Source organism: Dendrobates tinctorius, unplaced genomic scaffold (genome assembly GCF_039654945.1).
Source record: "Dendrobates tinctorius isolate UK_male_01 unplaced genomic scaffold, ASM3965494v1 ptg000133l, whole genome shotgun sequence".
NCBI lineage: Eukaryota > Metazoa > Chordata > Amphibia > Anura > Dendrobatidae > Dendrobates > Dendrobates tinctorius.
The window spans coordinates 43,747,476-44,034,921 of record NW_027361801.1 but is presented as its reverse complement, the minus strand read 5'-3'; the positions used below and the strand labels follow the sequence as shown (position 1 = coordinate 44,034,921).

General features: G+C 46.2%; 2 protein-coding genes across 11 annotated transcripts; both read right to left on the bottom strand.

Moving 5' to 3' along the window:
- Positions 1 to 45,456: 45,456 nt before the first annotated feature.
- Positions 45,457 to 158,581, bottom strand: MTMR1 (myotubularin related protein 1). Of its 6 annotated transcripts, XM_073543606.1 has the most exons (16): positions 158,190 to 158,581; positions 145,445 to 145,550; positions 144,501 to 144,524; positions 131,417 to 131,492; positions 123,665 to 123,759; positions 123,160 to 123,267; positions 121,816 to 121,917; positions 103,265 to 103,348; positions 100,865 to 101,014; positions 100,470 to 100,658; positions 84,680 to 84,865; positions 84,334 to 84,540; positions 83,209 to 83,301; positions 81,937 to 82,050; positions 78,162 to 78,338; positions 45,457 to 46,322 (listed from the first exon to the last, which is right to left on the bottom strand). In XM_073543606.1, exons 1-16 carry the CDS (start codon positions 158,324 to 158,326, stop codon positions 46,158 to 46,160), a joined length of 2,013 nt encoding a protein of 670 aa, XP_073399707.1. In that variant the 5' UTR covers positions 158,327 to 158,581; the 3' UTR covers positions 45,457 to 46,157. The 6 variants fall into 6 exon arrangements, with proteins under 6 accessions (XP_073399707.1, XP_073399708.1, XP_073399709.1 ...); XM_073543607.1 differs by lacking the exon at positions 144,501 to 144,524; XM_073543608.1 differs by lacking the exons at positions 144,501 to 144,524; positions 158,190 to 158,581 and adding an exon at positions 157,238 to 157,259.
- A 6,674-nt stretch (positions 158,582 to 165,255) lies between these two features.
- Positions 165,256 to 286,578, bottom strand: MTM1 (myotubularin 1). 5 transcript variants are annotated; one of them, XM_073543600.1, is made up of 16 exons: positions 286,385 to 286,449; positions 260,090 to 260,169; positions 247,802 to 247,874; positions 244,453 to 244,534; positions 243,894 to 243,988; positions 242,564 to 242,674; positions 241,127 to 241,228; positions 207,295 to 207,378; positions 189,311 to 189,460; positions 185,646 to 185,834; positions 184,271 to 184,456; positions 181,482 to 181,688; positions 177,876 to 177,968; positions 177,645 to 177,758; positions 176,594 to 176,770; positions 165,256 to 172,569 (listed from the first exon to the last, which is right to left on the bottom strand). In XM_073543600.1, the coding sequence occupies exons 2-16, from the start codon at positions 260,158 to 260,160 to the stop codon at positions 172,414 to 172,416; spliced, it is 1,890 nt and encodes a 629-aa protein (XP_073399701.1). In that variant the 5' UTR covers positions 260,161 to 260,169; positions 286,385 to 286,449; the 3' UTR covers positions 165,256 to 172,413. The 5 variants fall into 5 exon arrangements, with proteins under 5 accessions (XP_073399701.1, XP_073399702.1, XP_073399704.1 ...); XM_073543601.1 differs by having other exon boundaries at positions 244,462 to 244,534; XM_073543603.1 differs by lacking the exons at positions 260,090 to 260,169; positions 286,385 to 286,449 and adding an exon at positions 286,451 to 286,578.
- Between the last annotated feature and the right edge of the window lie 868 nt (positions 286,579 to 287,446).

The window sequence follows — 287,446 nt, the reverse complement described above, 5'->3', positions numbered from 1 at the left end:
TTATTCTGATTTTGCCAGATAGTTAGAAATATGGGCCTTTTAATTTAGTGCAATTTTTTTATGGTCTGTTCCAAAGGGGTGTGGTTCACAGGATTTTCTGGGGATGTCTTTATACTGCTCCAGGCCATAGGAGATTGCGGTCAGTGTACAATCGCATCTCCTGGACTCTGCCTGAGCTATGAACTGGTCACACCCCTACCATGTACAGTTCACCGCTGTTGGGGAGGCCAGGCACCATATTGTTGTAGGCCAGAGCTGTGCTTTGAGCTAGAATTTTCCCCGTTATTGCTCAGTTTTCAGCGTGCAGTGAGAAGAGCACCACGGCAGTGGTAATGACCTCTTCCAGTGGTGATAACCGCTCGGTAGCCTTGTATCAGTAGTACAGTGCCAGGCTGCCAGACCTGCACTCGCCACCGCAGTGTTCAGGGCACAGAAGAGAACTAATCACAGTGACCCAGCTCCATGTCAGTGTAAAGCTTCATTCAGACTGAGACTTTACATTGACTGAATAAAGCCATGAGCCTACCGTAATCTTATCATGTGGGATACAGTCTGCTGAACCACGCATCTAATCTCATGTGTGATAGTTAATGTATCTATTCATATCATATGTGACACCATCTGCTGAGCCATGTCTCTAATTCTATCATGTGTGACAGTCTTTGTATCTAATTCTGTTGTGTAATACAGTGAGATGTGCATCGCCAACTAACAGAATCGGCACAGCCAGCGGTACTCTGTGATACTGTCTATATGTCAGTATTACGCTACAGTAGCTAACAAAATGTGTCTGCACTGAGCCTAAACTTTATCCTCCTAGCTCCTTTTACAGACACCCAGTAGCAGAGGGAAGGCCCGCCATCAGACACATGCAAGTATTTCCTGCAGTCATAGGGCAAGCTTAGAAATACACTAGGTTTTCATAAGTCACCAGCTGCTCCCCCTAGTGTTTAAAGCTTTGATATTTTCCATTTTTACTTATTTTAACATTTTATTCCATATATTATAGTGTTCCAAAAGTTTTTTTAATGACATTCTTTTTAACGCAGATTTATAATTAATGTAAAAGTATAGAGTCTGAATATTTGGGGCATTTATATCCTGGGAAAAGGATGAAGAAACACCAATAGCTTTTGAATGGTGTTGAACGGCTACGGTTCTGATACCCGATCTGAACTTTGGAGCAAAGGTCAAGTACCAGATCTCTAACTTACACGACTGCACTCATTCCTATTCTTTAAATATTTGACTTTAAGCCTAAGTTTACACTAGGAGTTTTTTATGCTGATTTTCAGCTGCATTTTACAATACCAGCAAAGCCTATGAGATTTCAGAAATCTCATGAACACACTGTATTTTTCTGTCCTCAGTGCTTTGCATGGCTTTCTGCACAATGGAGCATGTCACTTCTTTCAGCGTTTTTCACCCTTGACTTGAATATGTGGTGAAAAAGCACACCAAAAACACAGGGATCATGTTTTGCTGCATTTTTTTTTGTACCAACACCTGATTCTATAGAACAGGACTTTTTTTCTTTCAAACAGTAAACTTTATCAGCATGCGCAAGAGACAAATCAAGCATGCCAAAACTGTCACAGCAATGCAAGAAAAAACAAGGAAACATGCTTTTTTTGCAGCTTCTTTCCTGCCAAGAGATCAAGTTTTGCTGCTAGAGAGCATTACACCAGAGAAGGGATCGACCGTGTCTATCGACTGTTATCTGGCCATTGAGCTCACTCCTAATCCAGATATTGTTTGAGCTGAGTACTCTTTGCTTTGCTGATGAACCTTGGAAGAGGGGAAACGCATTGGGTTGTAGTCCAGCTTGGAGCGTTATGGATTTAGTTTTTTCACATAATGTATTTGCATTTAATGTTGGTTACATGGAGATTGGTATACAGTTCATGTTTGTTATGAGGGGACTTTCTATGGCTTGGGTTGTTTGAGGCCCACATTGTCTATCTGATAATATTTATGAGACCTTCTTTAGGTTAAACCACTATTGTGATCTTGATATGGTTTTCCCATTATAATTGGTAACTATAATGTACTTTACTATCTATCAATTCCCCTCTCTACACACCAGCTAAGTTGATCTAGACTGCACTAAGCCACTTTTTTCTGTCCTGATATCTGCTCTAGACTGTTTTATCTGTTAAAAACGCTATGACTTTTAGTATCTTTATATAAGGATATAGAGTTTTCATCTTCATTGACTAGTGGGGACACAAAACTTATGGTCCCATGGTGTCGGCCTCCACAGGTAGCCATGCTAGAGCATAGGACAGATCATCATCTTTTTGAAGATTTCTGTTTCCAACTCAGAGAGAGAAGTAGGTGCATTTACTTTACAGGCTATCAACTCAATGTCTCTAGTATAATCCTCTCTTAGGATAGATCATCGACTAGGGAAGATCTATAAATCTAACTGAAGACATAGAAAGAATTCACATTTTCTCAGCATGCTACCAATTTAAGACATCTTTCATACACATTCTCTCCATCCCACCTACTGAACATCTTTCTCACTTCCATGCCATTAATAGGGCCATACAGGGATAGCAGGGTTACCCGTCATGGAGCGGGGGCGCCACTGCGCAGGTTTTAGGGTGCCAACCTCCGCTGGTAGGTAGGAACACTCAGGCCAGTGCAGGGAGAGGCACCTCCCTGTGGTGTTCATTACTAATTATTCTGGTGTTGGTGTAGTTGGTTGTTATATTGGGTCACTTTTAATATTTGTAATAAAGGATAATGTTTATCTAATAATAATAAATTGTATTTCTATAGCGCCAACATATTCCGCAGCACTTTACATTTCAGAGGGGACTTGTACAGACAATAGACATTGCAGCATAATAATAATCACATAGATCATAGCAGATACCAAGAGGAATGAGGGCCCTGCTCGCAAGCTTACAATCTATGAGGATTCATATGTAGCGATCTTACGGTGAGCCTACTTAATTCATTCTTACAATTTAATTATTTTGTAACTGTGATTTGTTTATATTAATGATCTGGTAGAAGGTTTAAACAGTAAAATATCAATACTTGCAGATGATACAAAACTAAAGCAGTCAATACAAGAGAAGATAGTATTCTGCTCCAGATGGATCTGGATAAGTTGGGAACTTGGGCCGAAAGGTGGCAGATGCAGTTTATCAATATCACCATTACACACTGAACGGGAAACCACTGGGTAAATCTGACATGGAGAAGGACTTGGGGATCCGATAATCTTACCTGGAGCAACCAGTGCCAGGCGGCGGCTGCCAAGGCAAACAGGATCATGGGGTGCATTAAAAGAGATCTGGATACACATGATAAGAGCATTATACTACCTCTGTACAAATCTCTGGTTAGACCGCAAATGGAGTACTGTGTACTGTTTTGGACACCGATGCTCAGGGAGGATGTAATGGAACTAGAGCAGGTACAAAGGAGGGCAACAAAATTAATAAAGGGGATGGGGGAACTACAATACCCAGAGAGATTAGCTAAATTAGGATTATTTAGTCTATAAAAAAGACGACTGAGGGGTGATCAAATACCCGTGTATAAGTCCTCTCCGAGGATCTGTTTATACCAAGGAAGGTGACGTCACAAGGGGGCATTCTCTGCGTCTGGAGGAGAGACAGTTTTTCCACCAACATAGAAGAGGATTCTTTACTGTTAGGGCAGTGAGAATCTGGAATTCCTTGCCTGAGGAGGTGGTGATAGTGAACTCAGTCGAGGGGTTCAAGAGAGGCCTGGATGTCTTCCTGGAGCGTAACAATATTGTATCTTACAGTTATTAGGTTCTTTAGAAGGACATAGATCTGGGGATTTATTCTGACGGAAGTGAACTGGATGGACAAATGTCTTTTTTCGGCCTTGCAAACTATGTTACTATGACATCCATGTCACTGTTTCCTGGTTTGAATCCTGGCATTGGCAGGCCTGTGCAAAAGTTTTAAGGAGTATGAGGGGAAGAATGCTGAAACGTAAAATTACTTTTAAAGGTAGAAGTGTTTAAAAATGAACAGTTATCAACCAAATTCAAACTAAATTGACAAAAAAAAGCAACTAAAAATCGAAATTACCGTAATATTAGGCGAGACCACTCTTTGCCTTCAAAACAGCAAAAAAGCCTAATTTCTTCTTGGTACACCTTCACACAATTTATGAAGGAAATTGGCAGAGAGGTTGTTGGAGAACCATCCACAGATCTTCTCTGGATATAGGCTTGTGCAAATCTTTCTCTTTTCAGATATACATCCAATATCATTGCTAGTTTAGGCCTCTTTCACACATCAGATTTTTGGCATCAGTCACAATCCATCGGCTCGACAGATCCGTCACAGATTGTGAAAAACATGCGATGGATCCGCTTTTTCGACGGATCTGGCTGACTGATCCATTGAAAAATGGATCTGTCGCGTCAGTTTTTTCATCCGTTTCTTGACGGATCCGTTTTTTAAGACACAGATAGATATGGGATAGATACAGTGGGGCAAAAAAGTATTTAGTCAGTCAGCAATAGTGCAAGTTCCACCACTTAAAAAGATGAGAGGCGTCTGTAATTTACATCATAGGTAGACCTCAACTATGGGAGATAAACTGAGAAAAAAAAATCCTGAAAATCACATTGTCTGTTTTTGTTTCATTTTATTTGCATATTATGGTGGAAAATAAGTATTTGGTCAGAAACAAGCAATCAAGATTTCTGGCTCTCACAGACCTGTAACTTCTTCTTTAAGAGTCTCCTCTTTCCTCCACTCATTACCTGTAGTAATGGCACCTGTTTAAACTTGTTATCAGTATAAAAAGACACCTGTGCACACCCTCAAACAGTCTGACTCCAAACTCCACTATGGTGAAGACCAAAGAGCTGTCAAAGGACACCAGAAACAAAATTGTAGCCCTGCACCAGGCTGGGAAGACTGAATCTGCAATAGCCAACCAGCTTGGAGTGAAGAAATCAACTGTGGGAGCAATAATTAGAAAATGGAAGACATACAAGACCACTGATAATCTCCCTCGATCTGGTGCTCCACGCCAAATCCCACCCCGTGGGGTCAGAATGATCACAAGAACGGTGAGCAAAAATCCCAGAACCACGCGGGGGGACCTAGTGAATGAACTGCAGAGAGCTGGGACCAATGTAACAAGGCCTACCATAAGTAACACACTACGCCACCATGGACTCAGATCCTGCAGTACCAGACGTGTCCCACTGCTTAACCCCTTCACTACCAAGGGTGGTTTGCACGTTAACTACCGGGTCAATTTTTACAATTCTGACCACTGTCCCTTTATGAGGTCATAACTCTGGAACGCTTCCATGGATCCCGGTGATTCTGACAATGTTTTCTCGTGACATATTGTACTTCATGTTAGTGGTAAAATTGCATTCAAATAACTTGCGTTTATTTGTGAAAAAAACGGAAATTTGGCGAAAATTTTGAAAATTTCGCAATTTTCCAACTTTGAATTTTTATGCCCTTAAATCACAGCGATACGGCACACAAAAAACTTAATACATAACATTTCCCACATGCTTACTTTACATGAGCACAATTTTGGAACCAACATTTTTTTTTGTTAGGAAGTTATAAGGGTTAAAAATTGACCAGCGATTTCTCATTTTTGCAACACCATTTTATTTTTAGGGACCACTTCACATTTGAAGCCACTTTGAGGGGTCTATATGATAGAAAATAACCAAAAGTGACACCATTCTAAAAAATGCACCCCTTAAGGTGCTTAAAACCACATTCAAGAAGTTTATTAACCCTTTAGGTGCGTCACAGGAATTTTTTGAATATTAAAAAAAAAAATGAACATTTAACTTTTTTCACAAAAAAAATACTTCAGGTTCAATTTTCTTTATTTTACCAAGGGTAACAGGAGAAATTGGACTGCAAAAGTTATTGTGCAATTTGTCCTGAGTACGCTGATACCTGATATGTGGGGGGGAACCACTGTTTCGGCGCATGGCAGACCTCAGTAGGGAAGGAGCGCCGTTTGACTTTTTCAATGCAAAATTGGCTGGAATTCAGATCGGACGCCATGCCGCGTTTGGAGAGCCCCTGATGTACCTAAACAGTGGAAACCCCCCAAGTGACCCCATTTTGGAAACTAGACCCCCCAAGGAACTTATCTAGATATGTGGTGAGAACTTTGAACCCACAAGGGCTTCACAGAAGTTTATAACGTACAGCGGTACAATTAAAAAATCATATTTTTTCCACAAAAATGATCTTTTCACCCCCAATTTTTATTTTTCCAAGGGTAACAGGACCTTAAAAGTTATTGTGCAATTTGTCCTGAGTACGCTGATACCCCATATGTGGGTGTAGATGACTATTTGGGCGCATAGCAGAGCTCGGAAGGGAAGCAGCGCCATTTGACGTTTTTGGCTAGAATTGAGATCGGACACCATGTCGCGATTGGAAAACCCCTGATGTACCAAAACACTAGAAACCCCCCACAAATGACACCATTTTGGAAACTAGACCCCCCAAGGAACTTATCTAGATGTGTGGTGAGCACTTTGAACCCCCCAGTGCTTCACTGAAGTTTATAACGTCCGGGCGTGAAAATAAAAAAATCGTATTTTTTCCACAAACATCATCTTTTAGTCCCCATTTTTTTATTTTCCCAAGGGTAACAGGAGAAATTGGACCCCAAAAGTTGTTGTCCAATTTGTCCTGAGTACGCTGACACCCCATATGTGGGAGAAAACTACTGTATGGACACACGTCAGGGCTCGGAAGGGAAGTAGTGACGTTTTGGAATGCAGACTTTGATGACATGGTCTGCGGGTGTCATGTTGCTTTTGGAGAGCCCCTGATGTACCTAAACAGTGGAAACTCCCCACAAGTGACCCCATTTTGGAAACTAGACCCCCTAATGAACTTATCTAGATGTGTGGTGAGCACTTTGAACCCCCCAGTGCTTCACAGAAGTTTATAACGACCGGGCGTGAAAATAAAAATATCGTATTTTTTCAACAAACATCATCATTTAGTCCCCAATTTTTTTATTTTCCCAAGGGTAACAGGAGAAATTGGACCCCAAAAGTTGTTGTCCAATTTGTCCTGAGTACGCTGATACCTCATATGTGGGAGAAAACTACTGTATGGGCACACGTCGGGGCTCGGAAGGGAAGTAGTGACGTTTTGGAATGCAGACTTTGATGGATTGGTCTGCGGGTGTCATGTGCGTTTGGAGAGCCCCTGATGTACCTAAACTATTGAAACTCCCCACAAGTGACCCCATTTTGGAAACTAGACCCCCCACGGAGCTTATCTAGATGTGTGGAGAGCACTTTGAACCCCCAAGTGCTTCACAGAAGTTTATAACGCCTGGGCGTGAAAATAAAAAAAACATTTTTTTCCGCAAAATTATATTTTTGCCCCCAATTTTTTATTTTCCTAAGGGTAACAGGAGAAATTGGACCCCAAAAGTTGTTTTGTAATTTGTCCTGAGTAGGCTGATACCCTACATGTGGGGGTAAAACACTGTTTGGGCGCATGGCAGAGCTTGGAAGGGAAGGAGCACCATTTGACTTTTTCAACGCAGAATTGGCTGGAACTGAGATCAGACGCCATGTTGCCTTTGGAGAGCACCTGATGTGCCCAAACAGTGGAAACCCCCCAATTATAACTCCAACCCTAACCTCAACACACCCCTAACCCTAATCTGAGCCCTAACCCTAGCCCTAACCCTAGCGGGAAAATGGAAATAAATACATTTTCTTTTAGTTTTATTATTTTTCCCTAACTAAGGGGGTGATAACGGGGGGTTTGATTTACTATTTATGGCGGTTTTTATGTTTGGCAGCTGTCGCACGCTAAAAGACGCTTTTTACTGTAAAAGTAGTTTTTGCATCACCACATATTGAGAGCTATAATTTTTCCGTATTTTGACCCACCGAGTCATGTGAGGTCTTATTTTTTGCGGGACGAGTTGACGTTTTTATTGGTACCATTTTCGGGCACGTGACATTTTTTCATCGCTTTTTATTCCGATTTTTGGGACGCAGAATGAACAAAAACCAGCATTTCATGAATTTCTTTTGGGGGGGTGCGTTTACACCGTTCCGGGTGCGGTAAAATTGATAAAGCGGTTTTATTCTTCGGGTCGGTACGGTTACAGAGATACCTCATTTAGGTCTTTTTTTATGTTTTGTCGGTTTTTTGCAATGAAAACAATTTTATATAAAAAATAATTATTTTTGTATCGCTTTATTCTGCGAGCTATAACTTTTTTATTTTTTGCGGATGACGCTGTATGGCGGCTCGTTTTTTGCGGGACAAGATGACGTTTTCAGCGGTACCATGGATATTTATATGTGTCTTTTTGATCGCGCGTTATTGCACTTTTTGTTCGGTGGTATGATAATAAATCATTATTTTTTGCTTCGTTTTTTATTTTTACTTTTTAAGGGGTTCACTAAAGGGGTTAACTAATTGGACAGTTTTATAGGGCAGGTCATTACGGACGCGGCGATACCAAATATGTGTACTTTTATTGTTTTTGGTTTTTTTTATTTTGAAAAAATGGATTTATTGGGGAATATTTTTTTTTTTTTTTACTAATTTATTTAGCGATTTTTTTTTTTTAAGTATTTTTAACACTTTTTTTTTTTTTTTTTTTTACTTTATTACCTTGTCCCAGGTGGGACATCACTGTCCTGTGACAGATCGCTGATCTGTCACATCACAGATCACTGTGACAGATCAGCGATCTGTCACAGGCACTGCTGCAGACTTCCTCATGCCTGCACTTTGCAGGCACTGAGGAAGCCAGCTTCCTCAGGCCCCCGAAGGCCCCCGTCGCCATCTTGGATTCGGGGGCCTGGAGGAAAGGAGCCCCCCGCAGCAGCGCTGCACATTGCGCTGCTGTGGGGGGCTCAGGGAAGCACGGAGGGAGCCCCCTCCCTGCCGATGCTTCCCTTTAACCCCCGGTACACCGCGATCGCGTTTGATCGCGGTGTGCAAGGGGTTAACGTGTCGGGGGCGGTCCGTGACCGCCCCTGACACATTGTGCCCTGTGTCAGCTATGATAATTAGCTGACACCCGGCCGCGATCAGCGGCGCTCACCACGTGGGCGCCGCTGATCATGGTGACGTAATATTCCGTCCATGGTAATTAGGTCCATGGTCACATGGACGGAATATTACGTCAATTGTAGGTAAGGGGTTAAGCCTGTACATGTCCGGGCCCATCTGAAGTTTGCTAGAGAGCATTTGGATGATCCAGAGGAGTTTTGGGAGAATGTCCTATGGTCTGATGAAACCAAACTGGAACTGTTTGGTAGAAACACAACTTGTCGTGTTTGGAGGAAAAAGAATACTGAGTTGCATCCATCAAACACCATACCTACTGTAAAGCATGGTGGTGGAAACATCATGCTTTGGGGCTGTTTCTCTGCAAAGGGGCCAGGACGACTGATCCGGGTACATGAAAGAATGAATGGGGCCATGTATCGTGAGATTTTGAGTGCAAACCTCCTTCCATCAGCAAGGGCATCGAAGATGAAACGTGGCTGGGTCTTTCAACATGACAATGATCCAAAGCACACCGCCAGGGCAACGAAGGAGTGGCTTCGTAAGAAGCATTTCAAGGTCCTGGAGTGGCCTAGCCAGTCTCCAGATCTCAACCCTATAGAAAACCTTTGGAGGGAGTTGAAAGTCCGTGTTGCCAAGCGAAAAGCCAAAAACATCACTGCTCTAGAGGAGATCTGCATGGAGGAATGGGCCAACATACCAACAACAGTGTGTGGCAACCTTGTGAAGACTTACAGAAAACGTTTGACCTCTGTCATTGCCATCAAAGGATATATCACAAAGTATTGAGATTAAATTTTGTTTCTGACCAAAATATGCAAATAAAATGAAAAAAAAACAGACAATGTGATTTTCTGGATTTTTTTTTCTCAGTTTGTCTCCCATAGTTGAGGTCTACCTATGATGTAAATTACAGACGCCTCTCATCTTTTTAAGTGGTGGAACTTGCACTATTGCTGACTGACTAAATACTTTTTTGCCTCACTGTATATCTATAGCTATATATCTATGGCTATATCCATAGACATATAGCCATATATATTTAAAAAAAAATGGCGTAGGCTCCCCCGCAATTTTCTGCGCCAGAGAGGGAAAGCCGACGGCCAATATTTGTAGCTGGGGGGGGCAATATCCATGGCCCCTTCCCAGGCTATAAATATCAGCCCACAGCTGTCTGCAGTCTTTACTGGCTATTAAAGTAGGGGCACCCCCCCCCCAAAAAGAATGCTGTGGGGTCCCCCTATATTTTATAGCCAGAAAGGCTACGCAGACAGCTGCGGGCTAATATTTGTAACCTAGGAAGGGCCATGGCTACAAATACCAGCCTGCAGCCACCCCAAAAATGGTGCATCTATAAGATGTGCCAATTCTGGCACTTAGCCCCTCTCTTCCCACTGCCATGTAGTGGTGGCATATGGGTTAATAAAGGGGTTAATGTCACCTTGCTATTGAAAGGTGACATTAAGCCGGGTTAATAATGGAGAGGTCAATAAGACACCTATCCATTATTAACCCTAGAACAGTAAAGGGTTAAAAAAAAGGACAAATCTTTTAATGAAATAATCACACCAAGTTTTTGACAACATTTATTAATCTGCTAATCCAAAAAAAGACCAGGTTCTGTAAAAAAAAATAAATAAAAACACAATATACATACCTCTCCGCAGTTCAGTCAGGTCTCCCGCTGCAATCCATCACAAAGGGTTAACTAGTTTACAACGGGGACCGGTGCTAATGCTACCGGCCCGCTGTAATAGATGCACCTTTTCTGGGCAGCTGCAGGCTGCTTTTTTTAGGCTGTGGGGGAGCCAAGATCTATGGCCCCTTAACAGCCTGTGAATATCAGCCCCCAGCTGTCTGCTTTAGCAAGGCTGGTTGTCAAAAATGGGGGGACTCCACGCTGTTTTTTTAAATGTATTTAAATTAAAATAAAAAGCATGGGAACCCCTCTATTCTTGATAACTAGCCTTGCTGAGGTTGGCAGCCCCCAGCTGTGAGTTTTGTCTTGCTGGTTATCAAAAATAGTGGGAGACCCACGCCGTTTTTTTTATTATTTACTTATATTTAGCACAGGAGCGGCAGATGAATACTTCCATCCGCCGCTCCTGCTTTCACTGCAATTTGTCGTAGTAGGTGTCGGATGATGGGATCAGTTGTCCCATCAGCTGACTCCAGTGACCAGAGGTAAACTGAGCATGCTCAGTTAAAAAAACGGAATCCGTTGGTGCTCATAGCAAGTGAGAAATTGTGCTAAATACAGGCAATCTGATCATCGCCTGTATGTAGCAGAGCCGATCGGATTATGGCAGCTTCTAGTTTCTCATGGAGACTATTGAAGATGCAAAAAGTAAAAAAAAAAAATATATATACTGTGTGTGCGTATATATATATATATATATATATATATATATATATATATATATATATATATATATAATGCAATAAAGGGCGATTAAAAGATCGTATCTGCACCAAGATGATCTCATTAAAAACGTCAGCTCGATGCGCAAAAAAATAAGCCCTCACCCAACCCGAGATCATGAAAAATAGAGATGCTATGGGTATCGTAATATGGCGCAATTATTATTATTTTTTTTTTAAACTTTGGAATTTTTTTTTGCAATTTCACCACACTTGGAATTTTTTTTTCCCATTTTTGAGTACACAATTTGTTAAAACCAATGGTGTCGTTCAAATGTACAACTTGTCCCACAAAATAAACAAGTCCTCATATGGCCATATTGATCAAAAAATAAAATAAAGTTACAGCTCTGGGGAGAAGGGGAGTGAAAAATGAAAATGCAAAAACGAGAATACCTCTGGGGGTTAAGGGGTTACTATATGCTTCAAAATAGAAAAAAAGTTTCCAATGTGCTAGGAATAAACTGTGTATTGATACATTTTAAATGCTTAAATAAAGCATAAGTGAAGGTGCTCCAACCCTAAATTTTGCTGTCAGCTATATTGAGATATTTGTAGACAGCTATTAAGTCTCCTCTCAGTCTTATTTTTTGCAAGCTAAACATTCCCAAATCCTGTAACCGTTCCTCATAGGACATGGTTAGCAGACCAGTCACCATTCTGTCGCTCTTCTCTGTACTTGCTCCAGTTTGTTGATGTCTTTTTTCAAAATGTGGAGCCCAAAACTGGACACAGTATTCCAGATGAGGTCTGACCAGAGAGGAGTAGAGGGGTAATAAAGACTTCACGTGATCTAGACTGTATGTTACTAAATCCCAGAATTGCATTTGCCTTTTTTGCTGCTGCATCACACTGTTGACTCATGTTCAGTTTATGATCTATTGGTATGCCCAAGTCTTTTTCACATGTGCTGTTGCTTAGCCCTATTCCTCCCATTCTGTATATGCTTTTTTCATTTTTATTGCCCAGATGTAGTACTTTGCATTTTTCCCTGTTAACCCCTTAATGACCGGAGCTGTTTTTGGTTTTGCGTTTCCGTTTTTTGCTCCCCTTCTTCCCAGAGCCATAACTTTATTCTTCCGTCAATATGGCCAGGTGGGGGCTTATTTTTTGCAAGACGAGTTGTATTTTTGAAAGACATCTTTGCTTTAGCATGTTGTGTACTCGAAAACGGGAAAATTCCAAGTGCAGTGAAATTGCAAAAAAGTGCAGTCTCACAGGTTTTTTGTTTCGCCTTTTTGCTAGGTTCACTAAATGCTAAAACTGACCTGCCATTATGATTCTCCAGGTCATTATGAGATCATAGACACCAAACATGTCTAGGTTCTTTTTTATCTAAGTGGAGAAAAAAAATTCCAAAATTTGCTAAAAAAAAAAAAAAAAAAAAAAAATAGTGCCATTTTCTGATACCCGTAGCGTCTCTATTTTTTGTGATCTGGGGTTGGGTGAGGGCTTAAGTTTTGCGTGCTGAACTGATGTTTTTAATGATACCATTTATGTGCAGATACGATCTTTTGATCGCCTTGTATTGCATTTTAATGCAATGTCATGGCAACAAAAAAAACGTAATTCTGGCTTTTTGATTTTTTTTTCCCGCTCCGCTGTTTAGCAGTCGGGTTAATCCTTTTTTTTTTTATTGATAGATCGGGCGATTCTGAACGCGGCAATACCTAATATGTGTATGTGTGATTTTTTTTTAAATTATTTTGAATGGGGTGATGTAAACTTTTATGTGTTTATTTTTTGATTTTTTTTAAATTTTCGCATACTTCAATATCCTGTATGGGAGGCTAGAAGCTGCTTGATCGGCTCTGCTACATATAGGTAATGAGCAGATCGCATATATGTAGCAGAATTACAGAATTGCTATGAGCGCCGACCACCGGGTGGCACTCATAGCAATACGGCATCAACAACCATAGAGGTCTGTAGGAGACCTCTGGTTGTTATTCCAACGCATCGCTGACCCCCGATCACGTGACGGGGGTTGGCGATGCGCGTATTTCCGGCTCAGCGGCCTGAAGCACTTGTTAAATGGCGCTGTCAACTAGTTAATGATCGCGATTCCTCCTCCGCCTATTGCAGGCATATGTCAGCTGTTCAAAACAGATAACATGTCCCGGCTTTGATGCGGACTCACCGCCAGAGCCCTCATCAAAGCGGGGGATCTGACCCCCAAGGTCCAAGGTCAGAAAGGGGTTAAAAACCATTCTGTTAATTGCTGCCCACTGCTCCAGTTTATTTCTATCTTTTTGAATCCTCTCTCTCTCTCCTCTAGTATTAGCTATCCCTCCTAGCTTTATGTCATCAGCAAATTTAATGTGTACCATCAATTCCTTCATCTAAATCATTGATAAAGATGTTGAACAATACAGGGACCAGAACAGATCCCTGTGGTACCCCACTTGAGACATTCTTACAACTGGATGTGCAGCCATTTATGACCACTCTTTGGTCAGTTATGAATCCACCTAACAGTTGCCTTGTCCATTCCATACTTAGTCATTTTATCAATAAGGATGGTGTGAAATAGTTTGTCAAATGCTTTGCTGAAGTCAAGATATACTATATCTGCAGCATTTCCCTGATCCACCCAGTCAGTGATTCTGTCATAGAAGGAAATTAAGTTAGTCTGACATGACTTATTAGTTACAAACCCATGCTGACTATGATTAATTACTTCATTCTTATGCAGGTACTTGCATACATGTTTAATAATTGCTCAAAGATGTTTCCGGGTATAGAAGTCAGACTCACCAGGAGTTTAAGGGGTTTTCCATGACTACTTAGTTTTTAGGCCCATAGTAGAAAAAAAAAATCAAACTGACATGGCGTTGCTAACAGAGGCAACCATCTGTCTGTTCTACTTCTACTACTCTGCTTGCTCAGAGAGGTCACCAACAGCAAAGGTCACGTCAACAGAACAACTCTTCTTCCAGGCTGCTTGCTCTGTGGAGGGGTCATCACTGCTGACTGACTGATTGATAGCTTGTTCCCTACTGTTAGGCAGCAGGGAGCCTTCAGTCAATCAACATGACATGGGCAGTCATACCCTATCAACATAGCAAAGTGGAGGAGAAGCTGCTGCTCTGTTGGCATATCAGCGGAAGCTGCTGAATTGCTTGCAGGAGCGATCTATGTCCACTCTGGAGGCAGAGATCAGTGCCAGGCACAACAGGCAGGTAGTTAGCAACTACTTGTCTGTTAGTTCTTAGACACGTCATTAAAAAAAAATAAAAAAAAATAGTCCAGGAAAACCCCCTTTGAATGTAAAGATCTCTGGTTCTTTTTTCCTTACCTGCAGTATTTAAGATTCAGAGTTCCAATCTATCTTAGAATCTGTATATCTGTGTGACAGGGCCCTAAAGGGGGTTTTACACTAAGCAATATCGCTAGCAATATCGCTAAAACGTCACTGGTTTTGTGACGTTATAGCGACATTGCTAGTGATATCGCTATGTGTGATACTTACCAGCGACCGGCTCCCCCGCTGCTCATCGCTGATCGCGCGAGAATGTCCGGCTCCATTTCTCGTCGTCTGCTTCCTGCTGGGCTTCCTGCTGTGACGTCCAGCGACGCGTGGAGGCGGGCGGGAGGACGCAGGATCGCTGTGTGTGAATGGTAAGTATCGTGCGCTGCGTCGCTGCTGCATCGCTGTGAGATCTTTCTGTATGAAAGCTCACTAGCGATCATTTAGCGATGCACCAGCGATCCTGACCGGGTCGGATCGCTGGTTGGATCGCTGGTGCATCGCTAAATGTAAAAGGGCCTTAAGCTGTTGTAAGAAGTCTTGTCTCATACAGATTAGTCACATAACATTCTGCCAGGTTCCCCCAGAACACGACACCTACAAGGAAAATCACCACCATGCCAAGCAGTTTTCATTTCACCCTTCATAATATCATTAGTTCCTGATGCATCAATTGATCAGACAAGTCGGCATTACATAAGTTGTGACATTTCTTTTTCACAGTGGAGATCAAAGATCCATCCTCAATAATAATGGCAATTAAAAATTGGAATCTGAAGCAGAAATAAAACAAAAACACATGCACTAATGTGTCTCCCAACTTACGGTACATAAGGGCAAGCAACAGGAGACACAATAGCTTGTATTTTTTCCCTTAGGGAAGAGGAAACTTCTGAGCTAATTCTATGCATTAGATAATTACCTAAGATGACTATTTGCATCAAAGCTCTGATCAGCTATTTTTTTTTCATTCCTGGTTGCACCAATTTGTCTTCAAACTCGAGAAATCAAATAAAAGATGACTGAAGGAAATTCTGATTTAAAAAAAAAAATCTGAAAAAAACCAACCATCTGTGTTTAAATACAGTGCTGGTCCATGACCCTGCCTCTGTCTGAAGGCAAAATTAGAATGATTACAAACAAAGAGAACGCTGCAATCATTAGTCAGCCGGATAAAAGTGTAACAAAAGAGGTTTCTGTAGCCAAGAGGGAATAAACCTGCATTCATTTAGCTATCTAGTTTATAAAAGTGATATAGATCATTCCTGTAGTGTCACAATCATCTGCTCCTGATTCAGCACACGTACCCAATTAACAGAAGCTGCCAACCACACATGCCGCTAAGAAATTCTCAGCTCCCACAAAGCACAACCTTTGCTGACCTTCTGGGCAGGGTATTCATAGGACCTAGGGTTGTTTCATGGATATAGTCATCCTACCAGAATCTCCTTGTTTATATCCTCAACTGAGATTGGTGCTGTGTTCCCACTGCTTTCAGATGTCAACCACTGTACCATGGGGAGTGTAGGGCAAGTCTAAACCAAGGGTGACCACATTGCCACACTGAACCAATCCCAAAGGCTACAAAAAACTTATGGGACAAACCTGGTGACATGTTCCCTTTATGAGGTAAGACCAGTACATTTCAGGCGTGATATACAGCATACTAATATGCTGTATAAATGCAGTCAATCTGGCCTGCAAGACAAGAAAGTCTAAAGGTACTGTCACACTTAGCGATGTACCAGCGATCCCGACCAGCGATATGACGCGGTCAGGATCGCTGGTACATCGCTAAGTGGTCGCTAGTGAGCTGCCACACAGGCAGATCTCACCAGCGACATCGCTGGGGACGGGGGTCACTACTTACCTGTCACACTAGGCGAGCCTGCGTCCTCCCGCCCGCCTCCACTCTCGTCGCTCGTCTCTCCACAGGAAGCGCCGCAGGAAGCTGACGAGAAACGGTCCTGGACGTTCTCGCACGATCAGCGATAACCAGCGGGGGAGCGGGTTGTAGGTAAGTATCACACACAGCGATATCGCTAGCAATATCGCTATAACGTCACAAGTTATAGCGATATTGCTAGCGATATCGCTTAGTGTGACAGTACCTTTAGTTACTTACTGGTAACGGGATTTTTCAGAGCCCATGACAGCACCACGAGAGACGGGATCCTCCCTTCAAAGACAAAAAAACCTAAAGACAAAAGGGCACCACTCTCACTCATTAGTTGGATTACAGAGTACGAGAGGACCTCCCATGGGTAATTGCAAAAAAATATACATTAATTCGAACACCAAATAATTTCTCGAACGTGATTATGTACAAGTGAAAGAAGTGCTCACCCAAAACGTAAAGTGAGGGATTATAAGGGTGCAGCCATGGGCTCCGAAAAATCCAGTTACTGGTGAGTAACTGACTTTATTCGATCCCCATGACAGCACGAGAGAATTACAGAGAGGTAAGAATTTAGAGAGGGACTACAGCCTGAAACACCTTTCTTCCAAATGTGAGATCAGAAGAGGCACCTATATCAATCCTATAATGCTTATACACACACGTGGTCAAAATTTTTGGTACCCCTCGTTTAATCACAGAAAACCCAACAATGGTGACAGAAATAACTTGAATCTGACAAAAGTAATAAATCAAACATCTAGGAAAATGAACAAATAAGTCAGACATTGCTTTTCAACCATGCTTCCACAGAATTTTTTAAGAAAATAAAACTCATGAAATAGACCTGGACAGAAATGATGGTACCCCTCAAAATAATGTGACAAAAGGGACATGTTAAATCAAGGTGTGTCCACTAATTAGCATCACAGGTGTCTACAATCTTGAAATCAGTGAGAGGGCCTGTATAGAGGGCTACAGATACTCTGTGCTGTTTGGTGACATGGTGTGTATCAGACTCAACATGGACCAGAGGAAGCGAAGGAAAGAGTTGTCTCAGGAGATTAGAAAGAAAATTATAGACAAACATGTTAAAGGTAAAAGTTATAAGACCAAATCCAAGCAGCTTGATGTTCCAGTGACAACAGTTGCACATATTATTCAGAAATTCAAGCTCCATGGGACTGTAGCCAACCTCCCTGGATGTGGCCGCAGGAGGAAAATTGATGACAAAGAGACAGATAATATGAATGGTAACAAAAGAGACCAGAAAAACTTCTAAACAGATTAAAGTTGAACTTCATGCTCAAGAAACATCAGTGTCAGATCGCACCATCCGTCGTTGTATGAGCCAAAGTGGACTTCATGGGAGACAACCAAGGAGGACACCATTGTTAAAAAAAAAAATAAAATAGCCAGACTGGAATTTGCCAAACTACATGTTGACAAGCCACAAAGCTTCTGGGAGAATGTTCTATGGACCGATGAGACAAAAATGGAACTTTTTGGCAAGGCACATCAGCTCTATGTTCACAGATGGAAAAATGAAGCATATCAAGAAAAGAACAATGTCCCTACTGTGACACATAGCGAAGGCTCTGTTATGTTCTGGGGCTGATTTGCTGCATCTGGCACAGGGTGTCTAGAATCTGTACATGGTACAATGAAATCTCAAGACTATCAAAGGATTCTAGAAAGGTGTTGCCCAGTGTCAGAAAGCTTGGTTTCAGTCGCATGTCATGAGTCTTGCAACAGGATAATGACCCAAAACAGCTAAAAACACCCAAGAATGGCTAAGAGGAAAACATTGGACTATTCTGAAGTGGCCTTCTATGAGTCCTGACCTATATCCAATTGAGCATCTTTGAAGCTTGCCTTTTCCAGATGGCATGTTTCAGCTCTTTCCAAACACAAGACACCTGGAGCAGTTTGCTCTTGAGGAGTGGGCCAAAATACCTGTCGAGAGGTGCAGACGTCTCATGACAGTTACAGGAATAGTTTGATTTCAGTGATTGCCTCAAAAGGTTGTGCAACAAAATATTAAGTTAAGGGTACCATCATTTCTGTCCAGACCTATTCCTATTTTGCATCTTTCTCTCAGAAAGGAAATGTAACATCAACTGTTCTTCACTGTCCTATTAAGGGAATAGAAGAATCCAGGATATCTATAAACAGAAAGATAGTGAGGAAACACTTAGCTAACCTAAATGAATTCAAGTCTCCAGGTCCAGATGAATTACACCCCAGAGTACTGAAGGAGATAGCAGAAGAAATTTTAGAACCCCTCTCCATAATCTTTGAAAATTCATGGAGAACAGGAGAAGTCCCAGAAGACTAGAGAAGAGCAAATGTTGTTCCTATCTTCAAAAAGGGGAAGAAGGTGGACCCAGGCAACTATAGGCCGGTGAGCCTGACTTCTATACCAGGAAAGATCTTTGAACAAATTATTAAACAACATGTATGTCAGTACCTGGATAAGAATGAAGTGATTAAACAGAGTCAGCATGGGTTTGTAACTAATAAGTCATGTCAGACTAACTTAATTTCCTTCTATGATGGAATCACTGATTGGGTGGATCAAGGAAATGCTGTAGATATAGTATATCTTGACTTCAGCAAAACATTTGACAAAGTATCTCATACAATCCTTATTGAAAAAATGACTAAGTATGGATTGGACAAGGCAACTGTTAGGTGGATTCATAACTGGCTTAGTGATCGGTCCCAAAAAGTGGTCGTAAATGGCTGCACATCCAGTTGGAAGAATGTCTCAAGTGGGGTACCACAGGGCTCTGTCCTGGGCCCTGTATTGTTCAACATCTTTATCAACGATTTAGATGAAGGAATTGAGGGTAAACTGATTAAATTTGCTGATGACACAAAGCTAGGAGGGATAGCTAATACTAGAGAAGAGAGATAGGATTCAAAAAGATATAAATAAACTGGAGAAGTGGGCAGCAACTAACAGAATGGTTTTTAACAGGGAAAAATGCAAAGTACTACATCTGGGCAATAACAATGAAAAAAGAATATAGAGAATGGGAGGAATAGACCTAAGCAACAGCACATGTGAAAAAGACTTGGGTATACTAATAGATCACAGACTGAATATGAGTCAACAGTGTGATGCAGCAGCAAAAAAGGCAAATGCAATTCTAGGATGTATTAACAGAAGCATACAGTCTAGATCACGTGAAGTCATTATTTCCCTCTACTCCTCTTTGGTCAGACCTCATCTGGAATATTGTGTCCAGTTTTGGGCACCACATTTTAAAAAAGACATCAACAAACTGGAGCAAGTTCAGAAAAGAGCAACCAGAATGGTGACCAGTCTGCAAACCCTGTCTTATGAGGAAAGGTTGCAGGATTTGGGATTGTTTAGTTTGCAAAAGAGAAGACTGAGAGGAGACTTAATAGCTGTCTACAAATATCTAAACGGCTGTCATATTGTAGAAGGATCAACTTTATTCTCATTTGCACAAGGAAATACTAGAAGCAATGGGATGAAACTGAATGGGAGGAGACAGATTAGATATTAGAAAAAACTTTTTGACAGAGTGATCAATGAGTGGAACAAGCTGCCACGAGAAGTGGTGAGTTCTCCTTCAATGGAAGTCTTCAAACAGGCTGGACAGACATCTGACTGGGATGATTTAGCGAATCCTGCTTTGAGCAGGGGGTTGGACCAGATGGCCCAGGAGGTCCCTTCCAACTCTACGATTCTATTTCATGAGTTTTATTTTTTTTTTTTAAAGTCTGTGGCAGCATGGTTGAAAAGTAATGTCTGACTTTCATTTGTTCATTTTGATAAATTTTTGATTTATTATTACTTTTGTCAGATTCAAGTTATTTCTGTCACCATTGTGGGTTTTTCTGTCATTATACGAGGGGTACCAACAATTTCCACGTGTGTAAAATGAAGGAGACCATGTAGCTGCTTTACTTATCTGCTCGATCGAAACCTCCGATCTTTCCGCCCAGGAGGCTGCCACGGCCCATGTGGAGTGAGCCCTCATACCGCCTGGTGCTGCCTTACCACTTGACATATAAGCTAATGAAATGGCCTCCCTGACCACCTAGCTAAAGTGCCTCTTGAAATTGTAAGACCCTTTCTAGCAGCCTGAAAGGACACGAATAAAGAATTATCCCTTTTCAAAGGATTAGTAACTGACATGCACTCTAATAGGCACCTCCTGACATTTAGCTCCTTGTGATTCTTAGGGTTGGGAAGGAAGGCAAGAAGATCTCTCTCCTGTAACCTATGGAATTTAGAAACTATCTATGGTAGGCAAGATGGATCTGGCTTCAAGATAACTATCTCCAGGAACTGGGTGTATGGTGGAAGTCTGGAAAGGGCCTGATTACTATTAACCCTTTTGGCAGATGTCAATGCTACGAGGAGGGCCGCTTTAAGATAACCCCTTCACGACTGGAGCTTTTTTCGGTTTTGCGCTTTCGTTTTTAACTCCCCTTCTTCCCAGAGCCATATCTTTTTTATTTTTCCGTCATTATGGCCATGTGAGGGCTTATTTTTTGCAGCACGAGTTGCACTTTTGAACGAAACCATTGATTTTACCATGTAGTGTACTCGAAAATGGGAAAAAATTACAAGTGCGGTGAAATTGCAACAAAAAAGTGTAATCCCACACTTGTTTTTTGCTAGGTTCACTAAATGCTGAAACTGACCTGCCATTATGATTCTCCAAGTCATTGCGAGTTCATAGACACCAAACATGTCTAGGTTCTTTTTTATCTAAGTGGGGAAAAAAAATTCCAAACTTTGCAAAAAAAATAAACAAATTGCGCAATTTTCCGAGACCCATAGTGTCTCCATTTTTCATGATCTCGGGTTGGGTGAGGGCTTATTTTTTGCGAGCTGAGATTACGTTTTTAACGATACCATTTTGGTGCAGATACGATCTTTTCATCGCCCTTATTGCATTTTAATGCAATGTCGTGGCGACCAAAAAAAGTAATTCTGGTGTTTTGATTTTTTTCCCCCACTACGCCGTTTAGCGATCAGGTTAATCCTTTTTTTATTGATAGATCGGGCTATTCTGAACATGGCGATACCAAATATGTGTATGTTTGATTTTTTTTATTGTTTTATTTTGAATGGGGTGAAAGGGTGGTGATTTGAACTTTTATATTTTTAAAACTATTTTTCTTTAACTTTTGGCATGCTTCAATAACCTCCATGGGAGGCTAGAAGATGCCGTAGCTCAATTGGCTCTGCTACATAGAGGCGATGCTCAGATTGCCTCTATGTAGCAGAATTACTGACTTGCTATAAGCACCGATCATTGGGTAGCGTTCATAGCAATCCAGAATCAACAACCATAGAGGTCTCAAGGAGACCTCTGGTTGTCTTGCTGACACACCGGTGACCCGCAATCACATGACACTGGTCACCGGTGAGCGTATTTCCGGCCGGATAGTCGGAAGCATTTGTTAAATGCTGCTGTCAGAGTTTGACAGGCATTTAACTAGTTAATAGCCGCAGGCGGATTGCGATTCCACCCGCGGCAATTGCGGACAAGTCAGCTGTTCAAAACAGCTGACTTGTCCCGGCTTTGAGGTGGGCTCACATCAAAGCAGGGTATATGGACATCGGACATACTATACCGTCAGATGTCAGTAAGGGGTTAAAGAATTTTTATTGGGGCTGACTCAATGGGGTCAAACAGAGATTGTGTTATAGCTGTTAGGACTGGATTCAGATGCCATGGCATTATCCTCTCTTTAAGGATGGGCCTAGATCTAGCCGATGCCTTAATAAATATAGCTACCCAATAATTCCATGCCAGATCATAATTAAACAGGACTCCCAGAGCTAAAGCCTGGACTTTGAGAGTGCTAGAGGATAGTCCCATCTCAAGACCTTTTTGTAGGAACTCCAGAATCCGACCTTTTGTGACCTCCCCCACATCTTTGAATTTGAGGTGGACAGAAACTTTCTCCAGGTTCTGTCATAAATCTTGGTTGTTGTGACTACTTTCCTGCTCTTCAGTAGAGTCATTAATCACAAGGTATCCATAAGTGATATTGGCACTTCAAAACATTATAAACACACAACATAAACTGCAACCACTAAATCCAATAAACAATCGAGTTTTAAGCAGAGATCCATATGAAAGTCCTTTTTATTAATACAAAAAATTTAAAAACATGAGAATTTCTGCTTACTATTATGTTGCAAAAATGTTCATCAATACAAAGGAAATTTTTATATGGAAAAAAAAACTCGAACCTTTATTTGAATTAGTGGTTGCAGTTTACATTGTGTATATCGTTAGTAGAATGGCTACCAGATTAGGAGAAAACCCTTTTTCCCCTCAACAGTGCCCTCTCAAATTCCACACCATCAGATATAGGCTGGACACCCATGGATGGAAGACTGGCCCTAGAGAGAGGAGATCTGGGATCTCCAGTAGTACCCATGGATCGGTGACGGACATAGTCCTCATCCACGAAAACCATGGCCTTTTGGGCTAAAAGGGGCGATTACACTAATCCTTGCCTTGTCCTCTCTGACCTTCCTTACTACCAACGGCTAATGGAGGGAAGGCATAAGCCTAATGTTCCACCGGACAAGGAAGGCATCCATTGCCAGTGGCTCTTACCAAGGGTTGAGAAAACAGTACTGTTTTACCTTGATCTGTGTCCGGATCACCCCACATCTGCACAATATGTCTAAAGATGGCCTGATTCAGTACCCACTCTCTCTGCCCAAGTTGGTTGTGAATAGCGATGAGCGAGTACGGTAATATTTGTAATCACTATACTCGTAACGAATACTATGTAAAAATCGCATATTCGTTCCGAATAGCGAGTACAATGCAAGACAATGGGAAATGCTATTAATTTTCTGCCTGATCCTACAAAGGGGTCTGGGGGCCTAAGGAAAAGGCTGAAATGGATGGGAAAGTGATGAAACAGAATGGGAAGAGCCTGTAGAATATGTCTGCATGCATTTTTGACTCACATATGGTCTCTGGGAATAAGTTTGCACCCAGATCACCTCCTCTAGTGCCACCATGCACCCGATCTATGCCACGTATTTTTAAAAGATCCGGGTTGCAGGTATGGCACAGCCTGAAATGGCAGGGAATCGTCTTCAAGTACGTCATGTAAACAACTGTCTGAGTTGCCTTAATATCTCTAACATGTTCCCTGGCTCTAATACGTAGTTCCCTAGATGTTAACCCCACATATATTAGACCACAGGGACATATAGCATAATATACGACAAAGTCACTGCTATACAAAATATACTGTCTGATGGAAAACCTGTTTTCCATCAGACGAGCAAAAATTGGTAGTCCGTTCCACATTTCGGCATGCCAGACAAGAGCCACACGGGAAGCAGCCTTGGCGTGGTCTCCCAGTAAAAAAGGGTAATATCCGCGCTGCTAGTGTGAACAGTGGCAGAGAATGACCAGGTCCCAAACAGGACACCCAGCAGTTCATATATAGTCCTTCCAAAGCTGGGTGTCCTGTTTGGGACCTGGTCATTCTCTGCCACTGTTCACACTAGCAGCGCGGATATTACCCACATTTATCTATTATATCCTGTCTGATTACCGACCTGTGGATCTGCAGCAGCTGATTTTTACATGCTTTCGAATTGGGCTATCAGGTGAGTAGATCCCTGTCATTAATTTGAAATAACCCGTGAGATAACACCCTATTTGTGCTTTTTGTTTTCTAAATATTTTACTAGTAAAAAAAGGGTGAGAAGGATATGCCACATTGTGATATAAATATATATGTATGTTTCATCTAGATCTCACTTGCATGCTATATACTCCATGTACTCCATTTACTCATATATACTATATATATTCATATATGCGCACTTAGAGATACTGTATAATCATAGCTGTCCTGAACTTTGTAACTAGTTACTGGAGATGACCTAACCCTAACCCCATGAAGCCTGTCTGGACAACCAACATGATAGCATTGTCTTGTGTCTTGAGAAATATCTAGCAGACATAGGGAATAGGTGGCTCTTAACCAAAAGGTCCCTCAAACAGCTACTCCTTCTAGCTATCATTAGCGGTCTCTCGGGGAGCGATCCACCTATAACTGGCTCAGTCTTGAGAATAGATCAGTGTTTAAAATATTAAGAATTGTACTCCACCTGTTATATCTGAAGATACTGGTTATTACGTACCAGTAATAGGATTTTACGAAGTCCACGACAGTACCCACCGAGAGAGGGGATCAGCCCACCATCCGGACAGAAACCTACAGATTAAAAGGAGGGTGGTCCCCTCGCCTCCTCAGTTGTGTTTCAGAGTATGAGAGGAACCACCCATCGGATTAGTACACAATATTTATCACGTTTATACTACAAAATACCGTCACCTCTATATAGTTAAACTTTAATAACACACTTTCCCTCAGAGTGCAGGAAATCCAGTGAATAATTACTGGGTTGACACACATGCGGGTGATGTCGTGGACTCCGTAAAATCCTATTACCGGTACATAATAACCGGTTTTCCTATCGCCACGACCGCACCTACCGAGAGACTTTCAGAGACTATCACCTGGGAGGGCCCACAGCACTAAGTACTACCCAAAATCCAAACTGGAGGTGGATGAAAGATCAAGATGGTAGTGTCTATAAAGGTGGAAGGTGATGACCACGTTGCTGCCTTACAAATCAAGTCAATGGAAACGTCCTCCTTTTCAGCCCAGGAAGATGCCATGGCCCGTGCTGAATGAGCTCTCACTTCCTCTGGTGGAGATTCCTCTTTGGCCGAATATGCTAGGCAGATCGCATCTCTTATCCACCGGGCAATGGTGTTCTTTGTGACACTTAACCCCCTTCTTCAACCCTGAAAGGAGACAAACAGCACCCAACTCTGCCTCCAAGCCTGAATCTTTTCTAAGTACTCTAATACTGCTCTTTTAACATCTAGAGTATGGAACCTTTGCTCCTCGGCTGTAGCAGGGTTATAATAGAAGGAAGGCAAATAGATCTCTTGGCTCCTATGAAACTTAGAAGCAACTTTGTCAAATAGGCGGGGTCCGGTTTTAGTACTATCTTATCCTGACAACACCTGAATGTCACTGACCCGTCTTGCGGAAGTTAAGGCTACTAACAAAGCTATTTTCAAGGTCAGGACCTTAACCGAGGACGAGTGTAAGGGTTCAAAGGGGGGACCCATCAATGAGTCTAGCACGAGGTTTAAATCCCATGGAGGTAATCTAGCAACACACCGGGTTACTGCGCTCACAGACCTTTATGAATGTAGCGATCCACCTGTCCCCTGCCACATTATAGTTATACAGCGCCCCCAACACCGACACCTGTACTCTAAGGGCATTGACAGATTACCCCAATTTTCAGTCCCTCTGCAGGAATTCTAGAATCGCTGATATTGGAACTTTGTGTGACGGGTGCTGAGTGATACAACAAAAACTTTTTCAGGTCTTACTATAAATTTTTGTGGTAACCTCCTTTATACTCCCTAGCAAGGTGGTGATTAGGCCTTCTGAAAACCCTCTAGGCCTCAGAAGCTCGCTCTCAAATTCCACGCCGTCAAGTGGAGACCCTCCATCTGCGGATGATGGAATGGGCCCTGAGAGAGAAGCCCCGGGTTCGTTGGTAGTACCCAAGGGTCGGTCACAGACATCGCCTTCAACCAGGAAAACCATGGTCTCCTGGGCCAGAAGGGGGCAACCAGTATCTTTCTGAGGGCCAGCAGAATCAGACACATCGGGGGGAAACGCGTAGGCCAGAGTATAATCCCATCGGACCTGAAGGGAGTCCACTATCTCTGGTTGGTCTGATGTAATGCAATATCTTCATAGGTGTATAGAGCCCCATTTCCAACAACCATTACTCCAGTGTTCTGGTTAGGAACGGCGGAACGCACTAAATAAAAATAATAATAAAGTGCGTTCGCCGCTCGGGGTCCACCGTGCAGTAGGTGTTACAACCGCTGCTGAGTAATGGCAGACGAGCAATATGGCGATATAATGCACACGGGTTCAAATTCACCTGAAGTGCGCAGAGCAGGCTCTGTTCACACACAGAGGCGCCGCAACAAAAACATACAAAAAGGATGAGCCTGTTAGAGTCACAGGCCTCAGGTAAATGCACACACGGTATAAGGTCACAGGACCATGAACTAAAGACAGAGGGGCTGCGTCCGTCTAGACCTACCGTGTGTGCAGCGTCGCTACTGCGAACGCCAAGAAGGGCAGGACACTGCCGCTGGACGACACAGCTACAAAGCAGGCGCTATGTCGGACGCTAGCGCACAGGTGCGGTGTGCACAGTGGCCTAAGGCTTGCCACAGACTGGTGCAGACTACTGAACTAATTCCCTAACCACATGCGTAATATCAGAGGGAAGGGGTTTCATAATAAGTCAGTCACCAGTATCATACATCCATCACCATTCACACACAGCAGTATAGTCTATACTAGCGCATGGCGGAACGGCCATGCGAGCTTTTTATAGCAGCTGGGCCCTTCCGGAAGCTTCCAGATCTCCGAGATGGACCAATGAGATCTGGAGCAGGACCTGAGCACATGACTCCTGATCTCCAATGGGAAACCGTCTCATGAGCATGCTCAGTAGGAGGACAGAGAGACTTAGCCCCTGGAGAGATTTGCTGCAAGGCAATCTCCTCTGCGGTAGATAAAGAGCAAGAGACCGCAGAATGTAAGGGTCTGGATTCCTGCAGAGCAGACGCAGGAACCTGACTCCTAACAATTCTTATGGTACATTGTGTTTACAAACTGTGTAAGAAGGCTAATGGATGGTTAGAATACCCTTGAAAACTCTTGTGCTAGTATGTTAGCACAGCTGAAAAAACAGTTTGACTCATTAGAGAAGCTAGAAACCTGACCTTCCTTTGAGCTAGTGGAGAATCTGGAGCATTACATAAGTTGGTTCCATTAAACTCTCAAAATGGCCAGAAAAAAAACCTTTCATGTGAAACTCGACAGTCTATTCTTGGTCTGAGAAATGAAGGCTATTCCATGCAAGAAATTGCCAAGAAACTGAAGATTTCCTACAACGGTGTGTACTAGCAAAGAAAAAGTCATATCTGAGACTGGCTAATAAAAGGAAAAGATGAATATGGGCAAAAGAACACATACATTGGACAGAGGAAGATTGGAAAAAAATGTTATGGACAGATTAATCCAAGTTTGAGGTGTTTGGATCACACAGAAGAACATTTGTGAGATGCAGAACAACTGAAAAGATTCTAGAAGAGTGCCTGACACCATCTGTCAAGTATTGTTGAATGTAATGTGATGGTCTGCGGTTGCTTTGGTGCTGGAAAAGTGGGAGATTTGTACAAGGTAAAAGGGTTTTTGAATAAGGAAGGCTATCACTCCATTTTGCAACGCCATGCCATACCCTGTGGACAGCGTTTGATTGGAGCCAATTTCATCCTACATCAGGACAATGACCCAAAGCACACCTCCAAATAAGGCAAGAACTATTTAGGGAAGAAGCAGGCAGCTGGTATTCCATCTGTAATGGAGTGGCCAGTGCAGTCACCAGATCTCAACCCCATTGAGCTGTTGTGGGAGCAGCTTGACCGTATGGTATGCAAAAAGTGCCCATCAAGCCAAACCGACTTGTGGGAGGGGCTTCTGGAAGCATGGGGTGAAATTTCTCCAGATTACCTCAGCAAATTAACTGCTAAAATGCCAAAGGTCTGCAATGCTTTAATTGCTGCAAAGGGAGCATTCTTTGACGAAAGCAAAGTTTGAAGGAGAAAATTATTATTTCAAATAAATATTTTTTTTTCGAACATTGTCAATATCTAGACTAGATTTTAAATTCATTTGGCAACTCATTTGATTAATAAAAGTATGAGTTTTCATGGAAAACACAACTGTCTGGGTGACCCCAAACTTTTGAACGGCAGTGTTATATCAGGGGAAGTGTAGTTTATGATTTTGGCCACTAGATGGGGGGCATCCTAGTGCACATGGTTCATAGTTAGTAAATACATGGTTAATTGTAGGAGGGGCTGCTGCATAGTAGGAGAGCGTACAGTCTTAGATTTAATCAGAGGGCTAGGGGATGCCCAAACCGTCCACACGGGCTATAGGCCCAGGATGCTGCAGCAGTCACGTACAGTTAGGTCCATATATATTTGGACAGCGACATTTTTCTAATTTTGGTTCTAGACATTACCACAATGAATTTTAATTCATTCAATTCAGATGCAGTTGAAGTTCAGACTTTCAGCTTCCATTTGAGGGTATCCACATTAAAATTGGATGAAGGGTTTAGGCGTTTCAGCTCCTTAACATGTGCCACCCTGTTTTTAAAGGGACCAAAAGTAATTGGACAGATTAAATAATTGTAAATAAAATGTTAATTTCTAGTACTTGGTTGAAAACCCTTTGTTGACAATGACTGCCTGAAGTCTTGAACTCATGGACATCACCAGACGCTGATTCCTCCTTTTTGATGATCTGCCAGGCCTTCACTGCGGTGGTTTTCAGTTGCTGTTTGTTTGTGGGCCTTTCTGTCTGAAGTTTAGTCTTTAAAAGTGAAATGCATGCTCAATTGGGTTGAGATCAGGTGACTGACTTGGCCATTCAAGAATATTCCACTTCTTTGCTTTAATAAACTCCTGGGTTGCTTTGGCTTTATGTTTTGGGTCATTGGTCGTCGTTTCATACTACAGATGGACAATCAGTTTGGCTGCATTTGGCTGGATCTGAGCACACAGTATGGCTCTGAATACCTCAGAATTCATTTGGCTGCTTCTGTCCTGTGTCACATCATCAATAAACACTAGTGACCCAGAGCCACTGGCAGCCATGCATGCCCAAGCCATCACACTGCCTCTGCCGTGTTTTACAGATGATGTGGTATGCTTTGGATCATGAGCTGTACCACGCCTTCGCCATACTTTTCTCTTTCCATCATTCTGGTAGAGGTTGATCTTGGTTTCATCTGTCCAAAGAATGTTCTTCCACAACTGTGCTGGCTTTTTTAGATGTTTTTTAGCAAAGTCCAGTCTAGCCTTTTGATCCTTGATGCTTATGAGTGGCTTGCACCGTGCAGTGAACCCTCTGTATTTACTTTCATGCAGTCTTCTCTTTATGGTAGATTTGGATATTGATACGCCTACCTCCTGGAGAGTGTTGTTCACTTGGTTGGCTGTTGTGAAGGGGTTTCTCTTCACCATGGAGACTATTCTGCGATCATCCACCACTGTTGTCTTCCATGGGCGCCCAGGTCTTTTTACATTGATGAGTTCACCAGTGCTTTCTTTCTTTCTCAGGATGTACCAAACTGTAGATTTTACCACTCCTAATGTTGTAGCACTTTCTTGGATGGGTTTTTTCTGTTTTTGCAGCTTAAGGATGGCTTGTTTCACCTGCATGGAGAGCTCCTTTGACCGCATGTTTCCTTCACAGCAAAACCTTACAAATGTAAGCACCACACCTGAAATCAACTCCAGGCCTTTTATTTGCTTAATTGAGAATCACATAACGAAGGGATTGCCCACACCTGTCCATGAAATAGCCTTGGAGTCAATTGTCCAATTACTTTTGGTCCCTTTAAAAACAGGGTGGCACATGTTAAGGAGCTGAAACTCCTAAACCCTTCATCCAATTTTAATGTGGATACCCTCAAATGAAAGCTGAAAGTCTGAACTTCAACTGCATCTGAATTGTTTTGTTTAAAATTCATTGTGGTAATGTCTTGAACCAAAATTAGAAAAATGTTGTCTCTGTCCAAATATATATGGACCTAACTGTAGCTAGAAGCGATGTGTACCTCAGCCATCCACAGCTACGGTAAAGGAAAATCAGCGGACTAGAACAGTATGAGAAGATTCAGGATGTGGCACCTCATGGTTTGGGCAGAAACCCTGTGAGCCGTAAAGATGTGGAGCAAAATCAGAAGGCAGCTCAGAAGGGCCAAAGTCTCTTTCAGCAGTTTTATACTATGGAAATTAATGATTTTGTTTCTGGGGAAAAACAGACCGAGGGAAGAATACCCGTTGTAAAGCTGCACAGAAAATACATTGAGGAACAGTCAGGGACGGTCCGATCCGGGCCCGTGCTTTGTGAACATGAAAGTAGTGCAGGGAAAGAAAAGGAACATTGTTTGAAGCCTGTGTGCAAAGAAACCAGTAAAGATTAGTGTTGAGCATTCCGATACTGCAAATATCGGGTATCGGAATTCCGATACTGAGTACCGATATTTTTCCATAATGCAATGAGCCACTGTTGTGGCTCTGATTGGCTGCCAAAATGACGTCATCATGATGCGCGGTCTGTGCGCATCATGATGCGCCGTCAGTTCGGGCCTTCTGGGGGGTCTGTGCCGACTGCCCGGGGGTCTGTACCGGCCTGCTGGGGGTCTGTGCTGGCCTGCCGGGGGTCTGTGCCGACTGCCCAGGGGTCTGTGCCGGCATCGTCCGATGGGACTACAAGTCCCATCGGGCGATGCCTGCTACCATGACGGTGATTGACACATTAGCCAATGATGGGACAGTAGTAGTCCCATCATTCGGCTAATGTGTTGAATGTTAAAAAAAAAAAAAATACATACTACATGCTACATACATACTATATACATGCTACATACATATTACATATACAGTATACTACATGCATGCAACATGGATACTACATATATACTACATGCATGCAACATACATACTACATATATACTACATATATACTACATATATACATGCATGCAAAATACATATATACTACATGCAACATGCATACTACATGTATGCAACATACATACATACATACTACATATATACCACATGCATGCAACATGCATACTACATATATACCACATATATACATGCATGCAAAATACATATATACTACATGCAACATGCATACTACATATACTACATGTATGCAACATACATACATACTACATATATACCACATGCATGCAACATGCATACTACATATATACCACATATATACTACATGCATGCAACATACATACAACATATATACTACATGCATGCAACATGCATACTACATATATACCACATATATACTACATGCATGCAACATACATATATACTACATACAGTATATACTACATGCAACATGCATACTACATATATCCTTCCGCACTGTATTCATCCGCCACTGTAAAAAAAAAGTCCCTAGTCTCACTTTATGGCAAAAGCTGCGCGGGAAATTTCTCACACAGTAATGCCATAAAGTGAGACCAGGGACTATTTTTTTACAGTGGCGGAGGAATACAGTGCGGAAGGATACCTACCTCCCGTCATTAGATTCCTGGAGCCCGTAGAGAACGGTAGCATCAGCTGATGCTGTTGTTCTCCACGCAAGATCGTCGTGGGACACTCGTTGACTTCTGCGGATCAGGGGTAAGTATATTGATGGTTTGTTATTTTAATATTTATTACACAGATGACACTGGCTTCGAGGAACAAAGTGACAAGTGATGGTATGTACTCTATGTTATATGTACTGTATGTCTATGTATGTATTGTATGAATGTATTGTATGTATGTTGCATGCATGTAGTATATATGTAGTATGCATGTTGCATGCATGTGGTATATTTGTAGTATGTACAGTCATGGCCAAAAGTATTGACACCCCTGCAATTCTGTCAGATAATACTCAGTTTCTTCCTGAAAATGATTGCAACACAAATTCTTTGGTATTATTATCTTCATTTAATTTGTCTTTAATGAAAAAACACAAAAAGAATTGTCCTAAAGCCAAATTGGATATAATTCCACACCAAACATAAAAAAGAGGGTGGACAAAAGTATTGGCACTGTGCGAAAAATCATGTGATGCTTCTCTAATTTGTATAATTAACAGCACCTGTAACTTACCTGTGGCACCTAACAGGTGTTGGCAATAACTAAATCACACTTGCAGCCAGTTGACATGGATTAGAGTTGACTCAACCTCTGTCCTGTGTCCTTGTGTGTACCACATTGAGCATGGAGAAAAGAAAGAAGACCAAAGAACTGTCTGAGGACTTGAGAAACCAAATTGTGAGGAAGCATGAGCAATCTCAAGGCTACAAGTCCATCTCCAAAGACCTGAATGTTCCTGTGTCTACCGTGCACAGTGTCATCAAGAAGTTTAAAGCCCCTGGCACTGTGGCTAACCTCCCTAGATGTGGACGGAAAAGAAAAATTGACAAGAGATTTCAACGCAAGATTGTGCGGATGTTGGATAAAGAACCTCCACTAGCATCCAAACAAGTTCAAGCTGCCCTGCAGTCCGAGGGTACAACGGTGTCAACCCGTACTATCCGTCGGCATCTGAATGAAAAGGGACTGTATGGTAGGAGACCCAGGAAGACTCCACTTCTTACCCCGAGACATAAAAAAGCCAGGCTGGACTTTGCCAAAACTTACCTGAAAAAGCCTAAAACATTTTGGAAGAATGTTCTTTGGTCAGATGAGACAAAAGTAGAGCTTTTAGGGCAAAAGCATCAACATAGAGTTTACAGGAGAAAAAAGAGGCATTCAAAGAAAAGTACACGGTCCCTACAGTCAAACATGGCGGAGGTTCCCTGATGTTTTGGGGTTGCTTTGCTGCCTCAGGCACTGGACTGCTTGACCGTGTGCATGGCATTATGAAGTCAGAAGCCTACCAACAAATTTTGCAGCATAATTTAGGGCCCAGTGTGAGAAAGCTGGGTCTACCTCAGAGGTCATGGGTCTTCCAGCAGGACAATAACCCAAAACACACTTCAAAAAGCACTAGAAAATGGTTTGAGAGAAAGCACTGGAGACTTCTAAGGTGGCCAGCAATGAGTCCAGACCTGAATCCCATAGAACACCTGTGGAGAGATCTAAAAATGGCACTTTGGAGAAGGCACCCTTCAAATATCAGGGACCTGGAGCAGTTTGCCAAAGAAGAATGGTCTAAAATTCCAGCAGAGCATTGTAAGAAACTCATTGATGGTTACCGGAAGCGGTTGGTGGCAGTTATTTTGGCTAAAGGTTGTGCAACCAAGTATTAGGCTGAGGGTGCAAATACTTTTGTCCGGCCCATTTTTGGAGTTTTGTGTGAAATGATCAATGTTTTGCTTTTTGCTTCATTCTCTTTTGTGTTTTTTCATTTAAGACAAATTAAATGAAGATAATAATACCAAAGAATTTGTGTTTGCAATCATTTTCAGGAAGAAACTGAATATTATCTGACAGAATTTCAGGGGTGTCAATACTTTTGGCCATGACTGTATGTAGTATGTATGTTGCATGTAGTAGATATGTCGTATATATGTATGTTGCATGCATGTAGTATATATGTGGTATATATGTAGTATGCATGTTGCATGCATGTAGTATATATGTTGTATATATGTATGCTGCATGCATGTAGCATATATGTTGTATATATGTATGTTGCATGCGGTATATATGTAGTATGCATGTGGTATATATATGTGGTATATATGTAGTATGTATGTTGCATGCATGTAGTATATATGTAGTATGTATGTTGCATGCATGTGGTATATATGTAGTATGCATGTAGTATATATGTGGTATATATGTAGTATGCATGTTGCATGCATGTGGTATATATGTAGTATGTATGTATGTTGCATGCAGTATATATGTAGTATATATGTATGTTGCATGCATGTAGTATATATGTGGTATATATGTAGTATGCATGTTGCATGCATGTAGTATATATGATGTATGTTGCATGCATGTAGTATATATGTGGTATATATGTAGTATGCATGTTGCATGCATGTGGTATATATGTTGTATGTATGTATATTGCATGCATGTAGTATATATGTAGTATGTATGTATATTGCATGCATGTAGTATATATGTAGTATGTATGTTGCATGTATGTAGTATGTATGTTGCATGTATGTTGCATGTATGTAGCATGTATGTAGCATGTATTTTTTTTTTTTTTTACATTCCACACATTAGCCGGATGATGGGACTACTACTGTCCCATCATTGGCTAATGTGTCAATCACCGTCATGGTAGCAGGCATCGCCCGATGGGACTTGTAGTCCCATCGGACGATGCCTGCACAGACCCCCGGACAGTCGGTACAGCCCCCCGGCAGTCGGCACAGACCCCCGGCAGGCCGGCACACACCCCCGAGAGGCTGTACAAGGACAGAAAAGGGTTTTTCTTATTCCGATGCCGGAAGTCCCATAGACTTGAATGGGACTTCCGGTATCGGAATCAGCGATACCCGATACTTTTTTCGTATCGGGCCGATACCATCCGATCCGATATTTTAGGGTATCGGATGGTATCGCTCAATACTAGTAAAGATGTTATTGTTGAAGTTGAATTGGACTGGGTCTAAGTTTCTTCTGGCCGATATGCAGAGGATCTCCCACAGCAGAAAAGGGAATCCGAAGAAGCTGGACCTGAAGGCACAGGCAAGCTGACAAATGGTGAATGTGATTCTTTTGTGAGGAAAGGCCAAGACACCAGAGCCCTGGTATCCTCGGCTACAACTACAGTCCTGGCCGAACCTTACATCACCTGCTGTGGACATCAGTGATTGTGATCTTGTCCCCCTTGATGGTTTAAATAGGCTACCACTGTAGTGTTGTCGGTGTGTATCCATACATGTGAATTCCGCAGAGTTGGTAGAAATTCTAGAAGCGCATACATCACTGCCCTGTGTTCTATCAGGTTTGAGGAATTCTCTTTCTCCCTGGTTGTCCACCTCCCTTGGGCTAGTCTGTCTCCCATGTGAGCTCCAAACCCCAAGGGGCTGGCCTTGGTCGTGACTATACTGTCGGGTACTATCCCCCATGGTACCCCTTTGGACAGATTTATCTGGTCTAGCCACCAGGATAGGCTGCTAACCGTGTCGACAGACAATCGGAATATCCCTCCATGGCACCCTCATAGCCTTCTCCTCTGCCTCGAGTAGTTCGCTCTGCAGCATTCTCGTGTGAAACTGAGCCCACTGTACAGCTGGCATGCAAATGTCAGAGAACCCAGCAGGGACAGTGCGTCTCTCAAGGACAGATCCGGATTGTCCATTACTCTAACAACTTTGCTGATGATGTCTAATTTCTTGTCCTCTGGGAGAAAACAATGCTGAGTTACTGAGTCCAGGAGGATGCTGAGGAATTTTTGACAAGTCGAGGGAACTAGCATTGATTTCTTCAGATTGACTAGCCAACCCAGATCCTGCAGGGATGATAATATATGGTTCAGTCGAGTTCCACACTGGAAGGTCGACCCCCCAAAATCAGGAAATCACCTAGGTATGATATGACCAAGGCATCTTGTTCTCTCAGATGGGCCACCACTTCTGCGATCATTTTAGTAAACACCCGTGGTGCCATGGAGAGACCAAATGGCATGGCAGTAAACTGAAAATGTCTGACCTGATCGCCCAGTTTTACTGCCACTCTGAGGTATTGCTGGTGGTCTCAGTCTATTGGCAGTCTATCTACCACCCACCAGAGCTAGGTGCCTACGCTTAGAAGACAAGGCCGCGCCAAAGTAGGCACCCTTCCACTTTGGTTCCAAGTCTCGGTCTCTATACCTCCTCTGGAACGACGACTGCTTTCTAAAGGCGTTCTTAGAACTAGGGGTAAACAGTTTAGGGAACTCCTTCCGATCACATGCCTTCGTGAGGATTTCCTCAAGCACGAGGCCAAACAGGTACTCACCTCAGCATGATATGGCACATAATTTTGTTTTCCCCCAGAGTGTCCAGTGGGCAGCATTCGACAGGCCAGCAGATCTGGCGACTAACCGTAAAGAATCAACTGACGCATCTGCCAAGTAAGCCTCCCCTCCACGGATTTGTGAGGAGTCCAGCAACCTGTCTGTAGGCATCTCAGCCCTTATCTGATCCTCCAGCTGGTCCAGCCAGACTAACATGGATCTGGCAGTGCAGGTACTTGCAATTGCTTGTTTAAATGCCCCAGCCAACGACTCCCATACTCTCTTTAGGAGCATGTCTGCTTTTCTACCAGACGGAAGCTTCAAATGACCTTCATCCTCTAGAGGCAGCGTTGACCTCTTAGATGAGGAAGCCACGGCCGCATCAATTTGGGGATTTTAACCCACTCCACAAATACGTCGTCTTCAAATGGGTATCTCCATTTTGAAGCAGATGGCAGGAATCCTTGGTTATCCTGCCTATCCCATTCCCTTTTTTAAAAGGTTTTTCACTGAGTCATTCAATGGGAAGGACTTATGACTCCTTCTGACCCAAACCTGCAAACATCAGGTCCTGATTGGGCCTAGGCTCTCTATTGTCCATCACTCCCATGGTGGCTCTTACCGACCTCACCAAAGTGTCCATATTTTCAACTGGGAAGCAAGGACTTCTGTCCTCATCCGAAGATGATGAAGACGAGGAGTCTGAGGATTCAAACTGCTGTTTCCCTATTGACAGACTGGATTCTGAGCTGAATTTGACAATGTTTGCCTTCCTTTTACGGGTATCCCCCCTAAGGGAGCTCTTAATCTTCTCTCTGATCAATGAGACCCTCAATCTCTGACCCTCTTCTTCCAGGGTCTGGCATACGCACGACTGACATAGCCTCTTAACATAACTGTCGGGCAGGGATACTGTGCACAAGGCACCTTGCCTGTGCTTAGTTTTTGCCAATTTTTTAACCTGGGAACACAGAGCACAGAAGGGGGAATTCAGCTATCAGGTGTCCATAAATGTACTCACCATTAAAGCTGTGTCTCAGCAGGGTACCGGTTCAGGAGGCGGGGATCACACATGCGATGTAGGGGTCCTAGATGACCGACTCCCACTTTCACTTCGGCTCTCCGTGGTTCTGCTCCCTCTGGAGCGACCGCTGCTTTTGCTTTTTTTGCGTTGCTCCGGCGATAACACCACTGGTGGTAAGTGTTCCTCCATATCCACGGAAGACATCTTCGCAGCAGATTTCTTGCTGCCCAGCGCCGGTATAAGAAGGCCCGGCCACGCCTCCTCGGTCCCTCCCGGAGGTTCAACTTACTACTTCCAGGTCACGGGCACTTCATTCCCTCCACATGCCGCCACAGGGAACGATCATATGCTGGAACGATCATATGCTGCACCGGACGGCTCTTCCGGATGGACACAGGGAGCCTCAACCCCCCCAAAATCTAATTTGGTGGGTCTCATCCAGAACCTTCCCAGAGCCAGACAGGAGCTGATCATGGCTAGACGCCCTAGCCCTATGATAACCACGCTTAATGGAACGTTTGCTATAACCCCGTGCATAAAATCTATCCCAAAGGTTCAGAGCCTGCCTCTCAAACCACTCATCGGTGGAACATAGGCATCTGATCTGCAGGAACTGGCCCATAGGGACAGCCTGCACGGTAGATGGAGTGTGGGCTGATGAGGCATGCAAAAGGGCATTCACCGACGTCTCCTTTCTAAAGACGTCGGTTTGTACCCTATTGTCATCACCAACAAGAATCTGGATGTTCAAAAAAATCGATGTGTTGTCTATGAAATTCGTACGTATATTTGATGTTATAATTATTCATATTTAAATGAGAAATAAAATCACAGAGATCATCACTAGAACCTTGCCAAATAACCAATAAATCATCAATATAGAGGTACCGGCCTTGTACCGGAGTGGTGGCGCATGCACAGTCGCCGAAAACCTCCCTTTCCCAAAAACCGAGAAAGAGATTAGCATATGACAGTGCACACGCCGCGCCCATTGCGGTACCACGTTTCTGTAGAAAAAAAATGATCTTTAAAAGTAAAACAACTGTGCATCAAAATTAAATTAAGTAATTCAAGAATCAAAGATTGTACCTAAATATAATTCAACAGCCCATCTTGATATGCGATGCATGTGTACAGGGATTCGACGTCCGCCGTGACCAGCCACATGTCGTGCTCCAGAATTAGACTATCCAATCTCCGGAGGACATCAGTAGTGTCTCTGACATAGGAGGGGAGCGTCTCAACCAAAGGATGTAAATAATACTCAAACTTACAGACTGGATCACATAGCCCTCCCACGCTAGAGATAATAGGGCATCCAGGGGGAACCATCGGGACCTTATGTATCTTGGGTAATAAAGAGTTGGTATTACCGGAAACTGAATGAGTAGGCCCTCAAAAACTTTTTTGGTAATGACTCCCTGAGAGAGCGCCACATCAAGGATTTCAAAAAGTTCTTTCTGAAAAGAGGAAGCAGGATTATGAGTGTCACATATAATCTCCTTATTCTCTCCTTATAAAATGTACATCACGCGAGGGTCTTGCCATAGACACTTACACATGAACTGTGCCATGTGAGCCAAGCTGCAAAAAGGCAAATGTTCTGTGTCCCCAACAGTAGGAACAGAACCTATCCTCTCCTCATGCTGACTCGCCTCCTCCTCCACCGCCTCCTCTCCAGCCCATCCAGGCTGGGCTGCACAAACGTGAAACTTGGGTTGGGTGTCCCCTCTGTATCATTACAAGTCCCCTCGGTAGCACAGAAAAACAAGTCCTCTCCCTCATCACCCAATGTTGCCTCACAATATTGGCTGGGCTGGGCAGTATCACCCATTGTGAAATCTGGCTCTATACCAACATGCTGGGCACTCAAAGCTTCCTTTTTGAGATTAAAGGGAATCAGTCACCCCTTTTTTGAGATATCATATAACGATATTCAATTGTGTGTCACATAATGATTCTCTTAGTACTTTTGCTTCCCCCTGACCCCGCACCTTTCATGCATAAATACCTTTTTTATATTGGTTCAGATGTATGTAAACTGCCGCTCTCCGGTCCGCTGGGCGGGGCTTATTCACCTGCTCCCCCCCTCCCTGTCTTTCTCTACGCATTTCTTCTTGTGTAGAGCAAGACAGGGAGGGGGGGGAGCAGGTGAATAAGCCCCGCCCATTGGATCGGACAACAGCAGTTTACATACATCTGAACCGATAGAAAAAAGGTATTTATGCACGAAAGCTGCGGGGTCAGGGGGAAGCAAATGTACTAAGAGAATCCTTATGTGACACACAATTGAATATCATTATATGATATCTCAAAAAAAGGGTTGACAGATTCCCTTTAAGCAGTGATTGTTTCAAGAGACACAGCAGCGGGATGGTTAGGCTGGAGTCACACTGCCGTATAACTCATGCGATAATCGCATCGCATTGCATGGACTGGCCGGCACCTCTCCCTCCTGACCCGAGCATGACAGCATGATGGATTACTATGCAGCTGTCAAGCTCAGGTCAGGAGAGCCGACAGCCAGTACAAGTTTTGCAATGTGATTCTCGCACATGAAATAGGGCAGTGTGTCTCTGCCCATATGCTGATAATAGCCTGATCACTGCTCACGAGGTTGGTGCAGTACTCAAAGTTCTCAAGAACGTCACAAATGTCAGATCCACACCCACTCTACAGTTGTTATGTGTGGTGGGTGACTCAGTCTCACGGGCATGTTGAAGCTGGTATTCAGCTACTGCCCTCTGCTGCTCACTAATCCTTGCCAACATATAAGTTGAGTTCCACCGAGTGGGCAGTTTGCAAATGAGTTGGTGACTTCGCAAATTCAAGAGCTTTTGCAACGCTGTAAGACTAGCAAAAGCGGTAGAGGAATGGCGGAAATGGGTACTAAAACGGCGCACCTTCTCAAGTAGGTATGGCAAGGCAGGGTAACTTTTCTGAAATTTCTGAACAACTAGATTCATCATGTGAGCCATGCATGGCACGTGTACCAGCTTATCGACCTTTAAAGCCGCCACAAGGTTACGCCCATTATCGCAGACGACCAGACTGAGTTTGAGGTGCAGCACGGAGAGCCACTGATCGGTCTCTTTTAAAGGGAATCTGTCACCAGTTTTTTGGCCTATCAACTAAAAATATCATCTAAGAGTGTGAGGTATACATTCCCCAACTACTCGTGAAACCCCCTGACTCCCGATGAATCCCTTATAAAAACCTTTTATATTGGCCCCGCGCTGTATGTAAATATCTTCGGTCCGGTCCGATGAGCGTTGGTTCTGATCCTTCTCTCCACCCCAAATCGGCGTGCTGTACACATTCCGTTCTGTGAATAGCGTTTTCGCGTACAGGTCCCATGCGTGTGCATTCAAATTGCCTCCCGCACGTGCACAGTATGCTTTTGCCCAACTGCGGGCAAAGCAGAAAAGCATTAGTGCGCATGTGCCGGATTTACTAAGTATTTCGATGTGTTCCGGGACATAATTCACTGGGGCATGCGCACTAATGCTCTTCGGCTTTGCCCGCAGTTGGGCAAAGCATACTGCGCACGCGTGGGAGGCAATTTGAATGCACATGTGCGGGACCTGTACGCGGACAACGCTATTCACAGAACGGAATGTGTACAGCACGCCAATTTGGGGTGGAGAGAGGAATCAGAACCAACGCCCATCGAATCGCACAGAGGATATTTACATACAGCACGGGGGAAATATAAAAGGTTTTTATGGGGGATTCATGGGGAGTCAGGGGGTTTCACAAGTAGTTGGGGAAAGTATAGTTAGGCATTTGGCAAATAATAATAATGGTAATACTAATTGACCTAAAACCGGAAAGGTTTATTCTGATTTCATGCCAGATAGAGAAAAACATGCAGATGTGTCTTTTTATATAGTGTATGGAAGCTTCTGGTTTCAACTGTACATCCAAATACCTTATAGGTGACATTCTCTGCTTGAAATCGTTACCATACTTTTTTGTCTCCATGTAGTAGACGCCATGATGAGATTTCATGCCAAGACCTCATCTCTCCAGATTTCCTTCTCCAGTCTTCTGCAGCAATTCATGACTTTTTTTTAAAAAAAAAAGTATCATTCTATTGCCCCATAAATAAAAATATCTCCCATGCTATGCCCCGGAATAAATACTCTTCACTGTGCTTCCTGCACATTTCCCCCACACTACCCCTCTCTATAATATCCCCAAATACTGCCCTTTTCCATATTTCCCCCCACCCCATTGCCCCTTGCTATACTGTGACCCTTTCACAATTTCCCCCATAATGTGCCTTCACAGTAACACTAATTCACCCCCACATCTAAAATAGTGCATTTAATCTTCAACTCCTCCATGGAGTACTTACCGTTGCCCACCACCTCTGCAGAGCCAGCAGCAATGTGACAACCTCATCACGCTGCTGCATATTGGGGCGGCCGGGCCCTTTTCTGCCCCAGTCCTCAAGTGTTCAAATATATTAGTGTCCAGAAGACGTGAGTACATTTGAATATAGGAAGGAACTGGCGTTGCCTGCTTCCTGCAACAAACCCTTTAGCGGGCCGTATGTTGCGCAGGCCTAGTCTAAACCATGATTCCCTTGCCTTTCCTGTGCTGTAAGACAGACAAGGGAAGCATGGTTAAAGGGAACCAGTCATGTCATTTTTGTGCATTAAACTGCCCCCAATGAAAATGGCCCAGCATATATTTATTAAAAACAGTTTTATTCTTAGTTGATTGCATCACAGACCTTCTGTTTCAGTCATAGGGGTGGTGCTTTGTAATGGTTCAGTCACGGTCAGTGAGGTCCTATTGTAATTATTCACGTCTAATCGATTTGTTACTGGCCCAACGTGACAGCAACCACCTAACAAATCCCACGTGTACGCACTTGCCCATCGGCTCCTCGGGCATGCGCACTGACTCTGGGTGTACAGAATATTGGAAGCTGAGACTTTACACCCAGAGTCAGTGCGCATGCCCGCGGAGCTGATGGGCAGTGGGTACATGATGGATTTGTTAGGTGGCTGCAGTGACGTCGGCCCAGTAACGGCACTCACAATGCAGTGGGTATGAATAATTACAATAGGACCCTAACTGAGCCATTACAAAGGCCCTACCTCTATAATGCAATCACCTAAGGATAAAAACTGTTTTTATAAGATATATACTGGGACATTTTCTTTTGGAAAAACATGATAGTGATGCACTCTGTCACTAACAAACACATTGGGGGCAGATTAATGCACAAAAATGACATGACGGGTTCCCTTTAAGACTGACGAAAGAACAAAGTTGATCCGGCTCCTTGGAGTAAAATCAGATTTTTAATTTGATCTTGATAAACATTCAGATAATATCCTTGGAGGAAAATACTAAGGCGTTTATGGTGCATGTAGCGTCTTTCTTAATGCACTAGAAACGCATTGGTGTTTTCCACATGGATATTATCTGGATGTTTATAGAGAGTTTAAAAAGACTAAATAAAATTGTATGATTTTACTCCGTGGAGCCAGATCAACTCCGTTTCCTATCTTTGGCATGGATGTTGTTCCATGCTACGGGAGGATAGCATACCATTGTGGTGGGCTGATTACTCGTGTTTAGACTTACCCTCTGCTTCCTATGTGAGTGTCAACGCCATCCTGGATGCAGGAGGAAGAGAAAACCAACCTGAGCAGTGGAGGTAGAGGGAGGCAAACGGAGGGCACCAAGTAGAGAGACTATACAGAAGTTTGTAGACAGTTTTTGTTTGGCGCATCCCTTTACTATGATGTGATAGTAGAAGGACCTTTATCATGCATGAGGCAAAAGACTTAGGGCTTCATTTGTCAGGCAGCACACCAGGACCCTGCTCTATATTGAGGAGGGTCAAAGATACCAAAACCGAGGGTCCCTTTTCGCTTTAGTAAAAACCCCAAGTCAAGCGGTGAGTCTGTGATGAGACGCCCCTTTAACAGAAGCATGTTGAATTTCACTTTGCTGGTTAAATCCTAGCCCCGCTCCACCTGAATGGATGACATAATTATTAGAAGAAAAAGTCCCACTTTTACAGCTCGCAGTATTCTGTACCTAGCAGAGAACAATATTTGCAGGCAGGGCGCAGAAAGTGGCTTTTTGCATACATTTCAGGTCACAATTTCACAGTATTGTGGCATAACAAAATGAGGATATTAAAAAGGCCTCTGTGCCAGCTTCCAACTTCAAACAGTGACCTTCCAGATTGCTAGGCAACATCAAACGTACTCAGCGAAAAAATAAGATTGAGTAAAATGGCTGGAAACACATTAAATCTACTGTTTGGCAAGGTAAACCTGTCATTAGCATCGCTGTAATTCCGCAGGAGAAAGGGTGGCTGCTTGTATTAAAACAAATTGTCCTCGTCTGCAGCAACTGTCTGGTCCCGGTCAGCAAAGGCTCCAGCTATCAGTCCCACAAATCACAAAAAAAAACAACATTGTGCTCAGCCGTGACATCTTTACATGTGCTTATATTATTCCCTGCCTATTTTTGTTTTTCATGTTCATCTTACCTTTCATAGTATTAGCCACCGTTTCATTTACTATTTATGAGGTTCTACCTTAATATGAAAAACAAAAGTATGTCTAAATTCTGTTGGCCAATTTGCTGGAGACTTTTTTTTGCTCAGGCGTCAACATTCCAGGTACCCACCGTGATCGGATCTTTGACATTAAAATATCACGAATGATAGTGGAAACTGCCAACTCAAATGTCTAATTCATGAGCTCTAACATTACCTCCTCTGAAGACATTTCGATACGTTGCCATGAATGGGAGTCATCTTCAATTGATTCCCTACCCCACTTAAATGGCTTGTCCCAAAACTTTACTTACATCATCACCATATAGCGCAATCATTCATGGATTTCTTTAGGCTTCTTTTCTTCCTTTGTAAAAGAACTTCATCACGAAACACAGCTCCAAATCCCTCTTTCTTAGTAGAGCCGCACTGTACTGCACTTGCCATCCTGTCACATTCATTGCCTTCATACTATTCTATTTCTATGGTTGCATGTCCAGACTTGGCTCAACGTGCACAGAAAAGCTCATCTCTAGCACCGGCAGATGATGCTGGGGTAGGTAACTTATTGAACACCCTTGTAGAGGCAGTGCTTGGGTTACAAGCAAGGTAGCTTCTGTGGGTTTGTACTCAAGTTAAATTTCTAAGAAATTTGGTACAGTGACGACAACTGGTTAAGAACATTCAAGAATGACCAAGAGCAAAGCATTGGACTATTCTGAAGTGGCTTCTATGAGCCCAGATCTAATTCTTATAGAACATCTGTGGCAGGAGCTGAAACCTGCAGTCTGGAGAAGGTAACTTCACACCAGAGACACAAGGAGCAGTTTGTCCACGAGGATTGGGCCAAAATACCTGGGACAGGTACAGAAGTCTCTGAGTTACAGAAATTGTTTGTTTGCAGTGATTGCTTTAAAAAGTTGTGCAAAAGATTAAGTTAAGGGAATCTGTCAGTTTTTTGCCATCTCATCTGAAAGCAGCATGATGTTGGGTGAAGAGACCCTGATTTCAGTGATGTATAACAACTGCTGCCCCCAGTAAACTGAGTTTTCTCCTCTGTAAAGGTGGCAGTGCTCAGAAAGCTAACCCCACTTACACCCGATTAGCAGCTTCATATGTACAGTGTATATTGACAGTAAGCTATGGATCAGTTCTGGGGGCAAAGTGGGACTAGAAGGCACGCAGGCAGCTAGTCTGGCAGTGATAATCTCTTGGTGATAAAACTGATTGTATTTTAACAGCAGCACACAGCCTAGTAAATGACATTGCATAAATCCGAATCACAGCCCCTACCTCATGCTGTCCTCAGATTACATAGCAAAAACCTGCTCACAGATCCCCCTTGTTACAATCACTCTTATCTAGGACATTATTATTAGTTTATTTAAAATGTTTCTGTTGAATAAAAAAATAAAACGCAATTTCAGATTTTCAGTAAACTAAGATTGAAAATTACTTGTCAGTTTCAAGTTATTTCAGTGACTATTGGGTGTTTTACTTACTTTACCAACAATTTTGTCCACGTCTGTAGATGCAGAATTTAGGTTAACTGTGCATGATTTTAGGGTTCTCCTTACTGACAACGCCAGGACAAGTGACCAACTAATACATGGCAACCGTGAAATAAAAATTTATGTTTTCTGGAGGTAAAAACACTATACAAATACATAATGTGCAACAGGATAACTTACATGTGGCTATGGCCACCCATTGTTCGGTAAGCTTTACATGGCATCGGGTGCATTACATTTCTTTTTAAATAGGTGCAATATGAAATTTAAATTACATTGTCAGTTCATATGATATAAAAAAAAAAAAAAAAACACTCTCTCTTCCAGGCCGGGATCCCTTCATAGAGATTACATAAAACGAGCCTGTCCGCTACTACAATACCTGGCTACAAATTATGTCAGCTTCATTTCTCTAAGAAAAGAAAATACAATATTAAAAAAAAAAAAAAAGTGACTGTAAAACCCAGGGGCAACCAATAGAATAGCAGGACTCCTGCGTACAGTATACGGCACTGGGAAAACACATCCACTGTAACAGCTGATCGCACAGGAGAGCGCGGCGTGTAAACAATACAGAATGGGAACATTCATATTTACAGATCCTGCCTATCGGGAGGAAAGAATCGGAATGGCTTCCAGCATTTCATCCTGATGGTACGACATGTGTACTAGGTGAAGTGATGATTTATACAAAAACATTGTTCTGGTGTCTTTGTGCCCAACATGACTTTCTCCTACTCAGCAGATGTCAGTGGGCATTTGGCAGGTTGCCCGTACACATCCCGTCTTAGGAGTGGTTGCCCACTAGACCGCGGTGTGCACCGGAGTTGCAGAATGTGAAGGCGAAGATCCTCGGTCTGATGAAGATGACACAGATCTAGTGGATGCTTCACGCTGCAGCTCTTCCACTTTCTTCTGTAGTTCTGATCGAATTGCCAAAAGATCCTTAAGGTTCTGATGAATTGGCATCTAAAAATGTAAAAAAAGAAAAGCACACTAATCAGTATTGCGCCATCTGTCTTCTTGTACACGGATGGTCTGCTTATTCTGATTTCTGTACTTGGGGACAGACTTCCCGCACCTTTTTAAGCAGTCATATGGCAATGTACAGTACTATATATACATTCAGCTGTAAAAGCGCTTGTGTGCAAGGGGGCCGCGCAATATACAGGCCAAAGGTCACCATCCATTGCAGTGGCCTAGTGTTTGCAGAGGGTCCTCTTCAAGACTTCGATTTGGGCTCGGCTATAAAAAAGATCCACCAGCACCTAATATGGAACCAACGTCCATGGGGGCAAGCTCTCTGAAGCTGCATTTACACTGAAAGACCATCGTAAACAGAGATTCTTAAAAAGGTGCCTTTCACGATTATCTTGCCATGTAAACAGGCTGCCGATCACCCGATGACAAAGGAAACGATCGTTTATCAGGTAAAATGACGCTTTGTGCAGATAATTGTTCTCGTTGGTTCATTGTCCTGTAGAAATAGGACTCGTGCTGCTGAGAACTATGGCAGCCTATGTGCACTAGGCCTGCTCAGTGTGCAGTTTACTGCAACCTGCCTTTGTAATCTCAGTTGATCTCCTAGAGCAAGGGGTGGGTAATTCATTTTCCCAAGGGGCCACATGAGAAACTGGCATTGCTGTGGAGGGCCGAACCAATCAGCTGAACTTAAAGGGGTGGTCTGAAGCAAAGGTGAATTTCATATTAAATGTACAGTATATCTATTCAGTGTAATCTAATCTCGCTTTCCAATATACTTCAAAGAAAAATTCCCTAACGTACCCTCTACATTCTGACTTCTTGTCTTTTTTTTTTAGCGTCCCATGACATTTTGTTTGTGATTCACCAGTGCATGCTGGGATACTGGATTGAGGCGTCATCGGAGGTAGAAGCTGCGGTCACTGCTACAACCTCTGCACCCTCTCTGAAATGAGGCACCATCAGTGATGTCTGTTTTGGAGGCTCAGCTAGTCTTGCTCACCTGATAATACGTCGGTTGTAAATTGTGACGTATACTCAGTATGAGCTCTATGTGCTATATTTCTTTGAATGCACAGTGACAGTGCGCTCTCTTGCTGGCTCTAAAAAGAAGTGATGACCTGGCAGGGACCAGTCCAGTCTCTGAAACAGATGACACTATTTCATGGTGGGGAAAGCAGCCTCTGTCCCCTAATGACATCCCGTCATTGGAAGTATTAAAAAAAAAAAAAGTAGAAGAATTTTTTTTATTTGAAATATATTTGAAAAGTGACTAGATTATTGAATAAAATTTAGTATCAAATTCACCTTCGGTTTCGGATCACCCTTTAAGTCTGCATAATATTAATTTCATCACTTTATAAAAAGCAGTTGCTCATGTGATTAGGTTTACATGAGCCTTTAAAAAAAAAAAAAATTGTTTTTTTTATCCAGAAAAAGACGATTTTCCATCTGTATTGTCAACCGTACAGCATTCATTTTATGCAGCGCTGGGGTCCTGGGTTCAAATCCCACCAAGGACAACATCTGCAAGGAGTTTTTATGTTCTCCCTGTGTTTGCATAGGTTTCCTCCGGGTTTTCCCTCACATCCCAAAGACATACTGATAGGGAATTTAGATTGTGAGCCCCATCGGGGACAGTGATGATAATGTGTGCAAGTTGTAAAGCGCTGCGGAATATGTTAGCGCTATATAAAGATTATTATTTATTAAGAATCAGATGCTGTACAGATGATTCATTTGGGATCTTTTTTTTTTTTTTTTAATTTTTGCACACTCAGACTTCAACAAGCGAGTCTCATCCAAATTACAGAAGAGACCGGTGGGTGCGGTGATCTTTCTCACACAGACATTTTCTGACTGTAATCTGGATAGTCCAGTTCCATAACATTGCTCCTAGTGCTCTGTCTGAGGTCGGGTTTATTTTTTTCATAGACAACACTTGGACAAATATTAGTTGTGTGAACATAACCTGACAATACTTGTTGCAATAAAGCTTATCGTAACACGTAATAGCAGTTGCTCAAGCAATAAATTGGGAACATTGGAAAAATGTTGTTCCCCACCTCTGCTCCACATGCAGAGATCCACATCACATGTGGGGCAGGAGCTGACAGGAGGGGGATGGGAAATTCTTACTGCAGTCTATGGAGTGGATGAGATAAGCCACAGATCACAGGGGGAGCACTATGGGGGACTTAACCCTTACCTCTCCTGCACAGGACATACAACAGCACAACCCTCACATACAGAGGTGAGATGATGTCAGAGTACATGGTGGAGTAGAAGATCAGTTTGGGGATCACATAGAATATCCGAATCTGCAGGCTGCATGTAGTGTAGGTGAGGGGGCACTTCTCTGCTGGACCCCATATTCAGAAGGAATACTCAGCCCCAGTGTTTTTTCTCTTATCAGCTGCCAGGAAGAGCCAGGGAGATTTAGTGGCTACTAATTAGCTGCTCTCCCTGAACACAAACTGCAGTCCCACAACTTTCATTCCACTGTGAAAGGAAGCAAGGGAGGTGCTCTGACCTCCTCAGCACAGCAGACACAGGATGCTGCCTCCCAGGTGGTATTAGAAGCTACTTGCCCATTATCTACAGCAGTTGGGTGTTGTAGTCCGTGCTTCTCTCCTGGTGTCCTGACCGCCTCCTACACAGGTTTCAGCAGCTCTGCAAGCCAGGAACTGAGCAGCCCCGCATCCACCAATGAGACTATGGGGGCGGGGCTACAGTTGGTATGACGATTCTGAGAAAGATCAGCTCTACAGCTGTCCGGCTGCGAGTGTCAGCGGGCCACACAGGAACAGTCAGGGGGCCGGATGTGGCACTCGGGCCGCAGTTTGACCAGGCCTGTCCTAGAGCTTTCCCATCCTCAACGGTCTCAGCTGTTCTGTGTTGGCCACTCCCCTCTAGTATATTTCCTCCCCATTGGCACTTAAGAATTGCCAGTGCTAGTTCTACATCTTGGTTAGGTTTTGGAGGAGAAATGCATTGTTTGGAGTAGGCAGTTGGAGATTTATCAAGAGATTTCTGCTTGGAGTTGGTTTGCATGCCTATCCTCATCTTCTATTTGGGTTCTCCTACCTATCACTCCCTTGTGTTCCAGTCTTCTAGTGAGCATATTTGTAAGATTATAGTTTGCTTTCATCCTTGTATGTCTTCCCTTGTCTGTCTGGTTATTGTAATCCTATACACTTCATACTCACACCTCCCTGGGTAGGGGAGGGAACAGATAAGGTTTAAGATAGGAGCATAGCAAGGTAAGTAACCCTGGTGTCTCCACCTTGTGGGGTAATTCGGGTGACAGGGAAGACACCTTCTGCAAGTGGATTGTGCAGCAGCTCTGCACAAGGAGTAGCCATTGTGGTTTTCAGGTGGAATCCACTTCAGTATGTTTCATAATTTAAAGCAGTTTGGGAACTTGGTTGTATGAACCGCAATACAGAGTTCCTATTGAAAACAATGGGGCTTGTTTTAGAAGTGTTTATTGTGCAGATTTGGTCAAAGTTCATGCACAAAGAAATGTAAATACTTAGTATGACTGCACCCCAGTAAGCCCTTGATTTCCTTTCTAGGACACTTTCTAGCCTCTGTAGTAACATTTGGGGGGCTACACTGACTGCTTCCATGTAGGCTGACAGTGCTATAATGTTCTTGCTAGACTACACAAAGGGACAATCTGTACCCTCCAAGACTCGATAATATAACTTCAATAAATCAAATTTAGAGATTAGCGGACCCCGGAACTACAGGAGGGGAACATATGGCTTTACCATGTAGCTAATGTCCCTCTCCTGAAAAGGTTAATTGGTGGGACAGGTTTCCTTCCGCCTGTTTTTTGCCAAGGTATTCCTGGTCTGTGGTTGGGGAATAGGAGGAACCAGTCAACCAGCCGTCATAGGGGAAGGTTAAAGTTTCTCTCCAGGCCATGGTCTGTGTTTGGTAACGTTGTTTAGTAAACAAGGGCTCCACTGCGGGATAAAAGATGGCGCATTTGAGGGTTTGACCTTTGGCATCTCCCATCAGAAAGGATTGCCTCGCTCTCCCCTCCCTTGTCTCGGCCTTAGGGTTAGTCATTTAGGTAACTGAATGGACAGGGATCTTGGGGTTAGCAGGCTTCAGCTTTTGCCAAGTTGCTGCTATTAGTGTAACATTTTTGGAATGTTTCCCAACGATTAAGAACTTGAATAAAGGCCGTGGCCAGTTTTATCTATCGAATCAACGTGTCATGGTTCCCGTTTTATTCACTGTATGGGTAAGGTGTAAGGTAATGTGTAATCGCGCACACTGCACAAGGCAACAGCTCCATGATGCCACAAACAAGTGTAGCTGCTCCCCAGGGGACACTTGCAGCCCTATGGCCCTTCCACTTATCTATCATCTTTTCTTTCTGATCCACGTTTCTACTTCTCAGACGTTCTTTACAGCGCATGTCTTTACAGAACATAACATTCTTAATCTTTCCACTGTTCTGTAATCTCATGCCACCATGACTGTTAACCCTAATATGATGCCAACACCCCACATTCCCACTGCTGCAAATCTCTATGTATTGGTAATAGAGCTTTTATGTTGTATGAAGGCTTGCATATATTGAAGTGTCAGCCGTGCTATATACTGTGGGTACGGAAAATATTCATACCCCCTTGAAAATTTTTCACTCTGTTTCATTGCAGCCGTTTGGTAAATTAAAAATTTCATTTTTTTTCTCATTAATGTACACTCTGCACCCCATCTTCACTGGAAAAAAAACAGAAATGTGGAAATTTTTGAAAATTTATTAAACAAGAGAAACTGAAATATCACATGGTCAAGTATTCAGACCCTTTGCTCAGACTCTCATATTTAAATCACGTGGTGTCCATTTCCTTATCATCCTGCTTGAGATGGTTCTACTCCATTGGAGTCCAGCTATGTTTAATTAAACTGATAGGACTTGATTTGTAAAGGCACACACCTGTCTATATAAGACCTCACAGCTCACACTGCATGTCAGACCAAATGAGAATCATGAGGTCAAAGGAACTGGCCAAGGAGCTCAGAGACAGAATTGTGGCAAGGCACACATCTGGCCAAGGTTACAAAAGAACTTCTGCAGTACTCAAGGTTCCTAAGAGCACAGTGACCTCCATAATCCTTAAATGGAAGAAGTTTGGGACCACCAGAAGTAGTCTTCCTAGACCTGGCTGTCCAGCCAAACTGAGCAATCATGGGAGAAGAGCCTCGGTGAGAGAGGTAAAGAAGAACCCCAAGATCACTATGGCTGAGCTCCACAGATGCAGAAGGGAGATGGGAAACGTTCCACAAAGTCAACTATCACTTCAGACCTCCACCAGTCAGGCCTTTATGGCAGAGTGGCCCGACGGAAGTCTCTTCTCAGTGCAAGACATATGAAAGCCCGCATAAAGCTTGCTAGAAAAAAAACCATATGAAGGACTCCCAGACAATGAGAAATAAGATTCTCTGGTCTGAAGAGACGAAGATAGAACTTTTTGGTGATAATTCTAAGCGGTATGTGTGGAGAAAACCAGGCACTGCTCATCACCTGCCCAATTCAATCCTAACAGTGAAACATGGTGGTGGCTGCATCATGCTATGGGTGTGATTTCAGCTGCAGGGACAAGATGACTGGTTGCAATTGAAGGAAACATGAATGCAGCCACAGAGATATCCTGGATGAAAACCTCTTCCAGAGTGCTCTGGACCTCAGACTTGGCCGAAGGTTCACCTTCCAACAAGACAATGACCCTAAGCACACAGCTAACAAAGGAGTGGCTTCAGAACAACTCTGTGATCATTCTTGACTGGCCCAGCCAGAGCCCTGACCTAAACCCAATTGAGCATCTCTGGAGAGACCTGAAAATGGCTGTCCACTAACGTTCACCATCCAACCTGATGGAGCTGGAGAGAATCTGCAAGGAAGAATGGCAGAGGATCCCCAAATCCAGTTGTGAAAAACTTGTTGCATCATGCCCAAGACGACTCATGGCTGTACTAGCTCAAAAGGGTGTTTCTACTTAATACTGAGCAAAGGGTCTGAATACTTATGACCATGTGATATTTCTTTTGCTTTTTTTTTTTTTTTAAAATAAATCTGCAAAAATTTTTACATTTCTGTTTTCTTCAGTCAAGATGGGGTGCAGAGTGTACACTGAGGGAAAAAAAAAAAAATTTTTTTGAATTTACCAAATGGCTGAAACGAAACAAAGTAAAAAATTTAAAAAGGGGTCTGAATACTTTCCGCACCCACTGTATACATATCCTTTTATAAACCGCAAAAACAAAAAAAAAAGTGTCTACCGCTGTGCACACTATATACATCACTCGCCTATATTTATATTTGCTGACATTACAATTTAAAATAAAATTTATGCTTTTACAGTTAAAGCAATGAAGACCATTAACGTGCGTGTAGAAACAGATTGCTTGGGATATCAGTGGTTGCGTGCATATCACATCTTCACTGTCATGTTGTGAAGAGCTTTCTCTTCTTCTAGAAATGGTCCAGGATTTTCATGGAGATGTACAGGAACACTGCATCAAATCACTGGTCCACTGCAGACACCATGGTACGGCCTCTTGTCTGCCCTTTGCCGATTTGCATGTTGAGGTGCCAGCAGCATAACCCGCTGCTACATTCACTGAAATCTACATGGTTACATAGATCGGGACAGTCACTGTGTTGTTGGCCCCTGTTGTGCTACAAAAACCGCTCTGACCCATCACATCAGTGTCTCCTGAAGACCTCAGACACCAAGATATCGCCAGCAAATCCTTTAAAGGGGTTGTCCACTACTATGTATCACTTACATCCGGAGGAAGAGAGCAGCAGCAGCTTTCACTACCTCCGGCTGTAAGTGATTTATCAGAAGGCGGGGAGAGCGACGTCAGCACTGATTGGCCACAATGATTACATGTCCTAACACTGTCACTCAGTCCCCTGGAGAGTCAGGGCCAACACCACTGGCAAAGCGCCGGCACCAAAAATGGGGGACATGGGGTTTGAGAAAGGGGTGTCCGAGTAAGGAACAACCACTTTAAGTCAAGAAGTCAAGCTGTGAGGTGTGGCCTCCATTGTGGCACTTGTTTTTCCAGCACAGCCTACAGAGGCTCCATGGGATTGAGATCTAGGGAACTTAAGGCCAAGTCAACACACTAAACCATGTCACGCCACTGAATCTATACATGAACTAGTCTTGCAATGTTACAAGTCCGATAACCTGCCAATAGAGACATTGCCTTTAGACAAAATCATTGCCATGAAGGGTATATACTTCAGTGTGGATGTTCTGCTGTGAATCAACAAATGTATAAAAACAAACCCAAAAAAACATTAATCACCCTCCTGCCTCCTCTGGAGCCTCTATGGTAGCTCTCTGTACCCCGACCATCAGCATTTATGTTCTGATGCAGCAGTCACAAGGCTACAAATCTGGTATGTGCGAGTGCAGCAATGGGCTACAAATGTTTGCGGTCTGTAGAAGCTAAGTGGTGGAAATGCAGTAACATTGTCTATTCAGCATTAATCTCTGCTTGTAATTAGAAGTCTTCCCCCAGAGTCTAAGGCTCTGTTCACACACAGCGTTTTTTTAGCTTTTTTTACAGCGGTTTTCACTATAAAACCGCTAAAAATAAGCTTCCCAGTCATTTCTATGCATTTTTCGCATCAAAACTGCATCAAAACTGCGCAAAAACCGCCGCGGAAAAATAGGTGCGGTTTCTGGGAAGGGATTCAGGTTTTTGAACAGAAATTTTCTGCAACGTGTGCACTTAGCCTAAGGGTTCAATTCATAAGAATGGCCTTTCATACGCTAGTCCTAAGGAATTGCATGTATCTTATCACTGGAGTCCGCCTCGGCAGAGATGTCCAGTGAGAGACTGAAGTTCATGTTGTTTGGTAGCCTTCGCGGAACACCCCCTCAATCAGCTGCTCCTGGCGCAGGCCGGAGGTTCTCACTTCTGAAGCTGCACAGCACGGCTCCATCAACGGAATAGTTGCTACAGCCGGCTACTGCACATCCACCCTTTATTCAAGTCAATAGGTGGCAGATGTGCAGTACCTGGCTGTGGCCATTATTCCTTTGATGGAGCTGTGCAGCTCTGCAACTCAGCACGTCCATCCACCGCCGGCCGGCACTGGGAACAACTGATCGGCAGAGGGCCGGGTGTCGCGCACCCACAGATCACATACTGAGGATTTATCCAAAAAGTAGGCCATCAATATAAAAGTCTCAGACAACCACTTTAAGGTGGGGTATGTACCTAGATCTACTCAATCATTGGTCTCCAATACAGACAACATGAGTATACAGGCAGAGATGCAGGTACATACACAAATCCTTCATAGATATCACTTACTTATTCATTATTATATACGATCAGTTCCCATAAAAGTGATAAATAACGAATGAAAATTTTTCTTTGCAAATTCATATAAATATTTGTTGATGGGTGCATCTGTATACAAAACAAAAACCCAGTAGCTATGATAAAAAGGATTCCTGTGTAGCCGGCGTGTGGAGGATGGAGGTAAGAGATGGGCTCGGCGTGTGGAGGATGGGAGTAAGAGATGGGCTCGGCGTGTGGAGGATGGGGGTAAGGGATGGGCTCGGCGTGTGGAGGATGGGGGTAAGGGATGGGTTCGGAATGTGGAGGATAGGGTTAAGGGATGGGTTTGGCATGTGGAGGATGGGGGTAAGAGATGGGCTCGGCGTGTGGAGGATGGGGGTAAGAGATGGGCTCAGCGTGTGGAGGATGGGGGTTAAATATAGGCTCGGCGTGTGGAGGATGGGGGTAAGGGATGGGTTCGGCATGTGGAGGATGGGGGTAAGAGATGGGTTCGGCGTGTGGAGGATGGGGGTAAGAGATGGGTTCGGAATGTGGAGGAGCGGGGTAAGGGATGGGTTTGGCATGTGGAGGATAGGGTTAAGGGATGGGTTCGGCGAGTGGAGGAGCGGGGTAAGGGATGGGTTTGGCATGTGGAGGATAGGGTTAAGGGATGGGTTCGGCGAGTGGGGGATGGGGGTAAGAGATGGGTTCGGCGTGTGGAGGATGGGGGTTAAATATGGGCTCGGCGTGTGGAGGATGGGGGTTAAATATAGGCTCGACGTGTGGAGGATGGGGGTAAGGGATGGGTTCGGCATGTGGAGGATGGGGGTAAGAGATGGGTTCGGCGTGTGGAGGATGGGGGTAAGAGATGGGTTCGGCGTGTGGAGGATGGGGGTAAGAGATGGGTTCGGCGTGTGGAGGATGGGGGTAAGAGATGGGTTCGGAATGTGGAGGAGCGGGGTAAGGGATGGGTTCGGCATGTGGAGGATGGGGGTAAGGGGTGGGTTCGGCGTGTGGGGGATGGGGGTAAGAGATGGGTTCGGCGTGTGGTGGATGGGGGTTAAATATGGGCTCGGCGTGTGGAGGATGGAGGTAAGAGATGGGCTCGGCGTGTGGAGGATGCGGGTAAGGGATGGGTTCGGAATGTGGAGGATGGGGGTAAGAGATGGGTTCGGCATGTGGAGGATGGGGGTAAGAGATGGGTTCGGCGTGTGGAGGATGGGGGTAAGAGATGGGCTCGGCGTGTGGAGGATGGGGGTAAGAGATGGGCTCGGCGTGTGGAGGATGGGGGTAAGAGATGGGCTCGGCATGTGGAGGATGGGGGTAAGAGAATGGCTCGGCATGTGGAGGATGGGGGTTAAATATGGACTCGGCGTGTGGAGGATGGGGGTGAGAGATGGGTTTGGCATGTGGAGGATGGGGGTAAGAGATGCATTCGGCATGTGGAGGATGGGGGTAAGGGATGGGTTCGGCATGTGGAGAATAGGGGTAAGGGATGAGTTCAGCATGTGGAGGATAGGGGTAAGGGATGGGTTCGGCATGTGGAGGATAGGGGTAAGGGATGGGTTCGGCATGTGGGGGATAGGGGCAAGAGATGGGTTCGCATTGTGGAGGATAGGGGTAAGGGGTTCGGCACGTGGAGGATAAAGGTAAGGGATGGGCTCGGCGTGTGAAGGATAGAGGTAAGGGATGGGTTCGACATGTGGAGGATGGGGGTAAGAGATGGGTTCGGAATGTGGAGGAGCGGGTCAAGGGATGGGTTCGGCATGTGGAGGATGGGGGTAAGGGGTGGGTTCGGTGAGTGGGGGATGGAGGTAAGAGATGGGTTCGGCGTGTGGAGGATGAGGGTTAAATATGGGCTCGGCGTGTGGAGGATGGAGGTAAGAGATGGGCTCGGCGTGTGGAGGATGGAGGTAAGAGATGGGCTCGGCGTGTGGAGGATGGAGGTAAGAGATGGGCTCGGCGTGTGGAGGATGGAGGTAAGAGATGGGCTCGGCGTGTGGAGGATGGAGGTAAGAGATGGGCTCGGCGTGTGGAGGATGGAGGTAAGAGATGGGCTCGGCGTGTGGAGGATGGAGGTAAGAGATGGGCTCGGCGTGTGGAGGATGGGGGTAAGAGATGGGCTCAGCGTGTGGAGGATGGGGGTTAAATATAGGCTCGGCGTGTGGAGGATGGGGGTAAGGGATGGGTTCGGCATGTGGAGGATGGGGGTAAGAGATGGGTTCGGCGTGTGGAGGATGGGGTTAAGAGATGGGTTCGGAATGTGGAGGAGCGGGGTAAGGGATGGGTTCGGCATGTGGAGGATGGGGGTAAGGGGTGGGTTCGGCGTGTGGGGGATGGGGGTAAGAGATGGGTTCGGCGTGTGGGGGATGGGGGTAAGAGATGGGTTCGGCGTGTGGAGGATGGGGGTTAAATATGGGCTCGGCGTGTGGAGGATGGAGGCAAGAGATGGGCTTGGCGTGTGGAGGATGGGGGTAAGAGATGGGATTGGCGTGTGGAGGATGGGGGTAAGAGATGGGTTCGGCGTGTGGAGGATGGGGGTAAGGGGTGGGTTCGGAGGATGGGGGTAAGGGGTGGGTTCGGCGGATGGGGGTAAGGGGTGGGTTCGGCAGATGGGGGTAAGGGGTGGGTTCGGCGTGTGGGGGATGGGGGTAAGAGATGGGTTCGGCGTGTGGAGGATGGGGGTGAGAGATGGGTTCGGCGTGTGGAGGATGGGGGTGAGAGATGGGTTTGGCATGTGGAGGATGGGGGTAAGAGATGCATTCGGCATGTGGAGGATGGGAGTAAGGGATGGGTTCGGCATTTGGAGGATAGGGTTAAGGGATGGGTTCGGCATTTGGAGGATGGGGGTAAGAGATGGGCTCAGCGTGTGGAGGATGGGGGTTAAATATAGGCTCGGCGTGTGGAGGATGGGGGTAAGGGATGGGTTCGGCATGTGGAGGATGGGGGTAAGAGATGGGTTCGGCGTGTGGAGGATGGGGGTAAGAGATGGGTTCGGAATGTGGAGGAGCGGGGTAAGGGATGGGTTCGGCATGTGGAGGATAGGGTTAAGGGATGGGTTCGGCATGTGGAGGATAGGGTTAAGGGATGGGTTCGGCGAGTGGGGGATGGGGGTAAGAGATGGGTTCGGCGTGTGGAGGATGGCGGTTAAATATGGGCTCGGCGTGTGGAGGATGGAGGTAAGAGATGGGTTCGGCGTGTGGAGGATGGAGGTAAGAGATGGGCTTGGCGTGTGGAGGATGGGGGTAAGAGATGGGCTCAGCGTGTGGAGGATGGGGGTTAAATATAGGCTCGGTGTGTGGAGGATGGGGGTAAGGGATGGGTTCGGCATGTGGAGGATGGGGGTAAGAGATGGGTTCGGCGTGTGGAGGATGGGGGTAAGGGATGGGTTCGGCATGTGGAGGATAGGGTTAAGGGATGGGTTCGGCATGTGGAGGATGGGTTCGGCGTGTGGAGGATGGGGGTAAGGGATGGGTTCGGCATGTGGAGGATGGGGGTAAGAGATGGGTTCGGCGTGTGGAGGATGGGGGTAAGGGATGGGTTCGGCATGTGGAGGATAGGGTTAAGGGATGGGTTCGGCATGTGGAGGATGGGTTCGGCGTGTGGAGGATGGGGGTAAGAGATGGGCTCGGCATGTGGAGGATGGGGGTAAGAGAATGGCTCGGCATGTGGAGGATGGGGGTTAAATATGGGCTCGGCTTGTGGAGGATGGGGGTGAGAGATGGGTTTGGCATGTGGAGGATGGGGGTAAGAGATGCATTCGGCATGTGGAGGATGGGGGTAAGGGATGGGTTCGGCATGTGGAGGATAGGGGTAAGGGATGAGTTCAGCATGTGGAGGATAGGGGTAAGGGATGGGTTCGGCATGTGGAGGATAGGGGTAAGGGATGGGTTCGGCATGTGGAGGATAGGGGCAAGAGATGGGTTCGCATTGTGGAGGATAGGGGTAAGGGGTTCGGCATGTGGAGGATAAAGGTAAGGGATGAGTTCGGCATGTGGAGGATAGGGGTAAGGGATGGGTTCGGCATGTGGAGGATAGGGGTAAGAGATGGGCTCGGCATGTGAAGGATAGAGGTAAGGGATGGGTTCGACATGTGGAGGATGGGGGTAAGAAATGGGCTCAGCAAGGTCTCCTGCACAAAGGCTACTTCTATTTACAAAGTGTCTGGCTGGATAATGCACGGAGCGCCACTCACTCAAGGACACACATTACCTTCAAGACTGTTAAGTGATGAATCTATTTGTTCTTGCTGAATGAGTCTGTATTTTTTTTTTTTTTTTTAATCTTCTGCTACAACAGGGAGTCTCGCTAGAAAAACAAATGTCTTTTAATACCACGGTGTGATCTCTGGCAAATCAGACCACCATTTATTCCCATTTATCTGCAAAAATACATTTCCTTCAAGACTTTTTTTTTTATCCTGCGGTTCGTTTTCTCCTGTGTTTCTCTTCATCATAAAACTAAAAAGCTCTCTGCCTGACTTCTGTAAGACAGCCCTGACCATTAAACGTACTGGCAGTGAAAGGCGGCATTTAGCTATTAGGGAAGCAGGAATGGCAGACAATTAGCAATGCACTGCAGAGACCTACGGATCCGCCATGCTAAGCTCCATCAGATCTATGTACTATTAAGTAACATCTGCCTAAACAATACCGCCAAACTAATGAGCCTTAGTATGCAGACTAATCAGAATATTACACTTGTCATATAGTGTTGCCGAATACTTCCCCAATTTACAACTGGAGTAAAAATCAATTTTCATCTGGGGAAACGAGGCCGTAATGTGCTTAGGTTTCTAATAGAAGACACTCTGGGAATCTGTGAGCAGGTATTTGCTATGTAATCTGAAAGCAGCCTGAGGTAGGGGCAGAGACCCCGATTCCAGTGATGTGTCACTTACTGGGCTGCTTGGTGCAGTTTTGGTAGAATCCTTGTTTTCTCCGCGGTAGATGTAGCAGTACTATGACTGCAGAGTTGGGTATAATCCCGCCCACACTATTGTCAGCTTCCTGTTAAAATTGTCAAGCTACCAATCAGTGGTGGGGGCGGGTTACACAGATTAGTTGGACTGCCTGACAAGCGACACCTAGTCTTGCAGTGATAATCTCTTGCTGATAAAACACTGATTATACTGAAACTGCAGCAAACAGCCTAATAAGTGACACATCCCTGGAAATAGAGTCTCTGCTCCTACATTATGCTGCTCTCAGATTAAATAGAAAACCTGCTGATAGATTCCCTTTAACCCCTTCCCACTTTACAATATTTCATTCTGGTACTTACATTTGTTTCCTGTGTAAACAGGACTCGCACTGCTGAGAACCATGCCAGCTTACACCCACTGAGTGATCCATTACAGGTCGCTTGATGCGCGGTTTTTACTGCAGTCTGCCTTTGTAAACCAGCTATAAAATGATAGATCAGTAAAGGTTCACCAATCAGCAGTCATTTAGTGCTGCCGATCAGTTTGTATAAATGGACCCTTACTCTGCTGCTGATGTGACCTCTACCTCCAGGATCCCGTGGGGCTTTTTCAAGGGTTTAACCCTTCAATATTACCAATTAGGTTGAGCTATTGATCACTTATTTTCATTACCAAGCAATCCCAACTCACTGCGCCTCTCCTCCTTTGGTCCCAACTAAGTAGTATGTGGAAGATTTGTAGCTCCTTAAGCCCCTGCATATCCTGAAAAACGGACCTTTTGGATCTATGTTAGTGTAGGGAAAACACAATCTTTTGGAATACACATACTTATCAAGAAGAAATAATAAAAATGATAAAATAAAAAAAAGACCCAAGTTTAAAAAAAAAAAAAAAAAAAAAAAAGTACGATAAGTAAAAAGGTGATAAATGTGTCATTACTTCAGCCATTGAATGGATGCAGCCATCAAACTCCACAGAGTGGGAAGCTAAGATACTGGTGTGGGGACAGAGAGTATCACTTTTATCATTTTACACCATTCTGAGTAGTTAAAAAAATACTAAAATAAAAGTTAAGACAATCTCCAAACTGGTCAATCAGATCAGACGGGCATACTACTAGGAGGACTCCACACTCGTCCGGTGGATGATACATCTCCATGCTCTGCACCTGAGTCTACAAGGGTCTCCATCTACAAGGGCTTTTACGTCTTTTAAACTTCGTTTCCCAGGGAAGCAAACATTGTAATCCACTAAACCCCCTTTATATGCCCAGGCTTTGTTCTCTGCACACCCAGCACGGATGACATACTGCAGGCAATGAGCCGTGAATCACAACGCAGATCACCATGCCACGCATTATTATTATTCGATTATTCCAATGCCGTTACTATACTGGTCAGACAGTGGCTATTCACTTTTAAGATCCTTCCATTTCCCAGCTGAAAAAAAATGTACACAAAAAAAAAAAGTTAAAAAAAAAATAGCAACATCCACAGGCACCAAGAAAATCGCTAGTGGTGTAAATTAAAGTGACGTACTGTGTATTCATTAAAAATAGTGTAGATATTAAAAGGACAGAAAAGGAAATCTCTTACTGTTCAAATTCTTCCTAAATGGAATTTGGAACCATTTTCTAAGCATTCTTTTCTTAAGAAAAAAGAAATAAGCCTACCGTATGCTGTTTTAGAGTGTTTAGAAAGTTCCTTTACATAGCTGGCTGTCCTGCTGCCTGACCTGTATCCACCCTCGGCTTCATCCCTCCCTTTTCTCAATGTTAGAGACAGCAGCAGGGAGGAGGAGGATGTATATGACAGATGCCCCTCCGCTCCCATTCACACTCTAAGGGCTCCTATATACTGCACCATCTGCGAGGTTTAATAGCCGCAACTCTCCTATAAATATTTGTCAAATCGGTGGTCGTTTAATAGCCTGTTTAGACAGGCCAACCACTCTTACGACGCATGTAGAATGATCAGTAGGATTGTTATGCTCACATAGGCGGTTACGGTTTTCGGCAGCACATATGACAAAAGCCATAACTCTGTCAAAACCTAAGAATGCTACAGTGAGCCAATAGGCTAAACAGGGTGAGTGCTGTGTCCCCCAAAGACTGGCTCAGAGAAAAGGATTTTACGGTGAGTACACAAAAATCCCTATTTCTACGCCTCATTGGGGGACACAGACAGTGGGACGTTCTAAAGCAGTCCCTGGGTGGGGAGCATACAACTGCTAATACCCCATGTACCACTGACTCAGCGCTGTGGTACTGCCGATTGCAGGATGTGTCTGCCAAGAGCTGCATCCGCAGAGGCCTGAGAATTAATTTGGTAATGTTTTGTAAAGGTATGCAGGCTGGACCAAGTCGCAGCCTTGCAGACAGGCCTGAGAATGAATTTGGTAATGTTTTGTAAAGGTATGAAAGCTGGACCAAGTCGCAGCCTTGCAGACCTGTTCTGCCGACGCCTGGTGCCGAATGGCCTAAGAGGCGCCCACTGAGCGGGTAGAATGCGCCTTAATCCCTGCTGGGACAGGTGTGTCCCTGACACGATAGGATTCCTGAATAGCCAAGCGAATCCACCTGGCTAGCGTGGTTTTTGAAGCGGCTAGACCCTTTCTATGCCCCTGTGGAATTACGAACAGGGCATCTGACTTGTGGAAGGGCCCGTCCGCGAGATGCACAGTCTCAGAGCCCTAACCACATCCAGGGTCTGGAGGGCCCTCTCAATGCAATGGACTGGTGCTGGACAGAAGAAAGGCAAAACAATTTCCTCATTGAGATGAAAGGAAGACACGACTTTGGGCAGGAAAGACGGGGACGTCCTGAGAACTGCCTTGTCCTGATGAAAATTCAGGAACGGAGGACGGCAGGACAGGGCCGCCAATCCCGAATCTCGTCTGATTGACTTAATTGCCACTAGAAAAACCACCCCCCAAGAGACAACAGCTAGTGGTACTTCCTGCAGTGGTTCGAAAGGAGTCTCCTGTAAGGCTCCGAGAGTCAAGTTAAGGTCCCATGATTCCAATGGCCCTTTATATAGAGAGGCGCCACATGGGAAACTCCCTGAATGAACGGCTACACCTATAGGTTGGTGGCAGTTTGCGTTGGAATAGAACCGACAAGGCTGAAAATCTGGCCTTTGAGTGAGCCAAGCGCGAGGCCTGACCTTAATCCGGATTGCAGGAATTCCAATATGGAAGGAATGGAAAACACCAGAGGGGATGAACCATTGTCCTTGCACCACGAGAAGAAGGTTTTCCAGGTGCGGTGATAAATGTGTATGGACATGGGCTTCCTAGAACTAATCATAGTGGAGATCCCGCCATGAGAAAAAAAAACAAAAAAAAACCAGCCTGTGCTAACAACCAGGATTCAACGGCCACGCCGTCAAAGACAGGGCCCTGGAGTTCTGGTGGTAAATCGGGCCCTGTGAGAGTAGATCCATGCGATCTGGAAGTCGCCAGTGAACGTTGGAGACTAGTTGTACTAGTTCTGCGTACCATGTCCGGCGCGACCAATCTGGCACGACTAGGATCACTGGTACTCCCTCTGCTCTGATTTTCTTGATGAACCTCGGGAGCAAGGGAAGAGGGGAAAAATGTACGGGAGCCGGAACCAGTGCCACGGCAGAACTAGGGCGCCCGCTCCGATGGCGCATGGATTACGCGATTGGGCAATGAATCGAGGAACCATGTTGTTTAGTCTTGAGGCCATAAGATCCACATCCAGAGTCTCCCAGCGATGGCAAATCTGCAAAAAAAACTTCAGGATGAAGCGACCACTCTCCTGAGGCAAGGCCTTGGCAAGTGAGAAAATCCACCGCCCAATTGTCTACACCCGGGGTGTGGATTGCTGAGATGGGCGAATGGTTGGTCTCGGCTCAATGGAGGATGTGACTCACTTCGTGCATGGCCATCCTGCTCCGACTACCCCCCTGACGGTTGATATACGCCACAGCCATGGCGTTGTCAGATTGGATCCTGATAAGGTGACCTGCGAGGAGATGGTGGAAACTCAGTAGGGCTAATCTGATCGATCGAATGTCCAAGATGTTAATGGGGAGACGTGACTCTCGAATTAACCAACGACACTGTGCCGTGTGGTGACGAAAAAACCGCACACCAGCCCAGAAGACTGGTGTCGGTGGTCACCACCGCCCATCGTACCGGGAGAAAGGACTCCCTTGATTCAGGGAGGATTTCAGTGTCCACCGCTTGGGGGCTTGTTTGACCCACAGGGACAGAAGGAACCGACGGTCCAGGGAGAACGGCTTCTTGTCGCAAGTTAACAGCAACGCGTGTTGCAAAAGGCAGAACTGAAACTCTGCGAATGGGACCGCTTCCATCGCTGTCACCATCCTTCTGAGAACTATCATGCTGAAATGCATGGAGTGAGAAACCGTTCGGGAAAGAGTCTGCGCTGCCTGTTGTAAGGCTCGGGCCTTTTCTGGAGGGAGAATGACCAACCCGCGGGAAATGTCCAAGATGATTTCCAAAACGGAAATCTGCTTGACCGGTGTTAGGGAAGACTTTCCGAAGTTTATCTTCCGACCCAGGCGAGAAAGTGTATGCACTGCGATTTCCACGGATCCCTTGCAGGCTGGAAGGGATGAAACCTGGATCAGCAGATCGTCCAGATACAGCAATACCACCAGTCCCCGAGCGTGAAGAATGGCCATGACTGCCGCCATGACCTTGGTAAAGACCCTGGGGGCGGTGGCGAGTCCGAATGGCAAGGAAACAAACTGGAAGTGTTCCTCTTGAATTGCAAAACGCGGGAAATGCTAGTGAGACGGGCAAATCGGGATGTGAAGGTAAGCATCCTTGATACCGATGGATGCTAAGGACTCTCCCTTTTTACATGGAGGTGACAACCGATGAGAGGAATTCCATTTGGAATCGCCGTAACAGATATAACAGCTTGAGGTCTAGTATGGGCCGCATCGTTCCTTTCTTCTTTAGAACTACAAAAAAGGTTTGAATAAAAACCGCTGAACCATTCGTCTTGAGGGACCGGAAGGATGACTCCGTCCCTTTGCGACACATGAACGGCCTGAAGGAAGGCTGTGACTGTGACAGCAGACGGCCGCCTAATTTGTTGGTGTCTGCCGGATACCACAAGTCAGTGAGTAGAGGATCTATGGGATCGGCTCCCCTAGATCCAGATGATCTTGGCTTGGGTTTCCAAGAGCGGTTAGGTCTGTAACAGACCTGGGAACTTCTGTCTCCACGCGGGGACCGACCTGATCCAGAAGAGAAGTTTGTAGAGGACCAGCTGGAGCTGTTGCGAAAAGGTCGAAAAAGAGTCGGCTGTTGATTCCGAAAAACGGCCAGACAGCCCTTTGTTGGGGGAAGAAACTTACTTTTCCCCCCGGAAGTGTCAGAAATGAGCTGGTCTAGTTTTTCTCCAAATAGGCGACCAGTTTGGTAGGGCAGAGAAGTCATTGATCTCTTGGAGGTGGAGTCTGCCCGCCAGTCGCGTAGCCATAGGGCTCTTCTAATGGAGACTGCATTAGCGGCTGCCTAAGCAGCGCAATTAGCGGCATCGAAAGGGTCGTCCACTACAAAAATCCCCTGCGTGAATTATCTGCTTGGCGACACTGGTTGTCTTCGAAGGAAGATTGCTACCTTGGAAGGCAGTAATTAAGACTTCTGCCCAAGTGGCCATTGCCTTAGCTACTCAAGTCGCTGCGAAAGATGGGCAAAGTGCCGCTCCTGAAGCTTCAAAAACTGAACGAGCGAGGTAGCCAATTTGACGATATGAGGGGTTTCTGACTGAAGAGCCCTCAGAAACGGATCAAAGCGTTTTAGAAGCAAAACACGATACAGGAGGATCCACCGAGGGGGACTGTAACCAATCCTTCATTAGATCTGGAGTAAAGGGGTATTTAGCCTTGATAGGCTTTTGCCCTATGAACCGTTTTTGTGATCAGTTCCTATGTTTCTGGACAATGTCCTTAAACTCCGGATGGCTGGCAAATACCCTGCGTACGCGTTTAGACTCCTTAAAGGAGATAACGTGTTACGGAGCGGGAATATTCTTCTTGTCCATCGTAAGAAACTTGTCGACTGACTCTGTATGAGAATCAAGCGACTCATGGACATTGGGGGAATTCTGAGGGACTGACATGTCAGACTCGAATTCAGAGTCATGTTCCTCTACGAACATTAGGAGAGGCAGAGCGAGAGACAGAACTCGCCAATGCTGACGTGCGAGCATGACTAGGGGACGCGTCATGGGTCCGCTTTCTAGAGACCTGAGGATCCCTTGAACGAGTACGGCCCCTGCTGGTGGACGGTTCCCGGCCGTCGCCAAAGCCCTCCTCGGGCGATAAAGACACATTCTGACTTAAAGAGGATTCCCGGAGGGAGTCTATAGCCTTAGTCAGTGACTCCACAGACCGTGACAAGGACGCAGCCCACTTAGGGGGACTAAACACAGGGAGCACCTTGCAGCGGCGGAGGATGGCGTTTTAGCACAAGCCGGGTCGCAATCCGTGCATAGCGGATTAGTCTGAGCACTGGGCAAGGCAGTCTTGCAGGTGGTACAAGAGGTAAAGAACGCAGTGTGCTTCTTAGTAGCCCCCATTTTGTCTCTTTAGATTGAGACAGAGTGCCCTTGAAAGGGTTACAAGCAGAGCCTGGGCTGCAACTGCAGGGAATGTGCAGAGAAGGGGTTAAGCCTTTATCTGAGGGCAGATGCAGCTTACCCGCGGTCCTGATGCTGTGTCCCTGGGAGGAATAGCGGTGGCTCTGTAGCGTCACCAGGTGCGGTCTGTCCGTGCGCGCACCCCCGCAGACGTCACAGAGCCCGAGGTGCAGAGAAGGGGTTAAGGACATGGCCCCCCGAGACTAGCAGGGCGCCTCTCGTACAGAGCGAGAAAGCACCAAAGACGTGGGCGGTGGCGCTAACGGTGGGCAGCGCTATGTAAATTGCGGCCTAGTAGGCCGAAAAGCCGGGGACTAAATTTTTGGGCCTACCCGCGGCGAGCGCCGGGTGAAAGGGGGAGCCGCGACAGGGCAGCGGTATACCGCCGCTGAGACTAAGTCAACGCTTCTCCCAGGGACCAGGACCTGACCCCATACCTTCAATCCGGTGCTCACGCCGGCTGCGCTGTCCAGGAGCCATCACAGATTCTGAGGTAAAAAAGGGCCCGGGCGATGTAGCAGAGCCGGAGGAGTTGTTAAAAGGGGTATACCTCAATCGATCCTCCCTATGGGCAGGGGGATGGAGAGGCCATGGGGCTGATTCAGGGCATCCGAAAGCGCTTCCAAAGTCTTCTCCCTGCACTCCGTGTGCTTGCCGTCGTATCCGTGCGGGGAGACCGGGACCGTAAAGGAACCGTCGCCCAGAAGAATCAGGTATGCCCCAGTCGTCGCAGGAAAGTGTACGGGGAGATATACTCCGCGTGCTCACCTGTTGTTGGTTTGGGGGAGAGCAGGCCGTTGAAAGGAACAGTCGCCCCCTTCACTCCATTAAAAAATAAAAATTTACAGAAAATTCAAAAATGAAAATAAAAACGTTGGGGTCTGAAGCCAGACCCAAGTGCCTCCTACAGACACTAGGCAAGAACTGGGGAATTCCTAGCCAGCTAGAGGGTGTATACTGCAGGGGAGGAGTTAACTTTTTTTCTGTGTTCACTTAGTGTCCTCCTAGTGGCAAGCAGCATAACACCCAATGTCTGTGTCCCCCAATGAGGCGTAGGAGAAAATAATCTTACTCAAACAAGTATGCATTTTGCTCACTTGTCGGGTAATGGTCAGCCTGTTTAAAAACACTTGTTCCTGATAATTGTGCAGGGTAAAGGCACCCAAAGACTTCGGAGAGAGTAGATCACATAGGTTATGCTTTATCGGAGTGTAGAAACTGAGGAAAGCACAATGGCGGGAGCCCTTAGGAGAAATTGTGAGTGAGGTACAGTCACATAGGCTGTAATTGTGTACTGAAAAAGTAGAGTACCTGAGGCAGACTCTGTGGGCAGGGGGACTGTTACACATAGTCACTGTGTCAGCACAAAATAGAAGAGATTCCTTATGGGCTTAAGACGAAGCCAGTACAGGAATGAAGCCGTGCTGATATATGAGAATTAGTGAAGACATCAGCATCTAGAGCACAGAGAACTCACGTCCAGCATGTATTACTGGGAGGGATGTAATGCCATGAAAAAAATTGTAAACTGAAAGGAAGTTGAAACTTCTGATTTCTATACCGTACTCTGGCAATTTTTCAGAGTAAGTGTCATGAGTGTTCTGACCTGTGGTCTGGGGCTCTATTGCAGCAGGCACAGTACGTCGCAGGCCGTGGAAAGGACAGAGGCACCAGAAGATGCGGCTCAGTGAAGTCCAGCTGGAATAGAGGACTGGACCAAGAGATTGGAATTGGGTAGCACAAATCTTTTTGCTAATACTTTGTGCATACATGAGGTATAACACCATTTCTGGCCAGTGTATGACTTGTAACCCTTCAGTCTTCCCCTCTGCAGATTCTCCCTCTAGTTTTCAATTGTTTCTCACCTAATGGTGGAGACTAGCAGCCATGATGTCTCCTATACACAATATCCAAAGAGATGGATTTCTGATTGTATTTCTCTGTAGCACAGACAAAAAGCAGCAGCAGCAACATGGACAGCATTATACAGCAGTACTGAGCTGTGTGGCTGCGAATCCAGCTCTGAAGTGAAATACATTTGCTGAAAGTTACAACAATTTATGTCTGACTATCTGGTCTCTCAGTGTGCCGAGTACTCCTCACTTCTCCTCCTACTGACCTTTTCCATAGAGGTTAATAAACCACGTAATCTCACTGTCCTGACAGTCCGTCCTGCTTTCTGTAAGACGGATATGAGCTGCTTTTTTCAGCGGGTGATGAATTCAGCAGGTGGGGGAGGGGGGAAAAATAAGGCCCATAGGTCGAGAGAAAAAGCAGATTTCTCTGTTAAGATAGCTTAAGTGTTTTATATGTTTGCTTGCACTATTGATTTGTGCAAAATTTGTAAAAAAATAAAGGAGTTTGCAGTAAGAAACAAGCTCCCCCTCCCCCATGTTATAGCCCATAAAGTAACTCTCCAGTTGTTTATGATATAACATTATCAAGGTAACACATAGTACCCCGGTGACCCCCTTTTTGTTTTGGGCCAGATTCCTGGGCCCCTCGTCTTTCGCCTAAGATGGCCGCAGTGATTCTTACACTAGCTGATGCACAAAGTGATTTGACCATTCCCTGCCCTTTTAACTGGGCCTTGGCTCCTCACGTTAGCAGTGCATGGGGAGAACATACAAACTCCTTGCAGAGGTCGCCTTCGGTGGGATTTAAACCCAGGACTCGAGTGCTGCCCGAACAGATGGAAAGGGCTGTATATTGATGAAATATCTACAAAAGCCCAAATTCAACCACCAATATTCCTGTGTCCCCACGTTCCATAGCTAATCCAAAGTTATCGCGTTTAAATACCACATCTGCATTAGCAGACCATTATACGCCCTGAAAATCACTCTGCCAACAGATTATCCCAATGGTCAACATTTGTGGGTCTAGAGATGACCACAACAAAGCCAGAAGAGAGCATATTTTTGGTTTTAGAGATAAAAAGTATTCTGTGACAAATTGCCAAGAAAAAAAACACACAAACTGGCTTTATAGGGTGTGGACACTTTAGGGGGCTTTTTTTCTCTTAAATGCATGCACTTTGGGCTAAATCATTTTTGCAATTGGGCATCATTAGAATTAGAGGTGAAATGCTGAAAACCTTCCATTGCTGGCTGCAGAAAGAGTGATCTAAGAATCTGTCAGTGTGCTCGTTCTCACCGGAGACTTCATTCTAGACTCCGCTGTATCGACGGCATCAAAGTTGAGCTGAAATTGGTGGTCATAAACCAGCTGAGAGGAGCCCCATGAAAAAGACAGATAAAAGAGTTACAAACATTTTTGTCAAAAGATGCTCACTGATGGATTAACCGTGAACTCATTCAGCAGTCAGCAATCTGCAGAAAACAAGAGTGCCTGTAAAAGTAAATGGTGCCACATTTTTTAATGAAGACCAATTGGAAAATTAATTTTTTTTTGCCCAAAACTGCCAAACTTATTTTACAAGCTTGGAAAAAATGTTGACTTCAGGTGTTTTCAAAAACCACCATGGTTACTTACCGGTAGCCGGTTTTTCCGGAACCCATGACAGCACCACATGAGAGAGGGATCCGCCCCGCCAGGACAGGAACCTACTGAAACATAAGGGGCGGCACCTCTCCCCCGCTTCAGTTGGATTACAGAGCATTTGAGAGGACTTCCCGGTTAGTTACATATTTATCCAACACCACATCACACAAATACACCCGACTATTGTGCACACCCAAACGGTGAAAAAGGGGGGGAAATATACGGGTGCTGTCATGGGTTCCGGAAAAACCGGCTACCGGTAAGTAACCATGGTGGTTTTCCCTTCACCCATGACAGCACCACATGAGAGATTCTGGAGACTTCGAACACCTTAGGGAGGGACCACCGCTTGCAGCACCCTTCTACCAAAGGTCAAGTCAGCAGAGGAGGACAGATTTAGTCTATAGTGTCTAAAGAAAGTTGAGGGTGAGGCCCAGGTAGCGGCCTTACAAATTTGCTCTATTGATACCTCTGCTTTCTCAGCCCAGGAGGTCGCCACGGCTCTGGTGGAATGAGCCTTGATGCCGTCAGGAACCGGGACGCCACTAGCTGAATAGGCTACACTAATGGCCTCCCTAATCCATCGGGCAATAGTCCCCTTTGACACTCCATAACCTTTCCTAGCACCCTGGAAGGCTACAAATAGGGACTGGGACCTCCTCCACTGGCTGGTTATAGACATATACTCTACTAGGGTTCTTTTAACATCTAGGCTATGAAACTTTTCCTCCCCTGGGTTTTTCGGATTCTCGCAAAAGGAAGGGAGGACAATCTCTTGGTTTCGGTGAAAGTTAGTTACTACTTTCGGCAAGTAAGCAGGGTCTGTTCTCATAACCACCCTATCCTGGTATATCTGGGTATATGGTGGGTTGACTGAAAGGGCCTGTAAGTCACTAACTCTACGTGCCGACGTTAGAGCTACCAAAATGATGGTTTTTAGAGTGAGATTTTTAGTTGAAATCTGCTGTATGGGTTCAAACGGCTCCTTCGTGAGGGCTTCCAGCACCAGATTTAGATCCCATGGAGCTATTTTCGGTAAGGAAACTGGCCTAGATCTGTGGCAAGATTTTATAAACCTGGCTACCCATCTGTTTGCCGCTATATTGCAATTGTATAATGCACCCAGCACTGAAACCTGTACTTTGAGGGTATTAACCGCCAGGCCTAGCTGTAGGCCTGCCTGCAAGAACTCCAAGATGGACTCGATTGGGGGTTCTTGACCTAACGGTTTTCCCAGGAATTGTAGGAATTTTTTCCACGTTCTGTCATATATGTTGGTTGTTATTGGTTTTCTTCTATTCATTAGAGTAGTCACCAACCCCGGGGAAAACCCTTTATCTCTCAAAAGTGACCTCTCAAATTCCACGCCGTCAGATGGAGCCCCTTGACTTGTTTGTGGAATATCGGCCCCTGAGCTAACAAATCTGGAATCTCTGGCAGTACCCACGGGTCCGAGAGAGACATCATTTGTAGTAGAGAAAACCACGGTCTTTTTGGCCAGAACGGGGCTATGAGGATTACTCTGGCTTGCTCGTCTCTTATCTTTTTTACTACTGCCGGGATTAACGCTACTGGGGGAAAGGCATAGCTCAGCTTGAACAGCCACGGGATTTGTAGAGCGTCCACTGCACACGGGTTTTCCCCTGGGTTTAATGAGCAGAACCTTCTCACTTGCCGGTTGCTTTTGGTGGCAAAGAGGTCGATTACTGGCTGTCCCCATAACTGTACTATCTTCTGGAATATTACACGATTTAAGGCCCACTCTCCCTGTTTTAACTTGTTGCGGCTTAGAAAGTCGGCTTGAACATTTTCTGTCCCTTTGATATGCAGGGCTGTTAGGGAGGTTAGGTGTTGCTCTGCTTTGAGGAAGATTCTTTTGGCTTCGTCCATTAGGGAGTTTGACCTTGTCCCTCCCTGGTGGTTGACATACGCCACTGCCACCCTGTTGTCTGACATAATTCGGACGTTTTGACCCCGTAACCTGGGAATGAATGCCTCTAGGGCCCTGTTTATCGCTCTCAACTCTCTTATGTTGGATGAAGCTTTCTGCTCTATGTGACCCCAGGACCCTTGGGCCATATGTTCTCTCAGGTGTGCCCCCCATCCAGAGGAGCTTGCGTCCGTCAATATTACATCGGACACGGGCCTGTGCCACAAAGTTCCCCCTGTTAAATTTGTGTCGTCTAGCCACCAAGTGAGAGAGTTTTTCCCCCTTTCGGAAAGTTCCAGCTTCCCTTCTAAACGCCCTTTCAATCGTCTCTGGGCTGACAAGATTTCCGCCTGCAGTTGTCGGGTATGATACTGTGCCCAGTTGACCGCTGGGATACAGGCTGTTAGCGTGCCCAACAGGGACATTGCCCTTCTTAGGGTCATGTGAGGATGCTGTATTGCCGTAAGGGTCATTTCTCTCACCTTCTCTAGTTTTTTCTCTGGCAAGAGACAAACTTGACGGTCGGAGTCCAAGACGAAACCTAGAAACGTTTGTTTCCTTAGGGGTTGAAGTTTTGATTTTTTTAAGTTTACCATCCAACCCAGTCTTTGCAGGGTCTCTGTTATCTTCTCTACCTGATGTGCGCAGTGATGTTCTGAATTGCCAATGACCAGAAAATCGTCCAAGTAAGGCACCATAATCACATTGTGGATTCGAAGGAAAGCTGTCATTTCCGCTATTACTTTTGTAAAAATCCTTGGCGCTATGGAGATGCCAAACGGAAGAGCTGTAAATTGAAAATGCCTGAGGTCGCCCTGGATGTATAGGGCTACCCTCAGGTATTTTTGGTACTCTTGGTGCATCGGGATATGGTAATAGGCATCCTTCAAATCGATTACGGCCATGAAGCAGTTGTGGTGTAACAGCTTATGGCCGAAGTCACTGATTCCATTTTGAATGTTTGGTTCTTGATCCATTGATTGAGGCGCCTGAGATTTATTATCGTTCTGAAGGAAAGATCGGGTTTTTTTATTAGGAAGAGGGGAGAATAGAACCCCCTTCTTTCTTGATCTTTCGGGACCTCTACCAGAACTTGTTTCTCCAATAGTCCTAAGATTTCTGTTTCTATGGCTGATTGCTCTCCTGGTTCCTTCCTGACGGGGGTCACCACAAATGAAGCTCTTGGATACTGGAAGAAGGGGATTTTTAGGCCATTCTTTATAATTTTCAGGATCCAATTGTTGGCCGATATTTTCTCCCATTCTTGGGAAAAGAGCCTCAATCTTCCCCCCCACAGGAGTGCTGGTGTCATTGCGGGGATTTTTTGGTGGTTGAGGTATTTCCCCCAAACATAAACCCTGGTTCTTTTTTCCTCTTGTCGTCCCACCTTTTCCGTTCTCCCGGGGGACGGCCTCGATTGAACCTTCCCCTCCGAAAGGGCGGTCTCCTTTGATCACCCATGAATCTGGGGAAGCCCTTCTTTTTATCACCGGCTTTTTCCAGGATGTCATCCAGGTCTTTTCCAAACAAGAACTGCCCATCACATGGTAACGAGCATAATTTTGCCTTAGACTGAATGTCCCCAGGGCAGCCTTTGAGCCATAACGCCCGTCTTGCGGCGTTCGACAGCCCCGCTGCTCTTGCCGTTAACCTCATTGAGTCGGCGGAGGTGTCTGCCAAGAAGGCGGCAGCTCCGTGTAGTAGGTACATTTCACCTAAAATTTTCTCCCTTGGCATTTTGGAGACCAATTTTTCTTCCAGTTGTTGTAACCAGACCATTAATGACCGGGCTGTGCAGATGCCGGCTATTGCTGGTTTTAGACCGCCTGCCGCTGCCTCCCAAGTGTGCCTTAGGTATGAGTCCGCTTTTTTATCCAAGGGATCTCTCAAAACCCCTGAATCCTCCAGGGGCAGGGCCTACTTCTTGGAAGACCTAGACACTGCGGCGTCAATCTTTGGGACCTTGTCCCAGATGTCCGTGTCCTTAGCCTCAAAGGGGTATCTTCGCTTTGAAGAGGAGGGAAGGCTACCTGACTTCTCCGGTTTCTTCCACTCTCTCTCGATTAGGGCCTGAATCTTGTCATTGACCGGAAAGGTACGCTTTTTCCTTTCTTGTAGGCCGCCAAACATCACATCCTCCAGTGATCTCTCTACTTTCTCCTCCTGTAGGCCCATAGTGGACCTGATGGCTTTAAGGAGGGCGTCCGTATCTTCTACGGGAAAGCAAGGTCTGCCCCCCGTATCACTGTCTGAGGATGAAGATGACTCGTGCTCAACTTGATACTCCGAAGAGGAGGAGCCTGACGAGGAACTCGGGGAGGCTTTCCTACTCTTACTTTTCTTTTTTAATAATTTTTTAAGTGAGCCCTGTACCTCCGACTTAATTATTGATCTGAGGTTTGTTGCCAGGCTCGTTGCCTCTTCAGCCATAGTCCGCTGGATACAGCTGACACATAAGTCCTTTTGGTAGTCTTTTGCTAAAGGGCTGTGGCATATGGCACATACTTTATTTTTCTTTTTGCATGTAGCTTTTTTGCCTCCCTAAAAAAAGAAAAGACATAGGAAGCCCTATTACAACATTGTCTACTTTCACGGAGATCACTCACCACCCAGGAAAGACCGATACTGGGCTCTGGGGCTGCGAAGGAGCGTGCGTTCTGCGTTCTTTTGACCTCGAGGAATCCCTCGATCGGTGACTTGGACGGCTGCTGCTTTTGCCGCTCGAGCGGCTCTTGCGACCAGAAGCTTGTGATGGGGGCAGAGACAATGGGGACGGTGAGCGATCCTCCTGAGACGCCATTGTCACCCCTGCAGCCGTTTCTGCTCCTTCTTTAAAGTGAGTGCCCCTCATTACCCCTCCCCCCCGCGACCGCCAGCCGCTTCTCCTGGCCGGCGTCGCGCCCGGCGCCACGATCGTCGCGTCCTGATGACGTCAGCGGTCGCGCTCCCAGAATCCTCTGCGCCGCTGACGTCGGACGCCGGTCTCCGCCCCCGGCTTCCCCTGCAAGCAGACGAAGGACGGGCGCGCGCGCAGGGGGAGGGCAGCACGTGGAGGAACCTCCGAAGGGAGGACATCGGGACGTGCCCGCACGAACCCGGGGCCCAGATCAGGCAACACCCCGGGGACTGCGCTACCAGCTGCCGACGTCGCAGGTAAGTCAGCCCTGTAATTTAAACGCCGGGACGGCCCTGGGTCTTTCATCCTGACAGGCGCCGCCGCTGTCAGAGGGATTCCTTTCCAGGACAGGAACCCAACTGAAGCGGGGGATAGGTGCCGCCCCTTATGTTTCAGTAGGTTCCTGTCCTGGCGGGGCGGATCCCTCTCTCATGTGGTGCTGTCATGGGTGAAGGGAAAATAAGGCATCTTCTTGTGTCACAATGAACTCCAGATAATGGCACGTTAGCTCATCTGTAATAATTTATCATTTTTATTATCTTGCCAAGTCGGGGTGGCTCATCAGGTATACCCGACTTTGAAAGGTGTGGAATGTATGAATAAATAAAGGTCTAGAGAAAATTCACCCTGGTCGTCACTCTGTGGCAGCACCCAAGAATTAGCGCTTTTTTTCCTGTTTGGCTAGAATATTAAAATCTGTAAGGCTGTGCTAGAATTACTTCTTATTTGCTCTGATATACTGTTGTGTTATCTGCTGCCCAGTATGTGAAACATGATCCCTCCAGAGCAGGGGCGGACATAACACATGTGCAGCCGATGTGGCTGCACCGGGGCCCAGAGGCTCCGGGGGCCCCTGCAGGGTGGCTAATAATGAGGGCAATTTGGCCTGTTTATCCGGTCCCAAGGCTCCGGGGGCCCCTGGCCAAATTGTACACATGTGCTTAGCGGGCAGGGAGAGATCCCTGCTGCTCCGCTGCCTACAAGTGAAAATGGCAGGGATCCGTCCTGCTTCCTGTCTCACACAGCAGTCAGCGGCACGGCTGGATAACATCATCATGCAGTGCCGTCGCCACTGTACCAGAGAGGAAGCTGTCTGTGATGCTGAGGCTGTGGGAGAGCGTGTGGAGAGGTGGTGGTGTGTGCGTGTGTACGTACGTGTGTGTGAGTGCGTGTGTATACGTACGTGCGTGCGTAGAGATGGGTGGTGGTGTGTGTGTGCATGCATAGCGCTGCGGGGGAACATGCAGAGAGGTGAATGGTGCTGTGTGTGTCGGTGGAGGAGAGGGCAATGATGGGGTGAAGGCAATGATGGGGGCGATGGAGAGGGCAATGATGGGGGTTGGTGAGGGAGAAAGCAATGCTGGAGGTGGTGGAAAGGACAATGTTGGGGGTGGTGGAAAGGGCACTCATGGGGGTGGTCGGGGAGGAGGAAATGCTGGAGGTGGTGAAATGGGCAATGATGGGGTGGTGGGGGAGAAGGCAATGATGGTAGCAGTGGAAAGGACAATGTTGGGGGTGGTGGGGAAGAAGGCAAAGATGGAAGTGGTGGAAAGGACAATGATGGGGGTTGTGGGGGAGAAAGCAATGATGGAGATGATGGAATGGGCAATGATGGTGGTAGTGTGGAAAGGACAATGAAGGTGGAAAGGGCAATAATGGGATGATAGGAGAGAGCGCAATGATGAGGGTGGTGGAATGGGAAATGATGGGGTGGTGGGGGAGAAAGCAATGATAGAGGTGGGGAAAAGGGCAATGATGGGGGTGGGGGTGAGGACAATAATGGGACGCGGGGGGAGGAGGACAATGAGGGGTGTGGGGGATTGGGAAGGGAGGAAGGGGGATTTATAATGGATTTAGGAACACGGGGAAATGGAGGAAGATGTTATTATCGCTTATTATGTTTAACACAGTCCCTTAGTACATAGTGTACTCACTTATTATAGATAGCACAGCCCCTTAGTATATAGTGCACTCACTTATGTTTAACACCATCCTTAGTTACATAGTTTCCTCTTTTGTTATGTATAACACCGTCCCTTATTACATACCATCCTCTCTAGTTATATATGGTGCCATCCCTTATTATATAGCTTCCTCTGCTGTTATGTACAGTGCTGTCTCTTACATAGTGTATTCTTGTTATTTTTGCCAATAACAGCGCCCTCTTTTATTACAAAGTCCGCTCGCTTGTTAGATATAAAATGACTGCTGATGGAGGAGCCGGAGACCAGACTACCAGTCCATTATCTCCTCCATTACAAAAGAAACTTTCTCCATGCTCCATCAGCCATCATTGCATTATATATCTAACAAGAGACGACGGTATGTAATAAAAAAACAGGGCTCTATATAATCCAATATGTAAGGAACGGTGCTGTACATAGCAAGAGAGGACATTGTCTAAGGGACGGCAATATACATAATAAAGGAGACTATGTAATAGTGTGTGGCTATATGTGTGTAGCTTTGTGGCCATAAAAGGAGGGGGGCCCAGACACATTCTTTGCACTGGGGCCCCAAGCTGTCAGTGTCCGCCCCTGCTCCAGAGACTAAAGGTACTGTCACACTTAGCGATGTACCAGCGATCCCGACCAGCGAAATGACGCGGTCAGGATCGCTGGTACATCGCTAAGTGGTTGCTAGTGAGCTGCCACACAGGCAGATCTCACAAGCGACATCGCTGGGGACGGGGGTCGCTACTTACCTGTCACACCAGGCGATCCTGCGTCCTCCCGCCCGGCTCCATGCGTCGCTAGTCGTCACAGCAGGAAGCGCCGCAGGAAGCTGACGACGAGAAACAGTCCTGGACGTTCTCGCGCGATCAGCGATAACCAGCAGGGGAGCAGGTTGTAGGTAAGTATCACACATAGCGATATCGCTAGCAATATCGCTATAACGTCACAAGTTATAGCGATATTGCTAGCGATATCTCTTAGTGTGACATGCCCTTAAAGCCTCCCATACACCTGAGATGACAGTCTCTGCATCTATAGGAGCGCTCACTTAGCCAAGGATCTTATGCTCTCAATCAGACATCTCCTGGTCAAGGCTGATCGCTAACAGAACAAAAAGATCGGCAGTATGAAAATCAGGCGTGCTGCATCCTTGACTCCCTGACATATTCTGTTGTGGGTCCCCATACACATGAGAATGTGACTAAATCTGTCAATTGGTGGGTTTGGTTGACGTTAGCCTCATAAATATGGGGGGCTTAAGAGAGCAAGGGAAGGGAGAGTTTAGAAAGCATGTGATGTGCGATCTCCCCAAACTACGGGGAAAGACAATACCATGCGTCTGCGAGTATGGGCCAGCACAACCACATGCTCATAGAACTACATGTGGAAAAGGGTTAAATTTGCAATTTTTGGATGATCATACCCCAATACACAGTGCAGGGCCCATCTATTACAGAGTCAGAGCTACTGTACCCAAATTTCCAATCCTTTCCCGTGTAATTGGTATATTCTACAAAAGAGAAAAAAATTGTATGGAGGCCTTGAGCAGCCGAAAAATTGACATTCACTCCATAAAGAACGAAGCCAGATTGTGGTAAAGTTTTGCATACAGTACAGCAAGCCGGATGTAGAGATACGAACCTGAGGTCTGGTCCTTGGATTCCACCTAATGTAATAATTCACCCACAGTTCCAGGTGGCTCAGACTGGCAACCGGATACAGCACATGGTGCTCATAATTCACATAGAAAGGGTTGGTGAACTCATCCACATGGCTATTAATATAAGACCATAACGATATGGTCTTTGTCTGCACCTCCTAGACGAGAAAACACAAGAAACAATCACACACCGCTACTGCACATGTTCACACTACAGGGCATTCAGAATGCAAGGCCAGCAATACAATGAATGGGATCATATGCACAGAAAAATAATAGCATGTTTTCATTAAAAAAAAAAATATCGCTTATGTATGCAACAGACGGATTGTATCTCAGTGAAGCTGCAAGTAGGCAGTGCCCTGTCTGATATTCTGGAAATATAATCAGCAGGAAAGATGTGAAGAATAATAATGACCGTGCCCAGGCTGAAAAATCAGAAACAAAGGCTACTGTGCCCCCTAGTGGCTAACACTCTGCAATGAAGAAAATTAATCAAGTGAACATCTACTCCACAGTTTTAGTTATATCATATTTATCACTGCAAATAGTTTGGGTCCTCACTTCCTTTATCGATACAGGACCTTATGGCAGGACATTACAATCTCACTGCTGTGCGGCCTTTAAAACAGGCAGATTTTCTGCCAAAACAAGCGCCAACTGACCTTATTGCAAGTTGACCGGAGCAATTATTGTCACCATGCGTCAATGATCGTTAGTGTCATTGGTCATTCCTTAAGTTTTATTATTGTCAGCAGGATACCGTTTCCAGCGGACAATGTGCTGCCGACAAATGATGCAGTCAACGTCCTCATTTATGTCGGCTTGTTTGATCAGGAGATTGTGTTCACAGACCAATATTTGGGAACAAATTTTGCGTATTAAGTATTTTTCCACCTAATCACCTAAAAGTTACGTAGGGTCTCTCACTGCGGGAGGTGAGGGTCACTGAGGGCAGTCTCATGCGTGGTGGGAAGGCGAGGGGCACGGAGGGCAGTCTCATGCGTGGTGGGAAGGCGAGGGGCACAGAGGGCAGTCTCATGCGTGGTGGGAAGGCGAGGGGCACGGAGGGCAGTCTCATGCGTGGTGGGAAGGCGAGGGGCACGGAGGGCAGTCTCATGCGTGGTGGGAAGGCGAGGGGCACGGAGGGCAGTCTCATGCGTGGTGGGAAGGCGAGGGGCACGGAGGGCAGTCTCATGCGTGGTGGGAAGGCGAGGGGCACGGAGGGCAGTCTCATGCGTGGTGGGAAGGCGAGGGGCACGGAGGGCAGTCTCATGCGTGGTGGGAAGGCGAGGGGCACGGAGGGCAGTCTCATGCGTGGTGGGAAGGCGAGGGGCACGGAGGGCAGTCTCATGCGTGGTGGGAAGGCGAGGGGCACGGAGGGCAGTCTCATGCGTGGTGGGAAGGCGAGGGGCACGGAGGGCAGTCTCATGCGTGGTGGGAAGGCGAGGGGCACGGAGGGCAGTCTCATGCGTGGTGGGAAGGCGAGGGGCACGGAGGGCAGTCTCATGCGTGGTGGGAAGGCGAGGGGCACGGAGGGCAGTCTCATGCGTGGTGGGAAGGCGAGGGGCACGGAGGGCAGTCTCATGCGTGGTGGGAAGGCGAGGGGCACGGAGGGCAGTCTCATGCGTGGTGGGAAGGCGAGGGGCACGGAGGGCAGTCTCATGCGTGGTGGGAAGGCGAGGGGCACGGAGGGCAGTCTCATGCGTGGTGGGAAGGCGAGGGGCACGGAGGGCAGTCTCATGCATGGAGGGAATGCTAGGAGCAGGGAGAGCAGCGTCATGCATGGTGGGAAGGTGAGGGGCATGGAGGGCAGTCTCATGCATGGTGGGAAGGTGAGGGGCACGGAGGACAGTCTCATGCATGGTGGGAAGGTGAGGGGCACGGAGGACAGTCTCATGCATGGTGGGAAGGTGAGGGGCACGGAGGACAGTCTCATGCATGGTGGGAAGGTGAGGGGCACGGAGGCAGTCTCATGCATGGTGGGAAGGTGAGGGGCACGGAGGCAGTCTCATGCATGGTGGGAAGGTGAGGGGCACGGAGGCAGTCTCATGCATGGCGGGAAGGTGAGGGGCACGGAGGACAGTCTCATGCACGGTGGGAAGGTGAGGGGCACGGAGGACAGTCTCATGCACGGTGGGAAGGTGAGGGGCACGGAGGACAGTCTCCTGCACGGTGGGAAGGTGAGGGGCACGGAGGCAGTCTCATGCACGGTGGGAAGGTGAGGGGCACGGAGGACAGTCTCATGCATGGTGGGAAGGTGAGGGGCACGGAGGCAGTCTCATGCATGGTGGGAAGGTGAGGGGCACGGAGGCAGTCTCATGCATGGTGGGAAGGTGAGGGGCACGGAGGCAGTCTCATGCATGGCGGGAAGGTGAGGGGCACGGAGGACAGTCTCATGCACGGTGGGAAGGTGAGGGGCACGGAGGACAGTCTCATGCACGGTGGGAAGGTGAGGGGCACGGAGGACAGTCTCCTGCACGGTGGGAAGGTGAGGGGCACGGAGGGCAGTCTCATGCGTGGTGGGAAGGCGAGGGGCACGGAGGGCAGTCTCATGCGTGGTGGGAAGGCGAGGGGCACGGAGGGCAGTCTCATGCGTGGTGGGAAGGCGAGGGGCACGGAGGGCAGTCTCATGCGTGGTGGGAAGGCGAGGGGCACGGAGGGCAGTCTCATGCGTGGTGGGAAGGCGAGGGGCACGGAGGGCAGTCTCATGCGTGGTGGGAAGGCGAGGGGCACGGAGGGCAGTCTCATGCATGGAGGGAATGCTAGGAGCAGGGAGAGCAGCGTCATGCATGGTGGGAAGGTGAGGGGCATGGAGGGCAGTCTCATGCATGGTGGGAAGGTGAGGGGCACGGAGGACAGTCTCATGCATGGTGGGAAGGTGAGGGGCACGGAGGACAGTCTCATGCATGGTGGGAAGGTGAGGGGCACGGAGGACAGTCTCATGCATGGTGGGAAGGTGAGGGGCACGGAGGCAGTCTCATGCATGGTGGGAAGGTGAGGGGCACGGAGGCAGTCTCATGCATGGCGGGAAGGTGAGGGGCACGGAGGACAGTCTCATGCATGGTGGGAAGGTGAGGGGCACGGAGGCAGTCTCATGCATGGTGGGAAGGTGAGGGGCACGGAGGCAGTCTCATGCATGGCGGGAAGGTGAGGGGCACGGAGGACAGTCTCATGCATGGTGGGAAGGTGAGGGGCACGGAGGACAGTCTCATGCACGGTGGGAAGGTGAGGGGCACGGAGGACAGTCTCCTGCACGGTGGGAAGGTGAGGGGCACGGAGGCAGTCTCATGCACGGTGGGAAGGTGAGGGGCACGGAGGACAGTCTCATGCATGGTGGGAAGGTGAGGGGCACGGAGGACAGTCTCATGCATGGTGGGAAGGTGAGGGGCACGGAGGCAGTCTCATGCATGGTGGGAAGGTGAGGGGCACGGAGGACAGTCTCATGCATGGCGGGAAGGTGAGGGGCACGGAGGTCAGTCTCATGCATGGCGGGAAGGTGAGGGGCACGGAGGACAGACTCATGCATGGTGGGAAGGTGAGGGGCACCTGGCTTCTTCACTGGAATAGGATGGGTGCACAAGAGCTGTCAAAGTGGCTGTTGGTGCAAGATTAGCAGCGCTTTGCTACCCCGATTTGAAGCCTTTTTAAAGCAATAGTTTTCAAACCACAGTAATAGGCCTTGGATGAAATGTGATCACTATGTCAGCCATGACGTCTAATGCCCACATAGGTCTACATCTAATAAACACCTACCTCCTTCATCCTCTGCTGCTCACTATTGTGCAAAAATGTGCCGAACAAGCAGCTGTAGAGATGGTCCAGAATGGTGATGAGGAAAAGCTCATTGAATTCAAAGGCTGCGGGAAACTAAAAAAAAGAGTGAAGAAAGTTACTGCAACAGTCCCCTTCTGATCAACACCAAGATCACGTGAAATGCTGCATATTACCAGGACACCCAGACATCTTTTCTACCCGGCAAGTCCAGTGATGATGCACAAAGTAGAAGTGTTTTATGTAAAGATAAAATGACCTGGAACCACCGAGATGATTCCTATCTCTGAGACACTGGGCTGTAGTCACCGCTAGAATATGACTGCATTATAGGGGATCTAAGGAAGTGTAGCTGTTAAGGTTTCCTTATTCTCCCCCAAAAGATGATGTGGGAAAGAGAAAACTCGGCTTGCTGAATTTCCAAGGCCGATCCCTCTCCTGAAAATAAGCCTCGGCCAGGAGATGTCCAGCAGCAGCTCCCTCATAGGAGGATGTAGGAGCACTCAGCTAAGCCGAATGCTGGAGTCAGGGAAGACAGATGCCAGCTGAACAATCCCTCGCAGACAGCCATGTGATGTGTGTGGGGTCATTACAGTCAACCTTGTGACGTAATCAGCTACAAGGTGATTAAATTAGTACACTCACCCTACCGGTCTGTTATAAATCACAAAATTACAATTTGTTTTTGTACTAAATGTAAAATGAACTTTTGGCCAGGGAGATGGAGATCTACATACCTTGCAAGGTCCCACAACTGAAGCCATAAAACATACCACTAAGGCCAATGATGGCTGCAGCAGTCACACAAATGAGGCGATGATTTAGCAGCAGAGGACTGAATATATAAGTAGACGTAGTCGATAAAAAATAAATAAATCTCTTACAGCCAAGGATAAGTGGACTCATGGATGTTCGGGTTCCAGAGAACTTTAGTCCAAAGTTCGGTTCAGGTACCAGAACTCTACCTGAACCCCATAGAAGTCACTGGGACCCGAACGTTGGTGCTGTAAAATGGTACTGGGTTAGGGGGCTACAAAAGTGTTTCTCCGGGAGAAGTCCATGATCGGAGATCAGCACTGAATACAAAGTGTCAGGTGTGAACACTAAATTTTACAGTTCAGGTTCGCTCATTTCTTCTTACAAATCTTTCACGAGCTAGATACCAGGTCTGGCTTTATTTCAGCAATGTATCAGACGTCTATTTGTATGTACAGCCATTATCTGCCCTGCACAAAATCGCAATGATCGTCTTACCTGATTTGTCATCTGCCACACACAGTCAATGAATTGAAGAAAGATTGGGGAGCGGTCAGCGTCTGCGTGATTGTCCTCCCCATGGCCCACTCTCTGAAAAGTAGAGTGGGATTTATAGGTTCAGAGTTCAGACAACACCATTTGAAATCACAAGATTTAATTAATAACTAAACTTTTATTGTGTTTCTTTTCATAAGTGCCTGAAGATCTGTGGGGGTCCAGGTCCTTAACCCTCCACCAATCGCTCAACAGACCCTCAAGCAGAGAGCCGCTCAGGAGACATGCATTTTTGCCACTGGATCAGTAACTTGCTCATGTATCTTGAGCAGCACACTGTTTCATGGTCTATTGAGCAATCGGTGGGGGTCTCAAGACGTGACACCCCTCATATCTGCAGGCAAATGAAGTTGCTGCCAAATATAGGTGGCTTATAGAATTTTATTTTTCAAAAATCAGTGTTTTATCAGCAGGAGATTATCACTGGAGGTCTAGTAAACCTGCGGTCATGTAGTTCAACCAAGCCCCACACCACTGATTGGCAGCTTTCTGCCTATGCACCAGTGTACACAAAAAGCTGCCAACCAGTGATGAGGGCGACGTTATATAGATCTCAGCATTCAGAGAACTGCTACATCTGCACCAGAGAAAACAGTTTTTTATCAAAACTATAGCAACCAGTAAAGTACGTGATACATCACTGGAATCAGGTTCTCTGCCCCACCATCATGCTGAGATAGCAAAAATGCTGATCGATTTTCATCAACAATGCTATCCTGCCAAACCTCATACATGGCAACACTGAATTATCCATTATGGCATACAGACTCTCTTCAGTGGACAGAGCAGCTGTTTTAGTAAAAGATTTAACAAGTGACTTATTTTTTGATGGTCACCCAGTTAGTTATTTTAAAAGGCACCATGTAATATCTGCACAGTCTACAAAAAGATCTAAGGGATTGCAGTAGTTTAACCCTTTAATCTCAATTTTGATATTGGAAAATTAGCAGTATTAGGTTTTTAATGGATATCTACATTTTGGGGGCTTTGCCCTTATTAGCCCCCTTCTCTTTTGTAGAATTTGACATTAATGTTACAATGCATCATGCTTCATATATATTCACATACCATTGCAAACCTATGACCAAAGCTGATCCACTCCTTCTCAATCAGAACCTGAAAGCCTTTGATGGTCCTATAATAGCTGTCCAGCATCAGCATGGCCAGCGAGGTGAGCTGTGCCGTCCTGTCCCAGCCGTCACTGCAGTGCACCACCACAGAGGTCTTGCTGGATTCAACCCTGTCTGCAATCCTCACAGAACCTGCCAGGAGCATCTGAAAGACCAGCAAATATTAAGCACAATCATCAGGAGAGAAATGCATCAAGAAGCCATACGTGGCCAACTCCATGTCAGCAGTGTTTGCCTGCAGTGCTAGGGCATTCCCAAAACCTCCGATATTGCCTCCACCTCACCCTTATGTATTCAAGCCAATGTGTCCCATCAACATTTGTCAACCAGCGAGCCTCATCAATAGCGGGATATACAATCTCCTTCAGTTTCCGCAGGGACTCCCTCATGACATGGATGTTGTGTATCTCCAGGAATATAAGCTCTGCATTGGGATAAGCTGTTTCACTCTCGTATCCACCTCCTTTGGCCTAAAGGATCACAAAAAATAAAGTATAAATTCATGAGGGTGAATATGTCCACTGCGGAATAATTAAATCACCTTATTTTTAAGTAAAGTTCAGACTCTGCACACTGTGGTCAGACACTCCATCCGCAGGAGAGGCTGATGCATAAAAGACGAGCATTGCATTCAGCGACATTCCTACAGATAATAACAAAACCCTGATGGCACGGGATGGACCAGGTCACAAAGCAGCAGAGACCTGAATCAGCGTAGGATTGGATCCCGCTGTGCAGACCACGCACTTCTAAGGTACGAATAGGCTGCATATTCTCCATCGGTACAGAAGAGACTATGTACTGCAATCTGGACCTGTCACCCATCAGCAGTAACAAGTCACTGGCCTATGCATCAGCCATTGTTACATTGTTGCAATCATAAGTGAGGAATCAAAAATTATATTTGTAAAGCATTTCAGAGAGGTCTTATTCTGCAGTAGTAATTAGCACTAACCTCGCCGTCTCTGGGCTACGCTCAGCTGCCGCGACCTCGCCATCTGTGGGCTACGCTCAGCTGCCCTGACCTCGCCATCTGTGGGCTACGCTCAGCTGCCCTGACCTCGCCATCTGTGGGCTTCGCTCAGCTGCCCTGACCTCGCCATCTCTGGGCTACGCTATGCTGCCCTGACCTCGCCATCTCTGGGCTACGCTCAGCTGCCATGAGCTAACCATCTCTGGGCTACACTCAGCTGCAATGACCTAACCATCTCTGGGCTATGCTATGCTGCCCTGACCTCACCATCTCTGAGCTACGCTCATCTGCCCTGACCTCACCATCTCTAGGCTACGCTCGGCTGCCCTGACCCAACCATCTCTGGGCTATGCTATGCTGCCCTGACCTCACCATCTCTGAGCTACGCTCATCTGCCCTGTCCTCACCATCTCTAGGCTACGCTCGGCTGCCCTGACCCAACCATCTCTGGGCTATGCTATGCTGCCCTGACCTCACCATCTCTGGGCTACGCTCATCTGCCATGACTTTACCATCTCTGGGCTATGCTATGCTGCCATGACCTCACCATCTCTGGGTTACGCTCAGCTGCCATGACCTCACCATCTCTAGGTTACGCTCAGCTGCCATGACCTTACCATCTCTGGGCTATATTATGCTGCCCTGACCTAACCATCTTTGGGCTACAATCATCTGCCATGACGTCACCATCTCTGGGCTGCGCTCAGCTACCCTGACCTAGCCATCTATGGGCTACGCTCAGCTGCCCTGACATTACCATCTCTGGGCTATGCTATGCTGCCATGACCTCACTATCTCTGGGCTACGCTCATCTCCCATGATGGATCATCGGTGTCAGTTGCTTTTCACTGCTGCTCCATCAGGACAATGCTGTAATTAGTGACATTGTCTATGGTCTGTACAAATAATACCTGGCTGGTTTTCTTCAGGTCTCAAAGCTTTCTTCATAAAGCTAGCTTACATTCATCTCAGTAATTTCTCTTACAGTATCCTGATGTTATAGTGACCAATTAATGGGACTTCCGATGTGCAGCCTTTTTACAGCAGTGCTTCAGAAGAGTGCAATGCTGAGCACAAGCCTCATGCCCAGATGGCTGCTGGCAACCTTAGGAATAGAGCAATGACTGAGATAACAGTAGATGATGTATGATCACTGAACCCATTTAAATACTATGGTGAATATCAATTGCAGCATCTAAAATGTTTGACAGACACCCTGTGTGTTGGTGCCTTCACATTGCGTTCCGGCATCTGTTCAGTGGCTCATGTCGGGGCTTACGTCCGAATCACCCACACAACAGGATTATGATGTATGCACCTGTAGGGAAGGTGGCAGTCCGGAGGCTGGTCCTGCCGGACGGCGGGATGAAGAACTGCAACGGACCTCAGATGACGGGACCGGGAGCTGCAGAAGAGCAGCGGAGACCAGCGACTCCCCGGACCGACCCCTGGAAGAGCGGTGGAGCGGCCTGAGGGGAGCTGCGGCGCCGGGGAAGGTGAGCGTTACCTCGGCTCAGTCGGCGGCGCTGCAGGCAGTTCCCGCCCCCATGCCCTATGCACGAGACAGGCCCCAGGGCCTCGACACCGGCCCTCGGTCTCCTGCTCTCCAGCGCCCCCAGCTCTTGATGACTTTGCGGCTCCTGCAGGGCCGACCAACACCCCCCACCAGCGACCCCGAGCCGCCCCGTTACACGTCGCCGGTGCGGAAAAGACTTGCGGCCACCCCTGCCGTGCTCCATCTTCCGGCAGCGGCCTATCCACCGGGGCCTGCCGCCATTCCGGCCCCGTTCCAGATTGCCGCGGCGGTCGAGCCGCCAGCCTCCGCGGCCTACTCACCAACATCCAAGGCCGCCGCTGCTCCCTTCCCGGCTGCAGCCTACCTGTCGATACCTGCGGCCGCCTCAGTCCTGGCTGTGGCCTAATCCGCGGCCGCCGCTGCATCATCCTCGGCCCTGGCTGCGGCCTACTTGGCGGTGACCGCAGCCGCTTCTGCCCCGTTCGAGACTCTGGTTGCGGCCTGCTTCCCCAATGCCTGCGGCTGCCTCTACTCTGCTCCAGGCACCGGTTGCGGCCTACTCTATGGACCCTGCGGAGGAGGTGTCAATCCATGCGCAGGGGTGACTGAGGCCTTCCCTGCCCCTGAGATTTGTCCGCTGTACAAAGACACTGCGGTGGCGGAGCTCTCTTCAGCCCGTGCCAGGGCCTGGTTCCCAAGCAAAGATATGGCGCAGGACGCGCGCCGCGGAGCTATCCTTGGCCCCTTCTCCTTCTAATGCATCTCTCAGGAGGGAGATGTACTCCTAGGTCCTGGGCAATAATAAAACTCGGGGACCAGGACAGTCAAGACATCCCGAGGACTTCACGGCTGTGGAGTTCCCTTGCTGTTGGCAAAACATCGGCCGTCAGGAGATGGTCCAGAGTATCCTTAAAAGTTGGACTATTGGGACTGCTGTGCGCTGTTGCGCAGCCTGGGGAATGTTCCGCGTCTCCTCGGGGTAAAATACCCTACTCTTGATGCAGCGGGGATGTGTGGAGGTGCTGTCTGCAAAGGAAGGGGGTGCACCGCTATATATTATTAGAAAGAGTGAACAGTTTTATACCAAGAGTTGTTCTTTAGTAACTAGGTAACGGAGCTGATGAATAGTTTAGGTGTAGGATGTTAATTAATGTAGAATGTTGTCAGAAACAGGGTTAATGTTATACCCATCCAAAGTAGTGTATGTTGACACTGTGTATAATATGCATAATTGTTTTGAAATGTTATTTGAAAAATTAAAATGTTCAACAGGTCCCGGGTACTAGGTGTGAAGAGAAACGCAGACCATAACTTATTTACTTTGAAAGGACAAAGACGAGTGAATAGAAACAGACAGTGGTCCCTAAGTCAGGTCCCCGGTACCACGTACACCCCAGAAGGACAGGAGGACGCTGACAATGACCTGGTAGGTTAGGGCCTCGGTCATTGCGCTCCAAAGGGAAGAATGTTACAGAAGGGGAGAAAAGTGGGAGGTATAAACCCGTAGAGTAGTCCAGGTGGACCTAGCCCAACCAGAAAGGAGTTGTCATGGTGGCGTATGCGCTGGCGAGTAAGCCGTAAGCTACTCGGAGCATGGTTGCTCCCGGTTTGGTTCAGCCCCCGCGTATCGCGGGCCTGGCTCAACAACCGGTCCGACAAAAAGAAGGTGGGAAAGTTTCAGAATGGAAAAGAGGAAGACAAGATTGTCGAGTAAAACAATGAATAAAGGAAGGGGGAGTGTAGGGAAGGTGGAGTGACGTACGGACCTGTCTGTAGTAGGAGGGCAAAGGTGTAGTGTATTGTAGGTGGACTGTTGTAGTGAAAGATGGGAAACAGCTGGAGATAAAGAGGGAGAGTGTAATATTGGAATTTGACCACAAGAGGGCAGTGGAGAGTGTTAGGATAGGACTAAACATCAGCCATTGGCTAAAAAAACTGTTAAGTCATGGTGGGCGGGGTTACCAGAACCGGAAGGATATAAATGGTTGAGAGAAGGTTCTGGAAAAGTCAGTCAGCGAGGGGAGCACTGGAGACAGGAAGATCTGCCGAGGGGAAGAGACCGGAAAGAAGCTTTGGAGGGGACCGACAGTTGAGACGGTCACGGGGGTGGGTGGCCCAAATGACAGAAGCCGCAGACGGAGACAGCCTGGGGGTACCAAACGGACGACGTATTCAGATTGGTGAAGCGCTGTGATAGATAGGCCTAGGTAGCCACAGCGAAAAGAGCCAAGAGGGACGCCACGACTACAGGAAAGGAAAGTGAAGGTACCCAAGCCTGTGTACGAAGAAGTGTGAAGCTGCTGTGGTGTATTGCTGTGGTCGTCGGGAGGATGGCCAATAAAAACGGACCTGTTGAACACAAATTCTGTCTCCGTCTCGTGTCTGTCTGCGGCAAGGAGCGGACACCCCCCCCCCCCGGTCGGGGCCCCTACCTACACACCAACAGAATATAATGGTGCCGAAAGGGTGAGCATGCGCTCTGCCGTGCATCATTTTCGGATGTGTACATCTACTGGGGGCAGACATGCCCGAAAATGATGCACGGAAGCCAGGGAGCTGGTAAAACCACCATGGTTACTTACCGGTAGCCGGTTTTTCCGGAACCCATGACAGCACCACATGAGAGAGGGATCCGCCCCGCCAGGACAGGAACCTACTGAGACATAAGGGGCGGCACCTCTCCCCCGCTTCAGTTGGGTTACAGAGCATTGAGAGGACTTCCCGGTTAGTTACATGTTTATCCAACACCACAACACTCAAAACACCCTACTAATTGTGCACACCATACAGTGAAAAAGGGGGGGAATGTACGGGTGCTGTCATGGGTTCCGGAAAAACCGGCTACCGGTAAGTAACCATGGTGGTTTTCCCTTCACCCATGACAGCACCACATGAGAGATTTTTGGAGACTTCGAAACACCTTAGGGAGGGACCACCGCTTGCAGCACCCTTCTACCAAAGGTTAAGTCAGCAGAGGAGGATAGATTTAATCTATAGTGCTTAAAGAAGGTTGAAGGTGAGGCCCAGGTAGCGGCCTTACAAATTTGTTCGATTGATACCTCTGCCTTTTCAGCCCAGGAGGTCGCCACGGCTCTGGTGGAATGAGCTTTGATGCCGTCAGGAATCGGGATACCACTAGCTGAATAGGCTACACTAATGGCTTCCCTGATCCATCTAGCAATAGTCCCTTTTGAAACCCCATAGCCTTTCCTGGCACCCTGAAAAGCTACGAATAGGGACTGTGACCTCCTCCACTGGCTAGTGGCAGATATATATTCTACAAGAGCTCTTTTAACATCCAGACTATGGAATTTTTCCTCCCCCAGATTTTTTGGATTTTCGCAAAAGGATGGAAGAACAATTTCCTGACCCCGATGGAAATCTGACACTACCTTGGGCAGATAACTGGGGTCTGTTCTTAACACTACCCTATCCTGAAAGACTTGCGTATAAGGAGGATTTACTGAGAGAGCCTGTAAGTCGCTTATCCTGCGGGCTGATGTGAGGGCTACTAACAGGATCGTTTTTAGGGTCAAAAACTTTAGGGGTAGCTGATGTAATGGCTCATACGGTTCTTTTGTAAGGGCTTCTAACACCAGGTTTAAATCCCAGGGGGCTATTCTAGGTATTGGAATAGGTCTAGCTCTATGGCAGGATTTAATAAATCTGGCTATCCACCTATCTGATGCCAGTTTGCAATTGTAGAGCGCCCCTAGTGCCGACACCTGAACCTTAAGTGTGTTTACTGCTAACCCCATCTGCAACCCAGATTGTAAGAACTCTAGGATGTCACTAATCGGAGGTTCTTTCCCTAACGGCTTACCCAAGAACTGTAGGAACTTATCCCATGTTCTGCCGTAGATGTTAGTAGTCACCGGTTTCCTGCTTTTTTGCAGAGTGGCCACCAGCCCAGGGGAGAACCCCCTATCTATTAAAAGCGACCTTTCAAATTCCACGCCGTCAGATGGAATCCTTTGACCTGAGCGTGTAATATTGGACCCTGAGCTAGTAGGTCCGGGATTTCTGGCAGAACCCAAGGATCGGAGAGGGACATCTTCCGTAGCAGAGCGAACCAGGGCCTTTTTGGCCAAAATGGAGCTATTAGAATCACCCTGGCTTGATCGTTTCTGATTTTTCTTACCACAGTCGGGATCAGAGCTACTGGGGGGAACGCGTAAGCCAGTCTGAAGTTCCACTGGATGTGCAATGAGTCCACTGCCCATGGGTTTTCCCTTGGGTTTAGAGAGCAGAACCTTTCTGTTTGCCTGTTGTGCTTGTTTGCAAAGAGGTCTATCACCGGTTCCCCCCAAAGCTGAATTAACTTTTGAAAAATGGATCGGTTTAGTGCCCATTCTCCTTGCCTCAGGGTATTGCGACTCAGGAAATCTGCCTCTATGTTTTCTGCCCCTTTTATGTGTAGGGCTGTCACGGAGTGTAGGTGATCCTCTGCCCTGCTCAGAATGTTTGTTGCTGCTTCCATTAAGGAGTGTGATCTTGTCCCTCCTTGGTGGTTGATGTATGCCACTGCTACCTTGTTGTCTGACATGATGCGTACATCTTGACCCTGGAGTAGCGGAATGAAGTGGTTTAGGGCCTTGCCCACTGCACACAGTTCTCTCAGGTTGGAGGATGCCTTCCTTTCTTGAGGTGTCCAGGAACCCTGACCTATGAGGCCCCTTAGGTGTGCCCCCCACCCCGAGGAGCTTGCATCTGTTAAAATTATATCTGTCGCCTGTCTGTCCCATGGTATTCCTAAGGTCAGATTTGTCTCGTTCAACCACCAGTTGAGAGAGTCTCTGGTTTTTAAGGAAAGCTCCAGCTTTCCTTCCAAACGCCCTCTTAGCGATCTTTGTGCTCTTAGTATCTCCCACTGGAGTTGCCGGGTGTGAAACTGAGCCCACCTGACCGCCGGAATACAGGATGTTAGGGTACCTAGCAGGGACATTGCTTTTCTTAATGTCATACATGGTTGGTTTCGGCCTGCCAAGGCCAGATTTTGCACCTTCTCTATCTTGGACTCTGGGAGCAGACACTCTTGCCTTTCTGAGTCCAGTATAAATCCTAGGAAGGTCTGTTTCTTTAGGGGTTGTAATTTTGATTTTTTGAAATTGACTATCCACCCTAACTCTTGCAAGGTGTTGATCACCTGAGTCAGCTGTGCTGTACAGTGGTCCTCTGAACTGCCCACTATAAGAAAATCGTCCAGGTATGGTATTATGACCGTATCGTGAATCCGGAGAAAGGCTGTCACTTCCGCTATGACCTTGGTGAAGACCCTCGGGGCTATGGATATGCCAAACGGAAGAGCCCTGAACTGAAAGTGCCTTAGTGTGCCCTGAATATAAAGCGCTACCCTCAGGTATTTCTGGTAATCTGGATGGATAGGGATGTGGTAATACGCATCCTTTAAATCGACTACGGCCATGAAGCAATCTTGATGTAGCAGCTTCACTGCCGTAGTTACTGATTCCATCTTGAAGGTCGGGTTCTTTATCCATAGATTGAGGCGTCTGAGATTTATGATTGTCCTGAACGACTGATCCGGTTTTTTTTATTAGGAAAAGGGGTGAATAAAACCCCTTTCCTTCCTGTAAGCGTGGCACCTCGGACAGTACCCGCTTGTCTATCAGGCTCAGGATTTCTGTTTCTAAGGCCAGTTGTTCTTCGGTCATCTTCCTGATAGGTGTGATGACGACCACGGATTTTGGCTGACGAATAAAGGGGATTTTCAGGCCTTCTTTTAGGATGCTCAGAATCCAGGTGTTGGAGGAGATCTTTTCCCAGGCCTGGAAAAAGAGTGCCAATCTCGCTCCTACTGGAATACTGGCGTCACTGTGGTGACTTTTTGGAGGTGGAGGTGCCTCCACCAAACATAAACCCTGATTCTTTCTTCTTTTTATCCTCCCATCTTCTCCTGTCAGCGGGAGGACGTCCTCTATTGAATCTTCCCCTCCGAAAGGGCTGTCTCCTCTGATCCATAGGGAATCTGGGGAAGCCTTTTTTCTTATCGCCTGCTTTCTCCAGAATATCATCCAAGTTTTTGCCGAACAGGAATCGGCCATCGCAGGGGAGAGAGCACAATTTGGTCTTGGACTGAAGGTCACCCGGACAGCCTTTAAGCCATAACGCGCGTCTAGCAGCATTTGATAGTGACGCTGCTCTGGCTGTTAATCGCATAGAGTCCGCCGAGGTATCTGCCAGAAAAGCCGCTGCCCCGTGCAAGAGATACATGTCTGATAAGATCTTCTCTCTTGGGACCCTTGACGCCAGCTTCTCTTCTAACTGCTGCAGCCAGATCATGAGGGAGCGTGCCGTGCAGGTGCCCGCTATCGCCGGCTTAAGACCTCCTGCTGTTGCTTCCCATGCGTGCCTCAAATATGAGTCCGCTTTTTTGTCTAGCGGGTCTCTAAGAACCCCTGCGTCTTCCAAGGGCAGGGCCGACCTTTTGGAAGACCTGGACACCGCTGCATCTATTTTTGGGACTTTGTCCCATATTTCCGTATCCTTGTATTCAAAGGGGTATCGCCTCTTAGAAGCAGATGGAAGGGCCCCCGATTTTTCAGGCTTTTTCCACTCCTTCTCAATAAGCGCCTGGATTTTCGCGTTTACTGGGAAGGTTCGTTTTTTCCTCTCCTGAAGCCCCCCAAACATGACGTCCTCTAGGGTTTTGGCCGCCCTTTCTTCCTGTAGGCCCATTGTGGTTCTAATGGCCTTTAGGAGGGCATCTGTATCTTCTACAGGGAAACATGGCTTACCCCCTGTGTCACTATCTGAGGAGTCTGAGGAGGATGATTTTTCCGCCTGAGATGATACTGATGCGGAATCTGAGGGGGAACTAGGGAAATCCTTCCTGCTTTTTTTCCCTTTTTTCAATAAGGACTTAATTGAGCCTTCCATTTCTGACCTGAGGGCAGATATTAGATTGGCTGCGAAACTAGGTGCTTCCTCCGCCATAGTTCGCTGAATGCACGAAGCACAGAGATCTTTTTGCCAGTCTCTTGCTAGGGGAGATTTACATATAGCACAATCCCTATTGTTCTTCTTGCTTCCTGCTTTTCTGGGCCTTTCCTACAGGGTGAAGCATACAATAGAAAAACCCCCTATTAACATACTGCTGACATTCACGAAGATCACTCACCACCCGTAATCAAGGGTACCGGATTTGGAGGCTGCGTCGGAGCACCTGACCCGCGCTCTTTGGACCTTGAGGAGTGCCCCGACCTGCGGCTGGGGCGACTGCTGCTTGAATGGCTTCCATGCTTTCTGCCAGAGGGCTGTGAGGGAGGCAGGGACGCTGAACGTTCCTGCTCGGACTCCATCTTGCACCGCCGATCTACCGCTGTCTTCCCCTTTAAATCTGCATGCCTCCGCCTGGTGAGCGTCTTCCTCCCCTCCCCCCTGCGACCGCCGGCCCAGCGCTTCAGAAAGCCGGCCGGCGTCGCACCCGGCGCCATTACACCGTCGCCTTCTGCTGACGTCAGCCGGCGCACCCAGCATTCCAAGCGCCGCTGACGTCAGCGGCCGGAAGACGCCAGCGTCTCTCCCCTGCCACGGGGATCGAGATGCGGCGTGCGCGAGGGCGGCGCGGTGGGGGCTTCCCGGAGCCACCGGGATCCCATCCACGCCCGCACGAACCCGGAGCCCCAGGGACCCCGGGGACTGCGCTTCCAGGACCCGACGGCCGGCGCTACAGGTAAGCTACCTGTTCTTCCCGCGCCGGGACGGGCCTGGGTCTTCTTTCTCTTCGCCCATGACAGGCACCGCCACAGTGGGATTCCTTCCAGGACAGGAACCCAACTGAAGCGGGGGAGAGGTGCCGCCCCTTATGTCTCAGTAGGTTCCTGTCCTGGCGGGGCGGATCCCTCTCTCATGTGGTGCTGTCATGGGTGAAGGGAAAAAACCCCTAATCTGCTACAGTCATCTGACTAAGAGGCCACAACATCAGCTGCCTCCAATAAAACTGCACATGGTAAGGGAAACTACAGTGAATGCAGCGCGGAGTGACGTGTAATACAGTGACCTCCACTAACGGATGAGACTCGTTACATGCCCGTTCATCAGCAGCCATGTTGGCGCAGAGATGGAAGATTGAAGCAAACAAAGGGGGGGGACAGCAGACTACAAATTAAGCTTCGGCGCGGGTCTTGTCATTAGATTGGAGAGTGGCTTGTGCACCGTTTCCAGCACAAATGCAAAAATAAATATAACGTGGCCAAACCCTTTTATAGGCTATGGAATAAAATATTTTTAATGATAATAAGACCACCGATCGGTTGTAGATTTGCTGATTGGCGGCCAGCTCATAGCCTGTTTACGCAGGCAGAGCAGACATCGTTCTGAGCGCATCGGCTCTGTAGACTCTGTGCTGCCGAGAACAAGCAAGCTTAATAATTTCCCCGAGGGGGCGTGGTTTGCAGGGGAAGGGAGCAGTCCTGTGTTTCAGGAGCTCCAGAAAAAGGAGATTTTTGTGTACTCACCGTAAAATCTCTTTCTCTTAGCCTTTAATTGGGGGACACAGAACCGTGTGTTATGCTGCTGTCCACTAGGAGGCGACACTATGCATAATCTGAAAAAGATTATCTTTGGCTCCTCCTCTGCAGTATACACCCCTGGACGGCGTCAGCCTTCTCCAGTTTTGTGCAAAAGCATTAGGAGGAATATACCAGAAACATAACCATGCCTGTAAGAAGGCTACTATAAACGAGCTCAAACAATGAGAACCCAGCTCAAACAATATGAGAACCCAACCATAACAACGGCCCGCAAAGGAGGTGAGGAAGCAGGCACGGCTGAGCATGGACACTGATGATTCAGCAGTCTCTGCAGTGTCAGTGCTGGCAGGGGCTGCTGTGGCAAGATGCGACATGGGACATCGCTGTGGAACTCTGCTGGGCCCAGACACAGGAGATCAGCTGACACCGCTGAGGAAAGTCAGCGGGGACTCTGCGGCCTCTGTAGTACAGCTGCTCACTGAGTCCTCCTCAAGGCAGAGAGGGGCAGGGGGAATGTTCGGATGCACCGGTTTTCATCCCAAGACCTGCATGCAGGGAGGGGGGCTGGACACGAGATACACAGTGGAAGAAGCAGGAGGGTCTCCTGCAGCCACTTGACACCAGGGAAGTTTTGTATAGCTGTAATGGGGAGGAACATTTTGACAACACAATTAATAGTCAGTTTATGGGGGAAGAAGCCCCTGTCCATATAAAAAATAAAGGCAAACGTCCATCCCAATGAAATAGGACTTGTACCATGCCAAAGGTGATAAGTGGTGGTATACAGCCTTCTGCTCCCATTGCAATGAAGGGGGAACCTGAATACACTATACATAGTGATGACAATGTACTTGAAGGCAACCCTAATATCAAAGGAGATGATGAGTGTGTAATTAATCAGCTGGGGGGACCCCTTTAAGCAGCTGTTTGATGATCAGAAGGCTTGGATAGAAGCCTTTACAGAAAGGAACAGGCTTTTTTATGCCAATCTATTTGAAGGTCCTAAGAACGAATCTAATACCACTGATATTAAAGGGGAAGTGTTCCAAAATATAGATGAAGGGTCACAGCTGAACGTTGGTACTTGCATAAATGACGGCGGATGTTTTGAACCTGCTCCATCACTCCATGATAACAAAGAGGCCATGGACAATCGATTGGGTCACCCAAAGGATGATTTAGAAAGTTTTTACTCTGGGGAGTCTTTTGGGGAGATTGATTCATATAAAGAATATGGGAGTGATTCCTCTGTTGATAAAGTCTCAGATGAGATTTCGTTTTCATACTCTTCTTCTGAGGAGGATACAAGGTGTGAGATAACTACCTCACTAACAGACGCTATACCTGCCTCAGATGACTGCCCAACAGAAAGTTTTTTAGCCAGGATGTGTGGAGCCCTTTTGGAATCATTGGATGTTCCTACTAAGAATCTTATTACTCAGGGAAACCCTTCTAAACAACAAAATGAATCTAGGGCATCTGAAATTTTTGATAATCTTTTTAGATACCCTGCCACGTTTAACGGACGATTCATATCCAAATTCTATAAAGGATTCTGACAATGTTACAAAAAACTTAAAGATATCTGACCCTCTTAAAAATCATGAGACCCTTCATTCAAACCATTCCCAGAATTTTTCAACATTTTCAGATTCCATGGATAAAATAAAATCTGACATTATCACCTTTAAAGATTCTCTGGCTAATTTTGAGGACTATAAAAGGAAAAACAATCTAAAGATCAGAGGTATCCCTGAATCAGTACAGCCCTCACAATTAAAGGAATATATCTCCTCGATGGCTTTTCATTTGATCCCAAACCTTAAGGAAACCAACTTGATAGAAAAGGTCTTCAGAATACGCAGACCACCCTCTTTACCGTCAAATGTGAGCAGAGATGTTATTGTCTCGTTTTACCCGAACTGGATAAGGAACTCTTTCTTGGGACTCTCAAAAGACCATCTACTCTTACAGTCCCCGTATAACCACCTGACGTTCTTCAAGGACCTATCTAAAGCCACTCTACAAAAGCGCAAATCGTTTTACCCTATTACCCGTGAACTTCTGCATAATGGAATTTCCTATAATTGGACTCCATCCTCTACTCTGCAAGTGAATCAGGAATCTAAAATAATCTCTGATGCCTCTCCAAAAGAAGGACTCAATTTTTTAAAATCCGCCGGAATAATCTCCACTAGGACCTCTTCTGTACACTTTTTACGGTCTAATTCAGATCTTCGTCCAAATTGAGTGGCTTGAAATCTATGACAGCTTTGCTTTTGGCCTTTTTTCTTTTAACCTTTTTTGTCGGAACTATTGTGTCTAAATAACTATATTCCACTTTATGGCCTTTAAATAAACCGGACTCTGCCTCCACAAGGTCTTAGGGTCACACTGTAGTGCACCCGGACACAACAGGTCTACATATATTTGTTAAGATTTACCGTATATACTTGAGTATAAGCCGACCCCCACAATTTTGCCACAAAAAACTGGGAGAACTTATTGACTCGAGTATAAGCCTAGGGTGCGAAATGCTCCATAGATTACTCCCCCATATGGTGCCCCCAGAAGAAGCTCCATAGATTATTCCCCCATATGCTGCCCCCATAAGAAGCTCCATAGATTATTCCCCCATATGCTGCCCCCATAAGAAGCTCCATAGACTGTTCCCCCATATGCTGACCCCAGAAGAAGCTCCATAGATTATTCCCCCATATGCTGCCCCCATGCTGCTGCTGCATGTAAAAATAAAAAAAATGACATACTCACCTCTCCGTCGCTGGGTGTCAGGTGCCGGTGTCACTGCTGGCACCTGAGATACTCACGTGTCCTGCGTCCATGGCTGCTCACCGCTATCTGCCACGTAATCAGTCAGTGACGTTCAGACTGCAGGGGGCGCGGCACGCACTAACCACATCACTGCGCCCTCTGCTGTCTGAAGTCACTGACCGATGACAGACAGCAGCAAGCAGCCATGGACGCAGGACAGGTGAGTATCGCTATACTTACCCGTCCTGATGCTGTGTCTTGAGCCCCCAGCTTCTCCGCGCTCTCTCTTCCTGCCTTCAGCGGTCATGTGGTACCGCTCATTAAAACTCATGAATATGCGCATATTCATGAGTTTTAATGAGCGGCACCACGTGACCGCTGAAGGCAGGAAAAGAGAGCACGGGGAGAAGCTGGGGGCTCAAGACACAGTGTCAGGATGGGTAAGTATGACCTGACACCCCCGCCCCCCCTCTGACCCCCTTTGTATATGACTCGAATATAAGACAAGAGGGGGACTTTCAGCCCAATTTTTTGGGCTGAAGATCTCGGCTTATATTCGAGTATATACGGTAACTATTTTGCATAGTTGTGTAGTTTTGCGATCTTACTCGTGTATTAATACTTTTTTTCCCTTTTAGGTGCAGAAAATAAGTAACTTATAAAGATTCATATATCATTTATCAGTATAAAGCTACACATGTATTCTTTGTAACTTAGGGTTATGTACATGTATGTACGCCTTTCCCCTATCTTTATAGGGGTATTCTTTTATTTCTCTCCCTATCCCTTTGTCCCTTAATTTTTACCTCCCTATTACCCTTTTTTTTCCTACCCGGTCCCTCATATTTTACCCACACCCTTTAAAAAAATTTAAAATACCAATAAAGATTGAAAACAAAAATAATTTCCCCAAGTGACCGAGCATTTTGCTTCTTAGTGCTCATCAGCCTTTTTAAACTGTGTAATTATCAGACATGAGAGTTTATAGGAATAAAGGAACGCTTACTCCTGTATATCGGGCCGTATAATTACACCTTTAAGGTGCAGTCAACATTCTTTTTTTTTTTCAGAAAAATCATTTTGCTACGCACAAAAAAGAAAAACTGTTCTCGGCAGCATACATTCAGTGATTGTTCAGTGCACATCTGAAGCACGGTTGGCTTGTGCAAACAGGTTAAATCATCACCTACAGATAAGCATGAGGGCAACTGGCGGTTGGTTAATGCTGCGCATCGCGCAGTGTAAACAGACCCTTAAGGCCCCGTCTCACTAAGCGATCTCGGTAGCGAGATCGCTGCTGAGTCACAACTTTTGTGACGTAACAGCGATCTCACCAGCGAGATGGCTGTGTGTGACAGCTTAAGGCGGTCATGTGGTACCGCTCATTAAAACTCATGAATATGCGCATATTCATGAGTTTTAATGAGCGGCACCACGTGACCGCTGAAGGCAGGAAAAGAGAGCACGGGGAGAAGCTGGGGGCTCAAGACACAGTGTCAGGATGGGTAAGTATGACCTGACACCCCCGCCCCCCCTCCCCCTCTGACCCCCTTTGTATATGACTCGAATATAAGACAAGAGGGGGACAAGCGGCCCCCCTGCCGGTATCGCTGATCGCTGGAAGAAACCTCTGGACATTTCTTTGGTCGCTGGTCTCCCGCTGGCCAGCACGCATCGCTGTGTGTGACAGCGGGAGACCAGCGATCAGGTGTAAAAAAATAATAAAAAAAAATAAAAAATATAGTTATTCTCACCTTCCGATGTCCCGTTCAGCCACCCTGCCTCTCTCCACGCTCCGGTCCCAGTGATCCTTTGCATGAAAGACCGCGAGACTTTGTTATCCCGCGAGACCGTGACATCTCGCGGTCATTCGTGCAAAGGATCACTGGGACCGGAGCGTGGAGAGAGGTGGGATGGCTAAACGGGACGTCGGAAGGTGAGAATAACTATATTTTTTATTTTGATACTATTTTCTACAGCGATAGCCAGCGATGCCGGGCGCCCGGCATCGCTGTGCTGATCGCTGGTGAAGCTGTCTGTGTGACAGCTCACCAGCGATCACATAGCGACTTACTAGCGATCCTGACACCTTCATATCGGTGTCGGGATCGCTGGTGAGTCGCTTAGTGTGACGGGGCCTTTAGTCTAAGCACCTCTTTTCCTGCTCAGCACCATGGGTGATTTCACCCAATCTATACTGCCACAAATGGTGACGTCTTTTTATTCACAATCTCTTTTGGTAGTAGATTTCCGCCACAAATAAGTTGATGATGGGCCGTCTCCATAAAGGGACCTCTGAAACCGCACAAGTGGGACGTTACCTTGTTCGTATCTGCAACACTGTTTTGCCTGGCATCAAATATAATAAGTTTATGTGACTGAGCGTTGGCATCCATGATCGTCTGCAAATACTTCTCATCCTCCTTGCATCTCTTGTCATTGGGCCCCACCAGAGGCTGACTGCAACGGGTGATGGTTGCCTGACTTTCTGGGTGGATCCACGACAAAACCTAAAAACATAAAACCATGATTGACCTTCTGCTAATAACCATCTCTGCTGCATTTAAAGGGACAGTCCTTTGCTTCTTAGGACTTGTGTGTGATATCTCCTGATGAATATCAGAACAAAAGCCTTGGAACAACACAGTTTGTAACGTTAGAGGATGTTCCTGACATGATATACAAGGCACCCTTGAACCTGGAAACAAAATCTTACCGGAATACGTCCTTTGGCTCTAAATGCTCCGACTCGCGCCAGGTCATCATCTGCCACGCTTGTGGGGACGACAAACACTGCTGGGTACGTATCACAGAGCTCATAGGTACTGTTGATCTTTGAGATTTTCCAGCTTTCATTAGGCAAACCCTAAATGGAGTAATGGAAAATGATAATCATGCCCTGTGAATACAGTGGTAGGCGGCTTTCAGGACACACAAGGCTTCACGACAGTACTCAGGTGCATACTCTGTTAATAACACTGGTGCTCTGTAGCCCACTGCTAGGCTGGCTGGGCAAGGAGTTCATAAAATCAGGAAATCCATTTCATTTTACAGGAAAATTGCCCTTCCTGGCATTAAATGTCTCCTGTTAGGGTAGATGTGCCATTAAACGCTAAACATATACATTTTTACCTATTTTTTTTCCATAATATAAAGCCATCTCCCTTACTCCCTGTACATAATCCGTCCTATTCCTGCAAGGCTTGATCTTTGAGGACAGCAGGATCTATAGCATCCTTACAGGTAATTAGATGGAGCCTGTTTGCATGCGGAGACAGCAGCTCTATAAGATCTGATCAATATGTTCTCAGGGAACAGGAAAATGAATCATTCAGAGGTTTACAAATGCACTGATCAATAGCAAATATATGAGGAGAGGAATAAAGTGTAATTATCTGCAACCACATGTACTTTTACAATCAAATCAGTCATTGACCTAGATCTGCATATCTACAATGTGTGATGGGTCACGTCACGTGGTACATATACCTACCTATTACACATTACCAGTAACTCACGGAAGAGAAAGCATGTTAAGAACTGATATAGAGGACTCAAATAGGTGAGGAACATGCTAATATTCATACGGACTTAAGGGGACAACACGCCATAGAATATAAGCAAAAAACAAACAGGAAAATAGACTGTCAGTAGTCCAGTTAATAAAAAAAAAATCATTTTATTAAGAAGAAGAAATGTAACAGGACAAAAAAGGGGAGGAGAAAACACATATGCACGTGCTGAGACAAGCTTTGAGAAAGGGGTGCGCAAGAGGAACATTCCATAAAAATATAAATATTACATTGACTGGATACATGATGAAGAAAAGTATAACATCAAATGGAAAAAATGCTATCACAGTACAATTACTATTACTTGATATAGCAAATCGTAATATAAGATTAAAGTATGTATATGTTAGATGTAATATAGTACCAATGCACCGCAATTAGAAAGATTACAGATAGTTATACAATAAGCGACCCCTGAAGAAGTGTGTTCAAAACGCGCATCGGGGTAGGGGAACGCCTGAAAGCTTTGGCCATTGCTCTGCACTAGGCTTCACAGGTAATATATACTATAAAAAAAAAATTCTTTCTATACTATCCTGCTGAGCAACCTTTCTTACCTTGATGCACTTGCACCCTCTATAACCTCTATTTTTATATGGATATGACTTTAGGATAGTATATTCCCAGCAATTACTACAAAAAAAAAAAAAAAAAAAAAACACTAAACTGCATCTCTATTACCAATTGTGCTGTAATTGTTTTATATGCAACATTTAATAAAATTGTTATTGATAAATAGTTGTTTGTAGTGATTACAAGTGCTTACCTACGTTCATGGATGTGATATAGTTGGGTTAGCAAGGCTGAAGGCATAATTAGTAAAATTCAATTTTTTTATGGATCCTTTTTGATTTAACAATAGTACCAATGCAAAATAGTATATGTACATAATATACGGTGCCAAGGACTGTATATAGATACCTCTCCACTAAGTATGATCATGTATATCACGTGTGTGTGTATATAATTTGCATACACATACACTCGTCTCCATTGTGCCTGATGAAGTTGCCCTGCCGGAGTCTGGATATGACAGAGATGATATGACAATCCTCACGTGTGTTTAGGCTATCCAACATCCATGAATCATGCAGCCACAGGGACTTGAACATAATATACGACCAGATGCTCGGTTACCCGGGCGTGCTCGGCTAAGACGTTATCCAAGCACGTTTACTAATCATGTCTTCTGTGCATCAGGGTGGGCCTGGAGGTGGTTGGGTGGTCTTCTGCTCCGGCTGCCTCCTGTGTTTCTACGGACTATTCAGTGACCTGCTTCTATTTTGAAATTTTGCATCGCTGCCATCATTGGGTGGAAGGCGCTTATACAGTGCGAGATTCTATGTCTCACAGGTTCTCTTTAAAAGCTCCTGAGAGTTCTGCCTCATCACAGAAGATAAGCAGGACAGATGTCAATATAATCTGTACCTCCATCTACTGTCTTGCAGACATTACTGTATACCATTCTGTTTTTTTGTCTATAAATTACCCTAAACTGGAATAAAATAAATGGTGATACAGTATAGTATAGCTCAGCTCCATACCTGTCTCTTGTATTCTGCTGCAGGGTCGTAAACTTTCCAGCCATTCACAGGAAACTTTTCCTTATAGCTGAAGGCAAAGAGAGGCTGGAAAAGACGACAATTTTGTGTAATTAATTTCATAAATCAGAAAACTCAAAGAAATAAAAATCTTGTGAGAAGAAATCAGGAACTAAGTCTGATTAATAGCAACAGAGCAATAATCCCTCCTGGATTATCAGTGTGAACTCCTAACCCTGACACTAACAACATTCTGCCGTGTCCGAATTCATCCGACAGTCAAATTCCCAGCAGCAAACATTCCCCTGCAAATCTGTGTCAACACTTGCGGCAAATCATCATACATTGCATATGGATTTGCTGTGCGAATTAGCCTATGCATTCTTACAGGTGAAATGCGCAGTGAAAAGCTGCCCCAGTAAAATGACATGGCATGGACGTAAAAATTCACACAGCAGGTTAATTTCCACCGCAGATTTCTTTCACAACAGTGACCTCTTTTGCTTGGCCTTCAGCCCAAAGAGAATTGGGACAATAAAAAAAAAGATACATTTTTACGAAAATTCTTATGATAAATGTAAGTGTTATTCTACATATTTATAAAAGCAATCTTATTAACACCTGTCCCTCTCCTCCACCCCCCGATCCTGAGAATGGGGCCCAGAAGTGGCCTCTTGGAATAAGGAGATGGCCAACACCGCTTTGTTCTCTTCCAATGTCATAGAGACTGAATGAATACTTTGAGTATTCCAGAATCCTGATCTTGAGATCAGTGGGGGGGTCCCAGCAGTTGGACCACCACCGATACACAAGTTATCTTAAAAATGCTGTAAATAACCTGATAATGTTCCTTAGCAACTTAGATGTTTTAGATCTTACATTATTGGTTATGTCAACTTCTAGAATAAAGGGTTATTTCGCGCTTCTCACTTCCACATCAATGAATGGGATGTGGCGCCCATGACTACTTGCCAGGTCTTATGGATGTGTCCAAATCTAAAAGGAGAGATGGAAGATACCGGTGAGGCGAGCATAAAACCTGCCACTACCTGGCACCGCCCATGATAGAGATGGGCGAACCTGAACAGTAAAGTTCGGTGTCTGTAATGAACACCTACTGTTCGGGCACCGACACCGAACATGGACTTCATCAGGAAGTCAATGTTACTGTTCGGGTTCGTCCCCCTGAACACCATGTGTTTGTTGCACTGTCATGTGCATGACAGCATGGCAAACACTGCTTCTGATCGGTGGTAAAATCATTACCGCCGGCCAGAGAGCTGCGGTTCCCACGCTGTCAAAAGACAGCGTGAGCGCTCAGCTTTTTACCTCCGGTCACTGGCGTCGACTGATAGGACTATTTCTCCCATCATCTGACACCTGCTACCGCTAATTACAGTGAAAGCAGGTGGCAGTGGATGAGGGCTGCAACTCTCAGCTGTCAGCGTTAACAAGGCTGGTTATCAAGAATGGGGGTCCCCACGCTGTTTTTTTTTATTTATTTTTTTTTTTTACTATTTACTGTATGGGATCGCCCATTTCTATTGATGGGTGCTGCCAGGTAGTGGCAGGTTTTATGCTCACCTCACCAGTATCTTAAACCTGTCCTATTAGTTTAGGACACATACATAAGACCTAGCAAGTGGACAAACCCTGGTGAGAACCGCGGCTGTCTGACCGGTGGTAATGAGTTTATCACCGATCAGAAGTAGTGTTTGCCAAGCTGTCATGCCTGCCAAGCTGTCATGAGTGGCAAACACTCAATGTTCTGGCCCCCCATTCAAGCCAATGGAGTCCGGGTACTGTTCTGGTACCCGAACTTTGGCTGAATCTGAACATCCAGGGGTCGGGTCCGCCCATCAACTCCAAACGCTGTGGCTAACTCCAGAGAAGCAAAATATGTGAGTGGTTTGATTAGCCAACTGTGAGACTGACCTTTAGTACATAGGAATATGGCAGCAACACAAAACGAGCAATACGCAACATGAAAGCACAATTTTGACACATTTAATCCAGGTAGATTAAATGTTTGGTGCCATGCCGCCCCCATCCACAGTCACAACTGATTCCAGTCTTAGTAAACTTGTTTTTTTAAGCTTGTAGGATCAACATGGTGTCTTTACATCCTCCCAACAAAATGGTATAGTTTTCCTGGCAGTGATGAGAGATACTCAAAGCAGAAGAAGAAAACTTGGATCCAGGGGGGATTGCAAACAAAACTGAATCATGAACAACGCACTATGATCCAAGTGGACAATTATTTCATTATGTACAAATCTTTCCGAATCTGAGAGCCGACATTACTCATCGATTGGCTCATAGTGAGGCTCCTTTACTGGACCTGCGAATCTGCACATGTCTCACATGTTGGGGAGTTCAAGAGAGAGATGATTGTGATCATCTGGGAAAAGAAGGATTAAAGAGAAGGCTGGCTACAGAGAAGCATACTGAGAGTTGCCATGACTGACCTCAGAGAAGCATACCAAGAGGGGCCATGGATGACCCTAGAGAAGCATACCAAATGAAGCTGTGGCTGCATGCATGCTGAGAGGAGCCGTGGGTGACCCCCAGAGAAGCATGCTGAGAGGAGATGTGGCTGACCTCAGAAGCATACCGAGAGGAACCGAGGCTGATGCCAGAGTAGCATACCTAGAGGGGTCATGGCTGTCCCCAGAGAAGCATACCGAGAGAAGCCGTGGCTGACCCCAGAAAAGCATACCGAGAGGAGACATGGCTGACCCTAGAGACGCATACCAAGAGGAGCTAAAGCAGACTCCAGAGAAGTATACCGAGAGGAACCGAGGCTGCTCCCAGAGTAGCATATTGAGAGCGGACATGGCCGACCCCAGAGAAGCATATCAAGAGGAGATGAAAAGCATACCAAGTGAAGCCATGGCTGGCCCCAGAAAAGTATACCAATGGAGCCATGGCTGACCTCCAGAGAAGCATGCCAAGAGGAGCCGTGGCAAACTCCAGAGAAGCATGCCGAGAGGAGCTGTGGCTAACCCCAGAGAAGCATGCCAAGGAGAGCTGTGGCAAACCCTAGAGTAGCATACCGAGAGGAGCCGAGGCTGACCTCAGAGTAGCATAACGAGAAGAGCTGAGGCTGACCCCAGAGAAGCATACCGAGAGTAGCCATGGCTGACCTCAGAAAAAGCATACCATGAGGAGCCATGGCTGATCCCAGGAAAGCATATCAGGGGTACGCCAAGTAACATTTTAGTATTGGCAAAAGATCAGTATTGCCATGTCCCACAGTCATGCCTCATGATCCTGCACAGCTCCCCCCCCTTATTTACTAATTCTAATGGTCCATCACGTGTGTGGCTCACAAAGAATATAACCAGCTACCAAACTAACCACTGTCCTTCTATACCTGTGGTGACGAACCTATGGCGACGAACCTATGGCACACGTGCCAGAGGCAGCTCTCAGAGGCCTCTCTGTGGGCACGCATGCCAGGCCTGGAAGACGCCACTCCCTTCCTTCCCATGTTCAAATGTACCGGTATTCACGTCTTTTAGATGCAAATACATTTGAACAGTGCTGCACCAGGACTGGGACAGACAGGGTGCCAGTCCCGGGTCCAAAGTGCAGCAGTGTGATGACGTCATCACGCTTCTGACCTCATCACACTGTTGCCTGCGCCGGGTCACAGAGACAGCATGGGCACTGGTAACAGATTGAGCAGGCGCCAAATATTAAATTGTGAAAGGGGGCACAGTTTTGCTAGATGCAGTGTGTGGGGATGGGGGTTGCTTTATTCAGAGGGGCAGTATGTGTGTGTGTGTTCAAGTATTTTGTAGAGAAGCAGTGTGTGTTTGTGTGTATGTATATTTTGCAGAGGGACAGTGTGTGCATGGGGGGGGGGGGGGGACACGAGTATTTTGTATGCCTTCTGTGATGTCCGCTCCAGCCCCAATGCCTCCTGTGATGTCCGCTCCAGCCCAAAATGCCTCCTGTGATGTCCGCTCCAGCCCCAATGCCTCCTGTGATGTCCGCTCCAGCCCCAATGCCTCCTGTGATGTCCGCTCCAGCCTCAATGCCTCCTGTGATGTCCGCTCCAGCCCCAATGCCTCCTGTGATGTCCGCTCCAGCCCCAATGCCTCCTGTGATGTCCGCTCCAGCCCCAATGCCTCCTGTGATGTCAGCTCCAGCCCCAATGCCTCCTGTGATGTCAGCTCCAGCCCAAATGCCTCCTGTGATGTCAGCTCCAGCCCAAATGCCTCCTGTGATGTCCGCTCCAGCCCAAATGCCTCCTGTGATGTCAGCTCCAGCCCAAATGCCTCCTGTGATGTCCGCTCCAGCCCAAATGCCTCCTGTGATGTCCGCTCCAGCCCCAGGTTAAAGTGCCATATTGCGACTTTGGGTTTTGGGTTGCCGTTTGGGCACTCTGTCTCTAAGAAGTTTGCCATCACGGTTCTAAACAATGAACAACTTGTATGACCACCAGTAAAACCTTCCCCTGGAAATGCCTAAAAATCAGCTATCACATAGCTCTATTGAATAAAAATGTTACAAGTCTCAGAAACTGATGACAAAAAAATGTTTTGTTTTTTTTTGTTTTTGTTTGTTTGTTTTAACAATTTCCAAATTTGGCATTGACATAATTGTACCGACCGTGAGAATTTTGTTGCCAGTGAACATAAAAAGAACACAAAACAATGGGGGAATTCTGTTTTTTCACCGTTTCACTGCACTTGAATTTTTTTCTCCTGTTTTTCAGTATAGTAAATTACATGAAGCAATCCAAAAGTACAACCTGCGCACAAAACACATGGCCTCATACAACTGTGTAGATATGAAAATAAATAACTTATGGGTCTTGGAAGAAGGAGAGTGGGACAAAAGTGGAAAAATGAAAATTGGCTGCAGCGTGGAGGTGCTATAATGTAACTCTATAGGCTTGTGCAGACGACCGAATAACTCAGTCAAGTGATAGTTGTCGTTCTGATGGATGCACTTGTCCCTATGGCTTTCTACGGGGCTGTACTTACAGTATATCACAAAAGTGAGTACATCCCTCACATTTTTTGTAAATATTTTATTATATCTTTTCATGTGACAACACTTTTATACAATGTAATCAGTATTCAGCTTGTATAACAGTGTACATTTGGTGTGCCCTTTAAATAGCTCAACACAGCCATTAATGTCTAAACCTCTGGTAAATAAAGTAAGTACACCCCTAAGTGAAAATGGCCAAATTGTGCTCAAAGTGTCAATATTTTGTGTGGCCACCATTATTTTCAAGCACTGCCTTAACTCTCTTGGGCACGGAGTTCACTAGAGCTTCACAGCTTGCCACTGGAATCTTCCATGACGACATCACAGAGTTGATGGATGTTGGAGACATTGTATAATCCCTTGAGAAAGCGAATGTGAAACACGTGTCGGGGCTCTTCCCTGGGATTCTGCACTGGCACTTTATAATCGGTACGCACTTTACTGTATATGTACACGCATCTTGTCTATAGCAAAACCACTATGCTGCTAGGTATAGGGAATAAGGTAATGAGGAAAGGAGCCATTATGCATTGCTATTGGCTTAATTCAGTTGCTATATTAGACTTGCTTTTGCTATATTGTACATTACTAATAGTGATTCATGACTTTTTCCTGCTAATACTTGAGATCTTCTATTGTCCACCTCTTTTTAGTGTGTGTAAATTGACATTTTATCATTTTTTTCATTAATAAAATTGATAGAATTTTTGACATACTTTGAAGTCAATACTCCATTTATGGTGCATCTCAGACTTTTTTTTTCCATTTTATAGCTGAGCTCAGAATATCCACGTTGGAGTCTATGCTATAAGAAAGTACAACAACCTTATTACAGTGGCTTGCAAAAGTATCCCCCCACCACCAGCATTTTTCATGTTTGTTACCTCACAACTTGGAATTGCAATTTCCCCCTCCCCCCCCCAAGTATTTGCATCAGTTCATGTAAAAGTACGTGCCAAAATAGTACAAAATAACTGAAAACTTTAGTGTGCATTATTATTCACCCCCTAAAGTCAGTACTTTGTAGAGCCTCCTTTTGCGGCAATTTCACCTGCAAGTCGCATTGGTTAAGTCTCTTTGAGCTTTCCGCCCATTGCTCGCTCAAGGTAAAACTGCTCCAGCTCCCATAAGTTAGATGGTTTCTTCTAGTGAACAGCAATCTTCAAGTCTGACCACAGATTCTCAATTGGATTAAGGTCCGGGCTTTGACTAGACCACTCCAAAACATTTACATGTTTCCCCTTAAACCACTCAAGTGTTGCTGTAGTAGTATGCTTTGGGTGATTGTAACGCTAGGGGTACCTAAGATAGAGAGTGGACCCTCTGGATCGCGGATCCGGAGCCCCAGGGTCGAGCACGCCAGGTGAAGACCGACCCCTATACAGGGATCGTTTGGGGCAGGACCACAGAGGACGGAGGCGCGACAGCCGGAACCAAGAGGGACGGCTCCACGGACAGAAGGAGAGGGAAGGCAATGGTACGTGGGAGGACCTAGACGGGCAGAAGGAGGAGGACGGCACCGGAGATGGGAGACAGTGCACAGGCAGGCTGGGAGGGAAGGACGCAGGAGACAGAGAGCGACAGGGAGTGTCAGGCGGAACGCGGAAAGCTACAGTAGAACTGTAGAGGCCAGAGAGTGCAGGAAAACTACACGATCGTCAGGCGTCCTCCTAACTGCGAGGACGCCTGAAGTACAGCAGCCCCCGGATGCTCGTCACCCAAACCCGCCCCTCGGCGCCGCCCATCGCAGGGGAGACCAGGCCCGCCCCTCAGCGCCGCCCATCATGGGAGAGAGAGGAAAGACGGCGGCGAGCGCGAACCAGGGGGCGGGAAGGAGGAGCCGAGGAGAAGAGGAACTGACGGCGGGCACGTGACCGAGCGGGAGCGCGCAGGTGAGGGGATGCCGCAGCGGCCGCCGCAGCGAAAGGGGCATCGGCGGGCATAACCGCCGATGTCACAGTACCTCCCCCCTTACGGCGTCCCTTAGCGAGATTGGCCAAAAACTTTTTTAGAATGCGAGGGGCGTTGATATTCTCCCGGGGCTCCCAGGACCTCTCCTCGGGACCAAAACCCACCCAATCGATAAGAAAAAGGGTCTTACCCCGGGCTTTTTTCATAGCCAAGATGTCCTTGACCTCGAAGACGTTATCAGAGATGGCAGGAGGAGGAACGATGGAAACCGGTTGGAACCGGTTCAGGACTACGGGTTTCAGGAGCGAGACATGGAAGGCGTTGGGCACCCGGAGCGAAGCAGGCAACCTTAGTTTGTAAGCCACGGCATTAATACGTCCAATCACCTCAAACGGTCCAATGTACCGAGGACTCAGCTTGTAGGAGGGAACTCTCAGACGGATATGTCGAGTTGAAAGCCAGACCTTGTCACCAGGATGGTACGGGGGTACGTCCTTCCGTCTCTTGTCTGCATGCTTCTTGATTCGGTCGTTGGCACTTTTGAGCGCATCCCGGGTCTCTCTCCAAATCTGCGAGAATTTTTTAGCAAGAGAATCAGCTGCGGGTACCTCGGTAGAGGTAGAAAAAGGCAATGGAATATTTGGGTTCTGACCGGTTACCACAAAAAAAGGTGACCTGGTGGTAGATTCACTGGGATGATTATTGTGTGAGAATTCAGCCCAAGGTAAGAGCGCAACCCAGTCGTCTTGATGAGCGTTGGTAAAGTGACGTAGGAAGGTGGTTAACCCCTGATTAATTCGTTCCACTTGCCCGTTGGTCTGAGGATGATATGCGGAGGAAAAGTCGAGAGATGTACCCATAAGCCGGCAAAGTGCCCTCCAGAAGCGGGAGGTGAACTGGACCCCCCGATCCGACAGAATCCGCTGAGGAAGACCATGCAGCCTGAAGACCTGGTGGATGAAGATCTCAGCCAACTTTGGGGCGGACGGTAGTCCCGATAAGGGAATAAAATGGGCCATCTTAGAAAAGCGATCTGCCACGACTAAGATGGTGGTACATCCGGCCGAGCGGGGCAAATCGGTCACAAAGTCCATGGCGATCTGTTGCCAGGGGGCTTCAGGAACTGGCAACGGATGAAGAAGACCGGCGGGCAAGGTCCTAGCCACCTTGTTCTGGGCACAGATTGTGCAAGAGGCCACGTAGTCCATCACATCCTGGCGAAGCGTAGGCCACCAATAATACCGGGAAAGCAGGAAGAGAGTCTTCTTGGTCCCCACGTGTCCAGCAATTTTGGAGGAATGTCCCCAGCACAACACCTCTATACGTTTGCCTGGAGGGACGAAGGTCTTACCGGGCGGAGGGGTAGCAAAATTCACAGGAGCCACGGTGATCATCCTGGAAGGCTCGATGATACAGGATGGGATTTCGTCCCTCTCTGAAGACTGCAACGACCTGGAAAGGGCATCGGCCTTGATGTTCCTATTACCCGGTCGGAAGTGAAGTTGGAAGTCAAAGCGGGAAAAAAACAAGGCCCACCTGGCTTGTCGGGCATTGAGCCTTTGGGCGGATTGCAGATAGGCCAGGTTTTTGTGGTCTGTGAGGATGGTAAAGGGATGTACAGCTCCCTCGAGTAAATACCGCCATTCAGTTAAGGCCATCTTAATGGCCAGTAATTCACGGTCTCCAATGGAGTAGTTGCACTCCGCCGGTGAAAAGATTTTAGAGAAAAAACCGCATGGAACCAGCCGTCCGGACGAAGCCTGCTGGGACAAGACCGCCCCAGCTCCAGTGGAGGAGGCATCCACTTCCAGGACAAAGGGTCTGCTGGCCACAGGCCGATGCAAAATGGGTGCTGAGGCAAAAGAACGTTTCAGAGTTTGGAAAGCTTCCTCCGCTTCAGGGGACCAGCTGTTGGTCTTCGTTCCTTTACGGGTCAGGTTCGTGATGGGTTTGGTAACCGTGGAAAAGTGAGGCACAAACTGGCGGTAATAGTTTGCGAACCCAAGAAACCGCTGGATAGCCTTAATCCCCACAGGACGAGGCCACTTGAGAACCGCATCGAGTTTTTCGGGATCCATGCTTAGACCGGAGTCGGAAACGACATATCCCAAGAAGGGTAGTGACGACTGCTCAAAAAGGCATTTCTCGATCTTGGCGTAGAGTTGGTTCTCTCGGAGACGATGCAAGACCAAGCGTACACTCCTGCGATGAGAAGGCAGATCGGGGGAGAAAACGAGGATGTCGTCCAGGTAGATGACAACACAAGAATAGAGTAGATCCCGGAATACCTCATTGATAAATTCTTGGAACACAGCGGGGGCATTGCAAAGGCCAAATGGCATGACTAGATATTCATAATGCCCGTCACGAGTATTGAAGGCCGTTTTCCACTCGTCCCCAGCACGGATTCGGACCAAATTGTAGGCTCCCCGCAGGTCTAACTTCGTGAAGATCCGGGCTCCTCTCAACCGGTCAAAAAGCTCCGGAATCAACGGAAGAGGGTAACGATTCTTGATGGTGATTTTGTTCAGGCCCCGGTAATCAATGCAAGGCCGCAGTGATCCATCTTTCTTCCGGACGAAGAAAAAACCTGCGCCTGCAGGAGAGGAAGACTTTCGGATAAACCCCTTGGAGAGGTTTTCGTGGATATATTCCGTCATGGCAGTGGTCTCGGCTGGAGAGAGAGGGTATGTTCTACCTCTGGGAGGAATCGCTCCAGGCATCAGGTCGATGGGGCAGTCATAAGACTGGTGCGGTGGCAGGGAATCCGCCTCTCTTTTGCAGAAAACATCAGCATAAGCGTGATATGGCACAGGAAGACCAGGGAGGTCTGTAGGCTTGCGCTGAGGCTGGGGACGAACCAGGTTACGTAAACAGCTTGCATGGCAGGCGTGCCCCCAGCGCAGGATCTCTCCGGAGCGCCAATCGATAACAGGCTCATGCCGCCTGAGCCAAGGTAGCCCCAAAAGAATGGCGTGGGACAACTGAGGCAAGACATAAAAGGCAATCCTTTCAGAGTGGAGGGCGCCAACTTGCAGGTTTACTTCAGTGGTTACCGAGGTGACGAGCCCAGGAAGAGGTTTGCCGTCAACGGAGGTGATTGCTCGAGGATTACTTAGGACGACCACGGGAATCTGGAGCCTGTCCACCTCCTCCTGGTGGATGAAGTTGCCTGCCGCGCCCGAGTCCACATACGCCTCCACAGAGCTACGCCCCCGTCCTGAAATAAGCAGAGCTGAAACAGTAAGTGGTAGAGAGGGGGTAGAATCACCTAGGGGGCCCTCTCCTACCTGGCCTAGGCGGATGCGTTTCCCGGTCTCTCAGGACAAGTGCGTATGAAGTGGTTGGCCCCTCCACAATAGAGACAGAGTCCCTTGGACATTCTCTCCCTACGCCGTTGTTCAGACAACTTGATGCGATCAACTTGCATGGGCTCAGGAGCGGTGTTACTAGGAGGGGCAACGGTGCGCGGAATAGGAGCTTGGTATAACCTAAAGGACCTCTTCTCCCTAGCCGACTCTCGGGCGCGCTCCTGAAAACGCAGATCAATACGAGTAGCCAAGGAGATGAGATCCTCCAGGGTGGTAGGGAGGTCACGCCCGGCCAACTCGTCTTTGATTTTACCAGAAAGTCCTCTCCAAAACGCACCAACCAGGGCTTCATTATTCCACCCCAGCTCCGAGGACAAGGTCCGAAAACGGATGGCGTATTGCCCTACCGTAAGGGACCCCTGGCAGAGGTTAAAAAGGGCCTCAGTGGAGGAAGCAAGGCGTCCAGGTTCATCGAAAACCTTGCGAAATGTCTCCAAAAAACACTGGATGTTGGTCACCACCGGGTCATCCCTCTCCCATAATGGATTCACCCAAGCCAACGCCTCCCCCTCAAGGTGGGAGATTATAAAGGCCACTTTAGCACGGTCCGTAGGATACTGTTGGGGCGAAAGATCAAAGTGCAACCTGCACTGATTTAAAAATCCCCTACACAATTTTGGGTCCCCACAGTACCTGGGTGGTTTACCGAGACGGGGAGGGGGAGTAGAGACGGTGTCCCGGGCTAGGGTGGAAGCGGCCGTAGAGGACTGCAAAGAAAGCAGCCTATCATCCACGGAGGCCATATACCCCAAAATGTGAGACTGAGCATCGCGCTGTTGTGCGAGCTCCTGCTGGAGACTGACTAATAGGGGTGCGTGTGCTGGGTCTGCGGTCTGAAGAGCGGAGAGCCGGGTGTCCATGGACTTCATGAATGACATGATACGGTTCTGATTTTCTCTAAGGAAGAGCAGTTCCTTTTGAGTGGCAGCCGCGGCACCGGCGGGGTCCATGGCCTGACGATACTGTAACGCTAGGGGTACCTAAGATAGAGAGTGGACCCTCTGGATCGCGGATCCGGAGCCCCAGGGTCGAGCACGCCAGGTGAAGACCGACCCCTATACAGGGATCGTTTGGGGCAGGACCACAGAGGACGGAGGCGCGACAGCCGGAACCAAGAGGGACGGCTCCACGGACAGAAGGAGAGGGAAGGCAATGGTACGTGGGAGGACCTAGACGGGCAGAAGGAGGAGGACGGCACCGGAGATGGGAGACAGTGCACAGGCAGGCTGGGAGGGAAGGACGCAGGAGACAGAGAGCGACAGGGAGTGTCAGGCGGAACGCGGAAAGCTACAGTAGAACTGTAGAGGCCAGAGAGTGCAGGAAAACTACACGATCGTCAGGCGTCCTCCTAACTGCGAGGACGCCTGAAGTACAGCAGCCCCCGGATGCTCGTCACCCAAACCCGCCCCTCGGCGCCGCCCATCGCAGGGGAGACCAGGCCCGCCCCTCAGCGCCGCCCATCATGGGAGAGAGAGGAAAGACGGCGGCGAGCGCGAACCAGGGGGCGGGAAGGAGGAGCCGAGGAGAAGAGGAACTGACGGCGGGCACGTGACCGAGCGGGAGCGCGCAGGTGAGGGGATGCCGCAGCGGCCGCCGCAGCGAAAGGGGCATCGGCGGGCATAACCGCCGATGTCACAGTGATTATTATTACCTTCCAGCAAGACAATCTCTTTACTTATACAGCGCCAACATATTCTGCAGCGCTTTACAACCTCTATCCCAGTCACAAATCACTGACAGACGGAAACAGGTTTTCCGCAAGAATATCCTATTTCGCACCATCTCCTTGACTGGGACCATATTCCCTGTCCTTGCTACCACCACATTTCACTCTGGGGATGATGAGCTGCGTTGGTTTTGGGGCCAGACATTCCGCCTACCTTGGTGGTCAAAAAGATACATTTTGGTCTCATCCGACCACAGCACTTTCCTCCATACATTTGGGGAGTCTCTTTTAGAAAACTCAAAACGAGCCTTACAATTTTTGTGTGCAAGTAAAGGCTTTTTTCTGCCCACTCTTCCATAAAGGCCACCTCTATGGAGTGTACAGCTTACTGTGGTCATATGGACAGATACTCGAGACTCTACATGGGACCTCTACAGCTCCTTCATGGATACCTTTCGTCTCTATGCTGCCTCTCTGATTACTGCCCTTCTTGACCTGCCTGAGAGTTTGGTGGGCAACCCTCTCTTGGCAGGTTTGTTGTGGTACCATGTTCTTTCAATTTGATGGTAATGGATTTGATGGGGCTCCAGGGGATCACCAGAGATTGTGATTTATTTTTTTTTTTAACCCAACCTTGACTTGGACTTCTCAACAACTTTATCCCTGACTTGTTTGGAGATCTCCTTGGTCTTCATGGTGTTGTTTGGTTAGTGGTGCTGTAGCCTTTCAGAAAAAGTGAAGTGTATATACTGACAGATATGTGCACAAAGGTGGACGTCCTTTCACTGAGCATGTGACTTATGAAGGGAATTGCTTGCACCAGGCATTTTTGGGGACTTCATAGCAAAAGGGGTGAATACATATGATTATGCACATGCCAATTTTTAGTTATTTGATCACATAAATTTATTTTTTTCCTATATCTTTCTCACTTAATCAATTTAGACTATTTAGTGCTGATACATCACACACATATGGGTTTTTTTTTTTTTTAAATTAAACACAGGTTGTAATGTAAAAATAGGGTAAAAACATGGATTTTTGTGAGTACTCACCGTAAAATCCTTTTCTCCGAGACGCTCATTGAGGAACACAGATACTGTGGGTGTATGCTTCTGCCGTTAGGAGGCTGAGACTAAGTGAAAAAGAGGTTAGCTCCTCCTCCGCAGTATACACCCTCGCCCCTATTGCGGGCGGAAACCAGTTTGGTGCCAAAGCAGTAGGACAACAAATCAGCCTTAATGCAGGTACTACATGTCAAAAAACACCACCCTTATCTCAAATTAGTAAATGCACATAAATGTAAACAAAACAAGAGCCAACTGGCTATTAGGGTGGGTGCTGTGTCCCCCAATGAGCGTCTCGGAGAAAAGGATTTTACGGTGAGTACTCACAAAAATCAATGTTTCTCCTTCACCTCATCGGGGGGACACAGATACTGTGGGACGTCCTAAAGCAGTCCCTGGGTGGGAGATTGACTCACCGATCCAAGCTATATGCCTCTTTTGTTTAAAGGTACGCCACCGCTGCTTGGAGAGTCCTTCTACCCAGGCTCGCATCCGCCGAAGCCTGAGTATGACTATTACAATGTCTGGCAAATGTGTGCAGGCTGGACCAGGTTGCTGCTTTGCAAGCCTGTTCTGTCGAAGCCTGATGCCGAAGTGCCCAAGAGGCACCCACTGCCCAAGTAGTGTGCGCTCTGATCCCTGTGGATCCCTAGCCCGAGCGCCGCAGGTGGGCACCTTGGCATTCACTCCGGAAGCCAACAGATCCACATCTGGTGTTCCCCGTAGTTAAAAAATCTGGAAGACTTCGGGATGTAGAGATAACTCTCCGGACAAGGACCCTGAGAAAGTCTGCCGCCCAATTTTCCATGCCCGGGATGTGAGCTGCCGAGATCACCGAGTGGTTTGTCTGACCCACTGAAGAACGTGCCCCATCGAAGAACGTGCCCCACCCTGCGCATGGTTGCTCTGCTGCGGGTGCACCCTTGATGGTCTATATAGACCACCGCCGTGGCTTTGTCCGATTGAATTCGGACAAGGCGGCCTGCTAGATGAAACTGTTGCAGAGCCAGCCAAACTGCCATAACTCGACTAGCTTGGTCGGGAGGAGAGCCTCCTGTGGGGACCACCGCCCCTGGGTTGTGTGGTGGTGAAAACCCTGCTCCCCAGTCGAGGAGACTGGCTTTGGTTGTCATCACCAACCAATGGTCTGGGCAAAAAGGGCTTCCCCTGAGACAGAGAGGGACTGGTTATCCACCATTCAAGCGACTCCCTGACTTGACAGGATCGCCGGCCCCGCTGAATGAACGTGAACGGAATTCTTGTCCCAAGCTGACAAGAGAGCGCGCTGCAGGGGGCGAAGATGGAACTGGCGAACGGTAACACTTCTATTGCCGCCACCATTTCTCTTAGAATCCTCATCCTGAACCAGATGGAATGAGGTACTGGTTGGCGAAGTGTCCAGACTCTCTCCAAAGAGTAAGCGCCTCTTCCAGAGGAGAATGACAAGCCCCCGGCAAGTGTCGAGGATCCTTCCTAAGAAAAAACCTCTGAGCTGGCACAAGAGATGACCACCCCGCGCCGACCAACCACCCTAAGTGGCCAACAGTATCCAGCGTGATGTCGACATTTTCCTCGCATGCCCGTATTGAAGGGCCCTTAACTAAGAGTTCGTCCAAGTAAGGCAAAAATGACTATGCCTCAAGAATGTAGCATGGCTATGACAACTGTCATAACCTTTGTGAACACTCTGGGAGCCTTGGCTAGCTCGAAGGGTAGTGCTATGAACTGAAAGTGTCGACCATTGATGTCGAAGCGCAGAAACCTTTAATGAGCAGGAAAAATGGGCTCGCCACCTGATGAATGCACTAATGCTCAGCCTAGAATGGCCGGTGGCAATGTGCATATATGCGTTCTGGATATCAATTGAGGCAAAGTATTCTCTCCGCTCCATGGCCGATATGACTGACCGGAGAGACTCCATCCGGAAAGGTCTGATGCTGACAAACCTGTTCAGAAGCCTCAGGTCCAAGACAGGTCTGACAGACTTGTTTCCTTTTTGTGAACCGCAAACAGCTTGGAATCGAAACCTTGAGCTCTTTCGTGGTCTGGCACGGAAACAATGACTCCGTTGTGCAGGAGCGATTCGATGGCCCCTAATAGAGCCCTTGCCTAGGTATCCACCCTGGTAAGACGAGAAAAGGAAAACTGTCTTAGAGGGCATCTGACAAATTCTATTTTGTAAACCTGAGTCCACCAACTTCTTTACCCACGTGTCGCGTGCAACACTAAACCAGACGTGGCGGAATCAGAGTAGACGGCCGCCCACCTTGCCGGTGTCGTCTGGCAAACGCCTCTAGTCATTTAGCTGACTATCTTTGGGATCTGGATCCCCTTGATCTGGGCTTCTGAGTCTGCATTCCCCCCAATGGGTTGGATCTAAATGAGATCTGCCGCTCCCTATCCTGGTTGGGGCGGCCTGAAGTGGCGGAATTGGCCGCTGTGGTCCACCCGGGGTTGCGAAAAGATCAAAAACGTGCCTGAAGAGGGTGCGAAAAAGGCGGTTTGACCCTTTGTTGAGGGAGAAAAAACACTCTTTCCTCCTGCGGAGTCAGAGTTAAGCTTATCCAACTTCTCTCCAATAAACGGCCGCACTGATCATAAGGCAGAGAGTCAAGGACTTCTTGAAAGCAGAATTGGCCCACCATCCATAGCGCTCTTCTGACAGAAATTGTGTTAGCGGCAGCAAGTGTCGAGCAATTAACCGCATGCAAGGACGCATTGATTACATAGTCCCAGGTCCATCGCCATCTGCCTCGCTATCTCCGATATCTCGGCAGGTAGCTCTCGCTTCTGCGTGACCCTGCTTAACGATCCTGACCATGAAATCATGGCCTTGGCTGCCAAGTTGCTGCGAACGAGGGAGAGAGCGCTGATCCTGCCACCTCACTTACTGAGCAAGAAGCTCTTTATGAGGCGATCCGTGGAATCCTTAATAGAGGAACCACTAGAAACGAAACAGGGTTTTAGTGGCTAGATGCGACACCGGTGGAACCACCATCAGAGATTTCATCCATTTCTTACAGATGTCCGGCAAATGGATACCTTACTTCGAGTGCCTTTTGACCCGAGAAACCCCCGTCTGGTCGTTCCCCGAGTCGCTGCACCATGTCCTCAAACTCAGGATAAGAGGAACCAATTCCATGCGCGCTTCATTCGCTTAAACGCCACATTATGGCCTAAAAGCCACGGTGGAACCATCCTCAATTCTCAAGGTCTGACCGACGGCTTCTATGAGCCTGTCCACTATCTCACATGACCCCAGAGCATCTGTCAAGGTGTCTGTCTGAGATGACCTGAGGTCTGCTCGCTATCAACCACTAGTGACGGGGAGCGAGAAGCAGGACTTACGGATGCCACAGCACCGGATGGACTGGGCGACACCGTGAGGATTCCTTCCACCGGGTCTGCCTGAAGTACAAGCGGCCCCTGCAGGCCGAAAGCTCTAGTGAGGTGGAGGTCCCCTCTAAGGCCGATTAGTCACTGTCCCTGCCCCTATCTGGGGCCTGACGGAACTCGATTGCCCTCGTACTGTGACAGAGATAGGGCCCACTCCGGGGGGCTTGCACATTGGTCGCGTCGCAGGGGAGGGCTCCTGGGTGCGATCGGGCTCACAGGCTTCGCATAATTATTGGCTCTGGCATGTGGCAAAAAAATTAACCCCTCCTGAAATGCTTGCGGCATAAGGGAACGCGATTTACCTTTTCCAATCATACTGCAGCCAGGCCTATACCAAATGAGGGTTGAAGGGAAGGGAGGAGGGGAAAGAAAATGCCACCTTTAATCGTAGCGAGCCTCCAAGATCGGAGCCACACTAACTACGTGCTCCTGTCGCTGCCTCTGCGCTGCGTTGCCCCGCACTAATGTCCTCCGGGTAGGGCGGGCCGTTCCTCTCCCGGCCGCGGCCTACCTGCCAAGAAGCCGGGGGCTAAATTTGTTCGGCGTCCGCCCTAGTCAGGGGGTGGCGCCAGGAATGACGTCATGCCGGAGGCGGGACTTCCGCCCGCGGCCCAGTCACGGCCTGCACGCCCGCCGCGGGAAGGAAGAAGGGGGGGGGGCCGGAACCCGGCGCCCACGCTTGGCGGAAGGAGGGAGGAGAGAGGAGAGGGAAGCCCTACACTTCCTAAGACGCCTGGAGCTTCCCGGAACGCTGCCGCAGGCCCTCCCCAGCCCTTCATACCTGACTCCAGCTCTAACCTGTTGCCACCAGGTAGAGGGGATGGGGTTAGTTTCTGGACGGTGCAGGCTCCCTAACTCCATCTAACCCCTTCAGGGGGTGAGGAGAGGGACCATCCGACGCCTTGCAGCACCGCCGTCTTGTGCCTCTGTGCAAGCCCATGGTTTCAATACCTAGGGGTGGACAGGGCTAAGTCAGGCATCGTGTCCCACGTCGCGGAAGAGGAGAAGAGGAAACGAGGAGGGACACTCGCACGTTGTTGGTTTGGGGAAATCGGACCCTTTCAATAGGATTCGTTGCCCCTGTCTCTTCTTCATAAAATATGTCCCTCGGTGCGGGAAAGGATACGTGGAGACGATACTCAACACGTGCTCGCCCGTTGTTGGTTTGGGGAGATCGGACCCTTTCAATAGGATCCGTCGCCCCTGTCTTATCTTCATGGAAAAAAAGAAAGAAAGAAAAAAAAAAAAAAAGTCTGGAGACAACTAGACACGTGTGCCTCCAAAGACACTAAGCAAAAAACTGGTTTCCGCCCGCAATAGGGGGCGAGGGTGTATACTGCGGAGGAGGAGCTAACCTCTCTTTCACTTAGTGTCAGGCTCCTAACGGCAGAAGCATACACCCACAGTATCTGTGTCCCCCAATGAGGTGAAGGAGAAAAACAAAGGGGGTTGAATACTTTGGCAAGCTACTGTAATTCTAAGGTGTATTTTTTAATTATCCTCCAGGTATTGCTAAGTGAACACTGTAATATACTGAAATTAACTTTTGCTTCCTTTGCTCTCAAACACTATGCTGCAGTGCTGTGTCAAGCCCAGTTCATACTCCTTTAGAAGCTTCTTTTATCTGCTGCTCAGCAAAGCTCCATACACAAGTCAAGCAGTCTACGTATGAGCACCAGGGTGGGGAGCAGAGGCTCACACAGCGGATCTTCCATACACAGACTGTCTGAAGGCTGGGTAAGGACCTCCCTGAGCAGCAGTTCAAAGCAGCTTCTGAAAAAGCATAAACAGGGCACTGACAACACTGCAACAAAATATCAGGGACAGATGGACACAAAATAAGATAATGACGTATACTGCATAATTTACAACTTTGCAATGCTTGCAGGATAATTAAAATAAGTTTAACTATTTTTTAAGTACCTTCAAGTAGAAAGCTAAAGGCAACTAGAATTTCATCAGAAAAGTAACCGGTGCAAATTAATGGCCCTAACAATGAAACTATAAACTAAAATTATCAGAGGTAATTCCAAGAGTCCAGTTTTACTGTAAAATGCTCACCACTCTACAAGGAGCCCCCAATTATTTTAATATTTCAGTGCACTGTCAATGATAAAGGTCAATGCCATGACTTACCAGCCCATTGGAGGCAGGAAACGCATGCTGTATAAGATTCTCAAAGATTTCCAGTTTGCTCTGCTCTTCCTGCTTGTACGCCAGCCGCAAGTTCCTCATATCCTTTTGAGACATAAACAAAGGAGCCTTGTCACAAAGCTGTAATCTGGGGTAATTACAGTAAAGCCCACGTTACACACGGCGAGATCGCTAGCTATGTCGCTGAAGCGACAACGATTTTGTGACGCAACAGCGACATCGCTAGCGATCTCGCTAAGTGTGACACGCGGAAACGACCGGCTCCCTGCTGCGATGTCGCCGATCGTGCGCGAACGTTCAGGATCATTTTTTGATCGCTGGCGTCACGCTGACCAGCATGCATCGCTGTGTTTGACGCCCCTTATCAACGACGAGCGACCTCATTGGCGACTCCAAACTCATATAGATAGCGCTGAAGGACGCCTACTCAAAGTCTGAATCGCTATTATAGACAGTGTGTGACACGGTACCAATGATCGCCGTGGTCGTTAGTGACATCGCTGATCGCTGATGCGTCGTTATGAAGATCGGCCTGTATGACTGCTTACTAGCGATGCACAAACGATCTTAGCCAGATCGTATCGTTGTCGGAATCGTTGGTTCGTCGCTACATGTAACGGTACCCTAAGAATGGGACCAGCAGAGGAAGCCGGAGAATTTCACTGTTTACAAGTTTTAACTAATATTCTTTGCTGCTTAATATATTATATGCTGCTTTGTATAATAACTTGTTGACGTGTTTTACTTTTATATTGTGTGAGCGCCTTCTGTGCCGCCACATGCCCATATACACCAAAATAAAAGTATTTTCAAACTACATTAATCTACTTGTATAGTACCTTTTTCGGCTTTTCTTTTTTGACTAATGGCAGCAGAGTTCACCGGGTGGATATCTGCTGATCAGACCCATACACGAGAAAGAAGGAATATCCTGCCCCAACGCTGGGGACGGCTCTATGGGATAAATGAAGAGCAGGCCAGTAAACCCCACAGCAGCTCAATGCTGGCAGGGACACAGACTTCGCAAGGAATTTTCCATCTCACTGAGTCTAAAGGAGACGTCTGATCGGGTTAGGACTGCAGGCAATCAATGCAGCGGCGGGCGGCAGACTTGCTGTCAATCACTACATTAAAAACTAGCAACTCACTGGCGCTTAATTATAATGTATGAGTTACATGGAGTTGAGTTTGAGTTATCGGAAACATTTTACTTTTACAAAAAAATTCCAGCGCAGAACCAAAATGCAAGTGTACACGGGAAGGCCTGAATAAGCCTTACTGCAGTCATTTTAAGGGGAAAGTCTCCATAATTACACAGATATATACCTTGCAAACAATCTCGATACCACAAGAGTTATTTCCTTGGCTTTGAACTCCGATCTTCTCCACTCGACTAATTACACCCAGAGGAACATCAAGGATGAAAGGAGGGTCCTGCAATAAAGTGATGACAGCAGCCGAGTTAGTGGACACGTAATCACACTGGGGGGAAAAAAAAAAACAACAATGAATACGAACATACTGGACATGAGCCGAAAAGATAACATAGGGCGACTTCACACTGGTCCTCTCTGGAAAACCGCAACACGAGGTTTGCACGGTGTAAGAATTAGACAGTTTTTACATAAATGCCCCTACTATCAGTAAATGAAAAAAATAGTAATATGATATAGACATCAACTCTGGGCTGTTTCATAACAAAGGAGGGCCGTGGGTTTTTCCCAAGCTGGGTGTAAGACATGGAGTATAAACCATACCTTCTAGACTGGAATCGGCCACAAAGTATAGAGAATGGGCCTCACGTATTGACCGCACGTATTACTCAACTTACCCTTTCCACATTTTTGAAGTACATCTTGAAATCGGTCACCGTCAGCGTCCCGCTAACTGCTCCCCAAAATGGACAGATGTACATGACATCCTTAGCTGGAACAGAAAACATGTTATTGTAAGAAAGTAGGCAGCAGAATGGATTTATAAGAGCGGCCTGGGCAACCACTTTTAGGCAGAAGCCAGCAGAATAGGCAATAAATGTCTGATTGCTGGGGGTCCCACTGTGGAGATCCTTTTTGATTGACACAAGACCGCAGTCAAGAGAACTTTCAATAAAGCTGCTGTTGAGAACACAGACGATCTCAAGATAGCACTCGGCTGTGTACATAAGACGCACACACAAAGCCAAAGTGTACAGCCTCAACGGTTGCTTTATTTTAATGGGTATTTATCTTCTGTTTCTGGCTGCCCTTTTAATTTAAAGGTAATCTGTCACCTGGTTTATGCCATGTAAACTGAGAGCGGCTCAATGTAGGGGCAGAAACAATGTTTCCAGTGATGTGTTACTTACTGGGCTGCCTTGTGTACTTTTCATAAAATCCCTGTTTAATGTCCGATAAATCTAGCAGTGAATGCTGAGCTGTGTATAACCCCGCCCACACCTCTGTGACAGCTTTCTGTGTACACTGTACATAGGCAGAAAGTAATAATCAGGGGTGGGGTTATGCAGAGAAGGTTGACTAGGTGACACAAGACAAATAGTCTTCTAGTGATTATGTGCAGACAAAACAGTAATTTTATTGAAACAGCCCAGTAGGTGACACATACCTAGAATCAGGCTCTCTGCCCCTACAACATAGTGCTTTTAGTTTACATAGTAAAAACTTGCTGAGAGATTCTCTTTAAGAAAACAATGGACAGCCCTAAACTGATAAGTTTTTTATGAACTCCTCATGAACACATAAGTGCAATAAGGAAGAACAAGAGGACTTGAACCCTCCATTTTTAGTGATTGGTGGGGGTCACAGCACTGGAAGCCCCAGACAATGACTGCTGTGAATTCTGATCTAATATTAAAATTAGATTAATTGTATCCTTTAATACGGAGTAGAATTCAGTATGCTGACATCCCCCTATATACAGCACATGAGCACGCACAGCCCCCTATATACAGTATGAGCCAACACACATGCCCAAAAGCATGGGTTCCCATAAATACAGTATAGGCCCACACACAAAAAACATGGATTTTTGTGAGTACTCACCGTAAAATCCTTTTCTCCGAGACGCTCATTGGGGGACACAGGTACTGTGGGTGCATGCTTCTGCCATCTGGAGGCTGACACTAGGCAATACAACACAAGGTTAGCTCCTCCCCCGCCGCATACACCCTCGCCCCGATTGCGGGCGGAAACCAGTTTAGTGCAAAAGCAGTAGGAGAGCAATAACCATTAGCCTTAATGCAGTAAACAATATGTCTGGCAAAGGACCACCCTGACCTTCACCACAACATACACATTAATCAAATAAACAAGAGCCAACAGGCTAACAGGGTGGGTGCTGTGTCCCCCAATGAGCGTCTTGGAGAAAAGGATTTTACGGTGAGTACTCACAAAAATCCATGTTTCTCCTTCGTCTCACTGGGGGACACAGGTACTGTGGGACGTCCTAAAGCAGTCCCTGGGTGGGAGATTGACTCACCTATCCAAGCTCCATGCATCCCTTGTTTAAAGGTGCGTTACCGCTGCTTGGAGAATCCTTCTACCCAGGCTCGCATCCACCGAAGCCTGAGTATGGACAATGTAACATCTAGTAAACGTGTACAGGCTGGACCAGGTTGCTGCTTTGCATACCTGCTCCGCCGCCGAAGCACCCAGGAGGCGCCCACTGCCTGAGTAAAATGCGCTTTGATCCCTGATGGAACCAGCGCCCCTCTGATGCGATAGGCCTCTTGAATGGTTAAATGGATCCCTCTGGCTATGGTCGATTTTTGAGGCAGCGAGTCCCTTCCTGGGCCCTTCAGGGAGCACGAACGGCGCATCCGTCTGGCGCAAGGGTGCTGTCCTTGACACGTACCTCCGGAGATCTCTTACCAGGCCAAACGTGTGCAGCGCTTCTTCCACGCGATGCACTGATACCGGACAGGACGAGCGCAAGACAATATCCTCCTTGATATGGAATGAGGACACCTCTTTGTAAGAAAAAAAGGGGGGAGCTGACTTAAGCACCACCTTATCTTGCGGAAAGCGAGGAACGGTGCTCTGCACGACAGCGCCACCAACTCCAATAATCGCCTAACTGGGGTGACAGCTACCAAAAATACCCCCTTCCACAACGAAATGGTAAAGGAAAAACCTGTAGCGGCTCAAAGGGAGCTTCCTACAGAACACTCAGGACTAGGATAAGGTCCCCGGTGCCCATTGGCGCCTTATAGGGAGGTACTAGATGAGAGACTCCCTGGATGAAAGCCTTTACCTGCATATTAGTAGCCATTCTACACTCGGATAGGAATGACAATGCCGATATCCGACTTCTAAGAGAGCTCGGGCTAATCCTGCATCTAGGCCCAACTGGAGAGAGGCCAAGATGCCGGGAATAGAGAATGTCCGGGGCGAAAGACCATGCTCTCGACCCTAAGCAAAGAACAACTTTCAGGAGTAACGATAGACTCTCGCCGAGGTATGCTTCCTGGCGCTAACCATTGTAGCGCCCACCTCGTGGTGAAAACCCCGCTTGAGCTAGAATCCAAGATTCAACGGCCATGCCATGTAACCCAGGGCCCCCCTAGTTCGGGTGGCAGATCGGTCTTTGGGACAGCCGATCCGCACACTGCGGCAATCGCCACTGGATGTCGGTGAGCCGCTGTATCGGATCTGCATAGCATGCCCGTCAGGGCCCATCTGGTGCCAGCAGCTCTACTGGTACCCCTTCTACCTTGATCTTTCTGATAACTCCTGGAAGCGATGGTAATGGAGGAAACAGGTATGGAAAGGCGAAACTGGTCCCCTGGTAGAACCAACGCATCCACCCCGAAAACTCGTGGGACCCGTGCCCGAGCAACGAACACGGGCACCTTGGCGATCATTTTGGACGCCATCAGATCTACATCTGGTGTCCCCCATCGTTGCAAATATGCTGAACAACCTCGGGGTGCCGGGCCCCTCCCCAGCCATGACCTCCTGTCGGCTGAGGAAGTAGACTGCCCAATTCTCTAACCCTGGGATGTGGCCCGCCGAAAATACCGCTGGATGTTCTCGGCTCACTGCCGGACGTGTCACGTCTCACGCATGGTTGTCCTGCTGCGCGTGCCCCTTTGATGATTTACGTAAGCCACTACCATGGCATTGACTGACTGACTCCAAATGGGTGGTTCGGCTAGGAAGTGCCGAAAATACTGCAGCGTCCGCCGGACTATACGTATCTCCAACAAGCTGACCTGGAGGCGTGCCTCCTGTCGCGACCATTGGCCCTGAGTCCTGTGGTAATGAAACATTGCTCCCCAGGCCCAGGAGGCTGGCATCTGTTGTGACCACTAGCCAGTGCTCTGGGGGAAAAGGTTTACCCTGAAGAAGCGAAGATCTGACCGTCCACCACTCCAGTGACTATCTGAGCTGAGAGGATAGCTGGCACCGCTGATCGAGGGCAAATGGATTCTTATCCCAATCTAACAAGAGAGCCTGCTGTAGCGGGTGAAGGACGGAAACTGGGCAAACGGAATCGCTCTCCTTGCTGCCACCATCTTCCCCAGCATCCTCATCCCGAAACAAACGGAGCGAGGAACTGGCTGCTGGAGCGGTACGGCTCTGTCTTGAGGGAGACTCACCAACCCTCGGGAGGTATCGAAGATCATTCCTAGGAAGAAAATCCTGTGGGTTGGGACAAGGGATGACCTTTCCCTGTTGACCAACCATCCTAAGCGGAATAGCGTATCTTAGCGTAATGCTGACATTCTCCTTGCTTGCTCAAAAAGAGGGACCCTTCACCAAGAGGTCGTCTAAGTATGCAAGACGACTATGCCCCGAGAGTGTAAGACGGCCCTCACGCCTATGCAGGTAGGCATCCTAAAAAACAACTTAGGCTATGTATTCTCTCTGCACCATGCCCGATATAACCAAACAAAGCTATTCCATCCTGAAATGTGTGACCCTGATGAACTTGTTCAGGAGCCTCAGGTTAAAAACCGTCCTGACTGTCCCGTCCCTTTCGGGGACTGTGAAGAGATTGGAATAAAACCTCTGAGCCCTCTCAAGCTCTGGTATGGAATAATGAGCTGTCGTCCTGGAGTAACCTGACAGCCCCCCGCAACGTCCCTGCCCTGGACTGTACCTTGGGAAGTTGGGCAGACAAAAAACCGTCTTGGGGGTTCCTCAAACTGTAAGTCGTACCCGTAGACACCAGTTTCGTCCCTTATAAGTCGTGTGCTAACTCGACCCAGAATGACGAAATAAGAGCAGGCGCACGCCTGCCCTGTTGATGTCGCCCATAATGATCTCCGAGTCATTTGGCTGGGGGTTCCTGGCACCTCTCGACCTGGCGGGAGCGGAACCCTCCACTGGATTGGGTCTACCTGAGACCTGTCGCTCCCTGTTCTGGCTGGGGTGACTTGGACCGGCCGAACTGGCTGCCGCCGTCCCCCCGGAGTTGCGAAAGACCCGAAACTATGTCGGAAACTAGGAAAAAAGGTTGCCTGATCTTCTGCTGTGGAAGGAAGCTGCTCTTTCCTCCTGCCGCGTCAGAAATGCGCTGATCCAAATCTTTCCCCGAACAGGCCCTTAATAGGGTACGGAAGTCAGAGGCCTCTTGGAAATAGAATCCTCTCGCCAAGCCCTTAACAAAAGGGGGTCTCCTAATGGCTACCGCGTTAGCGGCTGCCGATGCTGCACAATTGGCTGCATCCAAGGAGGCATTGATCAAGTAGTCTCTGGCCATAGGAATCTGAATTGTGACCTCTAACACCTCCGCAGGCAGATCTCTATCTCGCAAAGCCTTATTCACTGACTCAGACCATGCCATCATGGCCTTGGTTCACCCTGTTGTAACGCATGACCCCAGACCTGCTAGCGCGGGCTGGTCTCCCATTCGGGTTCCGGCCAAGGCTCAAGTTGCTTAGCGGCCGCCACCTGACGAATGCAGTCACGCTCGGCCTAGAATGGCGGGTGGCACCGCAAAGGAGGGGGCGAGCGCTGAAGCTGACGCTTCAAACACACTAATCGAGCCAAGCTCTCAATGAGCCTATCAGAGGGATTCTTAATGGACCTCGAGGCCAGACGAGATACTGGTGGATCCACCACTGGTGATTCCGTCGATCTTTTTTTTTTTTTAACACAGAGTTCAGGGGCAAATGGATATCTTGCCTCCATAGTCCCTGACTCCTTCAAACTCTGGGTGAGTGCCAAAGACTCCGTGCGGACGCCTGGCCTGTCTAAAGGCTACTTTATGGCTCAAGGCCAGGGTAACTTCATTCTCTACCCCCAAGGTTTGCTTGACAGCTCCAATGAGGCTGTCTATTCCAGATATCCAGGTCCGGCGGAGCATCTGAGTCCCAATCCACACTCTGCCTGATCCCAAACATAGGTGACAGAGAGTGATGCTGAACTCCCAGATGCCAAGGCACCGGGCAACTCGGAAAGACCTCGTGTAGGTGCGTTCCTTTGGCATCTGTTTGGCATGAGAGCGGCCCCTGCAGGCCGAGGGTTCTCGTGAGATGGAAGACCCTTCTCCGGGCATGAAGAGTCGATCGCCTTTGTAAGCGACGCCATAGTGATAGCCTTCCGGAGGATTTGGCTCTCTGGACTCAGCTACCGGAGGGGGGCTCCTGGGCACGATTGGGCTTAGGTCTCCCATTTGGGTCCTGGCCCTGGCTCAGCAGCCCAAGCTTCTCTACAGGAGATGTATGCAGCGTAAAAAACAAAAAAATTAAACAGTGTGTGCTTTACCCTCCGTGGCCATATTGCATGAGCCAGGCGTTTTTACTCCTCTCTTTTCCTTTTTTTTTTTTTTCTCTTTTCCAGAGAGGGAATGGAGAGGGGGGGGGGCAGGAGGGCACCCCCTGCGTGTCCAGCTTGCACCTGCAGCTCAGCTGCGCCTTACCCGCTCCTGCGTCCTCCACGCCACCGTTCCTGCGCACCTACCCTCGGGAGGTATCGCTCTGAGGCAGGCCGACCACCCTACCTCCCGCGGCCTATACCACCCCGAAGCCGGGGCCTCAATTAATTCGGCGCCTGCTCGGCTTCAAGGGGCGGGCCGCCGGAAGTGACAATCCGACAGAGGCGGGACCTCCGCCGCGGCCTAGCTCTGGCCAAAGCCGCGGGCTCAATTTTACCCATCTGCCCGCGGGATGCGGCCGAACCAGCGCCCCTCGACCCGTGCCCGAAGACGCCGCAGCCGCAAACGCTGCAGCAGCGCGACTGCCGGAGCGCCAGGCTCCGCAACAGGAGTGTTTGGAGGTGGCGGCGGAGGTGGTGGCGACGGCGCCAGCTTACCTGCAGGAGGAAGCACCAGGAAGGATTTGCTGCACGCTCCCAGCACCCCGCTGCTGTGTCCGCATGTCCCTGCCCAGGAGCCCCACACAAACGGCCGGTGATTCGCGATCTCTGACGACTCCACCAGGTATACCAGGGAGGAGAGGGATGGTGGGGGATCCAGGACGGTGCAGGCATCCTAACTCCGTCCAGCTTCAGCCGAGGAGAGGGACCGTCCGCCGCCTTGCAGCACCTCCGTCTTGCGTTGGTGGAGCAGTGGGGGCCGCACAGACTAGTCTTGTGCCTCTGTGCAAGCCCATGGTTTCACTACCTAGGGGTGGACAGGGCTAAGTCTGGCATAATGTCCCACGTCGCAGGAGAGGATACGTGGAGGGACACTCTCACGTGGTCGCCCGTTGATGGTTTGGGGAAATCGGATCCTTTCAATAGGATGCGTTGCCCCTGTCTTATCTTCATAAAATAAAAAACAAAGAAAAAATAGATGTCTGGGGAAAAGTCCCAGAGATGTCCCTCGGTGTGGGAAAGGATACGCGGAGACGATACTCAATGCGTGCTCGCCCGTTGTTGGTTTGGGGAGATCAGACCCTTTCTATAGGATCCGTCGCCCCTGTCTCATCTTCATAGTAAACTAGAAAAAATAGTCTGGAGAGATCCAGACTGCGTGTGCCTCCATAAGACACTAAGCAAAAAACTGGTTTCCGCCCGCAATCGGGGCGAGGGTGTATGCGGCGGGGGAGGAGCTAACCTTGTGTTGTATTGCCTAGTGTCAGCCTCCAGATGGCAGAAGCATACACCCACAGTACCTGTGTCCCCCAATGAGACGAAGGAGAAATAAATAATAAACTCGCTCCTGTTCCCCCGGCACTCTGCTCCAGTGTTTGCTGTCGGCACTAACACTCCACACAGCAGAAGCGATATGGTGACATCATCACGTCTGCTGTCTCAGCTGCAAACGCTGAATGGTGGAAAAAGGAGCTGGCGGCTCCCTCCTCCACCAATGTATTCACATCTACGTGCATCCTCAGGAGGAAGATGGCGGTGATATCGGGACGCCGGGCATGGGAGGGCGGCTGCAAGGTGCAGCCCGTGAACTAGTGTTTTCAGCTCCTTGGCTGTCTCAGTCAGTGGGCTGGATGTGGTCGCACTTTGGCCGAGTCTATATAACGCCGATAAGGAATGAGATTTGCTAATTGAAGGTATTTAGGAATTATTCACACAGTTATGCAATTGGACACCACATTATTTCTAGAAACCACAAAGACACCAACTAGAAAGCCATCCCAGGCAGGTGACTATTCTATATGGCCATGTGAATCCCATCCACTTACCAATGGCTTTGATGGACTCTCCAGGAAATAGTGGTGCCTCCTCCATCTGTGCCAGCTTGTTCCCATCTCTCAGAGCCTGACAAGAAGAATAACCGGGTCATATCCCAGCAGAGCCGTTCCCAGTAACAAGAGCACGTTCCCCCTCGGAGGAGTGGAGCCGCTTACAAAGTGACTGGAGAACACAGGATTAATAACACACAGTGGGCTCCATCCAGACTACATCACCTCCCGCCACAGTCATTACATCATGGACAATAAGTTACGCTTTACAAGGTTTGTATTTTTTCTTTCATGAAGCTCAATATCTATGGCCAAAAATCTAGGGCAGACATTGATTTCTGCGGACTGCTCATGTACTGCCTGGAAAGAAACAGACATGGCTGTGCCGTGCACACCTCCACCAGGAGGTAGGACACACAAATCAATGTGCTGCTTTTATATACAGCGGGAAGCCGGAGTAAAGGCTGGAAATCAATGGAAGACTCGGTTCTGGAGCTTGAATGGAGCCCACAAAAACAAGCAGCATACACCAGATGAGCAGTCGCAGCCATTCATGGGGGATCCTTACTGCAGTCTGCCGTGCAAGAAAACGCTCTAAATCATTTAAAGGGCACCTTCACTAGCACAGATCCCTTTAAATTCTAACGTGCACCCAAAATGTTGACTAAGGGGCAAATACCCTTAACCTCCTCTCCTTAAGCCCCCGTCGGCTAGTCTACGAGTATGGGCTTTACCAGGGCAGCAGGCTTAAAGGGGTTGTCCAGGCTTTTCACAATCTCAGTACATATCTGGGCTGCAGAATTATGACAATAAGTAACTTACTTTCTGTCACTAGTTTGCACGGTATTCTAGATATTCTGAACAGAACGTCCGGGGGGGGGGGGGTTGTGTTATGGCATTGAAATGAGAACTAGTCATAACCTCCTACTCTACTCCTGATGATCCTTCATGCACACGTTGACTCAATTTATGGTCTATAGGACGGAAGAATAAGCTCGGCACTGACCTCTGCCATCCCCAGCAGTTCTATAGACAACAGAGTGGTGGTGCGTATGCAAAACCCTCACTACATTTAAACGGTGGACTCAAGAGCATTGATTTTGGAACACAGAAATTGGGAAATTATTTAAAAGGGTTATTTTTCTATGGAGCCCCTGCTGTGTGCATTATCCCCTCCGGAGTTATTACTTTTGCATTACTCCTGTTCTATGACATTGCTGTATTATACTTGTATGTCACGATGTTATCCCTGTACTGAACCATTACTTTGTGCACTATCCAATACATATGACACCACTGTGCATTACTCCTGCAGTGTGACCTCTATGTGCGCATTATCCCTATAGTGTGACACCAATGTGTGCATTGTACAACTCCTAGCAATCCACTGAGTGCATTACTCCAGCAATGTGACCTGCATCTTAGCCTTGTTAGTTAGTGTAACCAATCACAAAAATCCTGTGATGGTGTGGGGCCCATTCCATGTTTTGTATGAGGACCCATCGTTCAACCTCACCTCTTCATGTTAACGGGACTGTCTTCTTAAAGAGGAAAGCAAAAACAAAATGATGATATTGAGGGTCAGACCCCACCGTGTGGCTGAAACCCTGCTCAACACAATAGCCAATTGTTGCACAATTTTTGTTTCACAATCGTGCAGCCACTTGCCTCATTCACAGCATGTGGCGCACCCCAAGTGTGCTCCTGGGGTCATCCTATATAAAGTACCAGCTGATCTCATCTCACTCTTGGTCCAGATGACTACACTTTTGACTCTATACTTGATACAGAAGTGTTTCCAGTAAAGGGGGCTGACTGCCTGGCTTGCTTCAATAGTTAAATACTACTTTTTATATAGTATATACAATATATACAGTGGGGAAAAAAAGTATTTAGTCAGTCAGCAATAGTGCAAGTTCCACCACTTAAAAAGATGAGAGGCGTCTGTAATTTACATCATAGGTAGACCTCAACTATGGGAGACAAACTGAGAAAAAAAAATCCAGAAAATCACATTGTCTGTTTTTTTTTCATTTTATTTGCATATTATGGTGGAAAATAAGTATTTGGTCAGAAACAAGCAATCAAGATTTCTGGCTCTCACAGACCTGTAACTTCTTCTTTAAGAGTCTCCTCTTTCCTCCACTCATTACCTGTAGTAATGGCACCTGTTTAAACTTGTTATCAGTATAAAAAGACATCTGTGCACACCCTCAAACAGTCTGACTCCAAACTCCACTATGGTGAAGACCAAAGAGCTGTCAAAGGACACCAGAAACAAAATTGTAGCCCTGCACCAGGCTGGGAAGACTGAATCTGCAATAGCCAACCAGCTTGGAGTGAAGAAATCAACTGTGGGAGCAATAATTAGAAAATGGAAGACATACAAGACCACTGATAATCTCCCTCGATCTGGTGCTCCACGCAAAATCCCACCCCGTGGGGTCAGAATGATCACAAGAACGGTGAGCAAAAATCCCAGAACCACGCGGGGGGACCTAGTGAATGAACTGCAGAGAGCTGGGATCAATGTAACAAGGCCTACCATAAGTAACACACTACGCCACCATGGACTCAGATCCTGCAGTGCCAGACGTGTCCCACTGCTTAAGCCTGTACATGTCCGGGCCCGTCTGAAGTTTGCTAGAGAGCATTTGGATGATCCAGAGGAGTTTTGGGAGAATGTCCTATGGTCTGATGAAACCAAACTGGAACTGTTTGGTAGAAACACAACTTGTTGTGTTTGGAGGAAAAAGAATACTGAGTTGCATCCATCAAACACCATACCTACTGTAAAGCATGGTGGTGGAAACATCATGCTTTGGGGCTGTTTCTCTGCAAAGGGGCCAGGACGACTGATCCGGGTACATGAAAGAATGAATGGGGCCATGTATCGTGAGATTTTGAGTGCAAACCTCCTTCCATCAGCAAGGGCATTGAAGATGAAACGTGGCTGGGTCTTTCAACATGACAATGATCTAAAGCATACCGCCAGGGCAACGAAGGAGTGGCTTCGTAAGAAGCATTTCAAGGTCCTGGAGTGGCCTAGCCAGTCTCCAGATCTCAACCCTATAGAAAACCTTTGGAGGGAGTTGAAAGTCCGTGTTGCCAAGCGAAAAGCCAAAAACATCACTGTTCTAGAGGAGATCTGCATGGAGGAATGGGCCAACATACCAACAACAGTGTGTGGCAACCTTGTGAAGACTTACAGAAAACGTTTGACCTCTGTCATTGCCAACAAAGGATATATCACAAAGTATTGAGATGAAATTTTGTTTCTGACCAAATACTTATTTTCCGCCATAATATGCAAATAAAATGAAAAAAAAACCAGACAATGTGATTTTCTGGATTTTTTTTTCTCAGTTTGTCTCCCATAGTTGAGGTCTACCTATGATGTAAATTACAGACGCCTCTCATCTTTTTAAGTGGTGGAACTTGCACTATTGCTGACTGACTAAATACTTTTTTTCCCCACTGTACAAGTAGTATAAATAAATATATAACGTTACAGGCAGTACAGATTGGTGTGCGTGTGGGGGGGTCTGGCCGTACTGGTCAGCAGACAGAAGCACTACGCTCCTGTGTGCACAGGCTCAACAGAAATTCCACGAGTCCATACCCTGCTCTTACATATATTGCATTACAGGCTACAGATGAATGCCAGTATATGGTGCCTGGGCACAGAAATAAGCAGCGCTCCTCATCAGGGCATGGAACGGGTGGTTTTCTAGATAGCTTGCAGTTGCGCCAGTAGTGTGGGCTTTGTATGACCGCTATCTGCCTGCAGGAGCGGCACAGGTTAAGTGTCCATAACATCAGCTAGATTTAATTGTGCCATCATCGAGTTCCATAGTATGTGAAAATAAACGCATTTCGATTAGTCATGATCCAAAATTATAAAAGGCATTTTATTCAGGGAAAGAAAAGTTACTGTTTTGCCAAGTGGCTTTCAATTTGTAGATTTGGAGCCACATCTCCGCTCACTGGCCTCACTCCTGGGGCGTATGGAAATGCTGGCTTATTACAAGTTTTACTGAAATGTTGCAAAAATCACTGTAAAAACCACAATGTGTGAAGACATTCTTGAGGGGCCCATAGACAGAAAAAACAAATCCTGAAGAAGTTCCCCATGTGTAGGCCAGTGACTACCACTCATGGCAATAATAGTACTGGAGGGAAACCAAAGTCCCAGGCAGGAACAATCCAACCCATCTGATCCATTTTCGTCCCTGATGTAAACAAAAGGAACAGGTCTGGCCGCACAAAGGATTTTTTTCTTTATTACAGCAGATGGCCTTCCTCAGACAATATAATGTTAATAAAATAAATTAACATAAAAAAATGACAATATGTAAATCAGAAAGTGCATAAAATAAAGGAGCGGGGCTGCGTCCTACCCCACGCCTCGCCATCTGTCTAGTCAAGAGCAGTAACAATTAACAAGGTGAGGCCCAGATCAGCAGAGGGTTCGGGAAAATTTTTCAATGGATATTCTCACTAAATACATTTATCAACCAGTTACATAATGTTGACTGTCTGCTTGCTGGGAGTCCGGCCCTCCACCCAACAGAGAAGAATGAAGGTCCCAAAGTCCCTTGTGTGAATGACTGACCACCATTCCATTCACTTCTATAGGACTAAAGAACCACGTCAGTCCCAGAGAAGTGAATGGAGCGATGGAAATGCATATTCAATACCACCGTTGGTGGTGGTACCAGCATTTGGACCACCAGAGATCTGATATTTCTGCACTTCGCCTTAGGTTAGGCAATAGATCTAATTAGTGGGAAAACATATGCAGTCTAAGACACACATTGGTTTGTTGCTTTTCATCTCATGTATATTATGAGCTCCTAGAAAACAACTTTGTGACTCCGATGCGAGGTCATTTCTCACGCATAAGGACAGTAATCACTGCCTCACCCCGACTGTAGTCTATGAAGTATGAAACTACCACATGATGACCCCTAGATGAGCAGTAAATATGGATCATGGATTTTACTAGGACAAATCTAAGAGCTAGGGACATGCACTACAGTGATAGAAAATAGAGGGTACAACTTGCCACCTGCTCAGCCTCCGATTCGGAATGATAGCCATTGTGCTCGTCCTGTGTATCCTGTGTGTGCACGAGGCGGGACAGAACAGAGGCGACAAGAGAGAAAGAATCATGCAGACAACAGATAAAAGGACACAGTCAACACATCAGCCTTGTGGAAGTCAGTGTAAAGAACAGAAGGAATACGACAGGAGTACCATCACCAACGGGCTTGTTCAATGTAGAGTGCACATCTAGAACTCGGTTCAAGAAGGTTTAGGCAGCGGCACAGCTCGCGCAGGCAAGACGGGGCACCAGGGCCCTCGCAGGCAAGACGGGGCGCCAGGGCCCTCGCAGGCAAGACGGGGCGCCAGGGCCCTCGCAGGCAAGACGGGGCGCCAGGGCCCTCGCAGGCAAGACGGGGCGCCAGGGCCCACGCAGGCAAGACGGGGCGCCAGGGCCCACGCAGGCAAGACCGGTAGCAAATGTATGAGTAGAGTACAGTGCTATGCGATCTATACAAGAAAACTATAAAATTCAGGTCATCCACCTAGTGGTCCTATGCAATATTTGGTGGCTTTGGAGGGTAACACAGTATGGCCCTATGGACAGACAGGTCCTTGTTTAGGTTAGCAGAAACAATGGCAATGTGTTACTTATAGTTAACTCCATGCCAGCATATGGCACATCATGGAAGTGCAGGAGAGAAATACAGGGTGCACTCCGTAAAGCTCATTCAGATATCCTTTTTGATTTTTTTTTTTTTAACAAAAAAAAAAAAAAAAAAAAAAAAAAAGAATTTCCATCAGTGTGCTGGATTTTCATCAGTTTTTGGTCCGGATAAAAGTAGTGCTTGTAAAAATAACTATCGGTACTTCTGCAATTTACAGCTTATTCAAGTATGCATGCGTTCTAGAGATAGTAAGGGAAGGAGCACACGTTAAATATTTGGTGCAGAATTATTTGCACCATTTCTGCATCTCTGGGCAGAGAAAAAAAAAACGCAGCGCGTTTTTGCCATGTATATTTTGCAGATTTTTCCAAGCTCGTTAACATAGTTGAAGTCTGCAGCAAAAACGCTGAAAGAATTGACATGATGTAAATATAAATCTGCAGGTCACAAATAAGCAACGTGTGCATGAGACTTCAGGACTCTCACTTTGCCGGCATCAGGAAACCCTACAGGTTGTGACAGATCTGCACCAAAAAAAAAACACGCAGCAAAAATGCAACATGTACCCCCAGCTCAACATTTTTCTTTACAGAACGTTGCCTAGGCCAGGGTTCCCCAACTCCAGTCCTCAAGGCCCACCAACAGATCATGTTTTCAGGATTTCCCTTGTGTCGTACAGGTGATGCAATACTAAGGAAATCCTGAAAACATGACCTGTTGGTGGGCCTTGAGGACTGGAGTTGGGGAACCCTGGCCTAGGAGACGGCTGTTGTCTAGCTGTGCTGAACCTGGTTGGGATATGGAGGCCGACACTTCGTTCCAGCGATCCCGGACAGCTCTAAAACAGCGCTTGTAAGCATAGGAAGCAGCTTGTAAGCGCGGCACGTGTTCTGCTGTCTAGCAGCGGTAGTCGGTCTCTAAAGAAACGAGTTGTAAACAAAAGAAAAAGTGAATCTCAAGAATTGCTGAAATTTTAATAGCCTGTATTTACAAGCACTGTCCGGCACCATCCATTTATGAAGATGGGAATCACCCTGTATGGGTGGATATACTTTGTTCAGGTTTACACTGCCCTTCACCAATGTATCTAGGGCTGCCATATAAATTCCCAACGAAGCCTGCTATGATGCAAAGCGCTCAAATTGACTATGTGCTTATTCAGTGAGGCCTCATTCATACGTCAGATTTTTGTGTATGAGTGCTAGCCATTTTTTCACAGAGAGCACTCATGGCCAGCCCACAGTCTAAGTGGCTGTGCACATGTTTTATTTTTTTCCTCTGACCGAGCGGTCGGTGGAAAATATCGAAGACATGACCAATTTTGATTTGAGGGTTGGAATAAGAAAAAAAAAAAAAAACCCACAAAAACTGACAATATGGGTCCACGAGTCCTGTGAAAAAACAAATCTTATCGCACTCAGATGACATCCGAGTGAGGTCCGATTTTCAGGCTGTCACAATGGAGAAACTTTTTTTAATTTCTCTACACACGAGAAAACTGGAGATCGAACCCACGATCCGTTTTTCTCTTACATGGAAAATTCAGACGTATTAATGAGCCCTTGGCGCGTCATCAGAGGGGCACAAGAATGCAGAAGAGCCTATAGGAGAAGAAGCAGAATTCAGCGGAACTCCATTTGCATCACACCAGTCTATTTAGCTGTCACAGGTTCTTCAGACTCCTGATTTTATGGGGATATTCGGATGGAACCCTTGGATGCACTGCAGAAAGGTAGTGTGAACAGGACCCAAGAAAAACATGGCTACTTTCTTCCAATAACTGCGCCACACCTATCTTAGGGTGCCAAGGATATGCATGGTAAAAATTAAGTAGCAAGTTTTTGAAGGTCTTCCGTCCTAATATTGTTCCTTTTTGGTCATAGATATTTTATAATTAAGATTAGTTATCATTTACTGGTTGCTCAATGGCACATCATAGTGCAGTTTTAAATGTTTGTTTAGTATTTATCGTCATGCATATCCCGCGTTATGTATGGTATGTTATGCCGTTTACCGATCAGATTAATTATTTTTCGCTTTATAAGACACACCTGATTATAAGACGCATCCCCAAATTTGTTGAAGAAAAAGAGAATTTTTTTTTTATGTTAAATGGGGGTCTGTCTTATAATGCCAGTATCCGTCTTACAAATCATATATATGTCCTTCATCCTGGTATCTATTAAACCCCCATCCTGGCACATGGCCCCCTTGTGCTGTCACATGGCCCTCCTGTGCTGCTGGCACACTGCCACCTTGTGCTGCTACACTGGCACATTGCCCCCTTGTGCTGCTACACTGGCACATGGCCCCACTGTGCTGCTGGCATGCACATGGCTCCCCACATCCCATCCTGGATATTTTCCCGTGGGCTGCTGGCACACACATGACCCCCCCAGTGCTGCTGGCACTCACATGGCCCCCCCATCCCATCCTGGATATGCACCCCTGTGCTGCTAGCACGCACATGGCCCCCCATCCCATCCTGGATATGCCCCCCTGTGTTGCTGGCACGCACATGCCCCCCCATCCCATCCTGGATATGCCCCCCTGTGCTGCTGGCACGCACATTGCCCCCACATCACATCCTGGATATGCCCCCCTGTGCTGCTGGCACGCACATGGCCCCCCAGTGTTGCTGGCACGCACATGGCCCCCCCCATCCCATCCTGGATATGCCCCCCTGCGTTGCTGGCACGCATATGGCCCCCCCATCCCATCCTGGAAATGCCCCCCTGTGCTGCTGGCACGCACATGGCCCCCCCAATCCCATCCTGGATATGCCCCCCTGTGCTGCTGGCATACAGATGATAAAATAACAAACAGTTAACTCACCTTCCGATGATGGCTCCATGCTCCCAGCTCCCCCACGGCCCTTCCTGTGTCTGTGCTGACATCCAGGAGCTGCTCATACAGGCATTTCATTGTGGGTGCAGGATCTTCCATCACATGACCGCAGTGCTGCACACTGGGAGTCACGTGACCGCAGGTCCTATAGGCACAGACACAGGAAGAGGCAGGGGAGAGCTGGGAGCACAGAGCCATCATCAGAAGGTGACTACAGTGACAGGGCAGTGGGGGGAGAGTGCAGGCACATGCAATATGCGCTGCTCCCCTATCTACCAACTCGGCACGGCTTCGGCACCGAGGTGATGGACAGCGGGTGCAGTGAATAATACATGAGCCTAATAAGCGGGAGCACTGACCACCCGCTGTCTCTGCAGCCCACAGTCAGCCCACCCCAGAGCCGCCCCCCCCCTCCTCTACAGCACACATTCGGATTATAAGACGCACCCCCCCACTTTCCTCCAAAATTTGGGGGAACAAAAGTGCGTTTTAGAATACGAAAAATACGGTATATATACACAACACACATACACATACTTGAGCAAGTGGCAAATCTAAATTTAATGTCAACATATTTTACATGGTGAATCCTTATGCCGAAGGGAACAAATTTGAGGGGTAAGACTTACCAATTTGCAAAGTTCATTTTTCCTTGGCACCCTACTATCCATTGGTTGTGCCTGGTATTGCAGCTGAGTTTTAATTAGTCTGAGCTGAAATACTACACACAACTGGTAGACAGAAGATGCTCGCTTTTTTAAAGAAACCGGACATGTTTCATTGATTTTAGACAATCACTTTGCGCTAATTTGCAAATGACAAACTTTTTTCTAACATCTGCAGGAGCCAGTGAGCGGCATACATACTGTCCACTGTACTAGCAAGCTGCCGGGCTTTCGGGTGCCGCCAAGCAGCTCTTTAGTCATCCAGCTGTTCCTCCAGAACACAAGCAGCCGCCATCAGTTTGCCGAAAAGCTCGCAATGCTGAAGATGCAAATCTCATCCACTGACAGGTGGCTTCACGCAAAATTCAGAGAAAGGCAGAGCGCAGAAAACATAACGTAGGAAGCAGAAGCGGCACGGTCCATGTGATGGACAAGCAATTCTAAGGTTATACTTCATAGAAGACAGACACAACATGCAATAAATAGGCAGAAAACATGAAGGTTAATCATGCGGATCATTGATCAGGAGGTCAGCGTTGGTGCAACTGTCAGAGTCATGCTCAGTGCATTATCAAACGATAGAAAGTATGATAAAAGAGTACTCACAATCACATTTACCTGTACGCAATCCCGATATCAACGATGCAAAGTACAAATACACATTCAATCATTACAGGAAATCTATGAATTCTAGAACTAATGCAGATAGTATAAAACATCACATCCACAAAGAACCGTTCCCAGGATCAGATCATCTGTATGAGACTACTCCCCATATAGGCTCATGCAGCAAGTTCACTTATTACCCTGTGTGCAGGGAAAATAAACAGACTATATTCTAAGCGGTCGGCCTAGCCTGACGTAGAAGTCCGGGTGTTCACAGATATCATGTGTAATGAGGAGGATCAGACAACCGCGATGTGTAGAGGAAGAAGGACACTAAACAAGGCACGACGGAGCAGGATTACCGACCGGCCTCCATCCGATGTATCAACTTGTCAAGGATCCTTACACACTAGTAAAAACGCAGAAATGGCAGCTTATCTTTTATTTAAAGCCATTAAATCTGAAGTGTTCTGCAGATACTCACCAAGCTTGTCTACAGAGATGCTCCTGAAACAGCCATAAAGCTAATAAAATGTCACGGAGTTTCATTTAAAGGGAACCTGTGTCCAGAAATGCTATTTACCTGCAGATATAGAGTGAATCTGCAGGTAAATAGTCTTTAAAGGGACTTTGTCAGCAGAGAATGACCGCACAAACCAAGCACAGGTGCTCAGTGTATCATGGCGTGACTAAACAATTAAGTGCACCCTCCCACCTGCTTGCTTACCATATATCTCGGCCTCTATGAAGCCAGAGAGGTCAATCAAAGGGGGGAGGGTTTGACCAGTCATTCCGCGCTTACAGAGTTCTTTTAATTGCTGTGTAGCCAGGTTACAGTGGCTACAGGGAGAAAATGTACTTCTAGTCTCCCTGCAGCTGCTTGCCGTCTTCAGGGTGGGGCAGGAGGCTGTCAGAGTGCTCGGGAGTGATTACAGCGTGCTCACAGTGTAGTCAGTACTGACGGTTAAGTATATGTTTACACGTTGCGTTTTTGCTGCATTTTCTTTTTATTTTAAGCTGCGTTTTACAGTACCAGCAAAAGCTATGATTTCAGAAAGCTCATGAACACACACTTTTTTTTTCTTTCCTGCCTGAATTTATAAAACTGTTGCGTTTTTTAAAGCTGCAGCATGTCACTTCTTTAGGTATTATGTTTTGCTGCATTTTTAGTATAAAAAAGCAGGTACAGCAGCATGTGAAACCCATTTATTTTGTGATTATACCAATTTAATCCATGTCTTGGTCTCCTCACCTAAGAATGGCTGATAGGATTAGTACAATTTAATACAATTAATGATACATGTAAATTAAACAGCGGCTGACCAAGGTATGAAATTGAACAATACCTGGACCAACTCAATGGCCGACCAAAGTATGAAAGTAAACAGTGCCCTACAAACTCAATGCTCTGCTAGTGTCTTCGGTAAACTATTCCCGACCAATTCACCTCCCCACGCTGCTACATTAGTAACGGTGTATTTTCACAAACTCATGTGAACTTTTTTTTTGTTGTTCAGGTCACTTTTTTTTTTTTTTTTTTAAAGACATAAAAAAAAAATCTTTTTCCACCAATTTGATTGAATTGCCCATTTTCCCAAAAATGGTTTCACATATGTCTTGCACTGGTGACCTGTGTTCATGCTTCTGTGGTGGAAGCATAGTTGAACATTGTGATCGTGAAAAACGCAGCAAAATTAGCTTTTTGAAAGCAGCTTTTTTACTGCCGAGAGCAGGTTTTGCATGCAGAAAAAAAATGCAGCGTGTAAACATATTAAAGGGACTCTGTCATCAGATTTCGCTACGTAATCTGAGAGCAGCAAGATACAGGGGCTGAGAACTTGATTCCAGCTGTGTGCCATGTAACAGTGTTGCTATATCAATACAAATACAAATCAGTTTTTTATCAGCAGGAGATTATCACTAGAGGACTAGGAGTGTCTTGACTCTTGGCCCAACCTCAGTGCACCCCCCACTGATTAGCAGCTGCCTATGCAATGTACATAGAAAGCTGCCCAGTAGGTGACAGACAAATGAATCAAGGTCTCTGCCTCTACTTCATGCTGATCTAAGATTACATAGTAAAACTTGTTGATGAATTCTCTATACATAGATAGTCCAGGCTAGGGACAAAAGTCTACAGTTACTCTGACTGTAGACTGCGTGACTCCATGCAATGTGTACGCTGTCACGAATGCGTGGTATTAACAGTGCAAGCGGGTAATCACAAGAAGCCGAACACATGTAATTGGTATGTGAATGCAAAAAAGCAAATCGAATACATGTGGTCATGGGCCAGCCCACATGCAGCAAGAATACTGGGGGATTGTGACAGCATCACACAATCATGAGTCAACAATCTGCAGTCACATAGATTGGCTATAGACTTTTGTCCCGAGCCTAGACAATCCCTATAAATCTAAAGGATTGACACAGAAAGCCAAGAACAGCACTTGGCCATTTCCATCTGATCCACAGACATTGATAAAAAGCGTCATTACTTATTGCCCAATCACCGTCCACCCAAACGCCTCCCGAGTGTGGTCATGGAGCAAGAAGGACTGAAGAACTGAACACCTAGGCAACCTAGCCAAGAAATGTCCTTTGTGAGATAAAACTTTGAAGGCTTTATGGAATACCAATTCTACTGTCATGTACTGCAGTAGGGAACACCAAGTTAATAAGTGCACCCTCGTCTACTCATCAGAGGAGTGTGGCTACAAAGGTTGCCTCCCGTTCTGGAAGACCTGGCAAGTCCATGCATCTACTGGAGCCCCATCACAAGCATGTAACCTTATTACAACATAAAGTGAATACAAAACCGTGTTACCGTAACTCAGCAGGTCATCACACATACAAGCAGTACACACTATCCATGTGGAATTGGGCTAACCACATAACACAGCGTACAGGCACAAGGGACACAAAACCAGTGAGACTGCGGAAAGGCCAAACAAAGCACGTGAAGCCAAAAAAAGACAAGCTAGGCCTGAAAAATGTTTCCATAGCACAAGAAAAAGACAAACTGCAAGACAAGCTTCAAGATCTCCAAATGGACAAAAAAAAAAAAATCAAACAACCCATACTCCTGGGATCTGTTCCGACCATGTCAGACTATCATCTGCTTGCTAAATGCTCCAGATCGAGATCTTGATACTCAATAGAATAAAAAAACAAAATGAAGATCTTCAACACGTGGCACATAGTGGACAAACAGGCGAGAGGCCGACTTGCTGGACACCAAAAATATCTTACCCTTATATCGGGCCTCTTGTAGACCTGTTAAAATGCACAAAAAAGTCAAGACCAAGGACTTCTTCAGTAACTGTCACATGAATGCTGTAGAGAAGTGTAAGACACCTAGGCACAATGGAGTCAGATGTTTCTATGGAAAGTTATCAGGATACACTTTAGAGATGGTGCAAACCGATTTGCAGGACCCAGTCCAGTGGTCGGCTCGATGATCGACGACTGTCGGACGCGAGCCCTGAGAAGTGCCTTTTATCTTCTGTCACTGGCGGCTCTTCTTTTGATTAGCCAGCCTGGTGCAATGTCACATTTACATCATACCGTAAGGATGACGAAATACCAGGCCGACTGATCAAAAGTAGAATTGTGGATGCCAGAAGGGCTCGCATCCGACAGCAACAGATGAGTGACCTGCAAGTCAAATCTCACCATCACTAGTTGGTTTGTGCCATTTAATTTCCATTCTAAACTGAATTTATAGAATTTGTTGTTTTCTTGTATTGCATGCTTACCCTTGTAATGTGCATAGGGACCATATGCAGACAACAAAAAAATAAAAGAAGAAAAATGCTAAATAATATAAGACTAAGAAAGAGCAACATCAGAAAGGAAGCTACAGCTTGGCATCTACCCGTCTAGCCGACCATTTACTAGATGATGTCTCTTCTAGAACTGATGGCTCTACTGATATGTACGGCCCAGAACTAAAGATTGCCTGGAGGTCCGCCATAACAATGCGTGTTGACAGGCACTAGGGCGTCACAGGATGATGGGTGCTGTAGTCTATACGTGTAGTGCCAGACTACATGACTTGTCATGCCACGCTTTGTAATGGAAATGTCAGATATCATATATACAAGAAAGACAACATTATATAATAACGCTAACGATAAAGTCAGATCAAAGAGATGCAACAGAAAATACATCAACTGGCTTCAGATGTCACTCACCCTGTAATCTCGAGAAACATTTTCAGGAGGCACAGAACCCGAAATCTGACTGGATATTGTGGCTGCAATCAGCTGCTTGCACCATTCAACGTGTGATCCAGTAGGACTGCAAAAAAAGAAGGCAGACACCTCCGATAAGGCCTGACAGGTAACACCACAGGTTTCTGCACTTGGTGCACACAAGGGCATGTCCTCCTCTTGTTTGAGCCTGGCATTATGTTTAGATCCTGTCTAGCGATCAGCGACCATGCTCGGCTGCTAACCGATTGTCTTCGGCGTGCTCGAATAATATGTTCGAGTCCCTGAGGCTGCAGGGCTTTTCTAACTAATACATGGGTTACTGAGGTCAGAAGTTACTTTAAAATCTTTAGTAAATTATTGAAGTCTATGGCCACAGTTTTTCGGAGCATTTTTGCGGGTTAGGGCCGTAGAATGACTTTTACAGGAGTTTTTTTCCCTATACACTTCTTTATAAAATTTGAAAACTGCCAGAGGAAAAAAAAAAGGTTCAAAGACATTAAAAAGTAAAGAGAACAATACAAACAAAAAACGTATGTGTGTAGATTTAGTTTGTTTTCCGGCTGCAGAACCTCTTTACTAATACATGTCATGCTTCAGAGGCTCCGGAGGAGGCATTGCCCTGTAAGAGATCTCCAGCCGATCTATGGTGCCTGGACATCGGGGACGTCTTAATTCTTGACCTTGGGAAATTCTGGACAGAACTAAATATTCCATATTCACAGAAATTATTTTCAAACCCATAAATTCCATGACTTTTCAATTAGTCTCGGCCCATTATCTAATCGACATGATACAGAAACATTTTCCTTGTGTGGGCTGAAAGCTTCTTCCCAAACCTCTGTAGCTTACAAGGCCGAGCAGTGACAGCTAATGGAAAAGCCGTATCGGCATGGGTGACATTTCAGAAAGCCTTCAGCCGTAATGTGGGGTTTGGCGTGAAGTCTGTTGCTAGAACTATATAAATAGTTGGAAGAGAACGTTCTCTTGTCAAAACCAATCAGGACCATTCTGGGAAAGAGGGGAAAGAAACAGCTCATGCTCGGATTAGAGCACCTCTCCCCGAACGTGACCTTTACAGGAAAGAAAGGAAGGGATGAAATGCTGGAATGAAGTAGTAATGGGCACTAAAGGCAGAATATGTTAAAGAATATTTTCATGTTTGGAACCATTTTTTCTTTTTTTTTTTGCAGGCTTTGAAAATATGACCTGGACTACGAGTCTCAGATGACTAGACCTCTCCAGTACTGGCGACCAGTGACCATCCTCGGACTAGCCGTCCGAGCCATTTCAAGGTATATTTCTTTACAACTCTGCAGCATCTCAGATTAAGACATACAAGGGCTCCATATTCAGTGCGGCATTAACTGCGTTAAGGAAAGAAGATCCAAGGGGGAACGTTTCTCCTTGTGGAGAGTAGTGCCTAGCCTGCGTAAGGAGACTTATAGGCCACGCAATGATACTGTGGGAAATCAATATGCAAATTAACTCTTCAAAGAGGATGAGGATAGGAACGCTAGCGCCACCTAGGAAAAGAAAAACAATCAATAACTGCAAGAAGGATTTGTAGCACCAGTACTAAGGTCGGGGGTCACTACGCTTGAGCTTCCAGTCATCCTAGTGTGTATATTGACTAGATTCCATTATGTCTGTGGAAGACGCCGGTCTGGCATTGCAAATAATTGCATAGACCCCTATCTTGTGCCAGTTTCTTGCTTTTTGTATACTTTAGAGTAACTTTTTAACAATAAAATACTCCTTTTATATCTCTATGGCTCAGTTTTGTATTGCAACTGGACATCCCCAACCAGAAGCGAACAGGGGTCTATTTCAAAGGGAATCAGTCAGCAGATTTTTCTATGAAATCTGATTGCAGCATAATGTAAAGACACAGATCCTGATTCCAGCAATGTGTCACTTACTTGACTATTTGGCCCAGTTTTGATAGAATCACTCTTTTGTCTGTCGTAGATGTAACAGAACTAAGACTTCTGGGCTGTGTATATCCCCATCTACACCCTGGACTGACAGCTTTCTATGTACAGTGTCAGCTCACTGGTAATCAGGGGTGGGATTACACAGATGACTGGGCTGCACGTGACACCTTGTCCTGTAGTGATAATCTCCTACTGATAAAATACTGATTGTAGTGAAACTACAGCACATAACCCAGTAAGGGTGCTTTCATATTTTGTTTGGGCACCCATTTGGTGGCCCTGTCTGAATCCCTTGCAAAACAGGACTCTGATGTATGCACCGACAGGGCCATAGACTATATGGTGCTGACAGAGCAAACAAGCACTCTGCCGTGCATCATTTCAAGCATGTACACCTACTGGAGGCAGACACATCACTGGATTCAGGCTCTCTGCCTCTACATTTTGCTGCTCTCAGATAAAAAAAAAAAAAGTTATGAATGTTTTGATTTATTTAAATTTTATTTTAATTTGTATCTGTCAAAAATGTGAAAATAAGAGGGAAAGAGTTACCGTAAATGGCAAGACTTAGAGTTCTCTCAAATCCAGGCTGTTACAGAGAGTTGTTTCATCGCTCCTGTGCCTGAATCAATATGGGGCTGGGAATGACTCGCTCATTGCTGGGGATTATTACTACTCAAGGAGCAGAGGGGATGAATGCAGTACATTTCTATAAACCTTATACAAAAAGCACACAGGAATGTAAGCAGAAAGCCTCAGTGTAAATACATCCCAGACTACTGAAAGAGCATCCTGATGGGCCCTATAGTATTTATAAGGGTTTGCACTCATCTGCTTTTCTAAAATTGCTCTGATGTTGTTCCTGAAATGTCGGACGAGTGTCAGGAGAGTACAATGCGATTTTTCTCTCCTAGCATCCGTATGATATCCGTATGCATTTTGCTTTTAACATCAGCTTTTGCATACAGGATTTCTCTGTCATTTCAAGCTAATTTACTAATAAAACAATCTTAGATACAGATATAGTTATATAGATGTCATTGCGATATATAGTCAGAGTGTAGTTTACTGTACATGTATTTAGGTAATAATTAGATTAAAAAAATGACATGGTGTCCCCCCACTTTTTCTTAACCAGCTGATGGAAAGCTGAGCTGCTGGCAGATGTGAATAGTCTGAGAAGAAGTAATAAACATGAAGCTTTCCAGGCTATTAATATCAGCTCACAGCTGTCTACTTAGCCTTTACTGGTTATTAACTAAGGGTGACCCCAAAAAAATTGACATGGGGTGATCCTATAATTTATAACCAGCAAAGACTAGGAGAACTGCGGGCTGATATTAATTGGCTACAAAGGGGCCATGGATATTGGCCCCCTCCCTCACTAAGAACATCAGCCTCAGTAATGGTGCATCCATAAGATGCGCCAATTCTGGCGCTTAAATTCGTCTCTTTCCACTTGCCATGGTGCAGTGGAAAATAGTATTGGGGTTGATTTCAGCTTTGTATTGTCAGTTGAGATCAAGCCCCCAGGGGTTAGTAATGTTGAGGCGTCTAAAAGTCGCCCCTTTACCAACTCAATAGTCAAATGTAAGATAAAGACACACACAGTAAAGTACAGTACTTTAAATTGAAATAAAGACACAGACTCCCTTATATGAAATAAACACTCCCCATCCAAACCCATTTATTAATGTAAAATCAAAAATAATTAGCCACCATATTCCTCTCTTGTCCGACGACAATCCATTTGTCCGATCGGCTTGCTGAGCAGTCGCATCATGCCAGTGCTCAACAAACCATCCGGATGTAACAGAAATGGAGTTCTATGTGAGACAAATGGATTGTCGTCAGACAGGTGAGGAATGTGGTTTATTATTTTTAATTTTATGCTAATAAATGGCTAAAAGAGGGTGTGGAGTGTTTATTTCATATAAAGGAGTGTGCGTCTTTATTTCAATTAAAGTACTTTACTCTGTGTGTTATTTTAAAATCATCCCACTTTCCACCGCACCAGGGAAAGTGGGAAGAGTGAATGCTAAATGTCAGAAATGGAGCATCTCAAGGTTGCGCCATTTCTGGGAAGGCTGAGAGCTGCTGTTCTTAGTCTATGAGGGGGCTAATATCCATGGCCCCTTCATAGCCTATTAATATCCGCCGGCAACTGTCTGCTTAGTCTTTGCTGGTTACGGTGGCTCAGTGGTTAGCACTGCAGCCTTGCAGCGCTGGAGTCCTGGGTTCGAATCCCACCAAGGACAACATCTGCAAGGAGTTTGTATGTTCTCCCCGTGTTTGCGTGGGTTTCCTCCGGGTACTCCGGTTTCCTCCCACATTCCAAAGACATACTGATAGGGAATTTAGATTGTGAGCCTCATCGGGGACAGTGATGATAATGTGTGCAAAAATGTAAAGCGCTGCGGAATATGTTAGCGCTATATAAAAAATATAAAAATAAAGATTATTATTATTAATTATAGTGGGACCCAACTTCACTTTTTTTTTTTTGGGGGGGGGGGGGAATAGAAGCGGGGTGGGGAGAAGCTGCCACTGACTGGCCTATGACAAGCACACCGGGACATATAAATCCCAACTGTCCTTTCAAAGAATCATTTCTATTGATCGCTGCAGTATTTCAGAAAAACACATGAACGGCCACAATAACGCAGCCCATGTCGGATTTGTGCGGCAGGAATCAGATTTATTCCCTGAAACTGCAGCCCGTCACGTACAGAGATACTCAGCGGCCGCATAGCTGAACTTTTCTAATGAAAGCCTATTGCAAACGTTTTATGGGCAAAAAAAGGCACTTTGGATATTTACTGAAATTTTTTTCTTTGATAGCCTTCATTCCATGTGTTTTGCCCCTCATAGACTACAAGGCAAAGATTGTAGGGTGATTACCCCAAATCTCCTTTTCTCAGTTGCTTCATTGGGGGGGGGGGGTCATAGGAACAATGGTATTCCTTCCATACAATCTCAGTCTTCATGGTGCACGTGTCTCCCAATGAAACAAAGAAAAAAAATATATATACCCCAAAAAGGTGCCTGTATCCCAAGCAACAATAGCAAAAGATGAAAATGGATGTTGCCGAGCGGAGATGGAAGAGATCCCGCTCTGCCGAGCACTTCATCGCATACAAGCAGTCCCTCGCCAGCTTCAAGTCCACACTCACTGCCGCAAAACAAACTTACTTCTTATCTCTCATATCCTCCCTGTCTCACAACCCTAAACAGCTTTTCAAAACTTTCAATTCTCTAATCCATCTCCCAGCACCTCCTCCATCTCCTCTCATTTCAGATGAAGACTTTGCCTTTCTTCAAGCGCAAGATCGATAAGCCCCAATGCCCCTCCTCTTAACTGCTCACCCCTGTTCTTAGACAAACCAGCTTCTCCACCATGACACAAGATCCACTCACCACCCTTCTGTCAAGATCACATTTCACCACTTGCACACTTGACCCGCTCCTGTCCCACTTCATCTCTAACCTCGCCACAGCCTTCATCTCAACCTTAATACACCTCTTCAACCTCTCACTTACAAATGGTGTTTTCCCCACATGCTTCAATCACACCCATCCTCAAGAAACCTTCCCTCGACCTATCCTCTGTGTCTAGCTATCGCCCGATAACACTTCTCCCCTATTATTTATATAGCACCATTGATTCCATGGTGCTGTACATGAGAAGGGGTTACATACAAATTACAGATATCACTTACAGTAAACAAACTTACAATGACAGACTGATACAGAGGGGAGAGGAACCTGCCCTTTCGGGCTTACATGCTACAGGATGGTGGGGAAGGAGACAGTAGGTTGATGGGTTGCAGCAGTTCCGGTGTTGGTGGAGGTGATATCTCTGGTAGTCATTGTAGGCTGTAAGCTTTCTTGAAGGTTTCGTCTGAAGGATCCAAATGTGGTTGATAGTCAGACCTGTTGCCTCTAAACTACAGGAACAGCACGTCCAACTTGAACTGTCTTCCCACCTCTCCTCCTGCTCCCTCTTTGACTGCTTACAATCTGGCTTCCGACCACATCACTCAACTGAAACTGCCCTAAAGTCACAAAAGACCTACAAACCGCCAAGAGCAAGCGACACTACTCTGTCCTTGTGGCGTTCTCATGTGGTGTATTAATGAGGGTTGTACTCCTGACAGGATATGATGTATCTTAAGGTACAGTTACAATTAGCGATGCACTAGCGATCCCAATAACGATACGACCCGGTCAGGATCGCTGGTGCATCGCTAAATGGTCGCTAGTGAGCTGCCACACAGGCAGATCTCACCAGCGATGCAGCAGCGGTTGTTACTTACCTGTCACACGCAGCTCTAATGACATCTTCCGCCTGCGTCCATGCGTCGCTCGTCGGCGCCAGCAGGAAGCCTATGATGAGAAATGGACCAGGACGATCATGCGCAATCAGTGATATCCAGCGGGGGCCAGGTCGCAGGTACGTGTCACATGTCACATGTAGCGATATCGCTAGCAATCTCGCTATGTGTGAAGGGGGCTTTACAGTGGCCAAGCTTTCTGTCAGGAGAAGAGTCTTTTCTTCTCAAATTACACACACAGGGAACTCCACAATACAATGTTTACTCAGTAACTGCCTCTAGGCAGAAGATGATGGTGGTAATAGTTGGTGCATTTGAGCCCCAGCTATGAAGCAGCCGTAAGAATTTGAAACAGAAGTCTTTTTACTGAAGGTAATGGGGAAAATTATTATTTACAAACAGCAGTAAACTGAGGTACAAGATTACACTCGCGGTTGATGATGGCTGCGTAGCTGCAGACAGGCAGATTTTAGTAACCTCTGGTTTTATTAAGTCTGAATATCTCTTCAGCACTGTGCTCTGTTTCTGCCCTGAGATAATTATTCTTCATACAAAATGGCTTCCTCGTCTGGAATCTGTCACCCATTTTTTGAGATATCATGTAAAGATATCATTGAATTGTGTGTAACCTAAGTATTGTAGTCGTACTTTTGATCCCCCCTGTCCCCGCACCTTTGATGCATAAATACCTTTTTTATCACTCTTCCAATTTATGGAAATCGCTGCGGTTCGGTCCGATGGGCGTGGCTTATTCTCCTTCCCCTCCCCCTCACCTTGGCTTGCTGGACGTAATTTCTTTTGTGAATATCACAGATGCCGTTGTTTATTCATGCCTGCGCATTGATAAGGTCGTTCACGCTTGTGCAGTATGCTTTGCCCAACTGTGGGCATATATGCATATGAAGACTACCGGGTCATAGACGCAGGGAAAAATACCGGCGCATGCGCAGTAGCGATTATATGCTTTGCCCACAGTTGGGCAAAGCATACTGCGCAAGCACGAACGGCCTTATCAATGGGCAGGAGCGAATAAACAACGGCATATGTGATATTCACAGAAGAAATTACGTCCAGCAAGCCAAGGTGGTGGTGGGGAATAAGCCACGCCCATCGGACCACGGCGATTTCCATAAATCGGGAGAGTGATAAAAAAGATTTATGCATCAAAGGTGCGGGGGATCAAAAGTAAGACTAGAATACTTAGGTATCACACAATTCAATGATATCTTTACATGAGCTCAAAAAATGGGTGACAGATTCCTTTTAAGATGTCCGACCACCAACTGCCACTTCAAATTTAAAACTCTTCCCCAGGGCTTGGCTCCTCCCCCTTCCATGCAACTCCAGAGCTGCAGTCATTGGCTGACTGCCTTGAGGCATTTTTTCAGAACCTTCTGCATATTAACACAGAGCTGGGTCACCTGATCAAGCTGGGGAGAAGATTAACCCTTTTTGTGCTGAGTGTCAGCAGGTCTCACAATGTATTCAAAATGCACAGTCCACATAAAAATTCACAGCATTTATATGAACACACTATATATCTGGTATCCCATAGAAATGGCCACTTTGTGGGATACCACATCCTCCTTTTCCTGGATCTGTCTTCTGCCTTTGACACTCCTGTTACACATTCATCTCTTGGCATCACAGACTTGACCCTATCCTGGATCTCATCATATCGAACAGACCGAACATTCAGTGTTTCCCTCTCCCACACCACGTCCTCACCTCGCCCCATCTGTCGGTGTTCCCCAAGGCTCAGTTCTAGGACCCCTACTCTTGTTCACCTACACCTTCAGCCTGCGACAGCTCATAGAATCCCATGGTTTGCAGTATCATCTCAACGCAGATGACACGCAGATCTACCTATCTGGACCTGACCACCTCCCTACTGACCAAAATCCCACACTGTCTGGCCACTATTTCATCTTTCTTTTCTGCTCGCTTTCTAAAACTGAACATGGACAAAACAGAATTCATCATCTTTCCCCCACCTCACTCTACCCCTCCACCAGACCTTTCCATCAATGTCTGCTCACTTCACCAAGTTCCGCATGATCGGTGCCTCGGGTGATCCTCAACTCTGCCCTCTCTTTCAAGCCACATATCCAAGCCCTTGCCTCCTGCCGACTCCAACTCAAAAATATTTCCTGGATCCAAACATTCCTTGACCAAAAAACCACAAAAACGCTAGTGCATGCCCTCATCAGCTCCCGCTGACTACTGCAACCTTCTACTCTCTGGCTTCCCCTCTAACACTCTTGCACCACTCCAATCCATCCTAAATTCTGCTGCCCGACTAATCCACCTATCTCCCTGTTATTCCCCAGCCTCTCCTCTATGCCAAGCCCTTCACTGGCTTCCTATTGTCCAGAGGCTCCAGTTCAAAACCCTTACATCAATTAAGGAACTTGCTCTTCTGACCTTCTGGGGGCATCACAAAACAGTACCAGACCCCAATCAGAGGAAACAAAACTTTCACACTCCTTATCTATGAACTGGTCCAATATTTATACTTATCCCTCTCCCATAATGATAGTTCTGCTTCACATCACTTGTCTGATCTATTTTATTATTTCTGTGCTGTGCATAAATATGTGACTCTTCAGATGTTGTACTAGTCAATGCCTGATGAAGAGACCTGAGTAGTCTGGAAAGCTTGCAATGTGTTACCATCTTTTCAGTTAGCCATTAAAGGCATCAACCACTGAGGACTCAAATATTCTAAATATTTTTCTAACTATGACATACAAAGTCATCCACAAGCTGTCTCCTCCATACATCTGTGACATGGTCTCCCGGTACTCACCTACACACAACCTCTCAAGACCTCCTTCTCTACTCTCCTCTTATCTCATCTTCCTATGACCGCATACAAGACTTCTTCCGTGCTTACCCTATACTCTGGAACTCTATTCTCCAACACATCAGGCTTTCGCCTACCACGGAAACCTTCAAAAGGAACCTGAAGACTCACCTCTTCCGATAAGCCTACAACCTGCAGTGATCCTCAGTCTGCTGAACTGCCGCACGACCAAATCTACCCTCTCCTTTTTAATGCACTTTTTATCATTTCTTGCAGGATGCAGCTGGGCCCCTTTATGTTGGCTTGGTTTTCTGTGTGATGCATATACAGTGCTGGACAGCCCGCCTGCTAGTGATCAATAGGCTCTTATCCAGACACTTTGCATCACACTTACCTGTGTGACTAGCGTCCTATGCAAGCCCTATCTGTGTGCATTTTTCTACTAGGCAGCCAACCCCTCCATTATTTAGGTGAGTGGGTGTTCTCATAATTAGGGTGTGTGCATTCGTTGTGGATTCTGCTGCGGATTTTTCCGCGCAGATTTGTCTAAATCCGCAGGTCAAAAGACCTGCGGTTTATCTGCGGATTAGCCTGCGGAAAATTCCCCACTGTGTGCAATGCGTTTTTCATTTTGCATAGACTTAAATGGTACTGCACAAAACAGCAGAAACTACTGCGAATCCGCAGGGCCGAATCTGCTGTGGATCCGCAGCAGAATCCACAACGTGTGCACACACCCTAAGAGTGCACCTGTGCTGCTCCAGCCTTTATCATTGGGGGCCTGCTGCATCCAGCTAGTGCATTTGTCACTTAACAAGGTTTTGGTGAGGCTATTTTTCATGGTGTGTTTTCTTTTGAGTCTCTCCGAGTGTATCCTCACCCATCCCCTGTAGACTGTGAGCCCTCGCGGGCAGGGTCCTCTCTCCTTTTGTACTTGTGTGTGCCTGTTTTGCTCATGTTTATTGTACTTGTCTATATTTGCCCCCTTTTCACATGTAAAGCTCCATGGAATAAATGGCGCTATAAAAAAATGTATAATATTAAATAAAATGGAGCAGTGTTTGTTAAAATTCCAAGGGGCTACTTTACTCTATTAGGCATGTGTTATACCTGCACTAATCATATGCTCACACAAGGCATATGTGTTACAGGCTGATGGGGTTTCAAGCCCATTCACATGTATAGAAAAGACAAAAAATGAATGAGTAACATAGCTACACTAACACTAGGTGCCATGCTGGCTATTCTTGAAGCTTGTGTGGAAAAACTGGCATATTGTGCCAAGATCACCGCCATACAAAGGGGCCGAGCTCTGAGCCAAGATCACCGCCATACAAAGGGGCCGAGCTCTGAGCCAAGATCACCGCCATACAAAGGGGCCGAGCTCTGAGCCAAGATCACCGCCATACAAAGGGGCCGAGCTCTGAGCCAAGATCACCGCCATACAAAGGGGCCGAGCTCTGAGCCAAGATCACCGCCATACAAAGGGGCCGAGCTCTGAGCCAAGATCACCGCCATACAAAGGGGCCGAGCTCTGAGCCAAGATCACCGCCATACAAAGGGGCCGAGCTCTGAGCCAAGATCACCGCCATACAAAGGGGCCGAGCTCTGAGCCAAGATCACCGCCATACAAAGGGGCCGAGCTCTGAGCCAAGATCACCGCCATACAAAGGGGCCGAGCTCTGAGCCAAGATCACCGCCATACAAAGGGGCCGAGCTCTGAGCCAAGATCACCGCCATACAAAGGGGCCGAGCTCTGAGCCAAGATCACCGCCATACAAAGGGGCCGAGCTCTGAGCCAAGATCACCGCCATACAAAGGGGCCGAGCTCTGAGCCAAGATCACCGCCATACAAAGGGGCCGAGCTCTGAGCCAAGATCACCGCCATACAAAGGGGCCGAGCTCTGTGAGATCACCGCTATACAAAAGGGCTGAGCTCTGAGCTAAGATCACTGCCATACAATAGGGATGAGCTCTGCGCAGACCGGCAGGTGAAAAATCACAGTCAGCTAACACACTAGTCTATTCTGAACGAGGCCTTGCAGCCGACATATTTAGCATTCCGGTCTGCGGGTTGGACGTACATGACAGCTCTTCTCATCGCTTACGTTTCTGCCAGGGTTCAGTGTGTTTCCCTCACTCTCTGTAATGCCCACGTACCCCACTTCTGCTGGGCCATAAGTGCGATGGGGCAGATGTCCGTTGGCATCTCCATAAGGGCTCATGCAGGAGACCGTATTATCAGTCCGAGTGCGATCCGACAAAACATCAGAGCATGGTCGCACCAATTTTAGTCTAAGGGGCCGTGCACATGTAGGATAGGCGAGGGGGGAGTGCTGATCCAACAGGAATGGGGGGTGACCCACTTCTTGCCGCCGGCAGACACGAGACAGGAGTTATATTCAACAGGTCCGTTTTTATTGGCCGCCTCTCTGACAACCACAGCACTTCATCACAGGAATTTCACTGTTCTCTTGCTCACAGACTCGGGTACCTTCACTTTTTAGTTTCCCCGTCGTGGCGTCCTTTGTGGCTCTTCCCACCGTGGCTGCCCTAGGCACTTCCACCACAGCGTTTCACCCTTCAAAGTACACCGTCCACTTGGTACCCCCAGACCGCCTCCGTCTGCGGCTACTGTCCTTTTGGGTCACCCCCCCGTGACCGTCTCCACCGTCAGCTACTCTCTGAAGGCTTTTACCGTCTTTCTCCCTACGGCAGATCCTCCTCTCTAGTGAGCTCTCCTGGCTGACTGGACCTTCCAGAACCTTTCCTCAGCCTTTATACTCCCTGTCCTGGTAGCTCCGCCCACTATCACCTGACAGTTACCTTGACCAATGGCAGTTACTTTGACCCATGGCAGTTACACTGTCACTTTCTCCTACACTCCCCACTGCCTCTAATGGTCAAACTACCACATGACAACCCTTTCTCTGTATCTCAGCCTACACCGGTACCCCTCTGCCTTTCTCCACAGGCAGACCTCCCCACACACAAGGCAGATTTTTTCCTTGGTCAAAGCCGGTCCGAGGGTAAAAAAAAAACCAATGATGCAATGCTGCATGACTGAGAGTATGATACGTTATTAAGATCACACTCGGCCATGCAAGTCAAGGAGTGCGTGGAAACATCGGACTGCACTTGGATGACATCTGATGCCCACTGACCGACACTATGGAGACGTTTTTCTCCATCTTCTCCTCATCTGAGAGAATGTGATCAAGCACCGATCACCAGAGTTCAGCTGACATTCTTGGATGAGAATAAACACTCTGGCTGCACTTAGCCTAACAATGCAGCTAGGAAATATCATCACATCTTCCGTCATCAGCGACAACATAAAGCTCTGCTGCAGAAAAGCTGCATCTACTGCGCTAGGGCTCCTTCACACTCGCAGGCACAGCTCTGCAGCGGTCCTGGCATTACCTGCTCCTGGGCTATGGGCTGGGGTCACTGTATAGCCTGTGCTCGTGGTGATCACACCTGGATCTCCTCAGATTAGCATTCTGCATTCAGAAGCATTAAAAAATGCAAAAACAAATACTGATGAAAAGCAGAAAGAAGCGAGCTGCAGAGCAGATGCGAGTGTGAACGAGCCCTGACAGCTCAGCCTCCCCGGTACATGCCGCACAGCTGCCGGTGCCCGCACGTACCTGTCCAGGGTCTCCACGCTGGCCTGCCGGGAGCCGGGCAGTGACGGAGGGGCTGCAGGTCGGGGAGGCTTCCTAGCAGCAGATGGTCCAGCGGGGCCGCCTCCCCCCGTGCTCTCCAGCCCCGGCACTTTATCCATGGCTCTTCCCTTCCCTCTCCGCCTCCTCCCCGGATGCTCGGGATGCAGCTGAGCCGCTTATCGCTCAGGAAGGGCCGGATTGGAGGCCTCGTTTCCTGCCGGCTTCCTGCTGTGATGGAGGGGGGAGATGCACTCTGACGTCCCCGCTGTCACCCAGCGGCGCCCAGCATGCACCGCGGCAGCGAGCAGCAACCCACGATGCACCGCGGCAGAGTCCTCAGACTCTCTGCTGTAACCCATAATGCAGTGCTGCAACCGCACTGCCCGGAGCATGGAACGTCGGAGTGTCACCGAGTGCTGCCCCAATTGCATACCCGTCATGGTAATAGGCGCACTACAGTAAGCCCCGTTTCTCACGGCTGGCTAGTGGGAAGACTTTGATGCCCGTAGCAGCCAATCAACGCTCTGTTTTCATTTCATGCACTCCTATGGAAAAGTGAAACAACAGAGAAATCTGCTATAAATGAGGCCTCTGGTGTGTATTAAGCAACATTTAAAGGGATTCTCCTAGAATGCAAGAGTGCTGCTGAAACCAATGGCGCTTTATGGGTTCACATTGCGTTGTGGGCAATGCGCTGACGGCATCTGTTACATAGCAGCACTAACGCCGCAATAATAGTAACGCATGCCAAAATCGGCATGTGTTAGTGATGATGTGTTACTTCATGACGCACCCTCGAACGCGGTCTGCAGTGTTTGAGGGTGCGTCGGGTCTAGCGCACAGCGAACGGACGCGTTCACTGTGCATAGACCTGTATGGGCTAACACATGGTAGCACACGTGTAACGGATGCCCCTAATGCAATATGAACCTAGCCTAAGTGAGTGTAAAGTGATAACGTGGCCTCCGTTGCATAAGCCAAACTGCATCTTGTCCACCCGCCCCCGAGACCTGTGTCTCACCTGTCGGGCGCTGTATCGGAAAAACAGATACAGGCGAGTTGCTGGGAGGGGAGGCAAAACAATCTCCTCCTCCCCTGACTGCTCACAAATAATTTTTTCTCTTGCCTCATTCCTCTGTGCACAGTCAGCCAAGGAAAGATTCATCTAGTCTGTCACTTCAATGGAATTACATGACAGGGACTATTTTATTGCATTTTTTGGACAACCCCTTTAACTGGGTATCTTAGGCTAGTTTCACATTAGCGTTAGGCGCAGCGCATGGCCGTCATGCAGCTCCACCCCCTCCGGTCAGCTCCTCCTATGGGCGCACCGTGTTGCATTTTGGTGTGCTCGGCGCACTGTCAAAAGGACGCATGCGCCATAAAAATCTTACCAGCGCACAGCCTGTGTACCCAATGCTAACGATAGGATACGCAGGTCGCATGCAGCGTCATGCGCCCACAGGAGGAGCTGACCGGAGGGGGTGCAGCTGCACGGCAGCCATGAGCTGCGCCTCCTAATGCTAGTGTGAAACTAGCCTAAGGGTATGTGCACACGCTGCGGATTCCGCTGCGGTTTTTGGCCGCTGCGGACCCGCAGCAGGTTTAGCTGCGGTGTACAGTACCATTCAAATGAATGGTAAACAAAAACCACTGTGTAGACGGTGCAGAAAAATCCGCGCAGATTTCCTGCGGTTTTGAAACCGCAGAAAGAATTGACGTGTCAATTCTTTCTGCGGAATCCGCAGCAGGTTCCTATCTCCACCATTGTGGAGATGGTGAATCCGCAGGACCAAACCACAGGCAAAACCGCAGATAATCCGCAGGTCTTTTGACCTGCGGTGTATCTGCGGTTTTTGCAAAATCCGTGCGGATTAATCCGCAGCGGATTCCGCAGCGTCTGCACACACCCTACGTCTCTCTTTTGCTGCAAATAATAGTTAATTCCTAGTCCAACTCTGTCCCATCAGATGGATACATGCTCCTCTCCAATCCACTTCTACAGAGGCTCTTAAAAGGGGTCTGCAATCACAGCTGGGACCAAGCTTGGACTGGCCCACAAGAGAATCCTCTGGTGGGCCACTGTGCAAGAGTGGGAGATCAGTACTTGGCACACGAGTCACTATAGACAGAGGCAGCATCTTATTCATGTAACAATGTACCCAGCTCATTGTTATTATAGTGGTTTGAAAAAACCACTATATTGTAATCCGAACGCTGCTAACTTATTCTTCTTCTTCTTCTTATTCAGTTGACTTCCGCAATTAATACAGCCCGAACCGCTACACGCACAGACTCCGTTGAGGTGTCATTTCGAAGCCAACGTCAACGAGAGGTGTGCTAAGTGTTTTTCGTGTCGATCGGATTTGTAGTTTTTGCGCAATTTGCATTTGAAAATTTTTTTTCCCGTCATTGGAATGCACTGTCTCCAATGCTTTTCAATGGGAAATGGCAAAAGGTGCCCTGAGGCGATTGAAATGGCAGTTGAGCTCATTGATATGCGCAGGCAGAACCAGTTACTATGCCAACGCCTACGAACGTCACATGACGCCCCCAAGACAGAGCTTCTGCCACATATCAGCTCTTAAAGCGAAACCTACAGCACAAATGCAAATCTAGCTTCATCACATGACACATGCCCCTGAGAGAGAATGTCTGCCAAAGTGGATTTAGAAGAAGCCCAGTGAGCCAAACTAGCTCTTAAAGTGCCGGCGCACCGAAATGAGGCTTAAAGGGCCGACACGCCAAATCGAAAGCTGAGCCGCCCCGGCCTCCAAATCGGGGGCTGAGCCGCCCCGGCCTCCAAATCGGAGGCTGAGCCGCCCCGGCCTCCAAATCGGAGGCTGAGCCGCCCCGGCCTCCAAATCGGAGGCTGAGCCGCCCCGGCCTCCAAATCGGAGGCTGAGCCGCCCCGGCCTCCAAATCGGAGGCTGAGCCGCCCCGGCCACCAAATCGGAGGCTGAGCCGCCCCGGCCTCCAAATCGGAGGCTGAGCCGCCCCGGCCTCCAAATCGGAGGCTGAGCCGCCCCGGCCTCCAAATCGGAGGCTGAGCCGCCCCGGCCTCCAAATCGGACCCTGAGGGGCCCCGACCACCAAATCGGACCCTGAGGGGCCCCGACCACCAAATCGGACCCTGAGGGGCCCCGGCCACCAAATCGGACCCTGAGGGGCCCCGGCCACAAAATCGGACCCTGAGGGGCCCCGGCCACAAAATCGGACCCTGAGGGGCCCCGGCCACCAAATCGGACCCTGAGGGGCCCCGGCCACCAAATCGGACCCTGAGGGGCCCCGGCCACCAAATCGGACCCTGAGGGGCCCCGGCCACAAAATCGGACCCTGAGGGGCCCCGGCCACCAAATCGGACCCTGAGGGGCCCCGGCCACCAAATCGGACCCTGAGGGGCCCCGGCCACCAAATCGGACCCTGAGGGGCCCCGGCCACCAAATCGGACCCTGAGGCCAAAGTGGCCCCTGAGAGGCACCCACAGTTAAAACGGATCCTGAGTTGTAAGTCTTGCAGGGGCAGCAGGCAAGTCTCTCTTAAAGGGGCAGCCCGGGCACCATTTCAAACCACTATCTGTACTTCCTTCAGGAAATACACATCTAGTTATAGTGGTTTGAAAAAACCACTATATTGTAATATTATTATTACTATTCAGTTGATTTGTGCAATTAATGTGACCCGAACCGCTACACGCACAGACTCCGTTGAGGCGTCGTTTCGAAGCCAGCGTCCACGAGCGGTGTGCTAAGTATTTTTCGTGTCGATCGGATTTGTAGTTTTTGCGCAATTTGCGTTTGAAAAAACATTTTCCTGTCATTGGAATGCATTGTCTGAATGCATTTTAATGGGAAAATGTTGCCATAGGGAAAACATGGGACTATCGTGAGGTGGCAGTTAAGCTCATTGATATGCGCAGGCACACCCAGTTACTATGCCAATGCCTACGGACTGTACATGACCCCAGCAGGGCAGAGTTTCTGCCAGATAATATCAGCTCTTAAAGCGAAACCCAAAGCACAAATGCAAATCTAGCTTCTAGCATATGATGATATGACGCATGCCCCTGAAAGATAATGTGCGCCAAAGTAGGTTTAGAAGCCCAGTGCGCCAAACTGGCTCTTAAAGTGCTGACGCGCCTAAGTGATTCTTAAAGGGCCGGCGCACCAAAATGAGTCTTAGAGGGCCGACATGCGAAATCGAAGGCTGAGCCACCCCAGCCTCCAAATTGGAGGCTGATCGACCCTGGCCTACAAATCGGAGGCTGAGCCACCCTGGCCTCCAAATCGGACCCAGAGTGGCCCCGCCCACCAAATCAGACCCAGTGTGGCCTCGTCCACCAAATCGGACCCAGAGTGGCCCCGCCCGCCAAATCGGATCCTGAGGTGCCCCACCCACCAAATCAGACCCTGAGGGGCCCCACTGGCCAAAGTGGCCCCTGAGAGGCACCCACAGTTAAAACGGATCCTGAGTTGAAAGTCTTGCAGGGGCAGCAGGCAAATCTATCTTAAAGGGGCAGCCCGGGCACCATTTCAAACCACTATCTGTACTTCCTTCAGGAAATACACATCTAGTATACATCTGTGATTGGGGATGATGTCACATCTGCATGTAGGTGAACAGTGGGGCCCTGGAGTTGGTTACTGATGGGCCCTTGGCACCCCGGTCCGACACTGCGACCGATTCTTCTCCAGAGCAGCCATTGTCTAAATAGCCATGTATGTAGTATAAGGAAAGCATACCGGGCATAGGGAAGATGCAGCAATAACTGCTTAGATCCCAAGTTACTTCTCACACTAATATTTTGCTTACAGGATATATACTGAAAACAAGTCAATCACATCATCAATTGCACAAAAAAAAATGACCGGTTTTACATTATCAGACTTTAAGTCAAAAGACTATATCTTAAATATCCAGACCTGCCATTTTAAACACCTAGTGCCCAGGGAAGATTTTTCAAATCTGACGAGTCACTTTGTGGCAGTAACTCTAGAATGTGAGTTTTTTTTCATGACGCATTATGCTTTGTTAGTGGTAAATTTAGATTCATGTTTTAAGTTTATGACAAAAAAAAAAAATCAGACATATGACATGCAAAAAGAATATAGCAATTTAGAAACTTTTAATGTTTATACCTTTATTTCAGATAAAGACAAGCTTTTCCAGCAGCAGGACATTCTGGCAATATCCAATGATTTGTTAGAAAAATGTACAAGAAACAATTGTTTTGGTTACAATTGATTTTTGTATATTTTTCTAATAAATCACTGGATTTTAGTAGACTCCTGCTGCTGGAATTTATTGTGTTCATTGGATACTCCTGATGCACTGCCGGCTCCATTCAGTGGAATTCCTTGGGGTAAGCTAACGTCATAATTTTCTACATATTTTTTATTTCAGATCAATATACCACACAGTAGTTACCGTATATACTCGAGTATAAGCCGAGGCACCTAATTTTGCCACAGAAAACTGGGTAAGCTTATTGACTCAAGTATAAGCCAGGTATGCCTTGTCCCCTCATCCCTGTCCTGGTATGCATGACTCCTTATTCCCTATTCACCCACCAGCGTTCCCTGCAGAGTCCCTCTGGTCCTGGCGGCTTCCAGCAGCTTTTCCTGTGCTGAGCGATCACGTGGCGCCTCTCATCAAGGCATTATGCGCTCCACGCCTGTGGGAGTGGAGATGCGTGCATATTCATTACCTTAATGAGCAACACCATGTGATCGCGCGGGAAAAGTTGCTGGAAGACGGAACCATGGAGTATGAGGTCTTCTGGAAGCCAGCGGCTGTCACTGTGCGCTGCTATAAGAGAAATGAATATTCATTTCTCTTTAGCAGCCGGCACAGTCACAGCCGATGGCTCTTGCCTCCTGTGACCCGCTGCTCCCCCGCCGGCTTTCTGGGACAATGACACGTGTATAAGCCGAGAGGGACGTTTTCAGCACAAAAAAAATGTGCTTATACATGAGTATATACGGTAATACAAAAAAAACAAAACACTTAACTTGCCTTACATCAGCACAATTTGTCAAAGGTCATTTTATTTTGATAGGTTTAAAAATTTAGCAGCAATTTTTTTTTTTTTTTAAGAAAACATTTACAAATATGATTTAGGTTCCTAAACAAAATAAGGTTTGAATTGCCATTGAGGGTCATGTAAGTTGTAGAAATTGCAAAAGTATCATCATTTTAAAAACAGAACTCCTAAAACATTCAAAACTACTGTCATCACACAGTCTATGAACCCTTCAGCTGCTTTTCAGGAATAAACACAAAATGGAATGACAGGAATGAAAAGTGTTATTTTTAACCACTATAATGTTGCTAAGATCTGAACAGACCATTGTAGCCAGCAGACACCAAGGCCATCACTTGCTCTTGGATTGCCATTGTAAGCATCAGCACCACACAATGACCATCTCACGGTGCCGATGGCATTAAAAGAGGGGGCTGCCAGGCTCTTCACCATCTAGATGCCACGTAGAATACACTTTAGGCCAGGATCACACGTGAGGAATACGGCCGAGTCTCGCATGTTAAAACTCGGTACTGCCGCCGGCACTCGGGACCGGAGCACGCGGTCGCATAGCAATACATGGAGCCGCACGCTCCACTCCTGCTGCCGGATATTAACATGTGAGACTGCCGTATTCCTCGCATGTGTGATCCCAGCCTAATATTCACTCCAGTGGGGTGTCTCCTGTGATGATATGTCGCATAAACCCAGTGGCCCCAAGAGGCAGCATCATTCTGACCTCCTTCGGACGAAACGATACCTGCTGCTTGCTCTGACTTCCTTGAGTTGTCAGATACGTCCAAAGAAAATAAGTACAGTGGCCTACATCTCTGCAGATTGGCTGTAGCACTTGTGTGACATTACATCACGCATGCCTTGAATGGCTCCAGAACCGGAGGTTTTTTTATTTTACTGGGGTGATAGGGCTGTTATATTGTGGACCCCAATGGGGACAGTGATGATAATGTCTGTAAAGTGCTACAAAAGAAACACAAATAAAAAAAATAAAGAAACCCGCACTCAAAGTTCATTTACTATATACATATTTATTTCAGGTTACGATTGTAAAATCAAACAAAGCCATCATACACACTGTTTAAGTAAAAAATTCTAGGCAAATATGACATTTACAAAAAAGGTTTAGTTTATTTTAGCCATGTTAGAAATATTCTGTACAAGCCACACATGCCGGAACGCCACATACAAGAAATCAGACTTCGGCAGAAGGACGAATGCTTCACCTTGTAGCTAGGATTTTCACAAGGGTATATAGGGAATTGCTCGTACACACTTCTTTACACAGAATTATTGGAAATCCCCCATGTATCTGACAGCGACCTGTTGTGTCGGAAACTTCAATTTGATGGAACTAATAAGTAAGCAGCTTCCTAGCCAAACGTGAAAAGTGGATTCTCACAGGGGATCTTCATACATATTTGTAAACTGTATATCTGTTAGGAATCCTGCATATTTACTTCCGAAAGGGTCTTTGATTGAAAATTGGTAAGTGCATACAGAGTACTGTGCAATACACTCCTGCTACTCTAATTATACCCTGTACAAGATTATCAAAACGTAACTACAGGAAGCCACCATTCTTCCTCAGGCCAAGTATACAGGCACCATAAACTAATGTGGACACTAGTTACTGCAAATTGTATTCCATCGGCCAAGACTAATGAGTGCCGCAGCATGGGAGCAGGACTACTGCCTGCTACCTGGCAGCATCCGCTCTTCTTATTTTCATCTGGTGGCATGGCACACATCACACTTCAATGAGGATGATGGAAAGGTAGAGTCACGGATGCTGGCAGGGAGATGGTGGTCCCCTAGTACTCCGCAGTGACTTTGGTGTCCAATGGATTGGTGATCTTTAGTGGTCCACGGGGTTTTGTGGGATCAGAATATTAGCGGCCTATGCATCAATGTGTGCCTTGTGGATGGCAGACACTCGGCACCCCTACTGATCAGAAGTTTGAAAGGGCAGTGGAGAATAATGTTGACCTAAGGATAAGCCAACGATATTCTGATCCCAGAGAACTCTATGAAGGCTGGAGAACAAAGTTAATATACACTATGTATAACGCCTGGTTTTATTAAAATGGATCATTTATAGCCAGTGTTCAATATACGTAGCTGTAGAGGAACAATTGTGGCATCACAGTCATTGTGAACCTCAGAGATATTAACTGTCAAAATGAGACTACAGGCAAAACTTGAAAATACACTTAGTCGAAATAAAAGTATTTTCCATTATGAACAAAAAACAGGCCGAGAGGTAAACTGTCATAAAATAGTACAAGAAGCATGACCCTCCACTGCTCCAGCACCACCCTTTGCTGCACTGCAGTGATGGTGTCACATTATCACGTGACCACTGCAGCCAATCACTGGCCTTAGTCACACCAGTGGTGTCAGTACTTGGCTCTGGTAGTCATATGTGGACACCACATCACTACAGTATTGAAAACAAAGCCTAATAAGAAACACTGGATTGGCTGCTCTGCAGAGGCAGAAAATTCAACAGGCAAGTAATGCTAATCATACCATTATATACACAAATCTCACCCGGACCATTTACAAGTTTTAATTTTTGGGGAAACAAAAAGCAAAACACACAAATATCCTTAACTAAAATGTAAAAAATAAACTGCAAATAATGCATAAAGGTAATAAGGGTATTTAGTAAACATAATTTACTTTTTAGTTCAGGATATTTGTGTTTTTTGTGTTTTGTTTTCTCTGGTTAATGGTCATGTGTTAATATGCACTTACATTGTGCATACACATTAACTTACTTTTCTCAGTTCAGATTTGTTTTTTATTCATTTCATTGTGCATTCAGTGCATATATGGGTGTGACCGCCCTCTTTCTGAGCTGGGAAAGCCATCCAGTCTGGCCTAAGCTGTTACTAGTGGTTCAGCCGCTCGACCCTTATTCACATTCACGCCACTTGGCAAGTGAAAAGGTTTTAAATACTAGAGTAGGGACTGTCCCACAAGGGTTGCCGTGACGTGGCGGGATGGCTTGTACATTATTTTGATCAAAATTATGTTTACTAAATACCCTTATTATTATTATTACCTTTATGCATTATTTGCAGTACATTTTTTACTTTTTAGTTCAGGATATTTGTGTTTTTTGCTTTTTGTTTTCTCTGGTTAATGGTCATGTGTTAATATGCACTTACATTGTGCATACACATTAATTTACTCAGTTCAGATTAGTTTTTTTATTAGTTTTTTAAGTTTTAATTTTTACCACAATTCCCAGTATAAAACAAAAAAAAAACTTTATTTTTTTAGAACTGATTAAACATATTTGTCAAATTGTCATGTGAATAGGGTGTTATCTCTTCCTATTAAGCTGTAATGTCAGTAGGATCAAATGTGTGTTCCTATGTGTGTTCAAAATTGGTCCTTGTATGTACAATCGTAATCATGTGAACGTCACGTTATGCTCATAATGATAATACGCCCTAAAGGGAATCTGTCAGCAGGATTTCACACCCCAAGCTATTTATATGAGCATGTAGCTCTTTCACAGACAAGTCCAGCAAAACCTGTACATAGCCAATCCGTTCCTCCAGGACTGAGAAATCAGCTGGAGAATTTGTATGTAAATCGATATGGTAGATCAGAATGCTCTGTCACTCCAGCTCTATCCTGCCTATAGCTGCCTCTCCTCCTGCTTGACTGAAGGCGCCTTTGCCTGAAGTCACAATAGGGGCAGTCAGTCAAGCAGGAGGAGGCGGCGCTGGACAGGGAATGGAGCTGGTGTGATGGAGGCTTCAGATCTACCATAGTCCTTCAGCCTCATTTGCATAGCAATTCAAACATGGATTTCTACACAACAAAGAACCGGACTGGACATGAAACTGTATTACTGGCCTTGTCTTTAAGAGAGCGACACATGTATAAATAGTTTGCGGTGTTAAATTCCATAGACAGATTCCATTTTAGAACTGTTCATTAGTAGTTTAAACGCTAATCACTTACCAAAACTTTATTAATAAAAAAAGGCCTTTGTTGCCCATAAAATAAACTTTATGAACCTTACCAATTTATATAAGGCAATGTACACATTCCAAAAAATATATAACTTTTTTCTATTGTTCCAGTACATCTAGGAAAAGAAAAAAAAAAAAAAAAACATACTGAAGCAACTTTGATTTAATTTCCAATTCAAATTTTTAATTAAGACCTACTGCAAAGTTGATTCAAAATGTAATTTTGGATATACTGAGATAGTATGAAGTGGTAAAACAAAGGTGTACACAGCCTTTAGAGGGTCCCTGGTGGCATCACTTTTACTGAACCACCTAACGAAACTGTTTAACCCAAAAATTAAGCACCACTGTTTAGGAAAAAAAAAAATATTCTAATCCAAGATTTTCTTAACAGGCAGTGTGACCTTTAAAAGTAATTTCTAAAAAATAAATATGCCAAACAGAATAGGATTTCATTAGCAGTCTGACTTGTCTTCTCAGACGGCGCCACTATATCTAGATATCTAAGGAGACATGAACCAAATGAAAACATATTAACACGTCTGTGCAAAACTTAATCTACGTACAGAAACTTCTCTTCAATTGCAAAAAGTATTTTTTAATGCAATTAAGGTCTTAAACCTCACTTCATTGCTACAATTTTTCTTTTACCAATATACTATAGTATATACAAAATTCTTTATTATGCTTTTACATCATTTCATACTAAAGGTTTAATAACATTTTTATATCAATCTAAATCTTTACAATAATTTAGACCCTATCGCAGAACTTCCCTTCAAATACTGTAGTTTGTAAAAGGCGGCTAGATCATAAAGCTGGGATTGGTAACAAGTATAAAATATTAAATCAGACCAGAGAAAATGTCCTCGGCTGCCTTTATGGAAGCATGTAGTGAAGCAAATATTGGCTTTTTGCACTCTGGGACCCTTTTATATCCAATTTATACAGGAAACAAAAAGGAATTCCAAGGCCGGGATCACATCATGTTTGTGGCACACATCAGTGGCTCTTTTGGCTTCCATCTGGAGCCCTGAAAAGCAGGATTCGGTGGATTCATTAAAGGGATCATTGACACATGAATCAGATGGGGACATTTTTTGCTGTCTAACCTCATTTTTGGTAATATATACCTTATTCAAGTGGGAACAAAAACCACTGTCAACCACGTTTTTGGTGCCATCATGGAAAAGGCATATCGTCATGGGTTTACCGCGACAGAAAGGAACCAAAAGACCGCAAAGTCTAATTTCTCATACTCTGACTAGAAGCACTTCACCTTCATATTAAAAATAGTGCAGGTTTCTTTTAGCAGTGCAGGGGGGTTAATCTGCTCTGTTGAGAGCTCCTGGAAGATTTCCTGCATTAAGGCTCTCAGCTGTGAACTGTTAAACACTCCCACCTCCTATATAATCTGGGCTCTGGTTAGCACCCATTGTTAGAGCTAGCTTATGCTGGTTGGGGGTTGTGTTAGTTGTAATTGGAGAAGGCGTTCTGTGACTTGCTAGATTTTGAAAGTGTGATAATTCCCTTTCTTCTCCTACAGTGCATTTGTCTGTTTGTGTGAGCATATTTGTATGATTGGTATTTTCTGATATCAGGGAACAGGGCAAGCTAGGGCAACCCTAATGTTAATGACAGAGAAGAAGCCCCTGGTTTCGGGACACCCGATGGAGTCATGACACATATTACCGAAAATGAGGTCAAAAAGCACAATGTGACTGCATCTGATTCATAAAAGTCAATGACCACTTCAACGGCTCCACCGCAATCCCATTTTTCAAGGCTTGAGAAGAAAGCCACAACGAAGCCACTGATGTGAACATTGTCTAAGGCATACAGGGAGGACATTAAGGACCCGTAGACAGCTATGTATCAAGTATTAAGGCTCCGAAAAGCTCAGAAGTGGTGTATGCATGGGCCTCTATTGTTAAGCTAGAAATCTTTCAGATATGAAAAGCAACCAATGACTTGCTGGAATGCACAGCTTGTCATGAATTAGATGAGCTATGGCCCCTGAAGCACACAATTTGACGTGGGTGAGCGAAACTGGCGTGAAAATGCTAACATGCTCAATTTTTGTGCACCTCCACATTGAAAAGTCGCAAAACGTTTGCGCAAAGAAATTTATGATAGAATTCTGAATTTGTCAAAATTCCACATTTTCCTCTTCACCCACACACAATGCACTCAACTAAGCGTGTGTGATCTCAGTGGGGAGTCAGCTGCCAGCAGCCACTTCTAGCGATGGCTTAGATTGGGCATGTTCAATCCAACATGCTCAACCCTTTTCTCCTCATTAAATAACCAACTCATCTAATGTGTAGCCACCTTGACAGTGCTCAGCTAAGATGACATTCCACATATGTACACACTGCTCAGAAAGAAGTATACAGCAATGTTGTGAACAAGATTATATGACCCACCACCCTCTACTAATACAATAGGTAAAACTGGTCTAGACGAAGCCACTAGAATAGTGTGAAAGGTGTTGTCCAAGCTCACGATATTGCTGACCCAGCATCAACATCAGCTCGGAGGAAGTGGGGGGGGAACAACACTCAGAACCAACCCGATCAGCTAGGTGTAAGTAGTGCACCGAAACGGCACAGCTCCTCTCACTGTACAGTGGCCATTACTCAACTGCCAGAGCCGATCATTAGGGGAAGCTGGGTGTCGATGGGTCATCAATATCTTAAGCCCGGACATGATATTGAGTTTCTCAATACATTGAGCATTAATCTATGCACATGTCTGTCTATTAAAGACAAGAAAGGCATAAAGAAAGGGTAAAGAAACCATCCTCAGAAAACACACCCCACAATGCATAGCACACCCATTTACAACTATATTACTAAACTCCATTTATATGTTCACAGGCCTAACAAAGCATTGTGGTAAACTATACAGACCTTGAACATTTGAGCAATGTGTTCAATAAGGTTGTCGTTCATATTAATATTTAAAGGGAAGGTGTCAGCAGGTTGGTTTTGCTACGTAATCTGACAGCAGCAGGAGGTGGGGACAGAGATCCAGATTCCAGTGATGCATCACTTAGATTACTGGGTGCAGCAGTTGTGATTTTCTTGGCTGCAGATCTAACAGAGCTCAGACTGCTGAGCCCTGCCTACATCACTGATTGGCAGCTTTTTGTGCACACTTTATATTAACAGAAAGCTGCCAATGTGTGGAGGTGTGGTTGTTCAGTAGAGATGAGCGAATATGTTGAGAAAACCATCGCCAAATCCGAATTTGCCATATTCGTGTTGAATTTATGTTTGAAGATAGTTTCCAAACATTCGCTTATCTGTATTCCAACTGACACCAATGGCGTTCAGCTATGTTCAACGAATATTGCAAATACGACGATCGTAATCTAAACCGAATATTGAAATATTAGCTCATCTCTACCCAGGAGGCAAAAGACAAACAGAACTACTAATAAAATACTGATTTTATTGAAACGGCAAAACATTGCCTAGTAAGTGATAAATCACAGGAATCATGGTCTCTGGCCCTATAGTAAAAATTCTTCTAATACATAACAAAAACCTGCTGACATATTCCTTTTAATGAAATTTTAAAAATCATGTGACTTTTACTGTAAGGGTTTCAGTTACCAATCACAGAGGTCAAATTCATTCTAAGATTAAGAAAACTTGAGAGCTTATTGACAACTTTCAGCCAAGACCTGAAACAAGTTACAAGAAAATTGTGATTTCTGATGAACAGTAAAATACCAAGCAACATACCATAAAGCTGTACAGTACACAAGCCGGCCTGTGTGACCAGCACAAGGAAGATACAACCCAGGGGCACACCGTACAATAAGACAAAAGGATAAAAACAATGACAAATCTGGAAAAATAGCAACTGAACAAGTCGCACCCTTTACTCTGGGTCAATAGATATTCACAAGTCCAATGTGATACGGCTACAAGCCAGCCAAGGGGCTTTTCCTACATACATTATTTAACAGAATCTACATATACCAGTGCAACATATAAAAAAGATAAAAATTTTTTAAAGATCTTAAAAAGGCACATTTTTATTCAACCGCGAAGTGTTAAACTTCATCCAAATTAAGGCATCATTCAAAATGGCCTCCCCGAAATTGAGCTTAGTCCGGATCTATACTTCATACAGAGATTTTTCTTTCCTTTTTTGTTATTGTTCAAAATGGAGTTTGCAAGATTCGCGAAGGTGACTGAGGGGAGGTGGAGTTGTTCATTTTTGGTGAATTTGAGATCTGAAGTTCTTCAAGTTTCTTTATATAATCGTCTCGTACAGCCAGGAGCTCCATGTAACGCTGTTCCACTGGGTTTGGTTGCTATTGACAAAAAGGTAACACAAAAGAAAGGCAAGAGAGATTATTTCAATACACCAATAATTAGGTATTTGCCTATAAATTTTATGATCATGTGTGACACCACATAGCCCCACCGATTAGCTGTATGATGTAAATAGTGTACTGAAGAACACCACAGCTCCATACCCTGATTATTGGCCACAGACGAGAGCTCCAGATCAGCTTCTTCAGTACTTTTATAAAGGTAACATGTCTTGTGAATGATGTAAGACTAGAGACCTGACTCGTTGTATCCATTGGCAGCTGGATGTAAACCGTGTACAGTACTGGTACACTGCAGCTCCATACACTGTAGCAGCTGCTGCCAAGTACTGCAGAGCGGCGCCTGAACTCTTCAATAGAAGTTGACCTGAAGCCATCACTTGCTGTCTACATTTAGCCCAGACCTTAGGCCTCTTTCAGACTTCAGCTCTTAAAGTATGAGTTCTATCAGAGTTTTCACCGAGTCACAGAATGAATTCGCCAATGCAATGGGTCCACAAAGGAGAAAAAAAAAAAAAACAGATGAAGAATGGCATCCGTGTGCTGTTTAATAGGTAGGATAAGCTTGGAATATTTTTTTAGCATGGGTAAGAAAAGCTTGAAATGGACCCAGAGATCAAAAATGGATAAAAATAGGATCCAGCACACTGATGGTCCATTGTTTATTGCGTGCAAGGAAAAAACAATTGATTGTATAAATAAGACCAGTGTTTCAACTTCTATCTATCCACAAGTATTGCAAACAGGTCCTGTTTTCCATGCACAGGTGATAAAATGATTATTCTAAGGGCATCAGAAATCACAGTCATCTGAAGGCCTTTTGGAGGTCAACACACAATCTGATCCATCCACTCTAGACAACTCACTTTACAAGACAAAATGAACCAATCAACATCTACCCCTTAAAGGGTTATTCCTAAAATCACACTTTACACAAAGCACAGTAAATACATACTTATTTCTAACAAAGACTAAGCTCAACTTGATGTTTATTTCTTGTACCTTTGTGCCTTTTTCATCTCTATCAGGGACTACAAACAGAGGGCACCACTGATCAATAATCAAGCAAAAGGGGTGCTACTATGCAGCATGCTTCAGGAGAAAGTAGAAGAGAGATGCATGCTGAAAAAGTAGGGGGAACTCCCAAAAACAGAGTAAAATATACATTTTATTGATGTAAACAACAACACATCACATGCAACAAGACAGGCTCGTAAAACATTTAAAAAAAACAAAGAATGGTTCAATGACTGGTTATGCCCATGATATGGCAATAACCAAGCTCCACAAAATTCAAATGGCAATATATCAGTATATAGATCCAGCAAAAAATTATAAATAAAGATTTATAGGAAAGCAGAACATTAACATGCACTCTTAGGGTCCCGTTTCACTTAGCGACGCACCAGCGATCCCGACAATGATGCGACCCGTCAGGATCGCTGGTGCGTCGCTAAATGATGGCTAGTAAGCTGCCAAACAGGCAGGTCTCACAGCGATGCAGCAACAATCCAGCAATCAAACACAGCAATGCGCGATGGCCAGCGGGACGCAGACGACGAAAAAATGGCCCAGGACATTCCTGCATGATCAGCGATATCCAGCAGGGGGGCCGGTCGCTGCTGCGTGTCACATGTAGCGAGATCGCTGTTGCGTCACAAAAATCGGTGACACATTAGCGATCTCGCTATGTGAGACGGGACCTTTACTGTATGGCTAAACCAATAAACCCACACAACATGAAAACAGTCAAAGGCAAAATAACCCTATTCACAATACCATGTCAACATTTAATGGGTAACCATTGGTGCTAAAGTACAAAGCGTGCAGCTGGTTATAGACAGCAGGGAGGTATAACCCATGAAATGGTTGTCCCAGAAAATAAAGGAAATTGTGCAACAAAATAAGAAAAATTATTATGAGCAAGAAAACTATGCTAGCAAATCAGTAGTATTAGTGGGGAACAATTAGGCTGGGTTCACACGTGGCTTTTTTTTCGCGTTTCAGCGGCGGTTTTTACCGCGCGATTTTGCCGCTAAAAATAAGCATCCCATGCATTCCTATGGGATTCCACAATGCTGTGCTAATGTTTTACCGCGGCGGAATTGCTTCGCGGTAAAAAACGCAGCATGCTCATTAATTTCGTGGAATCGCGGCGATCCCGCACCCATAGGAATGCATTGTTCTGCTTACTTTCCGCATGTGGCTGTGCACACCATGCGAAAAGTAAGCAGAACATTTGCGGATGGTACCCACGGTCCGGAGGAGAGGAGACTGTCCTCCGGGCTTTGGGTACCATATCCCTGTAAAAAAATAGAATTTAAAAATAAAAAAAATATTGCTATTCTCACCTTCCGACGTCCGCCTCTCTCCACGCTCCCGGTCCCAGTAAGCCTTTGCGAGCGATGACGTCCGTTTTCGCGGTCATTCGCGAATACGGTAAGCCTCAATAGTAGAAAGTTGGTCACACTCGTCAAACACTATGTTTGACGAGTGTGACCAACCTGTCAATCAGTTCTCCAAGCGATGCTACAGATCACTTGGAAAAAGCTAGCAATTCTGCATGCTAATTACGCTTGCAAAATGTTAGTTTTTCCGCGGGAAAATCGCGGGAATTTAAAATGCGATTTTCCGGCGGAATGGAATTCCGGAATTCTCGCGGTAATTTCCACGAGAGTTCCGCTACGTGTGAATCCAGCCTTAGGGTTCAAACCTACTGGTATTAAGATGTAAAGAACTAAAGAAACCACTGGGCATGGATCAAAAAAGAATTGGTGATGGGACAATGGTGATAGAATAAAATACCTTTAGGGAAAAGTGGGTGGCAAAAGTTGGCACTGTGTGCAAGAGAACCCGCACAATTACAATGATGAAATTAAAAAGACAATTTAATTTTTTTATTAAAACTGTGTACAAGATACAATTAATACAGAAGACAGGGGGGACCACAGAGAAAATGAAGGCAATCAGATTTTAAAGTGCTTAATAGATTAAAGTGCAAAGTAATACTGTTGCCATAGAGCAGTGGTCCCCATCATTGTCCCATCACCAATTCTATTTTGATCCATGCTCAGTGGTTTCTTTGGTTCTTTATATTTCCGAATGGTCTGTCATTCACTGTTTAGGAAGTATATGCCACTATTACTCATAGTAGACGTTTATATACGGATTTCGTTTCCATTTAAGCTGCTACATCCAATTTTTCTGTTTGTTCTGGTATTAAGATGTAAAGTTCATGTCTGGAGCCATATTTGCCAGAAGAAAGGTTGGGGAGTAGCAGACCTCACACGTATCGCCACCTACATGCGTGGATTCTTCCCCGGAACCATATATCAGTATACCCTAGAACCATATACTGATATATTGCCATATGAATTTTGTGGAGCTTGGTTATTGCCATATCATGGGCATAACCAGTCATTTAACCATTTTTAGTTGTTTTTACTTTATTTTTGTGAGTTCCCTAGTTTTTCAGCATGCATCTTTCTATCTTCTAATTTATCTTTTTAATTTCTATGTATGACTCTCTGCATCAAACTCATAGCAGAATGGGGGAGAGGCATATTCTTACCTACTAAAACTACATTGCCAAGCAGCACTTGCTTTTCCTGCACTGCTCCATAACAAAAATGCAGAGTGGTGTTTGTTGCCTGTTGCTGACTGATCAGTTTTGTGAAACTGCAAATGCTGCTCTGTCGATGCACATGGCAGAGGACAATCCACTATTGTATGCATCAACAGCAGCAATTCTAGCTTCACATCACTGGTCTCTCAGCAGCAGACAAACACAACTAATCTCAGCCACTGGAGACAGCCCCATTCTGATTTCTTTTATCCCCTCTCTCTACAGAGTCTCATTCTGCAGCACATTTTAATGGTTCATAGTGATTTTTACCCAAACTATTGTGCCAATATTCAATCCCACATTGTGTGTTCTTAATTGTATGCTGCCATGTGCTAACGTTTGGTGATATTTATTAGTTTACGTAAAGACAACATTTACCTGCTGTCGGATTCTTGTGTTCCACCTAATATAGTAATTGACCCAGAGCTCCAGGTGACGCATGCTAGCAACAGGGTACAACACACGATTGGACTCCTTGGTGTAAAAGGGATTTATGTACTTTGACTTTTCACTGTTTATCCAGGACCACAAGGATTGTGTCTTTTCCCTAAGTTTCTAGGATAAAAGAAGCAGAAATCTAGCAATTGAAAAAGGACAATAAAACAGGGGTCTGCTTAATTTCGTACTATAGTTAGGCTAGTGAGCCATTGTAAATATAACTATAGAATGTAATGTGCAACATTAGGGCCAGAGGTGCCGCTGTTACACGACCGTTTAACAATTGTCCAGCCATTGGCCTGCTGTGTGTGGCGTTTCGGCCACACAATCTGGAAGTCATTTAAGGCTAGTTTCACACTAGCGTTTTTGAGCGCAGCGACGGCCTGCGCACGGCCGCCGCTAAGCCCCGCCCCCTGCCGCGCCTCCGCCGGTAGCTCCGCCTACCGGCGCATGACGCTGCATGCGCCCCCTATCTTTATCACTGGGGGCGCAGGCCGTGCGCAGTATGCGTTTGGCGGCGCATGCGCCTTTTTGAAGGTGCGCCGGCACAACCAAACTGCAACAGGTTGCGTTTGGCGCAGGTCGGCGCACCGTCAAAAGGACGCATGCGCCGCCAGACGCATACTGCGCACGGCCTGCGCCCCCAGTGATAAAGATAGGGGACGCAGGGCGCATGCAGCGTCATGCGCTGGTAGGCGGAGGCGCGGCAGGGGGCGGGGCTTAGCGGCGGCCGTGCGCAGGCCGTCGCTGCGCTCAAAAACGCTAGTGTGAAACTAGCCTAAGAGTTTGTGGGTCTGCTTGGGAATGGAGTGGACAAATCTCAGCAAAGCCCTGAATAAAATAGTAGAAAGTTATAGAAAGGAGGGCAAATAAAAAAAACAAACCACAATTGTCTGATGTCAGGTTCCCTTGATCAAATAGAAATGAGCATTTTTAATTTGCGCTCCCTTTTATGTAGCCACTTCTATACACCGAGCGTGGAGGTACTTGCCTCTTTTTCTCTCACAGACTCACAGTTAAACAAGAAAGAGCCAAAACGGCAGCTGTAGAGATGGTCCAGAATGGTGATCAGAAAATGCTCATTGAACTCAAAGGCTGTTGGAAACTAAAGGGGAGAATAATTGCACAAGCGTTATACGAGACAACAGATATCCAGTTACTCAGTACTGAGGATTCCCCAACAATGGCGGTTAGCAGGGGACAGGCAAGGTGAACAATTTACCTGTTTAGACATTTGCCAAACGCAGTCTATGAACTGAAGGAAGATTGGGGATCTGTCGGCATCAGCGTGATTTTTATCACCGTGTCCAATTCTCTAAAATGATAAATAACAAAATAAACAGTTTTATAGTACAGTTTGTTAGCACACAGGTGTATTTTTAGGCTGACAGTTGTTTGTACAGAAAGGCAATCTTAGGGTGTGTGCAGACGCTGTGGAATCCGCTGCGGATTAATCCGCACGGATTTTGCAAAAACCGCAGATAAACCGCAGGTCAAAAGACCTGCGGATTATCTGCGGTTTTGCCTGCGGTTTGGTCCTGCGGATTCACCATCTCCACAATGGTGGAGATAGGAACCCGCTGCGGATTCCGCAGAAAGAATTGACATGTCAATTCTTTCTGCGGTTTCAAAACCGCAGGAAATCTGCGCGGATTTTTCCGCAACGTCTACACAGCTTTTTTTTCTTTACCATTCATTTGAATGGTACTGTACACCGCAGCTAAAACTGCTGCGGGTCCGCAGAGGCCAAAACCGTTGCGGAAACAGAGGAATCCGCAGCGTGTGCACATACAATAAGCATTTGCCAGAGATAAATATTTAACAGTGAATGTATACGTCATCAGTTTCCATGTGACTTTCCAAGCCTCGCTACTCGCAGGCCACATTCTTCCTACATTATAATTACATGTATATGGGAGTATGTACACAGCTCACCATTGTGGATGTGTCCAATATCAAATTAGTGTAACAGTGGTTTCAATTTTTATTCAAGAAATCAAAGTTACACATGAGAAGAAGCAACTTTGTAATATACTTATCTGATATAGGCTTCTTTCTACTCTGGGATTGATCTTCCACTCAATTAAGGGGTAAAATCTGTGTAGTTTTCATTAAATGAAGACAGAATTTTCCCACTACCAAGATAAGAGGAAATCTGGTGCTCAAAATCCTATTAGGATTGGAGGTGGGAGGAGGAGCACAGGCATTCTGCTGTAAGTTCTCATGAAACCAGTTGCAGATCTCCATAGAACTTTATGAGCACCAACGGTAGTCTCCTATCGCAGTGATGGGAAATTCTGCATTCACCTAAGAAATTGAATCAGTTCATAAAGAGAAAGAAGCAGATATCTTTAAAAAGATATATTAATGTTTCTTATTTTCACGTGCACTATTGATTTATGAAAAAATTATTTAGATAGCTACTCTTTTAAGGTTGTTTAAAACCAACTGTTTTCCAAAACCAAACTGTATCTTGACAGCGATTTAGATGAAGTTTCAGGTCATTATCACTTTAAATGGCTTAAGGGTACTTCACACATAGCGAGATCGTTAGCGAGATCGCTGAAACGTCACAGGTTTTGTCACACAACAGCATCCTCACCAGCGATCTCGCTATGCGTGACACATAGCGGCGACCGGCCCCCCCGCTGTGATATCGCTGATCGGGCTCGAATGTCCTAGGCCATTTTTTGATTGTTGGTGTCCCGCTGGCCAGCATGCATTGCTGTGTTTGACGCCATAACAATGACGAGCGACCTCGTTGGCGACTCAGAACTCAGGGACGCAGGCGTGATTTTGCATTGTCTTTTCAACGCCCCCTCAGCTCTGATTGGTGGTCTCAAATAAGGATCTTTGTAGCGTTTCCTTTTATAGGTCAGCTATCAATTATATGCAATCATAACCTTTAACATGTAGTTATAATAATCGCGTGTCCCCGTGTCAGTGACTGTGGATCCACGAATAAATAGCGCACTAGCGACTCAGGCAGGGACACTGAAGTAAACCACGTAGTGATAGCGCAGTAGTGGCCACCAATCAGAGCAGAGGAGCGTGGAAAAGGCAATGCTGAAACATGCCTATCGAGGTCTGAGCCGTCAGAATAGCTGCTGTGTGACAAGGTCCCAACGACCGCCGAGGTCATTATACGGATCGCCGTATCGTTGCTGCGTCGTTGAGTAGATCTGTCTGTTTGACAGCTTACTAGCGACCATGAGACACAGAAAAAACACAACAGTATGACAAACGTGCATGAGTACTCTGCTGTAAAATATATGTAACAGTAAGCAGCAAAATATATGTAACAGTATTTAATTTGCTAGCGACCATGTAGTGACGTACCAGCGATCCTTACCAGCTTACCAGGTCGTATCGTTGTCAAGATCGCTGGAGCGTCGCTATGTGTAACGGGACCCTTATTCTGGCCTGGGATTTTCAGGACACATGCAGTATAATTTTGTTGGACGTCCCACTCTTGGACCCCCACTGATCAGCTGATTGAAAGGCCTGCAGCTATGCAGCGAGGGCCGCTTTCTCTCCAAGGTTTAGCAGGCATAGCCCCATACATCTTATGTTGGCTGTGCCTTCTATTATACTTCAATCTCATTCACTTGAATGGGACGGAGTAGCAAAGATCTGCAAAACCACAGACACAATAAGCACAGAGCTGGGCCTGGTACACAACGTAGGAAATGTGGATATGTTGCCCAGTGTCACGCCGCGCTCACCTGGGGGCGGGACCTCGGCCCCGACGTCATCTCTTCCGGAGCCACGGTCACTCTGGGGGTCCCGCCGGGTGCGCACGCGCACCTCTCGTACCTAGGTCCCTGTCTCCTTCATGTTATGTCTGCGCTTGCGCGCTTTTCTCAGTTCGGTCTCCAGGTCAGTCCTCTCTATGGTACTGGAGGACTTGACCCGGAAGCTCTCGTGATCATGTGCTATATCAGGCAACCTCTTCCTAGGGGGAGGTGCCTGATTATTGTTGTGCTTCCTCGCTTGGTCTGCAGTGTCCCTGCCTGGCTGTGCGCTGTATTCGGGTCCCCTGCCTTGCACTCTGTTGTGCCTCTTGGCACATGCTCTGAACCTGCACTCTGCCTTGTACTCGGTTATGCCTCTTGGCACACGCTCTGAACCTGCACTCTGCCTTGTACTTAGTTGTGCCTCCTGGCACACACTCTGATCCTGTGCTCTGTCTTATACTCAGTTGTGCCTCCTGGCACACACTCTGATCCTGTGCTCTGTCTTATACTCAGTTGTGCCTCCTGGCACACACTTGGACCCTGTGCCTTGTCTCTTACTCAGTTGTGCCTCCTGGCACACGTTCCAATCCTGCACTCTGTCTTATGCTCAGCTGTGCCTTCTGGCACACACCCTGCTCCTGTACTCTGTTACACCTGCTGCCTGACTCAGTGCTCTGACGTGCTCCTTGCACGCATCCTGCTTCACTCACACCCAGACATACGTAGTCTCTGTATACCACGTGTTCCCGTGTCCATGCTTTACACATTCCTGCAGACACACTCACCCACTCGTGTCTCCTGTGAGCCGGCTGCCTGGTGCCAGCAGTCGTGGTACCTCACCCCCTGGGGCTTGCCCCTGACACTCCCTGTATAGGGGGTGGTCTTCACTAGGTCAGCTCGCCCTGGGAGGGTTGGTGCCACGACCCAGAGGGCCCACTCCAGGAGTCGTCACACTCAGCTTTCCTTTGATTGCACAGTATCAAAAAACGACCAAGGATAACATGGGGAGCGTTGACCGCTTTGCATCCCATACAAGATTTTAAACATACCGCCACAAACTTATTCTGAAAAGAAAACATTGTCATACTTACCGATCCAAACTTATGCCCAAAACTAATCCACTCCTTTTGGATCAACACCTGAAAGCCTTCTACAGTCCTATAGTAGCTGTCCAGCATCAGCATGGCCAGAGACGTCAGCTGTGCCGTCCGGTCCCAGCCATCACTACAGTGCACCACCACTGAACTTTTCCCAGAAACCACCTTATCTGCTACCTGAATGGCTCCTGTCAAGACCAGCTGAAAAGAAAAAACGCTCTGGTCAGTACAAGCCACCATAGTGGCCACTTTGCCTATACTATAGACAGATTATTCTTGTACTTATTATTTATATAGCACCATTGATTCCATGGTGCTGTACATGAGAAGGGGTTACATACAAATTACAGATATCACTTACAGTAAACAAACTTACAATGACAGACTGATACAGAGGGGAGAGGACCCTGCAGGTTGGTGGATTGCAGTAGCTCCGGTGTTGGTGAGGCAGTAGCGGTGAGGAGGCAGCGGTGTCATTGCAGGCTGTTAGCTTTCCTGAAGAGGTGGGTTTTCAGGTTCCGTCTGAAGGATTCGAAAATGGTTGATAGTTGGACGTGTTGAGGCAAAGAATTCCAGCCAGAGGATGTGGGATATTCGGGAGAAGTCATGGAGGCGGTTGGGTGAGGAGCGAGTAAGTGTGGAGGAGAAAAGGAGGTCTTGGGAGGACTGGAGATTACGTGAGGGAAGGTATTGGGAGATTAGTTCGGAGATGTACGGTGGAGACAGGTTATAGATGGCCTTGTAGGTCAGTATTAGTAATATGAACTGGATACACTGAGGGAATGGGAGCCAGTGAAGAGATTTGCAGAGAGGAGAAGCGGAGGAGTAGCGAGGAGAGAGATGAATTAGTCGGGCAGCAGAGTTAAGGATGGACTGGAGAGGTGCGAGGGTGTTAGCAAGGAGGCCACAGAGAAGGATGTTGCAGTAGTCGAGGCGGGAGATGATGAGAGCATGCACAAGCATTTTAGTAGATTGAGAGTTGAGGAAAGGACATATTCTGGAAATATTTTTGAGCTGGAGGTGACAGGAGGTAGAAAGAGCTTGGATGTGGGGTTTGAAGGACAGGGCAGAGTCAAGGGTTACTCCGAGGCAGCAGACTTTCGGTACCGGGGAAAGCGTGATGTCGTTAATTGTGATAGATAGGTCACGTAACGAAGATTTGTGAGATGGGGGAAAGAGGAGTTCAGATTTGTCCACATTGAGTTTGAGGAAGCGAGAGGAGAAGGAGGATATGGCTGATAGACACCGGGATTCTGGACAGTAGAGAGGTAACGTATGGGCCAGAGAGGTAGATCTGAATGTCATCAGCATAAAAGGTGCTACTGGAATCCATGGGACTGTATGGGTTGTCCCAAGCAAAGAGTATTGATTGAGAAGAGTAGGGGTCCCAGAACCGAGCCTTGGGGGACTCCCAAAAGAGAGGGTGGGTTGAGGAGGTAGTGTGGGAGACGCTGAATGTGCGGTTGGAAAGGGTATGAGGAGATCCAGGATAGGGCGAGGTCTTTGATGCCAAAGGAGGAGAGGATCTATAGTAGGAGGCAGTGGTCAACTGTGTCGAAAGAAGAGGACAGGTCTAGAAGCAGGAGTATAGAGTATTGTCCGTTCGCTTTGGCTGAAAGTAGGTCGTTAGTAATTTTTGTCAGGGCTGTCTCAGTGGAGTGATGTGGGCGGAAACCAGATTGTAGATTGTCAAAGAGCAAGTTAGATGAGATGCACAAAAGGAAATTTTCTGCTCACCCCTCTTCACTCCTTATCACACCTCCGACGCACGGAAACACCCTGACCCGGGTGTATAGTGCATGCACAACATAGAAAAAGATTTTCCAGCGTCTCCAGGAGATAAAACAATTGCTTTATTGAAAATATATAAAATCTTCTTACCATCAAGTTAAAACAACATAAAGAGGCATATGGAGGGGAGCACTTTCCTACACGTTTCACCCTGAAAGGGCTTAAATTCCATGATTAAGCCCTTTCAGGGTGAAACGCGTAGGAAAGTGCTCCCCTCCATATGCCTCTTTATGTTGTTTTTACTTGATGGTAAGAAGATTTTATATATTTTCAATAAAGCAATTGTTATTTTATCTCCTGGAGACGCTGGAAAATCTTTTTCTATGTTGTGCAAGTTAGATGAGAGGTGGGAGGAAAGCTCAGTTTGGAAGCCAAGGGGAGCAGCGATATTGGGCGATAGCTGAATATAGCGGTTGGGTCGAGGGTTGTCTTTTTAAGGATTGGCGTGATTGTGGCATGTTTGAAAGCATAAGGGTGTATATGTATGCCAAGGGTGAAGGTACAATGATGTGACAATAAAGGCGTTTTCAGTCTTGGGAAAAAAGAATATGCTTTAGTCACCCTCCCCAGATCCAGTATTGAGTCTCTGATCACTGATTATGTCAACAGCACAGCAGTCAATGTCAGCGTAGCAGACAATAACGGACACCAGGAATAGTGGCGCCGACTCACCGCTAGGCCACCTACGGCAAATAAGAGTTACAAGCAATCCAAATGATTTCATGTAACAAACAACCATTTTGCCAGGTGATCGACAGCTTATTTCTTGTGAAAATTGCCAAAGTTGTTCTCTCAAAAACCTGCACCTATAAAGGAATGATCATACACCTAACTGTCCCAATCACAGCCCTCTTCGCAACTACGAGACAACAATATAGAAATGCTACATGGACACGACACAATCGAGAGATGAAGAATAATGATAACCTGGTGTTGCGTCGATTTCCTTTCATTTCTATCTGTAGTGCCGCATCTAAAAGCTTCCCGCTCACCTTAATGTGCTCTAACCAGTGCGTAGACTCCAGACTGGATAACCAGTGCGACTCCTCAACTTGTGGGAAGACTATATCCTTCAGCTTCTTGAGAGATTCTCTCATTACATGAATGTTATGGATATCCAGAAAGACAAGTTCTGCAAATGGATATGCATCCTCGCTCTCGTAGCCCCCTCCTGTAGCCTGCAGAAAGACCACGTGGGATTCAGAATATTTATAATGATAAAGGATAGAATCGAGGCCCAATAAAGCACGAATACACAGGAAGCCTGTGCATAATGTAGCCATCCGCAATAGATTGGGATTTACTAACGACAACTATAGTAATACGATCTCAATATCTAATGTATTACTCTGACATTATGCATTAGGCTTCTTTTACACTTGACGTGTTTTTGTTGGCAGTTTTTGCGGACCCAATAGATTTCTATGGGGCTGCAAAATCGGCCAGCAAAAATTAGTCGGCGTGCCGTACGGCCGTGAAAAAAGATTGAGCCTGCTCAATCTTTTTCACAGCTTATGGACACGGCCCCCCATTGAAAATCAATGGGGCCGCAAAAACAACGGAAGTTTGTTTTTGCGGTGCACCGTCACTTCTGCAAAACTGGAACAACTTTTTTTTTCCCCAATACTTCTTCCATATTATTGGAAACCTGAAAAACGGCGATCCGCAAGTTTTTTGCGGGCCGTTATTGAGGCAGACCGTGAAAATTGCGGTGATAAAGCCTGCAAAAAAGGCCCGCAATAACGGGCCGCAAAAAACCCGGTACGTGTAAAAGAAGCCTTACAGGTACAGTGCGTGTCTAAGGAGGCCATACTGGAAAAAGAAACAGATTTGGAGCACTCCTTGTCTGAGCCCGGATCCATCCAGCGACTCGAAACTTGTGCTTTTCTGTCTGTTGGGATATTACTATTCCATGTGACTGTCGGATACTGTCACTTGTCGCAAGCATCAAGGTTGCGCATTTATGTACTGTTACGTTATGTATGTATTGCATGCATGCTATGTATTGCATGCTATGTTAGGCATGCATGTTATGTATGCAATGCATGTATATTCTTACTTTACCAGAAGGATAGTAACAGTTTTGCTCATGACTGTGCCACCACTTTTTGATCATCATAAAATAAATGTTTAAAATGTTATTCCCATCTTCTATGTCTTCTATGTGATGGCATATAGAGGATCAGTGCCTGCAGTTATGTAGCTTCACTCCACTCTGACTTAGAACCTCTCACTTGCCATTTATTTTTACACCTGGTGTGTCTCGTTATTTTCCTAAATCTGATACTTCTGTTTTGTTCCTGAGATATGGCCCTCCTATATGTAAATCTAGTCCACAATGCCAACAACTTAGGTGAAGCCTCTTACCTTATTAGCCACAGCATTTACATTGGGCCTGGCATCGTAAATTGTCAGTTTTGAGGTTTGATTATTGGCATCTTTAATTATCTCTAGGTACCGCTCGTCATCTTTATTCCGCTTGCCGCTCATACCGACTAATGGCTGACTGCACCTTGTGATAACGGACTGATTTTCTGGATGTATCCAAGACAAAACCTGTGGGGTTAGTTAAGAAAGCAAAGATTATTTTGTATAAGATGGGGGCTCCATCACTGCTCATCTCCACAGCGGGAGGCAAGCAGCGACAATGACATCCCGGTGACAAGGAGCCTTGGGAGATGTGTAGAGGAGCAGTACAATCATGCACCTGTCCTAGTCATTAGAAAAGGAGGAGTGCTCCATATAGTAGTGAGCTTGGTCATGGGAACCCTCTAACGGGACATGGCACGAGCTGCTGAGCTCCACTAATGGCTACAGCAGTGAAGCAGAGGAGAAATGGAAAAACCCCTTTAGTCCTCCACGAGCAGCTTCCTGACCCGCCATTACATTCTGCGTATAGTAAATATTAGGGGAGTAAAATTTTGCCGGGTTTGCACTTTGCAGATTTTCAGCACATTAATGCTGAACTTTGCTTTTGGTGAATTTAAGAGAAATACGTGAATTGATTTTCCCCAAGTATTCTATCGACAAAAATAGCAAAACAGGCAAATTCATTTGTTTGCCCAAAATCCTAACAAGACATGAGAACAAGGTTTCATATCCACTATTCAGCTGATGAATAGAATTGGCTCCCCCACACAGCATGTTCCAGAAAAAGGAATCACATTCTGTGTCCTGTGATACGGAGGAATCTGCTAATAACATATATTTGAGCAAAGTCTTAAAAAGTTATTTTCGGTCACTGTGTTTTTCTCAGAAGAGACAGGTCCTCTTTAAAAGGGCTGGCAGTCAATAGATACTGATGACCCATCTTTGGGATAAGTGATGAGTATCTGATGGGTGGGTATCCAAGCCATGGAACCTGCACCAATCAGCTGTAATTAGCAGTGGCCGGATGTAAGAACTTAAGCCCCCTTCTCACATAGCGAGATCACTGAAGCATCACCGATCTTGTGACACAACAGCGATCTCGCTACATGTGACACGCCGCAGCGACCCCCCCGCTGGATATCGCTGATCATGCTCGAATGTCCTAGGCCATTTTTTTGATTATTGGCGTCCCGCTGGCCAGCGTGCACCGCTGTGTTTGACGTCGACGAGCGGCCTCGTTGGCGACACAGAACTCAGGGACGCAGGCTGGAATCATTCAGAAAAGCTGCTGTGTGACAAAGTACCAACGACCGCCGAGGATCGCTGTATCGTTGCTGCGTCGTTGAGTAGATCTGTCTGTTTGGCAGCTTACTAGCGACCATGTAGTGACGCACCAGCGATCCCAACCAGGTCGTATCGTTGTCGGGATCGCTGATTAATCGCTAAGTGAAACGGGACCCTTAGTGGGGCGCCTCACTCCACAGCTGTAGCAGCCAGAGCACAGTGCACCCATCACTATTTCAGTTGTTACATCTGTATTTGCATTTAATCCTATAATTCGTTGGGGGGGTCTTTTTATCCAATTCCTGGTAAATAAAAATCAAAACTACAAAGTGATTCACGCGCTACTTTACCCATAAAAATTGCTGTAGCTTCTAAACGACTATCGTCTGAAGTTTGGACTGTACATACCTTGGTTCATGAGCAGGTGTTGAACATGTCCACCTTCATTCCATATTGTCCAATGTGTTCCGCAGGAAGTCTGGGGTCATAGCCAGGATTTCTCACTGTATCTTCTCTCACAGTGCTTGTAATGTTCGTGGCTTGTTACTGTACACCTGACCCTTCAAATGGCTCCGAAGGAAGGAATCCAGCGGTAACTCAGGCGATCTTGGTGGCCACAGCCCTTTGGAGATTATGTTCACCAAAGGTGGCTTCAATACATTGTTTCTATGGCAGATTTCGATGTCCAAACTTCCTTAGAAACTCACTTTGGCACCTCTAAGGACCCAGTTTTCCAATAAGTTTTCACAATGTAAGCACGCTCCTCCAAACTGTATTTGTACATTGCTAATAAATGAAGGAATTCGGCAGGAATTAAATTCAAGCCGCACACACAAATTACCTGCGCAGAAAGGCGTGCAGGGGGTCTATCATGTAGTGGAGATGACCGGCACGGTGACATGTCAGCGAAACCACTCGGAACGAGGACGTTTCTCATAACTCTGTGGCTCATTGTACTTTCACTTCTCATGAGCCAAAGTATGTACAGTCCAAATTTCAGAAAGGTTGACAGTCTTTTAGAAGTTGCAGCGATTTTTCTGGGTAAAGTAGAGTGTGAATCACCCTGTATAATACCAGTTTGGCTACAGAAACGCTCTGTACAAAAGTGAAAGGCATGGGAGGTTACCAATAAAGACAGACAATGGAGTGTACTAGCTATGCGATGTAGATCCCACGTATGTCACATTTAAAAAGGAATGGGTTGTCAAAAAATAACCTATTTAAAATCAGGTTTTAGAGCATCACATTTTTTATTTTGACTCTTTCCATATGATTTTTTACAAGTTGAGTTGAGTGTAAAAAACCACAGTGGTCAGTGTGAATGTTGCAAGAGTTCTAATTTTTAGCTTTAGAAAAGAATGTGCTATAGTGGGGGAGAAAAGGAGAGATCCAAAAAGAAAAAAAAATATACTCAACACAAACTGATTTAAGCACCACTCCAGTATTTTTTTTTTTTTTTTTTTACATTTTACAGCTAGAGTGGTGCAACTAATCCAAGCTCCCTGCCTGTAGTGTTATACTTCTGTTTTTATCTGTTAAAGGCGCCACTCAGGCCAATCTCTAACAGTTTACAACCTGTGGGATCGCCCCAGTGTTTCCTGGACAGATCTGTAAGTCACAACTCAATGTAAGTCTGTGAAAGGAAGAACAAGTCCAGAACGAGGATCTCAGACTTACACAGAGCTTGTGACCGTTACTGCAGGGCCAGTCAGAAGTTGCGGTCACAAGATGGCGTTGTTGGACCAGTGACGCTGGTAAAAGATGAAGACTGTGGCTGGCGAGTATGATACTAGGGTCAGGGAGCTTTAATTAGTTGCACCACTCCTGTGCTGAAAAGAAAAAATGCTGGAATGGTGCTTTAAAGAAGCACGCCCATCAAAATGTTTCTCCTTTTAATACACTGCAATCATATGATCATACAGTATTGTGTACTTACAATTGCTCATTTTGCCTTTCTACCAGATAATTCTTCTCTTTTCCATTAGCTGTATGATATCACATTACTAAAAACTGACTAGCTGAATTCTTCTAGAAACAGGAGGTCAACGTTCCCTGTATGAGTCACTGCAAAAGTCAATAACAGAGGGGGAAGGAGCAGAGCAGCTGGATCAGGAGTTGAGGAGAGGAATGATTTTTGCAGGGACAAGAGACTTCCTGTTTCTATATGGAGCAGAGAAAAGAGAAATTAATTGAGTAGAAAGGTGAAATGAGCAATTGTAAGTACACAGTGCTATATAGTGTGTGACTGCAATATATTAAGAGGATGAACACTTTGAGAGGAGTGTTTCCTTAAACAAAGGTAAGCAAGTGATGATAAAACTTTACTTAAAGCGAAGCCATTTCATTTACGGTGTACAATTGCTAATTCTTGCACATACCGGAATCCTGTTCCTGGACCTGAAGGCAGCAACTTTCCTGAGATCATCATCTGTGGCATTAAATGGGACTATTAACAAAGGAGGGTAGGTGTCACAGAATTCATACTTTTGATTCATAAAGGTTAATCTCCAATTATCGTTTGGTAAACCCTGGGGTGGAAGGAGGAGAAAAAAAAAAGTAATTTCACTTCTTGGCATTATTTTTGTAACTGCATGTGGAGCATGTAACCACAGGGTGGTGATCAAGTCGCACAATATGAAGGCCATCTGCCTTACAGATTCTTCATACACTATAGAGGGGGGGACAGGGCCCAAAAGACACAAATACCAGGCCAAACATTTCACACCATGATCTTCAATAGCATCAGTGAACAGGCTCATGGCGTGAAGAGAGCCGGGAGGTGTATCTGAGCCCTAAGTGGAAATGTACAGACACAGAATGGGTGTAATCGCTTTAATGGCATAATGATTGAAAATGCTAGGAGGGCGGAGTGGCCATTGAGCTGGCAGCTGTTGTACTAACAGGCTGACTCAACCTGGGCAGGGAGCCCGGAGCCGCGCTCATCCCACATGGAAGTTTTATGTGAACCACTCATTGCTTTGTATCGTCAGCCTGACACAGATGAAGGCGGTAGAAAACCTTCTATAAATGACAGCAGTATTAATAGTCAGACTGTGACACGTGACCTATCAAAATACAACCTGTAATTCTCCACTAGTTCTAGTACAATCTGCCCATCACATGTATTACACACCACAAGGCCAGTCAGTCCTAGCCCACACCCAAACAGTACAAGTGCTCTCTCATTTTATCCATTGCCCGCTTCCTGGACTGAAAAGTTTCACTTGTATAAAATGTATATTCTCTATCGTGGTTATAGAAGTCAGTTACTGGCATTCTCGCCTTCAGTTGTGCTATGTAAACTGAGAGCAGCATGATGTAGGTGCAGAGACCCCGATGCCAGTGATGTGTCACCTACTGGGCTGTGTGCTGTTGTGCTAATAAAGTCAGTGTTTTACCAGCATATTATCACTACAGGACTATGTGTTTCGTGCTTCCTAGTCAACTGCTGTGTGCAACCCCCCCCCCATTACCAACTGGCAGCTTTCTGTGTACACTGTGAATGGGCAGAAAGTAGCCAATCAGGCGTATGGGCAGGGTTATAATGGGCTCAGCATTCTCAGCACAACTAGACCTGCATAAAATAAAACAGTGATTGCATCAAAATGGTAGCAAAGAGACCAGATCGGGACATCACTGGAATCGGGGTTTCAGGCCCTACATCATGCCGCACTCAGATTACATAGCAAACCACTTGCTGATAGATTCCTAGACAGCTTGTATTAACCCACTGTCTGCCTCTTCTAATTTTGTTTCTGCGCTATCCTCACCTTCTTGCAAGTGTCATCCTTTTTTTTAGTTTTCTACTGACAGCCGTGTAAGGGCTTGTTTTATGTATTGAACAAAAAATCCAGTGCAATTCCACCATTGTGTTTTTTTATATATACACAAAAAGTTTTTAAAAAATAGTAGCGTTACCAGTTTACGAGCCCCGTAACTTTTTTTTTCATTTTCACATACATGACGATAGAGGAAGACTTGTTTTTTCTGTGGAAAGCGGACTTTTTACTGATCCCATTGTGGGGTACATGTGACATTTTGATTGCTTTTTACGGCAGTTTAAGGAGTGTGCTGACTGAAGAAAAAAATGCAAATCTGGCTTTTCAGTGATTGACAGTGGGACAGACTCGTGATTTAATGGAGCAGGTTGCTTTTAAACTTACAGGGGTGCAATTAATCTATTCTGAAAAAAGTGCAATACATACGTATGTTTGTCCTGAAGGAGGATATATGACAATTTGGTTTGAAGGAACCTTACATTGTCAAGCTTTAGTTGCCCTCCCATGCTTTGTGATGAAGAGTAGAGTTGAGCGACTTTGGTCGGATCGGGTTTCGTGAAACCCGAATGAAACAAAATAAGTTTCAGATGAAACTCGTCCGACTAGAGCAAAACAAAGTCGGAGTTTCGTCCGAAACCCGACCCCAATGCAAGTCAATGGGAAATAAAAGTAGGACGAAACTCCGACTTTTTTTGCTCTAGTCGGACGAGTTTCATCTGAAACTTATTTTGTTTCATTCGGGTTTCACGAAACCCGATCCGACCAAAGTCGCTCAACTCTAATGAAGAGGAAAAATCCTTTGGCAATAGTTGCTACCGTTCTTCCCCGACACATAGCGGTCACAGACTGCTCCTGCTGGCAATTCAGCTGCCTCTTCTGTTGTCACTACGACAGAGAGCGTCTTCTTTTCCACTCTGTTGACAGAGCGTGGCTTCTAACATCATTCTGATTGACAGACTGCTCCCCTAGTTAGGCAGCGAGAATCTGGATGTCAATCAGAATCACGTTGGAAGTCCTGCCCTGTCAGAGTGGAGCAGAAAAGAAATTGCCGCTCTGTCGACGTGACGTCAGCAGAGGCAGCTGAATCATCAGCAGGAGCGGTCTGTGACCGCTCTGTGCCAGTGAAAAAAAGCGTTAGGCACAACAGGCAGGTAGGAACTACCTGACTGTTCGTGCTTAGGCACATTTTTTGTTTTTCACAAATTCCAGGATATCCCCTTTATTCTGAGCTCTTTTTAAAGTACACTGCTCAAGAAAAATAAAGGGAACACAAATACCACATCCCAGAATGAAATATTCCAGTTGCAAATCTTTATTCATTACATAGTGGAATATGTTGAGAACAACAAAAATAATCTATTTAAATAAAAAATATCCCATGGAGGTCTTGATTTTGAATAATACTCAAAAACTAAGTGGAAAATCAAATTATAGGCTGAACCAACTTCAGTGGAAATGCCTCAAGAAAAGGAAATGATACTCAGTAGTGTGTGTGGCCTCCATGTGCCTGTATGACCTCTCTCTACAACACCTGGGGATGGTCTTGATGAGATGGTGGATGGTCTCCTCCCAGACCAGGACTGAAGCATCAGTCAACTCCTGGACAATTTGTGGTGCAACAAGGAGTTAGTGGATGGAACGAGGCATGATGTTCAGATGTGCGCGATTGGATTCATGTCTGGGGAACGGGCAGGCCAGTCCATAGCATCAATGCCTTCAATATGCAGGAACTGCTGACACACTTCAGCCACATGAGGCCCAGCAAGGTCATGCATCAGAAGGAGCCCAGGGCACCTGTATATGGTCTCATGGGTCTGAGGTTCTGATCCCATTACCTAATGGCAGTCAGGCAACTTCTAGCTAGTACATGGTGGGCTGTGCAGCCCTCCAAAGTAATGCCTCCCCACACCATTACTGGCTCACTGCCAAAACGGTCATACTGAAGGATGCTGCAAGCAGCGAACGCTCTCCAAGACATCTCCAGACTCTGTCACATCTGCTCAGTATGAACCGGCTCTCATCCGTGAAGAGCACAGGGTGCAAATATCAAATCTACCAAATTGTGATCTCTGGCAAATGCCAAACACCCTGTACTGTGTTGGGCTGTAAGCGCAACACTAACTTATGGACATCGGGCCCTCATACCACCCTCATGGATTCTGTTTCTGACAGTTTGAGCAAATACTCGGATGTTAGTGGCCTGCTGGAGGTCATTTTGCAGGGCTCTGGCACTGCTATTCTTGTTCCACCTTGCACAAACGAGGAGGTAGCAGTCCTGCTGCTGGGTTGTTGCCTTACCACAGCCCCCTCCACATCTCCTGATATCTGCATCATGATCTGGACACTGGGTTAACAGACACAGCTACTCTTCTTGCCACAGCTTGCATTGATGTGCCATCCTAGATGAGCTGCACTACCTGAGCAACTTTTGCCTCATGCTACGGTACAGTACCTCTAGCGGTGAGAGCAACGATAAACTGCAAAAGAAACCAGAACAGTAAAAAAGGATAAGAACAGATAAATAGTCTGTGGTCACCAGCTGCAGAACCACTCCTGTATAAGAGCTGTCTTGCTAATTGCCTATCATTTCTACCTATTGTCTGTTCCATTTGCACAACAGCAGGAGAAATTGATTCATAATCAGTGTTGCTTCATAACTGGAAATGTTGATTTCACAGAAGTGTGACCAACTTGGAGTTACATTGTGTTAAGTGTTCCCTTTATTTTTGGGGGCAGTGTATATTGTATGTGCAACTGTTCTTGTTTCCATCCCTTTAAACAAAACCTGTAACATGCCGTCCAATCTGCAGGCGTCTCGTTATAGAACAGGGGAAGTGGAGGAGATTAATATATAGATTGGTGAGAAAAGATCCAGTATAATCTGTGTTTTCATCATTTAATCCTCTGCTCTTTTTGGGGTTTTCGGTGCAGTGGGCGATGCTTTCTATGTAGACGTGTGCATATAGAGATTGCTGTCAGTCACTGACAGGACTGCCCACTGCACCGAAAATCCCAGAAAGAGCAGAGGATTAAATGATGAAAACATGGATTATATTCAATCTTTTACCAATAAATAAAATATAAATAAATATATATATATATATACACACATATATACACAGGAAGTAAAAAAAAATAAAATAGATGTTCGTGTAATTAAAGGGAATCTGTCACTTTTTTTGGACTATGAGCTACCGGCATTGACAATGCTGTAGATAAGCCCCGATGTAACCTGAAAGATAAGAAAAACACCTTATCCAGAGGGGGCGGTCTGGTCCGGCGCCTCCCATCTTCATATGATGCCGTCCTCTTCTTCCCCAGGCGCACTGCTCTGCCCTGTTGAGGGCAGCGCAGAGTCCTGCAGTGCGCAAGCGCTGGGAGAGGTCTGCCGCCTGCGCACTGCAGTATTCTGCTCTGCCCTCAACAGGGCAGAGCAGTGCGCCTGGGGAAGAAGAGGACGGCATCATATGAAGATGGGAGGCGCGGACCGCCCCCCCCCCGTGAGTATAATCTAACTCTTTTTTTCTCATCTTTCAGGTTACATCAGGGACTTATCTACAGCATTACAGAATGCTGCAGATAAGCCCCTGATGTCAATGTCGGCAGCTCATAGTCCAAAAAATAGAATCAGACTTACCGGTAATTCAGTTTCTAGGAACCTTCCACGACGGTATACAGAGGTTGCCTCTTTGCCCTGACGGGGGACAGGAAACAGAGGTTAAAAGGCCCTCCCACTGGCTTATAAGTGAGACCATAGCTTGGTTTACCTTCTGATTCCCAGATTTTTATCCAGGAGTATAGGGTGGGAATTAGTGCCGTTGTAGAAGGTTCCTAGAAACCGAATTACCGGTAAGTCTAATTCTATTTTCTCTAGTCGCATTCCACGACAGTATATGGAGAAATACCAACTAATTTGGCACTAGGGAGGGACAACGGCCTGGAGAACTTTTAGGCCGAATACTAGATCCCTACTGGATGATACGTCCAGTCTATAATGTTTTGAGAAAGTATGCAGCTAGGACCACGTTGCCGCCCTGCAGATCTCTGCTCTGGAGATGCACCTGCTTTTTCTGCCCAGGAGACTGAAGTGGACCTGGTTGAATGGGCCTTGATCCCCACTGGGGGAGACATTTTAAGTGATCTATGCTTCCACTACAGCTTCTTTTTATCCAATTGGCTATAGTGCTCTTTGCCACCTTTTTCCCCTTGTTTTGGCCTGAGGAATGGACAAACAGGTTCTGGTCGACTCTGCAAGGACGGGTTTGCTCCAAGTAATGCAGAACGATGCACCGGACATCCAGAGTATGGAATTTTTCCTCTTTAGAATTTGCTCGATTTTGGTAGGACGATTTCTTGGAAACGGTGGAACTCAGACTACTTTCAGAAGGAAGGAAGACGAAGGACTATTGAGTCGTCTCTAACAAGCAAATAAGGCTCCCTTATCAATAGGGCTTGTAATTCGCTTACTCTCCTGGCTGTGGTTATGGCTACCAAAAAGACTGTTTTGTATGCCAGGTTTTGAGGAGAGCAGAAGGATAAAGGTTCGAAGGGTGGAACTGTGAGCCCCTGGAGCACCAAGTTCAGAACCCATGGAGGGACTATCGTCTGTTTCTTAGGGTTTACTCTGATGGCTGAAGTCATGAACCTCTTGACCCAGCGATGACCTGCCAGATCCTGATCAAAAACAGAGCTGAGACCTGGACCTTCAGGGTGCTAGGTCTAAGGCCAATCCCTAAGCCCCTTTGTAAAAAATCCAGAATTTGTGACATGTTTGGGCTGAGCAGATCTGGTAAGTCAGGTAGACAAAATGATGAAAACTTTTGCCAGATTTTATTGTCGATAGCGTTGGTTACTGGCTTCCTGGATTTTTGCAGGGTAACAATTACCGGGTCTGACAAACCCCTGGATCTCAGTACCTGGGCCTCAGTAACCACGCCGCTAGATTCCATTTCTGAGGATTTGAGTCAAGAATAGGCCACTGCGAGAGGAGGTCGTCTTCTACTGGTAAGAGAACCGGGCCATCCACTTGCATCTCGGCGATCAAGTTGAACCAACTTCTTTTTGGCCAAAACGGGGCTACCAAGATAGTTGGGGTCCAATGTTCTCGGATCTTCCTCAGGACTTTTGCCAGAATTGGAATTGGTGGGAAGGCATAGGCCAGGTTGAAGTCCCAATTCTGGGCAAGGGCATCCACTTCCCTGGAATTGTCCCTGGGGTTTAAAGAAAAGAAGGCCACGACCTGCACGTTTTGGTGAGAGGCAAAAAGATCGATTTCCGGTAGGCCCCACCTGTCTACCAGCAATCTGAAGCTTCTGCTGTTTAGACTCCATTCCCCAGGGTGGATGTCCTGGCGACTTTAAAAGTCTGCCTGTATGTTGGAATTGCCTTTTAGATGGACCGCCGTCAGGGACAACAGGTGTTTTTCGGCCAAACAGAAAATTCAAGAGGAGATCCTTTTCAGGTTGCTGAATTTTGTACTGCCCTGGTGTATGATATGAGCAACTGTGGTCATGTTGTCCGAATATATTCAAATGTGATGTTCGGCAATCTGGTGACCAGCCGCCAGAAGGGCTTCTTCCACAGCTTTCAGTTCCCTGAAATTGGAAGATTTTCTGCTCGTTGTGTGATCCCAGAGTCCCTGGAACGGAATATGATTTATCATTGCTCCCCAGCCCCTTCTGCTGACGTGACTAATCAGCGGGACCTAGTTCCAACTTATGCCTCTGCAGTGGTTTCTGGAGTTCAATCAATCATGCTAAGGAGGCTCTTACTCGACCCGGCGTGTGCACTTTGTTCAGAGTACCGGGATGACAGTTCCAGTTCTCGAAAATGTGAGAGCCTGAAGGGTTCTGTAGTGGGCTTGAGCCCAGGCTACCGATTGTATAGACGCTGTCAGAGCCCAAGACCGACATGCCTTCCCGGAGCGTAGGGGACCTCATGTCCCTGAACTTCCTGACCTTGGACACTAAGGTTAGACAGTGGTCGTCTGGAAGGAAGGACATTTGCTTTGCAGAGTCCAAAAGAACCTCCAGAAAACTTCTGGCCTTGGAGGGCCGCAGCTGAGACTTTTTCAAATTTGAGATCCATCCCAGAGATCTCAACGTGTCCAGAGTCTTTGACACCTGGGCTTCCAGGATTGCCTCGGTGGAAGCTACTATCAGTAGGTCGTCCAGGTAAGGCACTATACAGACGCCCGGACTCCGGATGAATGACACCGCTTCTGCCATTACCTTGGAGAAAACTCTTAGTGCTGAGGAGATGCCAAATGGAAGGACATTGAACTGAGTGCTCCACCTGACGACTCCCCTGTACCGCAAACCTCAGGTACTTTGTGTCTCGGGTGGATTGGAATATGAAAATAGGCGTCCTTTAAGTCGATGGTTGACATATCAGGAAGTGTGGCCCGATCAGGGGGATGGCTGATCTTACGGATTCCATCTTGAACTTGCGGTATTTTACATGCAGGCCCAGTCCTTTCAAATTTATGATAATACGGGCCTCTCCTGATGGTTTGGTTACCAGAAATAACCGAGAGTAATGGCCCTGACCCCACCGATTCTGGAACCGGGGAGATTGCATTTGATCCCACAAGGTCTCTTAGACCTAACTGCAGTGTTGTCCGATCTTCTGGGGCCGGAAGGCAAGCGACTTTTAGACCCTGTCGAGGGGATGAGATGAACTCTATCAATAGGCCCTCTCTGAGGACATTGAGCACCCAGTGAGAACTGGTGATGTTTTCACACTGATGTACATATTTAGAGAGTCTCCCACCCCACCGGGTCGAAGTCATTGCTTCTCTGGTTGGGCCTGTTGCTACTGTGGGACGAGAATATTTTTTCCTCTACCCTTCACGTAGCTCCATCTCCCTGTTCTGCCTTTACCTCTTGCTTGGGAGGTTTGAGTCCGAGAGGCACGAAAAAGCCATTTTTTGAAATGCTTTTGTTCTGGAAGGGCTTTTTTCTTGTCGGTGGCCTTCTCTATGATCTCATCTAGGGCCGGTCCGAAGACATACTCCCCCTTAAAGGGTATGGCACAGTTTCGCCTTGGAGGTGATGACACCACTCCACATTTTGAGCCAGAGCGCTCTTCTGGCTGAGTTGGATTGTATCAGAGATATGGCGGCAACCCTAATGGATTCCATGGAGGCCACCGCTAAAAACCCAGTAGCTTTATGAAGGATGGGTAGGGAGTCTAATAATTCACCTCTGGAAGTACCCTGAGATATATGGGTTTCTAATTCCTCAAGCCAACGAAACAGAGCTCTAGCGATGCAGGTGGAGGCAATGTTAGCCTTTAAAGTGGACGTAGATGTCTCCCAAGATTTCTTTAGGAGACTATATTCCTGTCTATCAGGTCCTTCAATTGTGAAGCATCCTCAAATGGGAGCGCAGTTCTCTTTGCGACTCTTGCCACCTGAATGTCGACCTTAGGAACGTCCCACTTCACAGAATCGCTTTCCAGGGGAAACCCATGTTTCATTTCTGAGGGAGTGCTGAGACGTTTTTCCGGCAGTTCCCACTCCTGTGAAATCATGTCCACTATGTTGGCATGCACCGGGAACCCTATGCGTTTTTCTGTTTTAAGCCCGCCAAACATTTGGTCCTGAATGAATTGAGGCTCTGGTTCCTCTTCTAAACCCATGGTGCTGCGTACTGCATTTACCAGCTCCTCGATATAGTCGGAGGAGAAGAGATATTTTCGGATTTCAGACCTGGGCGATACGGGTTCCTCCCATCTAGCAGAGGACGATGAATGAGACAGGTCAGACTCAGAATCAGAGTCCTCGAACTGTATCTTTTTGTTCCCTGGAGAATGGGGTGGTGGCGGTGGAGGGGTAAAGGCCTCTAGGGAAGACTGCACTTCTTGTCTGACCAGGGAGCGAAATTGCTCTAAAAAGGGACGGCTGCTCCGCTCTAACTACTTTGTCGGTGCAAGACCGACAAAGTTTTTTAATCCCATAACGAGGGTAGTTTTACATTACAGAATGGGCACTTTTTCCTAGTTTCGGCTTTGGGGGTAGACTTTTCTCCCTAAAACAAAATGGAGAGAGAAGTCATGAAAAAAGGGCACCCCCTAATTGTTATCACCACCCCACGGACCCCTCCCCTGCAAACACTCACTGTATCAGGGGCAGCGCTGGGCTCTGCAGACGCAGGGCATGAAGTGCTATCCATGTTGAGGGAGTCTGTCTTACCTCCATGTAGAATTCAGCAGGATTTTTATGCTCCTCTGAGCCAGCACCTGCCCTCTAGCGTTCCGGTTCCCCACCCCCCTCCCGGGTCCATGTGCCGGCATTAGGAGTGGGCACCGCGCGCAGCGCGGCCATTAGTCGGAAATTGGCATCCTCCCAGGAGCGCCGATACCGGAAGCGACGCGCGCGGCCCACTGACATCACTTCTGGGACGCCCAGACACCGCGTGCTAGAGGGGGAGAGACCAGGGAGCTCCAAGAGGGCCCCGGTCGGGGATCTCTGGCCTGCTTTGCCATCTCGGGGGCGCGGGAAGGCCAGAGAGGGGTCCTGAGGTCACCCAAGGGGACGACGGAAGCAGCGTCGAGGAGGAGGCGGGAAGCGACCAGCTGCCTGGCATTCTGACACAGGTAAAACCCGATCCCCGCTACTGCAGTCGCCAGCCACCACAGTATACGGACCTTTCCCTGCCCCATGAGGAACAGGAAAGACATTGGCAGGTGGGAGAGCCTTTTAACCTGTGTTTTCTGTCCCCCATCAGGGCAAAGAGGCAACCTCCGCATACAGTCGTGGAAGGTGACTAGAGAAAAAGGGTGACAGATTACCTTTAAAGAACGGTAGGAAACATTTAAAGTACATTAGCAAAGAGCTTTCATTATGGCAGATAGAGATTTACTTTCGCCTTGGGACCACCCCTTTAACACCTTTCCGACATCATCCGTAATAGCCAATGTCGGACTCCCTCCCTTTGATGTGGGCTCCGGCGGTGAGCCCACATCTTTCCCGGGACATGTCAGCTGTTTTGTACAGCTGACATGTGCCCGCAATAGCCGCGGGTGGAATAGAGATTAACTAGATAAATGCCACTGTCAGACGCTGATTGCATCAGAAATACACACACCAGTGACCCACGTCACGTGATTGTAGGGAGGAGAACCCCCATAGGTTGTCTGGGCCGGAACCAAGGGGATCTGGGTTCGTAGGGAAACAGTACCCGGGGAACAAAGGAGGAGAGCAGATCACTGAGCGTGACTGGGCAGCAAGGGGAGGGGCGAGTATAAAAGGAGCAGGGGGCGCGCAGGGGAGACAGTTGGTGGCACGCCAGACACTGAACAAGAGGCTGTGGGACTGTGAGAGAGCTAGGGCGGCCGACGGTGACCAGAGGGTAGAACAGCAGCAGAGGAGATTCTCAGTGCCCGTCAGAGAGGAGGTACCGAACTTACCGACCAGAGACAGTCACCCCCCGCCAAGTCGGGGACATGACCTTCCCACGGTCAACCGCAGTCGGTACCGCTGTGCTCCAGCCCTTTGCGGCCTGTCCGCTGTCTCCCGTGGCCGCCACCGCCGCTTCAAGCCTGCCCGCAGTGGCGGCCTGCCCGCTGCCGCCCCACTACAGTCCGCAGTTGCGGCCTGTGCATCACCGCCCAGTGCTGCCATTACCCCGCTACAGTTGGCAGTTGGGGCCTGCTCCTCGCCTACGGAGAGACTCTTTGCACAGGCCCAGTCCGTGCGCGTGACCTACCAACCGCCACTCTTTCAGACTACGTCACTACCCTGCTTGGGGGGTGTGGAGTCCCCGTGGACTCGCTAACGAACGGGACCCTGCTGTGGCTACAGGGGGTTACCGTAACGAAAGACTCCCTTAGGGCCTGTTGTGCCCCAACTTCTCCTGGGTGCTGGACACCTGAAGACTACGACAGTTCCTCAACAGCTGGGCCCAGCGGCTGCGATGTCAAAACAGCCACATCAGCAACACCAAAGCAGCCACACCAGCGACACCGAGGGACGTCAGGAAGGATAAGTTGAATTTAGGAAATAAGGACCCGTAGTTGGCCATTTCGTGGCCCCATAGTAGCTGGCCTTGCTGGGTCAGTCACATTCTAGTTAAAGAAAAGTGTTGTTATTGTTGAGTCCCTGTGAGGACAATTAGTGTTACCCCTTTTTGGCTGCTCAGTATAGCCCTAGCGGCTCCAGTTGATAAACGTTATTTTCCAAAACATGACTCAGTCTCGTGTCTAGTCACTGCATCCTGTGAACCTGCTGTTACCTACATGATCGCGGGTTACCAGTGTGTCAGCATGACAACCTAAGGTCTCCTGGAGACGTCTATGGTTGTCAGTGCCGGATTGCTGTGAGCACCGCCCAGTGGTCGGCACTCATAGCAAGTCAGCAATACTACTACATAGAGGCGATATGACCATCGCTTGAATGTAGCAGAGCCGATCAGGCTATGGCACCTTCTAGTCTCCCATGGAGACTATTGAAGCATGCTAAAAGTAAAAAAAATAAAAAATGTGTTTAAAAATATTAAAAAAAAACTTCAAATCACCCCCCTTTCGCCCCATTCAAAATAAAATCAAACACATCTGGTATCGCCACGTTCAGAATCGCCCGATTTAAAAAAAAAAAAAAAAAAAACGGATTACGTACCGGTAATACTCTTTTGTAGAGCCACGACAGCACCCACTGAGAGAGGGGATCCGCCCCTAGGAACAGGAAACCTACAGAGAGATAAAAGGGGCGGTCCCCCTCGCTCCCTCAGTTGGATTACAGAGAACAAGAGGAACCGCGACACATGCTTTAGTCAATTTGTTCAGTAAGCGAATATATATATATCTATATATCTCTTTTGCTGTATACATTTCACATATTTATATACAGCCTCTATCCTTCACCCACCAGAGTGAACCACGTGTACATATATTAAGGGAGGGAAGTGAGCGGATGCTGTCGTGGCTCTACAAAAGAGTATTACCGGTACGTAATCCGGTTTTTTCTCTTCGTCACGACAGCACCCACTGAGAGATTGTCAGAGATAATCACCTGGGAGGGCCCACCGTGTCAAGGACAGATCTACCAAAGGCCAAGTAATTGGAAGATAAATCTAGCCTGTAGTGACTATAAAAGGCAGAAGGAGAAGACCAGGTTGCAGCCTTACATGCTAGCTCAATTGGGACATCCGTCCTTTCGGCCAAGGAAGAAGATATGGCTCGTACAGAATGTGCCATCACGCCCTGTGACGGGCCTTCTCCTTTTTGCCGAAAATGCAAATGTAATTGCGTTTTTGATCCACACTTCTTGTTACCCTGGAAAGAGACAAAAAAAGCCCTGCTCTGCCTCCAGGGCCTAGAGTTATCTATATAGACTAAGATGGCCCCCCTTTTCGTCTAGGCAATACTATCTTTCCTTCTCTGGTGTTGCCGGGCTATCATAAAAAGGAGGGAAGGTAGATTTCTTGGATCTATGGAATTTAGCAGCCCCTCTAGGGAGGTAGGACGGGTCCGTCTTTGACACTATTCTGTCCTGAAATATTGTCAGGCAGGAGGATCTAATGACAGGGCCTGGTGAACATGCATTCTTCATGCTAATACTAAAGCTACCAATAAGGAGGCCTTCGATGAAACGCACTTTATTGAGGCCAAGTGTATGGGCTCAAATGGGCCCTGTGTGAAAGCATCTAGGATTAAGCTAAGGTCCCAAGGCAGTTTTTGAAGAATGTGAACCGGGTTTGCTTGCTGGCAAGCAGAGATAGATCGAGCTACCCCTTCGTTGCCCGCACGTCATAATTATACGAGGCCTCCAGAGCTTAAACTTGGACTTTTAGGGTTTAACTTCAAGTCCGAACTCGCGCCCTTTCTGCAGGAGCAAGTCATCTGAGAAACCCCTTAGCTTCGAGAACTGCCTCTCAAATTCCGTGCCATGAGGCGTAGACCTTTGACCTGAGGGTGGTCTTTGCGAGCGTAGGTCCCGATCCAGAGGGAGAACCCATGACATGGCTCTCAGCCATGAAGCCCACGGCTTTTTGGCTTAAACAGGCTATTAAGATGACTCTCGCTCCTTATTACCTTATCCTGGTAACCGTTGGTGACAGTAACATCGGAGGGACTGATGAACCGTTCAAGGGGTTTGAAGGGCGTTGAGTACATCCGAACTGTCTGTTCTGTACAGTGGAGCGAACCTTTCGACCCACCTATTGGTCCTTGTAGCAAACAGGTCTATCTCCAGCATGCCCCATATAGCCGCTATCATCCTGAAGATGCGCCGGCTGAGCACCGATTCCCCTTGATGCAGGGTATAGTGGCTGAGGAGGTGTGCTCCGGAGTTGTCCACTCCTCTGACATGGAGAGCAAACAGGGACAGGCTCTGAAGTTGCTTATTACCCTGACCAGGAGGATCAATAGGGACAACAGGTGTATTTTGGCTCTCTGCAAGATTCTTTCTGCGGTAGATATCAGAGTTCTTGACCGTATTCCTCCTCATACTATGAAGGTACCATACCATGAAGCATCATGAAGTAATATGAGGCCATATGAAGCACCAAGCACCATGAAGTACTCTGAAGTACCATGACGTACTATGAAGCACTATGAAGTACCATGATGCAATATGAACCACTATGAAGCACTGTGAAGGTACTATAAAGTACTATGACTTAATATGAAGCACTATGAAGTACTATGAAGAAATCTGAAGTACTATGATGGAATATGAAGTACTATGATGCAATACTAAGTATGATGTAGTACTATGAAGTACTCTGAAGCAATATGAAGTATTATGAAGCAAAATGATGCACTATGCAGTACTATTATGCCATTTGAAGTACTATGATGCAATGCTAAACATGATGAAGTACTATGAAGTACCCTGAAGCAATATGAAGTACTATGACTTACTATGATGCAAACAAGAAGCACAATGAAGTCCTATGACATACGATGGCGTACTAAGACATATCATGAAGTACCATGGAGTACCATGAAGCAATATGATGCTCTATGGCATACTATGACGCACTATGATGCAACAAGAAGTACTACGAAGTACTATGACATACAATGATGTACTATGACATATCATGAAGTACCATGAAGCGACGTGATGCGCTATGGCACACTATGATGCACTATGATGCCACCAGAAGTCCTATGAAGTACTAGGAGATATGACGTACTATGACGTATCATGAAATACTATGGAGTACCCTGAGGTACCATGAAGCAATATGATGTGCTATGGCACATCCTGATGCACTATGATGCAACCAGAAGTACTATGAAGTACTATGACATATCATGAAGTACCATGAAGCAATATGACGTACAATGAATTATATCATTGGCTGTGTGTGCTTCACTATTTGCGCCTTTTTGTTTTCTCTTTTGATTCATCTTTGGCGCATGTTTGCACCGGGCCATAGTATTTGGTAATTTATACAGTGGTGTCCACTTTTCACTGCATATCCTTCGCACTATGAAGCACCATGAAGTATTCTATGATGTAATACGATGTATCCAGACTCTATTATACTATATGATATACATAGGCCCCATGGGGTACAGATAGACTTACGGCCCCGCTTGAAGGAGCCAAACAAGAGACCAGGCCCACAGTTACATTCAAGGGGGTACCCTCTCAGAGTTCCAGATAACCTCCACTCGGAATGGTACATCTCATTTGTCAGAGTGACCTCACCCGAAGGAGCAAATTAACGAGCCGCAACTGGCAATCTTCACAGAGACAAGGTGCTGGATTAACCCCTTATGCCCTTTATGGGTGGAGTAGTTAAGTTGCAAGAAAAGGTCTAAACTATAAAATCGACCCATACGCTTCACAGAGTCATTCTGAAGTCCCCCCCATAAGGCTCTGTGCAGACAAACATGCAATTAACTGAGGTCAGATCAAAAGATGTAGCCTTACCAAGGCATAGAAGCCCATCTCTGTAAGCATACCTCAGCACATGAAATTGTGTGTGCCTAGGACTGCTACCAGTATGCTGCTGTTTACCAGGATCTATGACTGGTATTCCATTCGGGTACTTGCCTGGCTTCCAGCTACTTAGCTGCTGCCATCTAACGAGAGCAGTCACAGACTGAAATGGCTGCCGACCCTCGGAGAGCAGGAGAAAGTGAGTGAATTCCTGTACACTGCTTCACTGACCCCTGCCGGGTGTTGTAGCCACCAATTGCAAACTGAGGGTCCAGCTATACTGAGCTTCCCCTCCAGGGAGCAGGGTGAGGTCAGACCTTCGGCATGTGCATTTTTTTTTTTTTTTTCTTTACACATCAACCAGACTAGGGATCTTCAGCTGGTCTCCCCCTCTGGTAATTGCCCTGCCTTCATCTGCTCAGCAGCCACCTAAAGAGAGAAGCCCCTCGTCTCCTTGATGATTAACACATGGTACCGGCTGTGGAAACTCATCCTAAGACATGGTCTGCTTCACCGTCTACCACATCTTTCCGTGGAACCACTCTGTCTAGAGCGTCCATTCTTTCTGCTGCTCTACGATAGCACCTCCACCACTTCATGTGGGTGTACCTTGCACCGCCATAAGAGGCGTTCTGAGACGTGGTTCGCTTTCCCGTCTACCACTTTTATCCGTGGCCATACAAGGCCTTCAACTGCAGACCCTTTGCGCAAACGTGCGCCAGTTCCACTCCAGCCATATCGTGCTGCATCCGTGAGCGAGGACGGCCCCACCCGGACACCTGCCTCACGCAGTCATTATCAGCCGAGGGGGGAGTCAATCTGACGCGACTCTCATTGTCCCTCTGGGACTCAGGCCCACCATGCCAGCCCCCCTTCTGTGCCTCTCATACGCGCCAGGACGGCCTCTCCCGGTCTACGCTATCGGACCGGAGCCAGTTCCACTCCAGCCATATGCTGCATCACCATGCCAAGCCCCCGGCTGCTGGCCTTCTGCTCCTCTCATACGCGCCAGGACGGCCTCTCCCGGTCTACGCTGTCGGACCGGACCATACCACTAACCATCCGCCAGGAGTCAGGTATGGAATCAGCGTTCAGCATCTTATCGCGTCCTCATCATACCTGGGGGTGCCGGTAGCCTTGACGCTGAGTCGCGCTCTCACTCTGAGCCAGGACGCTCTGGTCCGTAATGCATTCTTCCAAGGGGAGTCTCCATAGGTGCCAGCTCCTGCCGTACGTGAGCCAGGCACACCGTTACCAGGCCTCACGCTGCATTACCAGCTGAGGGGGGAATTGAATATCAGACTTCCCCCGATGCTGGTTCCAGCTCTGAGGCCCCTGCAGCTCATATGGATGCTGTACAGGCGGCAACCAGGCCAGGTATCCTCTTCTCTCTATGGGCTCCTTCCAGGAACAGGAAACCAACTGAGGGAGCGAGGAGGACCGCCCCTTTTATCTCTCTGTAGGTTTCCTGTTCCTAGGGGCGGATCCCCTCTCTCAGTGGGTGCTGTCGTGGTCAAGAGAAAAAAAAAAAGATTAACCTGATTGCTGAACGGCGTAGTGAGAAAAAAAGACAAACCAACAATTACTTTTTTTTTGGTCGCCGGGACATTGGATTAAAATGCAATAGCAGGCGATCAGAAGATCGTATCCGCACCACGCAAAAAAATAAGCCCTCACCCAGCCAGAGATCACGAAAAATGGAGACCGGTATCGGAAAATTATGCAATTTTTTTTTTTTTATCATCAAAGTTTGGAAATTTTTTTTTTCATTACTTAAATAAAAAATAACCTAGACATGTTTGGTGTCTATGAACTCGTAATGACCTGGAGAATCATAATGGCAGGTCAGTTTTAGCATTTAGTGAACCTAGCAAAAAAGCCAAACAAAAAACAAGTGTGGGATTGCACTTTTTTTGCAATTTCACTGCACTTGGAATTTTTTTCCCCATTTTCTAGTACCCGACATGGTAAAACTAATGGTGTCGTTCAAAAGTACAACTCGTCCCGCAAAAAATAAGCCATCACATGGCCATATTGACGGAAAAATAAAAAAAATAAAAAGTTATGGCTCTGGAAAGAAGGGGAGCAAAAAACGAAAACGCAAAACCGAAAAAAGCTCCAGGGGGGTTAAAGACTTCCTATTGTATCTCTTTGGTACTTTGAGTGAATATGGTGCAAATAGCATTAAGACCCTGACCCCGCTGTTGCTGTACATGGACATCACACTGCACTATCAGGACCAGCCTAGGAAAGCATGCTGTGTAGGGCCTCACTAAAAGGGGGTCCTGGCAAAGGATGTGAGTGGTATTTTTCACCTGGAAAACTTTACAGCTGTTTTTTTAGATTTGTTACAAGTTGAATAAGGCACATTACTTACTAGTCCTTCCCTCTTAATTCATGTCTGGTATAAATCTAAATTAAAGTGTAATGAATAACCAGATTTCACAATATAAACTCCATGCGGTATTATATAGATCTTAGACCTGATGAGTTTGATGTAGTTACTTTGAGAATCCATGCTAGAAGGGCTATATAATCCTAGAATATTGGAAATGTTGCACATCCATCATTACATATTCAATATGCTATATTTATACAAGACAGGATAATAGTAAGAAAAATGTATAAATCCTGGAGTGAACAGGATCGTTGCAGGCCATAGTCATAGAAGGAACAATTCCCTTACCTGCCTGTAAAACTCTTTTACAGGGTCATATAAATCCCAGCCGTTCGTAGGAAACCTTTCTTCACTTACAAATGCAAACAATTGCTGGAAAAAAAAAGACAAAATAGTGTTAAGTGACATTCTACAAAAAGTTTTTTTTTTTAGTGATGAGCGAGTGTGCTTGATAAGGTGGGTATCTGAGCATGATTGCGTCCTAATTGAGTATCTGTGACAGAAAATTGAGGATCCTTTTTTTCAAAACCTGGCGGATTGTGACTGATTGTAAAAAACTGAAGTGTGAAAGAGGCCTAAGGCTGCATTGTCTGGCGGCTGTTTGACAGCAACAACACATGCAGGGATTGCCTGTTTGTTAGTCTATCCCTGAATGTGTTGCTGTCAAACAGCCACAAGACATGAAACTAAAGACTCGATCATTTTATTTCAAGCACGCCGAAAATACTCGATTAGGACACGAGCATGCTCAGATACCACATTATCAAGCACGCTCGCTCATCACTAGTCAACCTGTGAAGTCATTCTCTAAACTGCATGGAGAATAACATATAACCTGTCCATTCCGGTTACATCAGCCCAACATAGTAGGATTTTAAAAAAGTTCTGAAAATTTTTAGTTTTTTACTGTACATTATTATAAAATAAGCTTTGCACATTATTGATCAATAATTATATTAATTGAAATCTATCGAGGAGGAGTTCAGATGAAGTTGTAATATATCCTTAAGTGGGAAAAGCAGTAGGTACAGATGTGACACCTCAAATACCCCACCTCAAAAATTACTTATGACAACAAGAGATCCCAAGAGGGCTGTTTGCACAGTGACTTGGCTAAAACCTTGGGAAAAGACGGTAAAAAAAAAAAAAAAAAAAAAGAGTATTCACAACAAGATCTTTGTGAACAAGTATTAAACACTATTATCTTGCCGTTTAAACAGGTGGCCGATCTCCCAATGAACGCGCAAACCGCTTGTTCATCAGGTGAAATGATCTTTTTTTGCAACATAAAACAAAAAAAAAAAGTTCTTGGCACCATCCTGTGTAAACAGGACTCGTACAACAAGAAGTCTGGCAGCCTACGTGCTAGAGTAGATCACTCAGTGGGCATCATTTGCTTTGGCCTCAATCTGTAAATATACATTTAAACGGCCATCGATGGGTAGAAGTTTGCTGATCTGCAGGCGTATCGTGCCACCATGCAGTCTGTGTAAACGGACCCCAAGGCTGACCATACCGACTAGTGACTGTCGTTCAGCAGACATCCATCTCCGCCGACTCTCTCCCGGTTTCTTTATGAGAACGCTGTCGTCCTTTCTCAGTGAGAATAATACAATCGGTAGCCCAAAATCGGACATGCACAAATGAGGCCCCTCCCAACCATCAGTCGGCTGGTGCTCCCATACACATTAGTCCAACTGCCTAACAGGTCGTTATCGGTGAGCGAGCAGCCATTAGTCTAATATGTTTGGGGGGCATTAATTCCCCTAAGTGTGGCAGCCCTACTGGCCAGTATTGGCACACACCAAAACATCGGTTTGGCAGATCCACAGTGGGTTACCATGTGGTCGTCTTCCAGACGCAGAGGACTAAACCTTTTAGTACCCATCCCACAGTAACACAACACAAGGTCGTTTTACCAGTAGGTGTCAATTTCAGAAGACTATATGGCGGCATCCACAGCGCTCGTTAGAGAAGAGGGGAAAAAAAAGAAGGGGAGTCTTGTAATCAAACCGTTTGCAAGAGAAGAATAAGGAAAGGATAATGTGCACAGAAAGCAATCTGAACAATGTGTCTACTGCTGGGCTGTGAATGACAGATTTGCTGTGATCAGTATCTTCCCTCAACACGGCAATTTCTGCACAAAGAAACACCTCCTTTACTTCCAAGTGCCTAACGATTTCTTACTGCGCCACCACTTAACACATTTAAATGAGGCGAGGAGTTAATAAATGGCATGATACAAGGAATAAACAGGGTTAAAGGGAAGTGATCATGAGAAAATTTCTAATCAGGTGCCTTATTTTAATTTTTTTTTTTTTTTTTTATTAAATATGCATTTATCCCCAGATTATGATCTACATTAAGAAAACAAAATGATTAATCTTGCAGTTTTCACACTGGCCACTCAGGCAAAATTAGGCCCATTTTTCCTGTCCTTTCATAAAGAATTCAAGAGTCAGGTGATACACAGCTGATAACACAGGATCTATCAGTCACAACAGCGATGTCACAGCTCACATGCTCCCCCAACCTGCACAATGACCTCTGCACTCACTCATTAGACACCTCAATACCAAAAGATAGGGTCAGCATCAGACCCTTGATGATGATGTACACGTGAATTTCCTGAAACAGGAAATCTATAAAAGCCCCAGTGACTGGTGTGAAAATAGCAAGATCTTATTTTTACATTTTGAGTAAAGATTAAGATTTGAAAAAGAAAAAATACACAGAAAATACTTTTATCACAAGCCGATATAAACCAGAGGTCATCTTCTAATGACAGCTTCTCTTTAGCCATATTACAGTCCACAGGCAACAGTGAAATCACAGCCATCACATTAATCTGCAACTGGGCCTAGAAGGTCATACTAAGTGCATGGGTTTCCAGCCTTCCTATGGATCAAACAATGATATAAAAGGTTGAAAGTCATTCCACAGGCTGCGCCATACGTGTGCAATAGGAGCGGGTCCTGCATATACTGACATTTACGGCATTTCTTGTAAATCATACATACACCTGGCTAAAAGCCATTTCACTCACATGCGAGACAAATTTTATTTTTACATGTTACTAAGGGAACTTGAACCTGCGATTATCATATTGCTTACACCACAGTATTGCGGTATATAGTATAAAAAAAAAAAAAAAAAAAATAAGTCTACTAGTAAGCGCAGCCACAGGCAGGTCTTCATAAGAGCACCATCATGGAAAGGTGTTCCCCCCAGACCACGCACCTCAAATGCAGTTTTTGACAGTGGCATTTATGAGGTTTAACGACCGCACCTGAATGGTTAAACTACCGGACAGCAGCATGGAATACGTTGAAGGGTGCAAGTTTTTAAAATGGTATATCTTTTGGGGGGTTTATAATATATATAGGTCCCTCCAAATCACTTTAAAACTAAAAAGGTTCATAAAATTAAGTTTTGTAAGTTTGCTTGGAAAAAATACCGTAAATATTGCTTCTATATTTCGCATAAATAAGAACATTTTACAGATGGTGCTGATGCAAAGCAGATATGACGGGAATGGTATTAACTGTGTAGAGTGACTATCTCGATTAAAAGGGATAATGATTCAAAGTTGAAAATTTGCAATTTTTTTTTGAAAATCTCAAATTTCTGATATTTTTAGAAATAAATTCAAAAGTACATAGACCTAAGTTTATTATTAAAGTATAATGTGTCACAAGTAAAAAAAAAAAAAAAAAACTCAATGACTGGGATATCTTGAAACATTCCAGAGTTATTGCCACAATCTACATTGGTCAGTGTTTGAAAAATTTGTCCTGTACACACAAAAAAAAAAAAAAAAACCCACACTGAATTAGGTGGATGGGAATAGATTAAGGCTGTGCACACGTTGCGGATTGTAAGCGTTTCTGCCACGTTTTTCCGCCTTGAAAACGCATACAAAACGCAACCCATTGTATTCAATGGCATTCCGCACATGCTGTGCTAATGCTGCGTATTTTTTCACGGCGGAATCGCATTGCGCAAAAATACACAGCAAGCTCATTCTTTTTGCGGAATCGCGGAGATCCCACACACACAGGAATGCATTGATCCGCTTACTTTCCGCATGTGGCTTTTATTTTTTCTATATTTTTAACATTATATCTTTTTACTATTGATGCCGCATAGGCAGCATCAATAGTAAAAAGTTGGTCACACTTGTCAAAACACTGACAAGTGTGACCAACCTGTCAGTTTTCCAAGCGATGCTTCAAATCGCTTGGAAAACGCTAGCATTCTGCAAGCCAATTACGCTTGCAAAACGCTAGTTTTTTGCGGGAATTCCGCATGCGAGTTTCCCGAGGCAGGGAGTTACGGAATTGCCGTGGAAATTTCCGCGGGAATTCCACACATGTGCACATAGCCTAAAAGCTTGAATATCACATGGCAAGTGAAAATTAACATGGCAAACTAACAGTCAATGATAACATTTATATTCTGGCAATATATTTGACAGCACATGCTGTCGCAGTGGGATGACTTTACGCTTTTTTAATCCTAGGTTTTGACCACAGAAATATTGTTTTATTATTGCGCCACGGTGCCTTATATGTGAAAAGGGGTATACATAAAAACAAGAATAATCTTGAACCAAACGCGTCACTGACAGGTACAGGAGGAGGATAGAGGACCCTCCTGGTGAGGGATCAATCTACAATGGATGGGTGAGGATACAACAGGTGAGGATAGAGCTGGTCATGCAGTGGTATGGTGGATGGGTGGTTAATGCAAGTTGTAGGCTTTTCGTAGAAGGTAGGTCTTCAGATTCCTTTTTGAAGGTTCCCATGGTAGGAGAGGGTCTGATATGGTGGGATAGACCAGTAGAGCGTTGCAGAGTAGAGGGGATGCAAGGGAGAAATCTTGTATACGATTGTGGGAAGAGAAGAGAGTAAAAGTCTTGTGAGGATCGGAGTTTGCATGCAGGTAAGTACCGCAATACTATGTAACAGATGGCGGAGATGTGGTGCATGGCTTTGTATGTCATATTTAGGGTTTTGAACAAGAGTCTTTGGGCAATGGGGAGTCGGCGAAGGGATTGGTGGAAAGGCCAGAGAATAGCGTGGTGACAGGTGGATAAGTCAGGCAGCAGAGTTTAGGATAGATTGGAGGGGTGCGCGATATTGTTTGGACATGTTCCTTCTGACATTCTACAATTCAGAGCGAGATGAAATCTTTATTTACATTATTAAAATAAGTTTGCTATCGCAAATGTTACTGCCCTGTATTTTAAATATGTGAATTAAAGAAGATGATCTTTATCAAACCCTCAAAAGGTTGCATCATCTGCCGGAAACTCAGGGCTGATGGCGTCTGGCATTGACGAGGTCCTGAACTCCGAGTGAACTACAAACAATGAGGAAGTGTGAGCTGGTGACGCTACGTTCTTTTGTTATTTATATTAAGGGAGACCCACATAAACATCTTGCAGATGTTGTTCTTGGTGGTATTTGAACCTCGGACCCCAGTAATGCTGCCAGAGTAACAACTCAAACAAGAGGAGTGAGGGCCTTGCTCAAAAGCTTATATCCTAGAAGGAAGTGGGAGGGGGGATGGGACGGGACACAAAAAGGTAAAAAAAAAAAAAAAAAAAAAGCTTGTAGTTTAATAAGGGTATGCATTGTAAGGCCTCTTTCACACGTCCGTATCTCCGGTACGTGTGGTGAGTTTTCGCACGTACCGAAGACACGTACTCACCTAGACCTATTCAAATGAATGGGTCTGTGCACATGTCAGTGTGTTTCCACGGACCGTGTGTCGGTGGGCAAAACACGCTGACATGAGCACAGATGGCAAAACGTCCTGCACACGGAGAACACACATTGATGTCCTCCGTGTGACATACATCGGCACCGGGGAAGAAGGGCTACAGTAAGTGCTGTTCCCCGGCGGCTGGTGCTGAAGCCGGCTGTCATCATTCTCCCCTGCTCTGTCGGCGAGCAGAGGCGAATGATGAGCGTTATCTTAAAGTTCGAACAGCAGCAGGCGGGGGCTTTTGGGACACTTACCCCCATCAGACATCTGCTGCAGATCATAACAGTGACAGTAGGTGCGGATGATTGGGGTATTCCACAGCCCCCACCTGCTGTCGTCTGGACTTTAATATAACACTCATCATTCGCCTCTGCTCACCAGCAGAGCAGGGGAGAATGATGAGCTGGCTTCAGCACCTGCCGCCAGAGAACAGCGCTTACCGTAGCGCTTCTTCCCCGGCGGCTGTCCGTGTGGTACTGATGCGGCACACGGTTGGCACATGTAGTACGGACACGTATATCTCCGGTACCGGTTATTCGGTACCGGAAATAAACAGACGTGTGAAAGAGGCCAAAGCTGCATTAATTGGTTATCAACCAGCGACCGGTACAAAATGCTACTGCGTGCATTAGGACAGATGATAGAGAGGACCACATTCTGTAAAAAAAAAAACAAAAAAAAAAACATAGGAAGGATAAACAGAGAACAGTTAGATTAGCGAGTTGATACGATATCCCTGCTTAAGTAGGTGTTTAAACAGCAAAAATTAAAACTGAATAGTTAGTATCAACCTGATTATTTAGGGCAGCGCGTTCCAGAGAACAGACGCAGCATAAGTAAAGTCTTTGAGACGAGAGTGGGAGGTTTGAATTATGGACCATGTTCGTTCACGAGCACTAATAGGGTGGTAGACTGAGATCAGGGAGGAGATCAAGACCAACTAGTGGCAAGATGCAGTCACGAACATGATCCTCTAAATCACACAAATACATAGTTTGAAGAATATCGGAGATATAATTTCATGTCGATCATTTGTATCCAATCTGGCATACAATTACAAAAACCCCTATGGCGTGCAGCTGTAAGAGAACACTTAGCTCAGCTCATACAGTTTCCAGAACATTCCAGAAACATAATTCCCTAAGGAGTTATGGAGATGCTATTCCTCCTAGCCGTACATAGTGCATACTTCCAAGATCGCAAGAACATGGCAAACGCCTGCCTGGGTCTCGACCCATTCAAGCACCCAGGGGTATGGAGATGCATAGACCAGCTAGTAGAAATCAGACAGCAAAGCCGTGTTTGGTCTTAACGCGCAAAGGGGGGCAGCCAGATCCACAGTGGTGCCAAAATCGCCTCCCTAGAACCATTTATTAAGGAATTATGACCCATCTTAGGTTTTGGAGTTTTAGCTGCAGAGGCAAAGGGGAGGAGATTTAGGTTCAGCCCAGAGGAGATAAGGGAAATAACCCAAAGGGGATAAAGGCTTGTGTAAGACCATGTGGTCTCTCTGTTATGCATGCTGTTCACTTCGACAGTGGGGGTTGTGTCTAGTAACGCGTTGTAAAGGACCTAGGTGCCTGCTGGCAGCTCATGCCCCCTGCAGTCCCGCGCACACATGACCGATCACCACCCAGTAATTGACATGATCCATCTGCTTATATCTTGTCATGCCATTGTATGTATAGTGTACTATCCAGTGTACCCTTAAGGCGATTAAATATACAATTTAACCTTGGACTTCTCTTTAATCTCGATCCACAAATCCACACGTCCGTATTCTCGGTTTAATTTCCCATGCTACTGGGGCTGGTTTCTGGCCTGATATAATCCAGTTAATGGACCAGGCTTATATCTAACAAGGAATTATGGCTGTCCAACCAGGCTGGCAGCGATCTGTTTCACTGGGGAAATGGGCATCTCAGCCTGTCAGGACTGTGAGAAAGTGTGGTGCCACGTCAGTGACTGCGTGGGCCCACATCCTCTCACTTCCAGTGCCCCGCTGGGCCTGTGTGGACAGGGGACATCTGCATAAAACTGTACCAAGCTGACCTTACGTGTCCCGAGGGGGTGCAGAAAGTCAAGTTCACGATAAAGGAGAAACCGCACTACATGATCCATCTGATGCAATAGTTTCAAAGGGTGGTGAAGTGCATGTTCCTCACATGTGCTGGCAGCATGAGATTCTGTGTGATCCCTCTGGTGCCATCCTTCACACACAGTATAGACTAGCACTTAGGGCTGTGGAGTCTGTAAGCCAAACCACCTACTCCAGTATTTCCTTGACTTTCGACTCAACAGCACTGTCACTACTGAGCATGTACATAAAGTGCAGCACAGATTCATCTATGACTCCACAGCACTGGTCACTACTGAGCATGTACATAAAGTGCAGCACAGATTCATCTCATCTATGACTCCACAGCACTGGTCACTACTGAGCATGTACATAAAGTGCAGCACAGATTCATCTCATCTATGACCCCACAGCACTGGTCACTACTGAGCATGTACATAAAGTGCAGCACAGATTCATCTCATCTATGACCCCACAGCACTGGTCACTACTGAGCATGTACATAAAGTGCAGCACAGATTCATCTCATCTACGACCCCACAGCACTGGTTACTACTGAGCATGTACATAAAGTGCAGCACAGATTCATCTCAACTAAAAGCCCAGATCCTTAGATCAGGAATAGAACAGACATTTATAAGACATTTCATAACTTTCACAAATTATTATGAAAACATTTACAGCACATCCTGCATTGTACTACTGTACCCAATTTATCATATATTTTAGGAGTTAGTCTGTTTTATATCGACTCCAACTCCACCAAAATAGACTCAGACTCCACAGCCCTGCTAGCAGCTAACAAAAACAGTAGTCTGCAGCAAGATCAATTCCCAAAAAATTATATCAGTACCGCCAAAGGACACCCCATTTCCTGGCTTTGTGCAAGTGGCTGCATAATTTATTAACTACAGTGGATGCCTATACAACCACCTTTAAAAAAGCCAATCAGAACAGACAAAGGAAATGAAGTCTTATGGCGCTTTCCTGGAGCAGCTGCCCCTATATTCCAATGAGCATTGAGGGTTGCTGTGGACAGAACCCCAATGGTCAGAAATAGATGGCAGTGACATAGCCTAATGGAATGGGCCTAATACCTTTAAGACTGAATATTTATAAGCTGTATTACAAAATCATCCAATAGAGAAGATTCCTAAGGCAATCCATTAAAAACTGTACATGCACCTCAAAGCAATATGTACAGATTTCCCAGACCATAAGTGAGCACTAAACTTACAATAATCTGCAAAGAAATACTCACTACATCCCCTCTAATTAGCCATTTACCAGGCAAAGCAGCAAACTTATTAACAAGCACAGCTATTATCAGAGGAGTGTGCAATTACATAAGCCAACAAAGCGGTTGATTGATGGCTCCTTATTACAGTACGTAACGCTCATGTTTTGCACCATCAGGTCTTTCGAAACAGAAAATAAGTGGTCTGACATGTAAAACTAGTCTGACTGTATAAGGACAAGTGAGAGCGGAAGTATACACTATTCATTGGGGAACAGGAAGCTGTGCAAGGTATACAAAGCGAGGGTGAGAAGCAGCAGTAGGGATGTGGTAAGGGCAGAATGCAATACACACTGTCAAATCAAAACTAAGAAGAACAGCTGTATAGAGGAGAGTAACCCTACCACAATGAATGAAGCCAATAAAAACATGGACTGCCCAAGCAAACAGCTGATATTTCTAGGGGAGTTACAGCCCCCTGTGCACAGATTAGTGACAAGAGAACGTGCTGGGATAAGTAGTTATCCACACATGATCGAGTGTTTACCGAGTGTCTGCAGCGTGCTCGAAAAATATGTTCGACTCCCCATGGCTGCACATCTTGCAATTGTTAGGCAATCCCGGCATGTGTTGCGGCTGTCGAACAAATCGGCAATCCCGGCATGTGTTGCGGCTGTCGAACAAATAGGCAATCCAGTCATGTGTTGCGGCTGTCGAACAAATCGGCAATCCCGGCATGTGTTGCAGCTGTCAAACAAATAGGCTATCCCGGCATGTGTTGCGGCTGTCGAACAAATCGGCTATCCCGGCATGTGTTGCGGCTGTCGAAAAAATAGGCTATCCCGGCATGTGTTGCGGCTGTCGAAAAAATAGGCTATCCCGGCATGTGTTGCGGCTGTCGAAAAAATAGGCAATCCAGTCATGTGTTGCGGCTGTCGAACAAATCGGCAATCCAGTCATGTGTTGCGGCTGTCGAACAAATCGGCAATCCAGTCATGTGTTGCGGCTGTCAAACAAATCGGCAATCCAGTCATGTGTTGCGGCTGTCAAACAAATCGGCAATCCAGTCATGTGTTGCGGCTGTCAAACAAATCGGCTATCCCGGCATGTGTTGCGGCTGTCAAACAAATAGGCTATCCCGGCATGTGTTGCGGCTGTCAAACAAATAGGCTATCCCGGCATGTGTTGCGGCTGTCAAACAAATAGGCTATCCCGGCATGTGTTGCGGCTGTCAAACAAATAGGCTATCCCGGCATGTGTTGCGGCTGTCAAACAAATCGGCAATCCAGTCATGTGTTGCGGCTGTCAAACAAATCGGCAATCCAGTCATGTGTTGCGGCTGTCAAATCGGCAATCCAGTCATGTGTTGCGGCTGTCAAACAAATCGGCAATCCAGTCATGTGTTGCGGCTGTCAAATCGGCAATCCAGTCATGTGTTGCGGCTGTCAAATCGGCAATACAGTCATGTGTTGCGGCTGTCGAACAAATCGGCAATCCAGTCATGTGTTGCGGCTGTCAAATCGGCAATCCAGTCATGTGTTGCGGCTGTCAAATCGGCAATACAGTCATGTGTTGCGGCTGTCAAATCGGCAATACAGTCATGTGTTGCGGCTGTCAAACAAATAGGCTATCCCGGCATGTGTTGCGGCTGTCAAACAAATAGGCAATCCAGTCATGTGTTGCGGCTGTCGAACAAATCGGCAATCCAGTCATGTGTTGCGGCTGTCAAATCGGCAATCCAGTCATGTGTTGCGGCTGTCAAATCGGCAATACAGTCATGTGTTGCGGCTGTCAAATCGGCAATACAGTCATGTGTTGCGGCTGTCAAATCGGCAATCCAGTCATGTGTTGCGGCTGTCAAACAAATAGGCTATCCCGGCATGTGTTGCGGCTGTCAAACAAATAGGCAATCCAGTCATGTGTTGCGGCTGTCAAACAAATAGGCAATCCAGTCATGTGTTGCGGCTGTCAAACAAATCGGCAATCCAGTCATGTGTTGCGGCTGTCAAACAAATAGGCTATCCCGGCATGTGTTGCGGCTGTCAAACAAATAGGCAATCCAGTCATGTGTTGCGGCTGTCGAACAAATCGGCAATCCAGTCATGTGTTGCGGCTGTCAAATCGGCAATCCAGTCATGTGTTGCGGCTGTCAAATCGGCAATACAGTCATGTGTTGCGGCTGTCAAATCGGCAATACAGTCATGTGTTGCGGCTGTCAAATCGGCAATCCAGTCATGTGTTGCGGCTGTCAAACAAATAGGCTATCCCGGCATGTGTTGCGGCTGTCAAACAAATAGGCAATCCAGTCATGTGTTGCGGCTGTCAAACAAATAGGCAATCCAGTCATGTGTTGCGGCTGTCAAACAAATCGGCAATCCAGTCATGTGTTGCGGCTGTCAAATCGGCAATCCAGTCATGTGTTGCGGCTGTCAAACAAATCGGCAATCCAGTCATGTGTTGCGGCTGTCAAATCGGCAATCCAGTCATGTGTTGCGGCTGTCAAATCGGCAATCCAGTCATGTGTTGCGGCTGTCGAACAAATCGGCAATCCAGTCATGTGTTGCGGCTGTCAAATCGGCAATACAGTCATGTGTTGCGGCTGTCAAATCGGCAATACAGTCATGTGTTGCGGCTGTCAAATCGGCAATACAGTCATGTGTTGCGGCTGTCAAACAAATAGGCTATCCCGGCATGTGTTGCGGCTGTCAAACAAATAGGCAATCCAGTCATGTGTTGCGGCTGTCAAACAAATCGGCAATCCAGTCATGTGTTGCGGCTGTCAAATCGGCAATCCAGTCATGTGTTGCGGCTGTCGAACAAATCGGCAATCCAGTCATGTGTTGCGGCTGTCGAACAAATCGGCAATCCAGTCATGTGTTGCGGCTGTCAAACAAATCGGCTATCCCGGCATGTGTTGCGGCTGTCAAACAAATCGGCTATCCCGGCATGTGTTGCGGCTGTCGAACAAATAGGCAATACCGGCATGTGTTGTGGCTGTCGAACAAATAGGCAATACCGGCATGTGTTGCAGATGTTGAACATCTGAGACATGCAGCTGCGGGGACTATAACATATTATTCGAGCATGCTGAAGACACTCGGGTTAGCACATGACCATGTTCAGATAAAACCTTATCAGAGCATGATCGCTCATCAGTCATTATTCTGATGAATTGCCTTCTTAAAACATGGATGGCCCATATCTGGCAGACCGGGAGCCATTTGTACAGGGTGACTCCTTTCAAGCTAATAGAGAGGGTGGTCCTAAAAAGGTATGTGGATAGGAGTTCTGTTTGATGAGATAACCCTTTATCCACCTTCTAGAAGCGTTCGAGCTGTGGCTGAAATCACTACAGTCGGTTTGGATAGTCTTGGTAGGGGCTAGACCCCAAAGTTTATGAAGTGATGGCATCACTTAGCAATAAATCATTACTCCTTAAGACTACCTTTTTAAAAAGATAGCTGCATTATTTAAATAACACCAATAAAGCTCCCTATAATTTCTTTACAACTGCTAAAATATTTTTTTTTATTACATAATATATATATTAATATCTATATATATATCTATCTATCTATATATATATATATATATATATATCTCCCTCTATCTATCTACAGTATCTACATGTCTATATATCTATAAAAATATCTTGATAACCCACAAACTCCCAAGGACATAGCCATTATAGATCGGGTTAGATGACTTGCTTACAATATTACTTTAGAACTACACGCAAGAACATTTCCAGAAAGTGAACTGTGAAAATAGCAGTCGGGCTATAATGGAAGAGCCGGCTGAACTGAAAGAGAAAAGCCATTTGTCTTGGTCAGCTGGGAAGAAACAGGACAAGGTTATACACATCAAAATTCAGCACAGTTCATCAGTAGAAACCTGCATGAGAGGGAAGAAATGTTTATTTAGCTGGACACAACTGATGCATAGTGACTGCAGCTTTTTTTTTTTTTTTTTTGCAAAATGGAGCAAATATGTTGACGTTATAAATAAGATACTGGAATGAGGTTATGCAACATGATTCTTATACAAGGCCTAATGTGCCGCAGATAAACGTCAGTAAATAACACACAAATGCCATAGAAGGAGCACTGAGAGTGAGCGTGGCAAGGAGGCCATACACAGAAGAGCATGGTAGCTAACGTGAGATGCTCACCAAGACAGATGTTTATTAGGCGAGAAGCAAACATGCTCGGGTAAGTGTTACTCGAGCATGCTCGGGTGCCAACGGAGTGACTTCAGTGTGCTTGAATAATATGTTCGAGTCCCTGCGGCTGTATGCCTCGCAGCTTTTAGACAGCCACAACACATGCAGGGATTGTCTAACAAATTAGCTACACTCCGATTAGACATAAATACACTCATGCGCTCGCCACAGACACCAGAGAATTCTGACAGAGCACACATTGCGTTCAGAGGGTTCACAAATCTGCAGTCACACAGGGTGACTGCAGACTTGTATCCTAGGCCGAGCAACCCATTTAAAAAGGGGGTTGTCCCATAAGCAAGGCACATTTTAGTTTATAGATCTTGGAATAGAAAGTTCCACAATTTAATGGGCTGCTTCAGTTCAAGGGAAGCACATACCACATCTCCTGAGCAGGGGAGGAGGAAGCAGAAGTCGCTTATGATAAGCGAGTATACAGACGAAACAGCAGTGATGGCAGCTGCTGCATCCTTATTCAACACATTTCTCTGCCTGTTTTATCACAGGAGTGAGTGTTTCCAGATGTGAATACACCATAAATCAAGTCAGTGGCATGAGCTCAGCAGGTGCTGGAACTCCTAAGTCAATAATTTCATTTAAGGTGACCTCAGAGGGCTGGAGACATGGCAGAAACACTCGTGTACATAGTAGGGCCAATTTATTAGATTCTCTCAGCACAGGAACATTTTTTAGACATTAAATTGTGAAACTTGCTAATATTCCAAGATCTATGAATTAAAATGTACTTTGTTCATGACACAACCCCTGGGAGCAGTGCTGCACTGTCAGACACCACAAATAACGGTATATAGCAGTACACATTTATAGGATTATCTCAGCACAGGAACATTTGTTTAACACATCCAATTGTGGAAATTATCATTCCAAGATATATTGAGTAAAATGTATTTTGTTTGTGGGAGTCGGACAACTATTTTAATTATGTAAGTGAATGATGCATAGTACAAGAGGGGCTGATGGAGAAAGCACAAGTGGAAAATTGGAATTTCCTGTCGTTTTACAGGAGCAGCCACCCCAGTTATACAGAACAAATTATTAAGTAGTTAGTATGCAAATTATATTCATGATATATTTTATATTTTATTTTCTTATGATGTTCACTGACAACATACAATCCTACACATGCAGCCCAGAGGCTGTCTAGGACCTTACAACTAATTACCTACAAATAGGATAGATCATCAATATGAGACTGGTGGGAGTCAGACACTCTGCAACCCCACCAATCGCTGAAAATTGCTCTGGCATCACCGCAAAACAAGCGATGTCCAGACAGAACACAGCAGCAGTACTCACCTGCAGCCAGGTCTCCATACACAAGATAGCTGGTGACGTTTCTTCTCCCCAAACAAAAACATCAGCGAGTTAAGACTTTAGTCTAATGGGGAGCTAACGTTAAGCATTTGGTGCAGAAATTTTTGCATCTCTTGGCAGGAAAAATGCAGCATACAATTACAATACACTTTGTTAGTTTTTTGTGTGCAGGTTTTTCCCCACTACGAGTGAAATCTACAGCAAAACCGCTGAAAGAATTGATATGCTGCAGATTTAAGTCTTCATGTCAAAAAGCAGCAACGTGCGCATGAGACTTCAAAGTGATTGAGAACCCTGAAGTCTCAGGAAAGCCTTTTGGTTTTGTGACAAATCAGCACTGAAAAAAAAAAGCAGCGACAAATCTGCAACATGTGCGCATGAACTTAAGGCAAATTCCCTCCGCAGATTTGTTGAAGAATTTTTTGCGACCGTCACATTTAGGCCAATGGGGTTTGCACAATTCCCTGCAAACATATCGCATTCAGATGAATAGAACCTATCTTCCCCACATGAATACATACTTGATCTGACTGTAGACCATATTTTTTGTGCTCAAACACCTTAGATAGCTGTAGCCGAACACGGAGAGGGGAGAAAGCAGCTTTTAGACACTTATGGCTGCAGGTCATCTCCAGGGAAAACAAAAGGTTGAGATCCTTGTCTTCCTGACATCTGTCTGTGGACCTTTGGGCGGATTTTATACACATTAGATGTTGACAGTCCTGCACAATTTGCAGGTTTCAGACAACCAGCTACTATGTATGGGAGCCTCGAAGGCAAAGTCTGACTAATTTCTATCCCCTATATAAATGAGAATCCCTTCTGGCAAGGAGAGACATCTAATGTCTACATGTTCATCTACATGCAGCAATTTATCAAGCCGCTGAGGAGCTATAGGCGATTTGGTGGATTGACATGAGATTAACATCAGCGCAATCACTTCAATGCTGCCATTTTCTAATGTTTCCCCACGTATTGTAAATGAGGGCAACCTTTACGGATGACGCTAATGATCATTTTTTGTATTTACACTCAGTTCTGATAAATGCAGTCCGTTCTATATTTGATCTTCGTGTGCATTTATGGAATCAATCGCTGTGAGCACTAGAGATCAGACAAATTGTAACAACTATTGCAACATGTGAATAGGCTTAATTGCCGACTGTTTGGCCACCGCCTGTCATAATGGCTTCATCTGCAATAAAACACTGGTAGAAGAACATCAGACTGGAGCGGTAACACCATTTTAACAAAGAAATTTCATTAGTGCAAGGTCAGCAGCAGCAAGGAAAAGAAACATGGATTTTTGTGAGTACTCACCGTAAAATCCTTTTCTCCGAGACGCTCATTGGGGGACACAGAGACTGTGGGTGTGTGCTTCTGCCGTCTGGAGGCTGACACTAAGTATACAAAAAAAGAGTTAGCTCCTCCTCCGCCGCATACACCCTCGCCCCCAGACCGGGCGTAACTCAGTTTAGTGCATAAGCAGTAGGAGAACGCGCCTTAAACTCAGGCAAGAAATTATACGTCTGAAAAAGGGACCACCCTGATCCTTACATAAGGATTTGTATAATTCAAAATAAACAGATGCCAACTGGCTAATAGGGTGGGTGCTGTGTCCCCCAATGAGCGTCTCGGAGAAAAGGATTTTACGGTGAGTACTCACAAAAATCCATGTTTCTCCTTCGTCTCATTGGGGGACACAGAGACTGTGGGACGTTCTAAAGCAGTCCCTGGGCGGGATCTTAGCTCACCCAATCCATGCTATTTTGCGCCCCTGATTAGAGGTGCGCAACTGCTGCCTGGAGAATCTTTCTTCCCAGGCTTGCATCCGAGGATGCCTGGGTATGTACGTTATAATGTTTGACAAACGTATGCAAACTGGACCAGGTAGCTGCTTTGCACACCTGTTCCGCTGAAGCCTGGTGTCGCAGTGCCCATGAGGCACCCACTGCTCGAGCCGAGTGTGCCCTGATCCCTGCCGGAACCGGCGTGCCACTGATTTGATATGATTCTTGGACTGTCAGACGAACCCATCTGGCCAAAGTCGCTCTGGACGCAGCGAGTCCCTTCCGCCGCCCTTCTGGAATCACGAATAGAGAGTCTGTCTGGCGGAATGGCGCTGTCCTTGTCACATATCTCCTAAGGGCTCTTACCAGATCCAGGGTGTGCAATGCCTTTTCTACCCTATGCACCGGTGCCGGGCAAAACGAGGGTAAGACAATGTCTTCGTTGATATGGAATGCAGAGACAACCTTCGGCAAGAAGGGGGGAGCTGGCCTTAAAACTACTTTATCCTTATAAAAAGTCAGGAACGGCGGTTTACAAGATAAAGCCGCCAGTTCCGAAACCCGCCTAATAGATGTTATCGCTACCAGAAAAACGACCTTCGTGGACAGGTAAGGTAAGGAGACTTCTTGTAACGGTTCGAAGGGGGGCTCCTGAAGGGCCCTGAGCACTAAGTTCAGGTCCCATGATTCCATCGGTGCCTTATAGGGGGGTACTAAATGTGCGACCCCTTGCATAAACGTCCTAACCTGCCAGACCGAAGCGACCTTTCGTTGGAAAAGCACCGACAGGGCCGAGACTTGCGTTCTGAGCGAACTCGGAGCCAATCCAGCGTCCAGCCCTGCCTGCAGAAAAGCCAGTACGTTGGGGATCGAAAAAACCAGAGGAGCCACTCCGCGATCCCTACACCAACGGAAAAACACTTCCCAAGTCCGATGATATACCTTCGCCGAGGAAGGCTTTCGGGCACTCACCATCGTGGCCACCACATCGCGCCTGAATCCTGCCTGTGTTAACAGCCGAGATTCAATGGCCACGCCGTCAAACACAGGGCCCCTAAGTTCGGATGGCAGATCGGCCCCTGGGACAGTAAGTCCGGCCGATCTGGGAGACGCCAGGGTACGTCCACCACTAGTTGAACCAGATCTGCATACCAGGCCCACCGAGGCCAGTCTGGGGCCAGTAGAATTGCTGGAACCTTCTCTCTCCTTATCTTTCTGATGACTCTTGGAAGCAGAGGTAGCGGGGGGAACAAGTACGGGAGCCGAAACTGGCTCCACGGAAGCACCAGAGCGTCTGCTGCGATTGCCTGCGGGTCGAGGGATCGAGCGACGAACCTTTGAATCTTGGCGTTCTCTCTGGATGCCATAAGGTCCACGTCTGGTGTCCCCCACCGTTGGCAGATCTGTTGAAAAACCTCGGGGTGCAGGGACCACTCCCCTGCCGCGACCCCCTGTCGGCTGAGAAAATCCGCCGCCCAGTTTTCGATTCCCGGAATGTGCACCGCTGAAATTACCACGTGGTTTTTCTCGGCCCAACGCAGTACCAGCCCGACCTCGCGCATGGCTGCCTGGCTGCGCGTGCCCCCCTGATGGTTCACATACGTTACCGCTGTAGCATTGTCCGACTGAACGCGCACCGGCCGGTTTGTCAGCCAACGCTGAAAATGTTGCAGGGCCAATCGTATTGCCCGTATCTCCAGAATGTTGATCGGGAGAATTACCTCCCGAAAGGACCACCGCCCCTGGGCTGTGTGACTCTGGAAAACTGCTCCCCAACCCTGCAGGCTTGCATCGGTCGTCACCACCAACCACTGTTCCGGGGGAAAGGGTTTCCCCTGAACCAGAGACGAGTCGCGAGTCCACCACTGGAGTGACCGTCGGACCGGTGGAGACAAACTGCACCGATGATTGAGGGAAAGCAGCCTTCGGTCCCATGCTGACAAGAGCGCATGTTGAAGCGGACGGAGATGGAACTGGGCAAACGGGATTGCCTCCATCGCCGCCACCATTCTGCCCAACACACTCATGCCGTACCGGATGGATCTGGAGCCCGGCTGAAGAAGGTTCCGTACCCCCTGTTTGATCCTTTGCGCCTTGTCCTGAGGGAGGATCACCAGCCCCTGGGAGGTGTCGAAAACCATGCCTAGAAATACGATTCTCTGAGCCGGAACCAAGGACGACTTGTTCCGATTGATCAGCCAACCTAGGCGGGCCAGGGTATCCAGAGTGATACCGACATTCTCCTGGCACGCCTGAAACGACGGCCCCTTTACCAAAAGGTCGTCCAGGTAGGGTAGTACCGTTATGCTCCGAGCATGCAGGATGGCCATAACCACCGCCATTATCTTTGTAAAGACTCTGGGGGCAGTGGCCAGACCGAAGGGCAGAGCAACAAATTGGAAATGTCGCCCTCCGATCGCAAAACGCAGGAACCTCTGGTGTGGAGGAAAAATCGGGATGTGTAGATATGCATCCTGCACATCGATCGAGGCCAGGAATTCCCCTGGATCCATGGCTGAAATGACCGAACGGAGGGATTCCATCCGGAATCGCCTGACCCTGATAAACTTGTTCAGGATCTTTAAATCCAGTACTGGCCTTACTGTCCCGTCCTTTTTGGGGACTGAAAACAGGTTGGAGTAAAAACCTTGCGTCTCTTCGCTTTTCGGCACTGGGACAATGACCCCGTTGCGCTGTAGCGTCATTATAGCCTGCAACAGACCTTCCGCCTGCGATTCTGTTCCGGAGAGCCGGGAACGGAAGAAACGCCGTGGCGGGAGTCCGACAAACTCTATCTTGTACCCGGACGATATCAGTTCTGCCACCCAAGCGTCGCATGCCACTGCGACCCAAACGTGGCTGAACCTTAGTAGGCGTCCGCCCACTCTGTCGTCCGTAGGTACGAAGTGCCTCGAGTCATTTTGCTGGAGGCTTTTGTGATCTGGCCCCCCTCGCTCTGGGCAAACGGCCTCGGCCTCTACCCAGCGGATTGGCCCTGTAAGAAACTTGCCTTTCTCTAATCTGACCATCATTTGCGGAGGTGGATGCCCTGGCCGAAGTCCACCTCCAGGAGCTACGAAAGGGCCGAAAACGCCTCTGCGTCTGCCTGAATGCCGGCCAACTCTTCTGCTGCGGTAGAAAACTACTCTTCCCCCCTGTGGCTTCTGAGATAAGCTTATCAAGCTTTTCACCGAACAACCGATTGCCTTGAAAAGGCAATGAGGTCAAGGATTTTTTAGAGATAGAATCCGCTTTCCATAATCTCAGCCATAATGCTCGCCTTACGGCGATCGCATTTGCTGCTGCCACAGCAGAACACTCGGCCGCATCCAGAGCGGCGCCGACGAGATAATCACTCGCTCCTGATATCTGATTTGTCACCTCCAAGATTTCCGCGGGCAGATCCCTGTCTTGGAGGGCCCTATGCAGAGTGTCTGCCCATGAAACCATGGCCTTAGCCACCCAGGTAGCCGCAAAGGAGGGGGCCAGAGCCGACCCTGCTGCCTCATACACTGAGCGGGCAAGCCCCTCTATGAGGCGATCAGTTGGGTCCTTAATAGAAGAACCGCTGGGTATCGACAATAGCGATCTTGATGCTAAACGTGACACCGGTGGGTCCACTACTGGCGACTCCACCCACCCTTTATGGAGTTCAGGAGGAAACGGATACTTTGCTTGCAGCGCCTTTTGCATTGCAAAGCGCTTATCCGGGTGTTCCCTATGTTTCTGGACTAGCTCCTCGAACTCCGGATGTGTGGCAAACCTTCTATGCGGACGCCTGGTTTTCTTGAAGGAGACCTTGTGACCTGAGGCCGTGGACACATCATCCTCGATCTCTAAAGTCTGGTTGACCGCCTCAATGAGGCTGTCCACCGAGTCCTGGTATCCCAGGCTTTCTGGATTCCAGGCTTCCTCCTCCTCGCCCTCGTCCTGATCGCTTCCTGAGCTTGGCGACAGGGAACGAGATGCCCTAAAAATCGCCGCCGACTCCCCAGAGGGCCCGGCCGACGGAGAACGAGCTCTCTTACCATGAGCTTGTCTGGTGCTGGAGCGGCCCCTAACGGACGAAGGGTCCTGAGACGTGGACGAGCTGTCTTCCGCTGGCAGACCACCATCCCTGACCCTGCCCGGGCCCCGAAGGGACTCAATTGCCTTCGTAAGGGACATCATAGAATGCGATAAAGACACTGCCCATTCTGGGGGGTCCTGACCCCTGGGCTCTGCAACAATGGAGGGCTCCTGGGCTCGCTCCGACTCACAGGCTTCGCAAAATTTACCCGGCTGCGCCTTAGGCAGCCTGACCCCACAGGAAACGCAAACAGCGTATAGGAAAGAGTGAGCTTTCCCTTTGCCAGACATATTGCAGGGTAGGGTAGGAGGAGGAGGGTAACCCCTTCCTTGACAACCAGTGCGGCACTCGAAACGGGGTTGCACTCACCCACCAGTAACGTCCCACCTCTTCCACGGGGTGCTCTGGACGCAGCGAAAACCCTGAGACGTGGACGAGCTGCTTCACGTGCCGTTACTCGCCGGGGGCACTGCGGTGCACTTTGGAGAGAGGCGGCGGGGCTTCCGACCGCACTCCGGCGAGGAAATGCGAGGAGGGGGAGGGGGGCGGGAGCCTCCGGTCACTGTGCGCGCCCGCCGCGCTCCCCGGGCCGCCGGAAGTCAGTGGGCGGGGCTTCCGGCCCCCACCGGAAGCGGCGGAACTCGCGGCCCTCCACATACAGCGGGGACCGCGGCCGCCGGCGGAGCTTCAGCCGTACTCCGGCGGGGACCTGCGAGGAGGGGGAGGAGGGCGCGCGCTCCCCGGTCACTGCGCGCCCGCCGCGCCCCCGGGCTGCCGGAAGTCAGTGGGCGGGGCTTCCGGCTACCACCGGAAGGGGCGGGCAGGCCTCGCGCGGCCTTGCGGATCTCCCCATACCGCGGGGACCGCGGCCGCCGGCGGGACTTCTGGCCGCACTCCGCATGTGGCACTACTCACACCGGGTTCCACCGGGGAGAGAGTCGGGCCCCGTGAGAAAAAGTAACCCCGTCGGGCGGGGGAACAGACAGCCCCGCGGCGCATTCTGGCGGGTCCCGTTCCGGAGGGTGACCCTACAAAAAAAAAAAAAAAAAAAAAAGGTGAGCCTGGCCGCCGGGGGGGCTCTCTTGGGGTGCTCTCAACCCCATCCCTGGGCGGGGAGGGGGAGGCTACTGGGGGTGGATGCTTCGATCCCCTGGCTCACCTGCGCCTCCAATTGCACCCCTGGTGTCACTACCTAGGGGTGGAAGGGGCCAACCTGAAATCCCGCGTTGCAGGAGAGGAACAAAACGTGGAGTCCGTTGGGGATCGCCCATCGCTCACACGTGCTCGCCCGTTGTAGTTCATGGGGAAATCGAATCCTCTCATCAGGATGCGTTGCCCCTCTTTACAAAATAAAAAAGAAAAATGGTTGTCTGGGGAAAAGTCCCAGATGTGTCCCTCGGTGCGGGAGAGAAAACACGTGGAGGACTACTCACACGTGGTCGCCCGTTGATGATTTGGGGAGATCGGACCCTCTCTATAGGATCCGTCGCCCCTGTCTTATCTTCAAAGAAAGGAAAAAAAAAAAAAAAAAAAAACCTAGTCTGGAGCTCCAGACTGCGTGTGCCTCCATCAGACACTAAGCAAAAAACTGAGTTACGCCCGGTCTGGGGGCGAGGGTGTATGCGGCGGAGGAGGAGCTAACTCTTTTTTTGTATACTTAGTGTCAGCCTCCAGACGGCAGAAGCACACACCCACAGTCTCTGTGTCCCCCAATGAGACGAAGGAGACATCCTTAGATCACATCTACTAGCAACTATGCATTTGGCATTACAATAGCACTCCGATCCGGCACCACAAGCTTCTAAAATGCTGTCAATCATAATTCGTTCCATCTTCCGGGACGCCGCATCTTCATATGTGGGATAATTCTGAAAGCATTAGCTACGTATACAAGCCTAATAAGGAAACACTACTCAGAATACTGGACACAGACAAAACGCACAATGTAATGCTCCACGCCCAAAGTAGTAACAACCCCAAATATACACGATTCAATACTGACAATGAGGAATGCATGAGCCTGAAGAAGAGCATACTACACACCAACTATAGCTCCATGCTGCTTGTCTACAGCAATTGTGATGGTTTTATGGCACCTGCTCTAAAAAGGAGACTTGCTATTAGGGTTAACCCCATGTCTGGCATTTTGCATCTAAAAAAGTAAATTTACCCACAAGCAATGGTTTTAAAAAGGATCTCACTACTTTTACATGCTAAACTGGCTTTGTCATGGAGTGGCTGAAGAGCTGAATAAAATATATTCTTAATTTCTCATCCCCATTGCGGAGATTTTATCTTGTATGTGCCAATTTCTCCTTCAACCAAGGGAGCATTAAAAAAAAATATTCATTTCTGGGCGGCGGCGACTTTCCTCTGTATAACCAACCAGAGAAAGAAGTGTGTATAATGGATGTGATCAACCCCATGGTCATAACCACAATATAACACAAAAACATATAAACAAATGAATAAATTTTATTAACAAAAAATTCCACACAAAGCATGACATTGATAAGAATAAAAACAATTAAAAAAGGCCAGAACAAATTGGCCGTGTGTAACACTACAAAAAAGCTTCTAAAATAAGAACCTAATGCTCCACTCCTCCACGATGCTGAGGCAAAGGGTTTGTATAGGAATAAATATACAGTACTCTACAGCAAAGATGCAAAAATAATACACAAGACAATAATTCGATAAAGATGTCAAATATAATAATGTGTATCATGACAAGGCATTATGACAAGTATAAAATGTCAAATATAATAATAATATGCATCATGACAAGGCATTATGAGCAAAATCAGCAAATAAAGTGCAGGTCACTAAAAGTGAAAAAATAATTGCTGCAAGTTGAAAGAGATCTGAGAAATATCAATACCCTATATGACCCATTGGTCAAGATTTAAAGGGATGACCTCCATTTTCCCTGAGGAAGCCACGCTTGGGTTGGCGATTCGCGTGGGGTCTCCCCCTCCTCCTCCCATTACATCATGCGGGCTCTCCTTATCTATGGGTTTGTGGCAGATAGGCATCTATTGTGTTATCCTGCCTCTATTTGGATATTCACCAGCATTATTCAATGTTCCTTTATTGGTCTGCCTTCCATATATATGGATTTACATTCTGCCCTCATCCATTTTATACTTGTCGTGATACAGATTATTATTATATCTGACATCTTTATCGAATTATTGTCTTGTGTATTATTTTTGTATCTTTGCTGTATAGAGTACTGTATATTTATTCCTATACAAACCCTTTGCCTTAGCATCGTGGAGGAGTGGAGGATTAGGTTCTTATTTTAGAAGCTTTTTTGTAGTGTTACACACGGCCAATTTGTTCTGGCCTTTTTTAATCGTTTTTATTCTTATCAATGTCACTCTTTGTGTGGAATTTTTTTGTTAATAAAATTTATTCATTTGTTTATATATTTTTATGTTATATTGTGCTTATGACCATGGGGTTGCTCGCGTCCATCATACACACTTCTTTCTCTTGTTGGTTGTATATCTAATTATGTGTGTGGTCAGCAGTCCCCCGTAGTTATTGGTAGTGCCCTCAGATTTTTGTTTTTTCTAAATTGACTTTCCTCTGTATAACATCGCTCAACCATAAGGCAGCAACATACAGGGGAGAAAAAAAAAAAAAAAAAAAATAGAAAACGCTCCCAGAGAAGCTTAGAACTGGCTTGTGCGCTATGATTTGGTAAGACTGAGGTGTCTAATCAGGTCACACAGATTGCGCTGCCAGTGATTACTTGCATTACAAGTGCAGGGAAAGGAGGACAGCTGCAAGGCATGTCATTACATATACTAAATCTACCCCAGGCACCACAGAAAAATGCCCCGATAGCTGGAACAGCTGTAGAGCAATGTATGCGACACACTGCAGCTCTCATCTTACAGCACTGTCATGTCATTCATAATCTAATGATATGACAGTACTGAGAAAGGAGAGCTGCAGTGTGCGAACAGCATGTCACATACACCGCTCTACATCTATTCCAGCTATATGAGCATTATTACCCAATGCTAGTGATAAATGCAGTGCAGTGAGTACTGACACAGCACAGCTGTCCTCCACCTCTCCCTGCACTTGTCGGTAATCATTGGCAGTGAGATCTGTATGACCAGGTTAGACAGATCAGCTTTACCAGATCACCATGAAAAAGCCTGTTCTACCATATTAAGAACCCTAAAGTGTACAAGCCAATATCTCCATAATGAAGCGGACAAAAAAAATACCGTAAATTGCTTAGATCTTCAGCCACTTTATCATTAAAAAAAGATAAGTAAAAGCAAAAGTTGGTGAAAGCTCCTTTTTAACAAATGGTGTCAGTGACTAAGCATCAATTTTTTATTTCCATAGGTATAGACCAATTAGAAATGGAGGTGCACACATCTCGGTCAACCCTAAAGATCAAACACGGGCTGTTCAGGTGGCTCCTGCCAGCTCTGGAAGAGAGGACTGCACCGTCCACTTGTCTCCGGACCGCTGACACCTAGGAATGGCAGCAGCAGTAAGGGCAGCGGATGAAATATTCCTGTAAATGTTTTTCTGGTGCAATATGAGGTGAATATGGTTCTGTTCATTTCTCTATAACAGCAATTTTTTTTTTTTTTTAAGGGCTTGCATACATTTAAATGGGTTTTCCCCATAAACAAAGTTCATTTAATCAACATTTTAACTAATTGTGGAAATTATTATTCCAGGATCAATTGGATGCGATTAAATAAAATCTTTCTGTGCTGAGATAATCTTATAATTGTGCCTTCGCTGTGTTCTGTGCAATGGCTGTGTCTGACTGTGCAGGGACATGGTGTCACCCTGTGCTATAATGTCTGTATACTCGTCCCCCCCCCCCTGCCCAGGAGATGTGATATGATCAGACCATGTTCCTGCACAGTCAGACATTCAGACACAGTCATTACACAAAAGGACTTTTTTTTCCTTTTTTTTTTTTTTTTAACCCCTTAATCCCATGTGACATAATATCCCGTCCATGTGCCCTGGGACTTAATTCCCAGGGATGGGATAGTACATCATAGTGGTGAGCGCCGCTGACCGCGGCCACGTGTCAGCCGATTATCACAGCTGACACCTGGCACAATGTGTCAGGGGTGGTCCCGGACCACCCCCGACACGTTAACCCCTTGCACACCACGATCAAACACGATCGCGGTGTACCGGGGGTTAAAGGGAAGCATCGGCAGGGAGGGGGCTCCCTCCGTGCTTCCCTGAGCCCCCCACGGCAGCGCAATGTGCAGCGCTGCTGCGGGGGGCTCCTTCCCTGCAAGCCCCCGAATCCAAGATGGCGACTGGGACCTTCGGGGGCCTGCAGGGAGCCGGCTTCCTCAATGCCTGCAAAGCGCAGGCACGAGGAAGCCTGCTGCACTACCTGTGACAGATCGCTGATCTGTCACAGTGATCTGTGATGTGACAGGACAGCGATGTCGAACCTGTAATAAAAAAACAAAAAAAAAATTAAAGTACACATTTGGCATCGCCGCGTCCGTAACGACCGGCCCTATAAAACTGTCCCATTAGTTAACCCCTTTAGCGAACCCCTTAAAAAATAAAATTAAAAACCGAAGCAAAAAATAATGATTTATTATCATACCGCCGAACAAAAAGTGCAATAACGCGCGATCAAAAAGACGCATATAAATATGCATGGTACCGCTGAAAACGTCATCTTGTCCCACAAAAACGAGCCGCCATAAAGCATCATCAGCGAAAAAATAAAAAAGTTATAGCTCGCAGAATAAAGCGATGCAAAAATAATCATTTTTTATATAAAATAGTTTTCATTGCATAAAACCGCCAAAACACAAAAAACGACATAAATGAGGTATCGCTGTAAACGTACTGACCCGAAGAATAAAGCCGCTTTATCAATTTTATCGCACGCGGAACGGTGTAAACGCAGGGTGAAAAGATCATTTTTGTGGAAAAAATATGATTTTTTTAATTGTACGGCTGTATGTTATAAACTTCTGTGAAGCCCTTGGGGGTTCAAAGTTCTCACCACATATCTAAATTGGGGGGTCTAGTTTCCAAAATGGGGTCACTTGTGGGGGGTTTTCACTCTTTAGGTACATCAGGCGCTCTCCAAACCTGACATGGCGTCCGATCCGAATTCCAGCCAATTTTGCATTGAAAAAGTCAAACGGCGCTCCTTCCCTTCTGATTTCAGCCATGCGCCGAAACAGTGGTTCCCCCCCACATATCAGGTATCAGCGTACTCAGGACAAATTGCACAATAACTTTTGCAGTCCAATTTCTCCTGTTACCCTTGGTAAAATAAAAAAAATTGAACCTGAAGTATTTTTTTTGTGAACAAAAGTTAAATGTTCATTTTTTTATTAAATATTCAAAAAATTCCTGTGACGCACCTAAAGGGTTAATAAACTTCTTGAATGTGGTTTTGAGCACCTTAAGGGGTGCAGTTTTTAGAATGGTGTCACTTTTGAGTATTTTCTATCATATAGACCCCTCAAAGTGGCTTTAAATGTGATGTGGTCCGTAAAAATAAAATGGTGTTGCAAAAATGAGAAATCGCTGGTCAATTTTTAACCCTTATAACTTCCTAACAAAAAATTTCGGTTCCAAAATTGTGCTGATGTAAAGTAAACATGTGGGAAATGTTACTTATCAAGTTTTTTGTGTGCCGTATCTCTGTGATTTAAGGGCATAAAAATTCAAAGTTGGAAAATTGCGGAATTTTCAAAATTTTCGCCAAATTTCCATTTTTCTCACAAATAGACGCAAGTTATTTGAATGAAATTTTACCACTAACATGAAGTACAATATGTCACGAGAAAACAATGTCAGAATCACCGGGATCCATGGAAGCGTTTCAGAGTTATTACCTCATAAAGGAACAGTGGTCAGAATTGTAAAAATTGGCCCGGTCACGAACGTGCAAACCACCCTTGGGGCTTAAGGGGTTAAACAAATCCAATTGTGGAACTTCTTATTCCAAGATCTACTGATTAAAACATACTTTGTTGATGGGAAACCCCTTTCTGGTTATGATAAATATCTGATAGCAGGGAGCCTCACTGTTACATACTTGGTAAAGGTCTGACAGTCTGTGCACCAGGGCTGAAATGTTGACAATGATTTCAATGGAGGGCTTTAACCCCCCTGGTTCTCTTTACTGCACCCTCCATAGTAAAGTGTTTAAATGAAGCATCAAAGATGGACCCCCATCTAACTAGCCATTGACATTTATGCTACATTTTTAAACTGCTCATTTCTGCAGTGAAGACTAACAGGGGGCTCCAAAGCCCCTTTCTGGCGATCGGTGGTGTCCCATCAATCGGGCATTTATTACCTATTCTGTGAACAGACAATTACTGTTCATCGGAAAACCACTACAAATATTGTACAGCCTGTCAAACACTGGAGTATTATACCTCCTGGGCCTCAGCATGATAGTTTTTTTTACCTATTTAGATAACCCTTTCTTCCTGTGAATGATCAGACACCTTTAGCTTATGTGACATCGGGTCTGTAGTATAGACCAGCGTTTTTTTGAACACAAATATTAGGTGGTCAAGAAATACATTATTCATATATTCTATTTCATCAGGTTTTGTCAATGAGCAGGAATCTCTAAATAATGGATTGTGACATTGGACACTGCTGTACTTATAAGCCACACAGATGCACCATGAGCCATTTCCAATCCTGCGGGGTTATAGGTCACACACGCCAGGATCCCAGGTCGCACTAACTCTATGCTCCTGTGAAGGCATGCAATTAGTCTAGGTACTATCCTATGATCGAGACAAAACTTATGAATGAAAGCAACCAGGGATTTTAGGAATTGAATATTTGTTACATAATATGAACACAGCCTTGTTAAACGGGTTCTAGAAGGATTTTCCCGACGACTGAAAACAAGCTTACAACACAGCAAAGGGACCTAATTGTTAAAAGTTGTCAGAAGGGTACAAATATTTTTTTATTTTTAAAGGCATTTAAAAAAAAAAAAAAAAGAGGGAACACTGAAGAAAGTCATCAAGAAGTGATTTTAATGTCGCTGTATTGTCAGATTTCTTTGAACTAGACATCCCTCAAATTGTCCAAGAGGCCTACAACAACATTTAAGGAGCTGCAGGAAATTCTGTCAAGTACTGGTTGTGTACATTTTTTGTTACAAAGAAAAATAGCCAAGCCCTGTTAAGTTTAGCTGAAGCCTACATAAGTTTGCCAAAGCATATGGGAAACTGTTATGGTCTGATAAGACCAAGGATGAACTTTTTGGCAATAAAACCAAAAGATATGTTTGCCGCAAAGCCAACACTGTGCATCACCAAAAGAACACCATAACCACAGTACAGCATGGTGGAGGCAACAATAAACTTTGGGCTGCCTTTTTAGCAGCTAGGACTGGTGCTTTAGAGGTGGAGGAATTTATGAACAGTCACAAGTATCAGTCAAACAATTCAAGCCTTTGTTATAAAAAAATTTTCACCTTTCAGCACAACAATGACCCCAAACATACTTCCAAATCGGCAAAAGATGATCAAAAGGTTTTGTAACGGTCCAGACATGAAACTCATTAAAATATTTATGAGTTGATTTGAATAGAGATGTACACAATGTGACAGATTTGGAGTGCTGTAAGGAAGCATAGGCAAAGATTATCAATTCTAGATGTGCCATGCTGATACTACCCAAAAAGACAACACTGTATACATGCAAAGATGCTTCAACAAAAGTATTAGCTTAAGAGTGTGCATATTTATGCAACCATACTAATTTTAGTACTTTTTTTTTTCCTCGTTTTCCACCTGAAAAGATTTCAATTTATACCTCACTTGAATTGTGCAGATTATGTGTCATATTAAACGTAGAAAAAGATCTGAAACTATTTCTGACATGACAAAAACTTGGCATTTTAACAGGGATGTGTAAACTATTTATAGTCACTGTAACTTCATTATAGAAAGAATACCATTTAAAGACAGACATGGAGATGGCATGGTGTACTGTACATTACAGAGATGTCACGCCGCAGAACTGAGGAGAATTAAAGGGGTATTCCCATCTACCAGATCCTATCTCAATATGTAGTAGGTGGAATAATATTAGCACATGCCTCCAATTACAAATGTAGTATAGTTCTCCAGATAAGCTAATGTCCCTTTCCTCATGTGCAGGCATTGTAGGTTCTTAGGTATCCATTGATACGACCACTAGAAACTAGCTGTCTATCATTGGATATAACCATGGATACCTAAGGTCCTGCAATGTCCACATGAGAGAATGACAGAGCGAATCAGAAAAACTATACTACATGCCTAACTGGAAGTATTTGCCTATATTACTATTATTACAACTACTACATATGGGGATAGGATCTTGGAGATGGGAATGCTCCTTTAAGGATTAGCACTGCCCTGAGTGGCTTTCCCATTAATATGAGCCTGCCCAGCCTCAGCAAGCATTGCTTTCTGTAAGACAACGTGGTCTGGCCTCAGCTCTAGTGTAAAGCTCAGAGAAAGCAGCTACCCGTCAGACTGGAGACTAGCTGGTCAGCATCTGACCATTTCCTGATGCATCATTTACAAACAAATGCTTCTTGCAACATACAAGGGATTTTATAATAAATGTTTATAGATTGGAAAGACCGTTTTACAGGAGACAGAAGCCACCGCCGCTGCATTAATGCCATTCTGTGCGGCTTTGCCAGTGAGATGGAGTAATGGCGCTGCTAGTAGACGCTTCTGGTGGTCTGATCCTGATAAAAAGGGGCGGAGAGAAATACAGTATTGTGAAAAAGTGTGAAAGGAATGCTACAAAGCACGAGTGCGGTCAGATATAGGAGTGTACAAGTGAGAGACCAAACAAAACCAATATTTGGTGTAACCTTTACTTCCAAAACAGCCTAGCTTATAGGTACACTCCCAGAGGCAGGCATTTTGTAGGATTAAGGCGGTTTACACACAATTTTTGGTTTGTTTTTCATTGTGTATTGTTGCTGGAAGAAAAAAAAAAAAAAAAAAAAGCACAGTGTCTTACAGTTCCATCATTGTGGATGGAAGTTATAGAAATCTCCTGCCCAGTTTATATTTATTTTTTGCAATGAAAAAACACAGGTAGCCTAACCTTAGAAAACAGGTGCAGAAATTCTGCCAGAAAAAAAAACTCCCCCAAAGCTCATTGTGCGAGTGTGGCGTTGTAGTAAGGAACAGGTGATAACCGTCATCATTTTCATACGTAGGATGAAACACTGGCAACAACGGAAACAGACACTTGTGCATGCGGCTTAAAACGGGGTATGGATCTGCCAAATTCTGGTAGAAAAGTGAGGTTGTGGAGGATCATTTCATGTCACAGGTCATACACCATGGCAAGCAACAAGAAATAAGGTAGAGACAGACTGCACAGGCCTACAACCACAGATCTGTGGTTCCTTCTCCAAGATGTTTGGAACAACCTCCCTGCAGAGCTCCTTACAAGTGTGTGCGACTGTATCTAGAAGTAACTGCAGCCACAGAACAATCACACAAAATATTGATTTCATGTAGATTTTTCTTTCGTTCTTACACTTTAATTGAGCCAAGTAAATTATTAAACCCTTCTATATCTGGCAGCATTCCTTTCACACCTGCCTAAAGCCTTTCCACAGTGCTGTATGTTCAGCAGACTTGAGCCCACCTTTTAGACAGAAGTGGTGACTTGGATTTGCTGTTATTTTTACAGCCCAATCGCCAGTATAATAAGAACATGATGTGTTGGGTCTGAAAAGAAGATAGTTTCATGTACAGTTCAGACCAAAAGTTTGGACACACCATCTCATTCAAAGAGTTTTGTCCATTTTCATGACTATGAAAATTGTAGATTCACTCTGAAGGCATTAGTTTTGGTCTGTACTTTATACTGAATGGTATTACACCTGTTTATAGTGAATAACTCAGTAATTCCCTATCCATTAGGGTAAGGGATCATTTATTGATATCTGGGAGTTTAACTTTAACTAAAGACCCACAATAGATTTTAAGAAATGCCACCTGGAAACGTTCACAGCTCTGGTTGTGTCTATGGGACTGCCGGATAAATGTTTCTGCTCAGCTAGATCCAGCTGACCCTTAGACAATAAATGGAGAGAAGCACAACCTCCAGACCATTCCAACCAGTAACTAGATGCTAGTATTAGGAAGAACTGATGAACTTAGTACATCACTCAGGTTCACACTAAAGGCAGGAACACAAGGCATCCAGCATGGGCAGGGAAATTGCCAAGTATCCACCTTCATGTGACCCCAACTTCAGACTGACCACAAGTCAGAGGTAACTGTCACAAGCACTCAGGGAATGTCTATGAGAGTCTCATTCTGGCACTAAGACACTTACTTCTGGCTCACCCAGAAAACACCGGAGCATTATGGCAGGTCACAACCTGCAGCAGATGGAGCACAGCGGCACCGATACCAGAAGATGACCGCGGCTGGTAAGTATATTACTAGGGCCAGGGAACATGCATTAGTGGCACCATTCTAGAGGTATGATAAAAACAAACAAAAAAATGCTGGAGTGGTGCTGCAAACTCCATAAACAAGTTATTTGGACCACCATATCCAAAAGTAAAGCTCCAACCACTATTAATAGTAAGAAACGAATGCTGATAAAATGCCATATTTCTTTATATTAAAGTATCACTCCAGCAGTTTTTTATTGGATGGCTGGAGTGGTGCTTTAAATGCGAGTTCCCTGCCCTGTCTTATACTCACCTGCCACCATTGTTTTCCAGCATTACTCCAGTCGGTCTCTGGTGAAAAGTGACCTGCCGGCTGTTGCAGTGTTTCATGGAGCGTGCTGGAGGTCATTTTTCAATATAAGTCTACGAGAGCCTTGTTCTGACCTTGTTCTCAGACTTGTTACGTAGATTCTGACCAGTCAGTAGCTGCGCTCACAGGATGATGTTGCACGACCATAACAGCACCGAAAAATGGCGAAGCAGCCAAAGGGTGAGGACATGACAGGAGACTCACCATTTAAAGCGCCACTACAACACTGAAAAAAAAAAAAGCTGGAGAGGTGCTTTAAGCAGCGCTGGGCCAAGATCATGGATTTCTCCATCTTGATCTTCAGCTGCTCATATGTATGGATGTATGGGATCATTTTGTCAAGCTTTTCCTTTTGTGAATACTAGGGTGACCGCAAAAAATCGATGTCGGAATTTTGTCCGTCTGGACCCCACAAAGCGATTGCCCTTTCCAGATATTGAGATAGCCAAAATTTGAGCTCGATCAAACGACGTTAACCCGTGCCGCTCGTCGCTCAAAGTTTGAAAAAATCCAAATTGAGTTATTTTAAGATTTAGGTATTTTGCATAGTCTGTTAGACTATAAAGAATGTGACAACAACATTGCAGAAATAGCCCTGACCAAATTTTCTAACCATTTGTGGTATTTGAATGCAGAGTTGGTGGGATTATCGTTTTTTGATCCCACCATTACAGACAATGAAAAGTTGTTAATGGCTAATAAATTGCTCAGTAGCACAGATGAACCATCAGAGCACGCTAGGGTTGTAAATCCAAAAGTTAGGAAAGAAAAATTAAAAGAGGTAGGAAGTAACCGACTTTAACGACCTTCTGACAAAAGATGAAGAACAAAAGCAATATGTCCTGCAAGTTGTAAGCAAATGCCGAGCATTATATTCTGACGTTTCAAAACTACTTTAACAAAAGCTCTAGAATAGATTAGATAACTATGTAAAATTATCAACTCATGTAGGTTAGCGTGCTCTGATGGTTCATCTGTGCTAATGAGCAATTTATTAGCCATTTTTCCCCCCCATATGAGATCCGGTCACCCTAGTGAATACAGTCAATGCTGAGATTAAAGTATACGTCCTACTAGAGTACATAGACATAAGTAGAGATGCCAAGCTCGGTAGCCCACCGAGGGCCAGTAAAGAGCAGTTCTAGCAGACTAGAGCCTTCCCACGCCGTTGGAATGATCAGGCTACAAAGAGCGGCCAATGACAAAAATGAACAGTTTGGGGGGCTGGGATCGGACACGGCAGATGCATTTTGAAATATACAAAGCCTTTGTGGAAAACAAGCCAAAAAATGCTACGTCCCATGTACACTCACTACCATACACCCATGGCTTCTGAGCACCTAAAGCAAGCAATTGCTTCCACTTCACGGCAGACAGAAGCAGCGCATCCAACAAAATGTGACCAATGTGGGACAATAAAGCCATAATGTCGAGCACAATAAACTCCAATGCATTGCGTGTGCACGGCAGCATATCCGGCCCAATTTCTATTAATATGGTGCCTGTGAGGGGAAAACGGTGTGCCTCATTGAAAAATTAGGAGTACATGGAGGTAGAGTATGGGCCGATACATCATGTCTCACGATACAGGTCTAGATAACATTTCTGTACATGCAGTAGTGAGAGCCATAATGAAAGGGTGTACAGACGAAGATCTGTGTCTGTTAGAAACGTACAACAAAGACAGTCTGTGACCAAATTCAGCCATTTTGCAAAATCTATACATTGAGAGAACCTTTCTGCTCCGCATCAGCTTCACATGGTGACTACTAAAGGGCCCAAAATAAAAGCTAACAAATCTAGCTGCTTACCGAACCGTGTGACAGAGGAAAGGCGTGTTTTGTCAGATCTTCAAATATCTGTTTTCTGCTGTGCGTTTCCTGTTTCAGAGCAAAACGCAGGTTTCTCATATCCTAAATTGCAAAAGGATAGACGTGAATCATTGCATCCATCTCACTGACATGCATTGTAAATGATGTGAGGCTTGTACTCTGAAGAACTAATAAGCAGCACATGGTGATCACAGAAGTGGTGAAACGTTTATACATTACTAGATGAATAACATCCTCCGCTACAGCAGTTATAGCAACAGAATCAACCCGACATCCTCAACTGAACACTACGTCTCAGCCGTCATTTACCAGTAGCTCTTCAACATATGAAAAAAAACTTATTTCTTACAAGGGTCTCTAAGAAATCTATGGTGTGTTCACATGCTATTTTCACAATATGAAGGAGTTTGTATAGGTTCCCTCCAGGTTCTCCGGTTTCCTCCCAAAGACATACTGATAGTGAATTTATAGTGTGAGCCCCAATGGGGACAGTGATGATAATGTCTGTAAAGCACTGTGAAATTAATGGCACCGTATAAATGAGAACAATAGATAAATGTGCTACACACTGCTTAAAATTGAGGCAAGGAACAGTATCAGATTATGACGTCTGAGTGCATCCTGAAGCCATAGAACATCTTAGACTTGTTCAGCCCTATAGGAGACTATAAAATTTGTGGGTGACCGACAACCCCTTTATTCATTGATGCACTACATTCATGCGACTTTGGGAGCCACTAATCATCCTGCGTAACATTTAAAGGGGTTACCATATTTACTTTTTAATTAAGTTTCTGTACCGGCTGGAGTTCGTCATAAAACAATCTGCGCTTTACACCCCTTCTCCGGTGAGTCTGCGCCACAGCTCCCGGTGTCTGGCATTGGCTGCAGCGCTAATGTCACTTTTCCAAAGAAGCAGCAGCGAATGAGCTCACGGTTCTGCCAGTGTAGACTGAACGGCCCCTGCCGAACTGCTGAAAACACTGTCGACGTGACAGCGGACACTGGGAGTAGCAGCGGAGACTCTCCGGTGGACCCGCGGAAAGTAGTTTAAGGTTTTATAACAAGCAGCCAGGAAAGATTTTAAGGGGAAAGTAACAGCCCCTTTGAAGGCTATGGGGGCTAAAATGTGTTATTTCAACTTCTATTTGGCCAGTATGCATCAGTCCTTTTTTTTTTTCCACTGGATATAAAATTGCAAGACTGCATTATCCCATAATGAGGGCCATTGCAAAGAAGCTTATGCCATGGTTCCATGTGTTTATTTTTTTAAATGGTGATGGATTTATCCATCCAGATTGTGAGCGCTGTGAGGAGCATACCACCTGAGAATGTGGGCACGGACACAGTGTGCACCTTGCCTCACTCCTATAAGCAGTATTACACATAACTGTACGGATTAAGAGACATACTTACTTTACAGGTTACATCCAGACCATAAGCATTCTCTCCTCTACTGGAGGCACCTCCCATCTTTTCAATCCTTGCAATAACACCAAGAGGAACCTCAAATACAATTGCTGGCTCCTAGCAAAAAAAAAAAAAAAAAAATATGCATTCTGTTTCACCCAAAAAGTTATAGAAAGATATGAAATATTACTGTCAAATTGCATATGAAAAAGCACGCAGGTAATGAAGAGTTCTGACAACACAATCTCAGTCTCATCGGTCTGCTCTGTTAGTGGTGGCTTTGCAGGGCTTGTGAAAAAACTTTTGTCAGCTGCAGAGAATGCTGGGAGTTGTAGTTTCACAGAAACTGGAGAGCCACTGGTAACAGGCCACTGGAAATGATCTTACACTGACTGTTTTCTATGTCTACTTCTGTGCATTGTCAGTTTTACAGATCATGTCACAGAATTTGAGAATCTTAGATGAGTAATAAAGCCCCCCAAAATTTTCCTTTTTTTTCTTTTTCTAAAAAAAGCTGTTTTAGAATCAGCCAAGGTCCCCCCAAAACACATTAACCCACCCCTACTTATGCCTCCAACAAATTCCTTCTGCAAAACAGCAGACATCTCCGCTCACAGGAGTAACATGAGTAGATTCGCACTTAACGATTTCCTCTATAGTCAGAAGGAAAACTCGCAGAGGCAACCTCTTTCCCACCTCTGCATTCTGGTAGCAAGTTAAAGGGTTTGTCCCTTGAAGAAAGTAATCACTAGATCTTGGAATAATAATTTCCACAGTTTGATGTGTTAAAAAAAATGTTCCTGTGCTGAGAGAATCTTATAAATGTGACCCTGCTGTGTGATGTGTAATGGCTGTGTCTGGCCGTGCAGAGCTGCTTCAGTACACAGTGAGCACACACAGCTCCTGGCTGGGGAGGCCGAATAAGTCACTTGTGATAAGTGAGTATACAGACATGCAGCAGGGCTCAAAATGGTGATATAACAGGAAGAGGAATGCGCCTTGAGCCCTGATGCTTTGTCTCTGTATTCACTTATCATAAGGGACTTATGTTCCCCTCAACTGGCCAGGCGCTGTGGTATGTGCTGACCATGAACTGGAGCAGATCTGCACGGTCAGAAACAGCCATTACACAGCAGGGGCACATTAGTATTATCTCAGCACAGGAACATTTTATTTAAGACAACCAATTGTGGAACAAATTATTTCAAGACCTATTCGTTAAAATGTACTTTGTTCGTGGAACAACCTATTTAATAGAGGGGTGGAAGTCTGCAGAGAACAGCACTGGGTGATGTATATCTAAAGCTAATCTGAAAGAAAAATCACTTTAACTTACCGTCTCCTCACCTTTGAAGTACAATTTATAGTTTGTGATGTATAGCCTGCCTTTAACTGGACCATTAAATGGACACATGTAAATAACATCCTTATCTGGGAGAAAAAAAAAACAAAAACAAAACAGTACAGTACATACATAAGACTACAGGAATAAACTTTGTAGTAAATAAAACCACCCAAGAACCCTATAGAAGTAAAGTAACACTGCCAGAAAATGCAAAACTAGAACTACTGAGATGGCAGAGCTACACCAAAATTATGTATTCGTGATGAAGTTTCAGTATCTGATGGGATGAAAGATCTTCTCATACACACAACGCTTGTCCATAACCTAGTACAGGAAACAGACCACCATGGGACAACCTTTGCTCAGGTATATACCCAAAGATACCTGTGGATATCCAGAAGCACTTCTAGCAGGGACTACGAGGAAGGTGGCGGTCAGGGTCCAGTGCAGTGAGGATGTTGTGCAAGAATTATTTGTTGTACAGGGGTCAGGGACGACTACCAGGAGATTATTTTTCCCCCCTATTCAGAGATAGAGCTATGAAACATACAGTGTTTACCCGTTACAAGGGTTTCTCCAGGTAGAAGTGGGATTTCATTGTTGTGTTCTTGGTTCATGCCTTCTCTGGGAGGCTGCAAAAGGAAATTAATTCTTAGAGAGTCACATAGATGTCATTAAAACATTATAATATATAAAAAGGATTAAAAAAGTTAAACTGGTACAGAAATCATTACAGGCATGAAAACAGTGTTAGGGCTTGTTATTAGTATGACTAACTTAAAGGGGTTGTATGAAGAAAACAAGTTATCACCTATTCCCTGGACAGAACAGTGGGGTCCAACAACCGATCACCAGAATGGGGCACTTTCATCGCTGTTAAAATTGAGCGCCAGTGCATATGTGACTTTAATACACCCATTTTCCATAGGGCTGCAGAGTGTTGCGTTCAACTGTTCCCAGCAGCCCCTAGAGAGTCAAAGGAGCAGCGGTCAGCCCGACATGCAGCTCAATTTTATAGTTGGGATAAAAGTGCCTCGTCCAGGATAACAATACCCCATTGGGCAGATCAGTGCAGTTCCCATGGCCAGACTCACACCAATCTAAGTCATCACAGGACAAACCCTTTAGTAAAGATGCGAATATTTCATCTTGGAACACATGTTCTCAACATCTATCCAACCATCATAATATTAGCTTAATAGTGCCATATATAAAGGCATAGTAACCATATTATACAGGGCCGGTTACTTGTCTGTAACTACCTAGACACATCGTACAACATAAGGGCTGAAAACACCATCAATAGAAGATTTTTAAAGGGGTGGTCCAACAAAAAGTTATTTTCATCCTAAATCCCTATATATTTAATGCCCTAATCTAATCTCATTCCTAATATACTTCAATTAAAATGTCCCTTATCCTTCCCTAACTACACTAACTTTTTTTTTCTTACAACCTCATCATTTCAGGGGTATTGCTAGTCCCTGCTCGGTCACTATGCAATGTGCACAGTGACAGTGCGCTCAATGTTGTCTGTCAGATCAGCAGTAATAAGCCAGCACCAGAGCACAGTTAGTGTATGTTCTAAGACTAAGCCAGAGCTGGTCTCTGCCAGCTGGGTATTCTGATACTGCGCACTAACAGTTTGCTCTCTTGCCACCTTATTCCTTCTGACCTGAGCAGACGAGAGCGTGCTGTCATTGTGCATAACGCACAATGACAGCAAGAACTAGCTCATCCCCTGAAGCGAGTGTCTCTGATGACACTTCATTTCAGGATGGAGGAGAGGCTGGCTCAGTGACCACAGCCTCTGCATCCTGATAACGCTTGATTTAAGTAACCCAGCATGCACTAGGATTCTCAAATGAAGCATCACCAAAAAACAGTTTGAGTAGTTAGAGAACTTTTAATACAAGTACATTGGAAAATAGTTTACATCATGGCATTAAAGACAGGGATTTAGAATGACAATTACATTGTATGTCAGACCACCCCTCTACATCAAAACATTTTGCAAGCTGCTTCATTTTAAATTTGGAGCTATTAAAAGAATTAAAATTACAAAAGGGACATTTCATTTAATGTCATATTCCCTAAAATGAAAGTCAATGAAAGGGGTATTCCCACATATGAAAAATATTCTTTTTATTTATAGCAGAAACAACTTGATAACGATCACTCAACATGCACTCTGTTCACCGTCTATGGGACTGTCAGAAAAAGCACAGGACTGCGCTTTGTCATCATTGGCAGTCTTACGGACAATGAATAGAGGCCAAGCTTTCTGCCCCATTATCGGAATCGCTAGCAGTTCAACTGGTAGGGTATTAATGGGGACAACATATTTGTGCGAATACCCCTCCAACTGACTGCTCCATTGACAATCTATAAAAATCTATTCACAGACTGAATATTTGTACAGCGTTATTAATAAACCTTACAAATACCCCCGATTCCCATGAATCAGAGAATGTGTGGAAAATTAACAGTGCAACTGAAAGTTAATGGACTTTTGCTAAAAATGTCAACTAGTCAATAACGATTCATCATGGATTGAAACTGATAAATAATGCTAATTTTTCATAGCACTTAGATGAGATTTAGCAGTTTTTCTGACAGATCTACTGTGAACTTGCACTAGAATCACCTTTAGGCTATGTGCACACGTAAGTGTTTTTTTCGCGTTTAAGGCTGTGTGCCCACGTTGCGTTTTTTTAAGCATTTCCGCAGCGTTTGTGCCGGTTCAGACGCTGCAGAAACACTTAAAAGAAGCTTCAAATTAATTTGCATTCGTTTTTGGTTTTTTGTGCCAATGCATGCGTTTTTAAACGCTCAGGAATGGCTTAGCGGCTAGAAACGCAGCATGCTCATTAATTTCCGCATTGCTGAGCGTTTTTAGCCTTCCCCAATGTTCCCAGAAAACGCGCGGAAAAAAACGCATAAAAAATGCACGTCTTTTTTGCAAAAACCGAGCAAGAAATGCGCTGAAAAAAGATGCGCGTTTTCTGGGAAGGGGATCGGTTTCCTGAGCGTTTAAAAACGCTAACGTGGGCACATAGTTTTTACCAGCAAAAACGCTTACAAGAAGCATCCCATTCATTTTAATGAATTCCGCACTTTGTGCATATTGGGTTTTTCCGTGAAAAAAACGCATTGTGATAGAAAACGCAGCATGCTCATTAATTTTGTGGAAAAATCCGCATTTCTAACTATATTCTATGAGACTGGGGATGCTCTAGAAAAAAACGCGCAAAAATTGCGCGGAAAACGCGTTTCCTGGGAAGGAGACCGGTCTTTAGTCAGGAATTTTCTGCATACGTGGGTACATAGCCTTAATATAATAGGGCTTTGCAGAAGGGGCTTGCCACCCGCTTTAGACACCGGACCCCTCTCCCCACCCCGCATCCGGGTCAGAGATTTGGGCAAATTCAGAAGTGGTGGCTTTGTTGCCATGCAGATATCAAACGCACTACATTGCTACACTTACGTAAGAGGGTTTACAAGAGACATGTAGCCGAATTACTAGATGCATACCAGTATATATTCTAGCCATGCTTTTCTACTTGTGGGAATATTGCAGATTTCACATCTACAATGGAAAGGAAATTGTGGATTTTGCTGAAGAATTGCAACAGATTTACAGCAAAATCTGCGGAGGCTCCCTGTTATAATGAAGTTCAATGTCAAATACATACTGTAATGTCAGCGCCATAGCCACTGATGTGTAACGATACACACCCCATAAAGCCATGGTGGTTAATACATGTAAATTGCCTGTGACCCGTGGGCTGGTGGAGGGTTTATTATTACCAAAGATGACTTTGTCCTTGCATGAATTTCCTAAAGTGAAAAATTGTTGTAGTCAAATAGTTCACTGTAAACATTAACAGGAGACTTACCCTCCTTACTGATGGATTCTCATAGGAGTTAGAACTGAACCTTTGTACTGAGGACGAGGCCATGATGAGGAACCTTTCAAAAGAAAAAAAAAAAAAAATGAAGACTATATCCTTGAGGCCAGAAAGACATTGTGCACAAGACAGCAGCCGCTTGCAGATGGAGATTTCCTAGAGATGCTGCTGACAGCCGGGTATCACTCGTGGATGGATGGAAGCGGCTATCGAGTGCTGCAGCTGCTTTACACCTCTGTCTAGAATAGATTGCACATCACACAGGGCTCCTGGTTGGTGTGAATGGAGCTTTATATGTGTCAGTACCATAGAAAGGAGCATAGGACCGGCCTGTCATAGTATTAACATTGGAGCTGTGAATGCAGAACACTAGTGTATCACCTGAGCCAGCGCTGCTAAATACCGTCCCTCACCACTGACAGTACACCACATCAAGAAATGAGGCGGATGACTGCATCGCTCAATACTAGAAAACTTGGATTAATGCCACTATTAAATGCTTAGTGACAAATGACAGACCGAAACTTATGTCCACACGCAGTATTGGCACAAACATATGATTATATGTGGTACCCAGCCATATTTTTTACATTTGGATTGGACCACCTAATTTGTCAACGTTCTATTCAACGTAGAAAATAAGAAATACGGTGGATCACAGTCGTAGTCACACACAAGGTTAAAGAAGTTGTCCACTACTTAGACAACTTCTCATACCCCAAGCTTAGCTCCCTTAAAATAAAAGAAAATCTATGTGTCCACACTCGCCCTCCCCGGGGCTCCTGTGCGGTTATTGTGGCACCTTTCCCTGGCACCCAATCAGCTCCTGTCGAATAGAGCAGGAAGAGGAAGTGAAAGCAGCAGCAGCCCGGACTTCCTCTTCATGTTCAATTCGTACGAAGATGGGGCCAGTGCCGCCAGCGCTGATTGAGCGTCGGCGTCTAATGTCACAACAACCGCAAGATGGCCCCAGGAACACAAATGCCGACAGGGCTGCAACGGCACCAGTACGGGAGGAGAATATAGGTTTGTTTTTTTTTATTTTGTGAAGCTAAACATTTAGATCAAGAAGGGATTGTTCAAGTAGTGGACAACCTCCTTAAAGTACGAATGCGGTTCATTGTGTCAATGTGTTTCAAGGTTTCTGAAGCTCTTCATCAGGATCAAACCACAATGATCATTGTGATCTGGCCCTGATGAAGAGGTTTGGAAACCTTGAAACATGTTGACACAAACCGCATTCATGACTACACCTTTGAACCTTGGGTAGCGCAGACTCCGAATCACCATATTCCTTATTTTCTGCATAGCATTTTATTGGAGGTCCAGTAGCAGCCTTTACATGCATTTATAGGGTTGAGGCAGTGAGAGTACCTACAATATACTTATATTTATCAGATAAGACACCATTTGTGCCTTCTGTCTCTCCAGCTTTATTACTGGATTAACTTTATAGTCAAGGTATCTATAAGAGACCTAACAAATAAATAAATCTATTCACAAAAATGCAAAAATGAATAAAGTAGGTGTAGTCAGTTAAAGGGGTTGTGCACTACGCCGACGACCCTTTCTCAAATAACACTAATACTCCATTCCGGTGTCGGCGCTGATCCAGCAGTGTTGGCACTGTCTCCAAGACAAAATGCTTACATCAGGAAGAAGCAGCGAGGGCTGCTGCGATGTTTTGCATTTGGTACTGCACATCCACCTTCTATACAAATCAATAGGAGGCGGAGGTGTAGTACCATGCCCAGCCACTACAAGTAGATGGATCAACGCGGCAAGTGAGTACTTGCAGCCGACACAAACATCTGATTGGCAGGGGTGCCAGGTGTCGGACCCTCGCCGATCAGACATTGATTACCTATACTAAGGTTAGGCCATCAATGGAAAAGTAGTGGACAACTTCTTTAATTTCAGCCAACAGTGCCCCCCCAAATAAATGAACAAAAAAAATTCATATCCTACGTCAGTAATCTAAACTACGAGAACAAACGTAACCCAGCTCCTCGTAATTAGAATATTGTCAGGTCAAGTTCACAAGAAAGTATTTTTTCATCCAACCGCTTTCCGCGAAAAAGTGGACAGCACTCAGCCCAATGTTATGCAGTTGGGAAAGTACAAATAAGTGCATGTGTTTTTTTTTTTTTTTTTTTACAGACCTAATCTGCACATGGAAAAAAAACCAGCATGCAGTGGTTTCTTCCGTGTGTTGGAAGAAATTCGCCCAGTCAAGTAGATGAATTAGCAAAAAAGAATCAGATTCCATACAGAGCCACCATATAGAATCTGATTTTTATGAATACATTACAATTCTTTACACAGGAAGCTGTATTCAGTGCGCCATTTTATACGCTTGTGACATCGCACAACACAGGCAAATCGTAAGAGAAGCCATGGATACTGACAGGTAGGAGGCGGATCTCACAAGGCTCCTGTGCGAAGACAACATATCATTGAGGTGGCTCCTGGACCAGGTCCTGGGAATCGATTCACACCATCTCTAAAAGGAAGGACCAAAAGCCGAAAACTACGGTTGGCCAAAAAAAAAAAAAAAGTTCAGTTTCTGCTTGATTTCATCTATTGAATGGTAAGTTGTAGCCAGAGATGATGCAAACAGCTGTGGAGTTAGTGAGCTAAAATTCTGATTCCAGTACAGACTCACTAATAAAAGGCTTATGTATAATAATTAGTAAGAGCAAATTTACTGAAGGAAAATGGGAATATTGGTGTTTATCACCATATACATTGTTACTGACTCCATCCAAAACCATACAAGACATGTCAGAGAGCTGGTGAATATGATCATTTGGAATGAGGAGAATTAGGGACAGAAATGCAGGGGGTGGTGTTGGGCACCAACTAAGAAATAAGTAGTACTTAGCAAGCATGGTCCCATGGACCCTTAAAGGGAATATCCAAAACAAAAAGCTGACTTTCATACTAATGTCTATTTTATACAATAATCACTTTTCTATTATACAATTGAAAATTCCCTACTGTTTACTCTCTACTCTAAATACATATACACACACACACATACATATACAGGTGCTTCTCACAAAATTAGAATATCATCAAAAAGTTATTTCATTTCTTCAATACAAAAAGTGAATCTCGTATATTATATAGAGTCATTACAGAGTGATGTATTTCACGTATTTATTTCTGCTAATGTTGATGATTATGGCTTACAGCCATTGAAAACCCAGAAGTCATTATCTCAGTAAATTAGAATACTTTATAACACCCGCTTGAAAAATGATTTTAAAATCCAAAATGTTGGCCTACTGAAATAAATATTCAGTAAATACACTCAATATTTGCTGGGGGCTCCTTTGGCATCAATGCAGCTTGGCATGGAGGCGATCAGCCTGTGACACTCCTGAGGTGTTATGGAAGCCCAGGTTGCTTGATAGCAGCCTTCAGCTTATCTGCATTGTTGGGTCTGGTGTCTCATCTTCCTCTTGACAATACCCCATAGATTCTCTAAGGGGTTAAGGTCAGACGAGTTTGCTGTCCAATCAAGCTCAATAATTGCATTGTTTTTAAACCAGGTATTGGTACTTTTGGCAGTGTGGACAGGTGCCAAGTCCTGCTGGAGACTGAAATTTCCATCTCCAAAAAGATTGTCGGCAGAGGGAAGTATGAAGTGCTCTAAAATTTCCTGCAAGACTGCTGCGCTGACTTTGGTCTTGATCCAGCAGATGACATGGCTCCCCATTGTGGAAACTTCACACTAGATCATCTCAAGCAGCTTGGATTGTGTGCGCCTCCACTCTTCCTCCAGACTCTGGGACCTTGATTTCCAAATGAAATGCAAAATCTACTTTCCTTGTGGCATGTGCAAATGACTGCCTTCTGGACATCTGTCAAGTCAGCAGTCTTCCCCATGATTGTGGAGCTACTGAAACAGACTAAGGGACCTTTTTAAATGCTCAGGAAGCCTTTGCAGGTGTTATAGCTTACTGCTAATAGAAACCCCAAATCAACATTAACAGAAAAACATTTGAAATAGATCACTCTGTCTGTAATGACTATATAACGTACGAGTTTTACTTTTTGTATTGAAGAACTGAAATAAATTAACTTAAATATTCTAATTTTGTGATAAGCACCTGTACGTGTGCGCACATGTTCAGAATGCACTCCCATCACTTTATTCACTTTAAATGCGCACTGACAGTGTGCTCTCTTACCAGCTCTAAAGAGAAGTGACAAGTCCACAAGAGAGTGTACTGTCTGTGTGACTTCATGAGGAGAGATCACAGCAAGCAAGGAAAGCATGAACTAGCCCAGCCCACAAAACAGACGACATTGATGACGCTTCAAAACAGGGTGGGGACAGTAGCTGCATCAGCAACCGCAACCCCAGGTCCCTGATAAGAGTCCCGTTTGGCTTTTACAGCATGCACTGGGGGCTTTCAAACAAAACATCATAAGAGGTAAAAAAAAAAAAAAAAAAAAAAACCCACAACATTAAGGAATTTTAAATTTAATTATATTAGAAAACTGATTAGTTTATTAAACTATATAGACATTTAGTATGAAGTTTACCTTTGGTTTCAGATGACCACTTCAAAAAAAAAGAATCTGCCAACATTATCTTACTACTGAAACCAGTAATAAGGATACCTGTTCTGTACTATCCTGAGTGCCAGTGTTGAGAATTTGTGCTTTTTAAGTCACATGCAACTTGGCCTGTTAACGAGTGACATTGTACGCGAGTGCAGCACTACGCCCTTAAGGCACTTCCAGGTTCATTTGCATGTTTGAAAGCTGAATTCATCTGCGCTGGTACAGTAGATCAAAAAAAAGAAAAATACAGGTAAAATTTCTATTATTGTTTTGAGGCATGTGCAGCTATCCTACTAGTCAGAACCAAGATAGTCCCTTAAAGGGAAGACATTACCTTTGGCATAAAGAAGCATTGTGGATCATTTGCCACTTATCCACAGTTTAACCTGTTGAGTAAAGATAGGTTCACACTTGCATCGAAGCCTCCATTAGTTCTGACCATTATATGGGGAAAAAAAAAAAAAAGACGAGTTTATTTTACTGTTACAGACCATGGCCAACTGAACGGAAAACAGAAGGGCCTCATTATTACTAAAGGGGTTTGGTGCCATTTGTGTCCATTCTAGAACATAGCTGCTCCTTTCAAGAGTTCTAGGAACAGAAAAACAGACCCCTAAATGCTAGTGTGAACCCAGCCTAACACTACACCATAATGCATGTACAGGAAGTGTGACCTAAAGCCACCGGAAAATGGGGATATTCTATGTAGCCAGAGAACAAACGATCACAACCAGGGCTGTGGAGTCGGAGTCAGAGCCCATTTTGGTGGAGTTGGTATAAAATGGAACGACTCCTAAAATATATAATAAATTGGGTACAGTAGTTCAACGCAGTTTGTGGGGAATATTTTTTTTCATAAAAATTTGGGAAAGTTATGAAATGTCCTATAAATGTCTGTCCTGATCTAAGGTCTAGACGTTTAGCTAAGATGAATCTGTGCTGTAGTTTATGTTCATGATAAGTAGTGAAGCTCCTCCTCTACAGATAAGGGGGAAAAAAATAAACACAGGGAAGGAATGCCTGCATTCATCTCAGAACTTCTGGAGTGAACAGGAAAGCAGGATTAAGGAAGGCAAGTACTTCTTAAAGCACATCTAAACTTTCAATATACTGTGCATAAAACAATAGTCCAGTATATGTTGTCTCTGTATGTCTGATGTTTTAGTTTGTTTTTCCTCTTAGCTCATGTTTGGAGAAGTTAGATGCTCTGCTGACTTACATAAACTATTCATAGAATATAAGGGTAAAAACTGTTTTCTAACATCTCAAATTCAGAAATACAGTAACAGGATCGAAGAGGTGTCTGGAATATGATTCAGCACAAACATGCTCCCTCCCTCCTCCCCTCTTCACAGACTGTGAAGAAATATGATGTGAAGCATTTAGTGAGCTGTACTCTGAGACAAGCTTGTTCAGAGTAAAGCTATCGGACAACATATTTTACAAACTTTATAATCTGTCCCATTGATTTATGCAAATATTGTTTTATTTCTATCCTAAATTATACAGTGCATGATTCCCTATTCTTGCAAGAATTACAATATACCTTTTTTTTTTTCAGGACAAAATTTTGAGAGCGAATTTACATTACAAAATGTCTAAAACATCTTATGAAGTCAGCTGTATTTGAGCATTTCACAGTGACTCAAGATAAAATTCATTGTGTGTGTCACTGTATAAGTGACCCAGATGAAAACAAATGCTGTGATGCCAAAATCAGTGCATACTCAGGCAATGGTAAAAATGCTCCTTCAAGAGCTTTCAATCTAAAAAGACATTACGCTGCCACCCAGAAGTTTACAAACCTGTGATTAAAAAAGACCACAGCAGAACCAAGAAACTAGAGACCAGGACTTCTCACTAGGCAAAGGAGGAGGAAAGAGCATCTCAAACATCAGTTACAAGATATTTTCTGACAAAGTTACTGTAACAATGACAGCAGATGTGTTTAAACAACTTATCGAGCTTGTTGTGAAGGACAGTGTACCATTATCATTATTTGCACGACCAGCTTTTACAGCTCTTAATGAAATGGCCTGCAAACTTGGTGTTTCTCTGGAAAGAGAAAGTATTAGAAAATTAGTGAATGAAGAAGCCCTTAAGCAAAAGGAAGATCTTAAAAAGACTCAAGAGATGCTTTGTGTTTCTTAAAATGGATGCCTGCACACGTCACAGAGTGAACTATTTTGCTATCAACGTTCGATATGTTTGGGACAACAAAAAAATTGTTACTAAAATCCTGGCAGTAAAAGATACTAAAGCTCATCACAGCAGCCAGTTTCTCCAGACCTTAGCGGAAAAAGTTCTGCAAGATTATGGACTCAAAAAAACAGGTTCTTGCTATTGTAACTGATAATGCTTCAAATATGGCAAATACAATTAAACTGATGAATGAGAACAATGAAAGTGAACAGCAGCTAGAAGAACATTTCACACTCAGTATGTTGGAGATGGAAGGCCACAGTCCTGTTCCCATAATGGAGGAACAGATATTACTACAGAAGAACAGCAAAATGATTCTTTACAATTAGAGGATCTTGTTGTCACTCCTCTTTCCTATTCATCACATGCGCTGCGTTGTGCACACTGCACCTGGCAATGGACATGCCAGAGCTGATTAGCAAGGTGAGGAAATTGGTTATTGCCGCCAGAACCTTTAAAATTGATTCCATCTTGAAGAGACGTGCTGGAAAAGGGGCAATTGTGGTTCAAGCCACTCAGTGAGGCAGCACCTATTTAATGATTGAGCTGAAACCCCTCCTTGTAGATATGGCAAACCCTCAGGGAACACTACATGAAGGTCAATGGACACAGGTGGCTGAATTAAAGGAATTGCTTCATTACCCATTTACAGTGACAAAAGTTACAAGCAGAGGATTTAACTCCTGGCATTTTTATAAATGAGTGGAAGAACTTGTTGTTTTGCCTGTCCCAAAGAGGAGGCTTAATTGCAGATGGCATTGCTGCTTCAATGAGAGGGAAAGACACTGCTATTGGAAAATAAAATTCTTCTGGCAGCTGTTTATGTGGACCTGAGTCATCATATATATTGCTGGATGATCAACAGCTTACTGAAGGAAAAGAAGCTCTGATTGAGGTAGCAGTTAGGATGAGTGGACTACAGAGCGGCCAAGAGCACTTGGGTCTTGACAGTGCTGCTGCTGCCGTTCCTTCATCCTCATCAGATGAGGAGTTTGATTTCGACAAATATTTGGATATGGAGCAGGCAAAGCGTTGCTGCAGGGGAAGAAAAAAAAATAAAAAATTCCAGTCCCATAGAAAGCAGATTGAACTCTTCTACTTTGAGAGCAAGTGAAACATTTTGCTGAAATATGGTCAATCGTTCATCAAAACTGACTGTGCATGAGGCAATTCCTTTATACCCGGAAATTGTTAGAGCTGTTGCCCATGTGGTTATGGCTTTGCCTCCAACCCAAGTTAGTGTAGAGAGGTTGTTCTCTGGCCTTAAAATTATTAGGTCAGATGTGAGGTCATCTATGAAGGAGGATCTGATGGAGGTGATACTATTTCTCAAAACAAATTCGTAGACTGCACAAATGTTATTCAGTATGTTTTTGTTGAAAACTTTTTTTTTTTTTCCCCACTTACTGCAGAGTATAATAATTTGTAAATATGCAAAAGTTTTTTGCTCTAAAGTTGTATTCCAATAAATATGTTATATCTAAATGGCTTGACTATTGTATCAATAATCTATAATAATAAATGCCCTAAGCAGCTTCCGGTTGTAGCAGCTTCCGGTTGTAACAACTTCCGTCCAGTTGTAACCGGTGACGTCACCACACACACGCACATGTTAACCCTCAACACACCACACCGCCTCAACATACACTCCTCTCACCTTTCACCTCCACTCACTCTTTCACTCCACATACGTTCCTTTCTCTCACTCCGTTTCTCATACTCACACCGTCATCGTCGCTGCCCCGACATCTTCCTCCGCCGCCGCGATCCTGGATCCAGACGTTCTCCAGGCCGCCGACGTGTTCTTGCGGCGACGCCATCTTGGATTTCGTGAAATCCCGCGAGATTCAAGATGGCGTCGCCGCAAGAACATGTCGCTGGCGTGGACGACTCTGGATCCAAAAAGATGGCGTCGGCGAAGTCTCGCGAGATTACGCCGACGCCATTTTGGATCCCGATGTCGTCCACGCCGGCGACATGTTCTTGCGGCGACACCATTTTGGATCAGCGAAATCCTGCGATAGTCAAGATGGCATCGCCGCAAGAACATGTCGCCGGCGAGGACGACGTCGGGATCCAAAATGGCGTCGGCGAAAACTCGCGAGATTTCGCCGACGCCATTTTGGAACCCGACGTCGTCCACGCCGGCGACATGTTCTTGCGGCGACGCTATCTTGACTATCGCGGGATTTCACGATAGTCAAGATGGCGTCGCCGCAAGAACATGTCGCCGGCGTGGACAACGTCTGGATCCAGGATGGCGCCGGCAGAAGAAGATGTCGGGGATCGTGGAGCAGCGGCGATGACGGCTTGAGTATGAGAGACGGAGTGAGAGAAGGGGTCGTATGTGGAGTGAAAGAGTGAGTTGAGATGGTGAAAGGTGAGAGGAGTGTGTGTTGAGGAGTGTGTGTGTTGAGGGTTAACATGGCAAGAGGTGTGATGCTATCGCATTCTCCCGATGCGATAGCATCGGGCCATAATCTAGTAATGAATAAAAGCCTTATATGTTACCATTTTACTACAGTAAATTTATCACTTAAACATGAGCCATGAGGGAGTCAGTGTCATGGAAATTGAGGAGTTGGAGGTTTGGCTTGCCGAGTCCACAGCACTGATCATAACACACAATGTACTTGTTTCCGGTCTGTAATTGAGGACAAAGTAAGACTGAGCCCGGCACGGCCACTCATGTCTCAATCACCGCCCCAAAGAATCATTTTCACACTGTCATAAGTATGATGTCAAATACTAATATTTCTGTAAAATGGGAAAACAAAAACCTAAAATAAACTGCTGCGGGACAATTACGAAGCACAGTTTATCATTCTAGACAGAGTACAAATATATAATTTGATTCCAGGCCTCTCGCGGAGCAGGGAATACAAATTTAAGATTCAAAACTTCCCTATGGCAAATTGATAAGAGCGAGGCAATGGAGCAGAACAGGCTAACAACACAGGCAATAAGGGAGAGAGGCTGGCACGGTGTCTGCACATGGATGACAAGTCAATTTATGTGACCAGCAAGAGAAAATTATAGACATGTGCGGCACGCTTGTCCTGACATCCGCATGTGCCAGACTTCTCAGAATAAGCCGGATATTGGCCATGCACAAAACATGGGAATCTTCAGTATTGAACATAATGAGCCAGGAAACAGACAGAACAAAAAACACATTAATGACGGGCTACAGGCGCACAGCAGGGATTACATGAGAACAGGGTTATAAAAATAAAGAAAAAGAATATATATAACGTGACAGCGCACTGGATGGGTGCAGAAATTTCTGCTGCTGCTCCATGGTTTATTATTGTCTGCAAAATGAACGTCATGTCAAAAAGCTGTGCAGCAACTAACATCATGAGGTCTGGTGGAGTTTCAGCTTTGGACCCGAGTGAGTAGGAGGAGTAAAGCCGTATAAGGGCTCTTTAACTTGTCAGTTAAAATCTGCCAGAATGGCGGAAAGCGGATCCTTGTGTAACTGACACAAACGGATGCCACCGGACTGTTATTTCGACAGATCCGTTGAATGCAGAACTTTAAAGGAACCGCAGTTCGGGAAGGAAGGAAAGAGCGAAAGAGTTTTTGTTGGCCATCCGTCAAAATCCGCCGGTAATGCAACTCAATGGGGAAAAAAACGGATCCGCCAAAAAAAATGGCAGATCCGTTTTTTTCAAAAACTGGCAGATTTTGACTGATGGTCAAAAACGGAAGTGTGAAAGAGGCCTAACATACAATTATTTTTTGCAGCAGGACGAGTTGTAATTTTTAGAGGCAAAAGGTTTCTTTACTTTCTGTGAAGGAGGGCAGGGATGGGAGGAGGTATTGGAGAAAAAAAAAAAAAAAACAATGGGGTATCCACTACTTGAAGTACTTTTCAATAAAATCCCAGGGTGAAAAAAAAATAAATAAAGAGAAAATACAACAAGCTCTTTGCTCAATTCCAGGACAGGCAATGTGTCACCCAGCAGACATCTGTTATACACAATGTACATGGGGCTAATAAGCAGTTATTCATTAGTGCGCCTGAATTGTGGTTGAATTTCACCACATTTAGTTGGTGGGAAGAGGCGTGACCTAAAAATTGCACCACAGTGCTCCTAAACTGTGCCAAAATTTGGTGCAAATTATTGCCAAAAAGTGGGCAGACCAATAGGTGGTGTGAACCTGAACAGAACTGTCAAAATGATATGATAAACTGATATTTCTGGTACATTTTAAAATAGTCTTATCTAAAGGCACATTAAGATGCGCCAATAACAAGGAAGGAGCAAAATGTTCTTTCATCAGGCAAGAATTTTTTTTTAGCCCACCTAAATATATCATAGCTCGGTAGCATATCATCCAGTGTAAACAGGAGATGTGCTGCTGAGAACATTAATATTCTATGAGCACAGAACAATCGTCTTAAGTTCTGCATTTTGGAAGAGCGGACGGTCCATCTTAAAAGGTTGTTAAACCTTGCCGATTGGCAGTGAACAGTGTCAAAATGCAGCCAAATTTTGCAGTCTCTACAATTTGCTGTTAGATTTTGTTTTCCAATGTTCTCTATTTTTGCCTGACTAGTATTTGTAATTTTACAAATACACTTTACTACTATACAATATACTACAGTGCACTATAATAGGCTTTATAATGTGTTTGACAGGGCTGTGAAATGGCTTAGTTTTTATTTTTTAGTAGTTTTTATGATTAAAATTTGGGGTACACTTCTCAATTTTTTTATTTTACATTATTTTTTAAAAGAAATAAAAACACAATTCTGGAGCATTTTCTGTGGTAGTTACAATACTGAGTAAATACTCTTGTAATTCTCTATTAGACATTCTGGGTATAATTTACAACTATGTTTTATTGTCGTTTTCATTAGAATAAAATAATCATGTTTAAAAGATGTGGAACAGACTTCAAGTAAGAAATAAAACATGGACAGTGAGACAGATTTGCAGATCATATGATATTTGGATATTATACATTAGAGGAAGTTGCAGAAGTTCTCATACATTGATTAAGCTACAGTTTTGGTTAAAGGTTTGGACACAACTTTCCATGCAATTGCTTTTCTTGTTCTTACTGGAACGAGCAAACTGTAGATTCAGACCGCAAAATCATGAAGGAACATAAAACAAGGAATCAGGAAACACGTATTAAACAAACCAGAATATGTGGTAAACCTTAGTACCTTCCTTTTATTGCCACATAAATTTCTGTGGGAATTCCGCAACTACCTGCCACGGGAAATACGCCAGAATTCCGCATGTGTAATTCCCACGTTTTAACTAGCGTTTTGCAAGCGTAATTAGCTTGCAGAATGCTAGAGTTTTCTAAGCGATCTGTAGCACCACTTGGAAAACTGATTGACAGGTTGGTCACACTCATCAAACATAGTGTTTGACGAGTGTGACCAACTTTATGCTATGAGTCTGCCTATGCAGCATCAGTAGTAAAAGATATAAAGTTAAAAATAATAAAATAAAAAAATCGTGTTATTCTCACCTTCCGGCGTCCCACGACTTCAAAAGGTCATTGTCGCAAGACTTCACTGGGAACGGAGTTGCCGGGAGCATCGCTGAGGCCTGGGAAGGAAGGTGAGAATAACACGATTTTTTATTTTAATTCTATTTTTTACAGGGATATGGCACCCAAGGCATGGATGAGAATCTCCTCTCCTCCAGACCTTGGGTACCATCCGCACATTTTCCGCTTACTTTGCGCATGGTGGGCTTAGCCACATACGGAAAGTAAGCGGAACAATGCTTTCCCATGTGTGCGGAATTCCCGCAATCCACAAAAAATGAGCATGCTACGCATTTTTCCGTGGAAAAATACGCATTAGCACAGCATGTGCAGATTCCCATTAAATACAATGGCTTGCTTACTTTATGCATTTTTGCAGCATTTTCGCAGGAATTCCGGACGTGTGCACACAGCCTAAAACTCTTCCTAAACCATCCATTTTAATTGGGGAGAGGGTGGGCAAATTTCGAAGGCCATGCCACGTAACAGCACTCCATCCCTCTCCGTCTTGGTTAAAGGAAATCTGTCACCAGTTTTTTGGCCTATCACCTAAAAATATCATTTAATAGATTGTGAGGTATACATTCCCCAACTACTTGTGAAACCCCCTGACTCCCCCATAAAAACCTTTTATATTGCTATATTAAATTTTGGCTTGGAGCAGAGCAGTTGTGGATTAGGGCTCAGCACTGTATGGAGCTGTGCACCAAAACTGCCTGGGCGAAACTTTCTGAAGATCGGAGATTCCTCAAATGGACTCTTGATGAGGCATAAATAAAGCTATTACAGTTGACTACCTGATGCAGCTGCTTGAGAGAAAGTCAAAAGGATTTTAAAGCTGTTATAAGACTAATAGGAGGGTACCTTGAAGTTAAGGTTTAACAGTCCGGTTTGTCTTGCACGTGTCCGTACTCCTTGTCTGCTCCTTTGTGGCTTTGCTGCCTTTAGTCTGAATCCATAATATGCACATTGCAATAAGAACAAGGGAAACCACTGCATGTGCAGGTGTTGCCAGTGCTGTACGTGGACTCTAAACCTATAATCCCTTGAGGCTTTATAGGCCTTTAGCAGCATAAGCCTAGTGTACAAATATTACTCCATTTGGAAATAACACACAGTGTTTAGCTGCTGGATTTCAGTGATGGGATTCAATCAGGTAAAAATAGTCCCCGGAATGCGGAATTTCATCTAGTCCGGTTGCCAGGCAACCATCACACATACACACAACAGTCATTTCCATGAATCAAAGAATCAATAGCACAAAAAAGCATCGAGCTGGAAAAAGGCCATGATTTCATTTCCTCCCTTTTAAAGCATTGTCGGCTGTGGTCACACACAGGACGAGGAATATTCATATAAGAGCATACTACAGCCACATATACAAGACGCATGTTGTATGTATTACAGAATGGGAGAGGGGAATTTCATTGCCATTGGTTATTTATTATAACCAAGGCGGCAAATAGAAAAACAATGTAAGTAACGCCGCCTGCTGGACCTGCCAACCAGAGCCTCCCGCTGCATTACTGGCTGAGGTGTCCATGCTGATCGGAAAGGAGCTATCTTCCCTCAACACAATCCACAGTTAAAGGAATCGTAGAGCATCCAAATTATCTTTTTTATCCAAGTTTTAAAAAAAAAAAAAAAAAAAACCAGCAAGACTGTCACACAAGCAGTGGTATTAGGATGCAGATTTGTACACCCTCCTACATCCCTACAAGTTCCCTTAAGAGATTTAGAAAATAAGCAGGCACCGCTCAAAATGAATAATAATTAAAGAACGGTGCAACTAATTGTGTTCAAGAAAGTGCAAACCAAAAAGAGAAAAGATAGCGCAAATAAATAGTGCGCACACACCATAGAATTAGAAGTGAAAAGGCTTTATTAGGAGTAAATAGTGCCAAAAAACAAAACATTTAAAAAAAAACATGTAGACATGAAAATACTCACAATGTGAGCACAAATAAACAGGCTTAATGGGGCAAATAACCCCTGACTAATCAAATACAACTCCAATGTATGTAAACATTAGGTGGCATGCACAGAGTGAATGTGTTAAGGCAGTGGTCCCCAACCTTTTTTGCACCAGGGACCGGTTTCAAGCAAGACCATTCTTCCATGGCCCGGCAGGGCGGGGATGGAGGTGTGGCAGGGGCGGGGCTTTGGTCATAAGGGGGCGGGGCTATGGACACGGTTGTAGTGTAGCAGTGCATACTTATAATTAAATAACATTTATAATGTGACTCAACTCACCATAGGTTTTGAATAAGTGCTCCATCACCCCCTTCTCCCCATCATTGCCTTCACCCCATCACTCCCTTCTCCCCATCATTGCCTTCACCCCATCACTCCCCTCTCCCCATCATTGCCTTCACCCCATCACTCCCTTCACCCCATCACTCCCTTCACCCCATCACTCCCTTCACCCCATCACTCCCTTCACCCCATCACTCCCTTCACCCCATCACTCCCTTCACCCCATCACTCCCTTCACCCCATCACTGCCATCTCTCCATCACTCCCTTCTCCCCATCACTCCCTTCTCCCCATCACTCCCTTCTCCCCATCACTCCCTTCTCCCCATCACTCCCTTCACCCCATCATTGCCTTCACCCCATCACTGCTGTCTCTCCATCACTCCCCTCACGGTCTTCTCCTCATGTCCCCATCTCCTCCAGGGCCAGGCTACACAAACACAGACCAACACACACACACACACACACACACACACACAGACAGACAGACAGACACACACACACATACACATTATACGTACACACACACACCACCTCTCTCCTCTCACCTGCCGGCCGCCCGCGCTTCCTCGCTCTGACACAGCAGCGGCCGCGCTCCTCTCTGTGTCAGTCAGAGACAGGAAGCGCGGGCGGCGGGCAGGAAGCTGGACGGGTCCTTGCAGCTCCGCTCCTGCTATTCCCTCTTGCAGGCAGCGGAGCTGCTTGGATCGCTCCCTGGCCGCCGCTAAGAATTGCTGCGCGCTGCCCCAGCCCCCGCTACGCCACTGACCGCCCCTGGCTCCCCTTGTGTCCGCGGACCGGCAAGGGCACTGCAGCGGCCCGGTGCTGGGCTGCGGACCGGCGGTTGGGGACCCCTGTGTTAAGGTACTGTCACACTTAGCAATGCACCAGCGATCCCGACCAGCGATATGACGCGGTCAGGATCGCTGGTACATCGCTAAGTGGTCGCTAGTGAGCTGCCACACAGGCAGATCTCACCAGCGACATCGCAGGGGTCGGGGGTCACTACTTACCTGTCACACTAGGCGATCCTGCGTCCTCCCGCCCGGCGGCGCCACAGGAAGCGCCGCAGGAAGCTGACGACGAGAAACGGTCCAGCGATCAGCGATAACCAGCAGGGGAGCGGGTCAGAGGTAAGTATCAGACACAGCGATGTCGCTAGTGATATCGCTATAACGTCACAAGTTATAGCGATATTGCTAGAGATATCGCTTAGTGTGACAGGCCCTTTATACTCTCATATATAAAGTCACACTAGTAAGATATTTACTGTAAAATTGTAAATGAAGAGAAGACTAAAGTACTTTTATATACCATATAATGTGGATAAAAGGTAGAAATGATATAAACACTATAATACAATATTCTTTATATTGCAAAGCATCATAGAAAGTGCAGAGTGCAATGAGTTATCACATACGTATCCATGTCTCACTCTTTCTGTATTGCTATATAATATCTTCTGTCTTTTCTGCACAAGCATTCCCCTCATGTTGATAGTTCCTGCTGTGTTGTATATCGGAGTGTGCCGACTATTTCCAGTTGGTGGAACGCATACACCCACTTCTGGCCTGTATGGAACGCACACCAGCTTATTAAGCAGGCGCCGTGACTGCCTCAGTTAATGTCCTGTGAGTGACATGCATGCCACCTAATGTTTAAATACATTGGAGTTGTATTTGATTATTCAGGGGTTATTTGCCCCATTAAGCCTATTTGTGCTCACATTGAGTTTTTTCATGTCTACATGTTTTTTTAAAATGTTTTTTGGCACCATTTGTTCATAATAAAGCCTTTTCACTTCTAATTCTATGGTGTGTGCACTCTTTTCTCTTTTTGATTTCCCCTTAAAAGATGTGTCTACTACTGGACAACCCCTCAACGACCTATGGGTTTTGCATACCATTAAAAAACAAACTATTCTTACGGTAGCTCCCAGATTGGTTCCTCAGGTCTGTGTTCTTTAGGCTTAAAAATGGGAGGAGAGGGACTTCCGGTTCCAGCGCCAACGTGGCTGCAGCGGGGTGAGGGAGCTCCGCACTTCAGCCTGACAACGAGCGACTTAATTAGACCACCGGCCCGCGCTACTCACAGGAAAGGTGACCGCTGACATCACCGCATATCCGAGGCACTGAGGATCGCTGGCTCCAAAGCACGAGCGGCGAGAGCAGAGCCACGGGTGCACATTTAGGATTTAGCGAATCCTGCTTTGAGCAGGGGGTTGGACCAGATGGCCCAGGAGGTCCCTTCCAACTCTACAATTCTATGAGACGGCAGGAGAAATCACTAAGATGGCGGCAGCCGCAGCAGCGCCACAAAGCGGAAGCACAGGGGTGAGGGAAACCCGGAGGCGCAGTTGAAAACAACCAGGTCAGAGCGGGGAGAGACAGGGGGAACCCGCATTAGCCCCAAAGGAGACCGCTGGCCGGAATCACAGGGTGGGGAAGGCCCTGTGACAGGGACGCTTATACAGGGAAACCTTAGGGAGCTGGCAACAGAGGTGGCTGGATATCTCACGGGGGATATAAAAACCGCAGTGAAGGAGGCAGTAAGACGCTCTGGAAGAGATTCACGAAATATCAGCGTAGCATGCCAGCAGGCTGGGGCACTTGGAGCAGAGTGTGTCGGATATGGAAGATAGGACAATTCAGCTTGAACAGGAGGTGGAAACGTCCCGAAAACAGGGCACATGGCTGAGGAACAAACTTAAGGACCTAGAAAATAGGTCCCGAAGAAACAACTTGCGGTTAGTGGGGCTGCCTGAATCTGTCACATATCAACAACTCAATTACATTTTTGAACAAGAACTGCCTACAGCCCTTGGAGTACAAGATAAGTGCAGGGTTGAAAGAGCACACAGAGTGGACCCGCCTGGAGGAAACTTGGCGAGAGACATGCGTCTAAAGCCCCCTTTTACCTTTAGCGATGCACCAGCGATCCCAACCACGATATAACCCGGTCAGGATCGCTGGTGCATCGCTAAATGGTCGCTAGTGAGCTGCCAAATAGGCACATCCCACAGCGATGCAGCAGCGATCGTTACTTACCTTTCAGAGGCGATGACAACGTCCTCCGCCCACGTCCACGCGTCACTCGTCGGCGCCAGCAGGAAGCCCAGCAGGTAGCAGTCGACGAGAAATGGACGTGGACGATGTCGCGCGATCAGCAATAGCCAGCAGGGGAGCCGGTCGGAGGTAAGTAACACACATAGCAATATCGCTCCTGCGTCACAAAATCTGTGACGCTTTAGCGATATTGCTAGCGATATCGCTATGTGTAAAACCCCCTTAAGTGGAGAAGGACACGATGATCAACGCATCCAGAAGCCTCGCCAGGCTATTTCAAAATATTTGGACTTTAAGGATAAAATTCTGCGCCCTTTTAGAGCCAGGCGGCAACCACTCATACTCCAAGGGCATAAAGTTGTCATCTTTGAGGACTTTTCACCCGAAGTTACTAAAAAAACGCAGGGCCTTCAGTGAGGTCTGCAGCCTTCTCTACAAGAAAGTCAGTTCCAGATAATTTACCCTACTGTCCTCAAAACGAGGCACACGGACGGCTCCTTTAAAATTTGGAGGGACTCCAGCGAAGCCATGAGGGAGCTCATGCCATCGTCCACGAAATCTCCCAATGGTCACCGCAACGAGGAAAGAGAAAGTGAGGAAAGCGGCAACCACTTAGTTCACCTGAAGGCATGAGAGTTCCACTGGGAAGACTTTTCTACAAGGACATCTCCAGGCAGGAGGATCTCACTGGCGTTGTCTGCTGATGTGGCACTTTAAACGCTGCGTGATTACTCAATAGTGAAGGTCTCACGAACTTTTGAGAATTGTTACAGCATGCTTATCCGGACACGTAGAGATACGCTGATTGCACTCTATTCCTTTCCTATGTCTATTATATTTCCAAAGTTTCTTTTTCTTTTTATATCTAGCCGGTACTGCAATTGTGTCAAGTTGGTCAGGCTGAGGAGAAGGTAGTGGAGGGTCACGTTGGAAAAAATGGAAGTACTAGTGATATACATGGCAAGAGGGGGAGGGATGGGTGGGGAAGGGAATGTTGAAAATGTTTCACATGTTGGGGTATTCAGTTTGGGGTCCAGGTGGGTTTGGCTTGGTATGTGCTGTAGCATTTTAGGTGCTTTCGTCAAGATTTGGTTCACTTCTCATAACACACCTGAGGGCGGACTTTGGTTAACCCGCCCAGTACTTTCTACACAGGCAGGCCACTTGTTATTAAGCCACATCGCTAACACGAATGGTTAAGATCATAACATGGAATGTTAAGGGTCTCAAGACCCCAGAAAAAAGTCCTTAGTACTTAGGCACCTGAAAAGATTACGTGGTGATATAGTCCTGCTCCAGGAGACACATTTGCCTCAACATGACATGTTCTGCATGCACAGACTTTGGGTGGGTGAGGTTTATGGGTCGGGAGCCAAGGGAAGACAGGCGGGGGTGATCATTCTGGTCAATAAAACTCTTCCACACAAACTGGTAACATATCAACATGATGATCAAGGAAGGCATGTCAGAGTGGTCCTAGAAACTCCTAGCGGAACATTAGACATTCATAATGTTTATGCCCCCAACTCGGCTAGGGATGTGTTTTTCTGAACCCTTTGCACCTCAATTATGGCCTCTGGCGCGCATAATTTGATAATTGGAGGAGACATGAATGAGGTTATGCTGGATTCGGAAGACAGATCGAGATGTGGGAGGGGTGGAGGTAGCTATACCATGGGAGGTAATGACCGGGGATGTGTGGAGGCAACAACACCCGGTCAAGTGGCAATACACCCACGATTCACACCCGCACAACTCATGGTCCCGTAATTGACATGTTCCTGGTTAGTGAGAGCCTAAATGCCAAGGTTAAAGTAGCTGAGATAGGTGATCTAGTCATTTCCGATCATGCCCCAGTTGTCCTGACTTTATTTGATATGCACCCAAAAGGCTTGGACATAATATGGAGGTTCCCTCATTTCTTAAAAAAAAGACAAAGACTTCGCCAAACTGTTGGGAGAGTGGTGGTCAGAGTACTTGCACCACAACCACCAATCTACAATGGACCACACACTACTCTGGGAGGCGGCGGCTAAAGCTGTTCTCAGAGGTAAAATCATAGCACACACTTTAGTGATAAAGAGGAGAGTGACTGACCAATATATAAAGACAAGTAACTTTGTCAGACAAGCATACAATAAGTTCCAAGTGCACCCCATTGAGGTCAATAAAAGAGCTTGGTTGGAAGGGAAGTCAGAATTTGACACGTGGGCTAGAAAGAATGAGATGTTGGGGAAGTCACTGAGGGATGCGGAGTTCCATAGGTTTGGTGACAGCTGGACGCATGATGGCTAACCTAGCCAAAGGTAGACGCCCAGAGACTCAAATAGCAGCACTTAAAAGGAAGGATGACTCCATAACGACTAATCCGCAAGAAATAAACAGCATTTTGGGGAAGTTTTACGCTTCTCTGTATTAACCCCGACGGTCTGATCAGGCGCAAGGAAGGAGATGGCTGGAGGGTATGGAACTCCCATCGAACTCTGAAACTGATCTATCAGAGATAAGCAGGGAAATAATGGAGGAAGAGATTTCTAGTGTTATCAGGGATCTAAATATTCATAAGGCCCCTGGGCCGGACGGGTTTGACGCCAGCCTCTATAAAATTTTGAAGGACCAGATTGCCCCGCATTTGAAAAATCTATACAATGATTTTCTAAGAGGCCGAACTATCTCTGATCATATGAACACAGCTTATATTAAACTCATCCCAAAGGGCGATAAACCGGCCAACGTTCGCCCTCTCTCTTTGATCAACCAGGATCTAAAAATTGTGGCAAAAATTATGGCAGGCAGACTGGCAGTGATTCTTCCTAAACTATTGGGACCTGAACAAGCGGGATTTGTGAGGGGGAAATCGGCAGGAGGGAACATAAGACATTCAATGATGGTGCTGGAGGCAGTGAGGTTGGGAGATCAACAGGGAGGAGCTCCGGCCATGGTCATGCTAGATGCAGAGAAAGCATTTGATAGTGTGGGGTGGCCATGGTTGGAGCAGATGCTGGACAAGTTTGGTGTGCAGGGAGGATTCAGAAACTTCTTGTCATCGATCTACTCTAATCCTAAAGCCAGAGTTCACACACCGGGGTTTCTGTCAGATATAATATCATTGGGGAGAGGCACGAGATAGGGCTGCCCCCTTTTGCCTCTACTGTTTAATTTGGCCATTGAACCACTTGCCAAGTTTATTAACGCGGGCCCCAGCTTCCAGGGGATTAAAGTGGGTGAAAGAGATAAAATCTAGTTTCCTTGTGGACGATATTGTCCTTTATATGGCAGACCCAAATAGAGACCTTCCTAGATTGATGAGGGAGCTGGATACCTTTGGAGAGATAACGAGGTTTAGGCTCAATATAACCAAGTGTGAAGCTTTGTTTCTTACTCATAGGCCTCAAGGAATTGGCCAACTAGAACGGGGCCATGCTTCCATACATGGCATACCAATAGCAAGCAGGATGATAAAGTACTTGGGGATCTTTTTGGGAAAAGACACTAGAGACATCTATAGACTCAACTTTGTCCCCATTATAAATAATACAAGAACTAACAAGATGTAAAGATTTGCCACTGTCGCTCTTGGGAAGGAACTATTTGATCAAGATGATCAGCTTCTTCCGCCTACTATATCCCCTGCAAACATTGCCCCTCCTTTAAAGACACGTAGATATAAATAAGCTCAACAAAGCCTTTTCTGACTTTCTATGGAGAGGGAGAAAAAGTAGAATTAGCAAACGTACATTGATGCTACCGAGGGATGAGGGGGGATAGCATTGCCCAACATTAGAGGGTACAATCTGGCCTGCATCGCCAGACACAATCTTGATTGGCTAAGACACACTAGCAAACATTCAGACTACACACTGGAGTCCGACTGGTGTAAGCCCTGGGACCTCACAGAGATTTTGCACTCCTCAAGCGCTACATTAGATCAGAGGGTGAGAAACTCAGTGATCTTTCGGGACACTAGGGCGGCTTAGAAAGCCATAAGATGCAAACTAGGCATGTCATGGAGGATATCTACAGTTGTGGCCAAAAGTATTGACACCCCTGCAATTCTGTCAGATAATACTCAGTTTCTTCCTGAAAATGATTGCAAACACAAATTCTTTGGTATTATCTTCATTTAATTGGTCTTAAATGAAAAAACACAATAGAGAATGAAGCAAAAAGCAAAACATTGATCATTTCACACAAAACTCCAAAAATGGGCCACACAAAAGTATTGGCACCGTCAGCCTAATACTTAGTTGCACAACCTTTAGCCAAAATAACTGCGACCAACCGCTTCCGGTAACCATCAATAAGTTTCTTACAATGCTCTGCTGGAATTTTAGACCATTCTTCTTTGGCAAACTGCTCCAGGTTCCTGATATTTGAAGGGTGCCTTCTCCAAACTGCCATTTTTAGATCTCTCCACAGGTGTTCTATGGGATTCAGGTCTGGACTCATTGCTGGCCACCTTAAAAGTCTCCAGTGCTTTCTCTCAAACCATTTTCTAGTGCTTTTTGAAGTGTGTTTTGGGTCATTGTCCTGCTGGAAGACCCAGCTTTCTCACACTGGGCCCTACATTATGCTGCAAAATTTATTGATAGTCTTCAGACTTCATAATGCCATGCACACAGTCAAGCAGTCCAGTGCCAGAGGCAGCAAAGCAACCCCAAAACATCAGGGAACCTCCGCCATGTTTGACTGTAGGGACCGTGTTTTCTTGTTTGAATGCTTTTTTTTTCCCTCCTGTAAACTCTATGTTGATGCCTTTGCCCAAAAAGCTCTACTTTTGTCTCATCTGACCAGAGAACATTCTTCCAAAACGTTTTAGGCTTTTTCAGGTAAGCTTTGGCAAACTCCAGCCTGGCTTTTTTATGTCTCGGGGTAAGAAGTGGGGTCTTCCTGGGTCTCCTACCATACAGTCCCTTTTCATTCAGACGCCGACGGATAGTATGGGTTGACACTGTTGTACCCTCGGACTGCAGGGCAGCTTGAACTTGTTTGGATGTTAGTCGAGGTTCTTTATCCAACATCCGCACAATCTTGCATTAAAATCTATTGTCAATTTTTCTTTTCCGTCCACATCTAGGGAGGTTAGCCACAGTGCCATGGGATTTAACCCCTTACCTACAATTGACGTAATATTCCGTCCATGTGACCATGGACCTAATTACCATGGGCGGAATATTACGTCATCTCGATCAGTGGCGCCCACGTGGTGAGCGCCGCTGATGGCGGCCGAGTGTCAGCTAATTATCATAGCTGACACCTGGCACAATGTGTCAGGGGCGGTCACGGACCGCCCCCGACACGTTAACCCCTTGCACACCGCGATCAAACACGATCGCGGTGTACCGGGGGTTAAAGGGAAGCATCGGCAGGGAGGGGGCTCCCTCCGTGCTTCCCTGAGCTCCCCACGGCAGCGCAATGTGCAGCGCTGCTGCGGGGGGCTCCTTTCCTGCAGGTCCCCGGATCCAATATGGCGACGGGGACCTCCGGGGGCCTGCAGGAAGCTGGCTTCCTCAGTGCCTGCAAAGCGCAGGCATGAGGAAGCCTGTGCAGTGCCTGTGACAGATCGCTGATCTGTCACAGTGATCTGTGATGTGACAGATCAGCGATCTGTCACAGGACAGTTATGTCCCCCCTGGGACATTGTAATAAAGTAAAAAAAAAATAAAATAAAAAAAAGTGTAAAAATAATTTTAAAAAAACGCCAATTAAAAAAAAAAAAAAAAAAAAAAGATATTCCCCAATAAATTCATTTTTTGGAAAAAAAAAAAAGTACACATATTTGGTATCTCCGCGTCCGTAACGACCCGCCCTATAAAACTGTCCCAATAGTTAACCCCTTAAGCGAACCCCTTAAAAAATAAAAATAAAAAACGACTCGACTTTTGAGAAGTCTGGTTTCATGAAACCCGACTCGACCCTAAAAAAGGCAAAGTCGCTCATCTCTAGTGGCAACACATTGCACTTTGTTATTTACTTGTACTATTACTATCTACTTATGACGCGCATTTGCTCATTTTGTTTTAATCCTAGGTTTTATAATCCCAACTACCACAAGTAAAAGGGACCGGATTCAAAGAACTGTTTCAAAATGATTTTCAGGGGCGCACTGCTCCCGGAAGGCGGTGCACTGCTGACCAACAGTTTGGACTGGTGGCATGGTTGTAACTGTGGCCCAAACTGCAACCAGAGCATCTTTGCCTCTGCAGCATTGGAGAAACGCAGAGGAGTTGAAGTTGGCCAGAGCAAGTAAAGCACTTGTTAATTGCCATGTTCCTTGTCTGGACCGGCCACCACTGATTGACTACATAGGTTTGATGTTGAGAAGACACCTGTAACTGTACATCTTGGTAAGTGCATGGGAATCATTGATTGGATGCCGTTTTAATGACATAATTGGAAGATATCTACTATGGTTTGTAACATGAACAGTAAAGAAATGGGCTCCATTCTCCCACCATTGTTACTTTATGGGAGGACTGGGCATGGCTGCAGAGTATCAGAGCAGAGCACAAGTGCGTCTCTCTAAACTGACATCTGTCAACTCTTAAGAGCTTTATTGTTCTTGAGAGGAACCACAAAGGGCAGCCGCCAAGAAATCAAACACAACAGATATAAAGAGAATGGTACTAGTATTTGCTCTGAATGCAATCCTTCTACATGGACACAGGATAGCAACCGAGGACCAGCAGAAGCCTTGGTCTATTGCTCATGCAACGCCAACGGCCAGAGGCCAAAAAACTGGCATGGAAATCCAAGGTGAAAAAGAAATTATGGGTATTTCTGACTTATCTGAGCTTTTCCACCTGATGATTCATGATGGTCCCTCCTTGTTAAAGGGAATGCTCCGTCTCACAGGAATGCTTCATCTGCAGTTTTTATAGCTCCCATAAAATGAATAGGGAGCGCCACACATGCGTGGCCTCCTCTTCCCTGACTCAGTTTCCCAGGTAACGTTTGTTTTCTAGTATTAAATGAGAGCAAGCTTCAAAAACATGGGCGCAAACATGGGAAAAAGAGTAATCGCAGAACGGCAGGGTGGACAGACTAGCAAGGGACGTGACAGAAGAGCCACAGAAGTGACAGGGTGTTTTTTAATTGCAAGCTTCAGATTTTTGGCAACGCACCCATAAGTTCTCCACAGCAGAATCTACGCTACTGTTTTGCACTTTATAACTTCTAATGAATATTTGCAAAAATTTGCAACAACTCTGTGATTCTTAGGCTGGGTTCACACGTGGCGTTTTTTTCACGTTTCCATGGCGGTTTTTACCGTGCGATTTTGCCGCGAAAAATAAGCATCCCATGCATTCCTATGGGATTCCGCAATGCTGTGCTAATGCTGCGGTTTTTACCGTGGCGGAATTGCTTTGCGGTAAAAAAAAAACGCAGTATGCTCATTAATTTCGCGGAATCGCGGCGATCCCGCACCCATAGGAATGCATTGTTCTGCTTACTTTCCGCATGTGGCTGTGCACACCATGCGAAAAGTAAGCAGAACATTTGCGGATGGTACCCACGGTCTGGAGGAGAGGAGACTGTCCTCCGGGCTTTGGGTACCATATCCCTGTAAAAAATTGAAGTTAAAATAAAAAAAAAAAATTATTCTCACCTTCCGACGTCCCGCGCAGCCTTCCCGCCTCTCTCCACGCTCCCGATCCCAGTAAGCCTGTGCGAGCGATGACGTCATCGCGGTAATTGTCGCAAAGGATTACTGGAACCGGGAGCGTGGAGAGGCACAGGAAGGCTGCGCGGGACGTCGGAAGGTGAGAATAATATTTTTTTTTTTTATTATTTACATTCTATCTTTTACTATTGAGGCCGCATAGGCGGCCTCAATAGTAAAAAGTTGGTCACACTCGTCACACTGTTTGACGAGTGTGACCAACCTGTCAATCACTTCTCCAAGCGATGCTACAGATCGCTTGGAAAACGCTAGCAATTCTGCAAGCTAATTACGCTTGCAAAATGCTAGTTTTTCCACGGGGAAATCGCGGGAATTTAAAAAGCGATTTTCCCGCGGAATGGAATTCCGGAATTCTCACGATAATTTCCGCGAGAGTTCCACTACGTGTGAACCCAGCCTTACAATACAACATGCTGTCAGTTTACATATATTTTTCTGCAGCATGTCAAAGACAGCTAATAAATACTGCTAATTGAAAATTTTGATGGAAAACCTACAAGTAAAGGAAGCTTTATACTTCTCTTATGCATTCGCTTCAGATTTTGGCTTTAAAACACCAGTGTAAGGCTAGGTTCACATTATCGTTTGAGTCCGCAGCGCATCATTCACATACGCATGCAAAACATTTATGCAGCGTTTATGCGCATCATTTATGCATGATGGAACAAACGTTGCTTGTGCATGCGTTTGCATTGCTTATGCGCAAGCGTTTGATATGACATCAGACAAAAATGGGTGTCTCATGGGATTTCTATATGCATTTTGAATAACGCATGTGTATCGAATGCATGCATGCATTCCCATAGACAGTAATGCGTTTTGTTTTTTTACGCACTCATCTGCATGCCTGCGCATATTTGATGCCTCAAAAAAATGCAACATGTTGCATTTTCCGGACACCACCGCAGACCGCGAAACGACGCATGCGTATGCATCCGCAAGAGAACGCATGTCCCTGCGAACACCATGTTAAATACATGTACGCATTATGCATGCGGATCAAACCCTGCACATACAGACAAATGTGAAACCAGCCTAAAATACTATTAGTAAATATAGGGTATGGATGGTTAGCACTTGACTCAAAGGGGTTGTTAAACAGTGCTAGTGAAAGGAGCCAAAAGATCCCACAAGTACAAGTTCAGGAAAATCACTGCACATGTACAACAGAAAAATAATGCTTCAGGTGATTATTTATTGATGTTGATAGGTGAAGCGACAGTTTAGAGACCTTTCGGCCACTTAATGGCCTTTATCATAGTCGCCCTTTTAAACAAGCATCATGGAAAACCATGTAAGTAGTCTCACTGCATGCAATATGACAGAGCATAATAAATCCAGGTAGAATCAACATCCAGGCTATGCGACAGGTTCTGGGGGAGCCAATGTCCTGGGGATTTGAGCAAGGGTCATTGGTGGCGCAGTGGAAATTGCGGATTCTAAAATACTGTTAATGTACTGTCACACTTAGCGATGTACCAGCGATCCCGACCAGCGATATGATGCGATCAGGATCGCTGGTACATCGCTAAGTGGTCGCTAGTGAGCTCCCACACAGGCAGATCTCACCAGCGACATCGCTGGGGTCGGGGGTCGCTACTTACCTGTCACACTAGGCGATCCTGACGTCCTCCCGCCCGGCTCCACGCGTCGCTCGTCTTCACAGCAGGAAGCGCCGCAGGAAGCTGACGAAGAGAAACAGTCCTGAACGTTCTCGCGCGATCAGCGATAACCAGCGGGGGAGCGGGCTGTAGGTAAGTATCAGACATAGCGATATCGCTAGCAATATCGCTATAACGTCACTAGTTATAGCGATATTGCTAGCGATATCTTTTAGTGTGACAGTACCTTTAGAATCTGCATGACACATCAAGTTTTCCAAAGTTCTTTTTGCAGCAACTTATTTACCATTACATGAATATCAAAACTGCGCTTCCCCAAATTCTGACCTTATCCATGGTTCCCTTCAACAGGAAGGAATCCAATTTACAACAAAATATATATATATATATATATATATATATATATATACACACACACACACACATACACACACACACACATACATACATACATAATACATACACACACACCAATAGACTTACCACCGTTGTAAATGAAGGCTATGGAATGTCTAGACATTCAATAAATAAAAAAAACTGTTCAAATTACAGCTTGTTGGTTGCCAATCATATGGCCACATTTCCAACATCCTTTCTTGCACTAGTTTTTATACATGGAGCACAATTGTCTTTGCATTTTCTGTGTGATTTCAGGTTCACAGCACATAGGAAACATGGATTTTTGTGAGTACTCACCGTAAAATCCTTTTCTCCGAGACGCTCATTGGGGGACACAGAGACTGTGGGTGTGTGCTTCTGCCGTCTGGAGGCTGACACTAAGTATACAAAAAAAGAGTTAGCTCCTCCTCCGCCGCATACACCCTCGCCCCCAGACCGGGCGTAACTCAGTTTAGTGCATAAGCAGTAGGAGAACGCGCCTTAAACTCAGGCAAGAAATTATACGTCTGGAAAAGGGACCACCCTGATCCTTACATAAGGATTTGTATAACTTTAAATAAGCAAAAGCCAACTGGCTAGTAGGGTGGGTGCTGTGTCCCCCAATGAGCGTCTCGGAGAAAAGGATTTTACGGTGAGTACTCACAAAAATCCATGTTTCTCCTTCGTCTCATTGGGGGACACAGAGACTGTGGGACGTTCTAAAGCAGTCCCTGGGCGGGATCTTAGCTCACCCAATCCATGCTATTTTGCGCCCCTGATTAGAGGTGCGCAACTGCTGCCTGGAGAATCTTTCTTCCCAGGCTTGCATCCGAGGATGCCTGGGTATGTACGTTATAATGTTTGACAAACGTATGCAAACTGGACCAAGTAGCTGCTTTGCACACCTGTTCCGCTGAAGCCTGGTGTCGCAGTGCCCATGAGGCACCCACTGCTCGAGCCGAGTGCGCCTTGATCCCTGCCGGAACCGGCGTGCCACTGATTTCATAAGATTCTTGAATCGTCAGGCGAACCCATCTGGCCAAAGTCGCTTTGGACGCAGCAAGCCCCTTCCGCCGCCCTTCTGGAATCACGAATAGAGAGTCTGTCCGGCGGAAAGATGCTGTCCTTGTCACATACCTCCTAAGAGCTCTTACCAGATCCAGTGTGTGCAAAGCCTTTTCTACCCTGTGCACCGGTGCCGGGCAAAACGAGGGTAAGACAATGTCTTCGTTGATATGAAATGCAGAGACAACCTTCGGCAAGAAGGGAGGAGCTGGCCTTAAAACTACCTTATCCTTATGAAAAGTCAAGAACGGCGGTTTACAAGATAAAGCCGCCAATTCCGAAACCCGCCTAATAGACGTAATAGCTACCAGAAAAACGACCTTCCTGGATAGGTAAGGTAAGGAGACTTCTTGTAAGGGTTCGAAGGGGGGCTCCTGAAGGGCCCTGAGCACCAAGTTCAGGTCCCATGATTCCGTCGGTGCCTTATAGGGGGGGTACTAAATGTGCGACCCCCTGCATAAACGTCTTAACCTGCCAGACCGAAGCGACCTTTCGTTGAAAAAGGACCGACAGGGCCGAGATTTGCGTCCTGAGCGAACTCGGAGCCAATCCAGCGTCCAGCCCTGCCTGCAAAAAAGCTAGTACGTTGGGGATTGAAAAAACCAGAGGAGCCACTCCGCGATCCCTACACCAACGGAAAAAAACTTCCCAAGTCCGATGATATACCTTCGCCGAGGAAGGCTTTCGGGCACTCACCATCGTGGCCACCACATCGCGCCTGAATCCTGCCTGTGTTAACAGCCAAGATTCAATGGCCACGCCGTCAAACACAGGGCCCCTAAGTTCGGATGGTAGATCGGCCCCTGGGACAGTAAGTCCGGCCGATCTGGTAGACGCCAGGGTACGTCCACCACTAGCTGAACCAGATCTGCATACCAGGCCCTCCGAGGCCAGTCTGGAGCTAGCAGAATTGCTGGAACCTTCTCTCTCCTTAACTTTCTGATGACCCTTGGAAGCAGAGGTAGCGGGGGGGAACAAGTACGGGAGACGAAACTGGCTCCATGGAAGCACCAGAGCGTCTGCTGCGATCGCCTGCGGGTCGAGGGATCGAGCGACGAACCTTTGCACTTTGGCGTTCTCTCTGGATGCCATAAGGTCCACGTCTGGTGTCCCCCACCGTTGGCAGATCTGTTGAAAAACCTCGGGGTGCAGGGACCATTCCCCTGCCGCGACCCCCTGTCGCCTGAGAAAATCTGCCGCCCAGTTTTCGACTCCCGGAATGTGCACCGCTGAAATTACCACGTGGTTCTTTTCGGCCCAACGCAGTACCAGTCCAACCTCGCGCATGGCTGTTTGGCTGCGCGTACCCCCCTGATGGTTGACATATGCTACTGCTGTAGCATTGTCCGACTGAATGCGCACCGGCCGGTGTTTCAGGAAACACTGAAAATGTTGCAGGGCCAATCGTATTGCCCGTATCTCCAGAATGTTGATCGGGAGAATTATCTCCTGAATGGACCACCGCCCCTGGGCTGTGTGACTCTGGAAAACTGCTCCCCAACCTTGCAGGCTTGCATCGGTCGTCACCACCAACCACTGTTCCGGGGGAAAGGGTTTCCCCTGGACCAGAGACGAGTCGCGAGTCCACCATCGGAGTGATCGTCGGACCAGCGGAGACAAATTGCACCGATGACTGAGGGATAGCAGCCTTCTGTCCCATGCTGACAAGAGCGCATGCTGAAGCGGACGGAGATGGAACTGGGCAAACGGGATTGCCTCCATCGCCGCCACCATTCTGCCCAACACACTCATGCCGTACCGGATGGATCTGGAGCCTGGCTGTAGAAGGTTCCGTACCCCGTTTGATCTTTCGCGCCTTGTCCTGAGGGAGGATCACCAGCCCCCGGGAGGTGTTGAAAACCATGCCTAGGAATACGATTCTCTGGGCTGGAACCAAGGACGACTTGTTCCGATTGATCAACCAGCCTAGACGCGCCAGGGTATCCAGCGTGATACTGACATTCTCCTGGCACGCCTGAAACGACGGCCCCTTTACCAAAAGGTCGTCCAGGTAAGGTAGTACCGTTATGCCCCGAGCATGCAGGATGGCCATAACCACCGCCATTATCTTCGTAAAGACTCTGGGAGCAGTGGCCAGACCGAAGGGCAGAGCAACAAATTGAAAATGTCGCCCTCCGATCGCAAAACGCAGGAACCTCTGGTGTGGAGGAAAAATCGGAATGTGCAGATATGCATCCTGCACGTCGATCGAGGCCAGGAACTCCCCTGGATCCATGGCTGCAATGACCGAACGGAGGGATTCCATCCGGAACCGCCTGACTCTGATGAATTTGTTCAGGATTTTTAGATCTAATACTGGCCTTACTGTCCCGTCCTTTTTGGGGACCGAAAACAGGTTGGAGTAAAAACCTTGTGTCTCTTCGCTTTTCGGTACTGGGACAATGACCCCGTTGCGCTGTAGCGTCATTATGGCCTGTAACAAACTCTCCGCCTGCGATTCTGTTCCGGAAAGCCGGGAACGGAAGAATCGCCGTGGCGGGAGTCCAAGAAACTATCTTGTACCCGGACGATATCAATTCTGCCACCCAAGCGTCGCGTGCCACTGCGACCCAAACGTGGCTGAACCCTAGTAGGCGTCCGCCCACTCTGTCGTCCGTAGGTACGAAGCGCCTCGAGTCATTTTGCTGGAGGCTTTTGGGATCTGGCCCCCCTTGTTCTGGGCAAACGGCCTCGGCCTCTACCCAGCGGATTGGCTCTGTAAGAGATTTGCCTTTCCCTAATCTGACCATCATTTGCGGAGGTGGATGCTCTGGCCGAAGTCCCCCTCCAGGGGTTACGAAAGGGCCGAAAACGCCTCTGTGTCTGCCTGAATGCTGGCCAAGTCCTCTGCTGCGGGAGGAAACTACTCCTCCCCCCTGTGGCTTCTGAGATAAGCTTATCAAGCTTCTCACCGAACAACCGATTGCCCTGAAAAGGCAATGAGGTCAAGGACTTTTTGGAGATAGAATCCGCTTTCCACAATCTCAGCCATAATGCTCGCCTAATGGCGATCGCATTTGCTGCTGCCACCGCAGAACACTCGGCCGCGTCCAGAGAGGCGCTGACGAGAAAATCACTTGCCCCTAAGATCTGATTTGTCACCTCCAAGACCTCCGCAGGCAGGTCTCTGTTTTGGAGGGCATTCTGCAGAGCGTCCGCCCATGAAACCATGGCCTTAGCCACCCAAGTAGCCGCAAAGGAGGGGGCTAGGGCCGACCCCGCTGCCTCATACACCGAGCGGGCAAGCCCCTCTATAAGGCGATCAGTTGGGTCCTTGATAGAAGAACCGCTGGGTATCGACAATAGCGATCTTGACGCTAAACGTGATACCGGTGGGTCCACTACTGGCGACTCCACCCATCCCTTATGGAGTTCAGGAGGAAACGGATACTTAGCTTGCAGCGCTTTTTGCATTGCAAAACGCTTATCCGGGTGTTCCCTATGTTTCTGAACTAGCTCCTCGAACTCCGGATGCGTGGCAAACCTTCTATGCGGTCGCCTGGTCTTTTTGAAGGAGACCTTGTGACCTGAGGCCGTGGACACATCGTCCTCGATCTCTAATGTCTGGTTGACTGCCTCAATGAGGCTGTCCACCGAGTCTTGGTATCCCAGGCTTTCTGGATTCCAGGGCTCCTCCTCCTCCTCGCCCTCATCCTGCTCGCTTCCTGAGCTCGGCGACGGGGAACGAGATACCCTAATACCCGCCACCGAAGCCCCAGAGGGTCCGCCCGACGGGGAACGAGCTCTCTTGCTATGAGCTTGTCTGGTGCTGGAGCGGCCTCTAACGGTCGGAGGGTCCTGAGACGTGGACGAGCTGTCTTCCGCTGGCAGACCACCATCCTTGTCCCTGCCTGGGCCTTGGAGAGACTCAATTGCCCTTGTAAGGGACATCATAGAGTGTGATAAAGACACCGCCCATTCTGGAGGGTCCTGACCTCTGGGCTCTGCAACAATGGGGGGCTCCTGGGCTCGCTCCGACTCGCAGGCTTCACAAATTTACCCGGCTGTGCTTTAGGCAGCCTGACCCCACAGGAAACGCAAACAGCGTATAGGAAAGAGTGAGCTTTCCCTTTGCCAGACATATTGCAAGGTAGGGTAGGAGGAGGAGGATAACCCCTTCCTTGACTACTAGTGCGGCACTCGCAACGGGGTTGCACTTACCCACCGGTAATGTCCCACCTTGCGTCTCTTCCACGGGGCGTGCGGCGTTACTTGCCGGGGCACTCGCACTCCGGGAGATAGGGGGCGGCTTCCGGCCCCACTTCGGCGAGGAAATGCAAGGAGGGGGGCGGGAGGTCCCCGGTAACTGTGCGCGCCCGCCGCTCTCCGCCCCCGGAAGTTAGTGGGCGGGGCTTCCGCTACCCCCGGAAGTCGGCGGGCGGGCGCGCGGACTCCGGACCTCCCCATACAGCGGGGACCATGGCCGCCCGCGGGGCTCTGGCCGCACTCCACGTGCGGCGTTCGAGGGAGGGGGGCGGGAGCTCCCCGGTCACTGTGCGCGCCCGCCGCTCTCCGCCCCCGGAAGTTAGTGGGCGGGGCTTCCGGCTATCCCCGGAAGTCGGCTGGCGGGCGCGCGCTCACGGATCTCCCCCATACAGCGGGGGCCGCGGCCGCCCGCGGGGCTCCGGCCGCGCTCCGCGTGCGGCGTTACCCGCCGCGGGCAGCGCTCACGGATCTCCCCGCCGGGTGAGAGGCGGACTACCTGGTCCCGGCCTATTAAGAAAAGGTGAGCCGGGCCGCCGAGGGGGCTCTCTAGAGGTGCTTCTCAACCCCATCCCTGGGCAGGGAGGGGGAGGCTACTGTACCGCTCTCCGCTCTCCGCTTCAATCCCCGGCTTACCTGCACCTCCAACTCCACCCCTGGACTCACTACCTAGGGGTGGTAGGGGCATTTCCACGTTGCAGGAGAGAACAACGTGGAGGATCACCCACACGTGCTCGCCCGTTGGGGACGATGGGGAAACCGCAATCCTCTTATCAGGATGCGTTGCCGCCTCTTTACAAAATAAAGAAGAAAAATGGTTGTCTGGGGAAAAGTCCCAGATGTGTCCCTCGGTGCGGGAGAGAAGCACGTGGAGGGTTACTCACACGTGGTCGCCCGTTGATGATTTGGGGAGATCGGACCCTCTCTGTAGGATCCGTCGCCCCTGTCTTATCTTCATAGAAAAAAAGAAAAAAAAAAAAAAAAATCTAGTCTGGAGCTCCAGACTGCGTGTGCCTCCATCAGACACTAAGCAAAAAACTGAGTTACGCCCGGTCTGGGGGCGAGGGTGTATGCGGCGGAGGAGGAGCTAACTCTTTTTTTGTATACTTAGTGTCAGCCTCCAGACGGCAGAAGCACACACCCACAGTCTCTGTGTCCCCCAATGAGACGAAGGAGAAAATGAAGGCTGTGGGATGCCGAGTGCATATGGTAACACAAAAGCCGCAAGGCAAGTGTTTTATACGAAACTGTAGGGTTTTTTTTTGTCTACTAGCACTGCTTGTAAGGCTGGAGTCACATCAGCGTATGGCATCGGATGCGATATGCTAATGACACTGGGCTCCAGATCTGCTGCGAGCATGATCCGAGTGTCAGAGGTCAGATCCTCTTGTCAGAGAATCGGAGCACAGGTGCAGAGGAGATGGAGAAAGTAATTTCTCCATCTCCTCCATTGCTGGTGTCCGCTGGAATAGCACTGTACTGGGGTGACATCCGAGTGCAGTGCAAGGTTTCACATGCACCCATATGGGTGTGTGCGCAATCAGATTCTCGCAACATGCTGCGATTATTCAGCATGCAAAAGCAGGCATAAGAAAATAATCGCAGATGTGAGCTGCCCCATAGAATCATCGGATTGCTCTGGTCTGATTTATTCAGTCGTGTGACTGAGCCCTAAGGGTATGTGCACACAATGTCTTTTCCAGGTAGATGTGCGCACAGCACAGCACTGGGGCATTATACTCCCCCCCCCCCCCCCCCCCAGGGTGCACACAGCACTGGGGCACTATAGTCCCCCCCCAGGGTGCACACACCAGGGCTGTGGAGTCAGAGTCGTGGAGTTGGAGTTAGTTTTGGTTGGAGTCGGAGTCGGTAGAAATGTACCGACTCCAGCTTTAAAAAAAGTGTATTAATATTTCATAATTGAACTTTCATATGAATTTTATAAATGTTACTCAAATATATATGTTCTATCAAACTATGAACAACAGTGATAAGCAGTTCTGCTGGAGATAGAGACATTTCTTACTTCTTGTGTGTCACTGTTCTCCACTGCCCTTATCTAATCTTATACTTGGTTAACCTCATGCTGCCCCAACCCCCCTACTTACAATGTATGAAACTGAAAGTGAAAATGTGTTGCAAATTCTTAGTAATAAAGCTCCTCCTCTAGACTAGATCATACTAGGTGTGCGTCTTCCAAGCATCTCACAGCTGCCTGCTACTCAGAAGAGGAAGACTGTAAGAAGTATTATCCTTTCAACAAACTTTGCATCAGTTAACTGTGAGTACATGAGGAATAACAGTATTAGGCTAGTTTCACACTAGCGTTTTGGAGTGCAGCGACGGCCTGCGCACGGCCGCCGCTAAGCCCCGCCCCTGCCGGTAGCTCCGCCCACTGGCGCATGACGCTGCATGCGCCCTGCGTCCCCTATCTTTATCACAGGGGGCGCAGGCCGTGCGCAGTATGCGTTTGGCGGCGCATGCGCCTTTTTGACGGTGCGCCGACACAACCAAAATGCAGCAGGTTGCGTTTGGCGCAGGTCGGCGCACCGTCAAAAGGACGCATGCGCCGCCAAACGCATACTGCGCACGGCCTGCGCCCCCTGTGATAAAGATAGGGGACGCAGGGCGCATGCAGCGTCATGCGCCGGTGGGCGGAGCTACCGGCGGGGCACGGCAGGGGGCGGGGCTTAGCGGCGGCCGTGCGCAGGCCGTCGCTGCGCTCCAAAACGCTAGTGTGAAACTAGCCTTACTGACCACTATATCAGTTGTACGACCTGGCAATAATTTTGTACAATTGTTTTTAGGAAAAACAATTGTCATTTGGATTGTGAATGCAGAATTAAAAACCTGAGAATGTCAAAGAAGCATCACATTAAATCAGCTGTATTTGAACATTTCACCATCACTCAAGATAGAAAACATTATGTCTGTCAGTGTATGACAAATTATCCAGACGAAAACAAATGCTGTGAAGCCAAGATGAGTGCATATTCAGGCAAAGATAAAAATGCTCCTACCAGAGCTTCTAATCTAAAGAGACATTTACAGCGCTTTCATCCAGAAGTACTGAAAGCAGTGGATGAGAAAGACTGCATCCAAACCAATGAACCAGTGCCCAGCTCTTCCAGCCAAACAAAGGAGCAGAGAATTTTGCAGCCATCAGTTGCAAGGTATTTTGTCAGTGACAAAGTTACTGTGACAATGACAGTAGATACATTTAAAAAACAGATCATAGAGCTTGTGTGCCCATTTCATTATTTTCACGACCAGCTTTTATGTGTCTGAATGGGGAAATGGCCCGCAAGCTTGGTGTTTCTCTGGAGGGAGAGAGAGTATTAGAAAATTAGTAATCGAAGAAGCTTTTAAACAAAAGGAAGAACTTAAAAAAACTCTCAAGGGACGCTTTCTGTTTCTTAAAATGGATGCCTGCACACGTCACAGAGTGAACTATTTTGTCAGCAATGTCCGATTTGTTTGTGACAAAAATGAAATAGTTACCAAGACATTGGCAGTAAAAGACACCAAAGCTCATCACACCAGTGAGTTTCTCCAGGTCTTGGTGGAAAAGGTTCTGCAAGACTATGAACTTAAAAAAGAGCAAGTTCTTTCTGTCGTAACTGACAATGCTTCAAATATGATAAGTACTATTAAGCTAATGAATGAGAGTAATGATGGTGACCAGCAGCTAGAAGAACATTCTGGGTCCACAGACACAGAAATGTTTGAAATAGAGGAACACAGTATTGTAACTGAGGAGCAAACTGAAGTTGCTTCAGATGAACAGCAACATGATAGTTTAGATGATCTTGTTGAAACTGTGTCAATATGTTCTTTCATTCATCACATGCGCTGTGTTGTGCATACGCTACAGCTGGCTATAAGAGACAGTCTGCAAGAAGGACATGCTGCTGCACTGATTGGCAAGGTGAGAAAATTGGCTACTGTTGCCAGAACCCCTAAAGTTGACTCAATTTTGAAGAGACGTGCTGGAAAAGGGGCAATTATTGATCAAGCCACACGATGGGGCAGTACTTACTTAATGATTCAGCGCTTGGTTGAACTGAAAACCTTTCTTGTAGACATGACTAACCCTCAACTGACGCTAAATGAAAGTCAGTGGAATCAGGTGACTGAGCTGGAAAAATTGCTAGAGCACCCATTTACAGTGACTAAAAAATTACAAGCAGAGGACTTAACTCCAGGTATTTTCTCAAAGGAGTGGAAGAACCTGATGTTTCGCCTGTCCCTAAGAGGAGGGTTAATTGCAAGTGGCATTGCTACATCAATGAAACGGAGAGAGGAGCTACTATTACAAAATAACATTTTTTTGGCAGCTGTTTATGTAGACCCAATGCATCGGATTCTTCTAGATGATCAACAGCTAAGTAAAGGAAAAGAAGCTCTGTTTGAAATAGCAGTAAGGATGAAAGGGTTGCAGAACAGTCAGGAGGAACAAGAAAAATTTGGTCGTCCTGCCACATCTTCACCCTCATCAACTGATGAAGAATTTAATTTCGAAAAATATTTGGATCACAAGGACCGTGCAAAGCGTTCCCGCATAGAAGAAGAGTCATCCCCATCAAGGAACACAGCCAGTACATTTCAGCAGAATTTTTCATGTGCACTAAAAGAAATTGAGAAATTTGACCGTTCATGAAAAATAACAGTGCAACAAGCGATTCCTCTGTATCCTGACATTGTCAGAGATGTTGCCCGAGTGGTTACTGCTTTGCCACCAACACAAGTTAGTGTAGAGAGGTTGTTCTCTGCTCTCAAAATAATTAGATCAGATTTGAGGGCATCTATGAAGGAGGATCTGACAGAGGCAATACTTTTTCTGAGGACAAATTTATAGATTTCTTCTTATTAACTGCATAAAAGTGTTTATTGCACATTTACTTACAGTTTAGAAAAGTTTATAAAAGTTATTTGCTATATTCTAATTGTATTCTAACAAATGTAGTTTTTGCTCCAAGTGGTCTGATTACTTATATGATGGTGAGAAACGGAATAAGCACGATGTTTAATATTTTACAACAGTAAATTTGTTGTTATGAATTGGCCATTTATGAAGAAGTCGGAGCCGGAGTCGGAGCCTGATAAAATCCAGGAGTCGGAGTCGCAACTGTGGCTTACCGACTCCACAGCCCTGCACAGCACTGGGGCAGCATAGTTTCCCCCCCCCCCCGGGTGCACACAGCACTGGGGCAGTATAGTCACCCCCCCAGGGTGCACACAGCACTGGGGCATTATAGTCACCCCCCCAGGGTGCACACAGCACTGGGGCATTATAGTCACCCCCCCAGGGTGCACACAGCACTGGGGCATTATAGTCACCCCCCCAGGGTGCACACAGCACTGGGGCATTATAGTCACCCCCCCAGGGTGCACACAGCACTGGGGCATTATAGTCACCCCCCCCAGGGTGCACACAGCACTGGGGCATTATAGTCACCCCCCCAGGGTGCACACAGCACTGGGGCATTATAGTCACCCCCCCCAGGGTGCACACAGCACTGGGGCATTATAGTCACCCCCCCAGGGTGCACACAGCACTGGGGCATTATAGTCACCCCCCCAGGGTGCACACAGCACTGGGGCATTATAGTCACCCCCCCAGGGTGCACACAGCACTGGGGCAGTATAGTCCCCCCCAGTGTGCACACATCACAGGCTGGGGGAGCCCCATACCAGAGGCTGACATACGACACAGGACTGAATGGGCTGCACTGCTTATTCCCTCCACTTCCAGATAAGGACGGATGCCGGGACGGGCCAGAAATAACACCTGCGTCTCTGCTGTCCCACCCACCATGATACATATACGGCAGTGAGAAGCCGCGTCCCGCACTGACCGCCGGGCACTCCTCACCGCCCCTGCTCTCCACAACCAAGCAGGGGGCCCAGCTGAATACCAACCGCCGGTCAGACTTGATGTACTGACTCAGAGCAGGTGTCCGGCCCTAGCAGCGGCCTCAGCCTCGGAGTCCCCTTCCTACCTGTGCGGGTCAGATCCGCCTCCAGGGCCGCTGAGCCTGACAGGAAGTTCTGAAACCGCCGCTCACCTCTCCAAAGGAGAACAACCCTATCCAGGGTCACGTGATCCGAGCTGGGGCGGGGTTGTGGGTGAAGCAACACTTCGGATTGGACAGGGCTCAGATTCACCGCGCAGTGGTCGATGGGAGTTGTAGTTTTGTAAGTTGGAGAGGCGTAAAAAAAAGGCAGAAGAGGTCCTGTGAGGAGACCCAGGTTATTTATACATGGAGAGCTGTCACTGTCGCAGCAGAGCTCCGCCGCCCCCCCACCGAGCTGTCTGCGGAGTGACCGCGATCCATGGAGCTACAGACACTGCGGGACCGGGAGCGCTATGGGAAGCCATTCACGCAAGTTAGGAAACTAACATTCTGAATTGCACTATGCCGGGTTCACACTAGCGTAAGGTGTCTGCTGTGAGAGCATTGGACGTGATATGCTAATGACCCTCGGCTCCTGCTCTGCTGAGTGTCCTGCGTCTGTCGCACAGCTGCAGAGGAGGCAGAGAAATGAATCTCCTCCATTGCTGGGGTCAGCGTATATCGCACAGCACTCGTCTGTATTCAATGCAAGGGTTAGACTGGGTTCACACGTAGCGGAACTCTCGCGGAAATTACCGCGAGAATTCCGGAATTCCATTCCGCAGGAAAATCGCATTTTAAATTCCTGCGGAAAAACTAGCGATTTGCAAGCGTAATTAGCATGCAGAATGCTAGAGTTTTCCAAGTGATCTGTATCATCGCTTGGAGAACTGATTGACAGGTTGGTCACACTCATCAAACATAGTGTTTGACAAGTGTGACCAACTTTTTACTACTGAGGCCGCCTATGCAGCATCAGTAGTAAAAGATAGAATGTAAAAAATAATAAAAAAAAAAAAATATTGTTATTCTTACCTTCCGACGTCCCGCGCAGCCTTCCCGCCTCTCTCCACGCTCCCGGTCCCAGTAATCCTTTGCGACAATTACCGCGATGACGTCATCGCTCGCAAAGGCTTACTGGGACCGCGAGCGTGGAGAGAGGCGGGA

What these genes read in the sequence shown, in the direction of transcription:
- MTM1 (XM_073543600.1), bottom strand. Translation starts at nt 260,160, where the DNA reads ATGCTCCCGGCAACTCCGTTCCCAGTGAAGTCTTGCGACAATGACCTT. An exon ending in GTCTGGATGTAACCTGTAAA is followed by an intron (nt 241,229 to 242,563) that starts GTAAGTATGTCT and finishes TTTGCAATTTAG; the next exon opens with GATATGAGAAACCTGCGTTT. An exon ending in AGTCTGTGAGAGAAAAAGAG is followed by an intron (nt 176,771 to 177,644) that starts GCAAGTACCTCC and finishes CTTTTATCCTAG; the next exon opens with AAACTTAGGGAAAAGACACA.
- MTMR1 (XM_073543606.1), bottom strand. Translation starts at nt 158,326, where the DNA reads ATGGATAAAGTGCCGGGGCTGGAGAGCACGGGGGGAGGCGGCCCCGCT. An exon ending in ACAAGAGGCCCGATATAAGG is followed by an intron (nt 131,493 to 144,500) that starts GTAAGATATTTT and finishes TCTTCTTGTCAG; the next exon opens with GCTCTGAGAGATGGGAACAA. An exon ending in GTGTTGCAGATACGAACAAG is followed by an intron (nt 84,866 to 100,469) that starts GTAACGTCCCAC and finishes GTGATCCTTTAG; the next exon opens with GCCAAAGGAGGTGGATACGA.